The sequence below is a fragment of the Molothrus aeneus genome, chromosome 2 (genome assembly GCF_037042795.1).
Source record: "Molothrus aeneus isolate 106 chromosome 2, BPBGC_Maene_1.0, whole genome shotgun sequence".
Taxonomy (NCBI): domain Eukaryota; kingdom Metazoa; phylum Chordata; class Aves; order Passeriformes; family Icteridae; genus Molothrus; species Molothrus aeneus.
The window spans coordinates 4316749-4603675 of record NC_089647.1 but is presented as its reverse complement, the minus strand read 5'-3'; the positions used below and the strand labels follow the sequence as shown (position 1 = coordinate 4603675).

At 41.9% G+C, this 286927-nt stretch overlaps 7 protein-coding genes and 2 non-coding genes across 22 annotated transcripts in view; 5 read left to right on the top strand and 4 right to left on the bottom strand.

Moving 5' to 3' along the window:
• POU2F1 (POU class 2 homeobox 1) overlaps window positions 1-34810 on the top strand; it is a 46873-nt gene extending 12063 nt beyond the window's left edge. The window contains exons 4-16 of one of the 5 annotated variants that reach the window (XM_066571896.1): window positions 2539-2592; window positions 4223-4342; window positions 6018-6197; window positions 12017-12134; window positions 19167-19261; window positions 21511-21684; window positions 25385-25526; window positions 27639-27784; window positions 28275-28454; window positions 31253-31358; window positions 31782-32127; window positions 32881-32969; window positions 34137-34810. In XM_066571896.1, coding sequence (XP_066427993.1) covers window positions 2539-2592; window positions 4223-4342; window positions 6018-6197; window positions 12017-12134; window positions 19167-19261; window positions 21511-21684; window positions 25385-25526; window positions 27639-27784; window positions 28275-28454; window positions 31253-31358; window positions 31782-32127; window positions 32881-32969; window positions 34137-34447 — 2061 coding nt within the window. In that variant the 3' untranslated portion in view covers window positions 34448-34810. Of the gene's footprint in view, window positions 1-2538; window positions 2593-4222; window positions 4379-6017; window positions 6198-12007; window positions 12135-19166; window positions 19262-21510; window positions 21685-25384; window positions 25527-27638; window positions 27785-28274; window positions 28455-31252; window positions 31359-31781; window positions 32128-32880; window positions 32970-34136 lie in introns of all 5 variants that reach the window. The other 4 variants (XM_066571895.1, XM_066571893.1, XM_066571892.1 and 1 more) reach the window with 4 other exon arrangements.
• A 12854-nt stretch (window positions 34811-47664) lies between these two features.
• Window positions 47665-93342, bottom strand: CD247 (CD247 molecule). The gene is given in 9 exon segments (XM_066568207.1): window positions 47665-47730; window positions 48172-48213; window positions 49384-49440; window positions 50096-50131; window positions 50777-50860; window positions 52105-52158; window positions 53316-53422; window positions 93032-93287; window positions 93289-93342. Coding segments are annotated over 9 exon segments (756 nt in total).
• Window positions 93343-101498: 8156 nt separating this feature from the next.
• Window positions 101499-107397, bottom strand: CREG1 (cellular repressor of E1A stimulated genes 1). Of its 2 annotated transcripts, XM_066568187.1 has the most exons (4): window positions 107035-107397; window positions 104913-105032; window positions 103447-103631; window positions 101499-103059 (listed from the first exon to the last, which is right to left on the bottom strand). In XM_066568187.1, coding segments are annotated over exons 1-4 (657 nt in total). In that variant the 5' UTR covers window positions 107386-107397; the 3' UTR covers window positions 101499-103058. The 2 variants fall into 2 exon arrangements, with proteins under 2 accessions (XP_066424284.1, XP_066424292.1); XM_066568195.1 differs by lacking the exon at window positions 101499-103059 and having other exon boundaries at window positions 103446-103631.
• Window positions 107398-115263: 7866 nt separating this feature from the next.
• Window positions 115264-145312, top strand: RCSD1 (RCSD domain containing 1). Of its 2 annotated transcripts, XM_066568165.1 has the most exons (7): window positions 115264-115342; window positions 136246-136353; window positions 138778-138867; window positions 140112-140183; window positions 141454-141648; window positions 142204-142927; window positions 143767-145312. In XM_066568165.1, the coding sequence occupies exons 1-6, from the start codon at window positions 115337-115339 to the stop codon at window positions 142912-142914; spliced, it is 1182 nt and encodes a 393-aa protein (XP_066424262.1). In that variant the 5' UTR covers window positions 115264-115336; the 3' UTR covers window positions 142915-142927; window positions 143767-145312. The 2 variants fall into 2 exon arrangements, with proteins under 2 accessions (XP_066424262.1, XP_066424271.1); XM_066568174.1 differs by lacking the exon at window positions 138778-138867.
• Window positions 145313-146287: 975 nt separating this feature from the next.
• Window positions 146288-146359, top strand: TRNAP-CGG (transfer RNA proline (anticodon CGG)). Its single transcript has one exon. It is a non-coding gene; the product is annotated as a tRNA-Pro (tRNA).
• A 392-nt stretch (window positions 146360-146751) lies between these two features.
• Window positions 146752-146823, bottom strand: TRNAP-AGG (transfer RNA proline (anticodon AGG)). The gene has a single exon. It is a non-coding gene; the product is annotated as a tRNA-Pro (tRNA).
• A 4314-nt stretch (window positions 146824-151137) lies between these two features.
• MPZL1 (myelin protein zero like 1) lies at window positions 151138-187617 on the top strand. 4 transcript variants are annotated; one of them, XM_066571888.1, is made up of 6 exons: window positions 151138-151238; window positions 165078-165238; window positions 168348-168561; window positions 172389-172521; window positions 175810-175915; window positions 182438-187617. In XM_066571888.1, exons 1-6 carry the CDS (start codon window positions 151163-151165, stop codon window positions 182537-182539), a joined length of 792 nt encoding a protein of 263 aa, XP_066427985.1. In that variant the 5' UTR covers window positions 151138-151162; the 3' UTR covers window positions 182540-187617. The 4 variants fall into 4 exon arrangements, with proteins under 4 accessions (XP_066427985.1, XP_066427986.1, XP_066427987.1 ...); XM_066571889.1 differs by lacking the exon at window positions 175810-175915 and adding an exon at window positions 174077-174150; XM_066571890.1 differs by lacking the exon at window positions 175810-175915.
• A 725-nt stretch (window positions 187618-188342) lies between these two features.
• MPC2 (mitochondrial pyruvate carrier 2) lies at window positions 188343-195450 on the bottom strand. The gene is made up of 5 exons (XM_066571891.1): window positions 195224-195450; window positions 191853-191893; window positions 190261-190345; window positions 189068-189179; window positions 188343-188568 (listed from the first exon to the last, which is right to left on the bottom strand). The coding sequence occupies exons 1-5, from the start codon at window positions 195327-195329 to the stop codon at window positions 188529-188531; spliced, it is 384 nt and encodes a 127-aa protein (XP_066427988.1). The 5' UTR covers window positions 195330-195450; the 3' UTR covers window positions 188343-188528.
• Window positions 195451-196054: 604 nt separating this feature from the next.
• Window positions 196055-269302, top strand: DCAF6 (DDB1 and CUL4 associated factor 6). 5 transcript variants are annotated; one of them, XM_066571882.1, is made up of 21 exons: window positions 196055-196186; window positions 212110-212171; window positions 218453-218545; window positions 221132-221317; window positions 224699-224812; window positions 225887-226022; window positions 226899-227113; window positions 227712-227805; window positions 229127-229246; window positions 229463-229708; window positions 233498-233665; window positions 240551-240610; window positions 246128-246233; window positions 248182-248297; window positions 249008-249091; window positions 249263-249581; window positions 259871-260009; window positions 263003-263159; window positions 264676-264764; window positions 267256-267361; window positions 268854-269302. In XM_066571882.1, exons 1-21 carry the CDS (start codon window positions 196093-196095, stop codon window positions 268916-268918), a joined length of 2769 nt encoding a protein of 922 aa, XP_066427979.1. In that variant the 5' UTR covers window positions 196055-196092; the 3' UTR covers window positions 268919-269302. The 5 variants fall into 5 exon arrangements, with proteins under 5 accessions (XP_066427979.1, XP_066427978.1, XP_066427983.1 ...); XM_066571881.1 differs by having other exon boundaries at window positions 196057-196186; window positions 249260-249581; XM_066571883.1 differs by lacking the exon at window positions 233498-233665 and having other exon boundaries at window positions 196059-196186; window positions 249260-249581.
• The last annotated feature ends 17625 nt before the right edge of the window (window positions 269303-286927 follow it).

Here is a 286927-nt window from a genome sequence, read left to right as displayed (position 1 = left end):
TTGTTATTGTTGTTTTAACCTTAATAGAGAGACCACATTAAAAGGCAAGAAAAAAATTAAGTTTTTTAGGAAAGGATTGTATTGGCCCAATGTCTGCCAAGGTTCCAAAACTGTCACTTGTCTAGCTAAAAGCACTCTTACAGATTAACTAGGAAGAAAGTTGGTTGTACTTACTAAGCATATATGGCTTGTGAGGTTTTCTTTTTTTACAAAAAAAGTTATTTCAGTGACCTGTTTGTCAGATGATATTCAGACTTCTAATACTATCCCTCTGTTCTGCTGCTGCTGTGTTTAGGGAATCAAAGCTGAACTTCAGATGCAGGCTGAAGCAAAATGGGGCATCCCTAGGTGAAGAGAAGTATAAGGGGCATTTTTTTGTAGTTTTTTTATCTGTTCGCACTTGATGTATGAAAACAAATGTCCTAATTTCTTTCCCTTCCTCTGCACCAAGTTAAACTTTAAAATACTGTACCTAATTGGATGACCTTGAATGTTTGAGGTCTGAGGTTGCACAGTTATTGTGGTATAATTGAAGTACTGAAGCTTTTATGCCCTCTTTTAAGAGCTCTGAACTGCCGTTTTATTGTATGGAACATTCCACACGTTTTGTCACATAATTGCAATTTTCCTAGCAGATTGGTTTATATGGACTAAGGGAGTGCCACTGTTTGAATTTGCTGAACCAATAGGCTGTTGTAGGCTGCCTTTATGTGGAGAGAAGCTGACTAGTTTTTATGGCTTGCCAGTGTGTGTTTAACATGGAGACAGATACAGCTGTTCTGCAGAATTCTGTGTGTTTGTTTTAGTCTTCATTTTGCTCTATAGATTGACCCAGGACAGTAATTGGGTTTTGCACGGTGCTTTATCCTGCTTTGAAAATTTATTTATTTAAACAGTTGTCAGGATCTTTATAACTTCATGTTTGATAAAGTGTGATTCATTTCTTGAAACTGGTTCAAAGGAAAATCTCAGGTATTCTTTTATTCACCTGCAGGTGTGTGGGAATCTATTGTCAATCTGTCCTCTGGTAGTGAGGCTGCTGTTAGTGGGGTGTTATTCAACCTTAACACACAGTGCTTTGCTCTAGACTAATGCAAAGTACTGGGCTGTAGGCAGCATTCAGCATTTCTAATTTGGAAATGTTGGCTGTGTGGTGAAAGGGATGTCCAAATTGCATTCACAGAGATTTTCAGGAATGTGCTGGCTGTACCTGAGCAATCAATATGTATTTGTAGTCTTTTATGTGGTGTTTGTGTAATTTTAAAGTATTATTTTGAGTATATCATTTGGATGTCAGAGTGCTGTTATTTAGGCTATTCTCTGCTGTTAATCCATGGTAAAAGCACAGATTACATCGACTGTGTCAAACTGTATTTTGCTTCTGATGAGGAGGGGCTTTTCTGGGAGTGTTTGCTTTGATGTAGATCATGCTTAGTATGTCTAGTACCTTCATCTAAAGCAGTAGGAAATATTTCCAAGGTGACTCTTCCAAGGTTGCCTGTTCAAAATATTCAGTTATTAATTTCATGTACTGCAATTTTTCCTGTGCCAGAAAATATGTGGACTTTTCTATGTGGGGACCATGTAGAGGTCCTCCATCTAGAGGCAAGAGTGCTACATTTTGCTTTGCTTTATTGTATCCTTGCATGTCACCTGGTTTTCAAACGAGCAGTGGTTTTCAAACATGTCCAGAGATGGAATTCTCTACAGGCTGTTACTCTGACCTTTGAAAGTGTTGGTAATTAATTACAGAACATTCCTTCTTTATAAGTAGGGGTGCTGGTAGAAATTAGGCAAGACTGATTCAAATGGGTTTCAGTAAATGAAAAGATAGCATTTTCTGTACATTTTCCTCATTAGAGATGAAAAAGCACTCCAAAAATCTCACTTTCTGAATCATCCATTTTTTCCTTGCTGCTCATCCACAAGACCACCTTTGGGCCTGGTAATAACAAACATCAAATTCAAGTTTTAAGTATACCTGAATCAATACAGCCTTTGTAAAGTGTCTCCGGTGCTCTGTGTTGAGATCTTCTTTTCAGTGGCTGAGGGCTGCAAATAATTGAATGGGTTAATTTGAGGCAGTGTGGTTATGCTCTGGGTTCTGTGCTGTGCATGTGCTTGCTCATATCAGAAAGCTGGTGAGTGCAGTGGTGGGGTCAGACCCGTTCTGAAATGGGAGTAGGATGATGATGAGTGGAGCTTGATACCCTGCCCTGGAGCCTGGATTTTTCCAGCAGGAATAGGACTAGTTGGCATGTCCAGTTCAATATGCTCTGTTTCAACTCCATCCATAATATCTACATCCTTAGGCAGGGATACCTTCAGTAAGAGGTAGATAAACAGCATAGTGAAAGAGTCTTACACATCTGTTTCAGCCTGGAGTACAGCCCCAATTCCACTGATTCAAGTGTTAGAGGGGCATGCTCTGTTCTTGGGGGAGTTTTTTTGGAATGTGGGTGGGGAGATTGTTCTTTTTACATTATTAGTTTTCTGTGGATTCTACATTATTTCATTTCCATTTTTGCACTGTTGTAGGTCCAGCTCGCTGGAACAAGTTTACAGGCTGCTGCTCAGTCCTTAAATGTACAGGTAAAGACAGTTACCTTCTGCTGCTCATCCTTCTCTCATCCCAAACAGCATCAGTAGAGATAGTTCTTAACCTATGATACATCAGTTTTTTCAGTCTGACTGGTTTGGCAAGTGATAGGTATGAAGGAGTAACACTTCTACAACTGTAAATCAGGTTAAGGATTTGTAAGCATTCAGGCTCTGAAGTTGTTTAAAACATGGACTGACCGTAAGTTAATGCTGAATTTTAGTCAGGTGTGGTATCATGCAAACCTTAAAACTCCAGGAATATTTCATGTTCTTCTGTTTATTAACTTGCTTTAAACCTGTAGTGAGTATTACTTAGCAATTTGTCCTTACTTCTGGTAACTGTATATAGGAATATAAGGTAGCATTAACTATATAATATGGCTAGTTCAGACTGCTTGTGTAAATAACACACAGCGATTTCAAAGTCAGAGTAATTGTTGTTTAATAATGTACGTGAGACAGCAAAGCTTTCAAACTTTCCTATGATGCTGAACACTTCAGTTTATCTGTTAACATTCTACTTCCACTCTGTACTATATTAAGGGGCAAGGGATGCAGTTTTATTGAAAACTGGTTTCAGTATTGCATGTTATTAAAGAATGTAGGTAGTGCATTACATGAAACGCAATAGAATGTGGACCCACTTATACATAATAACAATTTGGAAAGAAGAGGAGGTATAGTGACCTTCCTTTCTAAGAGGAAGGAGGCAGAAAATTGCCTTGGTTGCCATGGTAAACTTCCATCCCTGAGAGAGATGTTGGCAAACAGGCTGTATCTCCAGTGCAGAATGTTTACAGTCCTGTGCTGTAATTATCGCTCAATGACTGGCAGAATTAATCAGAGCCTTTATGTTAATTAGCCCGCTCTGCAGTCCCCAAAACAGGTGGTGGAAAATATGCAAATCTATGCAGAATTGTAATGTTCTGCATAACCAGTTTTAATTATCATAAAACTCTCTCCCCCTCTTCATGCACTTGCATTTCCTCCCTCATGTCTTCACAATTTCTTCTTTTTAAAAAAACAAACAACCAAACCACAAAAATAAATCAAAATAAACTTGAATCTTTTAAAATAAAGCATTCAATTAAATAAATGCACTGAGTATTTAAAAGCACTGTATATATTCTATATCTTGCTGTAGGTAGAGAAACCTGTGAGGATTTTTCAAAAAGGTTCTGTATAAGCAAACAGTATGATGACTTAGAGGCACAGGATGGAGATAGACAAAATGGAAACACAATCTCCTTTCCCTTGTTCCATTGTTCAGGATTTTAGGCAATGAATAATTTTAACAACCTTCTCTTTCTTCATGGTGAAAGGTAGCGTCAGCTTCAGTTGCACGGTGTAAAATGAAGTGAGACCTGAAAATAATGTCAGAGAGTTACAGGAGACCAGAGAGTCTCTTTGTTTTGTTTAAGCTGCATTACCTACAGACGTGTTTCAGCAATCATAGCTGAGATGGTGGGCACACAGAGCCATTGCTTAAACACACTCTTAAAATAAACCCAAGGGCTTTTCGTATGCAGATGAAAGATTTTTATTGTGCAGTGTTGAGATAGCAGCGTCATACATTAACATCTGTTTTACACTATAAAGAGTTGTATTTTTTTTTGACTAGTCTAAATCTAATGAAGAATCTGGGGACTCTCAGCAGCCAAGCCAGCCTTCCCAGCAGCCTTCAGTGCAGGCGGCCATACCCCAGACCCAGCTCATGCTGGCCGGAGGACAGATCACCGGGGTAAGAGTTACCCAGGGATGCTGCAGTCCCACACAGGTATCATTGAGGGGCATTGCAACTGCCTTTAATGTAGTATGAACTTCAGTGGAAGGGGGAACAGGAAATATTTGGCTAGAAAAATAAGCAGACTGTAATATTTGGGATTTGTCGCTCAGTATTTGCTTCTGAACATCAACAACAAAGAATTCTTTCTCTCTGTTCTCAGTATCCCTTTTGACCCTGCAATGAAATTAAAACCTGTTGTTTTACAACAGTTACAAATAAGACAGTCACTGATGTCATAAAGAGAATTTTTTTTTTCAAGATTAAAACAAGGCATGGGAGAACAAAACTGAATCTTATAGCTGGGTGAAGAACAAAAATTATGGGAATTGTTAATTTTTCCTCTTCTCAAAAGCATTTCTTTTTAAGTAACTCTATTAACTCTATTTCTTAAGCCTGTGGAACCCTTTTGTTCTAACCTAGTGATTTTGAGGGGTTTTTAATTGCAACACTTTGGGTATATATATGGGATAATTGTTGTTTTAGACTTTCTGATGTTTCTGAATTGTTGTAATGGCTTTCAGTCATTTCAAAAAAGAGCAAGTTTTGTGAATGGGCTGGTTAAAGAATTTGCTTCCCCATAATCAGCTTTGCAGTATAAGAGTTTGTGTGTTAATAAGCTTAGGGCAGTCGCTCCAACAATATGTTTATGATTTCAAGTGTTAGGTTAGATCATCCCTACACTTGCATGAAATGACTTCTTAATCTCAGGCTCAATTGTTAAATCTTCTCCTATGTTACTATGTAAATACACATCCTATTTAGTTTTCAGTTTAGCATTGAAAGTTTTAAAAGTGAGACTGGTATGATGTGTTGTTAAAACCTGGCATATTTTATTATTTTTTGTATTCTCAGAAAATACTGGTTTGTTTTAATTCATGATTGTCTGCTGTAGTGAAACATTCAAAACTCCAGGCCTATGCAGATATGGGTTGTAGTAAATATGGACATCAAGATTCATTTACATGTAAAGGAGAGACTGCTGCCACCTGTTCCACAGAGATAATGTGTGCTTGGGAAAGGGAAGGGATGTAAAGTTGCCAACTCTATTCTATTAAAAAAAAAAAGGCAGATGGGGAGACTTGGAGAGAAACAAATGGAGCTCATGTTCTTTACTTATATCTTAGGGCATAATGGAAATGATGGAATATGGCAGGGATTCATGCTAATGTGAAGCAGCTGGGGCGTTATCAGTTTGTTCAGTAGCCATAGCCAGCATTCCTGCTTCACATTCATCTGGCTAATCACTTGCTGTTCTGCTGGGTGTAAATTTCCTTTCAAATCCTGGCAATACCGATTCTTTTCTTTTGCTTGCTACTTAATTGCTTTTTCCCTGAAACTCCTGGTAGAGTTGTGATGAAAACTTTGGAGCAGAGTTAGGTTCTGTAGGTTCCAGTAAGTGCAGATGGTGGTGGTGGTGGTGCAGTTTGGTTTGTGTCCGGCCTGTGGTAGGTTGGTTCCCACACTGTATTGAGTAGCCAGCTGTCCTTCCTTAAGGCCAGAGCCCTTGGCCAGTTAGTGGAATAGCCCTAGGATTGCCTGGTTAACATAAGTAGTACTGAGCTATCTAATGACTTTGTAGCTGAAGTGGCTCTTCCCATTATTAATGGCTGTGTTTTCTAATTGTTTATAGCTCACGTTGACGCCAGCCCAGCAACAGTTATTGCTCCAACAGGCGCAGGCCCAGTTGCTGGCGGCTGCAGTGCAGCACTCAGCCAGCCAGCAGCACAGCGCTGCTGGTGCCACCATCTCGGCCTCTGCTGCGACGCCGATGACGCAGATCCCTCTATCTCAGCCAATACAGATTGCACAGGTGAGCCTTGAGGCTTGAGAGGGTGGAAAACAAAGGAGGTTTTTGACTGATTGCACCATTCGAATGAAATTTGTTGTTCCTCGTTCAGTGAGTTGCTAGAGTATTGTTAGTCTTTCCTTGTGCATCGTTGGATGGTGAGGTTGGAGTTTCATAGTCTTAGCGAGGAATGTGTGCCACCTGCTCCTCAGTTCCATTGGGCTTCTGAGTTTGTACCAGAATCTGAGTAGATGCTGTGTTTTCTGAATTTTCCTCCTTGTAGTTAGGGTGAGAAAGGAGAAAAAAGGGTATGGAAGGATGCCCACAGAAGGGGCACTTGTTGAGACCTGCATGGATGGGAAGTGATGCCTGTGTATCAAAAAGGATGTTTGTCAGACCCAAATGGTGCTTGTTAGAAGCAAAATGATAGAGCTGAAGAATGGCAGTGTGACTTTACTCGTTTGTGTGCTATTTTGGCTTGGTGTTTAATGCTGCAGGTTCCATGACCAAGAATGGGCACTCCTGTGTGTCTGGAGAAAAACTTGGAGAATGAGTCTGGTGTTGGGATCTGTCCAGTCTTATGGTCTGGTACTAAAGACTTGTCAATTCTGAAGAACTGCTCTCTGTGGATGTTCTGCTTACTAGAACCAGTAAGGACCCTCCTGGTCTTCCAGGACTGGCTTAATTCAGTGTGGAGATTGCAGTGGCACTAACTCTGTGCTTAGTGTATGTAGTGTGGAAAATCCTTGGACCTGTGGACAAGGATAATCAAATGTGCAGCTTAGACATCTTGAGTACTATGAGTAGGTGAATGTCTTGCTCATCCTGAGGTCCATCTTTCCATAGATTAAAGCTCTTGGTACATAATATCAGCTTTCTTAGTCTAGCTGTGCAAAGTGTGTGAGGTATATAATCTTCTAAGTTGCTGCTTCATAGAGTGACCAAGTTCTTTAAGACTGTCTGATGCTTTCTGTTCAGGCTACTTTCTCTTGCATTCAACAAGGATGAAGTGTCCAAACAGTGAACATAAGGTCTGATTAAGGACAAGAATGGAAATGTTGCAATTGTCTGTGAAGTCCGGTGGTGCAATGTTCAATCCTTTGCTGTGCTGGTCCACTAGCAGAATAACAGCAGCCTGGCTGTGCTATCAGGTTTTCATTAGCTGAAGTGACAAACTTTTGTGGCGTTGGTCTAGAAATTCTGACCTCTCTGGCTGTCCTTGGAGAGGCCAGAGTGGTGCCATCCTGTTTTGAAAAGGCGAGTGCTGGTGTTGCTGTGTTGGTGAGATTCCTCCCACTGAAGCTCTTGTTGCACTGTGAGAAGTCACATCACCAAGTAATACCTTTTTTAGCCAAGGAATCCACTTCACTGGCATGATGTAGAGATGACTGAAGGATGTAGCGTTCAAGGAAACTTGGAATTCTCAAGATCATATCTCAATTTTGTTTCTTCCTACTTCCTACTATCTGTAGGCAATAATACAGACAGATTTCAAGAAGAGAATGGGCAATGTTCTTGTCAAGGAAGTTGTTGGTTATAGCTTTTGACATCTTTCATGCACCTGTCACAGAGTTCCCACTTGATGGGATGTGAGTATTTTAACATATATGTAAGCAATCCATAGGTGTGCCTCTCCTCTTCCAGGTGTGCACCCTAAGATAGCAAGGTCTGCTTCTCTGAAGTATGGTGGCCTAAAATTTCCTATTAACAAAATCTGTACCTTGAACTGTCTGGCCTTAGGTTTGTCAAACAGGCCACCAAAGCAGTGGATACCATTGTGATGCATGTGTGAGATGTTTCTAATCCTGCTCTCCTACCTCAGTGCAAAGCTCTGAAAATGTGTGAAGCATTTACAATTGTTAGTTTTGTACTGGCTTTTTCTCCAGAACTTAGAAAATCTTCAGAGAAGCGTTTGAGAGGAGTTGAAAATATCAGGCATGTGCTGTCAAATAAGAGTTTCTGAAGGCAACATTGTCTGATTTGTGCACAGAGTGAGCTAAAGGCTCTCTGAAAAATAGTGTGTGATCTTGTAGTTGCCATGTGCAGAACAAATTAAAGTTGTACTTGTTTTCTGACGTTTCTAATTACTTAAATGTTTGACTTTACAATTAATGTCTTTTAGGATAGGTTATTTTGATACATAAATGAGCTTGTTTGAATCTTGTTAACTGCTCTTTATGATGAAAGAGCAGGGCATAAATTGTGCAGGTGTTGGATATAATTTGAGGTACTTATGAAAAACATCTACCATCTAGGTTCATGGGTAGATAGCACCATGTCTTTTGATCCGTCTTGGCAAGGATTTGTAAGCAGTGCTCAGCTTTGTTTGTGTTGCTATTGTAAATATATAGCTGATTATACAAATAGCTGAATGTTTGTTTTAATTGATGGTTTTTGAATAATTGATTAACTAGCAGGTCTCTGCAGCAGGGGGATTACCATATTTATTTTAATTAACTAATTGCAAAAGCATGACTTCTTTAATGTGCACTGCAGTTCACGTAAGGTATCTGCTGCAGCAGCCTGGTGAGGAGCTGGTGCTGCTCCTGGAATGACACTAAACAGTTGTGTTTCAACTTTCGGGTTTTTTTATAAACTTCCTTGTTTTCAGGATCTATGCTCTGTATTTATATGAGGTAAATCTCAAAATGAGTCAGATGCTTAAGTTTGTGCTGAAGCTGTAATTGGAAATAATGGTATTGAATTTAGAAATTTAGATTTTTTTTTTAAAACAAAAAATCTTCTTCACAGCAAGACATAGCACTTGACAGATTATTCTGCTGAGGTAGGATTTGGATTGTTTTGATCTTTCTAAATTGCTAGGCAGCACCAGAAGACATGCATGTCTCCCTGAAAGTCTTTCCATCTCTTTCTATGTGCTTGTGCTAGCATACAGATTTTTAACACTGAGGAAAAAAAGATCAGTGTAGGAAAACAGTGTCAGGTTTGTTTGTGTGTTTGCTATTGGGAGATTTATTGTAATGGTATAATTAACTAAATAAAAAAACTTTCCCAAGGTGGAAATAAAGTTGAATTTCAAATGCATTTGAGAGGCTGGTAGGGCTATTTAGGAGTGATTAGCCTTGGAGGTATCGTTTTCATTTTGCATTGCAGAATTATATTTCTGTATTTAAACAAGACTTAGCCAACATACCATTTACCAAGGCAGATGCACAGAATAAGATTGCTTATATCAGTTCTCCCTGAGGCCTCAATTTAAAAACAGTTTTCTCATATTAAAGTGTAAGAGCCTGATGATAAGAGCTGTCATGTCTTGGCTGGGTAGCCAGTGTTATGAATACCATAGTCTTAAACAAAAAGCTCTCCTCCTTTGATCTTACAGATACACTGCCATTGTTTCTTTGTATTCTTTCTTGCATGTAACTCCATCTCCTGAGGGGGTGCTTCACATCATCTGAGATCTCCTTGGTCATCGGGGGTGATTTCATTTGTTTGCTTTTGATTGGGAGAGGTCCTTAACCTGTCTGTTTTTCCATTGATACTTTTTTCTTCCACAGTGTCTTCCCAACTCTTCCTTTTGTGTTTATGGTTTTTTTCTCTTATCTACCTGTATTTTCATCCTGCAGCCTCTCTTTATTTCCTTTTCTTCTGCCCAGTGTTCACAACCTGACTCAACTTGCCCAGCTCTTCACATTTCTGTTTTCAACTCTGCATCCAGTCCATACATCCATTCCAGTATGAGCCCCCTCTGAGCTGGAGGGTCAGCACAATCTGCACCAGCTGAGCATTGAAAATCAGTGAATAAATGAATGGAGATCCATGTTGTGTTGAGCTCAAGAAGTAAGAGGTTTTGGTGGCAGTTCTGACCAATGTGATATTAGGATATGAAGTCATAAGAAACAGGGAGTTCCAGGATAGAACTGGAGTAATTATTGGTCTCTTTCAAGAAGGAATTTTGCCTTGATTTCTTTGGAATTAGTTGCATTATTTCTGCAATTTTCTGAAAGCAAGCAATACTATTGACTTTAAAACCACTTTTTTGCTCATGGGCACTTTTAAAAATTGTAGCATTCTCTTATAAAATGGAAGTTTCCATTTCTTAAAGAGCATTGCGTGATCAATCCATCTGGTGTCTGTCTACCATATTATTACACTGCATGCTTTTGACTTAACAGGACTAAGTAGCCCAAGTGATTGATGACCAGTGTCTGTGTAATGCAGGTTAAGTAGTCGTTTTCTTATAAAGCCTGTCTATGGTCTCATAAATCAGTGGACTCCCTATTTTTTTCCCTCCTTAGTCTTCCTTTCTGACATTCCCCACCCCTCATCTCCTGAAGGAAGATTGTTGCAACTTCCAAGTTACAGTTTTAACAGATTTAAAATAAAGTATTGTCACAGATAACAGCATTGTGTGAGAAGGAAGTTCTCTTTGTCAGTCTGTCTTGACTTCTCATCTCCAAATCCACTGCTGGCAGTGAATGGCCTGTCCCATCCTCTGGCTGAGCAGGTTGTGGGAGTGCTCAGTAACCTGCATCAGCCCAAGGAGCAGCTTTTGGAGCAGCTCTTTGTTCCTCTGGTTCACTTGAACTCAGGTGTTTTTGGGGCTGGGGGAAGATGAGCTGCTCCAAGCAGCCACCCCGGGCGCTGCTGCAGCTGAACATGGTTTCTCTGCAAACAGGGACCTGAGTGGCTTCCCTGAAACAGAGCTTTGGGGGAGTCTTCTTGTCTGCTTGGTTTGGTTTGTGTAGTGGGAGGTTGCAAGTGTGGGAAGTATTTCATTCAGGCCTTTTTCCACCTGTTTGGTGAGTATTTTGAAATAGATTCTTCCTGGAAAGATGGAAAAATCCAATAAGTGTGTTTAGATCGTTTTCATGGATTACCACTGTTATGTTGGCTGACTTCACAGTGTGTTTTTTAAATTTCAGTTGCTTTTGTTATTATGTTGTTTGGAGATGAAAAGAAAAAGGCTGTTTAGGGGGAACAATTTTTAAGCAGTTCTCTATGTTTTCATTCTCCAGCTAAATGTCAAGTTGAAAAATTTTTCTTGAAAACTCAGTTTCTCAGAGATTAACATTTTAAATTGATACCTGTCATTTAATTATAGAAAATTAATAGTCCTGAATGGTTTAAATACATAAAAGTAGGGTTCTTCAATAATGCGGTGTTTTGGATTATTCCTTTTAACCTTTCATTATAGTCATATCTATTAAGCTTATTGTAATTTGTTTCAGAACAAATGAAATATATTTACTAATTGAGTTAGCTACTTTCTGAAATTTGAACTGAGCAACCAGAGTGCAAACAAGGAATCTGTAATATTTTGCTTCCTTGTTGTTGATTCAAATGGTAATTGCAGACTGTTGTTACAAAAAAAATAGCTCCCAGCTAACATGCGTGATTTGTAGCAGAGTTCCATCCTCAAAAAGTAAGTTTGAGAGATCTTTGTGTTGATAAGTTTAATGTATTTGAAAACTCCTGAATTTGTGGGAGAAGGAAGATTGATTTGTTTGTTTGTGTTTTGTTTTTAAAGCAGAACAGTTCTGGATATACTTTGCTGGGTTGTTTAGTAAATAACTTCGGTTTTATGAATGAAAGTGAAGGATATTTTAAAGGATATTCAGTAGCAGGACTTCTGCTGTGTTTGACATCTTTTTTCTCTAAAGGTTAGAGTATAGCTGGCTGATAGGAAATGTTATATTGGGAATTATTGCTGACTTACATGTCTAACACACAGCTCTTTCTTTTCTTCTTTTTTTTTTCCCTTTTTCTTTTTACTTTTTTTCTTTTTTTGTCTTCTCTTTTTTTTTTCTTTTTTTTTTTTCCCTGGTTTTTTTTTTCTTCTTTTTTTTTTTTCCCCTTCCCGTTTCCTTAAGGATTTGCAGCACTTGCAGCAGCTTCAGCAGCAGAATCTCAACCTGCAACAGTTTGTGTTGGTGCATCCAACAACCAACTTGCAGCCAGCACAGTTCATCATCTCACAAACGCCGCAGGGGCAGCAGGGTAAGTGCTCCTTGCCACAAAAGCAAATCATACACAACATTTTTTGGGGGGAAAAGTGAAACTCAGGTGGTTCATACCAGTGCTCAGCCTGCTCCCAGCCAGCTTTTCCCCCCTAGGTTTATGTCCTGAGTATGAGACTGGGTGGTGTGGAATATCCTTTTGGCCAGTTTGGGTCAGCTGTCATGGCTCTGTCCCCTCCCAGCCTGCTTGCTGGTGAGATTTGTGAGAAGCTGAAAATTCCTCCTTGCCTCTAAATACTGCTTGGCAATAACTAAAATATCAGTGTGGATTCAACATTGTTTTCATCCAAAATCCAAATCACAGCACTGTACCAGCTATTAAGAAGAAAATTAACTCTATCTCGGTCAAAGGCAGGACAGACTGGGAAAAGATTACAAAATCAAAAGTCCTTGTGGGAGTCTGGAAAAGTACTTAAGCCTAAAGAGCATACAATGAATTTTGTCATAAACTGAACTAATAATTAACACCTTGGGAAAAGAGCTAGAATGCTGGGTTTGTGTAACAGCTGTTATAATAATATTTTGGCAATGCCCTGGGTATGACTTACATGCCAAAGACAGACGAGGCAGTGGTAGGTGGTGCTGTGTCAGAGCAGTTAAGTTGTTGCACAGTAGCTTTGTTCTGAGGACTGATGTGTTCAGGCTGCAATGCATCATGGTGCTGATTGCACCCCATTTGTTGATGCCCACGGAAAAGTGCATTTAGCCATGGCTTCTTATGCTGATATACTCCAATGGCCTTTTTTTCCCCCTTTCTCTTCTACATGAACTCTACTCAGTTGTTCAGGTCTGGTAATCCAAAGATTCTTGCTCAGAAGGCAAATCCTGTTATGCTTGAAGAGTCCCGCAGATTCTGGCTGTCCTATAAAGCAGCTCTTTGCACCTCATTTTTTTCCTGTTCCTTTCAATTTTTTCATGCATCATTCCTTCTTACATACTATGACTTGGATAGAACTGGCTTTCCATTACGCTGAAGGGCTCTTACTGTCTGAATGCTCTCACATTTGAATAAAGGGTTAGTCAAAATTACCTTCCTTTTAATAGGACTTGATTTAGGAGAGATTTTATACCAGCACTGGAAGAAAATGGCTGAAAGGCTATTCACGAGAGTATTTAGTGATGTACTGCTTTCTTAAAATGAAGCAGAACTTGTAAACTTAACATACTCTACTGGAAGAAATCAAACCACTAAAATTTAGTTCAAGAATTCTTCAAAATAGGTGCTTGGAGGTTTTCTTTAAATAAATTCTTTTAAGAAAACAGCAAGCACAAAAACATTGTTTTGAAAAACTCATTGGTATTGTTGTCTGCCTACATTTTTCAGCTAAATTCTGCTGGTTTTATAAAATACCTTTGAAGATGCTTTACAGAGAGGAAAACTAAGAGAAGCACATTGTATTAGTTCCCCAAAATGAGTTGTTTGAATTATAGAAGGGAAGGCTTTCTTGTTTGGTTAAAATCTTCTGAAGTAGAATAAGTACTAGACGAGATTTTCATAGTACCTTTTCCAGAGGCCATCTCTGAAAAATCATTTCTTCACTACAATTTAAGAGCTGCATATTGCTGTCATCAGTGACGCAGTGTAGGTAGAGACATCATGTTTTACTGGTAATGTGCAGCCTGGACAACTGAATAGCTCAAAAATGTAGGAAGATTTATATGCTGAATTCTGACCATAGGCCATTAGTGTGTGACAACCTTCCAAACTGAAATGCTTGAATAGATCTCATTTTCTTTATGAGCACTCAATGATAAAGCAACATGTATGTCGTAATACCCCTTATATCACTTTTTGATATGTTTTTTTTGCAGTGTTTCATAGTTATTGTTAGAAGATCTCAAACAGTACATTATTATTTATGAGAAAGATTGAGAAAGTGTGTGTTTTTATTTTGTTATTTCCTGTTGCATCTGACTTTTCCATGTTGTTTGTGTCCTATTGCTCCATTAGTCAGCTTCATAAAATAATAAATATTCTAAAGAAACTAGCATAGAATTTTCTTCAAAACCAATGGCATTTGTTTTTGGTTGGTTTTTTTTTTTTTTGATGCTTCATTGGTATGGCATGGAGCTTTATATATGTACTCATTTAATAATGAACATAAAAATTCAAATTTGTGTATAGATTATGTATTCTGGAAGAAATTTCTTGCTTTACAGACTATGCTACATATTTTGTGTATGCCACGTAGTCATGTAAATGAGAAACACTGTTTTTAAAGGAGAAGAGTTTTGAGGGAAATAAGTGAAGAATTGTGTATCTAAACAAGGTTGTAGAAGATGTAAGCATTTGGTGAAGAAAAATGTTTTACTTGAAGAGGCAAAGGATACAGAGAAATTCAGTTATCAGCAATTGTATTTAGATTGTTGAAGGGGTTGAACATCGTGAGCTGAGATCCAAGTACCTGCCCCAAGAGTTAACTGCTGTCATGGTAAAAAAAAAATTAAAATAAAAATTAAATTAAAAATTAAAATTAAAATAAAATTAAAAATTAAAATTGTTTTCCTATATCTAGTTGGAGTTTTCCATGTTCTGATAGCCATCGAATCTCATTACAGTGTACCCTCGAGCATAGTCCATTTCTATCTTTTGAAAAAATTTAGGAAATTCAATACCTAAAATGTTAATCAATAATCAAGATGTTATTCTACTATCTTTCTTCAACACACACATTATAGCTCCCAGCAGCAGATAGGAAATTTTCCCCATAAATCCACTGCCGTATGTCTAATGTAGTCACCTTCCTTTTCCACACGATTTCTGGCTATTTAGGGGCTTATACGAAACAAATTTTAAAGTTCCCATTTTTCATGGCTGGTAATTGATAACATCATAACTGAAAGAATTGTTTCAAGCCTCAGCAGATATGGAGAAGATTGAATGGAAATAGAAATTTGGAGCATTTTCTTATTCAGAGCAACTGTTGTTCATATTATTGTTAAAGTCACCAGCAGGAATGTAGCTCCTTGTAATACCTTTATATCTCTTGTATCTGCTCTTGTATCTAATAGAGCTGTCTCTAAAATAATCAATTTAACATCCCTTACTACAATTAGAGCTGCTTCTTAAAAATATTACCCTCATCAGGTGACTGTTCACCTTTTTACTTGTGAGATATTGCTAATACAAACCGTATCAGTAAAAATCTGAATGGAAGGGGAAATGGTGCTGTGTTTAATATAAATTAATCTTGCAAACAGGAGTTGTTGAGATCTAAGTGAAGACTGTGCACAGTGAGATTTAGAAGTAGTACTAGGAAAATATCGAGAAATGAAAATGTGGAAGACAAGCTACTAATTAACTATAAACATTGAAACTGGATCTACCTAGTCTCAAATTATTACTATTTATTATTAAAGACTGCCATTATGATTTTTTTTTATCGTAAAGTTACCTGGGCCAAATCCTATCCTGTTTTCTTCTTTCATATGTGTTATACAGACTTTGAGACCTCACTCATGTGGAAGTCCTTGTAATGGCTTTGTCTTGCAAGCTAACTTCCAGTGAGAGGATGAACAGCTTTGGCAGAGATAAAGCAGTCAAGTTCTTACATGAAAAAATTCACTCTTTTGGGAGATCAGTTTGGGATGAATTATGCATTATGCTTCTGGGCCAACTTTTAAAAAATTATGCTGAAAAAGTCTGTGCTTGAATGTTTGTTTTATCTTTTGTTTAATTTTAGATAGAACTGAACGCCAGATCACTCCTAAGGGACTCTTGGCTGGCAGGAAGAATTTTTTGGCTTGGACCATTATTCATGCTGCTCTTAGACATTACAGGAAAAATCCTGAATGACAATAGATCCATTTACTATAACTATTAAAAAAGAAAAGACTCTAAACTATTATACTTCTGCATAGATCCTTATCTGCATCCATACAGTCATTCTTTTAGAGTGCCACACAGGTGATTTGTGTGCCATATTTAATGCAATAATACCACTAGACTCTTAAAACCCAGGACAGAGTGTTAGGAATATGACCTATGTAAAGTATACAATAGCAGCTTTTATAGGTTCAAAAAAATCATGTGGGTTGGAAGGGACCTCTAGAGACCAGGTAGAGTTGTTCAAAGCAGGTCCAATTACAGCAGCTATTCAGCACCTCAGCCAGTTGAATTGAACATGTCCCAGAAAGGAGTTTCTGCAACATTCTCAAGTACCTGCCCCGAGAGTTGACTGCTGTCATGGTAAAAAAAATTAAAATTGTTTTCCTATATCTAGTTGGAGTTTTCCATGTTCTGATAGCCATCGAATCTCATGACAGCGTACCCTCGAGCATAGTCCATTTCTATCTTTGAAGAAAGCAGTAGGATCTCACCTTCTCATCAGGCTAAAAAAACCAGCTCACTTACCTGTTCCATCCTGTTATGCACCTGTTTGTCCAGCTTGTCTAGACCCTGGCTTCTGGCCTGTTGGCCACTTCCCCATCTTTGGTATTGTCCACAGACCTGCTGAGAATAGATTTTGTCCCATCAGTCTTCTTGATAATAAAGATGTTAAGCAGTATTGGTGGCAATATGAGTCTTTAAGGAAACAGCAGTGTTTGAAATGCCAGGATCTCAGCAGGTGCCTAAAAGATGTGTGTTTACTTAGAAAAGGCAGTGCTATGTGCTCTGTAAGTTCAGTCACTGAAGTTATTTTGGACCTCAGTGATTTCTTCTCAGAAAAGTAATGAAGGAGAAGCTCAGACCTGGTTCAAGTCATGTCTTAAAAGAGCACAATTGCAGCTGCCCACCCATGAGAGCCAAGGAGTGCCCAAAGTGTGTGCCTGAAAAGGCTGTGATCAGGGGGAGAGACACATTTCCAAAATATTCCAGCTGCTTTCCCCATCCCCTTCAGTCTGCCGCAGGTTGAATTGACTTGTTCTATCTCCAGTTTCTGCCTGTGACACCTTGTGTCAGCACCTCTTACATAGGATAAAATTATGTAAAAACAGAGTAGATTAAACGTGTTCAGATTATTTTATACTGGTTATTCCATTATAGTTACTTCAGACCATGTGAGTGAGAATAAAATTAGGAAGAGTGTAGTCATCCTGTGCTCTTTAGCAAAATTGTTAATGCCAGAAAAACATCCTCTAGGATTTCTCTGGGGACAGAAAGTCACAAAAGGCCAGTCCTAATTACTCTGATTGCAGTCATAAGACAAGTCAGTAACTTGTAATCGATGGTGTTACCAGTGGAGTAGAACTCAAATGTCATCACTGTTGGCTGCCTGGTTTTCATTTGTTTGTTTACAGCCCCTCTGTAGTGACAGTGTGATGGGTTTGCCCCTTTCTCTTTCAAGCTGTCAGTTTAAAATTCACTATCATTGAATTAAGGTAAAAAACTCTGCACTTAGAGGTGACTGTTTACTAATTAATATTTAGATTTGGGCAGCTAAAATCATCTTTCAAGTGAACAAATATTTGCACTGTAAAAAGCAGTGTGTGGCTGTAGCAGGTGGCTGTCTTGGAAGTTCCTTGAGCAGCTCTGTTCCCTCACTGTGGTTTTTCAACAGCACAGCTGGAACACGTTGATTATGTGCTGCAGAGCAAACTTACATTGTTGTGTGTGGTGTGCTGTAATGTTACATAAGCAGCTGGCTGTATTCTGTAGGTCCTGAGCATCTTGATAGCAACAAGATTGTTTAAAATACATATTCCGCTCTTTGTTAAACAAAAATCAAGTATTGCTGTCAGATGATAATTCTTCTATGCTCGTGTATCCCTTACTGAGGATACATTTTCTCCTTCTTAACCATAGTAATCCCTCTTCCCATGTCTCTTATGGCCTTAACCTTGCACAAAACATCCAGTTCTTCACTTGGTATTTATCAAGTCCTAAATTCTGTTTCCCCTGCCTTTATTCTGCTAAGAGGTAGATCAGGCAGCTGATGATGTTGAATTTAAGTGCTACATAATTGATGGTGGCATAGCAGTACATCCATCTGTTGTTCCCCCTGGGTTTTAGGGACTAGGTATATTGAAGTTTAATTAGTTGGGTTCTTAATTATTATAGTGGAAATTGATAGTTGTAGCCAGGTGGTACGTAAAAAATAACAGTTAGCATTTTTCACAGTAATATTGAGTGATTTGACTAACTGTAGGTATATTTCTGTCAAGATTCTGTCCCTTAAAATAGATACATTTTTGCATTAGAAATGAAAAAAAATTGATAATTTCTAGTTAAATTATATAGAGATGCAGGCATGTATCTTAGTTTCCTCAGAGATTTAATAAACTGTACAATTAGTGGACTGTAAGGGAATTTATTTGTAGATTGACAGCATATTATACATACTGGTTCTATCAGTTGCATCTGTTCTTTGATGTTGGCACTTTTCCATAGTAGCAGGGTTTTCCTATATTCATTGTAGTGTTTATTCTATTTGTTAAAATTGAGCAGTGTTCAGTTATCTTACCTAAACTTTAATTCCATTTACTTTTCCAAAAGATTCCTACTTTTTTTGACCCAGATGGGAGTTATCTAGGCTCGTTGTGTCTTCTGGTGTGGTCTGCTTAAGTCTGCCAGAAAGCTTCCTTCTTGTTAGGCAGCTGGCATGGGGTGGTTTGGAGAGGAAGGAGGATGATCAAGAAGCCAAATTTGTGATTTTAATTAGTATTCCGTTGGTGAATTTGATCTCATTAGTGTTCAGTATTTTATATGGCTCCACAATTCGTGGTCAACTCTTGGTTACCAGAAGAGGTGTATCCAAACTCTGCATGCTGAAAGGAGCAGTAAATGATTCCTGCACACAGAACTGGGATGACCTAGATCATTACCAACTCTTTCTGCAGAGGACACTTACACACACTTCTCCCTCTTTCCCTTCCATCACCACTTACACTTCAGGGAAATGCAAGGGGATTTTGGACTGAAAACTCCAAAAGACTGAACATATCTATGCATTGATGAAACAGAAGCTCACATCTCAATTTTTTTTAAACTTTCCATCATTTGGCAAGAGCCTTGTTTTACCTCATTTCATGTTTTAGTGTTTTTGAATGACAAACCATTTTCTCTCGGCAGGTCTCCTGCAAGCGCAGAATCTCTTAACGCAACTACCTCAGCAAAGCCAAGCCAACCTCCTGCAGTCTCAGCCAAGCATCACCCTTGCCTCGCAGGTCAGGCTTTTCCCTACACTTCTTGACTTGCTTTGAGGGGATTTAAACTATGGCAAGTGAATGGACCCTTTGTATTAGTTACCTGAATAGATGTTGTAGCTCTAACCGTGCATTTGTCTTTCTAGCTATAACAGTGCATTTGTAGCTCCTACCTCAATGTGCCTCTTTCAGGCTTTAACGTTCTAAAGTGGATTTTTAGCTGGAAATTTTCATGATTGGTACCTTGAGTTAATGGCACTAGAGCATCGTTTGATTTCCTGTAAGGTTTTCTTGAAAATTCAGAGGAGCAAGGTGTGAGCTCCCTCAAAAGCTCCAAAAGGGGTTCACTGACAAGCCTCTTTCTGAAGATTGCAGTGGTAATCTATCTTTAATTTAGTGTGGTTATTTTGCAATCACTGCTAAGTCATTGCCAGTCTTATCAGTTAGCATCTGTGAAACTGAAGAGATTGTTAGAAATGAAATATTCAAATATTCTGACAGATGTATATTAAAATATTAGAGCTCTATGATTAAGTTTTCAGACTATAAGAAAAGCAATTTTAAGGTTGCATGTGCCTGCAAATTTAGTTGTGCTTGACTCTGGGTTTTACTGTGCAGTTTAGTTTCATGGCTGCATGCTGTTTCTCAAATACCATGTAATATCACACAGTATCTTCCTGTCACCTCGGTTACATACAAGAATTTTCTAGTCTGCAATAAGGTGCCTGAGTCTATCAGAGTCTTAGAAAACTACATTTTCTATTATACCACCTCTAGTAGTTTTCATGCACCATGTGGAAAATGGAATTTGTCTCACCTCTAGCTCATACCTCAGCTTGCAGGATGATTCCACACTAAAGATTATTCTTTGATTTAAAAAAAAATTAAAACCACTAAGAAAGAATAAATTATGTAAAGTGGGTGAAATCAGTGAAGACATATTGCAGGAATTACCCACTATGATTAATATAAATAAAAAATATTAAAAACCTTTAAGTGTGACACGTGTATCTGCAATTCTAGAAAGATCATATATGATTACATTATTTCTCAAGTAATAGAATTATAGATCTTGACCTCCCTCTACCATCTGCTGTGCACTGCAAAACACTGCACTAACCCAGAAGGAAAACAGCATAAGCAGTTATGTAAAGACTGAGCTATATGTAGGCCATTTCTTTTAGAAGAGCCTTTTCTAAACCTTTGCATAGACTTTGCATAATACTCTAGTGCTGCCTGGACTTGAGGCTGTTCTTGTTTGCCCTGAAGGAGTCCAGAGTTTCAGAACTGGGTGTAGGACACAGAGGCATGAAGTCACCTTTACTGAAGAGCCCCAGCAAAACTGACTAGAATTTAACTGGAGTAGATGATTTGTCTCTGCATTTCACCTGATCATGGCATGTAAGGAGGTAGAGCTATGCTCTCAAAACATGTTTCCAGTGTTCTTGTGGCACATAAAGCCTGAACTGTGCAATACCAGATCTAAATATATTTTGTTCACCTGTGAACATTTTCCAAGATGATAATTTTTTTCAGATATTTATTGTAGTTGCATCGCAAAATGCTTTAGTATGCCAATGTTCAGGAAGAGTGAACCTTCCACAGATTTCCTAGAAAATTACCCTTTATATAGAAGAAGTGTGACCTAAAATGAATGTTTTTCTGCAGATTGCCTTTGCTTAATTTCTTGTGTCAGCGGTATGTTCATTTTATTGTTGCAACTGTCAACAGAAGGGTTAGAGGTAAATCTAGTCTTATCTTCCTGAACAGTTGAGTCAGTCACAAGAGATGGCATTGGAGGAAACTTACCATGTTTGCTGCATCTTCATGTGCTCACTCTTCCAGGATTAAATAGGGGATTTGCATCTTTTGGCCTGATGTCAATCTGCCACCTCACAAGACCAGTAGATTCAATTTTAATTTTTTTCAAAAGGGATGAATGCCAAAGTGTCTATAAGTGATAGAAGTATACCAAGTAGAGTGTGTTCAGCCTTTCTTTGAGCAGGTTCTGCAGCAAGTGAAAGTTGTTGGTTACCATTGAACATCTCTTATGACAGAACCATTAAAAGCCTGTGATACTATTGTAGTTTTCTGGATTGTATTTGCTTGTTCTGGAGAGGAATGTTAATAAATGGAGGAAATTCCAGATTTCAGGAAATGTCCAATCCACTGACCTCTCTCAGAAGAACATCACATAGCTTTTAGGGATTTAATTTCTGTTGATTATCCTCTTAAGTCTGATTTTCATCCTTTCCTTGCTGTCTCAATAGCCAGCAACCCCAACACGCACAATAGCAGCGACCCCCATTCAGCCACTTCCACAGAGCCAGTCAACACCAAAGCGAATCGACACTCCCAGCTTGGAGGAGCCCAGTGACCTTGAGGAGCTTGAGCAGTTTGCCAAGACTTTCAAACAAAGACGGATCAAACTTGGATTCACTCAGGTGAGACTGCGTACCTTAGTGCCTGCCAGTGTGGAACCTGAGGTCTCATCTTTCAAGTCTGGGGGGAGACTGCAATTCCATCATTTCCTAGGAGAACCTGCTTAAATAGGGTTATGCTCTGGCCTTTATGTGGGGGATTTCTAAGAAATAACAGAAAAAGCCATACATCCATCTTACTTCCCTGTTGGTTTTAAAGCATAGCCATTTTCCCAGCAGGGGAAAACGTGCATTTACCAGCTCCAGATGTCATTGCATGTGCACTATTCATTCCATGGAATGTGACATGAATGGGACAAAGCACTTTAAAGCTGCCTTCAGAAGTACAAAGTTCCAAAAATCATACAGTACAATTAACTGCTCTGTGTGTTTAAAAAGTGTATCACATCTGTGCAGTTGCTTTGGATGTCAAAGGGTTTTTATCTCTCAAGCGCATTTTCCTATTAAACATCAATGATTTCTGTATTTAATGCTTTTGCTAAGGTTCCTAAACAAAACCTGAAAGGACTGTCACCTTTGAAGTTTTCTCCTTACAAGGGTGAACTGGAATTGTGGTTTGTTTTGGTTTGTTTAAAAGCTCAGAAATACCCGTAGAGCAGAAGAAAAATAATCTTGAACATAGTGAAGGTGGTTGAATGAAGACCACAATTAAAAGTACAAAATGCATTTATATGTTCCATTATTCTGTTGAAAGGAACTTGGTTCCAAGAGTCCTTTCTTATTAATATCAAAATTATTTTTCCCCCCTGCAAAATTAAAATATCTCCCCAGGTAAACAATTAGTTTTGGCAGGAGTCCATGGTTAAGCATAAGCTTGATTTTACTAGAAGAAAGAGCATGCAAAAATCAAAGTATTTAAAAGTCCAAGCTCAGAGCAGTCAGTCCAACATGTGTGATGGAATAGAATAAGTAAATCTACTCTAGCTGAAAGTATGTGCTGAAGTCAGATTTATTTTTCTGGCAAAGTCCTAAATTGAAAAATCAAAGTTGATAATGAGAGTTCCTGGCAGCATCTTAATTATAAGTCAAGAACAGAATGTTCTTAGTCAAATGAAGTGCATTTTGCTGGCATGTGTGTCTCCTTCCCTCCCTTCTTTCCACTAGAGGGAGGCACAGAAATACAAGTGATGGACACACACAAAAGCTCGAATAGAGCAGCACAGAATAGGGTAAAATACAATAGCTTCCCTATAGCCTGACAGAGGAGGTTCGTGTAGATCTCTCATTATTATGTTTAATCTGCCCTGCTGTGAGATGATTATAAAAGCTCAACTAGACTTTTTAAGCTATGTGTTAACCTTTCTTTATTGACCTGGTTATGAATTTTCATGGTGAGGAAAAATGAGCACAACTGCTCAGGCTTACATTTCAGTATTTGCTTTTCAGATTAAAAAAGGGGAATCTTGAGAATGTGATAAAATTGCATTCAGTCATTCCTATCCTGCTCTGAGTTTGTATGTGTGTAATTAGGCCGTTCTAATAACTTTAACCTAATTGCATAATTGGATGATAATTAGAGACCCTGATTACTTTGGTTTCCTATAGTTGGATAAATAGACTGCCTTTCAGAGGATAAAAGAAATTTATTTCCAGCAGTACTGTAAGCTTTTTCAGACTCATCCCACCCCTGCCTTTCAAAAATAATTGTAAGATTCAGTTTGCATTGCAAACTAATCACTTACTACATTCTGTTGTGTGAACAATAAAACAGGTTTTGAATTTCAGCAGTTCTGCTTCTTCTCCCACCCTGAAATGTGGGTGATGCATTTAAATCCCTTTGTTTGTTTTCCTTAAAAATACCTCCATGTTTGACATACAGGGACACAATGAGCAAACTGCACCTTAGCATCATTGCAGGCCTGGGACTAATTGCTCAGTACAGATTCAAGAGACGTGAGTGAACATTTTGGACAATGTTATTTTTATTCTGTGAAAGGTATTGCCTCTGTGCTAGACCATCTGAGCTTCTTAACAGACCAGTACACACAACAATGATGTACCTTATAATCAGTTGCAGTTCATTACCAGAGCTTCAGTCAGCCTACAGAGTCGATCAGATGTGTATTCAGTGCCTTTATACTCTGTTCCATCCTATCTGTGGGCCATCCCAATATATAAAATTCTCATCCCAATATGTAAATTCCTTTGCCTACAGCTGAAATGCTGCCACCTTTTGGCATTGACAAGGAAATGGTTAACTATTCATTTTAAATCAGAAGGCAAATGTTTGTAAGAACAACATAAGTCCAGAATTAAATTTAGTTGGGGGACTGGAGCAAATTTCATAACTCTTTCCTGCCAAGACATAAATCAACTTATCTCTAAAATGGTTTACATAGCCAGGTTTTCTTCTTCATAAACCTAGAAGAGCATCCACGCTACTCCTCTTGGAATGATTTATGAGTTTTAAAATGCACAGAATCCTGGCATATAAGTAGAGGCATAAATGTGTGTTCCCACATGTTTCCTCTGATTGAAGGGCACACAAACCAATTGTTCTAGTCCTTTTCTAGGAAGGAAATTGTTTTCTTTGCTCAACCTGCACAATTTACTAAGCTTCCCAAAGGTTGTTTTCTTCCTGGCTTGTGTGTGGCCACTCTGCATGCTGTCAGTGTACTCATACCCAGCTGTGGTTGTGGAGCTGACCTCAGAGAAAAGCAAGCTTTATGCCCAGTCCAACTAACCCATTTGCAATTAAACTCCACTAACTGTGCTCCAGCTTTTCAGCCTCTTCTTCCACACTTCTCATACTTTGTTTTGTGCTTAAAAAAGTAAAAATCTAAATAAAGCTGCTTTAGAAATAGTATACTTGAAATATGGGGTTTTTTCCCAAAGGGCAAGATCTTCCAGCTTTAAAGCAAAGCATGAAAATACTATGGTGTTTTTAATGGCCACAATCAAGAATGGATTGATTTCTTTTTTTTTAAACACCACTTTCCAAGTGTATACTTACATAGCAATATAATATGTACATAAATATTAGGATAAGCAGAATGTCTGCTAGCAGAATAGCTAGCTAAAACTGAGTTTAAAAAGCAATAACAGATGTAAAGAGATGATAATCTGCCTGTAAATCTCCTGGATAGCTTTCTGGCAGATGGGTAATGATAGTCAAGACTGCAGTTAATCATTACTTGAAATGGTTCAACTTCTTGTCTGCTTTGAAATTTGTATCTATGGGGGAGAAATTTGGTTTGAACCTCAGAAGATACTTGCAGTTCAGATAAGAATATTTCTTCATCTATTTAAATGTGATGTATGTTTGCAGACATCTTGTCCTGAGTATTTTCTACAAATTTGGGGAAGTAAATTCATTGCATTTCTGCTTATTTGAACTTCCAGTGTGAAATATGCAGAAAAACTTAAGCTCTCTTTGGGAGCAGATTTGGCCTTTACTTATTTTAAAAAACTAAGAAAAAAATTACAAGTTAACATTCAGTGGAATGTGCTGCTCAGTGATAATGCTAAGAAGACAAAGCTTCAGGGATTTCCTGGAAAGAGTTGCAAGGTTAAACTGACTGAGGTTTGACATTTCTTTATGATTATTGCTTTAGCATGAATCTTGGTAGCGCTGAGAAAGCCTCTGTGAAACTGAAATCCCACACAGCAGTGGTGTCACTAAGAGAACACCAGAATGTGACAGGATTCCTTGCTTTGGAAGTGCCTATGTCAGTGAATCCCTTTTTTCTCTTTCTTTGTCCAGGGTGATGTTGGGCTCGCTATGGGCAAACTCTATGGAAATGACTTCAGCCAAACTACCATCTCTCGCTTTGAAGCCTTGAACCTCAGCTTTAAGAACATGTGCAAGTTAAAGCCACTTCTGGAAAAGTGGCTCAATGATGCAGGTGAATGAGTCTGTGTATTTCTTCACCAGCCTACCAAAATCAGTAGGATCCTGAAAAGCTGCTTCGTTTGTGCCCTTATGGTTTTATGAAGCTACCAGCCTTTGTAGCTGCCCATGGGACAAATGAGGGTGTAGAAATAAGGGTCCACAGTTCCCTTTCCATGTGCCTGTATGCATCCAAAATAGTTCCAGTATGAAGTTTCAGAAGTGTGTTCTCTAGACAGCTGAACCATTGCATGGGATGAGGTACAATATGTGTCATGGTTTTCCTCCTTTGTGTATGTTAATGCATATAACTTCTAATCCTCTTCTAGCTTTCTTTTTCAGATGTGTAGTAAAGGGAGCGTTGCATGATTTGTTGTTTCAGTAGGCAGAGCTTATTGCATCCATCTCCTTCCATACCCCTGTGTGCATTCCTTTTATCTCTCTCCAGTGGTTCAGATAAATAATATTTTTCCCAGTAGGAAGATTTTTTTGTGGGTTAGGTTTTGCTTTTTCCCTCCCATATTAGGTTTTTTTCCTGGGATACAAGTTATTCACTATGCCAGTGTTGGTAGTGTTCTTTTTTTTTTTATTTCCTACCAGCAAAAGGAGCTTGTGTGGTGGCCCTAGGTATTAAAAGAGAAAGTATTTGAGAGTACTGTCAGCCAGATTTTTCTTCCAAGCATGCAATTGTGCATAGCATAAAACTGTTAAGCAGGATATATTAAGCAGGTGGCAGGGATGGTGTGTGCCTTCCTATTTTTACCAAAATGGAGAGGGCTTTATGCTGGCACCTACAGCATTCTCTGAAATTTTGAAAGTAATTTCACGCAGTGTTGAAAATTTGTCCTGCATTGAGAAAAGGAAGTGTCATTCTGTTGTGCTGACAGGAATTATCATTAGGTGTTGTAGGTCTGTGATGGAAAACATAAATACCTCCACACTGAGTGCTCAAGTTCACAGGACAGTGATCCCCAAACCTTCCAGCAACATTGGATGAGTCCAGTGCTGCAAGAGTGTCATAAGGGTTATTTTTCCTGCTGGCCTGAAGAAATACTTGTAGTTGTCTCTGTGAAGTTGAGTGAACAGTGTCGTGGTTCTTCACATCCTGCAAGCCATTGTCTTTGGCTCTGACTCAGTTCCATGAAAATCTTTGGAAGAAAGATTCAGGTGACCTTAGAAGCTTCTGTTTTACTTTTAGGTGAAAGTAGGCAGGAGAAGCATACCAGTGGTTCCAGAATTTATTGCCATGGAACTCAGCTGGTTCTCAGTGAAATTTTCAGTATGAGGAAGAGTTTCCACACATTTACAGGTGCCATTACTATTTTAAAAAAATCTAGAAAATACTTCCCCATTTGAGTCTATCAGAATAATCATGGGCATTGTGATCTTTGACACCTGCTTATCACCCACAAACCCCAGTGCAATGAAGGAACTCCAGCCACAATTAATAATTTTGTTTAAATTCCCTGCTGAAACTTACCATTTGGTTAGATTGCTCTTCCTGCTGCAAAGTGGGGTTAAATGTTCTCTCTTTGCTCCTCTGTGAAGCCAGAAAAGACAGGATTAGGGGTTAAGAGCCCTGGTAAAGTTAAGAAGGGGGAGCTGCTTGCTGTGTGGAGTGGTTGGTAGCCCTGAGTGTCTCCTAAGATGTCCAGAGAGAAGAGACTGAACACTCTGGAGCTGGTTATGGACTTCTCTTCCTCAAGTGTTTTGTCGAGTGGGTAAAAGAAATTTCAGGCTCCTCAGACTTTTTTCAGAACTGCCTGTGACTATGGCTCATGGATATCAAGTACTCCTTTTTCCTTTAAACTGGGGCTTGCAGTGAGTCAGTGGGGAGTAGAATGAGATATGGGAGACAAACTCCATATAGGTACTATAAAAGGGATGCTGTGGTAGCATACAGGAGCAGAGGGCATCCTCTGGGCTTATTTGTAGCTTTTTAGTTTCAGGTATATGTTGCAATTTGTAAATACAATCATTAATGCATGTTATCTTCATGAACCTCTATGTATTTGGAATAGATACAGAACAGGTCTTAACATATCTTGCACAGGTGAAGAACACTTGCATTAGACTGCACTGCATTCAGATGAAATCTCCTGATTTGTACTACTTTCTTCTTTTTCAGAAAACCTCTCATCTGATTCAACTCTCTCCAGCCCAAGTGCCCTGAATTCTCCAGGGCAAGGGATCGAAGGCTTGAACCGTAGGAGGAAGAAACGCACCAGCATAGAGACCAACATACGTGTGGCCTTAGAGAAGAGTTTCCTGGAGGTCAGTGCTCCTGCTGCTCTGCTCAGCCTATGAAAACATGGAGAAATTTCGCTTAACAATTATATGCCTTAGAGTGAACCCATTACTGTGGTGTTTAGGAAAGTGCTAGTACTAGACAAGGGGAATACAAAAGCTGTGCCAAGAAACGTGCATCAACATCTGTTTCACTTTAAAAACAAGCACAAACCCCCTCAGAAAAACTCACTGGTTCTTGCACTTCACAGGCTGTGTGATTTTGCATTCCAGTATACCCAGACATAGGTTTAAACAGTACCCTTCATGAGGATGGATAAATGAGGCAATGGTCTAAGCACACATAATTTGAGGTTTTTAGATGGAGGACAGAAGCATCTACTGTGGTTTGTCTCTACAGTACCACTGACCAGATTCTGGATCTAAATCACCAATTCAGATTTCTGGAGAAGAAGCTATGATGCAAAACTTCAGGAGGTAATTTCAGAGCTTTTCAAATCCCATTTTCTTTTGTCAGAACCAAAAGCCTACCTCGGATGAGATCGCCATGATAGCTGACCAGCTAAACATGGAGAAGGAGGTGATCCGCGTTTGGTTCTGTAACCGGCGCCAGAAGGAGAAAAGGATCAACCCACCCAGCAGTGGTGGAACCAGCAGCTCGCCCATCAAAGCAATTTTCCCTTGTCCAACCTCACTGGTAAGAGTCAAGAACTGTGTTGACAAAGATCACTGATGGAGGTAGTTCTGCTGTGCTCACTGTGGAAGCTGCACGTGCTGCACCTTCTTTGTACAGCAGACTTGTTCTCACATATTTATGTTTTACTGGCATTTTGAGTGTTCCACCTGAATACTGTCTAAGAGGGATAATGCTTACAAATCAGGCACTAGTCAGGCCTTCAGTAAGAGTGTTTTATTTAGTCAGCTCATGAACAAATATTCTGACTACTAAATTTGCACTTGGGGTTATTGCTTTGAATTTACTTCAGATAATGCCTCCAATTTATATCTGGACTTTCCTTCTTTTACCCAATTTTTTTAAAATAAAATAATAGTAATTTTTTTAAAGTGCTTAATAGCTCTCCCCACCACCTCTTATTTTAGCAGCTCTGGTCAGTGAATGAGCAGCAGTAAAATGTGTCATGCACTGGAACAGGTTGCCCAGAGAGGCTGTGGAGTCTCCCTCACTGGAGATACTCAAGAACCATCTGGATTCAATTCTGTGCCATGTGCTCTAGGACTGACCCTGCAGGGAGGTTGGACCAAGAGACCCACTGTGGTCCCTTCAATCTTACCCATCCTTTGATTCTGTATCATTTGGAGACTTAGGTCACACAAATCCAGCAATACCATTGTTGTTACTTCTAGTCAGGAATGATTTATGTAAAAGAAAGGCATGGAACAGAAGAGCAGTTTAGCTAATACTCATGTAATTAATTTCCCACACTTGTATTTACCTCAGGTAAACACAAACTTCATGAAAATAAGAGTAACAAAACACATGCATCAAGGTTCCTTCAGCACCTTTGCTACCAATGTCCATGGAGGTCTGTTTTCATAAATAGAAACAGTAGCTATTAGATTTCATAGTAGCTATGCTAATAGGAATGTGGTGGAATTTATGTAGCCTGTAGCTGTCCTTTTGTAGTATTTATTCCACCCTCATCACCGTAGTAGCTAATATCTTCCAGTACTTCATTAAACCATTAATTTTGGTGATGTGTTATTCTCTCCCCTCATCCTTGTCTCAGGGTGTGTGCATGCAACCTTTTGTTTCAGGGGAAGGGCTGTGTTAAGTGTACTTAGTCCTTTTTATTGTTATTTTGGTTTGGGGTTTTTTTTGCCCAGTTGCCAAGCAAGGTTGCATGCCTTGCCACCAGAGCAGAATCTAGTGAGATTTATGATAGTATGTTTAAGTAACTGTGCAAGTTCCCTCAGACTGCAACTTAAAGGAGCTTTCCTGGGGAAATTTTCCTGTTGCTATAATCTGCCATTGTATGTAAGAAATAGAGGTGTTAACCACAGTCTCCCTTTCATCAGTGAAGTTTCACTAGTGTTTTCACTCATTCTAAGCCTCTCTTAAGCCTGTGCTGTTACTCAAATGGATGCTCCAGCCCTGCTGCCACCAGCCTTCACTGCCTGTGTGCTTTGTGGATTCCTTGTGTCAGCTCTGGAGATTGTGTCCACAGGATGCTTGGGCTTACTTTAGTAGTTTGACTGCAAATTAGCCATGTGAGGAACAATGATGAATTTTCAGTATGGTTAGATAACCAGTGTGACTTGCAGCCTGGCTGCACGAGGGCGAGGGCTCTGCAGCAGGATTGGAGGGAAAGGCTCCTTTTGGGGGCAGCTTCCTTTTGCATTGGCTGGAGTCACTCACTGTAACCACGGGGGTGAGCTGTATTAATTCCAGGTCATTCTCTGCCCTGAAATAGGGATGGTGACCTTGGCCTTAACTGCTTGCTGGACAGATGACAGATGTGGTGGCTGGGCTGCATTAGTGGGAGGTGTACTGTGCATCCAGCTCCTCTTAATTTCATACGCTATTTGAGATGGGCAGAAAGCTTTCAGATCTGTCCCAGTTGCCCCAGTCTTGTTTAAAATGCGTGAAGCATTTGACTCCCTCTAAGAGGCAGGAGAGATATTTCTCTGATAATAGACTTAAGGTAAGAGAGTGGAAAGGAGGAATGTTTAGCCTATATCCTTGGCTATGTTCTCTTGGGCAATTCTAAAGGATTCATTTCTCTCATTGATGTATAACAGCCTTCAAATATTACTGTTGGACACCATTTCTTGTCCATAAAAAGTCCTTTCCTTGTATTTCATTTTTCCTCATAAGCTAGTTTCTCCAGCCTTAAATCTTTGGTGTTTATCTGTAATGTCTTCAGTTTATTGTAGCTTTCTTGTAATAAGCCATCCACAATTGAAAAGTCCATTTGTATGTTTTAAAATTCAGAGATCCTTCCTCTGGCACAAGGAAGCTTATCAAAGTAAAGTTTATAGTTTGGTTGAATAAAAGTGACATGTTATTCTGCTTCTCCATATAAACACACTACTCTAAATACCTTTGTTAATGCTGGGGCATTTACATAATTTTATCAGAGAAAGAGATTTGGAGCTGAAAAGATGTTTAAACAAGAAAAAATAAGTAGAAATAATATATTTTGTAACTCTGTTTGTAAGAGTGTCTCTATTAAAACAAGGTGCTGTCTTTGTGGGGTGGCAGAGAAGGCTAACTTGCAGTCTTAAGACAGTATGGATAGGGGTCTATCTGCTTTCAAATACTGAATTATTAGGAATAAATATATTGCTGGTAATTAGAGAAGATGCTATGATTGTTTCATTGAGTGATAAAGTAACCAAATTACAAAAAATTAGTTTATATGCAGCGTTTTTCGCTGATAACTTCCTCAGCTGAGGGTGGAAAGAAAACAATCCAGGTCTAGTGTGTTACTGTCATTGAGCAGCTGAGCAGTTTTATTCGTTTTTGACCTCCAGGTGGCAACCACGCCAAGCCTTGTGACTAGCAGTGCAGCTACAACCCTGACTGTCAACCCCGTGCTCCCTCTGGCCAGTCCTGCTGTCACCAGTCTGTCAGTCACAGGTAAGGGCTGATCTTGGCTGCCACCACATCAACCCCTACCGTCTGTGCCTTTTGAATTCTTAAAGGAGTCATTCACTATTGGTCACTGGTATCCCAGGACATTCCTGTCATCGTTCCTTGTTGCTGCATTAAGAAGCTTCAGTTTTTGTGACCACTGAGTTGACTTTTCCAGGAATAAAATCACAGGTAGTGCTGAAACAAAATATACTGTATTTCATTGCTGGCTTCTGGAGCTCCTTAGCCCCCCCCTCATTGGGAAGTGTCATTTCATTTTTTCATTTGAACTCTTCGTGCTTCTTGCTTCTACAGAAATGTGTGCTTGTGCCCCTTCCAGCTGGACATGCAGTTGAGATCAGGTGGGCAGGGGTTTCTGTTGTCTTGTATCCCTGTTTTGTACTGATCTGACCACAACCATTCTTCCAGGCACAACAGAAACCACCTCCAACAACACGGCAACAGTGATTTCAACAGCACCTCCAGCTTCTTCAGCAGTGACATCACCCTCCCCGAGCCCTTCCCCTTCTGCCTCAGCCTCCACTTCCGAGGCCTCCAGTGCCAGTGAGACCAGCACAACACAGACAACCTCCACCCCCTTGTCCTCCCCTCTCGGGACCAGCCAGGTGATGGTAACGGCATCAGGGTTGCAAACGGCGGCAGCAGCCGCCTTACAAGGAGCTGCACAGTTGCCTGCAAATGCAAGTCTCGCTGCCATGGCTGCTGCAGCAGGACTAAACCCAGGCTTGATGGCATCCTCGCAGTTTGCAGCTGGGTAAGGATCCATTTTGCACACCCTTTTAGGTGAGGTGACGGAAGAGTGAAGGGAAATTCTTAGGATAAATTGCTTTTTTGTATGGCTGTCATCTCAGATTCTGAAGGTTTACTCATAGATGGCAGTGGACCATTCCCATCGCAGTACACAAATACCGTGCTCATTTTAAAGGTGAAAAAGCTGTGTTGCAGTGATGTTGTTTGATAAATCATTCATCCTACTGCAGAGCTTCACTTAAAAACTAACTTACCACTGAACTACAGAATCTGCCCTATTAATTGTAAAATGGAGAGATAGCCTAGACCCACTTTACACCTCTGTATTCATTTCTCCATCATGAGCAAGTTCTGAAAAATGCAAATTGGTGTATTGTTGAAGTTACAGTTTTAGAAATGTTGCTCAGATAGATGTTTCTTTAATTCCTCTTGATTTACATATTTCTTATCTGCATTTGGGAGAGGATGATAGTTCTCTAACGATTAACAGTTTTCCCCAAATACTTTACAAGAATATTTTACACCAACAATCAATGCAAGTAATGTATTTACAGTGCTTGTACTTTGGGCATGTCATGAACCCCTCATGGAGTTAAAAGTAAAATAATCCAAAAATAGCCCTTGATCTCTGGTATTTTCTCCCTCCTTGCCCTTCCCCCTTTTTTAAAAATATGATGGTGTACATTTGAACAGTGACAACCTTTTCTTAAAAGTAACACTCTTTCTCTTTCCCACTTCTTCCATGATCTTGCTGCAGAGGTGCCTTACTCAGTCTCAATCCAGGGACATTAGGTGGTGCTCTCAGCCCGGCCCTGATGAGCAACAGTACACTGGCAACTATTCAAGGTCAGTAGTGTTCCTTTTAATGCATCTCCATCACACAACTTCAGTTTCTGCGCTCTGGTTTTGTCTACCAGAGAGCACTGACTCCTCAGCACTGGGCATAAATTGTGTAGGAGTAAAGGCTTTACAAAATTAAATGTGCAAATACATTTTGTGGGTCACAGAGATAGGAGCAGGTACAACTTCAGGTAGGGAATCAGAGCTGTGTATGATTTAAAGGAGGCATTTAAGATGCTGAATATAATCTGGAATTTATTTTTTTTGTCCTTGCCTTATTGGCCTCTATCTTTAGCAGGTTAGAGATTTACTTTTTATAGCTCTTTTGTAGTCTGCTTCAGCAGACTTCCACCATTCTGAGGTCTCTTGGAAGGGCAGTTCTGAGCAAGTCTTGATCCTGAATTCATGTCTTCATATGTATTAGAAAAGAAACATCCTGCCTCCTAAAATCCTTACGTAGAACTTGAAATACATAAATCCACATTCAGAAGAGGATATATTTATTTGTTCTGGAAGTACACAAAGCCAAAAGTTACCACTGGCTTCAGCAAAAGTTGTTCATAGTTTGCCACCCATAAAAACTGGGTAGTACAAGTGTCTAAAGAGCTAGGTAAAACCTGTGTGTTCAAATATCCTCTAAACTAGCTGAACAAATCTTGTTTCTAGGTTGCAAGAAAGAACCATTTCATAAAGTGTCACAGATAAATTTAGGAGATCATAATCTAAGGCAGACTGAACGCTGTAGACCCATGAGAGTAAGTTGTAACCGTGGTTGGTTATATGTCAACATTTAAAATGTTACGCTCAAGGTTACATGACCTTCTCCATCTTGTGATAGCTGTCATTTCATGTGAACCCTCATCTCAACCCTTCCCAGTGTAAGTTGCCTGGGTGCACAGCCTCTCTGTGGCAGAAAACATAGACCAATATTGTGCTAGAAGAGCTGAAGAAAGGCACAGTGGAATTAGTTTAGCAGCAAATGAAAGATGTGTTTTAGTATCTGCAAGATCTTGTCTGATGGTTATTTGGAAAAAAAAAACCGCAAACAAGTGATTTAGAGAGCACACACATCAGAGAAAGGCAAATGCAGAGACCCCTTGCTTTTAGGCACATTTTGCATTGTTGCTTACTGCTAATGTTATCTCCTCCCTGCTCAACTTTCCCTATTTTTAGCTCTTGCATCCGGTGGCTCTCTTCCAATAACATCACTGGATGCAACTGGAAACTTGGTGTTTGCCAATGCTGGAGGTACCCCTAACATCGTCACTGCCCCTCTGTTCCTGAACCCTCAGAACCTTTCTCTGCTCACCAGCAACCCAGTTAGCTTGGTCTCTGCAGCTGCAGCCTCCGCAGGGGCCTCTGGACCAGTCGCCAGCCTTCACGCCACCTCCACCTCAGCCGAGTCCATCCAGAACTCTCTCCTCACAGTGGCCTCTGCCAGCGGGGCCACGTCCACCACCACTACTGCCTCCAAGGCACAGTGAGCCGGGCTGGGCTCTGCTCCAGCAGCCTGGGTCACTGTGCGCTGGGATCGGCTGCCAGCCCGGTCGATGGACTGAAAATGCCATGGGCATCCTCTCACCGTGTTGCTGGGGACAAGAGAGAGAGAGAGAGAAAGAGAGAGAGAGAAGGAAAAATATTTAAAAAAACAAAACAAAACAAAAAAAAACCAAAAAAAAAAGGAGAAAAAAAAAAAAAACAAAAGCAAAACAGGAAGGATTTAAAGCTGGGACAGACATTTGCCTAATTTTATAATAAACACTGTCTTTTCAGGATCGCTTCATGGATCGGAGAACTTTCTAACCAAAAATGTAAAAAAAAAAAAAAAACCACAAAAAAACTAAAAACCGCAAAAACACAAAAAAAGTGAAAGGACTACTTATCATTTCCAGCAGTCACAATGACAAGTTAAGGTGGGTTATCAGTTCAAACATAGGAAGGGGATTTCTTGGTTTTTTTGGTCTAAATATCTTTCTTTTTTAATTATCATTTTATAGGTCTGTTGTACAGGCCATTATGTCATACAAGGTGTTTATAATCGTATCAATCATGTTGGGGGTTCCTTTCTTAACTGGTACAATTTAGGCAGGCCTGTATTACTGGTGTATCTCTATTATTATTATTATGATTATTATTATTATTATTTTTATATATATAGTTTGGACGCATTTGTCTTTTGCTCCTGGATTATTTTCAGCGAGCTCCCACACCATGGGGGGAGGGTGGGGGGGTGGAGAGGAAGAATGGAGCACAAATAGACTTTCTATCCTAATCTTCTGGAAATGTTCTGAACAGTCTCCTCATCCTTGAATTTGTCTAATGCCTACTTATAGGGGTCAGAAGAATTTATGTTCATCATTTGTGCAGGAAGCTCAGTGCAGCAGCAGAGATCATTGTGTGCAAACTTCCAGGCTGGTCTCTGCTTTGTAAGCAGAGGTAGGAATTTGCTCCCAACTGCCATTCTTCTCCTCTCAAATATTTAGACAAAACAGCCAAATTCTGCTCTTAGCTTCGTGTGCTTGGTTCCTTTCACTTCAGAGAGTGGGATGTGACCTCCCGAGTGTGGATTGTGTGACAATACTGATGGCTCTTCTGTTCCATAGATATCGTTTTGCTGTGCAAAAGCACACACAAATATTTAAAAACCATCATGACCCAGGCTAATTGGCAGCATGTAAAGCAGCATCTAGAGTCCTAGATACCCTCTAGGTGAGTTGGTACTGGATTTCAGAAGGTCACATTCTCCCCATTCATAGCAATATTCCTTGTCTGATGCTTCCAACACTATTTAGAAGAGCTTCCTAGTAAAACAAAAAGTGCTTCTGGCTGCAAAAGACAGGAGCCAGGACTATGGGAACAGAAGGTGCCATTGTTAATGCCAACACAACAGAGCCACTCTGGGGCCTTGCACACCCCGGGCTGATCTCGTGTGGTCTCTGAGCTGCAGGGTGAGCGTGGCAATCGGTGCCTCTGGCCAGCGCCTGGCACTGCAGCTCACTTTTCAAGGGTGATTCTAATCTGTGGAGCAAAGGATATTTTTGTGGATGAGGAAGGAGTAATGAACTGTACAGAAGTTAGATCTGTATATTCTTAAATATACAATCCAGTGTCTGAACCAAAAAAGAAAAAAGATTTTTAAAGAGAGAAGACTGGATCACTGCAATGCAGTTCACGTTAAACTTTCCATTCCTGATGGATTTAAAGGTTTCTGCCATGTGTACAAAACTAAATTACTTTTAGCTAGTAAGGGTATTAGAAGAGTCCCTTTCCCACCCACCCCCTTTTCTTTTGTCACCAGAGTGTCCTCAAATAATGAGCTGATGCAGCTATGTTCGTTTTGTTGATGATTCAGGGGGATCCTGGAGCTTCTCATCCAAGATCCGGAAGGCAGCAACTTTAAACTCCACACATGCTTTGGTTTGTGACCTGAGCATGTGGGAGTTGTGTTTGCACTCAAGTGGCAGAACCCCTTATCTCTCCCCCCACCACCATGGTTTTGCTCTGTTCATCTCTAACTCTCCACCTTCCTGTTTTACTGATATTTAAACCAATTACCCCTAAAACTTCAGAACTAGTGAACTGCAAGCAGGGAAACTAACAAATGTCCGTCCACCGTTTCTTATGTGTTTTTGATTTTTTTATGTTTTATTTTTTTAAAACTAAGCTTGAACCAAAGTCAATTTCTAGCAAGCTGCTGTACTAATGGACTAGTTTGTGTAAGTGCAGTTCAGATGCAGAGAGGCGATAGATGCTACTGACAATTTCTTTTTCATTTGTCTTTTGTTTTTATTAATTTTATATAAAAGTTGCTGCTTGTTTTTAATCTTTTTTTTTTGGTTGGTAATTTGTGTTATCCTTGGGGCAGACTCTTAACTTGATTTTAATTTGTTTTCTTTTATTTGATGTGTAAATAGAATGGCAATGTCAGAGGATTGTTATCCAAGAGGTCCCACCTTTATCCCCCCAGTATGGATGAATCTCTGTATTTTTGATACGTCTCTACGTCTTCAGGCTGTGCAGGAGACTTTTAGGGCTATGAATAATACTGCAAAAATGGCAATGGCCCACAGCAAAAGCTTCAGAGCAGCAACAGGTACAGCTGGGTGAGCTTCAGGGAGGTAGGGAAAAAGTAGAAGAGAAGATGCTGGTGCCCACTGTGCTGGTCTGGAGGCCACAGCACGGTCTGTAGTTTCTACCAAAGGAATGCAAGTCCTTGGACTTGTTTTGAGTGAAGTAAGAGGATGGGGAAAACCGCAGCTGTAGCGTTTGTTCCTGACTCTGAACGTCCCTGCTTACTTTCACGCCTGTGCAAAAGTACAATTTATCAGGAAGCTTTTTTGGTTGGGGGGGGAGACCACCGGGCTCGTCTCGGATGGATTCCCTCCTCCCAAGGGTTTTGTGGTGGGTGGGGGGCGTGGTCCTTGCAGATATCTAGGAAACACAAAGAAAGGTGGGCCTTAAATCAGTGGAAAATCCTCTCTCCACAGTTCCAGGAGACTGTGCCATTAGCTGTCTGAATGAGTTTTCATGTCCCATTCTTGCTGGTTTGTGGTTGGGAGAGGGTCTTGTTGAGTACATATCTGGAACACTAATGCAGCTTGGATGGTTTATTTATTATAAAAATCTGCTTTTTTTCCTGACTACCTTTGCATTGGTCACATGGCTTTGGTGTGAGCACCTTATACCCCTTTCTTTACCCTCCTCTTCTCTACCCCATCACCCTATCTGGGGCCCAGATTCCAGGGAATTTCTTAGCGAGTTTTTTTCTGAGAGAAACTGGAAACTCAGAGTAGCCACATATCCAAAAAAGCTTGGTTTTGTTTGCAGAAACTGACATAATACCCAAACAGCACATATCCTATGGCATCCATTGCCAGTGTGCTCTAATTCATTGTCCCCTAAAACATCCCTGTGACTGACTGACTGTTGTTCCTGGAGTCTAACTTTCATCCCTATCGGTGTTTTTCCTCATGGATGCTGGCTACCTCCAGTGTTTAGGTGAAAGACAGGAATCAGACTGGCAGTGGGTGTACACCTGCCAGGTTAGAGTGCATGTGCTCCTTCAGAGAATGAAAAGAATATGAGATCATGTACCAGAATTTAGCAGAAGTTTCTTTTTTAAATCATCATCGTGCTGGCAGCAGAAATTGATGCATCTGAAAAGAAACAATAACAATTGTGTACAGACCCAGTAAATATGATCACAGGAAGTTTGGTGGCATGTTGGAAAAGGATAATAGCATTTCTTTTTCAGACTTCCATGTCTCTGTATTTAAAGGTGAGAGGGTTGCTTTTCATAGTTGCAAGCATGTCACAGTACCCAGGCAAGAAAAGATAAGGTGAAAAGCTCTCCCTGCAGACAGGGATAGTTAAAAAGCAAGAGATTTCCAGGAAAACAAACACAGATATGCCCGGAAGGTCAAAAACAATTTAAAGAATGGCTTCAGAAGTTGGTCTTGTAGCTTGGTGATGACATTTTTTTCTGATCTTAAGAAAAACGTGTTTTGCTTTAGCACACTTTGGCTTTAGCACACTTGGTCACCTTAGAACCCACTCTCCACTGTCACCGTGGAAGGATTCACAAACAGCCCAAAGAAAGTACACACAGCCAGGTGTGGCTGCTTCCAACTGTTACATCTGCTTAGATTTCCTCCAGAGCATTTATTTTGTTTCTCAGTCACTGTACAACACCTGTTAGTTGAAGTACATTTTTATCAGTCACTGTGAGGTGGTGTGGATGTGATGTCTCTCGGAACTGTGACCTAATGTTCAAATGCCACCTCTGTAAGCCTCACACGGGGTGCTTTGACACATTTCTGTGGCTGAGTTAGTGAAGGACACAGGAGAGTTAATTCCTTCACTCTGTGCACATTCCTGCAAAGCAGCGTTCCTTAAAACGGGAATTCCCTCTTTTTTTGTTGTTGTTGCCAATGAAGCAGCACAACCATTACAGCTGGAGCCATACCACAGATACTAAACCAAAGCAACATCTAATTTACCTTAAATATTAATTCATATTTTCTTAGATAAAGACATATAAAGATACAAAGTTATCTTAAAGCGGCAGGTAGCTTCTCATGGTCATTAGAGTGTTTTAGGAGGGATAAAATAATGCATGGTCCAAACTTTCAATGATACTTGGTTTTAAACTGGAAGTTTAAAATGTAGATGTTTTTATTGCTGCATTAACTTTACAAAGAGTCACTATTCCCTATTCCTGTTCTGCCTGAAATGGTTAAATGCTGTTTCTCCACACCCTGTAGCCCAGCAGGGCCTGTCTGTCTGTCCCTGTTGGATGTTGCCTAGGGTGGAGTATTACCAAAGGAATAAGCTGGCCTGCTGCTCCCCAGTGCATTTATGCCTGTCAGTTCTCACACAGCCAACTCAAATCTCTTTCTATTTTTGCAACCAGGACATCTGCCCTCTCCCTCCCAAAGTACTATAGCAATATAGAATTCAAGATACCTACCTTGCACAAGTTCTGCCCTTCTCACTCATTAAATCTCTTGTTGCTGCTTGTGAGTTTCTCTCTTCTTTCCAGAGGGGAGTCCCCTAAAATACTTTAAAGATATTTGACAGGGAAGATTTTTTTCAAAAACCTGTTGGCTCACAATTCACAGTTTCTTAAGATGTTCATATCTTTGTCTCCACGTTGTGAGTGGTACCTGGTTCCCTCTGTGTCATTGCAAGTAGTTTCAGTGCTTTTGGAACGATGAAAAGCAATTCCTCTATTTGCATATCTTCACACATGGACACAGTAATGCACAAAAAAAAAACCCAAACCCTTGATTTTTTTCAACTTCTCTATCTGCATTTGATCTGTCTGCCACTTCTCCCAGGATACTCCAAGTGGGGACATGCTCTGAATTTTTACCCCTGTTGGGATGCTGTTAGGAGGGCATTAGGGAGATTGCACTGAAATTACAGATAGTTTAACTGTGGGAGAAAAGACATCTTTGACTCATGTGGACAAATAAGGTCAGCATGTAGAACGTATCAGGTACTTCTTTTCTGACCAAATTCCTGAACATGAAGCAGCTACTGAGCTTTGTCTTGGGGCTGCTTTTAGGTCCATCAGTGATGCCCTGCTAAGAACCGTCCATAACTGGAATAATCTGGGCCCCCTTTTTCTCCCTCCCTGTCTCCGTCCCTCTGCCTCTTTCCCTCCTTGCTCCTTCCCCCTCTTCCCTCAGCGAAAGGTAGCACCATACAGCTCTGAGAACAATACTTGTGGGTAGCAGCTGGCTTCTGGCACCTTCATAAAATACCTCAGCATAGCTTAGCATTGTCGCAGAACTGGTTTTAAACTGAAAAAATCAGAAGAGAAAAGCAAACTTTATAAATAGTGGAGATAATTCTAGCTGTAGAGTTTAGTTGAACTGATGGTTTATTATGATTGATAAACATGATTATGCTGTATGTATTTGAGATCCTGTTTATAGGTTACAACTTTATAGGGTCGGGTGGGGGTGGGTGGATGTTGGGGGCAGAGAAGGGGGTTTGACTGTGTTAGAAGGAAAATGTTTGCTCATAAATTTTTTTCCTTGTATCTGTCTTGCCAAAGGAAACATTTTGTCGCTCCTGGGTTTGGGATTGTTGTTTGGTTGGTTTATCTGTGGTCTAATCTGCAGCACAGCACGTGGTGGCATGCAGGTTACTGGTGGGGTTGCTGTTCAGGGTCCTTTCGAGTGTGCGCACACTTCCCTCCCTCTCGGCCTTTCCTTGCCCCTCGCTGGGATCTGAAGATCAGGCAACAAATATCGAGGAGGCTCGGGGGAGAGATGGCTGTACTGGGCTGGGATCGACCTTGGGGCTGGAAATCCGTTTCGGTTGAGTTGAGTTGCTCCAGAGCTGAACTGGGTCCGCTGTGTTTAACTCCAGGGAGGGACAAGAATGGTTGTCGCATCTTAATCTATCTGGGAGAGCAAAAGTGAAACAGGTTCCTTTTATCCCCCTTGTCTTGTTACTGAATGTAGGGCTTGTAGTGCTTGATAATAGGTGGAAAACTTTTTAAACACTTCCTTTTCTAATAGCAATGCTAATCCTGTCTAGACCAAAAACTATGAAAGAAAAAACCAAACTGAGAGAGGTGAAAGCTAACCTACTCCTAACACCTGGCTGGTCTGCCTGAAAGGGTTGAAATACTGTGAGAAGGTTGTGGGAGAGGAGCTTTGAGGCGTTGTTGGTGAGGGACCAGGTCGTTCTCCTGGCCGATGTCTCGGTGTTGCGGTGGCAGTAGCAGAAGAGCGAGTGGTTCTTGCCTTGGGAGGGTGTTGCAGCCAGCTCCGGGTGGGCTCCAAGGCTCCCTGCCCGTTTCCCCCGGGGCTGCTGGAGCGGGGGAGGAGGGCAGGGTGTGCGTGGGTGGGTGTGTGTGCGAGTGCGTGTGAGCGCCGGCTGCGCGCGGGAGCGAGAGCTGCGTTTCTAAAGGAGCTCCACTCCACTGGGGAGGGAGAATTCCCAGTGGCCTCGTAGGGAACCAAAGGCACTGATAAGTTGTCAGCTCTGCTGTTCTCAGAGCGGGTAAGAGGAAAAGCTGGGTGGGGGTTTTTTGAGCTTTGGGTCAGTGTCCCTTCCTCTAAGGACCTCATCTCTTGCGGGTACTCCCACCTTTTCTGCATGGAGTTGCATCGGCTCTGTGAAGACAAACGGTGTCTGGGGTTTGCCCAGTGCTGCAGGTCTTAGGCTGATGTTGGGATACAGTCAGGGAAAACTGTTTCTTTCCTTCAAATGTGGAAGCAGTGTAGTCCAAGGTCAGAGTCTGTTCAACGGCTTTTGCAGATGGTCTTTCTCTTAAGGGAGGGACCTTGAAGACTCCTTTCTTTGCTCCCCAAAGTAGCCTTGTACATGTTCATGTATCGTGCTATTGGGCTGAGCTGTTTTATCAGTGAACTTGGTGAGCTCTTGTGAAGAAAGGGAGGGAGGAAGGGGGAGAGCGGGTTGTCCAGCTACTCTTCCTCCGGACACCAATCGGGTTGCAGAACTTCACTGAAAGCTTTACTAATAGAATTGTTGTTCTGACATTATGTAAAAGTGGTATTAATATTGTGTGACTTTTCAAAGAGCTAGTTAGATTTATAGATAGGTAATAGGGATATTGAAGAAATGACTTCTCAAAGAAAAGAGCACTTGGAACAAAAGAAGTGGAAAACAAGGTGTGCTTTATGGAAAACAAATCTGAGGAAGGAAATGAAACAGCTTGTGGGAGGCGAGGGAAGATGATACCTTTGGCGTTCCTTAGTGCTGCTGAGGCTCAGCCCCAGAACTGGAACATACCCCCTCTGCCTTATTTCATCTCTCTACCAAACAGGACATTGTCAAGTAGCTCAGACCAAAACGCTGATCTGTCTTAAAACTGTGTCGGTCTGCTGGGGAATATTCTCCGGCAGAGCTTTACATAATACCGTAAGATACTTAATTTATCACGTTAGCTTCCCCTTCCCTCCCAAAATTGTCTTATCTGTTGTAGGCCCCACTTCAGGATTCACACTGCCTTTGGGGAATTCTGTGGCAGCAGCTACAGAAGCCCTGTTCCCTGAATGTCATAACTTCGTGTGCGTTCCAAGCCGGCACGTTGTGGTGCTAAAAAACCCTGAGATTATTTAACAGTAGGAATCCCAAGACCTTAGGGAATGGCACGCCAAGGGGCAACTCGTGGAGATCGCACAACCCCCTTGAGAAACGATTTAGGAACAAGAGCACCCGTGACAGTGTCCTGAGAACAAGGCAGTTGAGACAAAACCTTTAGTTCTTCCCCCATTCACTCTCCATGTGTGTCGGCCTCTGTGACCCCGGTGCTCCCTGCGTCCGAGCGAGTCCGAGGGGAAAACGCAAAGAGAAAGACTTGGAGCTCCGGGCCGCTCCCGGCGCGTTCCCTGCCGGGGAGCCGGGCCGCGCCTCCCCGCAGCGCGGGGAAGGGAAGGCAGCGCTGCGGGGCAGGGCTGGAGCAGCTCCGGCCCCGAGTGCCCCCCGAGTGCCCGGGCAGGAGCTCCTGCTGTGTCCCCGCCGTGCCGTTGTTCCATTTCCTTCCTCTGTGGTAGTATCTAAGGCTAGGTGTGAGTAGGTGTGGGGTGTTTATCCGCCACAGGTACAGGAGCTGTCGTATACCTCATTTCTAACTCGTAACTGAGTAACTTGCTTTAACTTTCTCCAAACCCCACAGAGTTGCCAAGTCTGCCCTCCCTCCTTTGATTAACACTGAACTCTGGCCTATAGCACCCCGTGACCTGCAACCTGGGGAGTGACCCCCTAACGCCTCTGAATGTCGCTGCTTAAAAGCTACTGCAAAGTGAGGGCAAATTGCAATCTTATCTTATTTCCTTTGGTTACAAGGGGTCCTCTTGATCAGTCTGTGAATATCCACCCCCTCCCCTCCACTCTCCATGGAAAAGGGCCACCCACGCTGCCTTTTCCCACCCCAGAGCCACGCTGAGCTCCAGGGCCAGGAGGCACTCTCAGCCTAGTGCTGCATACATGCTACTCACTTTTTAACATGACCAAAAAAACAAAAAAAAAAGAAAAAAAATAGAAATCTCCAAATACTTAATTTTCTTCTTTATTATTTGACAATCCTGTATCCCTTCCCCACTCCCCAACCTGGCCAGAAGCTGCATCCTTAACCCGGTCCATCTTTATTTGAATGTAGTTCCCCTACCCCCATGGGAAAGAGAAGCTTTGTCAGGTCACGGTGGCTGCTATAAGTCGGGAGGGAGCGGTTTCTTTGTTTTGTTTTGTTCTTTTAAAATTTCCAGCCAAAACCAAAGATTTCCTAATGATTGTATAAACTCAAAACAAACAAACAAACCAAAGACAAAGGGCGTCTTCAGCACCAAGCCCACCTGTGAGGCCGGCCTGGCCTGGGGCTCCAGAACAGCCCGGGCAGCAACTCCCGGCCCCAGGGTGAGATCTGGGACACAGGCTGGGAAGGGAGGCCGGGGCTTCGCAGGTGGGTTGAGGAGCTGAAGACTTGGGTGCAGGATTGGCTGCTCTGCTGGGTGCTTTAACCCTCTGGGGGCTGGGTGATGTTGATTAATACACGCTGAGGTGCACTTCTGAGCTTCCCCCCCTTCACTGCTTGGAAGAGGCTGTCCTGTTGTGAGAAATCCCTGAAAGAAGAAGAAGCAGCTTTTCATTTCTCCTCTAGTTCCTTTTTTCTAGATTTCTTTTATTTTTGCAGCACCACTGTGCAACTATGCATTGTATTTCTCAACCTTTTATGCTAGGTAGATGCCTGTGACTTTTTAACTTTTGGGGGGGGATTGCAAATGGAGGAACTTTTTACATGGATCTTTTTAATCTCAGTTGATTGGGGGGTGTTTGGTTCTAGGGTCAGACAAGCTCTATCCCAAAGCAAAATCCAAATGTTAATATTATTAGCCTGATGCAGATACCAAAGATAATTTCTTTCCTGCAGAACCTTAGACTTGTGTATTAAGTACGATTACCCAGCACTTGCATTAGTCTAACCTCAGTAATTCCAAAGCTTAGATGTATATTTTGGTATATTTCTGGGATATTAAAAAATTGTCGTTTAAATTCTTGTTTGTTTCAGTGTAATGCTCTTAAAGTCATAGCATGGAGATAACTGAACTTGTCCTATTCTTAGTAGTTTGAAATAATAGTATTTTTGTATGTTTTGGGTGTGTCTATGTATGTATTAACATAACGGTTTTCACTGCCTAGGTGTTCATAAATAATAATAAAAGAAAAACCAACTACAAAGGGTTTTTAAACTGTACATAATATTCCGTGAGGAATTTCCACCAGACCGCCAATTTGGATTGCATTTTCACTGATGGCCGCTCCCAACTGGGATTCTTTCTTTCTTTTTAAAGAGACAGCATGTTCTTTTGTTTTCCCCACTGACCTGAGGTTCTTTCTCAGTGCAAAGGGGGTTTCACTGTTTTTAAGGGGTGGGCCAAAGAGGAAGTAGCTTAAATTCTGTTTTAAAAATGTATTTACAGTGTTAGTTTGAAAACTACCCCTTTGTATGAAGAATTGGGAGTGGAAAACCAAGCCCTTTCTTCTAAATCTGATCATAATTTTCAAAGAAATGAGAATTTGTGAATGTCTGTAGTGTCTGGGCAGTCCCTTTTTGCTTTCTTTTCTAAATAAGACAAGTTTTTGGTCCTAATGGTTTCACTGCTCTGTGCAACTGCCTGCTTACACTGGCTGGGAGGTTTTTTTTTCCCTTGGCCTTCCTCATACACTGCATTTATACACTTGAGGTCAGCAGAACACTTGAAATCAAGGGCCATTGTGGGAGTACCCTACCCAAACGCAACCCAAGCTTTTCTGGAGACTGAAATGTGAGAGTCCCACACATTTCAAAACCTTGCTGATCACACTAAGGGTGAGGAGGAAGGCGAAATGCTGTCTCTTTAAAGATGTCCTTTATTATTATATTATTATTATTATTATTATTTTCCCAGTGGTTGCCTACAGATAGCTGTAGGCATTGAGAGATTGTGTAGATTACAGTAAATCAGAATGAAAAGGTAGATTTTGTGTAGATGCATTTGTCTGCTGTAATTTTTTATATATATTAAACTTACTGTAATTGTACAGTTCATTTCTGTTGTAAACATCATTAAACCATTTTCCAAGTGTTTTAACATGTATGCATTTGTTCGTAGTTTTTAAATGTGTCAGGAGAGGCTGTTTGCCCTTCCCCTATGGATCAGACTGGGCCAGAAGATTGATCTGGTGCCCTTTGTCTTGTCAAACTGGAGGAGAGCCTGGGTTTTATGCACTCTGCTTGAAGCTTTTGTTCTAATTCTGTATTTATCAGCTCCTCTCCCAAAAGCAGAAACAGCTTCAGTTGCTTCCTGAAGGCAAAGAGGAGACTCAGCTCAACCCCACAGTGAGTGGCCCCAAAACCAGCGTTGGATGCTTTTTGAAATCAAGGTATCCATTGATATATAAAGAGCATAAGGTGATTTTTCCCCCCACAAAGAATTTAATTCCTATTGTTTGGTGGTTGGTATTTCACGCTGCCAAAGCTTGTGACTTCTACATCTTGCAGATACAGTTATGGTGATTTAAAAAGAGAAAGCTGTTTTCAGCACTCTTTGTTCTTGCATCGAGTGCTTTGCAGCATAACTTTACTGTAATTTTCAGCTCAGCTGTCTCAGTTATCACCCAGTTCTCTCAATTTTTCTTGTCACCACAGAGAACAGTAAAGGATCTAGGAACTTTTTTTTTTTGGCAGAAGCATTCATTACCATGTCTCAGTTTACTTTTTTTTTGCTTTAATTTATTGCAAATATTCTTTAAAAGCTACAAGCACCTACTGCAGGTACAGTTTTACTGCTTAAAGAAGTAAAACTGCCTTGGAACTTGCATAGCACCCATTTCAGCAAGTTTTTCTGCTGCTAACCCACCCAGTCCCTGGAAAGAAGACATAACCTCATTTGGCCCGCACCCAGAGCAGCAGCTCTTGTTCCCACAGCCTTGCTTTAGCTCTGCTTCTTCTGTGAGGACTGGTGAGATGGCTTGGTCAGCTCCTGAGTCAAGGTGAAACACCCCTGATGTTGCTGGGCTGGATTTGTCCTTGCTGAATTCCTCCAGCCTTCCCTGTGCAGGCTCGTGAGGCACGGGCAGAACTGAGGCTGCAGCAGCAGGAGGTGAGTGTCCCTTTGATTCCTGGCTTTGGGGCATTTTCCCAACAGCCCATCCCAGCTTCTGGGACGTGTGTAGGAGCTCCAGCTGGAATCCTGTCCTCCTCAGCTTCCCTGGGAGATGGTGCTGCTGGATGCAGGCTGGTGCAGACAGGCTGAACACCTCAGGTAAGGAGCTCGTGCCATTCCCACTGCTGCTCCCTACACACACACAGAGGGCTGTGGCACTGTTTTATTAATTCATCAAAAACACGTGACATTATTGAGCTGGTACCTCCTTGGAATGATACCTGCACCTTTTAGAGGCAGCCTCATGAGAGACTGGGCTGGAAACTGCATTTATGTTGGCTTTTGTACAGTTTGTTGTCTGGAAGTGATAACAGGGGTACCCATCTCCTTGTTTTCTTTGTTTTTCTGCCTTCAGAGAAGTCTCTCACTCAGCTTACCTGGCTCATATTTATGGATGAGTGGCTGTGCCATTGCTTGATCTTTTTTTGGATATTGGTGCTCATTTTCTTCCTACTGGAAAGTTGGCATTCAGCCTCTCTGCTTCACTATGGTAACATCATGTCACTCTTTATAATTAAAGAAAAAAAGTTGCCCTCCACTGAAGCAGGTTTTTAAAGGCAAAATTTAAAGCAAAAAGGGTGAAATAGTCTTAAGATAAATACTACAGGAAGTAAATACAGTAAATACAGTAAATCTTTGCAAATTGTTTAAATGCACTAAAGCCATAATTCCATGTCTTAATACTCAGGAAGACCTATGGAAATAGCTGTGATTGTTAGAAAGTGTGGTCTGGTCCCCACAAACCTGACCAAAAAAAAAAATCAGCCTAATACCCCCTATAATTGAAAACAACTTTACAGATATGTACATTCTAATAGCAGAAGCAGTTACATAATTCAGGAGGAGAGAGAGAAGGAAAAGGCCAGGTCCAGGTTCTGTGCACCAACCAACCCAAGAAGGTTCTTGCACAGAGAAAACACACAGTGCTTGTGTTGGATGAAAAAGGCTTTCCCCCCTCTCCTCCCCAAAGCAGGTGGGCATCTCTCACTCTTGCCCATCCCCTCTGAGGCTCCCACCTAGCGAGGGGGCAAAGGCTGCATCTGGAGAGCATCATAAGTGTCCTTGGTTGCTGCACTGAGCCCCTGAAAAAGAGAAAACCAGAAAAACAGGTGAGGGATGAGTGTGAGTGCTTACTTCTTCCTGGCTGACTGGCAGCAGCAGGATGGCAGGGGCTCACTCAGGAGCAGGAGTCTGATTTTTTTCCCCCTACAGAGGTTTTTACTCCTGAGTGATTCTTTAGTTTTTGTGTGGTATAAATAGCTATTACTTACCTGAAGGCAAGGTACATCCTGAATAATGGTGATGAAAATATGACTACAGCAAATCATCCTAATTGGTTCTGCAGATCTTTGGAGTACATTTTATTTGTGTATTATTAAGAGCTAACTGATGCTAGAATGTGCATCCATAATTAAATGAACAGACATAAAATCATCATAAAATCACTTCTCTGTGCCTCCCTGTGAGTGCCATTGGATATCCAACCACAGGTGAGGGGAGCAGCTGTGGGAGGTGGTGCCTACCTGGTAGAGACCTTCATTGCCTTTGCCTCGCCGCCTCTGCTGCTTTGGGAAAATAAAACAAGCATAGACTGATTAATGGGTGCCTTCCTGATTATGCAGAAAGAAAGAAGCCCCTGAGTTCCCCCATGCTGTACTGAGGGTACAGGATGTACCAGCTGTGCATGGCTTGGACTCTGCTCTGCATAGGAAAGCACCTGGTAAGTCTGGACCAGCCCTGACATGCTGCAAGGGCTGTTAAGGAGAAAATAGAGAGGATAGAAAATAAAAACAAATTGGTTTTGTTTGCTGACATATTTTCCTGTCATACTGTTAGAATGTTGCTATTTCTTTGATTCATTGTATGTATAGAGATTTGGCAGCATTTCTGTAGACACTGATTATTTAGTATTAGATTGTATCACAAATGTGTCAAGGAGTAGTGCTTGTTACAGTTAAAATTGCAGCAAGCTATTAAATGATCATATATTTGGAAAGGGACAGGGGCTTTGGTGTTCTCGTCCCTCCAGAAACAGAAACATTCAAAAAACATGGTGCAACTTTATAACCCCATAGCTCAGAGACACAGCTTGACTCTGGCAGAGGAGCATTAGACTAAAAAAGGGGAAGATATTAAATGTTGGCGTTGCTTCAGCATTTCTCAACAGTAAACTTTGTTTTGAAATGCCCCTTTTTTCATGTGCCAGAAGGAAATGAAAGGTTTTATATATATATATATATGACACTTTGACATAAAATAAAACCTGTGTAGGTCAGAGCAATTTTTCATTTTGCCATAAACAAGTGTCCCCAGATGGTTTGTTTTTGACACAAGCCCTCCTCCCCCAGCAGTTTGTGCACAGAGCTAAAAACTCTCCCTCAGCTGTGACTGATGTGTGCCTTCTTAAACATTTGAGAGCAGAGCTGTGGGAAGGAGGACATTTCCCCTATTCCTTGTCTGAAGTCAGGCACAAGGAGGGGCTGGCACGTGCTCTCCTGATCCTGGAACACCAGCCAGCCTCAGCAGCCCGTGGAGGGGAAACCATAAACCTGCAGCTCCAAACTGCTCTGGAGAAACATGCCCCAAAATCTTCCAGTGCTGCTGGACCATTGCAGCACTTGACACCAGACCTTCCTTCAGCCCCCCCAGCCAGGGCAGCTGTCAGGGGTTTTCTGGCCAAAAGCTGAAATGTTTTCTGTTGCCACGTTTTCACCAGGAAGGAAAATAAGACTCACCTCTCCCTTCATTCCAATCTCACTGTATGCCTCCCCCATCTTGTCCTTCTGCAGCGACTGCAGACAGAGAGGGGGAAAGAGTCAGTGTGACAATAGAAAAGCCAAGGCAGCCCCTAGGTAGCCACATTTAAAACCAGCTGAACTCAGAGTGTCTCATTCAATAGCAGTAGAGGTCTTGGAAACAAGCTCATTCCTCAAGCACCAAGGACTCAGAAAGACCCAAGTTAAGATGTGATAATCAACAATCCTGTATCTGTTCTTTGGAGCACAGACCCACCACGTTTTGCCAGAGTCAAATCAATTCCATCAAGAGGTTCCTAAGGTTCCCTCTTAGATGCACTGGTATTTGGCCTTTGCCAGAGAGCAGTCACAGGGCTGGAGTCCATGCACAGGAACTACTGCAGCAGCAATCACATGGGATGCAGCCTGGTTAGTCACTAGCATTAGGCATTAGCAGGTATCTTGCTCAAGTTCTTTTCTACATCTCCCCAGTGTTTTGCTCCTGTCACTCAAAGTGAGCAGAAATTTTCTAGCAAAAACAGAGGGTCTGCTGGGAAGAGTTGGGTGGAAGGGAAGAGAAGTCTTGAAAGGCAGCTGTTGAGTTTTGAACCAGAGCTGAAATTGGGTGGCAGGGGGGAAAAGTCTCCTATAAAACAGAATCCTGTTCCCAGCCATCCCTCCCTCTCTGCCCTCTCCAGAGTGCTCTACTCACAGTGTAGACAGTGTCCTGAGGGTTCTTTCTCCTCTGCTGTAAAACAGAAGAAAAAAGTTGCCCATACATTGCGCTACCAGCATCCCCCATGTGCTTATGCATTTGCTCCATGGCACAGCTGTGGCTCTATGGACTTTCCCTGCCCATTCCAGTCCGTCCTGCCTCCACCTGTAAGGCTCTGTTCAGACAACTTGTTCTGGGAGAAATTAATTTCACTTTAGCAATTGGTAAAACTTAGTTCTTCGCTGCTCAGCCCCTACAGCTGTCACCTGCTGATGCAGGAGGTTTTCCCTCCCTTTTCCTTTGAAAGTGATGGGCCGTGCAGCACAAAGAGTTGTTTTGGCTGCTGCTCTGCTTTGTGGGCGCTTGTTTGATGGCATCAGACGCAGCGAGCTCTGTGAAACACCCACCGCTGCCGGGCCTCCTCCGCATCCGCCCCGGGCCCGGGTGTCACTTCCCACCCCGATGGCTGCGAGCTCCCAGCCCGGCGAGGGGCGCAGAGATCAAAGGGGAGGGGGAGCTTCGCTGCTGCCCCCCGCGCCGCCGGGGTTACGACACAAATCGCGTCGTTCCCTCCCCAGGAAGGCGCTGGGGTGGCTGCCTGTGTGAGCAGCGCTGTGACACGGCGTGGGAGGAGGCACCAGATCAAAGGACAGAGGCGCACATGTGCCTGGAGGTTACCTGGTGTCTCCCGCCCAGCTCGGGGTCTGCTCCTCGCTTTCCTCCCAGAACATCGTAATCGTCTCTGTGCCCGCGGGAGAGTTTCTGAAACGGGAGAGATGGACACCGTGATCATGAGATAAGAACAGATCTTAGAAAAGAAAGGGAACCCAGCTCAGCTCACAAGGACTATCACTGAACTAGAAATTCTTTTTACGCCCTAATGCAACTGTCAACAACACTGTCTACATTTAAGCCATGGAAATGACACAAAACTGCAAGCTGTTGCATCAAGCACCTTTCCTAAGTGGAAATGAGTTGAAAACCAGAGAGCATGAGGGGGAAGGACTCTGACTTTCATACTCTCTTTCCCACAGGAGAGCGAAGTGCCATGACCTTCATTTTTCTTGTAAGAGCTGTTCATCTAAATTTGCATCAAGGAGCTACAGAAATTTTATGCCCAACACAAATCTTAGCTGGAAAAGGTTACCTTGCACAAGGGCAAAGGAGAGATTTCAGGTCAAAATAACACAGCTGACAGAGCACTACTTGAAAGGTGACAGGCTACACTTAAACTGAAAAGAAATTGCATTAGTGTTCAGACATTACAGAGTTAAACAGAACTCATCACAGGATGTGGCTATGGTCAAAAGCATGAGAAAAAAAATTAAAAGACATCTAGACATAGCAAAAATAGCTCGAGTTTAATGCTGCCATGAGTGGGCAATTTAGTGAGGAGGCTCAGGCAGGGTCTTGTCTCTGCCCTCTTTCACTGCCTAAAGACGCTGCCCTTGGTCAGGGCACGGGACAAGGCGTTTCTCTGGTATGATCTGGTACAGCAGGGCTTCCTGCAAGGCAACAGGAAAGCTTGGGAATGGAGGCACAGGGCCTGTGTGGAGCTCAGGCTCCACACACTTGAGAGTGGACGAGCTGCAGGTGCAAAGGCAGCTCCACAGCATTCCTTGGCATTTGCCCTTTGCCCAGCCCACATCAAACAGCAGCAGCGGGGGCAGTGCCTGCACACACACCCAGAGCTCTCACAAACCTGTTTGTTCCATGGGGCAGCACAGCAAACAGCCTGGGCTCCTGCCAACCTAGAGCTCAGTGGGCCAAATCAGGAACCAACAGCCCAAAAAGCTCTCCAGCATCTGGGCAGAGTGGTGACACCAGAAGCTGTCCCTGCGAGGCTTTACCTTTCCTGCACCCATGTACAGCCTACTCATCAAGAGTACTACTACATGAGCCTACTTTTTGGCTCATCCAAAGCTTTTCTGACCAGCAGCCAGTTCAGTCTCTGTGCCCCACAATCTGGATGGTGGATTAGGGAACAAGGACCAGCAGTTACTCACGTTGTACACGTCATCCTGGCCCGCTCGCAGCTGGGGTTCAGAGGCCTGGCTGAGCTGCAAGAGAGACCATAGAGACCATTCCATGAGCAGAGACACAGTGGCTGCCCTCAGTCCTTTCATTCCCTCTCTCCTACCAGTTACCCTCATCAGAAACAGGGCAACCCACAAGCAGCTCCCTGTGTGGCTACAGGCAATGCAAACCCCTGCTGCAGCAGCACTTTTATCCACACAGCAGCCTGCCCTCAGCAGCCAAGTCGTTTTATTTCACATAACACCAGCTCACAAACTTCTGAGTTTGTTCCCTATGCACCTGTCTCTCCATTCTCTTCCTGTCCTAATCTTGTGCCTCCCTGGGACTTTGGTTCTCCCGCTGCCTGCAAGGCTGTTGGGCTTCCTGCAGGGAATCCCTGCACCCCTCAGGAGCAGCACGTGGCTTACAGGGCTCTGGTGCCACCCCAATAAGTTGAAGTGAGTGGCAGCTAACAAAGAGGTAAAGGATTATCCCTTCTGTAGCTGCTCTTTGGCTCAGCTGCTCACAATAATTATGAGAAATCAATTGCTAAGCCAAAATTTCAGTAAAGAAGGGCAGTTTTGGATCAATGAGAGCAGCTGCTTTGTGTTGTAGTGTTTAAACAAAAACCCTGTCAAACTACATTCTGCATTGATTTACTCTTTTTGAGTTATTATCACATTCAATTCTTTATTAAAAGTAACCTTCTAGCTCAGTCTATATTTAGGCATAGAATCACGTTTGTAACAATTACTCAAGTCCTCTCCTGTGGTTGGGTTGTTGCATCATCACACTCATAGTATCAAAGATGTCTGAATTGTTGAGACATTTTAATACATCCTTCACAAGCTTGCCATTTTCCCTATATTTTCTGTGTATCCCCTCCTCTCTTTCCAATGACAAAGCAGGAGAAAAAAAATCCACGTTACTCTTGATCAGTCACTTCCCATCTACAAAATCCAGAATCTCTGATGTATCCATAAGTGTAACATCAAAACACTCTCATATACTCTTTGGAAAGGACTGCTTTAGGTTGCTCAAGTGGACACCAGAAACAGAGGGGGAAAAAATAAAGAAAAAGAGAGAAAGAAAGCAAAAGAATAGAAAGGTCTCATTCCAAGAGATGGTTCCCCTCCACTCCCACTTTCCAGCCCAGCTTACACCACCAAATCCAAATGGATCTGTGTTGGGTTAGACTGACCTTTGCCTTCACAAAAAGGGCTGTCATGACCACTGCATAAATGAAGAGGAATCCATCCAGCATGTAGCAGAGCCTGGGATCTGTGAGGCCAAGAACTGATGCAGCATCTGCACAAAAAGATCAGGCACATCAGCAAACAAAGTCACTTGTGTCACTGGGTGCTTGGCAGCATAAATGTGGCAGTGCTGCATAGCACTCCATGGAAAAATAATAGCCAATGTGAGGGAAACACTTCCCCTTGGCAAAGGAGATGGAATTCTGAATAGAAGAATTTTAGGATTAATCTGGTCAAAAAGGACCGTGGCAAGTCCAGCCTTCTCTCTGAACAGGTTCAGTTAAACCAGACTGTGCCGGACCTCAGCCAGCTGAGAGTACCTCCATGGACAGAAATGTCTGCAAGCTCCCCCAGCCAACACAGGACCAGTTTATTTTCTGGGAAAACCCAGCAGCGTCTCCTGCAGGGATTCATGATGGGCCTGGTAAAGGCTTCCTTCATCGAGTGTGTGTGAGAAAATGCATTGTTTGGACAACATTTTAGGGGAGGGCTTCTCAATTCTGCACTAAATGTAAAGAAAGATTGTCACCATCACATTTAATGCTCCAAGAGTAACTTGAACCCATTGCCCCTCATGTTTTCCATGTGACTCCTAAAAAGGGAGTCTCCATCTTTTCAGCTACCATTTAAATATTTATACACTGACCACATCCAGCAGGATATGTTAATATGGTTAGGTTTCAGCAGATAAACCTGATAAAACTGCCCCTGTATCAGTTAATAAAGATGTAGAATGTTCACAAACTATAGCTAAAAAAATCAAAGGCTAAGTAACTATAGATCCACTATGCAGCTCCATGTCCATCCCCCAAGGAAAAGCTGTATTGCACAGTTATATAAAAAAACAAAGAAACAAATGCCTTAAAATTAATCTGAGTTGTGCTTTGTGCAGATTTGAAGGGCGTTCAAAACAGAAAGACAAAAATTATCAATAACCTGAAAAGCCCTTTGATGAAGATAAACAATCACTGTTCCCTCTGACAGCCACACACACCCAGAAAAAATACCACAGAGTAGATTTGTTTGTTTGTCTGAGCTAGGAGCTTGCATTCATTTTTTTCCCTAAATCATGCATTTAGAAACAAATCCATAGAAATAAATTGAGATCCTAGAAGGTTTTCCTTCTTCTCCCTCTTTTTCTGTCATTTAAAAAAATATGGTTCAAGCACTTTATGAAAAATACCCTTCACCACATTTCCTCAGGACTATAAAATTTCATTTATATGGGGTAAACAGAGACAGAGAGATTACATTATTTTCCCAACATTGTATATAAAACCAACAAACGAGCTGAGATTACCATCCCAGACATTTTCTTCTAAACAGTTCACAGGACAATATTTTACACCAGCCTGGAGGCATCTGAGATGCTGCTGAAAGCAGCATTTCTGTGTACTCTTTGGGTATCCTGGCCCTGAATCCCCTCTCCTGGTACCAAAGCCAGGCACATTCACACAATCATCTCAAGTCCAATATTTCTCCAGCACTAATAAAATCCCCAGACCAGGAGGAGACATAGAGGACTGTGGAGGAGATGCCAAGAGCGCAGGGGATTTAGCTGTGGCCCTGTGCCAACCACTGTCATCCTTGGCTGACTCTGCAGAGCCAACCAAGTGCCCACACGGTGCTTGTGTGGGGCAGCCCGGCCCCCAGCATCCCAGGTAATGGATTAAAGCTGTTCAGTGAGGGAAGGCCTGCTGCTCTGGCTGTGATTGTCCCTGGAAAAACATGTTTTGAGACTATGGCAAAGTCCAATATTTAGGAAAAAACCCACTAAAATGAATAGAATTATTAGGGTGGGAAAAGAACTCTGATATCAAGTTCAACCTTCAGCCAAATACCACTATGCCCACTAAACCATATTGTGAAGTGTCACATCTATTGATTTTTTTAACATTTCCAGGGATGGTGACTCCACCATTTCCCTGGGGAGCCTGTTTCAATGCTTAACCACTCTTCCAGTGCAGAAAATTTTCTTCATATCCAACCTTCAAGCTAGTGCAGCTTGAAGCTACTTCCCGTTGTCCTATCTGTTAGGTTGTGTTATTTCCTTCCTTTATACATTTGATTTCTGTATTCTTAAACAAAGCAAAGTGTACAAAGCACTTTCTAAATAATAACCTTTGAAACAGGGTTCTGGACTAGAAAGTGAGAGAGAGAAAAAGACAGAAGGTACAAAGCCTATTGAAAGAAAGGTCAAAGAGGTAGGAAGCACAATGGGCAGTTGAAACAGTTACCATCCATTCGGGTGAACAGGACCCGTTTAGGTTTTTAGATCGCCAGAGGAGCGGTTATTGGCTCTTCAAAACACAAGGCCAGTCCCTTAGGCACCACCAAAATGTGCTTTCTGTCCCTCATCAGCCATGGTCTGGGGGCTGAGGCCAAGGTCACAGCAGATGAGATGGGAGCTGGGCAGAGAAAAACATGCCAGGCCCGAGGGAGCAGTCACACTCAGGTGCCTAGCACAGAGCAAAGCACAAACAGTAAACAAATAGCAAAGCACAAATAGCAAATATTTCTCTGATGATTCCCATTCTGTTAACCTCACAGGTCACCCAGTGCCTACTGGGAGTTGCACAGTGTCTTTCCAATACTCACATAGCAGTCCCTGAGTAGAGCACTGCCCAGGTTGTCAGCCCTCCTCAATCCCTATTGCCTACACCTGGAGCTCTGTCAGCACCTGTGCTTCTGCTCCTGAGATGGTTCTTCCCAGCACCGCCTCCTTCCAAAGCCTGGACTTTTGTTCCCCCCTTTTCTCTGCTCCCACCCAGCAATGCAGCCCTGCTCTCCTCTGTGCCTGGGCACTCTCTCCTGCAGCTGCAGGTCCCTGCACTCCCACATTTGGACACGAGGCTGGCATCTCCCCAAAGCAGCTCTGCAACAACCCCTGTAGCCTTTTACTTTCTGAAGCATGGGTGAAGAAAAAAGAAAAAAAAAAGGCAATTCAGAAGTGCTGCAGACAGCAAGTGAGAAAAAGGCAGTGGTGAGAGGCCGAGAGCAGCCCCAGAGCCAAGGCAGAGGAAGCCTGGGGCCGGCAGGGAGGCTGCACTGCGGGCGCCCGCCTCGAGAGCCCTGCGTGGTTTCACAGCTTCAAGCCCCGGCTCAGGGCCAGCAGCAGCTCTCCTGCACAGGGCAGCAAACTCAGCTGCAGCCACCTGCCCACACCGCCTGCTGCTCCAGTCCTGGAGAGACACAGGGAGTCCCAGAACCACATCCAGTCACCCTGCTGCAAATCGTGACACGAGGGAGGGATGCTGCACCCCAAAGCTGGCTGGGGTCCAATCCACAGGGCTGGCCCAGTGCAGCCAGTACCAATGGGGACCAGCTGAACTGAATCACTGGAACATAGCCTGGGCCCTTGAAGTGTGCCAGAACATTTCTTTTTAACAGGATTCTCCTCCTCCAATGTTTTTAGTGTGCGTCTGGATTGGGTTAGACCATGATTCCTGATAATAGTTTGAGAAATACAGACCGTAAAAGCTGAATTACTTGTAAATCCAGATCACATCTGTCTACCATAAATTTTTTCTCTCCCATGGGCCTTATTAAGTGATTCATTTAAGAGTTTTACTTTTAGAGGTTACCAAAATTCAGTAACGCAGCTGTAAATGAAGCGTTTTATCTTCCTGGAAACCGAGTTTTTCAGTGAAGCCCATGAAAACCAGTCCCAGCACAAGAGATTTATTGATGCAACTGTGGTTAAATACAAAGGTGTTTAAAGGCAGATCCTGCAGGACCTTCTCCCAACAGCCCAGAGCTGCCTGAGGTGCTTGCTGGGCAGCTTTTCTCAGACACCACCATCTTCCACCGGCAGTGATCCCTGTGACTCTGGATGATGCTGGGTGTGATGGGTCTTGCCTCACTGCTGCTGTCTGAGAACAAAATTCTGAACCCAAGAGAGCTCCCTGGGCTCAGGGCAGAATGAGGAAAGAGATGAGTACCCTGCATGGTGCTTCTCTTCAAGTGTACACAGGCCTGCAGCTGAAAGGACAGCCCAGACTAAATGCCTACAAGTTAGCCAGCTAAAATTATTACAAATAATCCTGTTCATAAAGAATGTATCTGTCATGGGGTTTGTTTCTATTTATGTTTTTCTATGGGTTTTACTCATAGACAGAAACAACAAGCAAGCCTGTGACCCTCCACGGCTGAAGAAGCTGAGGCCAATTCTCCTTCACTTGCAGAAGGCAGAGGCTCAATTAATTTGTCATCAATATTCCATCACATATTTGTGAAACACAGCATGGCCCAAAGCAAAGCTGTACCCTTGAAGTTCAGCATTAGAGTTCATTGTTGTTGGAGGAAACTGCTGATATGATCAGGATTCAGGTTACAAGACCAGTTTTGGGCAGCCCAAATAATTGCATTTAAAAAGGAAAGTATTTTAGGCCATTAGCTTCCAATTTTTTACACCAATGAGTGTTAGCCCTATGGAAAGTCAAGGTAAAGTGCTTTAGGACTCCTGTGAGCCCTTCCTACTCCTTTTAGGATCCCTTTCAGGGAGGCACTAACACGAAGTTCAAATAATTCAAGTTTTCCTCTGATTTATTTGGAAGAAATAGAATCAAAAGAAGGAAAATATTATAATGCCACATGGGATTAAACATTGGTGTTCCTGCCCATGGCAAGGGGTTTGAAACTAGATGATCTTTAAGGTCCTTTGCAAGCCAAGTTTTTCTACGATTTTATGATCTTCTAGCGCATCATGGAATAAAGACTCTAATAAAAAAAATCCAGGGTACTGTAACAGGAGAAAGACAAGTAGATCTCCAGCTGCTGTTTGATATGTGGGAAGAGGAAACATATCTACCTTTTCAGTCTGAAGGTGGAGAAGATTAACTTTGAATATATAATTAAACAAGGCAGCCTTTCACCCTCCAAATCCTTCCAGAGCCTCGTCAGAAACAGAAAGGAGGGGAGTGCCTTGCTCATCTCTGGAAGGGGACTCCTTGCTTCATCAAAACAGTCAGTCATTCTCAGAAAAAGCAACTGCTTTCACTTCTCACTTGAGCAAGGACTCGGTGCAAAGGGCTTTCCTGAAGCAAGCCTGGTGTTGCCTCCTAGAGACAGCCAACCATGCACAGGGCAGTTGCAGACATGGATATCCAACAAGCTGGGCTGACAGCTGCAAGCTGTGCAGCTCTGTCAGCTTTTGTAGGGGTTTAGATTAGGCACAAGTGCTTTTACTAGACCCATCTTCATCAGGGACAGCAAAAGTTTAATCCAGTTAATGCAAAAGGTGTTCCCTGCTGTAAATTTTCAAGTGTTTAATTCAATCTGGTGTTAAGTGTACAAAGAGGCAAGAATTATTATTCACATGCTTCTAGGTCACTTAGCCTTTCCCTTGCCCTACCAACTCTGCCCCACAGCAGTAACTCACCCCAGAGTGATTTACTATCAGGTGCCCTTTTCATTCCAGCTCCTACAACCCCGTGCACATGATGCAGGACCACATAAGAGAATTGAGCCTCCTTGTCCCCCTGGGAATCCCAAAGAGAAGTCACAGCTGCAAGGCTGGAGGAAGAGACTCCGAGCCAGGCACAAGATGCTGCTGATCACAATCAGATGTGTTCCTCTGCTCAGTGAGCACTTCTCAGAGTGGCAGACATTTCTCTAAGTACTTTAAATTAGTGTTTTTAAGTTTGACTTTACAGCTAGCTCATGGCTCCAGTAATCAAATCTACTGGTAACAAGAAGAACAATTCCCAACCAGGAGATTTATAAGGCATTCCCACTTGCTTTTATCCTAGTTTCAAACTTCCAAAAGTCATTAAGCCCAGGTGGGCTGTCCCACCTGGTGGGAAATGGTGGGAACTGAATGCAGAGATGCACAGGCCCAGCAAGAGCCTCTCCAGGGCAGGTGTCCAACCTGAGCTTGATTGCAACTGCCTTCGTTTGCTGCAAGCAGAGCAGTAAAAAAATCTCTCACAAGAACACAAGCAAAGGGTGGAGGTGCTGGAGGGAGAATTGCAGCTACAAGGAGGCCATTTGCAGAGAGCAGTCAGCCCATGAGCAATTCCTTCCCCTGCAGCCAACATGCACCAAAGCTGGGACAGTGACAGGAGCCATCCCTGATGTATGCTCAAAGCCATGCCTGGACACTCATGCTGCTAATCCTACTGGAATCTAATCAGGGTTTTTTTTTTCCTTTTTCTGGGATCAATTTTCACCTGAACTCAGCAGCAGCACCAGATCTAACCAGTGCCAAAAGAGCCAGAGTAAGGAAGGACACCAAGCCCCCAGCAATGGAACCATCCACTTTTCTATGTTAAGTTCATAGCAACACTTGTCAAACCCCAGGTAGCTGTCACTCAAGTATTTCAAAACATTTCTCATACGATGTTTTTCAGCAGATAAATGACTGAATCACAGGGAAGGTAGACATACAAGGTGGGAAAATGGTGGAAGGCTGCAAGATTTACTTTAGCAGGACAACTAGGAGCAGACTGTTTTAAGGCTAGCAAAGCCTCAAGATATTTTCACTACAACATCCACTTGCAACGAGGTTTCTGAGGGTGAAGAAATTCCTGGTGAAGCTTGGTGTCAAGGAGGGAAATAGTTAAATCATCTGCAGATGCAGTGGGCAGGAAGGAGGTTGCACCAACGGCTGAGGCTCTAAACCCTGCAGTAGCTGCACACACCGGGAGGGAGCGGTTTCAGAGCAGTGCCCTGCCACTGACCCACTTAGTGCAGAGATGTGTGTGTCATGTCCTGCCCCTGCCAGAGGATGCACAGGCCAAAAACCTCCCCTGTGCAACAGCAAGTTATGTACAGGGTAGAGAGAAAGGGTGATTAAGGGTTCATATTAGTTCCCTGCATACTTTTCCTGCAGCATTGCTCAACAAAATTTAGCGATAATAAGATTAAGACTACTGGGGGATATTCCTCTCTGAAAGGAGCACATGAAGCGTTTCACAGGCCTCATGAAAAAGAGCCAATGGATGAGCTCTCACAAAATGGAAATATCACAACAAACTTTGCCTGGGTCCTCGATGGACTCCTTCAACAAAGGGGCTCAGAACAAACCCTAACTCTTTGGAATCACACATTCCACTTGAAAAAAACAAAAAAGGAATTGCTTCTTCCACCTCTGAAATGCCCTTCCTCTGATTTGGGAGCATTCACATTTCCATAGCATCTAGCAACTATGCAGCTAAAATTTGATGGCAGAGCAAAGCACCGCTGAAGAGAAAGGGCTTTGTCATGCATCTGCAAGTGGGACAGGGATTTATTTATCCCTGTTAACACCTCACTGCTGAGGCTGTGCTCCTCTGTCAGGTGACAAAACTGTGGCTGGTACATCTCCACTGCTGCATTTTGTTAAGAGCCACCTGAGGGACTACACCCAACTTTAGAAAACCTTATCTCAGATGGCATTACAGGGTAAGGGGAAAGCAAAGTGCTGTATTTTGAAACACACCTTCTCACACATAGGTAGGAAATGGCAAGAATGAAGAGCCTATATATAAATTTTGACTGGAATAAAGACTGTTAGAAAGCAATACATTCTGGTGTGGGGTGGGAGAAATAGGAGGAAAGAATTTCCTTATCATTGATAACTTTATGTAACACCTTTATTTCACCAACTATAAGATAAAACTAATACATTAACTGTCAAAAATACTGAAGTGCTCTCAAAAGCTCAGGCACTGGAAGCTGGTACCTACTTAATTCCTTCTCTATGGAAACAGACTTGTAGGAAAAAAAATCCCAAAGCCCAAGGAAAAGGACTCTAATCTCTCATCACAAAGAAAATTTCCTGTTTATTTACACTACAAGTTCAAACCATTCTATGGCAGTATTTGGAATGCAGATGAAGTAATTATGATTTACCCATTGCGTGCAACTAAAATTAAAATTTGTCAAGTTAATTCCAATAATTACTTGGGAATACATCGAAAATCTGGAAAGGTGAGTTACCATGAGTAATTTAAATTCATTTCATCCACAGCACTAAATGTACCCTATGGTTTTTCTTCAAGATTTTTTGTTAAAAGATTTTCCAGAAATTTAGCAAAGAGAAATGCTATTCTGTTGCTTATGACTAGATTTAGTTTAGTTTTGTTTTCCTGGAGGAGTGGCACAGCCATTTCAGAGGATTTAGATCCCTTGTATTTATTCTTTCCATCTTAACATAGACAAGCAGCTCTCAGCCACTTACCAGATATATTTTACAGAACAATTCTGTTCATACCTTCAAGTTTCAGAGCACCTATCTGAAGCAGCCACTTGAGATGGGATATTATGTTGTCTCTGATTTTTCTCGCTCCAACTAATTTTGTAAGTGTAGAATCATGCACTTGTACTGCCACTGCATTCATCTAATTGCTTGTCAGCCTCATAAAACATGTTCCTTTTAAGATCTTTAATGCTGCTTCTAAAATGGATGAAAATTTTGAAATTATGTTTACTTTAAACCACCCCTCTCTCCCACAAAAACCAGATTGGGAAGCCTCTGGGATGTGGAGAGAGATAAAAAGGCTGTGTAGAAACTGTATTTGTTTGCTTTCTGTGTGCAGCTGAGATGGATTTAGAATGCAAAGGAAATTTATATGAGCTCCATTTTTCATAGCACTGGGAGCTTAAGTCAGCTTTATTGAAAGCACAGTTTGGGAAAGTGCAGTCACAGAACTGCTGGATGGAGTGAAAAATTGCCAAGTGATCAAATGCCCACAGAAAATAAATTTTCTCCTAAAAGGATCCTTAGTGTTTTATTTACTTTTTGTACTCTGTAAGAAAAATCTTTCTTCTACTTCTATCCATTACAAGTTTTTGTTGCCACGGAACCCTTTATTGTGTATCGCACTATCTAAAATACCTAACAAAAAACTGGGTAGCCAGAAAATGCATGGGCTTGTACAGGACAAAACACTTTCCTCCCTTAATACAAATGCTTTTCTGAGATCAGTTGTGATGAATCCATTGTTCATTCACATCTGGACTTGTTGTGTATTCCTAATAGGACAGAGGGGAAGAGGGAAGGTACCAGGGACCCACTTTGAGGTGCTTTGCAGTGGCCTCATCTGTGCTGCCGGGAGTTTCTGGCATGTGCAAGCCTGGAATTAATCCCATTAAGCAAAGTGTTATCCCACAGAATTAGCCATTAGATGTGCATTAATTATTTCAATCTAGCCCCTGAAATCCATTTGGAGAAGCTGCCCTGTTCTTACAGACAAAAAAAGCAAAGCTGTGGGAGCCAATAGCACTCACGAGGATTGTGCACGAGGGTTTATCGCATCCAAACGGAGGAAGAAACTCAAGTGAATGTAAAATGTCCTGGTTTTCTTCCCAGTAAAGAGCAGATTCCAAAATGGGTGGATTCATTCTCCCCACCATTGATTTCAAATTAGCAAAGGCCATTTAATTCAATGAGAACAGGTTTAGCCACAGAGCAGACACGCACACCTTCAAAGAAGCACAAGAAACAGGCAGTGTGCATCTATAATTCAAATATAAATGCAAATGCTTTTTCTAACACACTACATTTCATTATACAAAAAAGATTTACTCAATCTAACAAATTTAAATTTGGAGAGTATAGTCTACACAATTTTTCTGGAAAATAAACTTTTTCATTACTCTTTAAATTCACTGTGTTCTACCCTGCTTTCAGAGTAACCTGACAGTTTGTTCTTCTGCAATTCATTTTCACATGCCTACACATTAGAAGTCAGAAAACAAAAAGGAAAAAATTGCCTCTGAACCCTTTAATTTAAAAAGTATTCTTTTTCTAGAAATATATCCTAAAGCTGTATTTCTGTTTTATCAACAAAAATTATCAGTGGTTTACTCCAAGTCCATTGCAAGAACTACATTAGAATTATTTACTACAAGGCAAAAGAGCAGGAAAGACTGGATGGTTCAGCTCATTGCACAGCACCAAATATATTATATTATATATTTAACTCTCCAAACATTTCTGCATTTCTACTGAAAAAGAGCACACCACATGCACAAAATACAAAGTCTGTGCACATAAAGCAAAAAAAGTCTGGCTTTGTAACCTGCTCTACCTAATACGCTTTAGGATATAAAACTGGTTCACCAACAATGATGGAAAAATAAAATCACTATGTATTTCTGCTGTCAGTCGATTTTCTGCCTGGACAGGACAAAAAAAGTAATTTCCTAACAGATTCCATGCGCCTGAAATTTATTGAACATGACGGCATCCACTGTCACATAGTGAGTTTTTATCTAAATTAAATTATATAGGGATGTAGATACAGCTACAGAGCAAACATTATCTTAATTCATTTCATTTTATAAACATGCATTTAATTATTTATGCTGGGAAAAAACAATGAAACCTAAACAGCAAAATCATAAGCAAATCTTCATAGACCTTAGACAATATTATTTTACCAAACTAGTGCCACAAGCCCCTTGAAGACAAATTTCTCTGCTAGCAAGACCCATCCTCCTCCAGTGTCCTACTGTTAAATATCTCACTCTTGTAAGTTTATGATCAGAAAAAAGTCCCTAAAAGAGAAAAAGTCTGACCAACTGGGACAGAGAAAATCTGTTCAGTTATTTTATTACCATGGTAACAATTGGTGATCCAAACACTATGGTTTTCAGACATAGTTTACAGCAATAAAGGCAATTTCTTCTCTTTTCCCTGTAACATTTCTAACACTGTTGTAATGGCAGCAGCATAAAAAGTGAAAAAATACTTGTAGAATCCTATGCAAAATTATTATGTACTCTTTAGAAGCAGCAATTGAGTGACAGTTTTATGCCGCTATTTATAATCTAGGTAAAGCTAAATAAAGTCTAACACTGAACATACGGCTTCACTTAAAATTCTCAGCTGACTGGGACACAGAAATACCCTCCTGGTGGGCTGTTCAGAGATTAGAATTTCTGCAGCTTTTAAGAGATTAAATTCAGCAGCTGGTTATGCTGTCTGCAGAATAACCCGATATCAGATATTGGGCACAGTTAGAATTCCTGCACAACCAATTTGTAATTCAAGTCACACCTGTATAATTAAGATTTTTAAAAAATCATATTTCAAAATTAGCTGTACTTTCAGTTTTTTGGGAAGTGTCAGTAAGGCATGTTTTAAAAACAAAATAAACTCTGCCATTTGAATTTCTCTTAGCAGAATACTGCAGTTGGAGTGAAGAGAGTACATTTGTCTGTTTGCATACAGACTTGCTTCCAATCAGAAACATCTGCAAACTCAGAAAGATCAAGCTCTACTGGCAGATGGACAGCTTAAATTTTGCCATCCAGAAAGGTATGCAGCAGTGCTGAAATCAATAACAAAAACTCTAAATAATGTTATTAACAGATCTGTATCAACTTGTGAACTCTTGACTCCCAGAAACCCTACTCACTACTGATTTCCACAGAAATGTTTTGTGCTTACTCTGTTGTGGTGGAGTCTGATGGCGCCAGCATTTTTATGGAAATAATGCATCGTCATTTTGCTCAATGACTACTCACTTTACAACTGAAGAAGCAAAATTGATATCCTTATCTTCAGTCAAGACTTGTACTTTATTTTTATTACTGACCAGAAGTGTAAAAGTGAAAAAGCCAGTTCCACATGCTGCTTGCAATATTACAGGGAATTTAGCATTACACTCCCAGTTGTTTTTGTCCAAGTTTCTCAGTTTACAAATGCTCCACTAGGTCAAAAGAGAACCCCCGCAGTTTCTGCAAAACTATGTCTGGCTTTATTTTAAAATATCCGTTTTAACCTTATTAGGTCACGTAGGAATCAAAATCTAGAGCACAAGCATGGAGATGATTATAAGATGTTGAATTCAAACGATCCCACTCAAACAACTGCTGCACAAACTTTCTGAGTACTTGTCAAAAGGCCAAGAAAGTGCATTTTATGCAGACAATCTTAATGGTGGGAAACGACAGAAAACACAGTGATGTCATCAAATTATTTTCTATAATTACCAGAGTGTTCTGTGCTGTCCTATTTGTAAAACCACTCTGTGCTGTAAAAAGTTAGCCAAAATAGGACTTAGAGCACAAACAAGTACTTGCAGTGTAATGGTGTTCTCAATGCTTGTCAGGAAAGTTCAGGGAGGAGCAGAAAACCCGGAGCCATGACATCAGCCAAGGACACTCTTTTATGTTCGCTGCTCCCTTGGGCATTGCACACCAGACACTCTCCAGGCTGGTTTTAATAATAGCTTTATAGCCATAGCTAAGGAGAGAATGACTGCTTTATTATCCTTTGCAGATAGATAAATCACATTTCTTACACCTACCCAACTGGCTCACCTCTGTGTTACAGCTTTCCATCCTGACCACTAATTGTCCTTTGATCAGGTTTTGTTAACGATGCACTCCTCTTTGTACAGACCATACCAGAGGTACCACATGACTTACCTTTGCCTCATTCTTACATTCTGGATGTGCAGTACTTTGATCAGAAAAGATCAGGGCTGTGTTTCAGCATGGACCATACAAATCAGGGCTTGATGCCACACTCAGAAAAACAAATGCATTTTCTTGCTCCAACACCTTGCTGCTACATCCTGGTGCAGCCCCAGAAAATCCCCCATCATTTACGACAGAGCAGCTGGACAAAACCAGCCAGGCCATTTCAGAAACTGCTCAGGAGCTGTTTGCCCAGCAGATCACCTGTGATTTTTCTGGTTTATTCTGGCCTGCCAAGGGGCAGGACATGGGCTCTGTGGAGGAGGAAGCCTTCTCCCTATGTGCTCCCCTCCAGCACTGCACAAGTTGGCTCTGGGCCCCATCGCCACAACACAGGCTGGCTTCTTCTGTCAGAAATCTCCATCCTTTTTATCTCTTTGGTCAGGTTAACATCACTAATTGTGTTTATTTTTTTCCTATTCCTTTCCTTCAACCTTTCTTCCTTGTTCAAAACAGCTGGTTTCTGGGAGACCTTTGAGTATTTTGAAGATCTGGCTACAAAGCTGATTGTGAAATGGCTTGAACACTTCACACAGATTTGTTCCCCTACTGAAACACTCTTGGGGGCTGTGCTCGCCTGCCTGACAGTAACCACAAGATCCATGCCCACGGAGTCCCTTTCACTTATAAACTGTGGCAACAAAGCCAAGCTCCTGGTCCCTCGCTCATGCACACCCTGGCCCCCTCAAACCTCAAAGCGTGACGTGACGCTTCCCTTCGGCAGATACGGATCTACCCCCCACACACCGCCCCGGCAAAAACACATCTGAGACTCTCCTCAGCTCAGACAGCCAGCGCCAGGTGTGGCTGGGAAAGCACTTGCTCAGAGCAGCTGAAAACTCCTCTAACTGAGATAGAAATTGTTACCTCAAAGTAAAGTAAGGGTAGGAGCAGGCTTTATAATTTCAGGGCTCTTCAGCCTCTCTTTTGCAGCAGGAATTAAAAAAAACCAACCAAATGAACAAAAAAAGAGCAGCACCTTAAGTCTGGGTCGCAGGTATTGTTTTCCCAAACTTGGGACCTTAAGCAAGCAATCCTCTGAGAAACACGTGAGCAGCCCTGGGGACAGGTTTCAAGAAGCAACAGCAACATCTGGGATCAGTGTCCCAGCTCTGTTCCGTGGCAGACCCTGCAGAAAGACTGCACAGGCTTCCAACCCACCAAAGAGGCATCACACCAACCCCACTACGCAGCATGAGCAGGGACTGCTTTTCCTTTGAAGTACCTGGCTCCAAAGAAAGCCCTTTTGACAACACCCTCCAGGCAATACGTGTATGACACCATCTTACACAGCAACACTTTTTTTTTTTAAGTTGAAGGGTGGTGGAAAAGGTTGTTTGTTTGTTTTCAAAACATGGCTGTCTTTGTGGGAGTTACTGCGTTCACCCATGAAATGGGACATGCCTGCAGAGCTCAGCAGAGAGGACCCAATGCCTCAACACAGAATGTCCTGCACCTCTGCTGCCTGAGCTGGAAAATTTGGCTCTCAGCATATCCTGGAAGCTTGGATAAAAAAGAAAAAGACAGCACCTAATGATCTTGTGTTGTAGTGCCAGACTAAGGCTGCAATAGGGCAGGCAGCGTGAGTCCAAATGCTGCCAGACAGGCTAAGGCAGAAAGGGAAGGTGACAAGTTGTTTTCCTTCTTCTTCCATTTTTCTTAAAAGGCAAAAGACCTTTTTTTTTTTTTCCCAGAAAACAGCTTTGACTCTGGATTCAAAGCTGCCAGACACAAAACCAAATTCACATTCATATGGAATAACCACTGATACACAAACTCTCCTCTTTTATGCACAGGACCATGAATTGCAGCATGAATTTTCTGAATATTTCTTGCCAACTCCCACTCCTTCATAATGAGCAACTGGAAAGTTTCAATCTGAATAACTGACTTTATAGATTTAGGGAAAAACAAGTCAATTTATTATGACAAAGGCCAAAAAAAGCCCTGTTTGTGCTCTCCGGAATATACCGTATTGTCTCCTGTGAGCAAGCAACAAAACAGTTTGTCATTCAGAAGTTTAAACCCAAGTCTTATGAGGTTAGGCTATATCTTTCTAATATAAGAAATACAAATTCTAGGTAATCACAAAGTACCAGCAGAGATGCAAAAGCATCAAAATATCTGTATTTGAAGGTTTTCTTCTTATTCAAGAACATTTCGCTCCTTCATTCCAAACACGTGCTGGAGTTGGAATAATCAAAATAAAAATCTATACTGAACTTTCGATAAACATCTTCAATTTGACAACGCTGGTATTGCCTTTGCCCCATTATTTTGCATTTATGTAGCTTCAGAGCATTCTCCTTCTGAAGTGACTATCGATAAGCCAGTGACAGATACACTGAAAGAAATACAGAGATATAACAGGATTCCCTTCCTGCCACCTTCCAGAGCTACAGGACTTGGCTAAATCGGTGATGCTCTTCAGTTTAAGTGAGCACCTCAAATTTTTGGGTTCATCCATTGCCATTTTCTCTCAGGTGCAACATGCTCACTGTCTTTCCCTTCCACATAAACATAGGTGCAATACCACAGATCAAGGGTGTATGTACATATATTCACGGATACACCACATAATCCTCACACATATTTTTATATGTGTTCCTATATCTACATGCTCTCACCCCAGCCATTTCTTCTGTCTGTGGAAAAGAAGAGTAAGCAGCTTCGAATGGATTCATAAAAACAGACAATAACATATTTTCCACTCAAGCAGAGAGGAACTACAGATTCATTTATAACTTTACTCCTCTATTTAAAAGAAGAGACCTAAACAACACTGACAAAACAGTGGAAAATTAAAGCATTTTATCTGTTCAGCATTTTCTGTCTTGTTCTTGCTAGTGGTAAACAGCCCTTCCAGTGGGAAAGCCCCACTTCAGCTCAGGAAGCATCCCTGAACACACTGGTATAGCCAGGGAACAGCTGATGCCCCAGGCACAGCAAGGATACATCCTACAAAGAGAGACAGGCCTGTTCTCCCTGGCCAAAATCTGTTTTTCTGGATGGAGTGTGATGTTTTCCTGCATACAGCCTGGGTTTTGCCAGCACTCATAAGGTGCCAACTCAACTACATCAGGGACAGTGCTGAAGCTCAAAACTACATGCACTTGCTAGGAATGACATCCACGTGCCAGCTCCGCCTAAGTCACTATCATCTATTTCAACTATGTATTATCTGGGACATCTGTTATCACAGGCAATCAAAAAGGCTGCAGACTACATTCATTCACACCTCACATCCCAAGATCATGACAAAAGAGCTGCATCCTCTGATTTCTTTCTAATCAGGTTCTTTGCCATAAACACTTCCACATTTTTCTATCATTGAGAAGTTAAGAAAGGGGTATATTTATTTTTTGAAGAAAAATCCCTAAAGACCTGGTCAACCACATGAACCCCAGCAGCTGAGGTTTGAAGAAAAATTATCATCTTTTTGAGACAGATGAGAAATTAATGACAGGTCAGGGACGTAGTCTTCGGAGGATAAAAAAATCAGGGTAATAAATGAATGCAGCACAAGGTATCTCAGGTTATTGGGGAGTTTGTGTGGTGCTTTACAATGTGCTTACAGTGTCCTTAACTGCATGGACAAAAATCAGATGTTTGCTTCATTCTCTCTTTATTTACAGTGTTCCTAGCTACTGGGTACTTGTCAAAGCCCAGCCACCAGTCACAGAAGCTAAATAGTTAATCAGTAAGCCGAAAGAAAAGCTTGTGGAAGAGCATGTTGCTTGTCTCCTTCAAAATACTGCACTAGGAGAGCCTAAAAGATAGCAGAGCCTCAAGTCTCAAAAGTTACAGGGCACCAGAAAGCAAGATGATAAAGTACACAAACTACATTAAGTAGAGCCTGTTAATGTTTGTAATAAAAAGGACTAAATTGTTAACAGAGAGAGAAAGGACTTCAAAGTAGTAGTATTTTTAAAAAATCAGCACATTATTTCTCACTTGCTTTTGACCATAAAGTCTTCAATTGTGAGCACATATTATGTTGCATTTGGTATTTAGACCACGTTACAAGAACATTTTTCTTTGCAAAAGTAAGAACACATTAAATTTCATGCTTGACGTGTTCATTTGTGCTAAAGGAGAAGTAACTGCCCAGGGCCCAGATTACATCCGCCTCAAAGCAGCAAACCAAAGCTTTAACTTCAACTGGTAGGTTAATTGCCTGCTTGAACATCCTTTTCAACCTTGAGATGAACCTGATAATTCACCTAAAAAAGCTGAAAAGCTCGATTTATTTTTGTCCCAGTGCAGAAAACGGTATGTGTGCTCGAAGACAGTCCAGTGATGGAAATTCATATCTTCTGGTGCCCCAGACTGTTAGCTGAGTTAGCATGCCAAAAAGTTCAAGCTATGCTTATCAATTTGATATAAGTAAAAATGGTGCTCTCATTGCAAACATTCCTGTTGGTTTTCTTCTAAAGAAACAAGATCTTGTGGCACTAAAGAGTGGCAAAAATGCAATTTTAATACTTCATGCTGCTGACTTGCATCCATCGTAATATTAAAAAAGAAGGAATGCTCTGTCTTTGCAGAAAGGCCCATAATGTTCAGAGCACCTCTTTGGATGATATTACAATTTGCAAGTGTTTTCTTTCTGAAAAATGGAAACCTTGAATTTTTGGGATTGCTTTTCTAAAATATCAAAGGAAAGATAAAACCATGTACACTTCCATGTGATATTTCATTTTTAATTCTCATGAAGTCTTGTTTTTAAATATCAAAAAATACATCTTTTCTAAATCAAAGAATCTTCTGGTTGTTATAAGAAAACTCTTTAAAAAACACACAATTAAACAGATAAAAGGTTTCCACTTGACTCTGGAAAAGAGTTTTTAAGTCTCTGTTTTGGAATCTAAGTTCTGGTATGATTTAGTAATGTCTCTTTGCTGTGTTGTATTGAAAAGTCATAATTTATCTATTTAATTTACTACAATTGTACAACTAACTTTGTAGTATCCTGAATTTTAATTTAGTCTACACCATTTCAGATGGAGAAAATTCAACAACTGAATGGCAAAACCCGTTTATTTTAAAAATTCCCTTTTTTAATGCCCCAGGATCACCTCTGGGATATTTCCCCCCTTCATCTCCATTGCACAGACCCATACCCCCAGCCTGCAACCCAAAGGGCGGGTGGCACAGGACCCCCAGAGTGCAATGGGACCCAGGTGGTTCAGCACAAAGTCAGCAGTGAGCTGTGTGTGGCTCAGCTCTGCTGGGCAAGCCCCAGCCCAGCTGCTTGCTGCTGTTTACGATAAAAGGTGACCCCACGGGAGGCAGCCTCACCCACGGAAACGCCCCAGTTCACAGAAGTCATCGTCTTTCTGACTGTCCATGGGGTTTTCTGCTGCTTGTTTCAGTCCCCACAGTGCCAGGATGATTTTCCAGCTGTGCCCCAGAGTCACAGCTGGGGGATGCTCTGACTCCTGGTGGAGTTTACAGAACCTTCTCCCACCCAAGTCCACCTCCTTGCCACTACACCCCTTCCCACTGCAGAAACCTTTCCAGTTCATCTCCACATCTGCAAATTCCAGACCGATATCCACGAGGTGCAGCGAGGGCAAAAATTTGAGACAGACCACTGAGAAGCATTCAGCAACTCCCAAAGCTACAAACACAGCAAGGCTCCTGGGCCAGCCACAGAAGGACAGAGAAAAACGTCTAGAGGCAGGCAAGCACATGACTACTGAAAAGGTAACAGCAAATTTCGATAGGATGTGGTGGAAACAGCAGAGGCACTGAACTGCCAACCCTACATGCTTTAAAAAAAATGCCAGGGTTCTATAAATAATTAGTTTGCATTCAAAAGTAGATGAAAACAAAAGCACATGATACTTGAGAAAAATATGACACATTGGCAGTTCTGTAACAGACAGAACTGAGCAAATGTTTCATGGGACTGTTTAGTTATGCAGCAAGGCAGGGATTAATGCCCATTTTGGATACTTTCAAAAAAGCCAAGCCACCATTTTTGGTTTACCACCTTCCTTCCAAGAGCCACATTTCCCTGCAAACTTGTTATGCTTTCAGCACTGACTAAAAATACAGAAAAAAAAATTGGATTAGACTAAGATTCTCATCCTGCTCCTTCCAAATTTCACAGTACACTCAAGGAACAGGATCCCATGTTGATATATTAATGACAATTAAGTATTTAATATTTGATACTTCTCTTAAGTATTTAATATTTGAGCTTCTTTTGATAGGCACTGAGACACATTGAAGGTAAATGCATGTGTGATACACCCAATAAAAATCACGAGGGGAAACACCGAGCAGGGCACGGAAATCCAGGTTAAACTGGCAACAGGCTTCAAGTGGGGGAAACACTACAACACACTTGTCTGTTTTTGTTTTAAAGAGGAAACAGTGATCTCCTCTTGTTTGCTGAGGCAGAAGGCAGCACAGCAGCAAACATAAGTTTTTTTACGTATCTGAATTACACTGATCTGATTCCTCATTATTGAGTAAAACATAGCTAAGGAGACAAAGCACTGCAATACTTGTATTCAATTTAAAAAAAGGTTTAAGAATTATGTAATTCACACAGCAGTCAGTGAATTCTAACATCATTAAAGCTGGTGCAAACTTTGGCAGAACTTCAGATACCGACTTACATCCTTGTACTTCTGACAGGAAGGAAGGGAACCCATGAGCCAAGCAGTTTACCACTGTTTGGTAAGCTCTAAAAACAATCTGCAGGGAAATAAGGTGGTCATATTCTGGAATTTTTAAAACAAAGATAAATGGTACACATTGGATGAGTTATTGCATGTCTATCATATGTCCATGAAATTCTGTCTGATATTGCAGACTGCTTCTGTGTTGAAGACGTGTTCCTAGCCTGTGTCATCTAAAAGTTTTATTCATATACTCCTATATTTCTCTGCCATTGTTATTAAGCATGATATTAAATAGTAATATCCATACAATTCTTACAGATCCTCAATAATCATCTCTTCAGACCCAAATTTTCACCTGCCCATCATACTGGACCAATATTACAATATCGACAGGACCAATATTCCATCAGGTATGATACCTCCCACCTCTCTGTTCTGTGTAGCACCAGGAGAAATGATTCAGATAAATCCATCATCCATTCCTTTGTGGAGATAATTAATAACATTTTACAGAGTAATCAGTTTAGTTATCCTCATGATCTTTTGAAAAGCTACCTTGCATTTTATCTTTCTTTCCACATTCCTCTCTTGTGTATTTCCCAAAGAATTTCTCCTGAAACATTTTAGTCCATTGAGGTGCAGCATGAACAGATTTGTAACTGATCCCTGCTCTTCTTGTTCCTGGGGAATTAGTAGCAGATTTGCTGGTTTTGTATCATGCACAGAACTGACCCTGTAATGGTTCAATCCCAATTTTACCAGCCAGTGGAGGAACAGTAAGGATTACTTATGTGCAAACAATGAATAACTGAAATACCTGAGCACAAAGTGTTGAAAGGTAGGAATACAAACTCTGGTGTGGACAGTTCTGATGGTCAGCATATATGTTTATCCAAACCTATGTGCTCACCTGCAAGGAAGGTACCACTATCACAGCTTAATGCTGTATGAGATTCAACCCCACAACCCTCATGAGATAAATCCAGAGCTCTCTCTGGGGTTCTGTGCTCATCCTCATCTGTGTAAGCAAAACTTTAGGAAGGTCATTTCTACCTTTGCCTTAGGGGTCACCATCAAAGCAGTGTTTGAATCTCATCTTGCCTCTGAACCACAGCTTGGCTTCCCAGGATCATTTCTAACATGAAAAGGATGATATAAAGGTAAGTTACTGGGCTATCATCCCTACAATTCTCCCCTTAACCCTATGCTTTGCTGCTTACCCTCTGATGCTTCCCCTTTTGTTCTCACCTCAGCGGTCTCTGCAAGAAGCCTAACCCTGACAGAACATTTGCCTCGTTCTCTCCTCCCCTCCTTTTAATCTTACCCTTTCTCCCCACTCCACATGCATCCCACAGCTCCAATTTTAAATCAACCAGTAAAAAATTCCAACCAAACTCAAACCATCTGCAGCCACATAATCCCAGGTAACAGCAGAGGGCCTGACTCTGTGCAAGCTTTGAGGTCCCACTTATCAATCCCAAATGGAAGGTCTAGGTCTGTGTCCCTCACTGTGTCAGGCCAAAAGATTCACCTGCTCTGCCTTATCAACAAAGGACCTGAACAAATCAGGTACTTGACTGAAAAATTTTTAGGAAGTTCCTAAAAACTATCCCAGTCTACTTTTGCAGCATTTTAGCCAGCAGAGAGAAACTCCGCTGATAAAATCCCTTTTGTTCAGAGTGCTGAGGGAAAGATGCAGGTCAGATGACTGATGTTGCTTTTCTGTATGAAAAAACCTCCTTATTTTAATGGCCATAGTAATAAAGTCTTGCCCCAGAGCCCAGCTTGAGACACAAGCTGTATATTCTCTTGGAAAGCCTCAGCATTATTAGAATACACTTATTTTTAGCATGCAGCATATTGAGGTATTTTATATATCAATGCTGTATTAAAAATAATGTAAAATAGATGTAACACATAATTATATATATTTATCTTAAATGCTTCTTTATCTATATTGGGTTGACTAAACCAGGAGGATATAAGAAAACAGGCTATAGTAGGTTATATTGGTTTAAAGCCTGAGTTACTGAAATTGCTTAGGATATTTGGGTCATTTAAAGTTATCCAGTAGCAATGAATAGTTGTAATATTGCCAGAATTCAGGTAGTTTAAGTTATAAAAAAATACACATGTACTGTTGCCAGTACTTGAACATACTATGAAAATGAAATCAAAAGTTTAATACACCTGTAAAATACACCTGTAAATGTTATCATATTAAAAAATCTATCATAGAATATTTACTCAAAATAACTCAGACAAAATGCAGACATTTTCTTTCCTGGGACAAAAATAAATCCAAAAAATTTTCCTGGCTGGGAGAAAAATAAATCTAAATGTAATTATTCTATTTTCCCTTAGCTATTCAGGGAGTAACTGTCTCCCAGGAGTCCAGGTTGGCTTTTGACAAATAATAGCACAGTACATAATGAAAAATTTAAAAATACTCTTTATTTCCACTTAGCTGTAGTAAGTGGTTGGCAAAGCCTGCCAGTGTCAGACTTGAAGCAAGATTCCCACTTCTGAGCAATAAGGCACTGAACAGTATTGCCCTAATACTACAGGGCCAAGATGAACAAAAAAAAAGTTTATCATCCAGAGATATAACATGACAGAAACAAAAATAAAACATATTTGGAGTTATACTGCTCCAGTAAAACTGTTCCAGTAGTGAAACAGGTTACATTTGCTGAGTCCATATCACCTCTTCTTATATGTTTGCCTTTTTTAACCAAAAACCTGGAATACGAATTCATAACAAATTTTGTTGAATATATGCCAATTAAAACATCAAGGACTCTTAACAAAAAACAAACAAACAAAAAATATAGAAGAAAACAAAACCCCAGCAATACTAAAAAGCAGTTTCATGTGAGAGAAGGATATACAAAAGAAAACCAAAATTTCCAGACAAGTCCAAAATTAGGGTATATGGGAAGTAGAAGGAGATGAGAACTGCTGTATAATTTCATTTAAACAAACTCTTAATTTGACAAAACACATTATCCCTGTGAACTGCAGGCCTACTAATTTGTGTCCCCATTTGTTTTCTCTTTCAGCTGAGTCTGCAGCTCCCAGAATAAAGCTGTCACTTGAGCCAGCAGGTGCCTCCGTCCCCGCCTCTGACCTACAACAGTTATGACACAAGATTAAGAAAAACAGCCACCCCTGGCAGCCAGGCTGGCACGTAATGAACAGTTTAACCCTGGATAAACCTAATGACAAGTGTGGGTGTCTTTGATTGAAATGACAAGGCAGTTTGTCACCCGTTGCTCTGTCACAGAGATCAGCAGTGCTAGCTGAGTTTTCTGCTGAGTTGAGGGGAAAGCAGCTCGGCACTTGCGCATTTCAGAAGGAGCGTGCAAAAACACTGAAAACAAAAGGAGTCACTGTCTCGTGTTGAAGCAACTCTCTGACCCTAAACAAGTCAGCAGTGGAAGACATGCAGCCTTTAAGATGCTCTTGTGAGAAAACAGCACTGTCTCTGGAGACTGATGGAAAATTTTGAACAAAAAACCCAAACCAAACCTGCAAAGCTCTTAGTTTAAATTACCCGGAGGCTTTTGACAGAGGTACTCAGCTATCCAGTTGACCTCCACGTGAAACTCCCAACAGCAACCTGCCTTGCTGTAAGGCTTGTATTTCTCATTGATGAATGTTCAGTGCCCATAAAACGATAACAGCAAGGGTTGATTGCCATTGTAAATCATTAAATAGTCTGGAGGCCCAGCCATCAATCACTGCAGTTTTAGATGATACTGTTTATGGTGTTACACATGCACCTGCTTAAATAGAGCAGCTGGCCTCAAAAGGCTGCATGTGCCTCAGCCCTGCAAAGACTTGTGTTTCTGGTTAACCCTAGTTTCAATTAATGCATCATTTAATACACTATGAGGTGCAACACAATCAGAACCCAAGTGAACAAGTAACAAAGGGGTATGGCACAGAAACAGGCAATGACCATTTGACATTCATGTGGCAAATCAGCGACAGTCCTGGATCCAAAAGGACCACAAATGGGAAAGGCATGTGCCAGCATCAAGTGACAGCCAGCACTGTGAGAGGCACCGTGGTTTTCCTGTACAAGAGGAAAATGAATATCACAACCTCAGGCCCTGTGACATTATTGAACTTATTCTCTGTATCAATTTGAAGACTGTAGCCTTACCATGGTTTCATTTTCTACACCCACACATGGCTTTCCTGAAAGCCCCTCTGATTCTGGTCCTCAACTTAAGGCAAGCTTGAAGGGGAAGAATTCAAAACATTTTCAGCTTCTGTATCTGAAGAAAATTTATGATGGCTCTTCTGCCACCTACTCTCCCCATTCCTTTTCAACACCTTGGAAAACCCCTGCTGTTTTAAATTTAGAAACCTTTCCAGTTACAGATGCCAGCATTTTGAGGCAGTCAAATGTTCATCATCCTGCTGCTCTGCTAAGATCAGTAGCAGCCCACCTGAGGGTTGGCTACCCAGCAGTAATCTTAGGACAGACATCTGGGTTAATGCAGACACACAATCCAGTCTCACAGCAATCCCCTGGGAACTCAAGACTTTATTCCTGCTTTCCATGCATATTTTGCTTGGAAACAACAAAATACTTCTCTATTTACATGTTGCTAGAAATAAGAAACAGAATCAAGAAGGTTGAAGGATCCACTTTCTCCACTGAAGCCTCTAATTTAATGCAGCAGTTGCAGTATTGCCTTTTCAAGAGAAAAACAGACTCATAGCAAGATTTCCCTCCTGGCCATAACACCCTTCTGCCAGCTCACTGCAGAACAACACATCCATGGCGGTTTTTTTGGAGGTTATTTTCATCTTAATCCCCTTCAAATGTCAGCTGCTGATGTCCAGCTCCTCCAAGGTAAAGCCAGCTTCACTGTTTCCATCCAACAGATGGTTGCTTAAGCTAAATCCTGCTGCCTTGTGGTTTTCAGCACATCTTTAGCATTGCCAGTAACAGGGATAGTATCAGAGAGAGTACCACATTAACAACCACACTCACACCTTGTATCAAATATCAGTTAAGGCTTTTCCAATGCCTTTTCTCACTGAAGTATCTCATTTACTCCTTATCTTCTTTGCACATGTCCTTTTGGACTCTACTATTTAGTAAAATTTCAGCATCCCCAACATCCTCTTATGAGTCACCAAATGGATTTTAATCATATTCTTTGTCATACTACTATGTCTGGGCTTTTCCGTGCTGGACATGACACTTAGATATATCTAAGTGCTGTCAATCAGGTTGGCTTTGGTTGATCATTTTAAAATTTCTTCCAATTTGGTGGTTGTAAAGGTATGCAGAGTATCTTACAACTCACCTACTACATTTATGCTTCAGCACTGCATTTATCTTCCATTCCTTTTCATTCTTGCTGCAACAGCTTGTGTGGAGATACTTTTCTTATCTTAATATGACTTTCTACTTATATAGCAGTTTTTGTGCAGAACCAGCAACATGAAACAACTTCCCCTTGCTTTAGCTGAAAGCTGATGAGCGAAGCTCCTGAGATACACTTTTACATAAAAAGTTTCTTTCCTGCTCTAGTCTGGTTTTCCATTCTATTAGTTCACCACAAATTCAAGCATGGAAAGATTAAATATGGTTATTTAATGGATAAAGCAAGTGGGAGTTCTGTTGCTGACTTTGACAGAGACTTTCTGAAAAACAATTAACCATTCTGCACTTTGATTTACCCCATTAGAATAGAAATTACAAGACCATACTACTTCAGGAGAGGAAGGCGAGGATCTATTATGGGTATTATTGAAATACTTCCAATTCCTAAGGAATCCTTAGATTAATGAAAGCAATGAGATGAGTAGCAAATGCCGATCCATTAAAAGATTAAAAATAGTCTTCAGTGCAGGAGGATAATTGCTCAGACATGCTGGGAACATCATTTATTCTGCAGCATAGATGGTGTCAAGCCACATTCCCAAATCACGTTACAGCCCAGCCAAAACCAAAGGCTATCACATAATTCAGGGATGAGGTAAAGACACAAATCACAGTCCTGTCTGCCTTGCAAGACCAAAACGTGTTAGACTCACTGTAATGTCAACTACCAAGAAGCTAATTTTAACATAGCTTGACATATTTGCACCATGGCTTCTCTCTGTCTGCTTTCACAAGAGTCCATTTGTGGTGATGCTTTTAAAAGATGTTCCATTCATACTGCAACACTGATACCTGCTGAGGTGCTGATAAGGGCCAAAAGTCTGGTGTAGCCAACCTAGACTACCTTCAGCACTCACACAGCTACTTTTTCGTGCACAATGCTGGGCATGGAGGTGACATCTCACATATTGAACAGGGCACTGAGGCCTCTGTCCTTCCATGAGTCCACACACCCCACCCACCAGCAGTGGCTCTCTTGGAGAAGAGGGAATGTGACCACGACAATGACCTACACCTTGGGATAAACAACATGAGCAAGCCTCTCTGACCAAAAAAGACACAGCAAAGGTGTATTTCCTTATAGCAGAGCATCACCCCTACTCTTCCCTTATGAGAGGGCACAGACACCTAGACTTGTTTTCTTCTTGCACTCCAGTATGTCTCACTCTCATACACACAGCCACCAAGATGTACAGTGATGGTTTAATGGTTTGCTCTCCTGACTTATTTCTCCCCTAAGAGAACAAGCCATCAATACCTTTCTGGAGCTGACAGAACTGCCATGGATATGATCAGCTCTCCAGGTATCTCCTGTCATGAACTCAGACATTTGATTGAAGGAGAATCTAAATAAAACATTATGTTATTTCTTAAATTTTGAGTTCAACAGGCAAGCTGTCTGTATTTAATGGTAACTGAACAGGCAGTTACTGCCACACCAGAAGCTTCAGACCTGTTATTCAGAAAACTGGGGCTTGATGTAAATTTTAGAACCTACATGTCACAGAACTGCATTATGTTCATAGGTAAGCTGGCTAAGAAGGTCATCAGCAACAAAAATTCAGGAATTAAACATATTCATGTCCATCATTGTTTGATGAACCCAAGCAAGAAGGCTGCTGTAAAGTCCTTTCTTTAAACTTAGTTGCAACAACCATTGATCTTCCTGCACTCCTGACAGTTCAGAGACCCTCTATATGAAAGGATTATACAGGGGGGAAAAAAACAACTTGTGTCTCACAATTCCATCAAAAGGATCTGTACTATTCCTTTTCCGCTCACAGTTTTAAATTCTCTTGAAGCAGCAGGAGTTTTAACCAAATCTTTCTTGCAGCAGGGAGGTTATACATCTCTCAAATAATATCAAAGGTGTTACTCCTGTCATTCAACAAATTTAGTATTTTAAAGACAGGAAATTTGCCAGCCCTAAAGTTCCAATAATGTAATTCTAAAAGATGACAAGATGACAGGCACACACACAGAGCCTTTTTTTTTTAATACAGGAAATGTGTGTGTAGGAGAACATCCAAGGATATACACGTAGTATGGTCAAAGACAAATAGAATGAAAGTTAAAAAGATATTAATGAATTCACATTTCTGGATTTCTCAAGTTCTGTTTGCATTTTTTCAAACCATTTATGATTAGAGAAATGATAATAAATCTTAGATGGTGGGGAGGTAAACAACTAGGAGGACATACCCACACCATTTGATTACAGAGCACAAAATCCAGGCAGTAAAAAGGAAAGAAGTAGGAGAAAAACAGAGGAGGTTCCAGCAGCAATAGCCCTCACTGCCTTTGAAATAGTAATGCAAAACTTAAAAAAAAGAAATATTCCATTATTCCTGGTACCTGCTGAGAAAATATTATTCCCTCCACCTTGGGCTGCGTGTATCTAATAGCAGAATTTCACTTACAGGAAACTGCTGTTTATCTGATAAAAGATGAAAGGTGATCAATAGATTTTGTAATTTTAATATGTCTGCAGGCTGCAGTAAACAAACTAAACACTAAAGATCATATTTGATCCTTGTGAAATCTACATTTAAAAATGGTTTTGATAATAGACATGGAACACATTTTCATGCTGATACACCAAAGAGCACATGTGAATTTAACCATTAAATTAACATAAATATGCCTTTAGAGGGATTGATCAAACATTGCTCTTCTTATGCACCTCTCAAATGCATAAATTAGAACAAATTAGGACTGAGGAAGGTTTCCCTGGCAAACTTTGGCTCCTAGAGCCAACCTAAAAAAGTCCATTCCATAAACTCAGCGATGGTACCCAAGTAAGGATTTGAGTTCTTACCCCCTTTGCCCTATGCCAAAGCTATTTGGATAGTGTGAATCCTTCTTCTGGCCCTCCTGAAGTAATTCAGCAATCAGTTTGTAGCTTTTTTTTTTTATAACATGTATTCTCATTTTCATTTCATCTTCTCTCCCCCGGTGTATTTTAGGCAGCAATCATCCCCTGCATGAACACTCAAGTGGGTGTTCTTTTACATGCTACATACAGATGATTAAGAGGCAATGTTTTGACTAATTATATGTAAACTCCATTCAAAGTGCCACTTGGCTTAAGGGCTCTATCACCAAATATTTCACACTTTTCCTTCTCAGCTCAAGACACCAAGACTGAAAGGCCTGGGAAAAAAAAACCAACCCTGAAGTAGCTTTCAGTCAAACTCACGCCTGTCTGGATCACACTCATGACACAGAAAATAGGGAAATGCCAGGTGTGGAGCGTTTTCCCAGCCCCGTTACAGGTATTACCCTGGATAAGCCAAAGCAGGCAGACCAAGAGCTCTGCTGAAATACAGCTCCCCTCAGGCGACTGCACTCCTCAGCAGCCCCAGACCAGCGAGTTCAAGACCAAGGTGCTCTGTTTGGTGCCTGAGGCAACAGAGCTCTCCACACTCAGAGCAAATAAACTGCGGCCAATCCCCAAAGGAGGGCCTTGCCTTGATGCCTGGTTAATAGTTAATGCATAGGGCAAATCCTCGGCTAGCTGGGGGCAAAGCAGCATGCAGGGCGAGGCAGGCAGGCGGCTGAGAGCCGAGCTTCAACATCCACTGCAACAGCAAGAGCTACTCCCAACCAAAATATCACACTTTAATTAGCTAAATGAGATATTTAGACATTACAATCGTCAGGTCTTAGCACAGATGCTCCTGCAGGAGTAAGCAGTAGGTAGCTAGAATAATTGGGTTTGTATTTTTGTGATCCCAGAAAGGCTGTCTCTAAACAACAACACTTGGTTGCCAACCAGGCTAAACATCATCATGTTAAGAGCTGTGACAGATGCATGTGTGGTATGGAGAGCAATAAATGTTCTTCAGCTCTCAAGCACATTTCCTAAAGAGCTCCAGCTTCTTTGTATCTGTGAAATAACACACAGACATTATTTTTTTCCTCTCTATCCCCACTTGAGGAAGACTAACAACACATCCATAACTAATTTTTACTTTCTTAATCTTTATTTTACTTTTTACTCTCATCAGTTCAATTGAGTTTTGAATAACAAAGGCATTTTAAAGAGTGGGAATGGAAATAGTTTGCTGTTTTCCATGGCAACTCAGGGCTGTCCTGTAAGCAGGACATGTTACTGTGTGTGTGAATGTAGCAGCAAATTAGATGCAGGCACTATTTAAATTTCCTAGATATAATTTTCTTATTTAATTTCCTATATATATAGCACATTGCTCTGGAGGGTCCAAAGGATGCTTGATAGATCTCAGCTTTCAAAATGCCATCATGAAATAGGCAAATAAACCTCTGTGTTGATTAATCAAATTCTAAAGTACCATATAGTCTTCAGGACCATGTGTGTTAACACTTTCTAAGTGTTTTTGTGTATTGGCAATCAGATAAGTAATGTACAGTTAACAAAAAAGGCCAAAGTATGGCCCATTTTAGCTGGAATTGAGCTGGAATTTATTGTTCCAGTTTATTGGAAAGCCTACACACATTCCAGTGGATTTCTAAAGGTTGCAGAGTAAATCATCAACCACAAGTACAAAACCTGCAACCCCATTTTTTTATTTTCTTGCCTTATCTAAAAACCAGCCCTGTTTCATTAAGGGGAGAAAGACCATTGGGGATGATTGGAATTGCCAGAATTATCTACAAATCCTTCAAAAAAGATTCCAAAGTTCAAACTGCCCGATTTAAAAATGTTACATTTCATTCATATTGATTTTTCTTAGTATCTTAACAGCCATCTTCCTAATCAGATGGATTAAAAAGCACCAGAAGAAACTTTCAAAATAATCAGAACTACAACAAAACAAGATAATGAGGAGTTAAAGATGAAAACCTCAAAACAAAACTGCCTTAGGAATTATACCTTTTTAAACTGCAGATCTTATTAAACTGCTTTGTATAATCATTTATACCTGCAAATTGACAAATAAATGCTAGATAATATAACTGCTTATAGGCCCTCATTTCCTTGTGCATAAGATACCTTCTAACTATGGATGAGGCTGAACACTATACTGTTTTTATTATAGTGTGACCCTAAAACTTCAAAAGAAATGAAGATCCCACTGAAGCCAAAGGCACAGAATGAGAAACTTTCTCCTTCCCAAGTGGTTGGCATATACTGCAGTCTTTATGGAGGTGGCAGCAGCTCACAAAAACATCACTAAATTGGTTTCCAGCTATCTGATAACAGCACCTTTCCTCCAGCACAGATCTTTGTGTGAGCTGCAAAAGCCTGGCTGAGCAGCTGGGTAAATGCCCAAGCAGTTTGTCTGAAGCAAAACTCCTTCTAACGCCGTTGGGCAGCTGCCTAAGCAAGATAGCCAAATTACTTTTAAATTAGCTATGCTTAAATAAGTGGCACTTACTAAAACTGACATGAACTAATTAGAAGGGGAAAGTTTGACAGAAATTAATTACCAACCCCACATTACAGTCACAGCACATCTAGAGGTGATACTGCTTGCCAGATCTTTTTAAATACCTGAAGCCCTCCAGATAATCCTTCTGTTCAGGAAAGGTCAGCACATGTGCTGGGTTTTCTCCGACTGCCTCTGCTGATCAAATTTCATGTTGCTGAATCCCTGAGACCCCTGCATATCTTTAAGATTTGCTAGCCATCGTCTAACTCTTCCAGTCTTCTATAATTTCACGTGGTTTCAGCAGTGGCAGAACCATCCATATATAAGCAAATACTATCAGTCCTCATAATAATACTATTTTTATATAACCAGGCACGAGGGACAGCCCCACCTCTGTGCATCATTTTGCAGAGTCTCTCTCACAGGAACCTGCTCAGTGATCCTGGTTGTGCTGGAATAGAGATGCCACTAAAGAGAGCACAACAATTTTTGCCAGTGTGGATGGGAAAACTCTTAGAGACACATACCCTGTTAATTGACTGCAAAGGATTAAACTGATTCTGTAAAATACTACAGCTGAGGCTGAGATTTTTTAGGTTTGTCAAGCTCATGAGAAGCAAATTCTGATGACCCATTAACCAAGGAATTTTTCTAGACTCTGTTAGAATCTCTCACCAAAATCAAGAGTCTCTCAAATGGCTTAGCATGTGGGAGCCCCATTCAAGTTCCTGCTCCAAATCATTCAGAATAAAGAGCTGGATCTGCATTTCCCTCTTCCCAATGCAGAACACAAATTGCTCACTGACTTTTTGCTGTCTCACAAAAATACTTTGGAAGGATTCTGATTAACCTAATAGAAAATAGAAGGGGGTGGTATGGGGGAAGTGTTAAGGTATTTTGAAGTTTTGCAGAAATTGCTTCCCTTTTAGCTCTGTTTTAAACCTGATATTTGTTTTACTACAACCATTATGTCTAACAAATAAACATTTGGTTCAGGATGTAAAAAGAAGAGCAAGAGAGAAAGGGGGCAAACCTGTTAGCTACTTCTTTGCAGCTGAGGAAGATAAAATCAGAGAAAAACACTTTGGAAAAGATGTTACCACAAGATAGGGCTGAAGGTTCATATCCGTAACTTCTTTAAGAGAGTTATAAGAAGAAGAAAAAAAGTTGTCTCAAACCTGAAAATAAGCAGTTCTCCTTTTCCAGCAGGAGAGACATAGCTAACAGCAGAAACAAATGCATTGTAGTGCAGCTGGGTTTTGAGTCAAGTAGTGAAATAGCATCTGAATTATTAGGAAAAACAAGATTAATTTAGTTGCATGAATAGGAGAGGGAAAATAATACTTCTGCCTAGTTCACATTAATACTAGAGACATCTGAAATTTAGGAGAGAATTCAAACCAAGATAAATTAAAACTGCTTCTTCTAGAAAGAAGTAATTTTGTGAGAGAATTTGGGGGTTTTTAAACATTTGAGTCAAGGAGAAACACTTAGAGATGTGATCAGAATGGATCGCATTGTGGAAATTTAAAAAAAGTCAGTTAATTACTCCAGTTGGCACAACATTGAATATTTCATTATGTTTTAGGTAAACCACTTTGGAAAAAGAAAAGCAAAATTCTTGAACATCTGTAATTCTTTCCAAACTTTTGGGAGCGGACCATAATTCTGAAGTTACAAACAATCTTCATCAGAACTTTAGATCACATCAAGACAGCCTCAAAAAAATTATTCTCTCTTGTGAACTTGCTGCATTTAAAAAAACCAAAAACACAAACAACGGACAACGTTGTGCTCTTTCCAATGAAATCAGGAATAATTTTCTGGAGAAAAAGAAATACGGATTGTCAGCAAACTGCAGTGAGCCTGATGCAGAAAGCAGGGGCCATCTGCCAAACTGGGGGGTGGTTTGGGCTTTCAGAGGAGAGCATTTTACGGCTGTTCATCGGCAGTGAACGGCCACCCCTCTGTGCCTGACCCAGATAGAGCAGGATGCAGCTCTGTGCCATGGGAATCAGCGCTCCCTGCACCACTCTGCTCATCCAGAACACGGGCCGTGGGTAGGCAAAGCTTCCATCATCTCCCTGCTCCAATAAAAATGAGAATGGGTCCTGTTGAAAGCATAATTAAAATAATTTTATCCAAGAGATTTTAGAGATATTTTTTCTTTCCTTTTTAGATGCATAGTCTGAGATGGTAAATTCTAGAAAGCCTTTCTGGCATATATTAGAAGCTTATTTTTTAGAGTAACTGGAATGGTGTTTCACCTTCTGCTTGAAATCCAGATGGGTTAAGCTTGTTTATCTTCTCTGGCTTACTGGCTGTGGTTATGCTCATAACACACGAGTGCTCAGCTTTACATTTAAAAGATCAATAGCTTCAAGAAGTTAAAAATTTGGCAACAAGTGATGGGGTATAGTGATTCCCGTTCCTTTCTCTGAAAGGTTTTCTCATTTGCTTTCACTAATTCTCTTTGAGATTACCACCTGCAAATATTTCCTTCTTCCACATCACTCACCAGAGAAAGCCCTCAGAAAAAAATTAGGCAGGGAATTTACATGTCCTGAAAGAGACTGAAAGAACCAGGAGCCCCTTAGTAACGAAGATGTGACTGATAAATAAGCAGGAAAAAAAACCCGCAGGTAACAAACAAGGATGAAGTCAAATCCTTCCCTAGCGTAAGCCTCCAGGAAAGTATCACATAGGTTACTTTGGTTGTGTTGCATTTGTATCTCTTCAAATTCCAACAGACTATTAAGCGTGAGCAAATATTAATAGCAAGATTTTTTAAAATTTCCTGAGAAATATGAAAATTAAAAATTTCAAACAAAAATGTACACTTGCATTACTTCAGACAGCACTGCCTCCCTATACTTTTCTTGAAAATATTTTTATTACAAATTGCCTTAAGAGTTTCTAGCCTATAATGACTTAGACTTTCAGAATAAGTTCCCCTCTGGACACTAACTCAGGTATTTTACCTCTAGGCAACAAATCATAAAATAACATAAAACAACAAATGAATCCTGAACATTAACAGCAAGTTGTTAGGAAGAAATACATAGAGTTTAAACAGCATTCTTCCAAAAATTATCCAAAGATACTAATTTGCTACATGGATGACACTTTATGAACGGAGCAACTCTTCTTGTAGTAATTCACAAGAATTAGTTGTTTGCTTCTTAGAAACTGTGTTTAGGTAGAGATTTTTTACAAGATACCAATAATATAGTATTCCTCTCAGTCTGTATCCCATCTTCCTTCCCTTAGAGGATGATTAATAATCCAACTTGTAGGACTTATTCTATTTTTGCCATCTCCAGCAATGCACCTGCACGTGTGCACAAAGTGCTGCTGAAATTACTTTACTTACATTAAAGCCCAAAGTGATGACCTTGTGCAAATCTGCATCATGGAGAGAAAAAGGTCCGTGAGAGAGAGAAAGAGAGGGAGAGAAATCCAAATTCCACTAACACTTTCTTCCCTGGACCTGGCTTCACATGGCCGGATGGAAAACTACCTAAATAGCAACAACACAGAGTGGATAAAAACAGAAATAATTTTTGCTCCCAATGACTTGATGTGGGGTTCCCTGACTGAAGGTTGTTCATATGCAATTGAAGAAATGACCAAATGTTGTAGGAATTTGATTTTACAACTCAATATAATACGATACGCACTAGAATTTTTCTTTGCAAATGTTTAAAATTCTGCTGTATTAATTATGAGCTGCAGGATCCCAGCTCGGGAATACAATTTTTATATATATATATTTTAAAGGAGTAATTAAAATTTTCAGCTATTTCTGAGTGACAAAATGAACATTTGATACCTAGAAATGCACAATATCCACCATTAGGAAGTTGAGTTTGCTGAGAGTATTTAAAAAGTGACATTGTCAGATTATACCAAACTCTTCCTTCAGATTGATCTGCTCAGAAGTAAAATACTGGATGTTCAATTTTAGTTTGAGCTGGATTTTTACATGAACTAATTAAAAACAAATGTTTTGAAAACAAAGTACCTCATTAGTTTGAGCCCTGCTCCAAATCCACATCCTCACACAGAGAGCCTTGATTTGCTCCCACCCATCCAGTGGTCAGCACCTGAAGATTTTTCTGTTCTGTTTCCCCAGAGTTTCAGTTTGCTTTGTGAGGAGATGCACACCATAGGGAATCAGAATGAATTTACAACACGCTGATGCGTTAAGTATCTGGGAAGCGTTTTTATAAATATTTGGCTCTGTTTATTTCACATTTGGCTGTCACGCAGACGACAACAACACTCTAAGCGAAATGAACGCAAAACACCCATGCTCTTGTCTGGAACAAAGTCATTATGAAATTAGGATGAACAACCAGGAAAAGCGGTTTTTAGTTACATAGGTCTTTATTCAATGGCCAGTGTACGCTTACTTGAAGTAAAACACCACCCAAATTAGTATTCCCTCAATTTCCTGGATATTGCACCTTATCCCATTAGAAAAGCATTTCAGACCATTACTCTGATGTAAATAACAAAATCTATTAATACATTTTTAGTATACAAACTTGGAGGGGTGTTAGGAAAAAAGCTTCTCTAAGTGTTCTCTGGGTCAAAACGTTTCATGTGCTTTTTTTTTTTTGATGAGGAAACTATTTTTAGTGCTTGCAGCCATGAGCATTGCAGCATGCTATCGCCCCCCCCCCCGCCCCCAAAATAGCAATTACCTAAAAATAATAATTATAAGTGACAAGTTCTATAGCTAGTTTTCTCTTTTATTTTTTCTGGAGCCATGCAGGTTTGCATTTCAAGGTGAACATACAAGCTAGAAAATGTTACCAGGAAACTAAAAAAGTTTATTTGCGGAGAAAGTTAAGATTTTCACCTAAGACAGCAGCTTGAATTGTACATAAATCATATACTGTGAGATTTCCTAAGAAAACCAAACAAAACAAAATAGCCCACAGGTATTGACCACTGGCCACCCTCTAGACTTACTCAGTGTGTTCTGCTGCTGTTTATTCTATCATTTGTTGAAAATTTTCCAATCTTTTTCCCCTGTCAGGTTCCATTAATTCTAATTCGGTATATATTTCACATCCGCATTATCTGAGTTTTCAGAGAATTGTGTTACCATTATGGCTTCTCCTTCACTTAAAAAATACAACAAACTGAAAAGAATGGTCTGTTACTCAGAAAGAGTCAGGATAAAGGTGAAGTTTTCACTACAGGTACATCTCACAAAAGAAATAGGCCAGATAGTACAAGCATTTCATCAGGCTCCACAAGCAGATATTTAACATACTGCCATAAACCAAAAGCACAGAACGACAGAAAACTCCAGAGCTGCTGTTCTTGTAAGACTTAACAGATACATAACAAAGGATTAAGAACAAAATACACAATGGGCTTCCAAAGGTTGATGGTTTATTCCTAGGGAACTTGTAGGACTTAAAATACTTCCGATCTACATGGCTCAAAAACGGAGGTGGCTTCTATCACTTAAGCAGAACTTGCACTCACCAGTGCTTGTGACCTCTGAGGCTGAGGAACTAGCTGGTTTCTACTTCTATTTTTTATAGTTATATTGGCAAAGGACTGAAAAAAAGTGTAGCTTCCACAAAGATGGATGTATCCACTGTTTGGGGCTGACCACAAGCATTTTGCTGTTTTCCAAGGCTCCTGTGTTTGGGTGAATGGATCGAAGAACTGCAAACCAAGAGTTTCATTTGCCTGCACATTTTATCTGTTATATTTGAAGTTATAAATCAAAGTACAGAATGGAGATAAATGTTTTCATTGCTTTCCTGAAAAAAAAAACCCTGCTTTGGACTGTCTTACTTTAAAAGCTAAAAATACTATATACTTCTTAAAAGACCAGAGCTTAAGTTAATTAAGAAAACAATATTCAATCCCAGTCTTAAAATATTACCTTTGACAACAACAGAAAAATCTGAAAAATTTCATCTTCTCACAGACTCTAGAATAGCATAAATTGCTCTCTTAACATTAAAAAAAAAAACCAGCAATGAAACTTAAATTTATCTGTTGACCAAAGTCAGAAGAGTGAAAAGTCAACAATACACTTACAAGTTTTACATGCACACGGAGAAAATAGATACCTTTAGCAGAATACACATTTTAAATATTTTTTAAAAGCTGCATCTTCCATTCATGCCAACTAAAAATATCCTCTATTTTCTTGCCAGAATAGCTGATGCATCTTACATTTCTACGTACAATAAAGACACTCAAATAGATGATTTAGTTGGAAAGGGGGAGGAGTAGTCGATGGTTGTTTGCAATTGTGCAAAAAAAAGCTTTTTTTTTTTTTTTTTTGAAAGGGAGTTTGGTTAGAATTTGGAAAGAGATAGGAAATAACCCATATATCCTAATGGAAATATGCAAGGAAAAAAAATATAAAAAATTTATTTCACATGCTAGTCACCATTCAAAGTCTGTGTGAACAACAGAAAATGGTTGTCAAAAACATTCCTCACATAAACATTCATTTAGACATCAAATTCTTGTCCCCTTAAGCTGCTAGTGAACCTCCTTTTTTAAACTCCACTTCGGCTTTTTATCCACCTGGTCTTACTTAAGAAGGACACACAGAGGAAAAATATAAATATATTTTGCAGATAGCCTTCTGTATTTTGTAGATCCTTCCCATCTAGTGCACATAAAAAACCAAAAGGAATGTGATCATTAATTTGTTACTTCACTGGTTAGGAATTCTGCTTGGAAGGGTTAAGCTAGAAAGCACTTGCTCTGTAACAAGCATTACAGAATTGAACATAGCAAGGGCTCAACAAATGTCCCTTTACAAAGAAAGGCTACATTGCCTACATTTTGTTCCATTCTGCCAGTTCATAGGGTTTTTCCATGAATTATTAATGAATCAATGTGAACAGGCAGGAGAAATAAAAGAAATAAAACATGTAAAATTAAGCCTTTATATTTTTCCCCCCTAGGAGTAACAAGAACGCATCTCGGAGAACTTAAGGCAGTGCATAAGGACACAAGGATGGTATAAAAAAAAATCTGAATTTACTTCTTTGGATTCCTCGGACAAGCTTGTAAACAACTCCTGGTCTACAAATCTTGTCATTTGCAGAGCAGCTGATGAGAGGGAAGAAAAGAAGTAATGGTAAGACCTATTACCTGTCCCTGAACTGACTAAAAAAGGCTGATGGCATCGCGGCAACCCAATGGGCAGGAGATAGAGATATGCAGAGCAGAAAAACAGTGTGGAAATGAGCTGTGCAAGTAACATCTGGTAAAGACCAACACCGCTGTAATTTCCACAGAGTTAGCTGAAAACAGGGCACTGTCCTGTTCCATTTAGCAGACAATTCTGAGAAAAGTGGCTCTGTAAAGAAGTGTAGAAGAGGGAAGGGCTGTTCTTAAATTCCTGCACATACATTTATATACACGCATGTTGTGTGTGTTTGTATAAATCAAAGCATCATCTCATCAGGCTTGAAAAAAAGAGGGGGGCAACTCTACAGTATTGCTCACACGATTATTTTATTGCTATCAAAGCCTATCATGCTTCAGAACAAAAGCTGTGTCAACTGCATGAAGGTTTTTGCCATTTTAGTTGTGATATTCAGGTACAAGTCTTCTAATATTCTTGTCTCAACAAAGGACTAACAAAGTCATCTGCTCATAATTAAAATTAATACTCTTCATGGACTTTTTAACAGAGGGTTATAGGAGGACCTCAGCTAGATTTCCAGATGTACACTTCTGTGCCTTTGAAGAGGGAAAATAAAGAAAATTAAACATATATATATATATATATATATATATATAAATGTGTATTTGAAAATGTGAGATGCCTTCGCTCTGTAATTGCTCAAAGGCCAAATTTGAGCATTCTGAAATTTGTGGTCTGGCGTCAATAAATTCAAAGTCTGTGTCAGAATTCATGGCCCATCCCTAGAATTACTTTAAAACATTTTCCCCTCATGCCCGATGTATTTACTTCAGAACTCAAAGATCAAATATAAAAGCTTTGCAAGTTCCTCAGTGCTAATCTTGGTGGCATCTTTCAGCTGCCCTTTTAAAGAATAAGCACAAACACTTCATAGTGAAGTGGAATTAACTCACTGTGAGGAGGTATGCAGCTTACTGAATCTGTACTGAATCCGTCTGAGCTTATTTCATGAAAAAATTAAAAGTTCATTTCCCTAGAAGTCCTTCTAGGGAAGGACTAAAGTTCCTTTCCCTAGAAGTGAACTCTGAGAAAGCTTGAAAACACTCCAGGCAGCAGAAAATCTTTCTGCTCACAGCTCTGAGCTGAAAAACCCAACTGTTTGGTCTCATTGTTGAACTAAATTCATGACAGATCTTACATTTTTGGTTTTGTCTGTTCTGTATCCATAACGTGGCAACAATTCCACAAGTTTTGATTTATATTTCTTCTATTTTATCTACACTCTTTGGCTAAATGCTGCTATACTTCAAACTATTATAGGTATCCAATCAAAAATACTTCCCCTGAAATCCACAGGCAGCCACCTCCAAATCAGTGACAACAGCATCCCTTTCGAAACTTGAACCATTTATTCTTTGTGAGTGTGAATACCCCAAGAGCTTTGCACCAGACACCTCTGCAAGCTGCATTACACATTTTTCGAAGTTTTCTGCTGAATATGCACAAATAGGAGCCTGAACTACAGACATTGTGTGATGGGTTAAAAGGGAGGAAATGTAAAAAGATGGTTTTGCAGATGGATTTTGGCCTAAAGTAACTTCCATACTTTTGTAGCCTTACATGCATCTGTGGATACAGAACAAGGCACAAAATATGAGAAGTATACTAAAGTACAGGATCATATTTGGGTATCAGAAAGGGACAGAGGCCCCAGAGGTTGAAGGGAGGACAAACACAAATCATGGCCTGCCACAGAATATAAAACCCCCCTCAAAACCCTCCTGGAAAGAAAAATTCCACAAATCACCAAGACTGGTTCCACAGCATTAGAAAGCAGCTGCAAAACCCTCCTCTCATCCCCAGAAAACTTTCCCATAAAATGTCTGTGGCAGTCACCCAAGCTCTTGAGGATGCTGGGTTCAAGTACAGCCAGTGTGTACATGGAGGAGGGGAAATCTTCCAGAGGATTTGGCTCTAACGCAAGCTCAGATGTGGCCTATGGCATATTCAGACCTCACCTGAGGCCTTTTCCAGATGTAAATTTTGTTGCTCTTTTCATCTACTGAGCTCCTAAAAAGTAAATTCCTCCTCAAACTAAACTTGACTTTGGAAGATCTGTGCACACCGAAGCTGCTCCACTCAGTGCCCAGGCAGGGCCGGCCTGTGCACCACACAAATAAATTACACAAAGGAAGAAATGGCTTCATGTTGTGCCGTGTCTGGTGGAGAAGAGCAGATGGCAGGGACGTGAGGGGAAGGGCCCTGCCCTTTTGTCACCACCTGTGCCCCATTTCCCGCCTGCCGGCTCTGCTGTGGGCCACAAACCCACAGCCCATCTCCATGAGAAGCCTCTCCCATGCATCTTACTTCGAGTGACAACTTTTCCATCACTGCCTCAAACCTCCCCTTTGGAATCGCAGGGAAAGCGGCCCAGGTGAGGCCTGGGAGCTTTGTTTAGTTACTGTTCAGCTGTGGCGTCGCTCCAGCAGGAGCAGGGCCCCTCATCCCATCCTTCCTCTTTATCCCAGGCCAGTTCAACACAGCAGATCCCTCTCCTCCTTCACAGGGGGGCAGACATGGCTGAGGTGCTCACACAAACACCCTCCTGCTACCAAAATGGTGGTGAATCCACCACAGAAACATCACAGCCTTTCCTCAAAAGAGCTTTACAGGAACCCCTGGCAAACCCAAAGCCCGCCTTTACCTGTGGCTGGGAGCTGGGCCTGCAGGGTGGCAAGGATGGCGATCCTCCTCCACCTCTTCATCTTGCCAAGCTGGACAGTGCTGGGGACGGGAGAGAAGAAGAAGAAGAAGAAGAAGAAGAAGAAGAAGAAGAAGAAGAAGAAGAAGCTCCTCCACGGGCTGTGCTGGTGTGTGGCCGCCACAGGAAGAGGCTCAGCTCCTATGAGAGCTTTCGGAGTCCACCTGCCGGCTTCCTCTGCCTTCACAGCCTCTGAGTGAGGGCTGGGGTTTGCCTTCTTGGTACTGATGTTTGGGGTTTCCTTTGTTATTCATCCTTTTCCTCTCTGCTAGATGATTTTTTCTGTGAGATGGGGTTTTTTTTCCACTTTGTCTGATGGTTTCTAGATCATCCCCACTCAGTGGCTGCTGGTCTCTGTTTCTGGGATCGAATTTGACCTGACTTCAAAAAGGGGTTTATGCAACTATTCCCAGTGTGCAGCACAGGGCAGAAATAGAAATTTAAAACTGTAAGTTATAGTCACTTTTGAAAAATATAGTTGTCTAAACTCATAACAATACAAAATTCATTTCTAACTCCCACTTTGTAAGACATCTCACATTATTGTGCTCTTTTTGAATGCAGGCAAATAAAAATTTTCACTTTTTCATTAATAAATGAAAGTTCATTTTAGACAACTGTGAATTAGAAAAATATATCTTAGGTAAACCTAATGGCTTAAAGCTCAGCCTCACTCCCATCAAAATACATCTGGCTCAACAGATCACTGAATGTTTAATGTTTACAACAGTAATACTAATAATGCACTTGAGGACCAGAGCTTAGGCTGGGAGGAAGTCCAAGCATCTCAATGCATAATTTTTTTTCTCTTGTCTCTAATTCTTAGAAAAGAAAGAGGAATGTGCATCCCCAGGAGGTACAGAAACAGATGATAAAAATTTCCCTGAAGTATGGTGGGATGAGAGTTATTATGCACACAAAAAGGTAAGGCTTTTGAAGGCAAAGTAAATTGAAGTTCTTGGAAGAAATTCATCACCTTGCTGTCTAGAGTAATAAGGCTAATACATGGATAAAAGAGTCTCTTCCTTTAATTGAATAATTATATATTGTGCCAGTCAATACCAAAAGTACTAGACACTAGTAGTAGTCTAGCACCAGGTGTAATAGTGCAGCATACCCTTCTGTGTTACTGAGTCTCTGCTCTCTCCCAGCCCTGGGGAGGGTTTTCTTTGTGGTGATTCTACCCCAAAAGCTCCAAGAAAAGGCTGGAGTTGGGCTCTGACACCACCAGGCAGAAAGGAGAGCACAGCCCAGGAGAGCTGCCATGCACTGAACCTGAACGAGGTGTCATTAGCCCCAGAAATGGCTGTGCTCAGGTACATGTTCTATATTCCAGTGCAAGCTGGATAAAGCCCTTTGCTGTCCACATCTCTGTGTGACAGAAGATTGGCTGAAACAAGGAATTAGTGAGCAGAAAAAAGACCCCTGCTCTCACTGCTGGCTGCCTCAATCTCACTGATGCCTTATCCAAAAGCTGAAATATCATCCTAGTTATTGATATTTTTGGGTAACTGTGTTTCCAGAGAAGCAGATGGCACTGCTCATCACTATTCCACTGACCTCTGTCTCCTCCTGTTATTGATCATAGCTTCTCCCTCCGGCAGAAAGCCAGCAAATTATCACTTTGAATAAAGAGCTGAGGCCAAAGGTAAGGGAAAGAAATGAAGAGCTGTGTAAGAAAGAGAGATTAATAGCAACAGTAGGCACACTGGGAGAACAGCAGTTGGGCCAGTGTGTTTTGATGTCTAGATAGGGAAAGGTCAGAGAAATGGAGTATATGGACTTCACTTGGAAGTGTGGGTAGAGTCGGAAAAAGGCTTTGCATGACAGTGCCCCTTGAAATTCCCACCTCCCCATCCCTCAGCTTTTGAACTAAGGCAAGCTTATCATTATCCAAATATAATCAAAGTATACAGAAGAGCACTCATGCTTGTATTATGGATTATTCTCACAACAAGTATGGTGTGGGAGAGACGCAAATCACATGCAGAAAAGCAGTAGAGGAAAAGATAAAGGGGAAGTGGTCTCCTCTCTAGGAAAAGGTTTTTCAATGTTCATAAGGTTTGCAATTCTACCATGAGGAATGGTTTGCTTAGAGTGTCACCTTCTTTTCAGCCTTTCTAGTCTTTACATCTCCAGGAGCTACACAGTGCTATAAAAACTTCAGCACCTCCTGCCCACATTGTGCATTGACCAATCTTGCAAATGCACTTCTACCAACAGTTTAAACCATACTGATGTTTCAGTTTACTCACTTCAGTCAGATTGTAAGGACTTTGTTAACCCTGGACTAGAAATGAATGCCAACCCTTGTTCAGCTGAACCAGCAGCAATTTTTCTCAATACAGACAAGGCCACAGTGGAAATATAAAACCCTTCCTGCTGTGTTAAGAAAAGCTCTCAGCTAAACTTGACTCTTCATCTAAACATATGGGTGGAGGGAAGTACATTCTCAAGAATTACCTGCACTGGGAAGACTGCAATATTTGATCTGTGGTTCCTGAAACAGAATGGGTCAGGGAACTGAAGTGGTCCCCAAGTACAACTCAGTGTGTTTAATGCTGGTTAAGGTGCAGCTCATTATCCGTAAGGATAAGATCTTCCATAAAGTAGTCAAGGCATACATTCAACTGGTTCTGTGCATCCATATGCCATCCTTTCTCTGGACACAAAAAATCCTGGAACAGCTCTAATGCAAGAGGCTGATTCATTCCCAGAAGCATTCCCTTTTCACGCTTACTGGTTATGCTTTGACTATACCATAAAAAAAAAAAGCAGCAGGGTTTGCAGTTTTAACAGGAAATAAATGAAAACTAAAAAAAAAAAAACCAAACCCACACCACAGTCAAGCTGAGGATTAAAAAAATATATATAACTACACACTGCCCTCTGGCTCCTGTATTGCTACCACAGAGATATGCCTGTAATCATCACTGCAGACTGCTGGGATTGAGAACAGGTCGGTTATCAGGAGCTCTCCTAAGCCTATTTGATACAGTTAACACTTGCAGGCAAAATTAATTCCTACATCACCTGATGGAGGAGCTGGCCGACTTCAGAGATGTGAGAATCCAGACAGACTGCAGAGCCTTGCCCCTGGTCCAGCAGGGAAGTGATGCTTGCAGTGCCATAATTAACTCTACAAGTATTAAAAACGTTTCTGAGATGTTCACACAAAGATAATGGGTGTTTAAAAAAGCAACAATTTTCACTGGTGTGCAGGCTGTAGCTTCCAGCCAGGCATGCCACTCAGACCAAGACACTGAAAAGAAATGGTCTGCTGTTTATAGTGTATAAGCCCACAATTTTTATTGATAAAATGTTGGAGACTGACAGTCCTACACTGCTTCACTGCATCTCAATGCACTGTAGTGCCTTACAGTGCAGCTTCGATTTGCCATAATTGGGTTCAACTGTGCTAATCCCCTTGGAATGCAGCAATTAATACTTATTTAGTGGTAATGGCTGCATTCCAAGAGGATTAGTCCCTGCCCTGCACTTTTGCCAGCAAATGGAGAGCTGGAAAGAAGACAGTGTCTAACTACAGGTCTTGCTTTGCAGCTCCCAACAGGGAGACAGAAGGAGTTGCTCTTGCTACAACTGCTCCCCTTTGTGTATGAAAATACTGCTTTTCCAAGGAAAACCCACCTGACTGTCACTACTCCTTGCAGCTGCATCGAGCAAATAGAAACCCTGACACGTGCAACAAGAAAAAGAAAAAAAAACCCAAACATAAAAAGGGACACCTGTGCAGGATCACAAAGACAAATATGGTCAAGAGTGCATGTTTCCTGTGGGAGATTATAAACAGGCCCTGATGCCATGCAAAAACATATCTCTATTCATTATTTCAGGGATTTTTGTGACTGGTAGTTTCCTTTTTCCTGCTATGGTCTTAAAATCTTCAGTGCAACAGGGTTTGTGGAAACCTATAAAGGACTTGTTAGGAGAAAGTTAAAATGCACCCTCTTTGAATGCTCAATTTTGAGACTACTGAATCTGTAATATCCAATTTTTCCCTCCCCAGTGACACCTTTATGATCTGCTCTGGATTTTGTTGTTGTTAATGCACTCAAGAGACCACTGCTTACACCATATTTTAAGGAGGAGGAACAGTGCTTCTTTTCTTTTCAGTTACTCAAGCTACTCTCCCTGGCATCATCAACAACCCTGTTAATTGCAGGTGAATTTCCCCAATTACATTGCAGCATATGTAGAAAAATTCTGTGACTTACCACTACACACATGCTCAAAATGCTCACTTTAATTATAGAACACCTTCAATATTTTCTTGCATGGCTGTACAGAATATGACTTATCAGGCTATGCCTTTTATAAATATAACAATATTGAAAAGCACACACATTTTAAGGTCTGTAGTAAGCATCTACTGTTCCTTTATTCTCCTCCCCTCTTTACCCCTAACACACATCTCTTCTGCACGTTTCAAATGCTTACCTGAGGAAAAAATTAAATTAACTGAAATTCATTTAAGCATTTAAAACAAATAAAAAATCCAATTCATGCTTGATTAGATAACTGTTTTTTGGCTAAAAGACAACAGGAAATTAGTGTGCAATGTTCCTATAATCATACAATGCAGGGTTTGTGCAACTATTTCTCTTTCTTATCTCTAAACAATTGCCATCTTTCAATCTAGAAACAGTTACTTGTTAACACTGGAAGATATTTAACACGTTCCATTGGCATAAAAAAATTATAGAAACACAAATTATCTTCAATGTTTTCATATAAATATACATGCTTAGATATGCAATTACACACTATTTCTTGACACTGTCTCTTTCTCACCCTTTGTACACACACCCCCTCTATTTGGTTTTGTCAAGTTACTCTGAGCTTGTAGCAATCACAGATTTATTTTAAAAAGCCTTAAAATTAATTATTCACAGATTAAAAGCAAGTAATCTTATTCTTCAAATAAAGCATTCCTGTCATCTAAGGGTATCAAGATGAGTTACAAGTATTTTACATGAGTGCTACAAACTGGTGTCTACATTTTTATAGGTAAGAGGAAGGGAAAAGTAAATTTACAATCTGAGTCAGTGACAGTAGCAAAAATAACATGAAGTCGTTCTAGACCTGTGTGGATACACTGACAATACTACTGAGGTCAGGAGAGAGACTGTCCTCTTTCCACAAGACCCACAGCAGCTGTTGGGCCCACCACCAGATAGGTGGCATCTTTTTTGTTTAAACTGGAGAAATTCTATGCAAAATTAGGCCTAGCAGCTGCAGGAATCAGAAGCAAATAGTAATGGGGAATTTTTGAGGCTTTTAAATGTAGGATATTAAGAGCTAGAGGAAGAAAATAACTCAGAATCATCATTATAGCTATCAGGTTCTTTGATTAAACCCAATATCCCCTGAACAATACAGAATTGCACCCTCTCTGGTACTAACTGCATACCCAGTCAAACTCAACCAGAGCACTCCCACTCTACAATCAGCACAACTAATGAAACTCAAATTTTCAAAATATGACTTTTTAACCTTCAATATATGTGAACTAGGGTTTATTTCCACTCCCCAGCTCATAGTTAGCATGACATTTATAGGAGCTTGCTAGCTTTGAGGTCAGACTCCCCATTTAAAATCTGAATCCAACAAAGTAAAAACAAATCTGACAAAGGCAAGTACCTAGAAATGTTACCTAAGCTTTGTTTACATAGAAAACCAAGCTGTGAAAAACATTAACTCCTATAGCCAGAATTACTACAGCCTTATGTTTTTACACACCAATTCAACTTAGAAACTCTGAGGAAGCCTCTAGACACAGTTCTCAAGTCAAAGAGCCCTGAGAGTAACTGCAAGAGGCTTGTATGAGAAACTCATGGGCTGAGCTCCCCAGCAGAGAAAACACAATTATTAGAGATAACCAAGAAGAGGAGCTGGGAAGGAGGGCAGGGCAGTGGTCTCAACCCCAAAATAAGCAGTCCCACAGTACCTGGAGAAGAGCAGAGGTCGGGTGACAGCAACCAGGGTCAGGCACACTCAAGTCAGGATTAAGGCCAAGACAGCAGGAGTGAGCAAGCAACAAGAGCCTGAGCTCTAACACAGCCCTCATGAAGAAAGGGGAAGCTTCAGGATGTCCCCATCTCTGCCTCATCACCCAAACACCTGCACATCATCAGGGCAGCCCAAACCACCAGAGAGCAGCCTGGGGGCACTTGAGGAACCCAAGATTAATTAGCTGTTGAAAATTACAAATCAGAGTCAAGTGGTTTAATTCAGCTCTTAATAAGCCTAAGCTGAAGCATGGTCACACTAATGAACCCCCTCTCTCTGGATTTGACAGAAATAAGCATTGCTGGGCCTGGAGCTGGCTGCTCCCAGCCAATGTTCCGAGGCATTCTATACCTGTCTCCATTTTCTTTACTAGAGTTACTTAATTTAAAAACCTTTAAATCATTTTCATGGATATTACTTCTGAGCTCTCCGTAGCACAAAATGATTACAAAACACAAAAAAATGATGAATGCTCCTTTTTTTTTTTTTTTTGCAGCCAGCAGGCTGCTGTGTTTATGGAGGGAAGCATTCATAATGTAAAGCACTGTAGAAAAAGAATTTGTTCATATTATGCCCCCGTTGTTTCCTTTTCCAGCATCTTTGAGTTATGATGAATTCAATAACCACTTTTAAGTATTAAACATTTAACACTCCAGCTGAATGTAAGTCTGTGGCACCCTCTTGTGTTCAACAACAATATATCACATCATTGGATTTTATCTCGATTCAATGTTTTTGCTCAGGAAAAACCTTTGGCAAACAAATTAATCCATTAAGTTACAAGTAACACTTTTTCTGCTAGTCTGATACTCTGCTTGACCTACCTCTATTTTATTGTGAAGATCACAGGCACAGTATTAAACAGCTAAGAAATTAATTCCAGGGAGAACTGAATAAAGGATTAAATGAATACTTGATATATTTAAGATCTATTGTGTAATGGTGTTGCATGTTGCAAGAGCCTACTGGGCACAAGTCCTCCATTTAAAACACAAGAAACAAATTGAAAATCAAGAAGTAGAAAGACAAACATGTCAATAAGCAAGATCAATAGAAGGAAGAACATGTAGTAGGAAGCAGAACATGACAGGTTATGATTACCCTTATTAGATTCCCAGCTAACAAACATCCTGTGGCTTAGTGAGGTGCCTGCAGTTATCCTGTGTCAGATTCCTGTGAGTGCAGGTGCCTCCCAGGTGGGGAGGCTGACTTCATTGCTGCTGAGAATATGCTCAGGTACTCCAAGCATGGCCTGGCAGAGGATACACAGAGAAATCAAAACACTGATTCATTGCTTACAGCTGTATCAATTGATTATACTCAGCCTCTTCTGTTCCAAGCCACAGTATTACTCCTGGATGGCAGGAAAAAGGAAACATACAAACAAATTCCTGAATGAGCTGAACAGAATGAAGGTGAGCACAGGGAAAAGAGGTGAGGAAAAACAAGACCAGCTGATGACTTTCTTGGGTTGGTGATATAAACATTTACATACCTATTACTAAGGGAGAAGATTGATAACCTGAACTGCTTTACATTCCACTACTACATATAAAACACACCAAGACGTATTCAGTGAGATGCACAGATACAGCTCCAGAGTTCTCTAATTGACCCTCAAGTCCAGGTCTGTACATGTATCTTAACCAGTTTGCTGATCACCATTTTCCCAAAGAAACATCAGATTTCAAAAGTGAAGATATTTGGATGAGCTAGAGTTGTTGCAGTAGCATTACAAAACTGTTTTAAGATCTTACTGTTACCAAAAAGGCCCTCCCACTTCCAAAGAGAAAATACTTGGGAATTGATAGTAAAAGAAGAAAACCCACAGACAAAGCCAGCCTTATTCTTCACCAAACCCTCAAGTGAAAGCAATACTTTTGAAAGTGGTGCTCTGGTTTTGGCTGGGATGGAGATTTAGGTTTTGTGGTTGGGTTTTTGGTTTTTTTTTTTTGCCTTAGTTTGCTTGGGGCTATGTTTTGAATTTGTACTTAAAACAGCCTTGACAACACACCAATGTTTTATTGTTTATGCAATGTCAGGACCTTTCCTGCTTCTCACCCTGCCTTTCCAGCCATGGAATCTGGGGGTGCAGAAGCAGCTGGTTGAAGTAGGAAGCTGGGGATGTGTGGAATGATGGCATTTGTCTTTGCAATTTTTCATTTCACAGCAGGAAAGCATGTGAAGTACAAAGACACAGATTTAACCCAAGGAGGGGAAGGCAAGTATAAGTAGGGACATTTTCCCATTAATTCTAGCAAGAATGAAAGACTTCAGGGAAACAGTAAGACAAGAACACTAAAAAGAGAGTGCTATTATGAAAGAGAGCAGGAGGGAGAGAATAATTCTTGGACATGCAATAAATAATGCTTGACACCACTTGTCAAAAAAATATTTTAATTTTAACAAAAGCCCAGCATCATCAGTCTCACACATCAGAAATTACAGGGTTACACATAATGCATTCAGGCGTCCTCACAGAAAGTATTGAGTCCATGACAGAGATTCAGTTGAGTTTTCACAACTGTCATACCTTATATTAATTTTTTTTTCAATTTCACATTAAATATCAGTGTTACCTATTCAACAGAAATGGTTTCTATATTTTAAGTTTTTTTAATCCTAAATTAATTTTAAAATAGTAGAACAGTACCAAGTAGCTTCCTTCCCCTTATGAAGAAAGAACTCTTAATAAGTTACATAAAAAATACTTTCACAAATCATCCCAGTATCTGAGAAAAGGAGTGATATAACAACAACATTAAGATATGGGGATCTTACATGACAAATCCCACTGTTCTATAGATCAGCCTCCTCTAAGGAGTCTAAATTCTTTAGGTGAACTAGGTAATATTTGCTCACTGTAAATCAACTTGTTTGTTCATAAATACTTTTTAGTGCTGGTGATCTCAGCGCACAACAGATTGGAGAGGATGTTAAAAAGGTTTGGGGTTTTTTTTGTGGTTGGATATAATTTACTTTAACACAGAATTAATTAGGCACACCTTTCATTAATTTTCATTCTCTACTAATCATGAACCATTTGTGTCAAACTGTATTGCTTCTTTTTCATTTCTTGGTTACTAATCCAAAATTGCTGTCTAAGGCTTCCAGACCCCAAAATCTTCTCAGTTCTGCTGTTGAGAGGAACAATGCTGATGAATTGCCATTTGATCAGATTAACAAAGCTGAGTATTTCAGCATCTCAATCAGAAAACATTTACCCTTCACAACATTCTCTCTGAATTTACAAGACACTACTCATCTTGAGTCAGATGTTTTAGGTACTGCTTCTATTACAGAGTCAGGGCACATAATCAGCTGAGGAATTACCAAGAACTCATCCTGAGATATAAGTACAGCTGGCATGAACACAACTGTATTCTACAGCACATTCAATAAAACAGAAAAATGGTTCAAAAAAGTGAGTTTATCAGCGTGCAGAGAAAATTCTTAACAGGATTTGGAAACTCAGCACATCCTTTGCCACTGTAATACAGACAATGCTTTCCATTCCATCAGCTGAGCCATCCTGTAGAACTTCACCATAAAATTCTAAACTGAACTGGTATTAAAAATAAAATATTGGAAAGTGCTCAGAAACATTATTTAACTAAGGCACTTTAGAACTGGACTAATCCTTTAGATTCCAGTAAACACAACATTTCTGAATGCACACTGTCAGACACCTTTCCAAATTCACATCCAGTGAATAAAATTTAGTTATTGCTTATGCACAAAGGTTTTCCATTGTGACATGATTCAAGTTAGTGAGAAGTTAAATCTGCTTCATAAGGGTAACACATGCTCATTAACAATGCAAGGTGTTTGATTTATTATATTATTAATGCAGCTCTACACTACATAGAAAAAATAAATCTTTCATGAAACAGCCAAAGTCATTCATTTCCATATCAGCATCACCAAGGATCTTCTTCCACCTACAAGGAGTAAGAATAAGAGTGAAATGAATGCATAATTCATGTTGACTGTGCTAAAATATATTTGAAAGTTTTGAAGACTTGGTTTTATGTAGACAATAGAAGACAATTTCTCTATACTTCAAAATCATAAGGACAGATTCAACAGCAATTTTCTTTTGGAAGTATCAGCAATATTGCTGCAATCCCATTAATAAAGCTTCAGAAATGCTGAAGAGTCTCACTACTATTAATTATTAGACCAAAACATCATCTGTCTTGCAATTAATTCAAACAGAGGACAGTGACTGTGCCAGTGCTATAGGAGTCACTCCTCCCTGTTAACAACAAGAAGTTTACAGGTGTGAACTATAATGAGAGGTAGCCATGAAAAACTTCAGCACTTACTAAGGCTTGACACTGTAGTACTCTTCTGGTGTCACAATTTTCAATCCACCAAAGTAGTCCAGGACCCAAATATTGGTGATGTTGAATTTGGCAAAGAACCAATTGTGATCCTTGGGCCAACTTTCCATTTCAGGGTGGCGAGTGAATAATGCTTTTTTGGCTAAGTCTGCTTCTGAATCATTCACCTAAACAAAAACCAGGAAAATGTTACAATAAGATAGTCATGTAAAGATGAGTTTTAGCTAAAAAACCTATGCTGACTGCAGTGTGCTTTCTTAGTCCAGCCACTTCTTGTCCCAAGGGGCTCATTACTGTGGCTGAGGCTGCTCATCCTCAGTGTGGTGTGCAAGAGTGTGAGACAGGCAACACTTACAAAGTAGTGGATTTCAGCATTAAATCAAAATGCTGCTTTTAGAGTTAGTATGAGCAAGAGAGTATTTCATCAACATAAGAATAAATCTTTAAACAAACCACAAACAGAAAAGTATAGATGCTAGGTGAATTATTATAATGTGATGTCTTAGGTGTAATGTCACCTCCTCTGCACCTGTTCATTCAAACTGACAGAAACAGATACAACTGTGCTCAGAAACACACAAACATAAATGGGATGATATAACAGAATCTACAGAGAAGGGAAGCTGAAAAGTGTGATGGCACTTAATATACAATGTGTAGATATCTGAAGGGTGAAATCAACCATTTAGAGCTCTGGGTATAGAATAAGAAAAACCACCTAAATAAAATCAACTCCATTATGAATGAGAAACTCAGGAAAGCAACTACAAGACTGCTGAGTGCAATGTGCAAATATCAGAGCTGTGAAAACACCAAATAATAATGAGACTATCAAGTAGGAGAGTAGTGATGACTAGTTCTCATCCTCAATCATTACCCCAGTAATGGGATTAGTATATTCAATAAATAACACATGCAGCTCTCATTTCCTCCTAGAAGACACCAAAGTACTGGTGCACAAAAGAACACTGCCTTGGCAGCAATGCCACCAGATCACACGATGCACATTTTTTGTCTATAATACCTGCAACTTTGTAGCTCAGGTTTGTATTTACTTCAACAGAGTTTCAGAAGCAGGCACGTCACACTGCTCGAACCAAAGAATGTAACTGAGCAACAGAGATGTGAATTAAATATGAAGGTTTTTCCAAAATAATGGCCTCAGACTTCATAGTTTCAGGATAGATTGACAGGAATGAGGGATATTTCCTGCATTATTTTCTCCCCAAATTCCTTGCTAAAGGCATGTCAACAGAGCTCCTGCAATAATCAAGGGTTAACTTTTTTTTTCCTCCCACAAACTACGAGCTGGCCTTTGGGTATCACAGCACAGAACACCTCAGCATATGCTTCTGCACAGAATTTCTCACCTTTCTCCTCTCCCTCCACTAAACAAATCTGTATCTGATGCACACAACCTTGCCCAGCGCCAGCTTTCAGCTGCTCACCTTTACAATGCTCCCAACGAAGATGATGTGGGCACAGAGGGGGTTCTGGGGATCATATTTGTGCTTTCTGCAGTAAGGAGTCTGTGCCAAAGACACAGTCAAGGAGGCATTTGAATTGACCTGAAATGCAAGAAGCAAGATAAGAGGTTTATGCTTACTTTTCTTGAGTGAAAAAAAATGTCATACCCACCACGTTTTCAGCTCTTGGTACTTTATTCAGCTCAATAATACTGGCAGAAAGAGCAGAGCTGTCACCACCTTTTCCTAACTACATCTGAAAGGCTCCTTGGGCGAGCCTTTCCTCTGAATCTGAAATAAAGCCCAGTTCAGAGATGTACTGAAGCTTGTTCACATAAAATGCAAACATCACAGAACAAGACTCCTTAAAACTCTGAATTCAGCCCACCTATTTCACATGCAAATGATCATATATTACAATTTACAGACACAAAGGACAGTACAGAAGACAAGGACATACAGTGAATTTCATCAGGTGAAAGGGCAAAGTATTACTGAGAAGGCAACCAAGTGGGCTTCTCAACTGTTGGTAAAATTACCTAGAACAAAAACAAACATCTCTTCCTAACAGCCTCCTGGCTCTCCCAAACAGCTCTTTTGGAATTTAAAGTGAACTTTAGAAGTTAGGTTTAAAAAGAAAATTCAGAGTATTTAAGTGAAACACCTAACTTGAAGAATTAAAGAACCTATATCTGATTGTTTTTCTAAAAACTAATTTGGTGACCATGGCCTGAAAAGCACTGGTGCCAAACAGGATTGCAGAATGCCATCTACTAAGGGTCATTATCTCCCAGCAAGGGAAGTTCCCCTGCTTTGAGACGTTTCATTAGAAGAGCTCATGTCCAAGAGAAACCCTGCACAGTCACTTGAAAACTGCGGAGAGCACAGGAGACCTCGTGAAACAGAAGCAGCCACTTGAGAGATAGGAAGTTGCTTAACTCCCAAAAAGCTGACTCATGATTACTTGGTACCTTCTCCCTCGCCTGTGACTATCACGTGTCAAGAGTTTCTGCACTGAAGCAGCAAAATAAGGACCTGTTGAGGAGCCTCCTGAAGGAAATATTGATTACTAGTTTATACTGGTGGGTTTTATGTTATTCTGAAAGAGAACAGATGTATTTGGGATGGAAAGAAAGATATAATGCAAAACAAATTAGACTCTCTACAGCACTCAGACATATAATTCAACTATTTTAAGGTAACAAACTAAAACCTGACATGGAACAAACAAAAAATCATAAAACAATCTGAAAAATTACCATTATTTTGTGTTTACTAATATTGTAAGTTACTAAAACAAACAAACAAATCCAATAAAGGAGGCATGACTGCTATTTCATTAAGTTTTTAGCAAACTCTTGGCCATAAAAGCTCTGGGACAAGGCCAATTACACACTCAGAGTCTCAGCATGCCAAAACTGCCTTTCCATGTGTGCTTCCCTTTACGGTAAGCTCCAGAGATTTAATAACTATTCCTTCAGGAGGCTCTGTAAAAATTCTCTTTGCTTAGGTCCCACACTGACAAGTTCCACTCCTTTTGACTTTGTTGTGCGTGAAATTTCCTCTGTTCGAATATTCTGTGGCGCCTCATTTCTTTGCTCAGTGCTTCTGGAAGCTGCAGACACTTGCTCTGCCTGGCGCTGCCCTTTCTTTCTCAAGACCACGATCAGCAGGAACTTCTCAGGAGCCCTCCTGGCTGTAGCCACAGACAGCACTGCTCAAGGGCTAGTAATTGTCCCCAGGGCTGACAAACGGGGTGTCATCCTTGGAAGAGCCATAAACTAAAACACAGATGAGGAACAATTTTACGCAGAGGGTGCAGGGCTCTGGAACAGCTGCCCACGGAGGCGGCGGAGTCTCCCTCTCTGGAGAGCCCTACCTGGACACGTTCCCGTGTCACCTGCCCGAGGTGACCCTGAAGGATCTCCAGAGGTCCCTCCCAGCCCCAGCAATCCCGCGGCTCCGTGAACCAGCGCTGTCACACTGCCTTGCAATCACCACCTGCTGCTGAGCGCCGGCCTGAGGGACCCGGCCGCTTCTCCGAGCGTCCTCCGTGGGGTCACTCCGCACCAGCGGTGTCACCGCCCCTCCAGGCCCCGCTCACCTCCAGGTCCTGCACGGAGATCTCCATGTCGGTCAAGTACAGGTAGGGCACGCCGCTGCCGCCGCAGGGCCCGGGCGGGCCGTCGCTGAGGGAGAAGATGTTGGCGAAGGGGCGGCCGCGCAGCCCCTCCTGCGCCGACAGCGTGGCCAGCGCGCCCCAGTCGCAGCTGTGCAGGACGTAGCGCGCCATACGCGCCGCCTCCTCGGGCGGCGGGATAGCCGCCACGGCCGCCAGCAGCAGCCCCGATGCGGCGCACAGGAGGAGCAGCAGCCGCGCCATCGCTGAGGACATGGACAGCGCTCCCCGCACAGCCGCGCACCGGGACATCCCAGCCCGCACGGCGCCGGCCATCGACTCCCGGGCCCGCCCGTACCGCCCGCCCACCCGCCGCGCCGCGGGGGGCGGAGCTTCGCCCTGCCTCACCAGTGGCAGCAGCGCTGCCCGTCCCCTCGAGCCAATGAGCGACAACTTCGGGAGTGAAGAGCCCCCACCCCCGCTATCAGCCAATAGACTTACGAGGTCGGCGGTCCTCAGCCAATGAGAGCCACTGGAGGCGGGTCAACGCGCGCCGACGAGGTAAACAACCGCGAGCGCGCGGTCCGGGAGGGGGTGGAGTCACCGGCGGCCCGGCAGCCAATGGGAGCCCTGCTGTGCGTCACCGAATGGGTGGAAAACACCCCAAAATCGGCGAGTCCGAGCTGGGACCCAACCCCGCCGAGTGCCCCGGAGCAAGGCACCGAGCGACACAGCCAGCCCTTCCCCGAACACCTCCGGAGCGGTGACTCCAACACCTCCCCGGGCAACCCATCCTAATATCTAATCAGCCTTTCTGTGAAGAAATTCCTCTGAATGTGCAGCCTGAACCTCCCTGGCACAGCTTGAGGCCCTGTCCTCCCATCGCGTCCCTCGTTCCCTGGGAGCAGAGGCCAAACCCCCCCTGGCCGCACCGTCCTTTCGGGTGGCTGTAGAGCAGTTAGGTCCCCCCTGAGCCTCCCTCTCCCAGACTCAACACCCCCAGCTCCCTCAGCGCCTTCTCACAACACTTGCGCTCCAGACCTTTCCCCTGACTCGCTCAAGCCCCTCAAGGCCTTTTCCGAAGTGAGAGGCCCAGAACTGGACACAGCGTTCGAGGTGTGGCTGAGCACTGCTGGCCATGCTACTCCTGCTCCAGGCCAGGGTGCCACTGTTGGCCTGCTCGGACCTCACCGCGCTGGCCCCGTCCCACAGAATTCCCTCACAATCCCGTTTCCCTGGAGCACCAGCGCGGGAAGAAGGGAAGGTGATGGCAGCACTCCCGCTGGCCTGCGGGGGCCGCTGGCGGGACGCGGCTCCCGGAGATGTCCCTGCTGTGTCCCAGGGATGTCACGGAGATGTCCCGGAGATGTCCCTGCTGTGTCCCAGGGATGTCACGGAGATGCCCCGGCGGCTCCCGCCCGTGCCGAGCCAGTCCCCCCGCTCCGACACCCCCCGTTCTGCGGGGTCAGAGTGACGCGGAACAGGCCATGGCGCGGTGCCCGGCAGCAGCCGGCCCCTGCTTTGTGTGCCTGGGGAAGTCTGTCACATCCTGGAAGTGTCCCAAACCCGCGTGGATATGGCGCATGAGGACACGCTTTACTGGTGAGCACGGGGTGCTGGGTTAACAGGTGGACTCGGGGATCCTTAAGTTCTTTCCCGACCATAATGATTCTGTTATTCTACAATCCTTCAGCCCCACTATCCCTGCCCACTGCTAAATCAGCCTCAAAGGCTGGTTCTATGCCACCACAGGTGTTTGAGGCCCAGCCTTCCCTTGGGAAAACCCTATAATTTAATCAGAGCAGCAGGGACTATCTGTTTTGGGCCACAAAGCCCACAGAATGATTTGCCACTGGGCAGAACTCAGGTTTTACCTCTTGCACATGTCAGAGCCCTTGCTCTGCAAGGCTTGGTTTTGTCAGTTGAACACCATTCCACCTTCCACTGAAGGCTCTTCCAAGCATTACTTACCCAAATAAACACTTAGCTTGTTTTATCCGTCACTTTGTGCTCAGTGACCTTATAAAGATTTGTATAAAGAGATGCTTTAAACTGGGGTAACACTGAGACTTGATTCAAGTGGTCCTAAAAGATGGTGGGTTTTCATATTTCCACCTGGATCCAAGTATGTCCGCACTATGTAAACAGCAATGTAGCACTGAGAAAGCCAAATTAACTTGCCCTGTGAGCACCATCTGCCCCAGGTGCCCCACAGCACCCACAGCTTATAGCAGCCCAGATGGATCATCCTGTTGGGCTGAACTCAGCAAGAAAAATACACCACCCATCCACTCTCTACGATTTATCTGCTGTCCTGTACAAGCAGAACAAAATAATTTTTCCTCCAATGTTCTCCTTGCCTGCAGAGCATGGTTAGAAATCCCTGCCTCCTCTCTGGACACATGGAGGCTTCTGCTGCTGCCTTCTCCTGGAGATGCTCAGGAGAAACTGAAATTTTCATAGGGAACAAAAAAAGGAAAAGAAAAGGATGCTCTAAACCCCTGATGTGCAGGCACTAGGCTCTCTCACTTCCTCAGTTAGATCTCAGAGAAAGGAGAAGGATTCTCTCTCTGTTGTGCTGCAATATTGTCTAGGGGCTCTCAGCATCCTTGCATAACAGGGTCAAGAAAGTATTGGTAGGCACTACTAGTTCTCCTTTCCAAATCATGTGCTTCACTGCATTTAAAAGCCAGTAAATAGACAGTAATATCTCACCATAAATGGAGATACTTCCTCCAAGGTCGAGTTCATGGAATGATCTTAATTTCAGTGTATTTTATATGTGATGGGCTTCAGGCTGTGTCCCTGGAGGAGATGTATTTTAGTCAGAAAGTGGGCAAGGTTTCCATCCTGGCTTGTGTCATGTTTTGTCTGCCCTCTTCAGAGCTGCTTTTCCCCAAGCCAGCTCTCTCTGCAGCCAGCCTGGTTGCTGCATGGGCTGGGCACGGTTCCTCCTCAGACACAGCCTAGCTGTGCTCTGGTCCAGGCTTCCTGTCTAGGTCAGGCAGTCTGTCCGTGCACAGAAGCCTTTATGTGTCCAGATAACACCCGGGGGCTGTGCAGTCTCGCTGTGTGCAGCGCTTGATTCCCGAGCCAGGCCGGCTCTCCCATCCAAATGCCAGCCAGGGTGATCCAAGCCACTTGCCGGGGTGATTAAAGTCACTTGCCGCTGCCTGTGACAGAGGAGACTGACCTGTGAGTCAGCTCTGGCTAAAGCTGAAGTGCTCAGTGCTTTGAAGTGCCAATGCCTGGTGCCACATGAGACCCACCATGCAAATTGTTTCTAAAAATGTTGGTTAGATTCTCTCCTGAGGAGGTATCAGCCCTGCTGCTGCTACAAGTGGCACACAGCACAGGCAAATAAGACATTTATTTGTTCTCACCCTCAAACTGCCTGAATTACCTTGGTTGGGAATTTAGCTTGTGACTCTTCCCTTGGTGTATTTTTTAGAAGATAGGTAAAGTTATTACAGCGCTGGCCTGGTGTTCAGCCAAAAGTCCTTTCACTTTTTTGACAGCCACCACACAGGCAGTGGCAAGGCAAGCTTCCTCTGTGCACAACCTGTTAGGGACAGAAATATTGTTCCATTTTCAGTCAAAAAATCCTGTTCAGTCAGAGCTTGGGCTGCATGCTGAGGAAGCTGCTGGCAAGGGCCACTGCTTGTGGTGCTGCTTTCTGGGACACTGAGAGATGGGCAGTAGGGCTGACCTGATAAGAGTGTCATCAAAACCAGCACATATACCCAGAATTGTGTCAGCAGCCATGTTCTGGCTGGTTTTGTTGGTTTATATTGAGCCTGGTGTACTAAAACTAGTAACCATAGAGGAATTGCTCAGTCTGGGAGCAAGCTGTCAGTGGCTCATGCTGATAATATTTGTCCCACCACTAAACGAGTACAATGGGATGCAGCCATGCCTCTTAACACCCCAGCTCAGTTTGTTCTCTGAAGTCAAGCAGATCAGGAGAAAGAAGAGCTCTCCAAAAACATTCAGGTGCTGCAAGAGATGACACCAGTTATCTGAACACCACCCACCAGCCCCTGGTGGGCCCAGGGTGATCCTCCTCGCTGTGATCTCATTATTGCAAGGTGAAATGCTCCTTGTGCCATAGAGCATTTTTTAACTTTACTCTGCTTAGGGACAGGCTTTTGCCCAGATCCTGGCAATTAGGTGGCCCTAATTAAGAAGCCTGGTTAATCTGAACCACGATGTTAGCACTTGGGCACCAGCTGACAGTCAGGAACACGTCAAATTTTTCAGTTTTTCAGTCAGTCTCTACCACCTACTTTTTTAGGTGGCCAGCATGAAAAAGACACAAACTCACATTCCAATTCAGCTTAGTGAGAGCCACTTTATAACCACATCCTTTGATTTAACTCCCTTTGGTAACGGGACTTTCCTGCTGACATCAGTTCCCAGGGGTGCAGAGAGCCTGGCACACGTGTGTGTGTGTCTGTGTGTCTGTGTGTCCGTTGGCACGTGTGTGTGTTTGTGTGTCTGTGCTCTCAGAAGGGCTTTGCTGCAGCTGCAGGACCCGAGCACAAAAATGTCAATGGTACTGAGCCTTCCAGCTGAGTTCATTTCCTGCTGATAAGTCCCCGAAGAAGAGGGCGAGGCTCAGCGTCCTCGGCGTTGCTTTAGCGCTGAGGGCCACAGGCAGGCAGCTCGGGGCACACTCAGCAAAGGGCGGGTTCAAAAAGCGAGTTTCCCATAGAAAAAACGCTGCTCACGTTCGCTTCCTGTCGGCTGCCAAGTGACAGACCTGATGTGTAAAGGCGACCTAAAATAGGATGTTGGCTTTTAGAGTTGATTGATCTTTGAAATGCAAATGTTGTTTCTTTGGTGGTTACCTTATCCCCTCCTTTTTCTTTTTACTTGAGAATTGAGTTGCTTGAGTGGGAACAGAAAGGGTTGAAACCCCATTCTCAGGAGGTCAACAGCTGCTGGTTGAGTGGTGTGAGTCCCAGGAAAGGATGTGAGTAACAGCAGCCAAAGCCAGGCAGAGAGGTGGACAGAACGACCTCAGATACTGGCACTGACAGGTGAGCTGTACTAAAACCCTCAACGAATGTCTTAACAAAGCACAGAATTGCAATCTGTCCTGCAGGAACCCACAGCTCCCTCCACCCTTCGCTCTCCCACCACCCTGACAAACATACCTTCCCAGATTGGCAGCTAGGCAGACACACATGCCAGAGACAAAATTTTAGATGCCCTCCAATGCACTTTAAACTAACTGGTTTTTGAATAAAGCATAGCCATGGCTCTACATGTCCTTTTTGTTGCTCTCTCTGAGCACCCTGCAGAGGCTCCATTCTCCATCCTTCATAATGCAAGAAGCCAGCAAATGTTGCCCATGGTGTTTCCAATCATGGCAGAACCCCTCACACCACCTGTTTTGAAGGAATGCCAGGATGAAGGAGGTCCTTGCACCTCTCCCCCACGTGCTGCCTGTAGCAGGAGTGCCAGTCATTTCTTCAGAAGCAAACTTGCTGTGTTGCAAGTCTTGAAAAGAATGTCTTGAAAAGAATCAGACAGGAAGCTGCAAAATCCAGGGGGCCACAACTGCAGCATTTTCTCAGTCAAATGAAATTTCCCTCCAGAGCCTGTTTTAATGGCACTGGTGATGACTATATATTTTTTTTTCCTGCAGAGCAGAACAGATGTGGAACATTTTTTTGGATATAAGAACAAGTTAGTCTCATAGACACTGCTACATCCCAGGTTTGTAAGCAGGGATAAACAGAAGGATGCAAAGAGTCATACTCGAAGATACCTCCAAGTACTTGGAAATGCACATCATGTGCAACACCCAGTTTCTCTGTAGAACCTCCCTTATAAGGTTTGTTTCAGAGGTCTTGCAGCTAAAGCACGTGGGTTGTTTGTTCAGATTTTCTAGTGGTTTTCAGTCCAGAAACAAGAGAGAGGAAAACAAATCCACACCTTATGTCTTCTTGTCTGGAGAAAAACAGACACCATATTTCTATGCATTCACCCCTTGCTCCTTCAGGAAGGAAGATTTAGAATGGAAAAGTGTCAAAAGTACAGACAAAATTTTAAAAATGCTCCAAGTACTGCATACCATGCCCAGAGCAATGGCATTTGGGAATCCAGCAGGCAGAAAAGGTTTGCTTTGTGGCAAGATACTTGGAGGCAGAAATAACTGGAGTGAAGAATTGTGGTGGGGCAGCTGCAACAGCTTTTGCTTTACTAATATGGGTGAAGCGATACTGCCTCTCCCTAGCAGTTTCCTTTTCTGTACACCTAAGCAAATGGTTTCCTCTGCACAACAGAGCCCCTGAAAGCTGAAAGAAAACACTGAAACAGCCCCTGAGCAGCAGGAAACAGTTATGGGAGGTGTGACTTTGACGGTGTGTTACATGGCAGGTATCTAGAAAACAACACTTGTGACCCATGTTCAGTGAAATCCCTCAGCTTGAAATTTCCTGCTGTCCCCACAGCAGGCAAAGCACGGGCAGTAGAAGAATCCTGCCTTCCCTGCCTGAACCCTGTTTCTCAGTTCAGTTTCTATTCCCTGTCCTAATGTACCATTGTCAGGACTTGAAAAAATGAATAGGATTTCCAAACAAGTGGTAGGTCAATTTTCATATTTATTTGAGATTTTATTTTCTTATATCTACAGTTGCAGCATCTTCTGGTTGCTTACAGCAGAGGGGTTTCATCTAATCCATCTAATCCAGTGTTTCAACAACAGAAGATTAATTAGTCCTTTTACCCAATCTCCAGATTGCAGCAACTCAGCCTATCATTCTTTTGGCTAAGGACAGAGTGACTATTGTATATTGAATCTGGGAGATAATTGGATCTCAATTTAAATCTGCAAATTCCACAGGAGTCCTGCAGCATGCAGGACAGCAACAGTTAACTGCACTGGAAGAACCACTATCAGTAACAGGGAGCTGGGGTATCACGATGCTCACATTTAAATCCATGCTGGAGCATTTTCAGCCACAGCCAGCAGGGACTTGTGATACACTGTAAGGGAGAAGTAGGAATCCCTTCTAGAAAACATGCTTTAACTCTCTTCTGCCCCCAAGGTACCGTGCCAAAATGACACGGATATGACATTGTGTCACTTTGCAGCTGCACTCAGAGCGAGGAAGCCAGCAGAAGACAAAGGGAGTGTTTCCAAATTCCTCTGCACCACCCTGCTCTCGAGAGGTGGGGACTGAAATTCTTTGAGAAGGAGCATATGCAAACAGTTGCTAAAAGAGATGTCCGGTTTACAACACTGTGATCAGCGTGGAAAGGGAAACTGCAGCAAAAACATTCTGGAGCCTTGTTTTTCCCCATCCGAATTTCTCTACCACCACGGAAGCTTCTCACTTCCAGTGCACGAGTCTGTCCATCCCCGTGAAGGGAGAGGAGAACAACCCACACCCTCCAACCTGGTGGTGTGAGACACAAATTCAAGGTGGAAAGAGCTGGTCCTGCTTTACAGCTGGACAGTGACAACCTTGCATGGGGACCCTCTGCTAGTGCCCGCAATTAAGCCCTGTCCTCTCCCTGCGGGATCACCCAGCAGATATTTGTCCTTCCTGGGAGTCCCAGCCACGCACCGGGACAACGCCTTAAATTCTGCCCAAGCCCAATAATCACCCTCGCTCTCCTCCTATTCTGCCTTACTAAAGACAGTTCATTGCCGAGTGAAATTACCGAAAAGAAGGAAGAGAAAGGAAAGCTGCATTTAGAAGGAAAGGGATTCTCTCCTCACAAACAAACAGGCAAGAGACCCTGCAGCCTGGGAGAGGGAAGTGTGGACAGCAGAGAGATCGAAGCAGAGATAGCAGGGCAGGAACTGCAAGCATTGGAGAGAAATAGAGACTAAACGGAGGGGTGGGAGGGGAATAAAGATAAGGTGATAGAAAATAGGAAGGAGGAGACAAAAAAAGGGAGAGAGGAAATGCACATGCGGTGTCCCCCAGTTTGGACGCGGAGGCAGAGCTTGTTGCTTGTTGTCTCAGGAGCCCGGCGCTCCGGGAAGGACAGTATCTGTTTAGATTTGTGTCTAAATTTAAACCCTGATTGCCTTGCCTCCCCCTCCTCTCCCCTCCCTCCCTCCCTTCCTCTCACCCACCCGCCCTTCTTCCTTGTTCGCAGTGCAGGGCCGCTGGCCGGGCTCCGTCTGTCAGCTCGGGCTGAGCAGCAGCTGGGATCTCCCAGCCCTCCACGCTCTGCTCTGCCTCTCCTGAACTTTTCCCGCAGATAACAGGGAAAGGGGTGGGGAAGAAAGATTGCCCCGAGGACACCTCTCTTCTTGCAGGACATGGAGGTAAAGAAAACTTTTTTTATTTCCACTAGCTTGTGACTGGCTCCGCGATCTGCTTTAGCTCCACCTTGCAGAGCAATTTCTCCCTGAAGGCAGCTTCAAAATATCTTTTTGCTGGGGTTCAGATAAAGGTCTCTTTCTTCCCATCCCGACTCCTGTCGTGCACCTCAGACTCTTCTGCAGGTTTTAGTCCAGATTTGGAAAGCAGGGGGATGGTTTGGGAAGAAATTACCTCTGTGAAAGGGGAACGAGAAAGAGTTGCCATTTACTTACTGGTCTCCGAGGTGTGAATAGAGTGTTAGATTTTAAAAGGTATCATTTTAAAAGGAGGTTTTAAGGAATCGTTAAGAATGGGGACATAAGAGAACAACCCTTCCAAGCTCTTGGGGTTGGTTCCTTCCCAATGCGTGCAGCAGCACTTGTGATTCACACCCTCAGCTGTGTGTGGCTCCTCTCCCATGTGGATTGGGAGGTCTCATTTTCCTTATCAGTGGAACATTTTGGGTCAGGGAAGGGGACCCGGGAGCCTGTGCTTGAGTGAGGTAGATGAGTAGCACACCTCCAGAGGGTTTTCTGTCTCCTTTTTCTCTGTGTACCCTGTGCTCCAGGAGAGTTGGATCTCATGTCTCAGGGTGGGCACAGGAGTCTGGCTTCCCTGGGGTTTATGTTCAAGCCTTCTCCTGTGTTCCCCCCTCTTGGGCAAGGCAGCTCACCTCCCTCTGCCTCCCCTCCCATTCATTGAAAATGGGAATGGTGGTGTTTGCTTTGGTCATGTCAGGCTGGATTTGTGAGCTTTTCAGTTTTTTAAAGTGGCAAGGGAAAAGGAATATTTATTTTTAGGAGGGGCACAGGAAATAGAAAGGTGATTACAACATTGGCAAAACCTCAAATTATGAAAGAGGACATTTGGTATTTCTCTCTGCTAAACAGAGACCTTACTAAACACTTTATATTATCTTCCCAGATAAGCCTTTTTCTGTGTGGATGCAGCCCCAGTAGCAGGACACTCAGCAGAGCCAGGGAACAGTGTGCTTCAAGCACCACTTCAGTTTTTCTTTGAAGAATTCCAGTGCATAACTCAGCTGGGCAATTGTGATAACACCCAGGTGCTAACATCACCATCCTCGTTATCTGTGCTGACCTGCCCCACAGGCAAGGGTTAAAGATTTGGCCTGTTCTTGTGTGTTTGTTACAAAAAATGTCCTCAACCGAATTATCTAAATAGATTTTGGGGTGGAGAAGGACCAAGCAGTGGTGGAACCAGCTCAGCACAGGCTATTTACGTGACATGACAAATGTTGGGCTTTACAAGCCTTTTCAGGTTTGACAGAGCCTAGGTCACCACTCACTGTTAACACTTGTTTTATTCTTTTTCACTATCCTGTAATGTTTCAGCGGGGACAGGGAATCGAGCTCCTAATTTGTTATAATTTAGGGCTGAAACAGGTATTTTGGCATGTTGAGGACACTCTCCCTCACCCCCTCTTGTCTCTACACACAAAGGATTGTGCCCCTCGAGTATTTTCCGTTGTCACTGTTGAGTAGAAAGGAACACACCTGCCATTTCCTTTTTGGAGATACATGTGACACATGTGGAAGGTCAGATGGCCAGGAAGCTTCTCTGAAGTATCTGACCTAAGAGCTCCCCGCTCTTGCTTCTGTCCTTTTATCTCATTTCCCGTCTTTTCCTTGTGCTACCTGGTTTGTTTTTATCATCTGTAGATTGCCGAATCCATTCTTATTTTTAAAACATCTCAATGACCAAGATATTTTATAAGTAGTGTGCTTGGTCCTGCCTCAAGCCTCCAAAATGGTGTTTGATGTCCCAAAGTTAAGAAGATATTAGACGAAAATAGAGCCAAGAGCAAGAGCTTGATTTCTCACCAGCTGATTCTCTTCTCTGTTTCTTCCTGAGGGCTTTTCACAGGCCCTCAGGACAGGAGGCTCACCGCAGACTTTTTGCTTTAAAACCAGGTTTAATGATCCTGTGCAGCAGGAACGAGAGGGGTCCTGTCATTTCCCTGTTTGCTTCATCAGTGGCAGGCAGAGCTGCTCCCTGCTTTCCTGCTGGCATAACTGGCAAGCTCTTTGCTCTAATGGGACACATGAGGATTACCAGCATTAGGAGGAAAAGGGCAGAGGGCTGACCTAGCCAGCTGATTTCCATCACATCCCTGGCAGGAAGACCCTAGTTTTGAACAACTCACAGAAGCAAGATAGTTGGGATCTCTTTCTTAAAGTGGTTAGTTTCAGTTGCTGCTACTTAGGGACTAGTACCTATGGTCTTAGCCATCCTGCTGTCAGGAATGTGCCACATTGAAAGCAGCAACTGAAACTATTTAAGATCCTAAAGAGGGAGAAAAAAGCAGCAAAACCCTGCCCTTGCAGTTCACGTAATTTTTGTGATCTTCAGTGTTTTGTTTCGTTGTTTGGGGTTCTTTTTTGGCCCGTCTTCTTGATGCAAAATAGATTTGACAATCAATTTTCTTTCCAGTGTTATGGCAGATGAAAAGAAATCAGGAAGTTTATACCACAGATTATTAATATGAGTTCATATCAAAAGTGTGTAAAACTGCACTGGGGAAAGCTAAGCCACTTGTAAAGAAAAGCAGCCATGAAACATTCTTTGCACTTAGGGTACAGAAAGCATTAGAAATTTTTGTGTTGGTTTGTTAGTTTGCATCTTCAGATTTGGCCCAAGCTAATTCCCATGGCTTGTGGGTTCCCAAACCTTGCTGCAGATGTTGTGAGTTAAGGCATCCACTGAAAGTGCTTGTGGCTTTCTGCAGCCCATATTCCACAGCAGTCATGGAATTCCTCTTTCCAGCCTCTCTGTAGGGGCTTGGGAGCATAGAGACACTTGAACTTTACTTGCACAGCGAAGGGAAACAATCCAAGAGTGAATTTCACTTGAGTGGCTCCCTACAGTGTCATGGGTTCCCTAAGCTGCAGGGGTGCAGAGGTGCAGCAGCCAGGTGTATTTTGGGAAGGCTCTCCCCTTCTTTGTGCCTGCAAACAAGTGTCATTTAATTCTGTGACATCTCCATTGCCATGTCTCTTTTCTGCACTACTCCTGCTAGATCTCCATTTTTCCTGTTGGTGCCCGGACTCAGCAGAGGGAAAGCTTTTCCAGGGCTGGGGGCAGTTGTCTGCTCACTTCACCCTTCTGGGCAGCACTCACCCTGTCCTTAGGAAAACTGGACTGAGGAGATGTCACCCAAGGGGACTGAACTGGAGGGGATGCAGGCATGGGTACTGTGCAGATGAGGGGGCTGAAATCTGTGAGGGCCATCCTGGTCCTCAGAGCAGCAGGACAGGAGGGGAGCTGGGCTGAGAGAGGTCTCTGCCCACCCTGGCAGCTGTGGAGCCGAGATTGCAAACAGGCATTACGGCATGGTTAGCTCTGCCAGGAAGCAATATCCCTTTCTCAGGAAGCTCTGATGATTGGCTTCTATTCTAAAAGTTAAAGTGTTCTTTTTCCCCTCTTCTTTTTTTTTTCTTTTCGCTTAACAGAATGGTTCAACCTCAAATACACTTGTTTTCAGTGTTTCCTCCCAAATCCATCAAAATGACACATTCACGCAGTGTGTCTGTGAAAATAAAGGGAAGAGTATTTAAGTAAACTGGGTGTTATATGACCCCATTCTACCTCTCAGGTCTGGGCAGATTTGGGACTGCTTGACAGTAAATAGCATGTCTGCAGGAAAGAGTTCTGGACAGGATCTGGTTTGCCAGACTTACACATCCCTGTGACTGTAGGCCTCCCTCCTGAAGGACAGGAAACAACAAAACCAAACCCCATGGGCTGTGCTACAGCCCTTTCTTCCCCCTAGCAGACTCCCCAGAATAAATGGAATTAAGGCTTTTCCTGTGTCACCAGAGAGGGAGAATTCTTCTGAACCTCTCCCCACTCCCCAGTTTGGTTGTCTGAGTTTCCCAAGCCATGGTGACAGCATTTGGGAAACGCCTTCTGTCCTGTGCTCCACAGCCTAATTGGCAGGATGCTTTGCAGTTGGACAGCATATCATGCATACCTTCCCATACATTCCCAGGAGCTGCTTATCTGAACAACAGGGGAAAACATCAGCACTGCTTTATCAATAAATAGATGCTGCTTGGAAACTTGCTGGCTTTTATCATGGAAATGAACCAGCCCACACAAACTGGGGTTGGTTTTCCATTCTGTTTCCACTGCTAACTGAGGTGTTTTAGACAGGTGGAGGCTCCTTTTCTTAAAACAACAGCTCTACAGCCTGAATTTGGGATTTGAGCTGGCAGCTGAACCCAGCAGCAAGGAAGCCTCTTTGGAGGACCTTGTTTGGTGCTTTGCAGACAGGGCAGCAGGCCCCGAATGTGGTCTAGAGACAGCAGAGCTGTTATGTAAGGAGAAGTTGTTATTACACACTCACTGCAGAGTTGCTTCACACCTCGTTGTGACAGAGGCACGGGGCACTCACTTCATTCCTACAGTCTCACCTAGGCATGGTTTTAAGTCACACTTCGTGCAGGTCACAATGTATCCAGCTATGCAGTCTCATGCCAGAAATGCCTTTACATCAAATCTGACTTGTATCTTTATATCTTACCAGCAGTATCTGGGTCCTGGTAATGTACTGTAAGGATAAGCCTTATCTGCCCCATTAGTGCCACTTTTCAGAAAGACAGGAAAAGAGGCTGCACCAAATTCTTGCCAGATTGAAGCATATCACTTGCTGAAGGTGTTTCTGGAAGTCTTCTGCAAAAAAAGACCCACACTTCCCTTGCCAGATTTACAGCATATTTACATGCATGGCTTTTTCTTCATTATTCATCACCAGATTTTAAAAGAGCTCAAACCCTACATGTAGTAGTTTGCCCTAAGTTCCCACACCTATAGAACAGGTAGAAAACTTGTGAGCTGTTATTTTTGCATATGCAAATACACCTGTTTACCCTTTCAAATGAGATGCACACAGGGTTTTGGTCAGTGTGGATGACTGGTGGCTAATCTGCAAAGGTTTACCACTGCTAGCTTCAACAAAGCTCCTGTTCATCCCAGGCTTCTCAAATGCACAGAGAATTAACATGTGTGGTTTGGAAAGCCTGGATATCTAAAAGTTCCAAACCAGTGACTTCTTGTGCACAGAAAGGCACAAAAATGCTAAGGAGAGTGAATTCTGCCTCAGAAGTTTGGAGTTTAACAAGTCAGTGGGGTTTTGCAGGGAGAGTGAGGACAATACTGTAAAACTGTTAGCACAGAGGAAACAGAATGTGTTAGTGCATGAGAAAAAACAGTATGCCTGGGAATAATGGGATCCAATTAAAGGAAAGATTTATATCTCACCAAATAGCAGGAAAGATTTCTAACAGTGAGGTCTGGCATGGTTTGGAGTAGCATAGTGGAAACCAAATGTAGTAGAAAATCTTTTTCCCATGAATGATTCAAAAATAGACTGGACTGAGTGGTAGAAAGATAAGAAGCAATCTTCAGTTGTATTCAGGTTAGTGGTACTGATAGGGCCACCAGAGGGGCAGCACCATGCTGCTTCTGCAGTTCTACCACATGTGGGCTGCTGGGAGAAACCAGTGGCTATTCAGCATCAGGCCCAAAAAGTGTTTATGATTCCTCCCTGCTGCAGTGCATTGTTCAAGCCCAGCAAACTTCTGCCTGTGGGAAGTTCAGGTCAAAATAAATTGGCATCACATCTGCAAGAGTCTGGGAATGGTAATTTTATTGCCTGTGTAAAACACAAAGCCAATTTTATTTTTATTCTTTCTTCCTGTTTTTAGAATGGGTTTCTTTATCCTTCAAAACTGCATACTACAACAGCAGTCATGGCTTACTCAAGCCAATCATCTTGAAATCCCTTTCTGCTGAAAGTGCCATGTTCCTCCTGATGTAAGTTCAGATGAAACATGCCCTGTTTTCATAGACACACACTTGAGCTGGTGTGCCAGTCTTCCCAGAATTTCACCCCTTGGGCCTTGCAGTGAGGGCATGTTTAACTTGTGAAATGTGCACAGTCTAATCTGGTTTCCCATTTAGTCTTTACAAGGTGTATGGAGTTGTCGACACTGTCCCTGTGTGAGAGCCCAGGCTTTGCATTCCCAGTTTGAAGGTGTTCATTCCCAGTTAGAGGCAGAGGGGCTCTCTGTGCAAACACACATGGTCCTCCAGACAGCAGGGGCCTGTGAAGAGGACGGAGTGGAAGGAAAGGGATGGATTCCTGAACACACTGGTTACTCCTACAAAAGAGAAACAATCCTAGCACTGTGTCTTTCATCTCCCAGCTCAATGCAAAGTTGCCTTTTCCACTCACATCAGGACTTCATTCTCATGTTGTACATTGTCCTGTACATAGTCAACTAAGGGACTGAAAAATCACTGGATCATTCCAGTGATTCCAGAGATCAAAAGCTGAATTTAATTTTTCTTCTCAACATCTGTGAATTCAGGGCCTTGCTGGCCAGAGCTTCCCAGTGCTGATTCACTCAGTGAGCAAGTGTCGTGCAGGCACTGAGCGCACACTTCCTGGACACCTGGTTCCGGTGGCCCAGCTTGAACCTGGGGAAACTGTGCCTGAGGGTGAAGGAACTTTAATTTCTCTTCTTGCCAGAGAGAAAGAACATGTAAATGGGGTTCAATCAGCCAGCAGGTAAAAGAAATGGAGCACTGAAGTAGGGGTAGAGTGTTTCAAAGCTCTTACGAACACTGGGTTTCTCCGTTAAAGCATTTATGGGAGAATTTTTATGAGCAGTTTTACTCAGAGATCATTATCTTCTTCACATCACCAAAAATAATCTATGTCAAAGGCCAAGCTGCAGCTCGGGAGTTGCTTGTGTGCATTTTCCTTAGGGTATATAGATGAGTTGTTTACCTGTGGAAAAGACTAAATTTCCAATGCACCATTATGGCCAATCCAGACTGGGCTGAAAACTCAAGCATTTTTAAACATAACAGCAAATTACAGCTGCCTGGGTACACTTCCCCAGTGTTTGGCCCAGTTTTCAGGAGTCTTGCAGGCTGGAGACTCTGGATGAAGCCAAAGGGTGGGAAAGCAGCTTTGCAGACCCAGGTTCTCAGTGCCACTGGGGCCACTGAGCCCTCCAGGGTCCAGCTAACAAAACATCTCTGTGGCTATAGCTCAGCATTCACACCTCAAGCTGGCTGCCAGCAGAGTGCTTGCTATCACTTTCCTCCACTCCATATCTGTGTACCTTTTTAGACTAAATTCCTGGCTTAGATAAATATGAACCTCCTTCTCTGTCCTGCCTGTATCCAGTGTAGACCTAATTTCATAGCAATGTGTTACAAAGATAGCACAGTCCTAACTGATGAGTCTGGAAGCCTCTGTAGTTGGAAGCTCTGGGCAGGCTCATTTACCCTTCTGATTTTCTGTTCCCAGCCTGATAAATTGAGAGGAGTTTGAATCCCTGTGCTGCTCTAACTAGGCTGTCTCTGAGTTTAAATGGGGAGGTACCACAGTCTACTTACAGCATTTATCAGAAATATTTTGAACTGTCCCTGCATCTTGCATTCTCTGTGCACCTTCTTTGACAGTTCAGTGACTTCAGTTTCTAATTTAACCTTCTCAATAGCTTCAGGTTAGATAATTTATGCCTTTTGTATGTGCACTTGCTTGAAGTTCATCTTCTTTAAGCACTCATTAGGCCAAGAGCGATCCCTTCCTCATCCCACCTGAAGCATCTTGCGTCTGAGCCTCCTCGTGTTGAAATTCATCTTTTTTTTTCAGGCTCTGCTAAAAGCAGGGCTTTTTCCCTGAACCCCTGTGAGGCAGCCAAGAGAGAAGATCCATTGGGTCGAGACCTTTTCTGCTGCAGGGGCTGTTCCATTGGCTCAGCCCATTTCTCACAGAGCAGTTGCCCAAGGGTCTCCCAAGGGTCTGCAGGTGAGAGCAGGGTGTAGCCTCCCATCGTGTCTGAAGCTACAGCGAGTCACTTAAAGGAGCACCATGGCTGAGATGGCATAAAACAATGATTTATTTCAAGGTTCAATAGGATAAACATGGTTTATGCCTTTCTTTCCCCACTGAAGTAATACACATGCAAGTCCAGCCTTCCTGGCCATCTCTCCACTGTGTGTCTTAGTCTAAAACTCCTTGCTCACGTGAGAGCAGAGCACTTGCCCTACAGACTGCCCTATTTCCTGTCTCCTGTCCTGGGAGGTTTTGCTGGTTGCTCCTCCATTAGCTCACCCTTTCCTCTCCTAGAGCAGCAAGAGCTCCCCAGAAGAAGGCCTGGAAGTACACACAGAGAGGCACCAATTAATTTGGGGGAGCTTGACAAGCTGTGTACAGTTCCCAGACCATTAAGAAAAACAGATGTCTGGAAGGGAAACACTGGGAAGCTGAGAAGGATCCTGAGGGAAGCCCTGGCCAGGAGCAGAGCTCTGTACAAGCAGCTGGTGGAGGCAGCTCACCAGGAAAGCAGCTACATCTCACAGTGGCCACCACTGCTCTTCATCAGAGCTGCCAGCGCACCCCTCCAGCCATGGAGCCTTTGGAAGCAGCCTTTGGAAGTCTCCAGGACACATCCCAGAGGCTGCCTGGACAAGCTGCTGAAGACACACGGGAAGCAATGCTCTCCAGGCCAGCCAGAGCAACATCTTGCTAACAGCTGTTGTCAGCTGTAAATCAGGACATCAGCATCACCCTGCCAGGGTACAGATCAGCCCTTGGCTCCAGCGGAGCAATTCCACATTGGGAGTGTCTGTGGATTCTTAAAACAACACAACCTCATCAACTTATTTATTCAATGGATGATTTCTGAGAAATAACCCATTCCCCACCTTCAAGCATATTATCTGCAGTTTAGATATCTGCTACAGCTCATGTCTGTTGTATCACCAAGCTTTCAGACAGTATTTATTGCTACAGGGCTCCCATCAGATGGAGAGAAGGAATTCATGACAGGACTTTATATCCATATCCTGCCTGACATACCAGAAAACCCAGATGTCTTCCTGAACTAAGCTGAAAACTGTGTAGGTGTTCACCTAATTTAATTTTGGAGAAATGAAAAGTAATGCTGCTTGAAGGAGAGTGGGGATCTTCAATTTCTTAAGAAAGTGGTGCATTAGCTCCCAGATGAAATCCTGCTGCCAAGTTAATCACAGAATCATCTAGATTGGAAAAGACCTTAAGATCATCAAGTCCAGCCATTAACCCAGCCCTGCAAAGCCCACCACTAAAACAAACCCCTAAGTGCTACATATATATGTCCTTAGGGATAGTGGCTCCATCACTTCCCTGGGAACCTGTTCCACTGCTTGAACAACCCTTTCAGTGAAGAAATTTTCCCTAACATCCTATCTAAACCTCTCCTGGGGGGCAACTTGAGGCCATTTCCTCTTGTTATATTCCCACTGGCCTCCTTCATTGTGACCTTCTTTAAGTGAGGAGCTGAGGGCTGTATTTGACAGGCCATTCCAGAGTAAGGGACTTTATTTTCAGCATCCCAATCTGAATTTTCATAACCTCAAATAATAGGAATGCTCAGTGTATCTGCTGCAAGGTTCTGGCTTACTGATAGCACTCCCATTTAAGCAGCACAAGCTATTTCCCTCAAGAGACCTAGAGATACGGCAAACTTGATGGACAATTGCTTCAAATGTGTCCCTGGTGTTCACTTGGAGCAAGGGAAGAGCTCTGCAGCATCAACACCATTCTTTTAAGGCCACATGAGAAAAAAAAAAAACCTACCTTTTTTTAGAAACTGTTTGTTCCAGATAAATACAGCCAGTGTTTTTAAAACAAGTGTATTAACTCGAAGGAAACAGCAAGACACTGAATTTCCAGGACTTCATAAAGGGAAGAGGTGTATTAATTTAGTCTCCTAGTGTAGTCAGACTTAGTAGTTGTAGAGATCTGTGTTCAGCTATTTGTTTTTTGTGTCTCAGTGCTTAAGGTTGCTGATGGCTGAGCTCCATTTTGCAGTGGTAGAGCTGTAGTCAGATGGTTTGCAAAACATTTCCACCTACAGAAGCCACACGGTAAACTACCAGCTTTTCAATAGTTCAGTACTTCTTTTTATTTCTTGAAGCTGTATCATCTTAAATACCTCAGCCTCTGAACAGAGACAACAGAGTGCACCCCAGAGAGTCAAAGGGAGAACCCTGTGTGGTGTGTCTGGGCTCAAAACCCAGTATGGGTGCATTTCTGAAGTTGTGCTACTTCAGATGGCAGGAGAACCCCCCTCGCATGGAGCCTCTCCAGGGAAAGGCTGCCATGCTCCCTGTGTGGGCACAGCCTCTCTGCTTTTCCCTCTTTTTCCACTTGTGTGGCTGGGTATGACCACATCCAGCCACATATCAGCTTTATCCACAATCCTTTTCCTGCTGCCTGGAATGATTTCCATGTTGGCTGCTCGGCCTGACTGCAAGCAGCTGTGCTGGGCTTGTTGTGAGGCAATTGCAGACGCAGGGCCCTGCGACAGGAAAGGCGGAGGCCGTTTCTCCTTGAATTCATTGGACTCCTTAATGAAGCTTCTGTGTTTTCCCTGCTCTCTTGGACACCCTGGCCACCTTGTCTGTAAGCAGCTGGCCTGGCTGGCAATGTAGATTTTTGCCTCTCTGCTTAGCCCTCCTGTTTTTTCCTTGTGACTGTCTGCAGGCAAATGTTGTTATGTATCTTACAAACCAAATAATCCTGATGATCATGATCTTTTTTACTGTGTGTCCCACAGCCTCTCCCCCTCAGGTCTCACTAGTACTTAACAGCCTTTTATTTCACCTTCCTACCTCCCATCCCAACCCCCTGTCTTCTCCCTGCAATAGGAGTCACCTTGTCCTTTCTTGAGTACCTTCTGTGTCTTTCCTCTTGTGCATTCTGGCTTCTGGGACCAAATCTCATTTTAGCTGTTGCACTAAAATTCTCTCCTGGATTTTTGAGTAGGTGAGGGGAATTACCGTGTCATAGATCCACTACAGGACTAATGCAGAATGGAAAGGCTGCAATTCATATCCTGCAGTCACTCCCTGACCCTGGAGGTTCCTTCAGTTCACTGGGCACCTGCCTGCTCTATATTAAAATTTAACCAGTGCCTGGGATGCTGCTTCTGCACAAGCCTGGATTTGCCCTGCTTGACCTGTCCTTGGGTCCCTGTTACATTCCCCATGTCCCACATCCTCATCTCTTCCCAGCACTCCTTTTCCCATTAGAATACTCTGAGCATGGCAAACAGGATCAGGCATCTCACAAAAAGCACTTTTTTCAGAAAAGGAAACAGTGACACCCATGTTTTGCTGGAGGTTTCTGTGGTCACCTCAGTCGCGGATTCCCAAACCACTATGAATGCACACAAAATAATTTATTTAAATTATTGATTTTAACTGTTTTGCCGTCCCCTGCACAGAGAGTCGTGGCTGAACAGCCAGATGCCTTTTCCTGCTCAGGACACAACAGAGCCAAGAGCTGCCTGTGTCTCTGCAGAGTACAGCTGAGGTTTCACACATGCTGCCCCTGCACAGGCACCCTGCCCGCTAGGGACCAGGTGCTGCAGTTCACTGCCTCTTTTGGTAATGGTGGTGCTGGATCAAACCACTCTTGGCAGCCTTTGCAAAGAGCAATAAGACACTTGCTCAGGAAGCCTGGGCTCTGTTCTGTTCTCTGAGAGGGTGGGCTTCAAACCCTTTGGTCTGCCCAGGAAGGGATGGGTTTTAATCCAGGGTTTAGGGCAAGCACTTACCAGCCTGCTTGTTGAAGCCATTCCAACATGTAGCAAAGAATTCAAGTTTTGCTGGGCCAAAGGAGACCTCACATACCTGCCTGGTCACCTGAGTGCTCTCCTGACAGCCTGACACCTGAATGCTCTCCTGAAACCCTAGCTTGCCTCAGGACCAGTTCTGGGGGGTATGCAGCAGTAGCTGTACAGGCATTAAAGTGCACAAGCCCATACATTGCCCTCTCAGCACATGCTCCTGACAGTGCTTTGAGGAAATGCTGCTGAGGTTGATCAACCCATGCAGTGTTGGGAGCATACAGTCACCAGGCAATTGCCAAATGTTCTCATTGCCAAAAGGGAGACTCAAGATCTCATTTGTGCCTTTCACAGTGACTCTTTCTGCTTTGGTAATCTCTCCAGACAGAGCTTGGCAAGCACAGGCCAGGCACTCCTGAGAGCTACATACCTACCATGGCACAAAGAAAAGAACAACTTGCTTAAAATAATGATTATCTTGTTTTATTTTCATTGTAGTCCCTCTCTGAAACAGAAGGTAGATAGTTTATTCACCTCATCAAATTTCCTGATGTCTACAGATGTTTCCTCTAATTCTGTTGTGAGGGACACAGCTCCTCTGCTGTGTGTCTGGCACTGGCTGCTCTCCTCTGCCTGTCTCCTCCTGCCTGGCACTGCCTGGCTCTGCTGACACCACAGCATCTCACTCCAGCCACCACCCAGTGGTCCCCATGGCCCAGCACACTTGGGCTCTTGCTACCTCATAGGGACAAATAGACCTGGGTACCTCAAACCACTAAAGGATGGAAAGCCATCAGGAGTTTCCCCTCTACTTTTAGTAGGCAAGGCTGGGAGTACACAAACCATTTATTTACCGTGTAGTGGATGAGTTCAACACAGTGCTTCTTCCTTTGAGAAACATTTGTCCCTTTACTACTTTACTTTCGGGCTACTTATCAACTTCTACCCAATTCCCAAATCTTGCTTTGGTTAGCTTTTAAATTTGGCAGATCCAACCCTGTGTAGTTTTCAGGTGAGGCACTTGAGAGATTTTCTTGTAGTCTTCTGGATGAAAGCTGCTGAGCTGGAATAGCCTCACGTTACCCTTTGGGCAGTGCTTGACCCTGAGTGCCAAGATGGCAGCACTTCACAAGGGAATTCTCAGAATGAGAAAATCAAGACCAGATCACTGCGAGTCTTGAGAAGAATGTTGCCCTAAAGCAAACTCTTTCCAAACTCAGGGAAGTGTTACATATTTTTACATATTTTACGTAAAGTGGAATTTTTCTGCCCTTTCTCTTAAAAACAAACAATCCCTTGTAGTCCACATTCCTCATACTATTCTGCCCTGGGTTATAGTCAGAGCTCCTTCCTCGTTATCACCCTCATTATAGCTGTGCAATAGCCTTGCAGTTGAGGCCAGGCACACACTCATCCTATATTCACTTATCTGTGGTGGGATAAGGTTGACCTGGGTGCCACTCTGAGAAGGAATGTCATACTTCTGTGTTGTTCTTGTGGCTAACTTAATAGACTCTGAGAGAAAGGCCAGCAGTGATTTACCCTCAGGCAAGAAACTTGCTCTCCACTGAAAATACTTCAAAAAGAAAGAGTTCAAGAGAAGACCTGATGTGTTTTCTTGCCATTTGCATTTCAGGAGTTTCAGTTGAATCTTTGTTAGGGCTGCTGTGAGAGGTGTTGTTTTCAGAGGGAACTGAGGAGAGCTGCTAGGGATCTCTGCCTTCTAACAACACTGACTGCCTTGAAGGCAGCACATGTAAGCAGGACTCCTTACCTCCTCCTGACTGCCTCCAAAACTTCCATGTCCAATATTTCTTTACTTTGTTGGCATTTCTCAATTAATGAGCAGTCCTTTGTCTCAGGAAACCACAATCTCCAGCTATGTAGAGATATGTACAGAAGAGATGTGTGGCTGGGTCAGAGGAGTCTAAACCCCATCTTTGGGGCCAGGAGCTCAGACTGGTCCCAGACCTAATCTGAGGTCCTGTTGTCTTTGCAGAGTATTCAGAAATCTGGAGCCCAAACTCCAGCGTTCACAATATAATTCACAGATTGCTTTCCCCAAAGCTGCGAGAATGAATCTGTTGCGTGTGACATCAACCAGATGTGGAGGCTTCCTCTGCCCTGGCTGAGGCTTCACAATGTAGATGAAGCTTTATCTTGGATGTGCAGTGGTTCTGCACAGTTGTGTACACTCTTGTATGAGACATTAACTCCTTTTGTTGCAAGTCAAACCAGAAACCTGTTTGCACAACCTTCAAAATGCCAGTCCTGGCAAACAGGAGCCAAGGATTCTGCAGAGCGTGCTGGGGTCATCATTTTACTCCTCAACAAACCCTTACACTCTTTCATAAGCAGATTTTATGGCCAGGTATCAGTTCCTGAATTATTCTTGTATCTTTGAAGTGGAAATCTTACTTTCTTTGCTCAGCCTTCTATGATGCATTTTAGCAGTAAGGGGCCCATGGCACACTGAGACCAGTTATTCCTTTTTGCTCAGCCATCTGATGCAGCTTGGGGGAAAAGGATGAGGACTCTGCATGCTGCCATTCATAAAGCTCACAAAATTCTCATTGGGATTGTGAAATGGAGGTGTTTAGCATCTGGTAAAGGTTGATCAAAGAAAATATTGCAGTAAGATAAAAGTAGAAAAGTATTATTTTTTGGTAGAGTTTAGGATACATTTGAAAGACCTGCAAGATATTCTTGGAATGTCCTGGAAAGTAACTGTGGTAGTGCTCTAAATGCTCACAAAGTTCTCAGGGCTAGCCTAGCCCCACCAGAGGAAGGTGTAGAGGTGGCTCACAGCGTAGCTTTTCCTCTGGTGGAGCACAGCACAGTAAGTATCACCCCTGCTGTACAGTAAATGGTAGGAAAGGCAGGTAGGAGCCTTGGCCTTGCTTCCCAAGGTGCTACAGGCTACACTGGCACAATGATGGACAGGACTGGCTAGGAGGTATTACAGGGCCACAGCTGCAGCCACTTCCAGCTGGGGCTTCTGCCAATAATTAAAATTTACTACAATGAGACAAGGAGCAGCTTCCTTGCCAGATCAGACGCCAAGTGAGTAAATAAATCACACAAATCCCTCCTGAAACAGAGAGCTGGAAGGTCTCCAGTGAGAATGATTTGTGAAGAACAGTAAAGAGAGAGATGCAAAGAAGGATGCTTTGCTGGGCTGAAGAGGGGTCAGAGTGGCAAGAAGAGTTTTGTTTATTCAGGGCTTGCATCTTGGGATGTGTTGCTTCTTGAGCCAGGGGCCCAGCGTGGTGCTGAGCTCCAGTCGGAACAAGCATCGTGAGATTTCCTTCTAGGGATGTGGAACATGGGCCAAGGCCAGGGTGAGCCCACCTACTTCCTGGGCAATCTGTGTTCAGCCTGTGTTTGTGCTTTTGTGGGTCACAGAGAACAGGGAGGCTCAGCTTGTGGGTAGCAGCCCCTCCTGCTTTGTGCTGCCTGATTCCCCGTGCTGTGATTCAGGTGTTTTCCCACCCTCTCGTCTTTCAGCTTGCTCTTTTGGGGGAGTTTGTGTTTTGAACATACCCTGCTTATTCGCCCCTCCCTTCCCAGTCCAAACAATGTTCCCCTTTCAGTATGATCCTGATGCCACTGATGTACTCACAGGGGTACAGATAAATCAGTTCAGGTTATGTTGGCAAGAGGGTGCAAGGTGGGATTCATCTAAATGTCAGAGACAGAGAAATTACTTTGAATGAAACTACAAATTACAGAGGTTTTTCCATTCAGTAGCATGGGTCCAATCCTAATTAAAAACTACTCTTGAGCTTTTTTAGTTGATTTAAAGAGGAGTTCCTTATGAGCTGCCCATCTAATCTTATCTGCACTTAAAAAATGCGAGAGCCAAAATAACTGAGATGCATTTGTGGTGCATTTTCCAGAGCATAAGTTCATGTCCTCTGCAGATAAACAGGAAGCGTACCTTAGATCCTGCCCTGTGTGACTACTCAGTGACCTTTTGCCTCCAGCTGGCCTCTGTGGTTGAAGAAAAGATGGGTCAGGGAGAAGAGATTGCCTCTTGAGGATGGAAATCATCACCCCAAATTGGAGCTGTGCTGTCATCACTTCTCCATTGCTTGGTCTGAGATGTGCAGGACATCTCCTGTCCATCAAACCCCAGCCCTGCAGGGGAACATTTTTGGGGACAAGGCAGCACCTCACTGCAGGAGTAGGAGACATTCACCCCCTCCAACCCCTGGGGAGCCCTGAAAGGAGCCGTATTCCCTGATGCAGCTTACGGTGTCATTCCCAAAATGCTGCTTTCTGTGTCAGAATCAGGTACTTGTGAGCTTGAGAACAGCTCCTTTCAGCCAGGCTGATTGCAAATGAGTTCAGTTAGGCAGAAAAGCAGCACCTCGATCAGATTAAGGCTGTGTTTTGCCCTGCAAGCTGAGAGAGCTAGCTCAGTTTGGTGTAGGCTTTCCTGTGCAGACAAGGGCTGTGGCTCGCTGGCTCCTCGAGTCCTGCAGCTACCTCACTGAAAAACGAGAAGGGTCAGTCCTGGGAAGGTTTTGTGCAGAATGCTTTGCCTTGGGAGAGCTGAGCCAGGCAGGGAAGCGAGGGTCTGCAAGAGGCTCTGTTCCCTCCTGAAATCCAGCCTTGGTCGGGATTGATGCTTTAATCCCAGCCAAACCACAGCACTGCTTCCCAGTTGCTGGCCTCCAGGCAGAGTGTGGTGATGGTTTATTTTGACTTCAGGAGTTTCCTGTCCACAGATGCATCCCCCTTCCCTTCCTTAGCTGAGCAGGTGCTACAGGTGTAGAGCTTGGCCTCTGCCATGCAGCAAAGAGAACGTGCTTACACTTTGTGGCTGCTGTTATTTGAAGCAGAGGCTGCTGGGGATGGCTGACACGGTATCTATGGGTGTTTTGTGGGTGCTTAATGGCAATTTCTTACCAGTGATGTGCTCCCTGTGGTGGCTCACAGGTCATGGCCTAGACTTGGCTGCACCTTGGGTGGGTGGCAACAGACTGCAGGGTGAAACACCAGTTTCACTACAGACCAGCCCAGCCTCTACCAGCAGGCATGCAAAAATAGGATTTTTCTGTCTTATCAGAACAGGAGGACACAGAGGGATGTAATTTCCTCAGGCTCTGGCTGGAGCAGTTAAAGCTCCAGCCCTCTCCTCTGTGCTTTAGGCTGCCCCTGTCACCTCTCCCTCCCTTTCCACTACAGCAGGGCAAGCACGTGGTGGGCCATGCTGTGAACTGCAAGGCTGAAATGATCCGGGTTAAAAATAACCCTGTAAAGAGTTAAGGGGTGTATTTTAGGCCCAGATCATTTCAGTGATCCAGTTTACAGCACAGCCCCACAAACTCACACAGGTGCAGGGGAGGGGGGAAGGGGGAAAGGAAAGGTCAGGGGAGAATGAGTGGTTGGAAACATAAGCTGTCTGAAGCCCAGGGCTTATGAAACTGTGCCCCAAAAACTGACACCTTCTTGTTTTCCTCTAGCATACTGACAACTCCCTTCTCATGGTGCAGCACTGGGTGCTGAATATCACCCTTTCTGAATCTGTAATCAAGACACTGGCCCTGAGTCTTGGATACCTTATTGTATCTGCCTCCGAGACACTGTGTTTAAAATTATTTTTGCCTTATTTGCTGTTGCTGAGGTAGATTGTGTGTGCAGCAATGAAAAGATCCCCATGAGAGTCACAGGGGAGCTTTGCAGCACTTGTGTGAGCACAGGATCTGGCATGATGGGCTGGTGTGAGAACAGGCTGCATGGAATCATTCCTGTGAAGCATTTTTGAAAACAGGATATTTTCAAAACTTGAAGACCATGTGTAGATGCAGCTGCATGAGAATTGGGCTGATAGTTGCACAGGACCAGTACCAAAATTTGTGTAACCATCACTGATTTCATAGCTGCTGAATACTCCAGCCTTGCAAGGTGCTGTGGGGTTTCTCAGATAAAAGGTGATCCATCTGGCCAAAATGTCCTACCTGCAAAAGCAGATGAGTCAGAGGATTCGTAGGGGAGGGAAGGGAGATTAGGGAAGTGTGGATCTCTGCTGTTACTCAGCTGGTGTTTAGCCATACTCTGCACTGAATGACAGCCAGTAGAACTTTCCTCTTTTCAAACCAGGTACCTGATGGGACATTTCTGTGGGGACCTCGTGGAGCAGGTCATTCCTGTGGAGATCCAGTGGACCCACAGGCAGCCTGTGAGAGGAGCAGGATCTGTGCTAAAAACAGTGGCCTCCCTTCACACAATCTGCAGAGCCAGGGGTTGGTGGGCAGTTCTGCTCTCACAATAGAGGCAAGGACTCTGATGCATAAGGAATGAGAGGTTTGGGGGGCTCAAACTGGCACATTTGTACCTCAGATGCAGATAAATGCAGAACTTTCTTCCCCAGTGCTAACAGGGACTAGGCTCAGTTTTAAAAGCAGATGAAGAAACATGGTTTTGAAAATCGTTTTCAAATTTACTCAATTTTATAAATTTATTTGGAATAGAAAAGTGAAACAAACTCCTTACAGAGAACTTGGTAGTTGCACTTCCTTTTTTTGCAGACAGTGCCATGCTTACATTAATGGTATAATTAAATTCCCATTTACAGCTCTGTCTGACATTTTTCAGAACATACAATGCTTATTTTTATGGAACAGCAAAAAATCTCAGAATATCAGTCACCAAATTACTGATGGACTAAGCCTTTAACCTTAGCTCAGTGGTTTTAGCCCATGCAGGCTGACCATGCTTTTCTTCTGAAAAGGAAAAGAATCAGCAGTTGATTGCAAAAAGCACAAAAATCATGTCTGAATAATTTCACTGTTATAGAAAAAGAGAGAGAGAGAGAGAAAAGGAACAGAGCTACTTCTCATAACCATTTAGAAAAGTAGTGGTGGGTTATTTCACCAAGGTGGGCAGCATGACCAGGAATGGGAAAGATTGCATAATTAATATTGTGGGGCAGGAGAGAGCCAGCACTGAGCTCTGGGGTGAGAGAAACAGATGTCTTAGTCTTAGGTGTGGAAGAGGCTGAGGGCTGAGGGCTCTGGGTTGAAAGTGATAAAATGAGGCTTCCCATCTTCCTCAAAGTGGTGGGAAGGAGGAGAGGGAGACTGCCAGCCCAGCTCCTGGAACTCAGAGGAATTATGTTCCCCTTGCAGTGCAAGGAAGGGAACTTTTTGTACCCAAATACAACACCTTCCTTTGACCAGAAGACACAAAGCCTGGCACATCACCTGGGGCAGAAAAAAAGTTGTAGAAAACAGCAGTACAGCGCAGCAGTGCAACTGCCAGAAGGGATCTGAGTAAGGATCCTTTCCTGTTCTTTATTTTCTGTAATGGGAGAGTCTGCAGCTGGCAGTTTCTGGAGGACACAGCCCCGTGGGCTACTGGTGCTAATCTTAGAATGGCATGTTCAGAGCTTCCTGCGCCCCGGCCCCGCGCCCCGCGCCCGCAGGAGCCGCCAGCACAAGACACCCATGGAACCCTGCTGGCCTCCCAGCTCTGATCAAAGAAAGGCAGCTGTGTTTGCAGACTGAAGTGAAAAGAAAGAGAAAGAAAGGAAAAATTCACCCCGAAAACAAGAGGTCAGAGAAGCCAAGAGGAAGTTCAGTGTCTTTTCTGGGAAAAGGCAAAGGGCTGTGAAAGAAGCTCTTGGAGATAAAATGGATTACGAGGGAGGCAGCCTTTCTGCCACAGACAGAGCACTTGCAGCTGCTCGGTTTCAACTGAGTCCTTACTTCAGGTGTCCATTCTGCCATGCCCAGGTATCCTGGGAGCTGATATGAGGAGCCAAGTCTCCCAGGCCATCTTGCATTCTCCAGGTTCATTCTTTACTCCTTCCTCTTTCCAGCCTGCCCTCCCTTCACAGCAGGGAGACATAACCTGCACCTTGGAACTGGTGTCCCTCCCCACTTAGCCCAGCCATCATTCTTCATGTGCAGAAGGTTGCCCTGCTGATCTGCTTACCTCACTCTTTCTTCCATTCCATTATCTGCCACTTTCCCTGCCTGTAATTACTCCAGTGAAAGGTGAAAAGATGAGGGGAAGGTGTGTGAAGGTCACTGGGATGAGACAGCTTGATATGACTTCCTTGGATTCAGGAAAGCTATTCCAAAGTGTATGGGAAATTTTACAGGGAATGGCAGACACCTACAGGGGATTGTGGGCCTAGGAAAAAGAAGATAACATTTATTGGGAGTATTTATTTACAGCTCTCTGAGAAAGGGAAAGGCTTTTCTCCATGATGCAAACAAAAACTGAGAAACAGAAAGGACACTGAGGCGGTGGGGTGAGAAATGTGGTGCTAGTCATGGGTTCATGGTGGTGGTACAGGGAGCTGGGAGGTGTGAGGTTCCTTACTGATGGTTTGCAGCCTGGTTTCTTGTTCTGAGCTCTCCACCTCTAACAGAATCAGGCTTGTTATTCCTGGTTGGAATAACAATTGTTGGTTAGTTATTCTCAGTTCCTCTGGTTTGGTTTCCCCAGCATCAGATACTAGAGATGAAGAACAAAGGTTTCCTTTAACATCTTTGATTTCAAGGCTTTCTATTCACACTGCTCAATAGACACATAGCAAAGAAAACAAGGTGAATGTGGGATGACACCAGGGCAGTGTGGTGTGGGAAGAGCTGCATCATCCAGACTCCAGCACAGGCCTTCTGCTTCTCAGCTTGCTGTTGACCCAGGGGAGGGGAGGCTTCTCTCAACCATGGTATTTCCTCCTTCCCCCTCACCCACCTCAGTATTTCACTGAGAAAAAAGCAGAGCAGCAAGGGACACATCTCCAAGCAGATGTTGGCTTGCTGTGAGGACTGGGAATGGCTTCTCCCAGCAGAACCACAGGAAAAGCAAGGCTGATGGTGACCAGGGCAGTAACAAGGGTATGAGAGGGCTGAGGATGTGTATAGGGATGTACATTACTGCCTGCTCCATCTGCTCACTGCAAGGATAAAAGGAGCAGACACTTGGCCTGAGACACCTGGTTTGCTTCCATTGAAAAGTACTGAGTGTAGGCTTTTCAGCTGGAGCTGAAAGGCTCTGCATGAATTCCTGTTTTTCTGGGATATTTGAAAATGCTGCTAAATCCCATCTTCCAAAAACTCTTGCTCTCAGGCTGGCTGATTGATGCCAGATGTGAGAAACTCTGCTTCAAGTCCTTGCTTACTTTTGAACTTTGTAACACATACACAGGCTTGCTTTTCCCAACCTTCACTCACAACTTCTTGTTCCAGAACAGGCCAGCAGAGACCAACTCAGAGGTGGACAAGTCAGCATCACCCTCAGTGGCTCAACTAGCAGGGAAGTTCAAAGAGCAAGCAGCCAGTATCCCTGGAAAAGAGGTAAGGTGCTCTGCAGCCACCAGCAGGAAATGAGTGGGAAGTTAATCACTTGTCTCTTCCTGCTGGAACATCAGTGATCTGAGCATGAATCCACCTTGACTTTGGATCTGCACAAAGGATTCATCTCCTCGTGCAATGCAAGCTGGGGCTGTATCTTCCATGCATTGCTGGTTGGTGGATGAGTGTTTTGCTAGAGCCATGTCTTGGGAGAGACACTAACCAAGACATTGCAGAGCTTGGTAAGGTGCACAGATTTACCCAACAGCTGCAGACAGCAGTGCATGCATGTCCTGTTTGGGCTGCCTTTTGTGGGCAGACAGCAGCAGTGAATAATGAAATAGCCAATATTGATGGGAAAAGACACAAACAACAGGTGATGAAGTGTAGCAGCCAGTGGCATGTCATCAGCACCTCGTTCACAAAAGGAAATTTCCTCCAGGTTATTTCTTCTGTGTAGGACTGAGAGAAAGCTGCCTCTTTACTCACCTTCACTGCCTCTTCCCAATGATATTTCAGACTCTGTGCCTATCTCTATCATGCTGAATTCTATTTTAATGAAGTCTCACTATGCCAAGCACTGCCTCACATGCTGACTTTCTCCAGCTAAGCAAAACACTAGAATACCTCTCTTAGGAAGAAAGGAATAGTCAGGGTTATTTATGAAAGGAGGACATTTTCAGAGAGCCTCCTATATCACTATGCCTTTTTCTTTTAGAAGCAAAAATTCAAAATGGTACCTTTTGAAACTGAGCTGCTCCCTTTGCCCCTCAGCTCTGGATCCCAGCCTGGCCTAAGGGTATCCTCCCTGTCACCCCTCCTGTCTCTGGCTGGATGCAGTGGTGACGTCTGCCCTGCAGGGCTGGCATGCCATCATCTATCAGAGATTAGCACTCCCAGGATGGGAATAGCCAGTCTTTTCCCAAGCTCTGGTTTTTTCCCTCCAGTCACCAGCACACCACTCAGTCCATCCCATTACAGTAATTTCCTCTTCTGAAGGTATGGGATTTAATTGCACTAAGTCCCTCACCCTTCAGAAGGCAGAAAGTTCCCAGACCTCTCCTGTGTTATCTGCAGACCTCTGCTGCTCCCAAGCCAGGGCAGCGTGGAGGAGCCTCACAGTGCAGAGAAACTCATTTTCTCCAGAGACAGGGGAGCACAAAGTTTCCTGTCTTTTCTCTCTGAGCCATCTGTCACTTCCCCACCAGCTCTCTCAAGCTGGCTTCAGATTAATGACCTAAGGGATGTTCTTTAACCCTTGCTTGGCCCATGCCAGCATAGGGGAATCCTATCAACCAGGGAACCTCTGGCACATCCACTGTGGCACAGCGCAGCATTTCATGGTTGCAGAATGGTGGGGTTTCCACAAGACACATTATTGCTTCCTGGCATGACACAAGGACTAGGGCAGGGCTGCCCTGGGCTGCTTAGAGATGCAGCAGTGCCATGGCTGGGTGCAGCACCTCCAGAATTTAAGTGACATCAGGTCCACAGGTCCTCCGAGACAGCCAACTGTAGAGAGGAGGGCAAAGATGCCATAATCCATGCCCACATGCCAGCCTGCGAGAAGGTAACAAAATTATGCAAATATATTATTTATTTTATTTATTTATTGTGCATATTATCCAAGATTACAGATATTAGCCAGTTATTTTGGATTATTATTTTTAACACATGAAAAGTGTGTTAACAGCTTGGCAGGAGACTACAAACATGGCATAAAAATAGAGACAGCTTGGCTGCAAGACCAGAGCAATAGTTATGTGCTATGCATCCCTCCTTCCTAGGGAGCTCTCTCTTAGTTCTGAGAGCCCAAGGACATTCAGAAGGAATCAGTGTCCCTGCCATTAAGTTGCCTTGTTCCTTCCTCTCTGGAGAATTTGTTTCTTAGTCAAATTTAAGGTTGCAGCTGAGGCCTTGTCCCTGTGCAGTGCTTTATGTCATTCAAGAGAAATGAATGGAGCTGAAATTCTAACGAGTCAGAATTCTTGTTTTTGCCCCAAAAATATATCAGACATAAAGTTGGAAATCTTGAACTAGGCAGCTGAGACTCATTGAGAGGAAGTCCTGGTAATGACAGGAAAGAACAGTAACAATCTCTCCTGTGTGAGGGGGTTTCCAGGAGGACGCTTTGCAGAAAAAGTTTCTGGGAAGGCTTCTCCACCCTCCACAGCTTAGAAGAGTGTGTGTTGCACAAAGAAAAAGATAAAAACTACTCTTCCAGCACTAGAACTGGGCTCTACATGCCTCAAGCACAGCCATGTGCTAATACCATCTTTTGCTGCCTTTGGATGACTCATTTGGGCAGGCTGAGCCCTGCCTCATGAGCAGGTCACTCACACAGCATGCCCTTTGGTGCTTGAATTTCACTTCCTTTTTAAGAAACCTGATTTCCCTGCTGCTGAGTTGGTTGTTTTCTTCTCTTAGGTACCACCACATAAGCCAACTCGGAGGAAACCACCCTGCTCCCTTCCCTTGTATTCCCACAAAACTGAGACAAGTGACAATGATGAGCAAGTGAGTATCAATTTAACAGGGAACAAGGTCTTTCCTCTCTGCAGCCTGTTCTCTCCTGAGACATGAGTTTGGAGGTGGCAGAGAGGTCAGGCTGTGCAGTCAGAGCCATCAATCAGGCAGCAGCAAACCTGCCCCTGCTCTCACACATGTACTGACCCAGAGTCAGCTCCATGCTGTTCCCTGCTCCTGCAGCATGGATGCACAGCCCATTTCTACTGCTTTTGTTTTCACCCTTGGCACACTGGTGGATCCATCCAGTTACCACTGATACTTAGTAGATTTGAACAGGGAGCACCCATGCTGTTTGTTGAGCATAATGGGGTAGTAGTTCTACTTACGAGATTTTTCCATCTTCAAGAAAAGGGAATAATTAATCCAGAGTGAAGAGGGGGTTTGTTGGCAATACCCACAGAATATTTCTTTAGGACCCTTGAATTAGCAGGTCCCAGTAAGCTGGCTGCTACTTAGGAAATTTTACACTCAGGCCCCCTTTCGTCACTTCTGTCTTTTGGTATTTCAGGGTATGAGGTCTACCCACCAAATTTCACATTGTCACCTGCCCTTAACAAGCAGGTAGTTCTTTGTCCTTCTTATCTGTGAGCTACAGGCTCTTGCTGCCTCCATGCCTAAGGAACATTAAATTTTAAAATGTTAGATCCCTTCCTTTTCTGAAAAAAGCAATATGCCCCTTCTCAAAGCAATGCTCTCTCTTTCTCAAACTGCTTCCAGCCTTTTCATAGCTCTACCTTTCCTGCCATTTAGGCCCTTCCTGCTTATACTAATTGGATATCCTTTAACTTGGTTACTCAAGTGGTGGCAGAAAGTCTTTCCCGTTGCAGAAAGTTCACAATATTTGCCAACATAAAGGTTTTAGGAGGTAGAATTTTAATCTGCCTGGTCCTGAAATAATATCAGGAGAAACCGTGCCACAGGCTAGATACTTTAATGAAGGCAATGTAGGAGCAGAGCCATTCCACATCACCTAACTCAGACTCTTCAGACAGCAGCCCTTTTTGCCCAGAAGAGGGGTTCATGTATCTAGCCCTAGGATGGCTAGATAGCAAAAGGAGAACGGGGTCAGGAATGAAGAAAAAGAAACTTTTGTGTTGGAGCACTATATGAAGCTTCATTTGCTTCCCAACAAGCAGTTTCTGCTTATCTCTTCCAAGTTTTCTGCCTTTATTGTATTTCCTCTTTTCCACCCACTACACTGTGATGTTCTCCTGTTTCATTCTGTTTTGCAGAAGCGGTCGCCAAATGCTTGCCCCATTCCCAAGGTCAAGGTGAAAAGTTCACCCATGATTGAAAAGCTGCAGGTAGGTCCTGGCAGAGCCCACATGGCTTCCCCAGCAAATTAAAACTGACTGGCATTGGTCACAGCTACTTCCTTTGCAGAGCAGCCAGAGGGGAAAGGGATGCAGGAGCCAGGGGTGACAGCCAGGTAAGCAGGGCCTCACTGGGGAGGATCCAGCCCCACCACACACAAAGGGGAAGGCAGAACAAGTCTGGTAATGGTAATGGGCACCAGAAGCAGTCCAGTGATCCCCAGGTGTGCCCATAAGCATGCATGGATCAGGATCATTTGGATCTGTGGAGTACATGGCTGGGCATGGGCATGGCAGCAGTGCTGCCTGAGCAGGGGTAGGAGCCTCAATTTAAGTGCAGCTCTTGAGAGAAAGTGAGGGAAGCCCTGGCTGAGACTTCCTCCAGCTCTTTCCTCACAGCAGTGTCACTCACTTGAGTCCCCTGCACTCCACTGGGGAGCTGGCCTCGAGCACAGGCAGTGACAATCCTGGCAGTGGGGCGTGTGCTCCAGGCTCTGGCTGTCCAGTGTGTGCCTGGAAGCTCTGCACTGCACTTCCCTTCTCTGGATTCCTGCAGCTACACACAGCACACCCAGCACTTTTTGTGCTTCCGTGTGCCTGATCTGTGCTGCTGAGGGCAGCTCAGCACTCTGGCCTGAAGACAGAGTGCCCTGCCCCTGCCAGCTGCCTGTCCCAGCAGCACGTGTCGCTCCAGAGCCTCCTGGCCACCCTGACAAAACCTGACCCTATTCATAGTACTGTCCCTCCTGATGCACCCAAGGACATTTGCCTAGGGGAGCTTCCCAGTGAGAGGCCAGCAGGAAATGTTTTGCCACAGTTAATCACAAGCTCGCTGCTTTCCATGGTCTTCTCACAGCTGCACAGGTCATTCTGCAAGATCAGGCTGGAAAATGCAAGCTCCTGTTGGGCACATGAAGGAGGGTTAAATCTTGAACCATTGCTGGCTGCTTGTTCAGATTTTCTGCCAGCTCAGCCACTGCACTGTGGTGTATTGGCCGGGTCACTGGAAAAATCCAAAAGGCCTCAGGATGACAAAAGAACATGTCCTGAGTTCCAGCTGCCAGGGAAGGACAAATGTCCAGTCACAGCTTCTCTGCCCAGGCTTGTTTGTTGACAGTGTCACCAGGAGGAACGCACAGCCAGGAGGTCTGTGGCTTGTGACAGCTGAGAGATGTGGCAGGGCAGGGGTTCCCCTGTGTGGCTGTTGTGTGTAGCACACGCTGCTGTCCCGCATGCTCCTGATAGGCGTTTTTCATTGCAGGCCAATCTGGCTTTTGCTCCAGCTGCTCTGCTGCCGGGAGTGTCTCCCAAAAGCCCTGGGATGAAAGTCCTGGTTTCTCCATTCAGCACACCTCCCTCAACGCCCACCAGCCCAGGGACCCAGTCCCAGCCCAGCGAGACGCCAGTCAGCTTTGATCAGCCCCCAGAGAGCACTCAGCTGCAGTTCTACAACAAGGTAGGCAATATGTGCTAGGACTTCTCCATTCCACAAGGTTTGCTTATTGCCTGGGGATGAGGAGGAAGAGGAGGCTGAGCCCTCTGTCCTGCTGTAAGGCTGTGTATTTGTGGCCAAGAAAGAAGATTAGTGCAGCAGGTTCCAAACAGCCTTTCAGTGCAGCTGTGTGGAGTCTCCTCTCTGCCAGTGTGTGGGAAGGAAGGGATGGAGGGGCAGGCCTCAGTCACCTCAGCTTGGCAGGAATGGGGTGGAGGGTGCCAGGGGGTGCTGTGAGCTGGTGGTGCCACACGCCAGCAAATGTCTGAGGTGGCTGAGGCTCAGTTTGGGGAGCCACACAGAGTTTCTCAGTTTCACAGGTGTCACCAGAGCGCTCAGCACTTAAGTGAGGAGCTATAACCTGCATTGACCATCACTAGCTGGAGTTCAGACTCCTTCCTCAATCTGCCAAGAGCAGAAAAGGCTGGTACATCCAGTGGCATTTTCCTCTGTTGTGGTTTCCTGCTTTCCACTGCCCCTCTCTTGACGGCTTTGCTGTCTGCTTTCCCTGCCCCCCAGGTGCGGACGCGAGGATCCATAAAGCGCCGGCCTCCCTCCCGGAGGTTCCGAAGATCTCTGTCCGAGTACGGAGACGGGGAAGATCTAGGGGTCAGCTTGTCCTCTCCAGAAAATGGTGCCAGGGAAGATGAGGTCTTTGGGCCCAATGGCAAGACAGAGGAGGTGGAAATGGGGAGCAAAGAGCAAAAGAAACAGGCAGGGTCTGATGAGAAGCCAGCATCAAGGACGGGATCCAGCAGATCAGAGGATGAAGAGAAGGGGAACAAAGAGCAGAAGAGACAGGCAGAGTCTGATGAGAAGCCCCCGTCAAAGAGAGCATCCAGTGGATCAGAAGATAGGGGAAAAGGGGAAAAACAGGCAGAGGAAATTACTCCTTGCAAGAATAACACAGGGAATACAAAGGAGGAGGAAGTGTGTCATGATGGCCCAGGAGAGGAGAACTCTCCTCAGCCTCCCTCTGGAAACAATGAGATGTGTGACAGTCCCCAGGGAGAAGAGCAGCAAAGCACTGCCTGTGAACAAGGAAAGGGAGACAAGGAGAAGGAGGAAGCTGAATGTGAAACAAAGGAAAGCAGTGACAGCACAGACACACAGAGAACGTCAGACACTGAGGAAACAGCGCTGGCACCTGAGCCATTGCAGGATGCAGTGGGATTAGGGACTGCCAGCGAGCCTTCAGTGTCAGTCACGCAGGACCAGGGCACAGCGTAGCTGTGACACACAGGTAAGATGGGCCAGCGTGATGGTGGCTCCTGAGGCACCTGAGGGTTTTGCTGTTAGCAAAAATGGCAACTGTGACAGAACACAACAGTGATTTTGCTGCTCCCCATATGTCAAAGCCTCAGATCTCAGGCGTGCAGAGACTGTGAAGCAGGGTACTCAAAACAACCAGCTCTCATGGGGGGTGTTACAGAGAGGATGGAAAAGAAGCAAAGCTGATTGTGCATTCAGTATAATGGAGAGGCTCTGCTCACCAGGCACCCTCCTGCATTGCTGTTTTGAAAGCAATCTGAAAGTACTTGCAGTAAAATGCACATTTCCCCAGCAGTTGCCATGTATACGCTATATCAATATGACTCCTTACATATAACTATTTATATGTGTGCACATGTATGTATACATGTGTACATATATATATATATATATGTATATTCCCTATGTGTTGAGCTTGTTAGCTTTGCCAGCAAACCCAGGGCACACCAGTTTCATGATCAGCTCTGAAAGCATGCAAGCATGGGCCTTTGCCACTGAAATAAAAGAGGATTTCCACTGGCTGAAGCAGGCCTTGTTTCATGCTCCTCCTTCTGTGTTCTGTAACCACTGATGACATAGCCACAGATGCCTGAGGATGTGTCTTGTCCCACCTCAACCACCTCCTCTTCAAATGCTTCCTTGGTTTGGCAAGGAGCAGCTGAAGGAAGGATTCCCGTGGTCAGGCTGCAGCTCACCTTTGCCTCCTAGCACAGAAACCACCAAAGTACCCCCAGGACTTCCCAGCACTGTCTTTGCTTAGACTCATGATTATTTTTCATTATTTCCTTACTTATTTTCCCCTCTCAAAAGGACACACTCAATCAGGGCAGAGGAGACTTAACATGTGGATAGGAGCCATCTAACCCGATCGAGATGGAAGCTACTGGAAAACCTTCAGTGGCAGGAGAGGAGCAGAATGCAGAAATCCCCTGAGGTCCAGACTCATCACAGAGCTGAGTGGCCACTCTCTGGCTCTCTGCTTTGCACCATCATGTTTTGGGACAGCTGGAACAGGAGACTGTTTGCAATCTCTTCAGGGTTCAAAACTCAGGTGTTGGCTGGTGTTCCTTGATGATACGTGGGGACTGAGAGACCTGATACCCACTGTCCTGGAGGCAACAGCCACCACCACTCATGGTCCTTCTGCTTCTTCATCCTGCTCCAAAATGTCTTTTTCTTCTCCTCTGCATTGGTCTTAGATGAAGTTCATCAGTTACATACATACATACATGTACACTGCCTTTTTGGTAGCTTCTTTTAAAGGACTTTGAGTTTAAAAACTTCAGTAAATAATGTTTTAACAATAGGAAACAGCTTTGTTTTCTCCATATGTGCTGTATGTCAGACAATGTGAACCCTGCATACAGGGAAAACTCCTAGAACATTGATCATAAAAATATATAAAATATAAAAATAAAATCCCTTTGAAGTGGGGCTGATCTGTGAAACAGGCACCTGTGGTAGGCTGGTAGGTCCTGTGTGCTTCAGCTTTGGGGTGCTTTTAGTGTGGTGGAAAATGACAACCAGCAGATTGTATGCAAAGAAAAGACGTGCTGAGTAGGTCAATAGGGCAGGTTCTCTTATCTGGCTCTGGGCTCCAGTCCAGATTTAGAAGGGCTGCTTGTCCATCAGTCTTTCTCACTTCCAAACCCTACCTAGTCTGTTTTGAAACTTCTGGTGTGTGGCCACCAAGAGCCACTCATTACAGAAAGCATCCCAGCTTCCTGGAAACAGCCAATTAATTTTGTGCTGGTCAAAGAAGAAGTCTTAGCTGCCTGAATTTCCATTGGCATTGCCTGGCTGAATTGGTGAAGCTCGGGCAGCCAGTCCCTCCAAAGTACTTGTGCCCTGTACTAGATTCGCATTCACTCTTGGGCTACTAAAAGTCATGGGCTAGCAGTCACTACAGTTTAAATCTGGAGGATATTTGGGGGAAGCTGGATGTCAGACCCTCACTTGACCAGTTTCCTGACAGCGGTGCCTGAAGCTGTGTTGGCCACACAGAAAATGTCCATACTGTGACGTGGACTGAGGTCATGCTTGCTGGGAGCCAGCAGCGCTTGCCCTCCTCAATTATCATGGGCTGGTTGGCAGACACGACCTCCACACCCTTTTGAGCCATGCTGTGGAGCATTGTTGCCTTTGAATCCATTTTAATCTGCTTGCTGTAGCTTGTATTCCAGGGCAGGCTGCAATCGCTGGCTGCCCCCTGTTTCTTCTCTCAGCACAGTGGGTGTGAGTGGTTGTGCCTTACTGCACATACAGATATATGTGTGCCTGTGTAGAGAACGTGTATGTGTGTCCCGAGCACGGGGATGGAAATCCGAGGGAGAAACAGAATAAATAAATGGTGGAATAAAACCAAAGCAAAACAAAAATATCTGTGTTTTGTTTCCTCCTGGAGAAATGAAGAAGCCTGAGGAAGAATGGACAGAACTGGTAGCAGCAGGCAAAAAAAAAGAGTGAGATTTCCACTGGCATTAGGACTTCAAAATTTAAATTTAATATGAGAGGGCAACTACTGAAGAAGAGGGAGGAGTAGGACTTTTTGACGAAAGTCTGGGATGCAGAGGCGTGGAAACATGAGGATGTCAGGGAGCATTAGCAGGACAGAGCACATCAGAGACAAGCGGGATTCAAACCAGGAGGGTGCTGTGGGCTCAGAACCCCAGGGCGATGCCTGTGGCTCCCGTGGGCGTTTGTCCTGCCCGTGGATGAGCCCGGGAGGCTCCGAGCGCGCCGGGACACGCGGGGACCCACCCGGTGCGACCCCTCCGCGCCGCCAGGGGGCGCAGCGCACGGCGCGGCCCAGGACGAACCAAACCCGCTGGGGAACGGGGGGTGGGGGGGGGCGTTGGGTTGTCCCATTCCCCGCGTCCCCTAGGAAGGAGCTCGCCTCCAGTGCCACCGCGCATGGAGCGGGAGTGGGAATGGGAGTGGAAGTGGGGATGGGAATGGGAAGGCTGGGTTGTTCGTGCGCCCCTCGGATGAGCGCGGGAACGGGGTCTGCGCGGCGGAAAGCACGCGGAGAGCCGCGCGGGCCGCTGCCCCCCCCGCGGACACGCGGAGCCGTCGCTAACGAGCGGAGCCGTAGGGTCGGGGGAAGGGCGATGCCAGGGATTACCCTGGGAAAGGTGACGGAGGGGGCGAGCAGGGAGAAATGGCCGCGGCCTCCGCAGTTCGAGAGAGCAGCGGTGCGTTCCGGAGCGCTGGGAAAAGCCGCCGGCGGTGGTCGGCAAGGACCGACCCCCACATACACTGACGTGAGCAGCCTGGGCGGGAGGAGGTGGGACGGCAGTGAACTGCTGAGCTGGGAAAGCAGCAATAGAGCGGCTCGTTGGTCTAGGGGTATGATTCTCGCTTCGGGTGCGAGAGGTCCCGGGTTCAAATCCCGGACGAGCCCGCGGGGAAGGGGATGCGCAAGCCCCCTTCCTCTATTTTGCTGCCGCGGGGGCCTCCTGCGCTTTTGCGTCTCAGGGCCGCCACGAGCGGGACCGGGCGCGCGGGGACGGCGCTCCGAGCCGGTACGGTGTGCCGAGGCTGAGCCGCTCGGAAGGGCGAGGAGCGGTCCCGCAGCGCTGCCTCGGTGGAGAGGAAGGCGGATCTGCCTGGGAAAAACGGGAGTAGCGACGCCCGGTGCCAGACGAAGAGGAGCGGCCAGTCCTTGGTGAGTTCTTTAAGCTTTTTCTTGCACTAAAAAGGAACGTGTGGGTCTCGTTGTAAGTCCCCTCCGTGCCCCTTCGCTGTGTGCGGGAGCCGCTGCTACGGAGAAGGAAGATTAAAAAATTAAAACTTGGGCTCGTCCGGGATTTGAACCCGGGACCTCTCGCACCCTAAGCGAGAATCATACCCCTAGACCAACGAGCCGCCATGTAGACATCTCTTTCCCCTATAGGCCAATACTTCAATGGCGCTGTGCAGTTTCTGCCCGGGACAGCTCCGGCCTGTCCTAATTCCCGCAGTGCTCCCGCTTCCTGAGGGGGCACAGCCGCTTCCCTGCGGCTACACCTCCGGCCTGTCCCAGTTCCCGCGCTGCTCGCGGTCCCGGAGGGGGCACAGCCGCTTCCCTGTAGCTGCCGGCGCTCCCCGGGCTCCTGAGGGGCAGCCCTGTATCCCTGTGGGTGTGAAAGCGGCTCGTACGCGGCGAGCCATGGACCGCGGCAGCCAGGCCACAAACCCCGGCGCGGTGAGGGGAAATTCGTGCTCCATTTCCATAATTTCAAATTGCACCACAGCCGAGTAGAGGTAACGTTACTTTCCTAACTTACAGATGATGATTTTATGCAGAGCTGCTTAAACAGAGAGTCTTGGAACGCTGATGTTGGTCAGGGTGGAGGTCACTGTTACCTTGGCTTTTGCCTCTCTACAGTAACAGCCTCTAAACTAATTTTGCCTATAGTCCAATATATTCCAACAAGCTAGGCAAAAAGTAGGAGGGAGAGACAGGAAGACAAATTGCTTCCATTTTATGTGCTTTCTTATGTATCAAGGTTATCAGGAAAGGTTATCATGACTGAAATTGTTCTTTAGCATGCATTCAGCACTGGAATAGCTCATCATTCCCATCCTTTTCTATCCTGAGTTTTCCTGAGAACACTTATCCTTGCATAGTGGGTGATCCAAGACATTCTTCACAATCAAATGATGAAAAAGCCAAGTTATGGAAGACAAGACTGAGAGGAGATCTCATCAATATGTATAAATACCTCAAGGTGGCAAGAGGATGGTGCCAGGCTCTTTTCAGTGGTGCCCAGTGCCAAGATGAGGAGCAGTGGCCACAAATTAAATCACAAAAAGTTCCACTCAACATGAGGTAGAACTTCTTTGTGCTAATGAGCCAGAGCATTGGAACAGCTGCCCAGGAAGGTCATGGATTCTCCCTCTCTGGAGGCATTTGAACCCCACCTGGACATTTCCTTGTGTAATCTGTTCAAGGTGACCCTGCCTTGGCAGAGGGGTTGGGCTGGGTGATCTCCAGAGGTCCCTTCCAGCCTCAACAACACTGACTCTGTGAAAAATAGTTCCCAAACTCTTCAAAGTCTGTATGCAATTACTGTGCTGCTGCCAGCTCTTGAGTTTTGGAAAAAACCCCGCGTTTCTATTTAACCAAAGTAAACATGAATGTGGCATTATCTGCTAGTCACAGTTTCTCCCAGCTTGCAGAAGAAAAAATATTGCTGTAAGGGACACACAATGCTTTCTTGTGCAAATAGAGCCTGGGGTTTTTTTCCTTTTTCTCTCATGTTCTTCTATTACTAATTCAAAATGAGTGTGTTGGGTGGGATATTTTTTGCAGGAGTGCATATCTTTGCACACTAAACAGTGTATACTGTACAAGTCCTCTAGGATGTACAGAGATGCAGGCTAAAGAGAAAACAATCAAAACCTTTAAAAATGTAAAATCAGTCTAAATATATGTTTTTCTCCTCCTAGAAGTTATTACCCCCCTTTTTTTAACACCAAAATCCTGCAAGCTACTAGAAACCTCTCCAAAACAAAGGATAATAAGGATAACAAAGGTCTGAATTTCTAACATACACAGGAAGAAGGAAGAAGATGCAATATATGTTCCCTGGGACAAATTGAGTTGTCCCAGCACCCTGTTTCCTCTCTGGAAGTAGCAGAAGAGAATAATTTGATCATATCTATCTGGATAAGAATTTTCTGCTGTAAGTAGACCAGATATTGTCCCAGGTGTTCTGTGTACTGAACACCTGTGTTACTACACAACAAACAGAGAAGTCAGGGCTGCTCCTCTGGCAATGTGATCTCAGCTCTGTCAGGGAAGGGACAGGGTAGGTAAGGGCTGTGTGTGGCCAAATCAGGTTTAGTACACAAAAAGGGAACATGTGAGCTCTGTGAAGGACAGTCAATTTGAGAATAAGAAAAATGCAATTAAAAAAAAATTTAGGTTTACTATCTTGCAAAATTACCTAGAAGGGTGAAGCTTGGCCTCTTCAGAGGATTGAACAGTTTTAAACTGTGCAGTACTGAAGGACCTGGAGGTGAGCAGTGAACTCTGAGTACTCAGGTGCTTCCATGCTGGTAAGAGCACTTCCAGCCACCCAGGAGAGCTGTAAGGTTGGGCAGAGTTTCCATGGAAAGGAAGAGCTCAGAGGAAGTATTGCGGAAAAAGGGCTTGGAATGAAAGTCTTATCACTGCCTATCAGTTTCTGCTCCATTTGGAAAGCAGGGGTATTGATGAATTGGCTGAAGACCCACCCACAAGGGAATTCAAATGAGGTGCCAACCAAACAGGGTGATATTTCCCTGTAATACAAAGAGTTGTCTGTGCTGTTGATATTTATTCCCAAGAGGTGCCCTGGATTTCTGCTAGGCTGAGTTTCTAGAAAACACGTACAACAGTTAGATGAGGAATGTGCTCCAGAGCTTCCCCTTAGGGTATAAATAATGGATGCACAAGCTGTTACATTTTAAATCCCATGAGAATTTTAAGGTGGTGTCTGGCATCACAGCTGGAAAGAAAATAGTCTGCCTGTGTTTTTGCAGGCTTGCTTTGTCACAGCTCTCCTCAGCATGGCACACGGTGGCCTTTCCTGTGGCCTCTTTCACCTGCAGATGTGATGAGGTGTCCAGGGAGTGGCAGAGAAACTGGTGGCATCCATGGAGCACTGGGATGAGCAGAGCACCCCCCAGGCTTCTGGAGGCTCAGGGATGCAGTGAGCAACAGCCCTGAGATATGACTCAGCTTGTGCAACTTCTTTAAAATGCAGGGTTGGGAAAACACGGCACAACAAAGAGGTTCTCAGAAGCCAGGAAGAAGAGGGAAGGATGAAAGCTTGGTCTCAGGGGGCGTGTAGCAGCCGGGAGTCCAGTCAGCAAGGCTAGGGAAATTCCAAGCAGGTATTTTCAGGCGAAAGGCAAAGGTGGCTGTGCGATTGGTGCAGCAGGAGAGCTGCTGAAGGAGCTTGTGCTGAAGGAGCTTGTGCTTACAGGCAGTGCACGCCGAAACAGGCTCTGAGTTAGCAGGGAACAGCAGGCAGGATGGCTGGGGAGGCAGGAGGAGCCAGCTCTGCCTGTGCTCCGAGCTTGCAGCAGCACTCTCCTGCTTTCCTTGGGACAGACCGGTGCCATAATGTGCACCTGGGGAACTCAAGGCTGGCAGAGGGATTGGGGCACTCCATGAGCACCGGGATCTGCTCCTGCTGCCACTTCCCTGCTGGAAATTGGGCCGAGTGATGCACGGCAGGAGACTTCCATAGCTCAGAGTGCTGGGACACCACGCCACAGTGATGAGACTGCTGTGATCCTTACGGGCCACAGCCACCCCACAGCTCCCGAGTGTTCTTGGCTACGGGAAGCACAACTCCACTGAAGTGACTGTCAGTTCTGTGGCTCTCAGTGATTGTCCAGACAGGTTCAGTGCCAGCTGGAACGGTTGGTACTGTGCCTCCAAAGGCACTTGGATAAGCTTCCCGCACTGCAGGGTAACTGTTGGACAGCGCCAGGGCTCGAGGCAGCCCCGTGAGGAATGGCTGAGGGAGCTGGGAATGTTCAGCCTGGAGAAAAGGAGGCTCAGGGATGACCTTGGTACCCTCTACAACCGTCTGAAATGAGCCAGGTGGGGTTTGGCCTTTTCAGTCACAGGACAAGGAGGGCATGGCCTCAAGCTGCACCAGGGGAGGTTCAGGTTGGACATTTGGAGGAATTTCTTCACGGAAAGGTTTATGAGACACTGGAAAGGGCCACCCAGGGAGGTGCTGGAGATGTGCTTAAGGAAAGGTGGGACGTGGCAGTCAGTGCCGTGGTCAAGTTGACATGGTGGCGTTGGGTCATAGGTTGGGCTGGATGATCTCACAGGTCTTTCCCAGCCTCGCTGACTCGGCGATTCTGTGATCCAGCGTTTCTGTGTCCCCCGGGATGCAACGGCGGGAGCGGCCCCGCAGCGCCCGCGCCCTCCGCAGCACCGCCGGCCGGCCGCGGGGGGGCGCCAGCGGCGCGCCCGGCTGGGGGGCGGGACAGCGCGTTCCCTGCGTCCATAGGTCACCTGGACTTGACTGATGGCTCTCTTGTCCAATCACCTTGGAGCAGCGGGGCAGGGCGCGGGCGGGGCGAGCGCGGCGCGGGGGGTGTGTGTGAATGACAGCAGCAGCAGCCAATGGGCGGGCGGGGCAGGGGGCAGGGGGCGGGCCCACGGGGCCGGGGGCGGACAATGAGGGCGCCGCGGGGAGGCGGCGGCTGGAAGATGGCGGCGGGCGGAGGCAGCGCGGGGCGGCCCTGCGCGGCGTGGCTGCTGATCGCCGCCGCCGCCCTCACCGCCGGTGAGTCAGGGAGCGAGGGAGGGCCGGCCGCCGGTTCGCTCTTCAGCGCCGCTGCCGGGGCTGAGGGCGGTTCCGCGGGCAGGGCACGGCTCTGCTGCTCGCTGCCCACCCGGTTCGGAGCCGGGCTGGCGGTGGCCGAGGACCCCGTCCTCACCGGGGGAAGGGTCGGTGTGCGGGGACAAAGCCCCCGGGAGCCGGCGTGGGCAGGGCAGGGTGCCGCGGTGCCAGGGCAGTGATGCGCGGCGGCCCCGTGTCAGCGCTGGTTCCGCAGAATCCATTAGCTTGGAAAAGATCCCCGAGATCATCGAGCCCAGCCGGGGACCGGGCACTGCCGTGGGTCCTTCCCCCGGGGACGCGGGTGGTGTTTGCTGGGAGAGCCACGGGGTGACCGAGGAGTAGGGACGCTGGGGCTGTGGTGAATGGCTTGATTCGGTCAGTGGTGAAGTATTTGGGTGGAGGGGAATTGTGTCAGTTGGATGATGCACTCATGACTCGTATAGGTGGAGAGTAAGTGCAGAATCGCTGAACGGGTCGGGTTGGAAGGGACCACGGTGGGGTCATCTGGTCCAACCTCCCTGCTCGGGCAGGGTCATCTCAGAGCACATGGCACAGGATTGCATCCAGATGGTTCTGGAATATTTCCAGTGAGGAGTACAAGGCTATGGAGTGGTAGGAATAGCAAGAGTGATGCTTCACTCTTCTGTGGCTTATGTTCTTAGAGGGTTCCATGCTTCACTTGGACTTGACAAGTTACATGCATTTCCCACGCCAGCTCACTGTAGATGTGTGTAGATGCTGGGCATGGACAGTGAGGGAATATCTGGTATTATATGTCCCAAATATCTAATGATGGATATTTTGGGTTAGCAGTACTTGCTTAGTGGGTAAAACTTTGTGAAGTACCTCAGTAGGAGACATTAAGAAACCTGATGCCTCCTCAGTTCATGTGTCCGGAAAACTGTGTAAAACCATAAGTCTGTCTGGGAAGAGGTTTATTAAGAAACTGTGCTGAGTAGTAAGGAGCTTAAAATTTATTTAATAGAATTTTGGAATGGTTTGGGTTGGAACAAATCTTAAAGATACTTTTGTTCCAATCCTACTGCCATGGGCAGGGTCATTGTCCACTAGACCAGGTTGCTCAGAGCCCCTTCCAGCCTGACCTTGAACATTGCCAGGGATGGAGCATCCAAGAGTTCCCTGGTCAACCTGTTCCAGTGCTTCCCTACCCTTACAGTGAAGAACTTCCTCCTAATATCTAATTCCTATTATTATTCCTCTTCCTAAATCTATTCCCGAAGGGCATTGTTTGCATTTAAGATGAGTGCATTTTGCAATAAAGAAGTAGAGATTGCTAAGGCTTCCTGTGTATCTTCAGAGACAGACTTAGTATTTAGGATTAAGTAGGTAGATGTGAAATATGGATATATTACAGTAAAACTGAGATCTTTGGAAATACATATGGAGGCAAGAGAAGAAGGAAGCATATTTTCCCCTGATCACAACAAAAGGTACAGCTACAGTAATGCTATGGGTAGGTGGGAGAAGTAGATCATTGTAGAAGTCTGAATTTAGTCCTGTGGCTTCTTCTCTCCTTGCACATCCTTACGCCTCCCGTCTGCTGTGAAAAGCAAGGTTTACGTCTTTTCATGGGAATAAGTGATCAGAGTGCAGGCTCTTCACCTCTTTTGCATACCCAAAGGAATTTGGTGATGGGAAGGAAAAGATGACCTTCCCCTGAGTTTGGGGTGCTAAGGCATCCTGGATAATCAATACTGTGCATTTTTTCTTGCCTGTGCCATTCAGGCTCCTGATGTTTTTTCAAGGGCCCTCTTCCCATTCCCTTTCCTCACGCTGGATTTTCCCCTTGTGAGAGGTTCAGAAATCAAACCCTGCCTTTTTTGGCAGGGGCAGGAGTGGTGTTTGCAGAGGGCTGTGCTGTTCCCTGGCTCAGGTGTGGCCTGTGGCTGGGTGATGTGCTGCACATGTGGCTCCTCTGCTCCCTATTCATATGCTCCATGGCAGATCTGCTCCTGTGGCCAGGAACCTGCAGTGAGACAGAAATATTGCTCAGGGTGCTCTGCTGTGCAGGCCCCATTAAACACCACAGCCTGCTCTGCCAAGCCCAGTTGCTTCACAGCTAAGCACAGATAACACAATTCTAGGATTATTTTCATATGTGCCCCTGCATGTGTGGGTTAGGAGTTCATCTTGCTTCTTTATGCTCAGTCATCTGAAAACCCCTTTGCTTCATTTACTTGTAAGAGTGAAGGATCATTGTCAAATGTGCTGTCTGTGATTCTGGGGACATTTTGTAGCATAAATTGTTAATCTAGGTATAATCTCTTCTGTGCATGAGTGAGCCTGGAGCAAACAGCCAAGAGTATCAAGAAAATGGAGTATTTTGCAATTGTGCATTTGTAAGCCACGTAATTATGACTTAAAGTGGTATCCTGCCTGTGTTTGACTTGAGGGTAGTGCCTGATTACTCCTGATAGTCTCAAAAAATGTATAGATATGACTAGAAAGAATAATTATGATATTTTTTATTCTTCTTTTTGATACCAACAAGCTTGATCATTTTTGAAATTAATTTTCTCCTACTGCCCCTTTTATACACACTCATACAAGTGCACGTGGGCACATCTACATGGGTCAGTAACAAGCAGAGCATTGAGATGTTAAATAGCTCAAGTGCCTGTTACTGCTTTGAGCTCACCAGCCCATTTCAGTTGCTGCTTGAAATGTTTCCTGAAAATAACAGTGTAAGTCAGGGTTGCAATGCTCACTTGGTGCCTGTGCCAGGTTTAGTCACAATTCCTGTAGTCACCCCCGTCAGAAACTGTTAGTCCTTTTAAGCTCAGCCCACTGATGCTGCAGGTGGGAAAACTGCCTTGCCTGCACTGCTCAGTGGGTTCTGCAAAAGCAAAAGCTGGATAAACTCTCAGCTCACCTTGCTTGCAGCAGCAGCAAAAAGTTCTTGAATATGTTGAAAAGTCTGTACCTTAATGTTTTGGTGATAAAATGAGGTAAGATGGACAGATGCCCCAGCTATCCAACAGTCTCAGTCTCTGACAATTACTTGTGTAACTAATAGCATGCATAGCTGTGTTGCTTGTTGTCTGAATTAGAATTAATTGTATTAAACAGCAATTCCACTGCCTGTCTGTGGACCCATCTTGTCCTGACTAGTGCTGGATATCCTGTGTCCCATACAGACTTGAGATGGAAGACCAAAACAATGAAACCTGTTATTGTCCTGTGCTGTTTGTCTTGAAAGATTTTAGTCTGAGTAGTTTCTAAAGACTTACTGTTTTTCTGGAGAAGTGACATATAGATCATCATCAGGTCATCTATCCACAGCTTATTATTATCCCCTGTAGTGGGAGTTCTCCAAATGTGGTGTGATGTGATGTGGTTTCATCATGTATGGCATACATTAACATGTCTGCATGTAATTAAGAAAATAAACAGCCTGGTATGCAAGAAAATACATTTTTTGAACTATTGAATGCTAACTCAGGATATCCTCGGAGTACATCGGAAAGCTGGAAGCTCTGTGTGTGAAAGCATTAACATCCTTATGTATCCCTTTGTTTTTTGTTTTGTTTTGTTGTGTATGGTTTGTTTGTCTGTATTACTTTAGTGGTCTGGGTTAGTGGCACCCCACAAGAAGTGATTAGCACAATGGAGAGGATGTGAATATCTTGTGTAAGAGAAGGCTGTGCCAGGAGAGGACAAGAAGTTTTGAACTGGCTTTATTGCCAGCAAAGAGACTTGGGGAACTCTAACTGCAGTGATTCACTGTTATCTCTAACAGCAGTCATGTGGAAAAGGAAGTGTTTACTCAGATTAGGGTTTAACAGTAAGCAGTACCCATAGCACAGAAGATGTGGCAATGCATCCTAAGGCAGGGTTAACATCACAATTTTTTGCTGAGCAGGTTGAAAGAAAGTTTTTGCCTCACAATCTCTTTTATCTTTAAAGGGCTATTCTGTTACTTGTCCTGAATAAGCTTTTGAAAAAAAGAAAAAGGGAAATGGTTATATCAAATAAATGTATTGGTACTAATCTGGGACAGAATTAATTTAACATAACAATGTTTTGCATTGGTTACTTGTTTTGCATTGGCTTAGGCACCACAAGGCCTTTTTTGTTTGTCACCCCTCCCTGAGAGCAGATGGGCTGGGGGTGCACGAGGAGTTGGGAGGGCACCACAGAAGTCATGGTCAGCAATGAAGGCTGGGAAAAGGAGGAAGGGGGTTGTTTGGAATTACAGCATTTTTCTTCCAAGTCACTGTTATGCCTGACACAGCCCTTCTTTCCTGGAGATGGTGAACACCTGCCTGCTGACGGAAGCTGATGGGTGATGGCTTGTGCTTTCCCTGTCACACTGTTTTAATCTCAGCCCTCGAGTTCTTTCCCTTTTACACTTCCAGTTCTCTCCCTCACTGGGGGTGCGAGTGAGGGGCTGTTCAGGGCTGAGCTGCCTGCTGGGCTTAGCCCACAGTCCTTGTACATTGTTGTTCCCTTTGGCTGCTGTGCCTCTCAGCTCCTGCATTTTTATGTATCTGTTGAGTTGGCACTTTCCACTCAGTGCTGCTGCTAGGTTTTGGCTTAAAGTGCATAAGGAAAACTGGAAGGCTGTGGTTGTTGTTGTGAGCTCTCTTTCCTCCAACCCTGCAGAAAAAGATGCTTTGTGGTACATTCACTGATGTTTTACATACTGGTGTTAAGGGGCACAAAGGGAGCTTGCCTGGAAACACTGGTTATACCCTACCTTCAGTGTTTCAAAGCAGATTGAGATTCTGATCCTTAAGGGAGGGTTAAACTCTGGGCAGTGTAGCAGTTGTCAGTGGTTGGTGGTGATTTCAATTCACGAGATGGGGGTAAATCAGGGCAGGTCATCTCCAGGTGGGTGAAATGGCCATTGCTGGAGGCGTTTACAGTTGGCTGCAGGCCACCTGTTATTCAGTAACTTGTTTTTGTAATGTGTGCAAGTGAAAGGTGGTGACCAGGGCTCCCACTTGGTAATAAATTCCATAAAGCTGTGTCTGCAGCAGGAGTTTTGAAATCTGACTGGTTTCTATGTCTTGAGGTGTTCAGATCAAGGTCTGGCAGGACGGAAGTCACTGCTCCAATCCAAGGGACAGCTCTAGAAATCACCACGTGTGTAAACTGGGAAAGTGATGTAGTGTGCTCCAAGGAAGGCCATAAATTCTTCACAAAAGAAGTGTTCCTGAGAAAAGCCAGCTGAATAGGCTCCTACTTGGTGCTTCCTAACCCTCCTCAGTTGTACAAAACAGTATCCAGTGGACTGGGCTAGGGTGTTGGTCTGGTTTGAAAGAAAACAATGGTGAAAGGGCTGTTTTGAACACAGATTAGTTCCTGATCAGATTCATCTTGTTCTGACTGTGCATGTGAGCTATTTAAATTGGCACCACCACTGACAAATTCTTGTGGAACAATGCTTTGAAATATTTAGCATGGGCTTTTCCTTTTGGTTTTGTGGTTGTGCTGCTGCAGGTTATAGCTGGTTATGAGTTTGCTCAGCAGTTCAGTTAGCAAGTAAGTGTGAGATTGCTGCAAGCTTGGTGCCAGAGCTGGCTGCAGATGTTCAGCAGTCCATGGATCAGTAAGGAATCTGGTCCTCCAAGGGCTTTGGATTGGCTTGAACTGCTGAAGTAAGCCTCTAGTCACACCAGAACAGATTGGCTGCATGAATACCCTGTCAGCTGAGGAGGGTGATCACTTCAATGATGTAATTTCATTTTTCTTCTTGCTCAGTTAAATGGTAAGATTTTATTTATGAGGTTTTAATTGAGTCTCTCTGTATACAGGAAAAAAAAAATCCTGTTCTCACCTTTCAGGCTGGTGGAAATACCAATACTTGGCAAGAGATGGACATGATTCTGGTTCAGGAATGATGACAGGTGGGAGTGACTGTTCATGGAATGCTAATGATACCTTGGATGGTTCAAAGTGCAGCTTTTGCAGATGTGTGTCTATAGACTGAGTTGGTTGCATTGGTTACTGTAAAAGGGTCAGGAAGAGGGCAGCTTCCTGTGTCTGATATGTAGGCTTTGCACTGTAGTCCCCATGAACATACAGTGTATCCGCATCCTTTGTGTATCCACTGCCTAGTTTGTTTTGGAAATCAGTAGTTCCCATGCTGCTAAGGATGGATTTTGTCAAAAAGATGCTGCATGCCATCAGCAGTTGGCACCATGACTGGTATTTTTAACATAGTTTCACTTGAGATGATATTAATAACCAAAAAAAGAAAAAAGCCTGGAGGGAAGCTTTTGTCCCAGCCAGCAATAAGTCAGTCTCTACTGTCCACTCCATGGATTTGGGTTTTGCTGTTGTTTTGTTGCGGTTTTTTAGTCTACAACTTCTGATCCTTAATACTCTCATTTCCTTAGTAGTTGTGACAGTTTTAGTGGATTGCTATAGCAATTTTAGGAAATGCTTGTGATGGTGGGATGCTTTTTTTATTCTCTCTGCCATGTGTTGAGATGTTTACCCAGCTTCTCTCAGATCTTTAGTTAAGTAAGCTTCATTCCCTATTTGTGGGGAAAAATCTGGTGTATTTCGAGGAGACTTTTCCATCTTTTCTGGCTTTCTGTAATCTGTGTTCCCATTTTCTGGCATCTTTCCTTGTGCCCAGAAAATAATGTGCTGTGTTTGTTAGTGACTCTGTTGGTATTGCAGGATTAGAGGTAGAACAGCTGCCATCAGCTGTTCCAGTTACCCTTTGCACTTTGAACAGCTTTACTTAACTTGCCCCCTTTGGGTTCTCCACTCTTTTGGTTTGGCTTTGTCAACAAGAACTGTTTACTTGCATTTGAGCACTTGCAAACCTACTTGGGCATGGAAGGAAAACCACTTCAGGGCTGTTGAGCAGAAAAATGCAATGTGTGGTTTGGAAAGTACCTGAGCTGCTGATTGGTGTCCCAGCCTGCAGCATAGGCAGGGGAGTGTTGCTTTGTGGTCCCCAGGGAAAAGTACTGGAAGTAACTAGAAGTTACTTGCCTCAAGACTAAGTATCTGCCCAAACCTGACATATGACTGATGCTGTGTAATAGGAGCATGAAGCTGTGCAGCTACATTGCTTGTTTGTAGTTCTGAGCACCTATACAAGCATCTCTGTTTTATGAGATGAGAGAGTTGAGAGAGTGGTGTAGCAGTGAAATTATTTCCTCAGGACTGAACAAGAAATCTGTTGCCTGGCAAGGGAGCTCAGGCATTTTTTGCTGTTTCTCATGCTTCTTCTTAATTTCTGGTTAAAGCATGGGCTTTTAAAGTAAATCTCAGCATAGGTTTTTTTTTGCTGCTCCCTGGCAGAACAATGAGCAGCTCTGCGTCATACAGATGAGAACATGCCAAAAGCTGACCCTGAGGTGTGGGAGGAGAAGGAAGTACCAAAGTTTGGTGGCTCTGGAGACTTGCCTTTTAAGTCCTGTCAGAGTAGGTGCATGGAGGTATGGAGGGCTGAGATACATGGATGTTATTGTCTGCTTTGACAGCTCAGCCACAGCCTGCTCAAGACTTCTCAGTGAAACTGCTTTCCTTTCACTTGCGGTGACAAGATGCTATTTTTTCCCTCATTGTTGAGTCAGGCAGAGCTTAGCTGAATGTGCAAAGAGGCCAGGAGAAAGTGAATGTTTCTTTAGCAGATGCTTGTCTCTGCTTGGGGGATGAAGGTTTCCAGCAGCATGGTGACAGGAGGCGGTAGGTGTTCATGGGCTGGGTGTCACAGCTGTGCTTTCTGATTCCTGGAGCTGCAGGAATGTGTTACTGGAGACAGGAAGCTCTCTTTCCTCCAGCAGCCTGGGTTACTTGACAAGATTGGCAACCTGGGGAGGTGCTGTGGCAGTAGCTAAAAGCTGTTCTGGTGAATTGGCATTTGAGAGTGAAATTTAACTCTTCTGTCCTCCTTCGAGGCAATGGAATTTAGTTTTCGTTGCTTTGAAACTTAGGTGTCAAGATTGGTTGGTGTGACTCTGTCTAGTCATGGTTTCTGTAGCTGTTTGCTTTGTGTCCTGTGTAAATGTATGGAGTGCAGACATAAAGATCATGGTGACAGGGGGGCTGCAGGGACAGTCTCCATGAGGAGGGGAAGGACACACGTGGCTTCTTAATGCCTGTGTGGTGTTGTCCTTATGAAGAACACCATGGCTTGCTCCTGGGTGGAACTGCTGGCGCGGGTTCAACTTTTCTGTTAAAGTTAAATGATGTGAAGGAACTCTTTGTGTGGAAATTCTATCCAGCGTCTGGGTGCTTTAACAGTTCTTGTGCAGTTTCACAGGAACAATTTTGGCATGTCTACTGTTGTTAAGGCAGGAAAGCTAAGGCTTCTCCACCAGGTGTTTTATCCACAGAGAAGAAATGGTCTGTGGGGACATAAGTGCCTGTGGTTGCAGATGGGGACTATAACTTTGTTCTGGCTTTCTGGGATGTTTTGTAGGGGTCTGGCTGCTATTGTTTCATGCTGATTGTACAGGGCAACTGCTTTGTGGGAGAAAGGACTAAATGCCATGCAACCCTAGTTAAGAATGCTGTCGACAGGAGATGTTTCACAAGACACTTGACATTGAGTAAGAGTATTTGTTAATGAAAGCACCGATTCTCAAGTGTATATTGTTTTTGTGACTGTAGACCCTTAGTTATTAGAAAAAAACACATCCTCCTGTCTGATGAAACTTCTGGGCTGCTGGGGAGACCAGAGTGAAGATAATGAGACACTGAATTTTCTGTCATGTTGTCAAGACCTTGCATCCCTAAGCGACTTCATTTATAAACTGTATACATGGCTGTACTACCAGGTGCCTTTCAGATAAGCAAAGCAAGTTGCTTGTATTAATTAATAAACTGATGATTAGCCATTCCAAGAAGAGGGGAGTAACACTCTTCCTGGACTAGGATGGGAACGATAGCAGCCATAAGCATCCTGTATTTAGCAGTGTGAGGAGAGTTTCCATGTGGGCTGTGTTTGTGCTGATGGAAATAACATGCCTGTGATTACAGGGTTAGCTGTTTGTGTTCTTGGTTTGTTAGGTCTCTTAGTGATCAAATTGAGTTGAATCCAGGGGAATTGAGTTTATTTTGGTGTGTTCACAGTTTTAATTAACAGAACGTTTTCATTGGATCCAAGGTCTCAATAGAAACAGTGGTCTGCAAAGAAATTTTAATTATCTATGTGTTAGTTAGTGTAAAACTTTGGTGCACAGAAGAATTTCTTTGTGATAGGCTACCAAACCATATGGTCAACCATATTTCTACATAAAAATGTAGAATAAAAACAATTCTTGCCCAAAATATTTTTTAAAAAATCACTGAGGCAAGTGCGAGCAACCAGGGAGTACAAGTAAAAGTAGGAAGAGATTACTTCAGTTTTAAAAGGTGTTGATCTCCAAGCACTGGCAGCTTAGGCACTGTTGGATTCATACAGCTGCAGTTACCACATGCTTTGGAGGGCTCAAAGAAAGTGAAAGGATTTTGCAGGTTTTGTGCAGATCCTCCCAAGCCTGAAGGACAGCATTTAAGAGGAGGTGCCACAGTTTGGATTGGAAAAGTTTTGGATGAGACCAATGCTATAATGTGGTTGGGGACAAGATTCCCTTCATACTGAAACAGGGACGTGTGCTTAGTGTCATTTCCACTTCAGGGAAGGAAGCAGTGGTCTTGCATGTGTGATGTCCCCCTCTTCTTAGTGTCACCCTTGGAGCAGCTTGGTTACCAGGAACTGCAGTACTTACTGGTCTGTTACTGTCTGTTGGGGCACCCAAGAAAGAGAGTATTTTGGACCTGATTAGCATAAGAGATCTGATAATCAGGATGCCTTGGCAAGAACAAAGAGAGCTTTGAAGACTGAATCAACACTGGCTGACAGGAAAGAAGATTGAATGACTTCTGCAAGCAAGAGTTGTTGCCAAATGTATAAGTTTATTTATGTGATGATCAACCCAATCATTGTAGTGAAAAATTACTAGCCTTCCTAGAATAGTATATAAACATATGTAGTCCACAGTAAATTTGGACTTTGATCACCAGTCAGTCTTCCACATCTCTATCTCTCATCATGACCAATAACTGTCCATCTGTCCAGAGCAAAAAGGACATCACAATAATGAAGGCCAAGGTACAAACTGGAGGTTTTAGTCTGGTGTTAGCTGAACAGGTGACTGGAAACTCTGAAAGCCTCTTCGTTGACCTGGGAAGAGTTCAAAGTCAGAGGTGCTGCACAGGTGTTGAATTGCCACAGTGGTAAAAGCAGTTGTGGAGGGCTCTTGAGCTCTGCTTTAGTCCCATTTAGTGTGAGCTGACAACTTAGCATTGACAAAGATGTCAGACTGAGGCTGTTCTTAGAACACAAGGAGACAGATCCTGAGCAGAGACACAGATCTGAGCAGTCAGTGCAGTGATGGGAGCTTGAACTTGTTTTGCAGATGAGATCTCTGAGGCAAGATACTAAAGAAAGAAAGACCTGAGAGTAGAGAGAGCATTGATGAAGAATGAAGATCTGTGGTGGAAAAATAGGAAAAGATTAGTAAGTTAGTAAGAATATGAGTGTCTTATCCTATTTCAAGAGCAGGAGGATTGTCTGGAAAGGAAGATGTGGATGGAAAGTTTTAATTGCAGTGTGGGGGTTGAAAATGGAGCTGGAGAAAGTTATTATAGTTGGAGTAAAACTGCTTGAACAACACTAGAGATTTAAAAGAAATGGCTGAAGAGGCACAGGTGGTTTTTTTCAAATTATTTTGATGATAGGTGAGAAAATGAGAAGCATTTTTCTGCTGAAAAGAATAAAAGCAGCTGAAGGCTAAATGAGATGTGCAGAAGGAAATACTGGAGCTATGGGCAGGGTGATGGGATCAAGGCGGATGCATGGGAGAAGAGCAAATATTTATTTTTGCCCTATGTACCTTACTGACCTTCTCTTCCTAAAGCACTCTTCTCTCTCAGACAGTTTCCTGTGATCATTTTTTCCTCTTGAGAGGAACTAAGGCTGAGTAAGCTTGAGGAATAGAGCAGTAGTTAAGTGTGACTGAAATAAGACTCAAAATTCAACTTTCTCCAACTGGAAAATTTATTTAGGTGTAGGAGCTGGAAGGTGGATGTAATCCTGGTAAATGTGGAAAGAGGAGGAAAAGAGCTAGAGCTGGAGATGGTCCACGTAGATTTTATTTTGACAGAGGAGGCCAAAGAGTTCAAGGTAGTGGGAACAGCCACCATATCAGTAAAAGTATGGGATTAGAGGGCTGAGGGTGAACAACTGACCAATCTTGTGGTCTCTCTACCAAATAGGTTATAATTTAAGGAGCCTGTATCTCATGCTGTAAGGCAACAGAAGCAGGAAAAAAGTTTTTGAAGCCGTGAAAGAGGCAGAGGGGAGAAAATCAGCAAAGAAGAACATTAAATTGAGCCAGCAGTAGGACAGATGAAAATTAAACTTGATGACTTGATAGAAATTTCTGTACAGGATTACATAGTTCCTTCCTCCCCAGACTAGGGAAGAGAAGTAGGGAGAATTCCTTTTTTTTTTTTTTTTTTTTTTTTTGCTTCACTACAGTTCTAGTGAGAACAGTGACTTCTTCAGATTAGGCAGATCTGTGCTACCCACTGCCTGTGTGTGGCAAGGAGTTCTCTGTACCATGTACAAGGAGACAATGTCTGTGCAGACTCTTTTCTTCCTACACGAATACTGAGGGCATCTTGCTTATTTTATGCTTGAAACAGAGGTTTGTTCTGTGGTTTGGACTTAATACAATGGACTTTATTTTATTTTATTTTTCTTTTCTACACCATTAGCTGGAAAAAATACATAAAGCACAGCAGCTCTCAGTTCATTTAATTTCATTGCTAGAAGTCTTTGTATGTTCCAAATAAATATTTGGTAGTTGTTTTACAAAAGAATATTTTTTGGCCCATAGTCATAGTATGTACAAGAGAAAGGAAGCTCTGAAAAAACCTCAGGATGAAAATTCACCATCCCTACTCCCCACCCACCTTGGGGTGCTTTTTCTCTTGGAAGTGAGAGCAGTGATGAGAGGAGAATCTTGAGGTATCAAGAGATAACCTAAAGGGACAGAGGAGTTAGTGAATTTTGGAAGTGAACGGTGTGGATTGTGAACAGCAGAATTAATGAATGGTGGTTTCTTTTGGTTTTGGTTATTGCAATTACTGTGATGTGCTCCTCCCACCCCTGCTTGCATGCCCATTCTGTCAGATGTTTGCTGTCCAACCTCTGAAGGCTGCAGAGCTGCTTGCACTCACTGCCTAAAAACTCAAACTTCATGATTTAAGGACTAAGGTAGGTGAGTATCGGTGATGATGAGAGACAGGGGGACTGAGTGGTGACCAGAATCCAAATTTACTGTCAAAGCTACATATGCTTATATACTATCTAGGAAGGCTAGTAATTTTTTACTACAATGATTGGGTTAGTCATCACATAAATAAACTTATACAGTTTGCAATATCTCTTGCTCGCAGAAGTTGATTCAATCTTCCTGTCAGCCAGTCTTGATTCAATCTTCTGGTAGTCTTCAAAGCTCTGTTTGTTCTTGCCAAGGCATCTTGATTATCAAATCTTTTATGCTAATCAGGCCCAAAGTACAACAGGTGGATTTTTCTTTATTTTATCTGAACAGTCTTTAACTTGCATCTTTCTGTTTGGTCTGCCTACTTAGAGCTACTTTATTCAAAACTGAAAAGCAAATCAGCTGAGGTACTGATGGAGCAGGAAGGTTTGTTCTCCTGTTCTAACAAGGGGATTTAAGGTACTGGAGCCCAGAAACATAGAATCCTATGAACAAAAGTAGATTGCTGTTACCATCTCTGTGCTGAAAATCATGGTTTAATAAAAATCAAAACTTATATTTGAGGTACCAGGAACACACGTTACATGTGCACCCACCCACACTGACTTGACAAGATTTTTGCTTTCACGTGGATGTGACATGAGCACTGACATTCTCTTGTGATGTCACAAGATCATGCTTTGTTTTTCTACATAAATCTGAATGAATGTAGATATGTATCTGCTTAAATCTGGATAGGGATAGCGCATTGGCAGTTTAGAAGGTGCCAGATAAAGCATATCTTCAACATGTTTTCCAAATTATGAATATAACTTGTTAGTTAAACTACCAGTACAAGCACAATATCAACACTGATTACTTTAAATCTGGGGGGTGGTTGTGGTCTGCTTGCTGTTTTCACTGTGCATAAGGTAGAAAAAAATTAAACTAATCTCATGCTTCTGAACTATCGCTGAGTGATTATTTGTGAGGCCTTGCACATACAGACCTGGGAGCATGGCAGAGAGCAGGAGTAGATGGCATAGCTGGGGGTGGGAAGTTTGCTCCTCAGCTTTCTGGAGGTGAGCCTTTGTTTTACCTACAGCTAGGAAAATCTGGAGATATGAAACAAGATGTGTGCCAGAGAGGAAACTGAGTAACAGCTGGGCCAGGCTGTTGGTTCCTCTGATGAGGCTTAATTATTACAATGCCTGCTGTCAGCTGGTATGAAAAAGTATGAAACTCATCCTTTGCACCATAGAATTGACTTCCACAAAGTGTTGTAGAGGAAACATCTGTGAGTGGAAAACATCCTGTCACAGATAATACAAGGAAGGAGAAGTGACTCTACTTGGCCTGCTCTATACTTGTTTGATTGCAGGTATAATGCAATGTCTGTGCAATCACCCGATGCAGGAGTTACTGATGCCTCTTCTCTTCTGCCCTTCTAGGCAGTGTGATGTGAACTTCCTCATTCTCAAAGCAGCACTGATGTGTCTTGTTCTCCTCCTTTCTTCTCTTTGCCTTTCCCATGCAGTCCAAGTCTCAGCAGTAGAGGTGAACACCCCGGAGGAGATGTTTGTGGAGAACGGGACGGACGCAAAGCTCCCGTGCACGTTCACATCCGTAGAAGTGATCAGCAGTGCAGCATCTGTCTCCTGGAGCTTTCAGCCAGAGGGAGCAGCCACTCGTATCTCAGTAAGCAATGGCTGGAGGGGAACAGACCTGGGAGGGGAGGCTGGCAAACTTGAACTGTGGTCTTCTAGTTGGTTCCAAGGAGCAAGCAGATATGGATTGGACCCTCCTTTGTGTGCCTTATCTCCATCACTGTGATTTTAGGGGGCTTTTTTAGTGTTGTATGAAAATATTGCTAGATCTCTCCCAAGACTGCAGTGGGCAGTGACCACAGAATATACTGGTTACTCTGTTAGTCTTAGAAGAGGGATGTTGGCGTGGAAGCTGTATGTATGAAGTAGGTGAGCATCTAGGAATCTTGTAAATCCTCTATCCTTTTGCATTTGACTGAACATAGCAGTCAGAGAATTTGAATTACCACTGTAATTGCAGTCCTACATTGTGTATTGTTTATTTTGCTTGTGTACTGTGTAGCCTCTGTTTGAGAGGGTTTAAAGTAAGACCAGTCTCCCTGGTTTCAGAACAGAATTGAATAGCTCAAATCAGGAAGCAGTTACATCCTCATATTATAGTTACTTGACAAGTGAAAAATCAGGCTAGCAAGGAACTTAGGCAAATAATACTTGTCATGGCTCAGTTCCTGTATATTGGGCCCAAGGGGGCTCATATCCTTTGGATGTAGGTCTTCAAAGAAATGGCTTTGCTAGGCTGATAGCTGTCTTCTTCCTCTTCTTCCTCAGACACTTCTGCTTCTTTCTTGTTCCTTGTACTGAATGAGAATTTAGAGGAAGCAGAACAAGGAACTCCGGGGCACCTTTGAAGATGTGGGGACAACAGGTTGCTCAGCCTGTTTGTGTTTGTCTCCTTCCCTCTGCTACAGACATGAGCTCATTTAAACTCTAGGAGCTCTTCAATGCTCAGAGCAGAGATGGTCAAAACCAGTGTGTGAGCATCTTGCTCAGTATGTAGAGCTCTGAAGAACAAGCTTCTGAATTCTCAGTGAAATAAATATTTAGTTTTGAAGAGGGAGCTCTTCCCATTGGGAATCCAAAGCAGGAGTTGGGGAGAAGTAAGGGAAGTAGGGCACATTTCCTGCCAGTGCTGAACAGGATGGGTGAAGAGAAGCCATCTGTTGGTGAATTTCCGCTCCCCATATATCCTGTTTTGCCATTCCCTTTCTGCATCACTGTTCAGTTGTAGGAATACAGCTTCAGCACATAACATTGGTTTTGGAATTGAAGTCAGTTCTGGTGTTGCATCTGGATGTAGCCATCAGCACAACTGAAAGAAAAGCAAATTTTCTTTGAGCAGCAGGGACCCAGCATAATTTGATGTTAATTCCCTGTTTCTTTTGAGGGTCTGGGGAAAGTGTAGAGGGGATGTTTGTTTATGAGCCTGAGTCATGGCATTGCATAGCTTGGTGGGTATGAATTTGAAAGACCAATCTCATGATCAACTCATGTCTGAGGTAAGCCCATGATTCTCTTTACAAGGATGGTCTGTGTCCCTTTAGAATCACACTGGCAATCTTGTGGCCATGTGGTGAAGCCACATGGGAGCTTCCACTGGGAGCTTCCCCTGCTTGTCCCCTTCCCTCACCACGTGTTCCAAAGTCTTGTCTCACTCCACCATGGGCAAGGGATGGCTTGAGGCACTTAACTTGTATTTCAGGACATATTTTACTTTGTGATTTCTCCTCCCCCAGGTCAGGACATCTAGACAGCTGAGGAATCTGCCTCTGGCCGTCTAGATTTTAGTGGGATGACTTCCCCTGTACACAGGGGTGTGGTAATGCAGTGCTGCTGTGTTAAAGGTTATAATGCAGCTGGAAAAGCTGCAGACTGATGCAAAGTCCCTCCAAAATGTTGACAGCTGGCTGTGTGCTTGCCAGCTTTCTACCACATGAAATACTTCATTGAATTTATGTTAATCTGTAGACAACAAATAAGATTGACTGCAGCAGGACAGATGGCAGTGATGTGCACATACCTGATCTGGACAAGATTTGTGCTGCCAAGTGATAAGGCCTGATACTCAGACTGCAGGTCTGATAGAGAGGGTGTTGGAATAGCAAATCTGAGATCAAGGGCAGGAAAAAGGATAGGAGGTGACTTGAATGGAAATATGGGGCAGTAGGCAGGCTGTTCTGTGGCAGAGCCACTGCTTTGTAAATAAGGCAGGAGGAAGAGGAAGCTGGAATATTGTCCTAAATTTCTTTCATTGTTCTCTGGAGACTGAACTGAAGGGAATTCAGCTTGATTCCTGATTAGATTTATCTTGCTGTCCTGTAGAATATCCAATTAAGAAAGAATGTACTCTTGCAATTCTCCTGCAGCCTTGATGTCTCTCTTAGGGTATCCCATGTGTTTGAAAGCAGAGTTGTCCTGTAGAATTCTATGCACTTCTACTGCTGTAAATTCCAATTTTGGGCAGGTATAGTTAGGAAATACTCAGTTCCTCCTTAGTCTGTACTAAGGAGGTTTATTCTTCAAAGATTTTTGGTCATGTATAGGGAATGCAGAGCCAATGTCCAGCTTAGTCACTTAAAAACTGGGAAACAGTTATATTTAGTTACCCGAACGTTTCTGGAAAACAGCTAGATATATTCTAAATTGGTCATGGGATTTTCTGAGGGGGTGGAAGGAAGGGAGAGTATTGCATGTTAATTTAGCTGTGCTTTAATTGCAAGTAACACACAGCAAAACACGAGATGGGAAACTCGGTATCCTTTTTCTGCTAGGCTGCAGGCGGCTTCCTGTGCCTGAAAGACAGATGGCGGTGTTCCAGGAGTGTTCTGTCCTTTAATTATTATCAGGTTATCAGGTTTTTTTCTTTCCCCCACCTCCTTGTCTGCAAAACTCTGTCCCCTGCAAAACAGAAAAAAGCCCCAGCCAATCCAACCACAAAACAAATCAAAACCAACAGAAAACTGAAACTTGCAGTCTCTTGTTCTGGTGTGGTTGAGGTACAAACATGGTTATGTTATCAAGAGGCAACAAGGCAGACTTAATGGACCACAGAAGTGGTGAGGCAGGAGGAGAAAAACCTCAGCTGCTGGCTGAGGTTTGGTAACACAGCTGGCTCTGGGAGAGTGCTGTAATAGTGGGAGAAGCACAGTGGCTCCATACTCGCTAATTGGGTTGTTCTTGTATCCTCTTTTCCTTGACTGCAGTTTTTCTATTACTCTAATGGGAAGTCATACCCTGGAAAAGACATACCATTTAAAGACAGGATCACTTGGGCTGGAGATCTTAACAAGAAAGATGCTTCTATCACAATATCAAACATGCAGTTCCGGGACAACGGCACGTACATTTGTGATGTCAAGAACCCACCTGACATTGTTGTCAAACCAGGAGAAATCCGAGTTAGAGTTGTGGAGAAAGGTATTCATTCACCCTATATTATTTTTTTCCCTTTTCACTTGTTTTTTTTTTCCCCTCCATTCCTTATCTAAATCACTTTTATTGGGGGTGGGGGAGTGGCCTGGAGGGAACAACTGGTTTTTAATTCTCTTCTTCCAGGTCCTAATACTGGAGCCAGTATCTGTTAGCTGTTTTAAAATTGTATGTCATACCCTTTTCCTCTATGCCCACTAATTTCTGTGGCTTAAACAATTATTAGGAAAAGCTGATGGAAGGCTTAGTGAAAACACATCTTCTCATTTTGAAGTCCTATGAATATATTTCCTGCATTATGCTGCATCAAGGGTTAGGGTGACTTACGAAGTCTGGTGAGCAAGGAGAAAACCCTTGCTTGCTTGAAACCCTTCTGGTATACTTAATGGAATGCAAAACTATAAATCTGATCCAAACATACAGAAAGGGAAATGCTGCTGTGTTCCATGCAAAGGTGTTTGTGTTGAATGTGCATTCAGTCTCTTTTACTCAGGTGTTCTCAAAGAATCCATGGTGGCTCTTAAAAACTTCAGAGCCTGGCTACTTGTAGTTACATGAGGCTTCTGGTTAGCATTTGGCAACATTTGTCACAGTTGAAGAGCACTAAGATTCTGTTTCTCAGTTTGGCTCTTTATTTGCCTTTATCACCCAAAACATTTGATTGCTCAACTTGAGGTCAGCCAAAATGTGATGTTTTGTACAATTAAATGATTGTTACAGTAATTGCATTTCAAATTTATGATTCAGGAAGCACAAGAATAAATGTTGAATTCATAAATGGCAGCGCTGATGGAGCATTCAGTTAGTTTTAATCTGTTAGGGAAGATACCTATCTGTATGTCCTAATTGGAATGATTCTGCTGCTAGAGCAGGTGTGTACCCCTGCTCAGGAGGTAATGCCATGTTCTTATGTAGGCAAGGTCTCTATCTAATTTTTCTCTTGATGGAACAGTTGGGGTTGAGTAGGACCTCTGGAGGTCCAACTATCACTTAGAACTTTCTGTTTCTTGGAAGTTTGAGACCTATATAAAATAGGATCTGTTTATTTTCTCACAATGATTGTCACTATGAAGAAGCAGTAAAGCAGCTGCTGGTTTGGCAAAGTCAGGCTGGCTTGGAAAAGACTTCTCAGATTTTAGTCCAGGTTAAGCAGCTAAAGACTGACCTCAGTACACTAATTCAGCTGGTATTTTTCAACAGATTTGCATGCTGGCTTCCCCATAGGTGGGGCACCTGGAAGAGAATCTGATTCTGAATGGAGCCCTGTATTTGAAACACTTCTCACCATTGGAGAAAATGCTGCAACAGTTCTCTTCACATTTTTAGGATGACTGAAAATGTGTTTCCAAGCTCTTGTAGTAGGTTGTAACTCATCCTGAGTTACAACTGAGCTGGAGCAATTTTTCAATTGGAATAAATACATGATGACATTTGTGCACATTGGTTTTTTACTGTGAATGCGTCTAATGGTTCTGAATTGTACATCTGGTGGTATAAACTGTTCAAAGCCATATTCATTCTTTGAACATTTAAATGAGCTGATAGGTGATAGGTTAGATTTAGGTTTTGGATTAAACATTTACTAAGTTCCATGGTGGCCTCATTTTTAAAAATTGCCAAACTAACTGAGCTGATTTTCACTGCAGTACCTACATGGTAGGTAGTGTATTGGTTTGGCACTGCCTGCTTTTATATAGCAGGGGACCACTAAGATCTCTCCTGTGAGAAGCTGCTGAAAGCTTCCCACCGTGTCCAGCAGAGTCAATGGCTGATGGCCCAGAAGATGGACATGCTGCTGGCCAAAACTGGGCCAATGAGAGATGATGGTAATGCCTCTGACATATTTAAGAAGAACATCAAAACAAGGTCACAGGGGTTTTTTGCTCCTAGACAGAGAAGAGGGGGAGGTGAGATTATGTGAGGGAAAACAACATGGAGACACTAAGGTCAGTGGAGAAGGAGGGTAAGGAGGGTAAGGATGCCAGTTGCCAGAGACAAGATTCCTCTGCAGGCCATGGTGAAGCAGCTTTGCCCCTGCAGCCCATGGAGATTGACAGGGGAGGCAGAGATCCACCCACAGCCCCTGTAGGAGGTGCCCATGCCAGAGTGGGTGGATGGATGCCTGGAGGAGGCTGTCATCCAGTTGGAAGACTTGGTGGACAGAAAGGGCCCTGAGTGCAGGCTGGAGCAGCCCATCCTTGGAGGACTGTACCCCATGGAAAGAAAGATGTCACAGCAGTTTTGGGAGGACAATCTGCCTGTGGTGGAATTCACTTTGCAGCAGGTGTGGTTTGGTTGCTGCTTGTGAGAGTGGAGCCACTCTGTAGAAGCTCATGGAGATCTGTCTCCCGTGGGAGGGATCCCACAGCTTCACAGGAGAAGAACTCCTCTCCCTGAGCAGTGGAAGAAAATCTTGGTGATGGACTGACCAAAACCTCCATGCTGTCTCTCTGTGCTGTGAGTGGGGAGAAGGTATTTTAAGGGCTTATTTTACTTCTCCTTATCCTTCTCTGATTATGTTAGTAATATATTTAACTTTGCAACTAATTCACTTTGAGCCTGTTTTGCCCTTGAAATGCTTCTCCTGGTCCTCATCTCACTCAGGAAACCTTTGTTAACTTTTTTCCTTTTCCCTTCTTTGCCCAGCTGTGGCAGGGGAGGGTGAGCGTGTGACTCTCATGGTGCCTGGTGTAGGGCCACTGTCAAACCATGACAGCTAGGTTGCCTGAAGAGTCTCCTATCCTTGGAGTTAGTCAAATCCAAAGTGGACAGAGTATTGAGCAAACTGTGCTACTTGGCCCTGCTTAATTTAAGCAGGGGGTTTGGACTAGACAATCTCGAGACTTCCCTTCCATCTCAACAATTCTATGATGATCAGATGGAGGTGTCTAAAACAGATTTTTCTATATAGGTGTAGGTTTTACCTGTTGGAGTTTTTTGCTGATTCACTTGTTTTTGGTATAAGTAGCTAGAGCAGCATAGAGTCTTGTAAGAAACCCTCTGGCCTGAGATGTTCCTTGTGTTAACCATGATGTGGGGGGAAGGAAAGGACTTTGTTTCTCATTTGTAATGGTAGTCTGTGTATTCTTTGACTTGTAGGTATTTTGTACTCATTCTCTGATTGGCTTTTGTTTCTGGCTGCTCTTTTTTGGCCTACTCTCCCCCAAAATAATATTAGGGAAAACGTGAGTAAAGCAATACTGTGTTCTTCTATATGTTTTCCTGGTATTGTACAATGATCCTGACTTAAGAAGGTTAAAAAGTAAGTCTATAAAAATGTACAGGGCTGTGTTTTGAGATGCCAGAGTCATGTATAAACACTGCTAAGGGTGATCCTGGGTAGGAGCTCTGCTGTGTGCTGCATGCTCCCTGGAGAACACCCAGCATTCAGCACTCCTAGTGGGTTAGTGATGTGCTGTGTCCCAATCTGCTTTCAAGCGTGCCTGCCTCTTCCTGTTGACCTCGCTGGGAATTGCCAGATGGCTGTAACCTGTTTTTTTCCCCCCTTCAGATACAATATGAGACAGGGTTGTGCTCATTGTCACTTGTGTTCCCTGACATGTAAAAATTTTTGGTTCAACATGAACTCTCTCCTGAAGGACGGTGACACTAAGAACACTCCTGGTGTGTGCTCTGTTGATGTTACTCTGCTGGCTGCCTGCTGCCACTGCCGCTCAGGCTGCATGCTGTAATTTCTGGGTATTCCATTAGTGCCTCCTGCTCTAAACGAACCCAGGCTCAAGGGCATTTGTGGTTTGCAGTTGTGTTGAGCAGGGATGCAGAAGAGTTGAATGTTTTCTCCCTTCTCTCCGCAGACAGCCTGCCTGCGTTCCCCATTGCCACCGTGGCAGGGATAGCCATCGGTACGGTTACGGGGCTCTCATCGCTCATCTCTATTGTCGTGTGTCTTGTCATCAGAAAGAACAACTCTAAAAAACGATACTCTGGGTAAGAGATCTCCCTCCTCACCCGTGGCTGATGTGAGGAACAGCAGCAGGGTCAGAGGGAGGGCTTAAAGGGGGGTAGGAGTTGTTTCAGCCAAGCCTTGGTAATTACAGCTAGAGATAGCTATCTATGGTCATGTGGAACTGTGATCATCTGCATTTAGTGGTTACCTCTGTACTGAGCTTGAAGAGACCTACTGACCATGAGTTGCACCTGAAAATCACTAGGTGTTGAAGTTGATCCCCAGACACAAGGATATATGCCCTCAGAGCATTTAATCCAAGACACTCCAGCTCTGATCTGTTCCCTCCAGCTCTCCTTACCCCTCCAAAGGAAAAGCACCACACATGCACTTTTAAGGAGTGCTATGTGTTGAGATTAGGACTGGATTTTTCTGTTACCAATGTCTGCCTCCTAAGCCTGGACCAAAATACTTGCCAAAACCTCCTTCATCACCACACTTGAAAGTAAGGAAGGAGTAGCCACTCTGCATCCATTCTCATTCACTGTCTGTTTTTTGTTAACTGTTACCATACCTGCAGGGTTTTTTAGTGTTAGGAGGAACACTCCAAAATGAAGCACAATTCTTTGAGTGGGCATGTGAAAAAGCAACAAGAACTGACAAAGGCAGATGAGAGTCCTGTGGTGATGAAACTTGCTGCTGGTGAAGGAGGTGCTTCCTTTTTTCTCCTCTCTAATTAGCTGGTAATTTGCTTCTCTAAGAAAGAATGAAAATTATGTATGTAGTCTTAGAAACAACCCCAAAACATACAAGTCTCTTCTGTTCTTTGCCCAACAAATATTCCTGCTTATTGCAGGTTCTTTGGGTTGCCTGTGGGATAAAAGAAAATAACTCCAAAAATAAGCTTGTGGGAATTTCCAAATTAAACTTTGCCCTGTCCTTTTCCCAGTTGGAGAGCTTAGACAAAGTGAGTTGGCTATTGCCCAATGGTAAGGCTAAATACAGCAAGGGTGGCTGCGTGTGCTCAGAATTGTGTGGAAAGCCTGGTTTTCCCTTTTCTGCATGTGTCCTTCCCCTAAGAACTGGAAAGAACCCTGCAGTGTCATGCACCAGCAGTGTGCCTGAGGTGGCCTGCTTGCCCTGCTTCCCACTGACCTGCTCTCCAGTGTCTTCCTGCTGGAGGACACATGTTGGTGCTCAGCCTGGAGCAGTAGTTCATGCACTGTGATTTCTTGTAGCAGATTAAACTACTCTCTTGGGAAAGTAATCTCTGAGGTTTAAATCCTGCTTTCACTGACCATGCCAGCTCTGCATGATGTGTAGAAAGAAACCAAGTGTGCTGTGACCCCCTCCAAACTTACGGACTGTCTTCTACACGATGCTAACCCGATGTGTGGTGGTGGAGAGAAGCACTTACTCCTAGATAACCATTCTGCCTTGAACTGAGGTGGGCTGGGGCCCTGCGTGGCATCTGGAACCCCTGCATGGCCACAGTTTCCATTCATGCTCTGACTTCGGTGTTTTTTTGTTTTGTTTTGTTTTCTTTCTGCCCTGGTGTGCTGGGATCGGATCCTGCTTACCTTCCTCTCCTTACAGAGATCCTGATATAGACGCCAGATTGGGAATGTAACAGGGCTGGGTCTTCTCTTCCAGTCCCACTAGACACCATGGTAACTAATCAAGTTGGTGGTTGCTGTTAATACCTGTGTGTGTGTACACATTTAATCTTCCTTTGCTGACTAACCAGCTAGCTCTCTACTAACATCACTGTAATTTGTGCTGGAATCTGTTGGCAAAGGGATGATGCATTTCACTGGGTGCTTGGGTTTCATTGTCTCGTGTCTGACTGGGGTGGAGTTGTTGTTTATCCCAGGTGATGTCCCTCCATCTCTTCCAGTAGCGAACTTGCCAGTGCATTGTCTAAAGCACAGGAAATTCAGAGCTCTTTCTGTGTCAAAATAAAAGTAAATTCCCTGTGAGCATTCCTCTGGCTCATACAGCTTGGGTATTGGAGAACTTGCAGGTATCTAATACTTTAGTTGCTTAAACCTGAATGATAATACTTAGACAGTGTCGATCTGAGGAGTTTTGTGAATAAAGCAATTAATGATTATATAATTTTGGTAACAGAAAGGATGCATTGTTTTTGAGACAGTCACGACCCCTTGCCATGATGGCTGGGGTAGTATCTTATTTCTAACTGCTGCATGTATGAGGAGTTAAATCTGCTATGGTAAGACCTACCAAAGGGTAAAAAATGCTTGCCCTGAGAGGAGGTGGTCTGCTTAATGTCACTGTCCTCGTTTGTTTCTGTACTCAATTTAAACACTGTCTACAAAGACTGAGAAAAAAGGATGCCCAGTGGTTAGGGGGTTGTAGCAGAGGGCACTCCTGTGACTGCTGCCCAGGAGGAGGCTACTTAACTCTCCTGGGTGCTTTGGTACAGGGAGGTAGACCTAGCACTGGGAGAGACCCATCACTGCGTTGCCCAGAAGTCACCAACTTTAAGGGCATTTGCTCTGTGGTATTAGTTTTTCTGTCACAGGCTTGTTTTCTTTTCAGTCCTGCTTTAAGCAGATGAAAAGAAGCAATCAGAGGGTGAAAACCAGCAGCCGCCTTTTAGGGGTGTTGGTTCCTACCACAAGACTGTTCTTTTGTTTGAAAATCACGATTTGCCTGATTAGATACTGAAGTAGCTATATGAGGGCACACAGCATAAATGTCCTGTGTGACTCCTAAGGTAATTGTTCCACAGACTGGTGTCTGCTGGTAGAATTATTTTGGGCTCACAGCCTAACTATAAAAGCAAGGGAACTAATGCAGAGATGGGTAGGAAGTACCTTGCTTGTGTAGAGGGAGCTGGTGGCTCTTGCAAGTGTTGGCTCTAACTAGCCCTGGTACAACACTTGCCTCAGTGACTGGCATTGTTTAGCTTCTAGTTAGAAGATAATTGCTGCTTACCACTGTTAACTGAGAAGAAAAAACATGATTTTAGAGAGCCCGAGTTGAATGGGAGTATCTAAGGAGCAGGGGTTGTGGAGGAGCTGCTGTCCTATGTTAATAGCTGCTCCTTCCAGTGAAGCTCAGAGGAAGGACAGAGAAATGTCTCGGGAGAGATGGAGAATTGTGTGTGTTTATTTCAGAGTCCATTATGTTCATTTTTTTTACTTTGGCGTAACCTGCCACATTTCATCTTGCCATCATTCGTCTTTTGTTTTTGTTTCTTTTTTTCTTTTTTTTTCTTTTTGTTTTGTTCTTTTTTGTTTTGTTTTGTTTCTCGTGTGCCTCTTGAACATTGTCGTGCAAACTCTGCTCTGCCACCTCGTCAGCTGCAGTACCTCTGAGAGCTTGATGTCTCCGGTTAAGCAAGCTCCGCAGAAGGCGCCCTCCGACACAGAGGGCCTGGTAAACAGCGTGCCCGCCAGATCACACCAGGTAAACTGCTCCTGCTGCTCCCCCAGGCAGGATTCCCCCCAGCCTGGGGCAGCTCTATGGAGAACATGCAGGCAGGGTGGGATTTGTGCATTAGGGGCTGTCTGCTGGTGAAAGCGCGTGCGCTGCACAAGGGGTGCGCAGGAAGCTGGGACTGATGAGCTCTGCTGTAGTAGGCTTGGTGCAGTTCAAAGAGCAGCATCTTTGTATTAGCTGAGATGGAGTTTTAAGCGCTTTTCATGCTAAATTATAAAAAAACACAGTTGTGTGTGACAGTGTTCACAGGGGTCTGAGGATGAGGGAAGAGACGAGGATCTAACTCTATGTTTCAGTAGGCTTGATTTATTATTTTATGATATATATTATATTAAAATGATACGAAAAGAATAGAAGAAAGGATTTCATCATAAGGCTAGCTAATAATAGAAAAAGAAGGAATAATAACAAAAGCTTTTGTCTTGGACAGAGAGTCCGAGCCAGCTGACTGTGATTGGCCATTAATTAGAAACAACTCTATGAGACCAATCACAGATCTACCTGTTACATTCCACAGCAGCACAGCAGCAGATAACCATTTTTTACATTTTGTTTTTGTGGCTTCTCAGGAGAAAAAATCCTCAGGAAAAGATTTTTCAGAAAATATCATAGCTACAGTTGTGATCTTGTGCATTAACATCCACAGGTGATAGTGAAGTGCAAGGATGGGGAGTGGTCAGTGAGTATCTTTTTAACACAGACACAGTAAATGTCTGTCAGATATGGATCACCCCATAAAGCTGCCTAGTCTGTTCTGGGATGGTAATGGGGAGGAATTTGCCTTGCATTCTCATGCTCCATGGCACGTACTTCCTTCACAAGGGGAGGAGCTAAGTGCTGACCAGTTTGCAGATGATTTGTGCTGCTAAGAACTCTCTTCTGCTGAGCCTCCCACTTTAGACTGGCTTGAAAGTGCCAGTCTTTGTGCTTGCTGCATCTGGCAAAGTTCTGCTGACTTTGAAGGGGAAAAATGGTTTTTATCCAGACTTAGCATCTCATGGGAGGGGACAGAGCGTGAGTCAGACAGGTATTCTATGCAATGGATCATTACCTGTTAGTAATACAGGATTTCCTTATTTGGAAGCTGTTTCTTCCCTCTTGATTTGAGTATTCCTTGCAATTTTCCTGTGAAGATACAGGTCCCGAGAGAGTTTAAGTTCAAAATGGACTTTTTCTTAATTAGCCACCTTTTAGCAAGCGGCTGCAGTGTAGTGTGTGCAAGTTAATATCTGGTTTGTTAATTTCTCCTGACAAAATAATGGAGATGTGTGTTAATGTATTAACACTACAGGAATAAAACAAATGTGCTAACAGTCAGCTCAGTAAAGTCTAAGCTCCTACTCTGCTGGGCTTCTAGTTTGGTTTTGAAATGCATTTTGTTCTGGGCCATGCAGTATTTCCAAAGTTTCAGCACACAGACCCACAAAGCTGCCTTCTGTCTTCAGAGATCAGTTATTCACAGAGACTATAGAATCAGGATTTAAAAACAGTCAGATTTTGATTGGACTAGGTTTTGTAACAGCACGCTGCTTACAAGGCCTGGATAAAACTTGCCTTTTCTAGATCATGGGAGATGCTTCTGGAACGGGTGAGTGAGACGAATAATTCCCACCATCTCCTCTTCAAAAAAAAATTTTTGCAAAACCAGCACACTGAGATTTATGATACAGTACCTGTTGGAGTCAACATCCATAGGTCAAAACCCCCAAAAGTTTTAGCTAATTATTGTCATGGCATGAAGGAGTACTTGCAAGTGCCCTAAGAGCTACACACAGATGCTGTTCTATGCTTGCATCCTCAAAGCAAAAATACTCCAATGTTTGGTGTGAAAACCTGCGGTGTCCTCACCTTTCCATGTCCCCAGGGTTCTGAGTCTCAGTGTGCTGGAAGGGGCAGCAGAGTAAATCTAAACTTTGTATTTTTAACTCAGAATCAGGGTGCTTTTGCCCTTCTGTAGTCACTGCAGTCTGTTTCTTCATTGACAGAGTTCTCCCTGCAGGTAAGTTGCTAAAGGAAAACACAAAGTGTGAGCACTGCTGACCTCAACTGAAAAATACTGCAAATGGCTTTTGTTTCATTCCATTTATTTTAGTTTTTAGAATTTTAATCTCTTTTGCTGGGCAAACAGAGTTTCTTTTTGTGGCAGACACTTGTAGCAGCAAGTAGTTCCTCTGCCTCCTTTTGAGCATTTGCCCCATCTTTGCAGAACAACTAAACATATTTCCTTGTCTTTACAAAGATCCACAGTGAAATCAGGGTAGATCAGATTTTGAACAGAATATTTCAACAAGTGAGGAAGCTAAATTTCATTTGATTAGACTTACACTGTTTGCTTCTAGCCATTGTTTGGTTGTTTCTTTAAGGCTTGCATCAGCATGCAAATCAACATATTTGAAATCTTTTATCACATACAAGTGTTTCTTGGTAAGAATGAGTTGTAGTATTCAAGCTTTTGAGGTGTTGTGCAGGTGAAAGGCAGATACTCATTCCTAGCAGTTCCCAGAGTGGTTGCAGGCTGTTTGCTGATTCAGGCACACTCTTGTCTCTTGGAATGCCTGGCAGTTTTAGACCAGTGGCTCCCACAATCAGTGCTGTGGTCAAACAGCAGAGGTCTGTGGTCTTCCTTGTAGCTTTTTTACAAGGTAGGGTGTGTAGGAAGTGAATTAATGCTTTGTACTTCACTGGTGGAAAAGAACTGTGAATACAAACAAAACTGCCTCTGCAAGTTAGAAACAGTAACAGAGGTGTTCGCTCTTAGAGTGGCATTTAAATGAATTGAGTGAAGTTTATTCATTTTTTAATTTATATATTAGTTCAAGAATCAGTGATTGAGTATTTGTCTGCATCACATCTCAGCTGAAAGTGCACTGAGCCTGCACTTCCTTTGTTTTGAGTACAAGTTACTCAGGTGTGGACCTTGCTTTCTGGAGTTTGCATATCTGATTCTATGAGTGTTCAGCTGCTTGAATCAGCTCTGCTTGTTTTCACTGTGCCCTCCTTCTCAGCAGGTTTGTTCTGTCCTGTCAGATTTGTCTGTGGTGGTTCTTGTCCCTGCCATCATTCTCTAGTGAGTGCTGTTCTACCAGGACAGTTATTTGTGTGGGTAAGAAATGATTTACAGTGAAGGCAAGAACTACATGGATTTCCCATATGGATGTCCTTGTTTGGATCCCAGGACCCTGAGAAGGAGCAGTTTGTAATGCCAAGAATCTTGATTGAAATTTCAGATAACTTTCCCAGAGCCTGAATCTGTGGTAGTTGCAACATCATTCAGAATCTGAGAATTTTGAATATTCTGTAGACTCCTGTTGGACCATGGTGGTCTAACTTTGTAATTCCTTTTTCTTTTTTGTAACTTACAATTAATGACTGCTGTCAAACCCTTAGCAGGTACACCTGCTCTTTTCCCTTCAATTCTGAATGGAAAAATTGCAAGGCTTCAGGAAATGCTGGTTTTATATAGCAGTGCTAGTCTGTCTTCTGGTTCTGAAGAGTCAGGATGAGCTTTCTTGGGGTTAGATGAAAGTTCTGAATTGTTTAGACAATTTTTAAAATGGCCCAGGTGATGCTTATAGTCAGCTAGAGAATCAGTTGGCAGCAAATCAAATAGATGAACACTGCAATAAATCCTTGGTCCCTCCTTTTCTCTGTATTGGCTATTTACCACTTTTTGTAGGTGACTGACAGTGAACACATTGAGACAATGATAGCTGGGTTTGGATCAGCTGATCACAGCAGTCAGTCTCTCCACAGCACTAATATGCTGCCTGCAGCATGGTGACTCTATTTAAACTGGCCAAAATCCAGTACAGTGGTAACTGATACTGAATGAACTCCACTGGTAGACAATTGACCCATCAGAATTACTTGAACAAAATTTGCAATGTCACAGTGAGTGTAGTTAGATTTATTATTTTTTATATTTTTTTAACTGATAGTGCTCTCAAGCTGAATTTATCATACCCTTGACTTCTGGCCTCAGGCAGATGAGATTTCCAAAATTGCTTGCAATTAAACTTCAGGGTTACTTTGTCTTGAAGTTTATATAGACACTGTGATCTGATTGGAATTATTAATCTCAATACAATGTTGGAGACCAGACCAACATGAATAGCAGATAAGTTTTTTTAAAAAGTGGCTGTAATGAGATTTGAAATCCAGGGTTTTCTAGGACATCAGTGTCTTTTTTTTCATTTTCTCAGTGTGTTGTTTATATTCAGGATTTTATACCTACTTGCAAGTTTTCACCCTTCAGTCAATCTTCTTCCTCTATTCTTTATTACTTTGGAAATACTTTACCCAGAAGGAATAAAATGTGGATTTGAATCACTTCTCAAAGCGAACAAGGTATTTATCAGGTATGAGCCTTGCCACTGTACTGGGGGGAAAACAGCTGTGCAGGAAGGTATCTGTGGTCCTTCAACAGCTTCATTTTCTGTACAGAAGGTCTGTTTTCATCTCTGGCTCATAATTGCTTTGGAAAATAGATAGAAATATTTTTCTGTCAGGTCTATACAAATGTTTCCTAATTTGTCAGGATTCCAAAAGTACTGGCAAGAAGGGGGTAGAGGAGTGCCAGTGAAGGCGCCTTCTTTCTGGGACATAAGGGACACCAGAACAGTGAAATGGATGAAAGGTTTTGAAGGAAAAATTGCTGAAAAAGCCACAACTAAACTAAAAGCTCTCTATTTTTAATTCCCTCCCAGTCATCCCAAGAGAACTCAGTCCCTTTGCCTCCTGCATGGGCTGTGTGGTGGTGTCATGGTTTGACGCTGGTGCAATGCTAGTGCCTTCATGAAAATACACTCTCTTTGGTTTCTGCTGTGAGATGTAACCAGGAATAAGCAAAGCAGGCCCCCACTTAGAAATAAAGAAAAGAAAACTTTATTAACTACACTACAACTATATGTAAAAAGGAACACACAGGAAAAATGAAAACCTTACAAATACACTTCCTCCTCCCCCCACCACATTTCTAATACGTCTATCTTCTAAATTTCAACTCTCTGTCTAGCACTACTCTTCAGACAATCAGTTCTTAGTTCATCAAGAGGAGAGGAGTCTTTCTTGTGCTATAAGCTTCCCCTGGGAACAGCGTTGAAACCTTGTGTGTTTCCATGTCACTCGTGGCACCGCCCAGAGAACATCTGCCACCGTGACCTCTTCCTTCCATGCCCAGTGCTCTCACCACTGAACATGGACCAGAGCTGCTTCTAGGGTCGTCTTTTAAGGATGCTTTGTCTCGTTCCAAAAAGAGCACAGTCTCACTTCTGGGACACTTGTCCCCTTCAAATTTCACTTCCTGGGGTTGAGGGGTACTAACACTGGTGCTTCTCTTTCTTCCACTTTTTTACTTTCAGGGCCAGGCTTACCTCTCCTGGCTGCATGGCTTTTCCCCTCCCCTGCCTGGCCAGCAACTGGGCCAGGGGAGGTCTGACCTGCATCTCTCGTGGAAACTTAAGAGGGCTTCTCACAGGAGTGCTCTGCTTTTAACTCCTGTGTTCTCAGAGGCGTATCCAATGTCTCCAGTGGCCACACCAGGTGCCAGTATTCAAATCTGAATACCTATTGGTGTGACTACAGCATCCCAGAAAACTCACTTCCTCTCAAACCACGACAGGTGGCAGCCCTGTGCTTGTCTCAGTTGGGGGGTTCAGCATGGGAGCTGCAGCTCTCTTGCCGTCAAGGTCCCACCTGTCTTGCTGGACCTCTCCTCCATGGAGGTTGCAGTCCTGTCCTCAGTAGCTGCAGTTGGCTTTCCCTGGGCTATGTTTTAGAGGATGTGGAGTTTAAGGAAGTGTTCACACGTTCAGCTGAAGGACAGGGCTGTAATGTCTTCCTCTGCACCCCAGCAAATATCACGAAGGTGTGAGGCCATGCCTGCCCTGTGAGCTGCTGCTGCCTGGACTGGCTTGGAGGTCAGGTAAGAATTCTGGAGTGCTGCACCATTTTAGCACTTCTGGCTCACTGCTGTGTAAGTCTTGGCCCCATCACTGGCTTGGGCAGTGACTTGAGTCACAGGGTGGCTGCAGCTTCCTTATCCAAGTGGCACAGCCATGCTGGGATTTACAGGACCTGAGTAGCAGTTGGGAAGTACACTCTACTGTTGACTGGTAACCTCTAGGACAGTTTCTCTTGAACAATATTAAATCTGGCATGCATCTGTCTAAGCCACGTGTGTTTGCTACATAGCACATAATAATTGCTGCTTTTCAGAGCAAGGGATCCTGGATTTTGCTTTCTGTGGCAGCAGGCAGGTTTGGAGGGAGCCAAGGGTGCTGTTTGGCATGCTCCTGAGAGGAGAAAGGTGGCAGACTAGAGCTCACGTGCAGCTGAGGGTTCATTCCACCTGCTTCCAAGTGCCGTTCGCAGTCATAAAAGCTGTGTGGTGTTGCTTTAGCTTTCATCTTGCTGCAGCCCCCATGGAAGCGAGGGGCAGTGTGGGCAGCTGTGAGGAAGCCTGACTGTGCCTGTTCCTTGTGTCCGCAGGGCCCAGTCATTTACGCGCAGTTAGATCACTCCGGGGGACAGCACAGCGACAAGATCAACAAGTCAGAGTCTGTGGTCTACGCCGACATTCGGAAGAACTGAGATCCTCAGCTATCCATAGGACAACACACATTCAGACTGGAATTGCTTGAGCAAGATTTGACCCAGAGAACTCTCACATGTGGCCTTTGATGCCTAGGCTAGGACCAATGCATGTGCATACAGAGGGAGAGATATATATGTATTGTGTGTAAATAGTCTATTTAATCGTACAGAAGTGAGACCAATGTTGCATGTTGAAATGCGGTAATAATTTTGCTTATAAATTGCCAATATTCTTTTTTTTTTGTATCTTGTGTGACGAGAGAGAAAGTGAAAACTCGCATCACAATTTTAAAATATTTTTATCTTGATTATTAATGGAGAAACTGGAAGATGCCTAGATTGACCTGGAGATTCTTTTTTCTTTGCTTATAGGGCTTAATTTCTTTTGTTGAAGTGACTATAAAGAAGACATTTTCATTTTATTCAGAATTCTTTATGTATACAGGGTATTTATCTTTCCTTGGTCAGATTCTCAGTACAGGCTGCCTTCTCATGTAAACTGGACCCTCTCACTTGGTCTTGTAAGCCAAATTGTGACTCCTAGCTATCAGAAATGTATGTCTTAGCAGTGTGAGTGAAGGAAACCCTTAGGCCTACCTGACCTGTGTAACGTGGGTCACAAACTGTTTACTTCTCAATGAGCCCAGCTATTCAAGCTTAGTCCTTTAAGTGGCAGGGATAGTGTTGATCTAATGAATTTTGTGAAATGGGAGTTTACCTGTGAAAACGAAAGAGAGGGTGAGTTAAAGGCATAGGAAGCTGTAGCTGTAGGTGGTTACCTCAGACTCTGTTGAACCTTTCAGTGAAATATTTCTTCCTCAAAGCTCTGTCATTTCATGTGTTAAAAAGGGCTCCGAGGGATCTGGAAGCTGTAGTACTCCCATGCCTCTCTCCCATGGCTCCATTATGCCACTGTCACCTCCTTGGAGCTGTTTTATCTGTTCTCAAAAGCCTGTAGTGGAAGCTGAACGACTGGAGGAAATCCAGGGCTCTTTGGATTTTTTGATGTGTGGTTTTTTTGTGTGACCAATATTTGCACGGAAGATGCAGATGGGCAGTTTATTTCCCTAATCTCTGCAAGTCTAGTGCTTGAATACAATTTTCCAGCCTCTTGTTTCTAGATTAACCTCCTCCTAGATTAAGGATCTCTGCTGATGAGGATTTCTTTTGCTGACCCATTGTATCCTGAAATCTGGTGCTCAAAACTAGAAGTGGCCTTCCAGCAGAGATCATCTCAAAGTGGCATATAGAAGAAGGATTTCTGTTTTGTACATCCCAATGTGGTAGTTTTGTTTTGTGTTGGTTTTTTTGGTTTGGGTTTTTTTTTTGGCAGCAAATAATTTTCAGTTTGGTCTATGGTAACCCCTTTTCTCTGATTCTTACCCATTTCCTAGTTCAGTCTGTTTCAGAATCAATCCCAGAATGGTTGAGGTTGGAGGGACCTCTGGAGATCATCCAGCCTTCCTCCAGCAGGGTCAGCCAGAAGAGGCTGACCAGCACTGTGCCCAGTTTGGAGCATCTCCACAGGTGGGACCTCTGCAGCATCTCTGGGCAACCTGCTCCAAACAAACTCACCCCACATTTGACTCTTAACACCAAGCACATGAAAAATGGTTACAGGCCCATGGTAGACCCTTTCACAACCACATTAGATAATGCTTTAATTATGACAGTGCAATTTAAATATTTATTTTGTGTACAGTGGGGGTTTTTTTCCCAAGAAAATTAGGTATGCCAACACTATTCTTTCATCAGGATCAGAAGTGAGGTTCACTGGTTTCCTGACAAAAGCTGCCTTTATTAGAAATCAGCAGCTTTATTTTTGTACACATGCACTGGGTAGATCTTAGGACATTGTCCTCAAAGCCAGAACCAGCTTCTTAAAACTGGAGCTCAGAAGGAAACCATGGATTAATTTATTCTGCCATATGTCAGTTGCTAATCCTGCAATATCTGAATTTGTGTAATTCTTCTTCCAAGACTTGGCTGGTATCAAAAAAAGGGCATGTTTCAGTTTTAAAGCATCAGTTTTCAGGTATTTGCCAAGTCTTGTAGGGAACTGAGCTGTGGCTAACTAACAACTCTGTAAATATTTTAGCATTTTATTTTTTGGCAGTAACACATACAAGATGAAAAATGGACAAAATTAATCTTCACTGGAGACTTTTAAATATCTTCTTCTACTTCATGGATTAAGCAGGGTTAAGCACTCCACATGAAGGGCTATGGTGCTTGTACCCAGTGCTGGCAGCTGACAGAGTGGGACCTACTCACCCCAGAAATGCTCAGGGGTAGTTTGTCCAACTCAAGCCTCCATCTGTTGATAAGATCCACTGCCTTGGTTGCTGCAGTGCTGATGTTGGTGACTGCAGTCAGGAAATTCTTTACTCAGAAGAAGGTGAGGCACTGGCACAGGTTGCCCAGAGAAGCTGTGGATGCCCCATTCCTGGAAGTGTTCAGGGTCTGGTTGGATGAGGGTCTGAGCAACCTGGTCTGATGGAAGGTGTCCCTGCCCATGGTGGGTGGGTTGGAACCAGATGATCTTTAAGGTCCTTCCCAGCCCAGTCCAGTGTGTGATTCTGTGGTTCTATAGGATCGAGTTGGACTTGATGATCCTGATGGGTCCCTTCCAACCCAGTATAAATTATGATTAAGATCAGGAGGAATCCTGCTGCTGCTTTCCTTATCTATCAGGCTATTACTTCCCAACATTTATTTTACACTTAATAAAACACTAATGCTTTGGATGTGGTTGATGGAGAAACTTGATTTTGATCTGCCTGTGTTCATCCCTGTGCATCACCGTCTTGCTCCCCCAACATTTTTGAGTAAGAAGGAGAATTGTGATGAATGTGGTGATCAGAAACTTGCTGCTATGAGAATATGGGGCTGGCCTTGCCTCTGAAGTCTGCTACTAATGTTTTCTTCTTTTCCTGCTGGAATGTACTGGAAAATCTGAGCACAATTCTGATGTGGTGCTAACTTTAGGAAGCACATGAATCCGGTGCTAACTTTAGGACTGATCTGGTGCTAACTTTAGGAGACACACTGGTCTGGCTGATTTTAACTGACTTGAGGAGACATCTCCTTGCATGGCTTTTGTCTAGCTACAGGTATGTTCATATTGCCTAGACTGAGGAGGAGGCTCCCTGCAAGGCTTCTTGGGTCCTCTTTATGAAGGCAGAATGAAACGTAGAAGTATTTTAAAAAACACTAAACATCCTTTTAGAAAGAAACAAAAGTCTTCTCCCAGGAATGGCAGAAATCTGTGAATCCCACTCCAGTGCCAAGGCTGTTGATTTTTTTTAATTTTTTTTTTTGGTCATGGAAAAGTGAGCAATATTATTATTAAGTAATGTATTCATGCTGAAGTCAGAAGAACTTCAGGCATTGTGAGACAACACTCGTGAGCTTTCTGTTCCTCAGGTTATCTGAGATGGTTTAATGATATAACCTGTGCTGAAGAAAGGGACTGATGCTGAGTTGGCTTACTTAGTAAAGTCTCAGGAGACAGAGGACGTCTCTTCCTTGATGGGTAGAGCATGCAGAGATTTCAGACAAGGTCTGGTTCTGCTGTTCTGGTGACCAGAAGTTGAACTGATTGCTCTGCTGTTTCTGTTCTCTTAATTCTCTGATGCTGTTCCTTGCAGGAGGAAAAGAACAGCTTGGATTTTGAGGAACATGAAGGGTGTTGTCCTTGTCCTGTTGTTGCATTGCTGCCAACTCTTTTTAGGATCATCTATTTTCAAAACAAGGGCTGTGTGCCAGGTTTGCAGCAGCCCAGAGGAGGAGCAGGCACCTCTCTTGAGGCAGTAGCCAGTGACTAAAAGAGGTAGGGGGGTCATTGCTCCTGGATAGTGGACATGGGAGGGCCTGTGTGATGACAGACTTGCAATAAATTCTCTCTTATTCATCATGCAAACAAAGCTGGGATCAGTCTGAAATCTTCTTAATTTTTGATTACTATAATGAATTTCAAGAGGACTACAAATAAGGTATGAAGCTAAGTAAATTGGTAGCTGTACTCAGTCCATCAGGTTTCCATGGCCCCTTTTGACTTCAGCAGTGTTTCTGTGAGGAAGATGCTCATCATGTTCACAAAATGTTAGCATTAAGAGCCTTTACAGTGGGGCAGATATGTCTCTGCAACTCATTGCCTGATGTGTCATTTATAACTGGAGACCTGTAGGGTTTTGTTTTCTCTCAAAGCTTTAGTAGTATTTCAGTTTGTGACAAGAGCTGTAATTAGGTTTTTAAACTTTTTAAACCTGTGAGAACTGTCTAGGTAACCATCTGTCTTATAACTGCAGTAAAGGTGTGCATCCAACTTAAAAGCTGCATCACCTTAGAGTGGATTCATTGAGATCAGGTATGGAGTTTTTGATTTGTGACCAGAACACCTTCACTCTGTATTGGAATCTTGTCTTGGAATTCTACATCAGTAGTGTATCTGCCAAGGACCTCAAATACAAAAAGTTATTGTATCAGAGGTGATGGAAATACTTCCTCAGTAAAACCACCAAGAGAGAAGGTGGGTGGGACTTCTGGGCTGTGGCCCACACCTCTGCAGTGTAACATTTTTATATGGGAGACTACAAAATCATATTAACAAGGCTCAGCAATTATTCTCTTTAGGTTTCTCTTTCCCTTCTCTTCACTGCCCTAAAGCTAATAAGCCCTTTCATTTACAGGTATTTTTGCACTCTAAAATATAAGTTCAATGCCTTTGGAGATCAGTGTGCTGTGCAATGTTTTCTGTCTCCCTGCCATGCCAACTGTTCTTATGTGGTAAATGTAATTGAAAACATAGACTGGGTACTTTTCTTTTATAAACCTCTGTCCTGGAGGTGTGCAAGACAACAAACACCTGTAAGACAGGTGTATAATCTGTGTGAGGGAGCTAGATATGCATTGCATGGCCTGATTACATGAAGAGCCAGTGTACCAACTGTTAGTGCTTTTGCTTTTTCAGATTCATCTGGAAACAGTTATCTTGGATATTTTTTCTTGAATGGACTTTAATGTTTTCTATTGTAATCTTGTGAATATTTTAATACACTTTTTTTTTCCCATTACTGGTTTGCTGGATGAGTCTTACCTGGCTGGGGACTGGGAAGGGAGGGGGGACTGGAATACACCACCTCTCTTCCTAGCAGTGTTCTTCTTCAGTCACTGTGTCCACTTGGTGACCAGCACAGCTGGAGAATTTGCCATTTGAGACCCTGGGACCAAGGACCAAGCCACAAGGACCAAGACATGCCAGTGGAACTGTGGCAGAGCAGAGAACTGACTTCATGGTGGGACAGCCTTTGAAAAAGGGGAGCTGACAGACTCATCAGAACCTACCTTGCCTCAGTTATCTTTTCCCCTGCATGTGAATTCCTGAGTCTAAGTGTGGTGCTTCAACAACCCCATCTTCTGCCTGGAGTTGTGAAGGAAGCTAAAACACCAGAGGCACATTTGTTTGCTGTCCTTTTTTTCAGGACAGTGGTGACTGGGGAACAAATGAAGACACACACAGCTGAAGCTGGAACAAATATCCTTATGCTACCAGGGAAGGAAGAGCATCAGGAAATGAAATGCAAATGCTACTGTTGGTTACTGAAATACGGCAAACCCCCAACCGGGTGGTTTTCTGACTGTGACAGGAAAGGTCACTTCAGTCTGAGGCTCTGGCTGTCACCTGTACTGTGTCGCTCTCAGCACTGCTCAGTGGAGTCAGATAAGGTGAGGCTCAGCAACTCTTTTTAGACAAAATCCAGCCAGTTTCTTTAAAGAGACAATGCAAGACAATTCTGCCTTCATTTTAAAAGGTTGCCCTTTATTTGTGTGGAGATACTTGGTTATTTGCACTTAGAAAACACTTGCTCTCTTTATTTTCCTCTTTTATTTTCTCAGAGAAAAAAACATTAAAATTAGTGAAGCTAAGTCCCATGGGGATGGGTTTGTGCGTTGCTAGATTTGACCTGTTGGGTTAAGCATCTCTTTATTGCACTTGCTTTTGTGCTTTTAGCTCCTGATTATACCTATAGGAATAAAAAAGAAAGAGCACAGGCTAAGAATAGAATAGAACACCAGTTACAATAACAGTGTTGTCCTAGCAATCTGTTCACCAGAGGAGGTTTAAAATTACAATGGACTTGAGGGTGGAAACTCAGGATAGGATATCTTAATTCTTGTAGGAAGTTCCAAAGTAGCTAAGTTTGCCACAGTCCTGGCCAGTACTGAAGCCAGAAAACTCCCAAAATTTCCTTCAAGAAACAATTTTTTTGAAAAATGCTGCTCTGCTTAAAAGCCCTTTGATCCAGCTGGAACTGACCAAGATTCAATGCTGCTCTAGCTAGACTGAAAATATTTACAGCTTCACTCCAACTTAACTGTAAAACTAACAATGTAGCAAAACCCATCTGTAACATTTCATAAATGGTTCAGTTCCTCTTGCCTGTTGCACTGACAGAGAGGCTGGCAGCCTTTATAAATTCCTGGTTAATGCTAAGCTGTACTTGTACCCTTGTTAATGCATACCTCCATATTCGGAAAAGCTGGGAACCACCAGCACAGCCAACAAAGAAGTTCACAGCAAACAGACTCCAGTTTTTAGGGATAATCACCAGGGAGTACCTTGACCAAATAAGGCCTGTTGAAAACAATGGAAAGTTTAAAGATATTTCAAATTAAATAATCAGATATTTCCCTATGTTTGGAGGCAGATTCATAGGCCAGTTGAAGTAAACAAATTTCATAACTTCTAACATGTTAGACAACTGCATTGCTTATAACTAGCTTTTTCTCAGTGAAGAGTGCCAGTGGGACATCTACAGGTATGTACTACATTTTTCTGAAATAGCTACAGTAAGGTAGGTCATAGTCTGAATATCAAAGATCCTCTATAGTCTACAGCAGCCTAGACCTTAATTCTCCAAAACAGTTGCAGGGTAATGGTATTTTGCTGTATATCCAGCTTGCTGCACTACATTGGAGATTATGCAAAGCTTGTGCAAAATGCACAGGACTGCATCAGATATCAGTCTGGAGAACCCTTTTAGACAGGAAAAGCACTGGAAAAAAAGCTGCCCAGGGAAGTGGTGCAGAAGCATCCCTGGAGGTGTTTATAAGAAGCGTAGTTGTGTCACTTAGAGACACATTTTAGTGGTGGACTTGGAAGTGCTGGGTTAATGGTTGGACTCTATGATCTTAAAAGTCTTTTCCAACCTAAATGATTCTAGGATTACAGAATATTGTTTCTGCCAGTGTGAGAATTCTTGGCAGACAGCAGTGCAGTAGTCCATGTCTACTGCTTCCAACTTCTTGGAACACTTGGAAATTGTTTCCATTTATGTTAGTGTAATTACATTACCATTCTTAAATCCTTTAAAGTCTGTTCTAAAAAAGTCACTGTATCCTGGACTGATTTCAAAATTACTTGATCTGAAGGAAAAGAGGTCACTCACTGCAGTGAATGGTTTCATGGTAACTTAGGGGATGACACTCATGCCTACCTCGTAGCAACTTGTGCTGTACAATTCCAAATTAAGACAGGTGTAGAAAACTCTTACATAATTACAGGATGCTTACTGATTGAATAACAAGTAGAGGTCTGTCCTAGAATCAGCAACAGCAATAGTGACAGCTAACATGTTCAAATTAAGGCTTTCAGTGGAAATGTATTAGTACTGATGGAAGATCCTGTGTGAAAACAGAGAGTAAGGGTGGCTTACCTGTGGCCATGAGTACTGCAGACTGTGCTGTGCTGAGCTTCTCTGCTGGCCTGGCCATGTCAGCCAGTCCAGCCCCCACCAAGCCCTGCAAAGAGAAATTCAGTGAGCACCAGTCTGGGACTCCTGTAACAGATGAAGAGCTTTACAAGGGGAAGCTGCTTCACAGCTCAGTGCTTATCCTACTGCATTATGCAGGAGATGGGATGCATTCTGTGAGCAATTAGACTCTGGGAGACACCATCCATTTCCAGTCCTTTGTGGTAGGAAAAAGAACACAGTTATGGCAGCTACAACTGTGTGGCAATAAAATCCCAGGCACTGGCAGTTTTGTATTGACTCAAGAACAAGGTTAATTTGAACATAGCTGCTTGAAAGCAGCTGAAAAAATCCACCCTTGTTTTCATGCAACAAGTAGAGGCTTATCTAAATAAGGGCCTTCTTTCCACAGGTCAGGCTAAGATACTGGTGGTAAACTTCACCATATATAGTCTTCACTCAGCTTCATCTGAGGGGGTAAAAGTGCTTTTTTTAAAATATAATTTCAGTAGTACTAGAAAATGTGCAGGCAAATTGAGGCATGGCTTGGCTGATCTGCTTGACATTAGCTGCAAACACTGCTTGCTTTGTTTGTTGTGTTATTGCCCTCTACTGGAAATACAATTTCATGTTCCCTTTACACCAGCTCACAAAAAAACCCAAACAAAACCCCTAAGAAAGACAGTCCTGACGCTTTCACCCAGGACTCCTTGGGCACAGAAGAGCTGCCTGTGTGCTCAGGCTCAGGAGGGCGTTTCCAGGGAGAACCTCTGAGGAAGGGGAAGGTTAACCATGGCTCCTGCAGCTCCAGTTCAGACACTGACAAAGAAACCAAGCTGTAGCTTAGAGCACAATGTTGCCTGTGGCCTGCAAAACGCTGGGCTTCACAATGGCAAAGTTACAAAGCAGCTGGCAGTGGTAAGAGCAGGTTACATCCTTGCTATCAAAGAAGATCAAACCCTCATGGGTTTGGAGAGCTCTTGTTTTATCTGTATCAATGCAACACCTCAGAAGAGCACAGTGAATTAGGAGGTGGCATTTGCATCACCTGGGCACAAACAAAGCCCAGGGCTGCAGGCAGTGGGAAGCAGAAGCTCACAGGAGGCAGAGAACCACTGACAGCCACAATGGCAGCTGCCTTTGTCTTTTAGGTCAAGACTACCTTGTGCTCTGACATGCTTCAAGCTATGAGCCTTAGGAATTGGCTTCCTTAAGATACTTCTCAAATTCCTTAATCTCAGAAGAGACACATGCTTTATGAGTTTGCATCATGCCCACCTTGAGCAACAGCTGGTGTTTCACAAGAGAAAGCCTTTGTGAAACCCAGTGAAAAGCACAATTCTTCCACAAAGCATTTTCCCCACGCTGTATATCCCCTTCGGTTTGTGCTCTCTGTTATTAAGGCTAATTTTCTGCCTCCCCAGATATTAAGAATTAGAGTCTCTAATCTTTGTGCAGGTTTCCAGTAACTGCTGGGAAACTCTTGCTTGCTCAGTGTGTTGCTGCAGATTGCCCTGGGCTTGACACCCAGACACCAGCTGGCATCTTGTACTTACCCATTTCATAACAGGTGCCCAGAAAAACACTGTTTTGGGACCTGAGGGAGGATGGGAGAAAAGAAGTTAAATTATTTAGTAAATGTGGCTGTTTTAATACCTGCAGTAAGTTTATATTGGTTTATTTTGGTTTTTCTTTTTTTTTTTAATAATGAATTGTTTATATTGGTATTTTCTACTACTGTACATTAGCTCTGGCACCTAATACTCATAATTCATCAACCCAATGCATCAACCTTCAGTTGTGTAATCACTCCATACATTTCTGCAACAGCTGGATAGGATTTTGTATGTCCATGTTTAAGCAATTGAGGACACCAGAGCAGGCAAAATGCATTTATAATTGAAAGAGTTAGGAAAAGGCCTAGGAACAGGGAAAGCACCCCAAAAATCTACCAGTAGGCAAAGGAGGATTATGGGGAAGAGGATGAAATCTCAAGAAGGATGGGAGAAAAATCCAATGGCATGGGGACCTGGGGAAAAAACAACTCTCTTATGAATACATATAATTTCCAGTGGTGCTAAAATAGCCAGTGGTTGGTTAAAGAAAGCCCTGCAAAGCCACACCTACAGCTATGCCAGAAATCATTAATCTGGGACTTCTGCTCCAAGCCTTTAATGAGAGACCACAATCCAAAGTATCATCCCCCTGTGAAACAGTCAGGACACTGTTCTAATTTTATCACAAAAAATTAATGTTTAGGTCACTGGTCACTGCTCAGCACTCTGATAACATGCAAGATGAAGCCAAGTTTTCACTGTAATATATTACATAGGAGTAACCACCAGAACTTTGGTTGCCTGCTTTTTATGAGAGTTATTTCTTCACTAATAATTCAGCCTTTAAAATACTTGCACTAACTACTTGTACTTCCAGTTTTAACCACCCTCAAGTTTAAAACTACAACTTGGGAAACAAAAACTGGCTTGGCAGCTTTGCATAAAGCCCTTTTTAACCCACCCTGCTTGTGAGCAAGTTTCAAATTGCATTTAATAACTACAAGCACATTACCTTTTGTCTAATATTGTTGAATATTAGATAACAGCAGCTTAATGTTCATCCTTTAAAGATACAAACTTCAGCTGCTGTTCTCTTAGGCACTTATTTGGTGTGTCAGTATCAGGCTGCAAATTCAGCTTGTTATTAATAAATCAGTCTTACAGAGTAGCTTTAATTACTAACATTTATCTTATTCTAAAACACAAACTCAGATTTGGAGTACTAGAGGATGTGGGGTGAGTATAAATTATTAAACTGACATTCCCTAAACAGCTAGTAAAGTTTTCAAGAAGACTGACATTAATTTTTATTACTAATAGAAAACTCGAACATTTCAAACTGCTGACTGCAGAACTAAGAAACGGCTGGAGACAGGGAAGGTACCAAGCCAAGTTTGTAATCAGGTAAGACTGTCAAACACCTCTCCTTGGAGGCACTCCAGCAAGCACCCAGCCTGGCTGAGTTCTTCCCAGCTCCTGACATCCAGAATTTTTCAAGGATGAATACAACAGCAGCACATGAGAGCAGGGGGACACTAGAGGCTAATTTAGATATCATGTGTGTGACCAGCTTATAGAATGTATGACTTCTATTAAATATAAGAAGTCTTTGTGCTGAAAACTTGAGTTTAGTCAGGCAAAGTGAACCAGAGAGGCCAAAGGGGAGGGAGCACAAGCTCAGCCCTTGCTTTCCCATGGCAGCCTGGGGAGTTGGTGTGCCAGGCCCTCCACTGTCCTCCAGCAATGCCAGCCACAGAAACAGTTTGTAACAGGCACCAATTATTTTGCTGGAAGCTTTCTTTATGCCAGAAAGTGCTTCATGCCTCACAAGTGATTTATAATTTCATGACAATGATGCTTATATTCCTGAATTAGACTAGAGATTTAGATGTCACTGGAGATAATAGAAAGCCTTTAATTTTTAACCCACTTTTTTTTTTCTGCAGTCAGAGTGACATCTATTGCATAACTTTCTCACAGACACACCTTCAAGGCTAAAATAAAAGTTGCAGGGTCTCAGTTTCTATACTTGCTTGTGCTGTGACTTTTCTCACTTATACCATCAGTAATAGATTATGACAGATATGTGTGTGTGTATATAACATACAAATATACACAGAATCCCTAAAAATGGATTTATTAATTACAACATTATGGTGATGACTAAAAGCAGCCCACAGGCACTGCAAGAGAACCTGCAAAACCTTCTCCAATTCCCACTACAGCTCTGTTGAAGAAGGAACATGGATGTTCCCAGTACCTGCTGTGCCTTGCATCCACTAAGAGCATCTGGAAGCTGCCACATTTCCCACCAGTGGAATGTGTCTCTCAGTGTTGGACATATTGTCTCTTTATATATAAAAACAATACGTTAATGTTAAATACATTGGTCAAGTGAATTCAGTACAAATCAAACATTCTGAGAACTGCACTTTTCACTCTTTGTGATTCCTTTAGAGCAACGATTTTCCTTCCAAGAAAGGGCCATTGTAAGAGGATAGAGCAACTGACTGCAAACCAAAGTCCACTTTTACAGGGCATATTCCTGGTAGGTGAAGAGTCAAGGATGTTGTGACACTGACACAGAGCAGTGGGGACAGAGCCTATGGAATGCCAGGATTTTATCGGGAGCTCGTTTTAACAACCGACGCAATTTGTTTACATGACAAACACCACGTAGATGGCTCTGAATGAGATCGCTTTACAGGAGGTTTCTCCCTAATACCGCAAACCCCCACGGAAAGGTAAACTGTAGGTCAGGTGAGGGGAGCTCCTTCTTTACCCACGGCAGTCCTCCAGCAAAAGGGCACGAGTTGCCTTTGGTAGAAGCTGGGATTCAGCAGAAAGGAAATAAAACCAAAAGCTGCCTGAGTTACCAGGACACATTTAAAGATCAGAAACCCTGGCAGCATCCAGGGCCAGGCTGGATGGGCTCTGAGTAGCCTGCTCTGGTGGAAGGTGTGGAAGTGGATGATCTTTAATATCCCTTCCAACCCAAACCATTCCACTATTCTATGATTTTTCCAGCACATCCTCTTGAAAGAATCGGCTGCCGAGGCCTCCAGGCCCCTTTAAACCCATGACATCCCCCGGGCCAGGCTCTGGCATCCCACGCGATCCCTGGATCCACGCCACGGTACCGCGACAGCGACAGCAGCGCATCCCTCCCGGAACCGCCCGATTATCCCATTCTCCCTTCGCACACACAATCAATTCCCCGTTACGGAGCAGGACTGCGCTCCAGGGCCCCTTTCCCGCTCCTACCCGCGTTACTGCGGCCTCGATCCCGCCCCGCACCCGTACGGAACGCATCCCCCGCTCCGCCCTTCCCGCCGCTCCAACCGGGGGCCAAGGTGACCCTCGCCCATTACCCGCCGGGTGGTTGTAGAAGGGCCGGAACCGCGGCGGCAGCATGAGCTCGATGCGGTCGAGCATCCGGTGATAGGAGGCGCGGAGTCCCGCGGCGGCGGCGGCCATGGCGAGGGACGGGGCGAGCGGGCTCCGAGCGGGGAGCGAGGGGCGAGCGGGCACCGAGCGGGGGCCGCGTCCCGTCCGGGCGTCCTTCCTCCGCCCCGGTCCCGCCCCCCGGGCCTGCCCACCGCCAGCCCGCGCTCTGATTGGCCATCGCCGCAGGGGCGGGGCGGGGCGGATTGCTGTGCGCGGCGCTATTGGCTGAGCGCGCTGGCCCGGGCACCTGGGGAGAGCTGGCGCGCCCGCCGCCCTCGCAAGGGCAAGGCGCCCGGCTCGGAGATGGCCGCCTCCGCTTCGCTCTCCCCTCAAGATGGCCGCCGCGGGGAACGCTGCGCTGCGAGTAATGCGCCCAAACCCAAGATGGCCGCTTTGCGGCTTCACAGCGCTTCACTGGACAGGGCGGGTCTGTTCCCGGCGGAGCCCAGCGCCCTGACGCCGCCGCCCACGCCCACGACGCGCCCTCCCCTCAGTCGAGGCGGGCGACGTCACCGGCTCGCGCGAGACGCGCATTAATCTCGGGCCCCCCGTGCCCCCCCTTCCGCCCGGTGGGCGTGGCCCCCATCGCGGCCGGGGGGGCGTGGCCACGCGCGCGGTGGGCGCGTCCCGGAGCCGCCGCGCCTGTGGCTCGCGGTCGGTGCCTCGGCGCGAGGCGGGCGCGGGGCGCGCGCGCGGGGGCCCGCTCGGCGGTTCCCATGGTGATCGCGCGCGCCCGGCCGGTCCCGGCGCACCCCCCCCGCTCGGCGCGCGCCGCTGCCGCCCGCGCGGGGCCATGTCCCGCGGGCGCTGCCCACACCTGCTCTGGGACGTGCGCAAGCGGACCCTGGGGCTGGAGGAGCCCGGATTGCTGCGCAGGCACTACCTCGGTAAGCACGGGGGGCGGGGGGTGCGGACGGGCTCCGGCTGTCCTTGCCGCCCCACCGAGCGGGGAGGGGGCCCGGAGCCCCTTCCAGGCGCCGCCGCTCCCCCGCTCGGCCGCGCTGTCCCACAGCTCCGAAGTTTCCTGTGCCCCGTGTGGGACGGCGACGCCTCCTCCAAACCCATTCCCGGCCCCCCGCGCCCTCAGGGGTGGTCCGGGACACCGCGGCCCCATCCCTCCCCGCTGCCGGGTGGTTGGGGTGCTTCTGCCGGGTGGCCCGGGGCCCGCCAGGACCCCCCGGTCCCTCGGTGCGCGGCTCCGCTCGCCCGCCGCCCTTGCTTCCCAGAAGGAACTGTTGCACGCCGAGATCCAGCCGGGAAGTTGGGCGGCGGCTCAAAATAGCTCCGGTGTCGGCGTTTCGTGCCCGGCGCCGGGCAGGGTCCGGATTTACCGGCGCTGAGCTGCCCGAGGCTGGGAACAATGCACGTAGACGCCTCCGGGATCATGGCGCGGCCGCTGTCCCGGCGCCCGGGAGGTGTTCCCGGGGCTCGGGGGAAGCCGAGCCGCTGGAACGAGCTCGGTGCGGGCCGATCCGCCCGCCCTTGTGTCCCCAAGTGCTCCGCGGGGTCCCCGCAGCCCCGGGCTGCCCGCGCCTCCATGCCCTCGCCAGGAATTTTCACTTTCCAAGTTCAAGCCAGCGCCACTTTTAGTTCCCGAGGCCGCGGGGAGGTTTCCCCGTGGCGTGAAGGAGCTATCGATATTCTCTGTCGTGGCGTAGGTTCTGTAAAAAACGTTACAGAAAAAAAATATTCTAAACACTGGCATTTATTCCCGTGTTTTCGGAGGTGTGGAGATCCATGGTAGTGGATTTGGGAGGGTTTCTCTCCGGGGTAGGTGGCTCAGTGGGTCGGGAACGCGATCTTTTGTGCTCATGTGGCAAAACAATTCCTGCCCTGGCGTGTAAACCTCGAGTACTCGAGATGGAGCTTGATTTACAGCGTTGTAAAACGAGTGTCGATCTGTGCCTCCCAGGCTTTCCCCGCTGCGCTCGGTGGTCATGGTCTGTCGTTTGGTTTTTTTCCTGGTGGAATTTAAGGTGGGATATCGCATTACCGAGCCTAACTCAAGAGTTTTCTGTCTGTAGTCCCTGAGCGCTCAGTAATCCAGAAAAGGTTAATCGAGGAAATCAAGGTTATTGCCGGTAGGTTTCTACCGGTTACAGAGGGGGGGGGGGGGGGGTGTGTGCAGTGCACAAGTCCCTTGGAAAGAAATTTTGAGTCCTAAAATAAAAAAAAGGTTGAGACCTAACGATCTAGCTGCTTTTGATTTTGGTAATGTCTCAAGCTGTGCTTGGCCAAGCCTTAAATGAAGATTGTTCTAACTTTTAGTGATCAGTCCTTCTGACTGTTTTTTTTTTTTTTTCGGTTTTGTCTGCTCTGGAGCAAAAAAGCTCAATGTTAAATTTAGGACTGTAGTGTGCAGATTCTGAAGAAGTGCCTTTTTTTTGAAGAAGACCTTTGTTAGTTTTTTTCTTCTGCTTCTATGTGCTTGTGTCTCTGAGAGTTGAAGTACTAAGATTTGAACAGTAGAAATCATCTTCCCAGACTTACCGAGACGTCTTTTCTGGATGCTGCTCCAATAAAATGCATATAACTTTAGTTAAAAGCAGAGCTCTGGTGCCTTGGCTAAGGTCTCATATTTACTGCTCTTCCTTTCACCTAAACAAGTTCAGTTGCTTGAGAGGCTCGAAAGAATAGGAGCTGGGAGAGGCTTCCCACTGAACTGATGTTGAGATCTGCATTGGTGGTGGCAAGACATGTCCAGTCCTTACTGACTTCTGCTTTTCACCAGGGGGTTGGTACAGGGTGTACTTGTCTTGTGGAACCACTGCACTTTTACCCCAAATGGCATTTATGGCCTTAATAAACCCACTGATTGGGCTGCTACTCAGGTGTGGTTGTTCAAGTGCAGATTTCCCAGGGAAGAGGCCTGTTGCTGTGCCTTTTTGTGTGCAGGGCAGTGTAGGTGTGGGTCTTTTCTCTTTCAGAGTTCAGCAGCTCTGTGTAGGAGCTTTGTTCTCTGGGCCACTGGTCAAGACTGCAGTGGGCAGCTGGGTGCCACTGCTTGTTGGTCACTGCTGGTCTGATCTGCGTGGGAAGTGAGGCTATTTATAATTTTTTTTTTAGTAGAGTTTCAACAATCTGGCAGACAGAACAAATGGAGGACAGGAATTTCATTGTAACTTAGGAGTAGTGGGAGACTCGAAGCATTGTCCATCTGCATCTTTTGGTTTTTGTTTGGGCAAAATTTCTTTGTAAATTTGTCTAAACGGTTATGGATTCAGGTACAAAATGATGTAGTTTATATATATCTTTGCTTGCTGCACCTTTTCAGCCACCAAATCAAAGGAAAAGCATTATAGCAAGTCCATGACTAACAATGCAGTTGGGAGGAAGATGTGTCTGTGTGGATGGTACTTGCTTAATGAGCCCTTCAGTGGGATGATTGTGTGTTGTGCTGCAGTGTAAAATACCAGAAATATCGACAGGGACCATGTTTTGAAGTAAGACATCTGAGAACTAATTGCTGTTTCCTATTTTCTCAGTGTTTTAGCTTCATGTGAACTGGCAATCAAGTGGCACTCTATAAATAGCCTCTCTCAGCTTCTGGAAACAGCTGCTCCAGGAAGGATCTGTGTAATGTACCTTTCCATGCAGATAGCTCAGTCCTGGAATTTATTTTGCCTTGTAAAAGCTCTGTCTGATTTTGCAAGCTCTCTAAATAATTGCTCTGAAGCGCAGTCAGTTCTGGACGGAGTTCCAGAGGAACAGCTCACGAAGATGGGGCCGTGGGTGCATCCCTGGGATGTGTCCTTCAGATGTTATCCTTTGGTGAGAGCTCCTGCTGTGCTGGCAGAGGGAAGATGTGGGTCTCAGCAATGTATCTGTTAGCTCTGTTTCCTTCAGCATTTGTAGGCTAATTAGTCTCAATTTCAGACAGTTCTTGTATTTGAGGTCTCCAGAGAGGCCTGGGGGAGGCTGTCAGTAACTCCCTTCAGTTTAGGCATCCTCTTGCTGGTGGGAGGAGCCCTGCTCCTGGATCACAGATGGAAACTGAGTTTCAGACTGCTTTCAGTAGCACGTGGTGGGGCTTTTACCCTGAAAAACATTGGTGCAAACTGTAGTGTGCAAGTTAAATTCTGCCCTGAAGCTGGCAAGTGTAATTACTCAGGATACTTTCACAGGAATCTCCAAACCTTGCAATTTTGTATCATTGTGGCAATGTTTCAGCCGCCAGTGAACAAACCTGTTCTGGTGGCAGGTAAAGTGCTCTGTGCCTGCACAGTAAAGGCCTCTGTGTGCATTAAATATAGCATATAATGATTTGGCTAGAGAAACGGCAGCATGGGTTTCTTGCAGAAAGAGGGATCCATAATTCCTCTGAAGTATTTAATGTGATGGGTTTATTTGCTTTTCTGTGAAGGTCCTGCTGCCAAGAATGGCTCTGTTTAAGCAGGAAGAATGAAGACTTTTTATTTTTATTTTTACTTTTTATTTTTATTTGTTTGTTTTGGGTTTTTTGTTTTGTTGGTTTATTTTTGCTGTCTGACATAGCAGGCTATACAGAGAAAGTCTCTCAATTTAAAAGGAGAGGAACTGATGCTGTATTTTAGCTCAGGGTGGTTGTTGGAAGCTGTGGTACTTGATACAATGGAAGCAAATATCAAAATAATCAGCTCTCCCCAATCTCTGCTATCTTCATGCAGATACTATTTTCTGAAGTCTTCATTCCTTCTTTTTCTTTTAAGCTTAGCAAATATCTCAGAGATAGCATTGAGGTGCTTTCCTGTGAGCTTTCACTCCCCCTTCTTAAAAGATTGTTTCATATCTTACTAAGTTTTTATCACCCCGGTTTTTAAGATTTGGGAAAAGTTTGAAGTCTGTAAAAGACTCACTGTAAGGAAACCAGTAGTTAGGTTCATTGTGATAAAATTTTGTAAAGCTTCAGCAGTTCTTACTAAAAAGAGATACGTGAATATTTGTATATAGGGAGAACTCACTGAACTACTTAGGTTTCAGTAGATCTCCCTGTTTGTAGGGATGAACCACAGTAACCCCAGGGCTAATTACAGTTTTGAAGTTAGTTGATTGCCCTGCTCATAAGTAGGGTTGAAAACCAGGCAAGAATAGCTATTACAACTGATTAGTTTGGATACTGGCTGCCTTCCATTCATGTCAGGTGATAAAACTAGTAGTGGCTGGTTGAATGAACATAGAATTGGGTGTTGCTGTTGAACATTTGGTATTTCCTAAAATACATTGCTCAGAGTGTAAGAGTGCAATTAAAATACTTCCTCAAACTACTGTAAACTTTCATTCTCTGTTTTGCTTTCCTCGGACAAACAAACCAACCAAACCCAGCAGAAGGGAAACTTGAATGCTGAGGAGAACAACAAAAAAGAAAGGCATTATTTTCCCAGTTTTTGCTCCAGCTATATTTTAACATGTAGTATCTTGGTCTTTGAAAATAATGCAGAGTAAGAAGGGTCAGGCAGCTTTAACATGATCAGCTTTGTAGCTGGTCCTCTTGCCAACTTGGAGATGGGCAGAGTATTTAATCAGCCTTTCTTCTTTAATTCTTTGCATTATACTTTTGATGTTTAGGTTTTTTTTCTGGTACACTGTTATATTTCATGGCCTAAACTTCTGGAATTAATTCTCTTTTCCACCATGAGTTAAAACCACTCATCTGTCACAGCTAAACTCCAGTTCTGGTAGAGGTGTTTTATGTTGTTTTTTCTTCAAGTCTAACAGATTAACTGCTGCTTGAAAAAGAAGCATTATAAATGTACCTGATGGTCTGATTATGAGAGCACAGTTCTGTAGTGATATATTCTATTACACATCAAACACTTTGTGAAACTTGACTTACTGAAGTGTTTAGAAAGATATAAGTGAACTCCTCTGATTTTTTTCATTGGAAATGTTTTCTGAATAATAGAAATAGGCAGAGGCAGAATTGAAGTTCGCTATGTAATGAATGAGTTGGAGGAAAACACATCTGTAGAACAATTTTTACATGCTCAGTCTAATATTGGAAGGAGGCAGGAAACACTAGCAAGGCAGGAAATTTGGTGTAGTCATTGGATCTTCACTGGTTGTGTAGAAAAGCTTAAGATGCCTAAGAGTATTGCAGAAAAGGGATGTAACTTTTTAATTGAAAAATCCACAAGAGAGGACAGTGATCAGGTATTGCCTAAAACTGGGTATCTTTGGAGTTTTTTTCCCCTTGTTAATAAAATCAAGGCTTAGTGACTACAGTCCTTAAAAAATTACAGATGGGCTATTGAAAGAACAATGTGGCATCGAGACCTGTTGATAACAAATTGAATTTGGGGGAGTTTAATCAAGAGACTGTGTCTGAAACGAATTCCCTGATACTATCTCATTTAAATTGGTGCCAAGGAGCAGAAAGGCACTATATGTATGTCTAAAACAGCTTGTAGGGAAAGATATGAGGGGTGATCCTAGCATACAGGATTAATGATTTTTTTTTTCCTACTTCAAAGTAAATCAGCTCAGATAATAAAGACACCCATTTTAAAGCCTTTAATGTTGGTAAAGGATAATAAAAGCACAGTGTAACAGAATCATCTGGACAAAACAACAAATAAAAAAATGCTGGCTGGTAATAATTTAGTACATATCAGAAAACCAGAAAGAGATGTGAGCTGGGAGGAAGGATTAAGGTTAGATGAGTATTTCTGTGGCCTAAGTGCTGAATACTTAGCTTTAATTTCAGTTTAATCAGCCTTCTGCTATCTTTGGGCTTATTTCAAGCACAGACTAACTGAGCTGTGGGAGTGGAGGACAGGAGCCACTTGGACCTGCAAGGGGTACAGCCATGTAGCATTAATCTAGGTAAATTTGACAGCTTGTTTTGCTGTTGTCTTAGAAATCTTTGCACGTGGTTGATATAATTGACCTTTTTTCAGTTTCATCTTCCTGTGTGTTTTGTGGTTTAATTGATATGGTTTGTTACGGCTTCTTTCTCCACAGTGTTGTCTCATTTTGCTTCCATTCAGTGATAATGTGTTGATGATAATTTTTGTGTATTTTCTTTAAAAAATAAAAGGGAAAAATTACATGCATACATGCAGGGTCTGGGATTACTTGGGGCCTTCTGTCACTCTGTCCTGAAATAAGAGAATGATTTCCAATGGCTGTTTTTAGGGTGCTGGGGATTCATAGTAGCACAGCTTCTGTTTTTTTATGTACAAACACCAGTTTGTGTAAAACTGTAGACCATTATGGATCACATTATGGTGTTCTTTGGTGGGATTACTTTGCAGAAACCTGCTTTTTGGGTTTTGTTTTTTCGTTTTTAAAAAAATTTTATACTACTGCCTAGATCAGAACTTATCAATGAACCTATTTACTGAGTTTTGATGTTTTAATTTTCTAAACCACCAACTGCTTTGCTGCTGTTGCATTTTGACATGTGAATTAAAATGGAAGGTGGATTTCTGGCATTATATTTGGCCAGAAGAAATTATGAAAAATTGGTATAACTGTTTCAGACTGTTGATTTTCTGTCCTTCAGAAATTCAGGAGGCCTTTCCGGTTGTCTGCAGATTTGTCATAATTTCTTCAAATGGACAGAACTATGCAGATGTACTTTTTTATTTTAAGGGATTAACCTTATGTGTAATATCTGATTAACTGAACATTAATCATGTGTGTTAATGGCTGCCAGGTAGTAGGAGTGTGTGTAAATGGGTTGTAGTCCCAAGGCTCAACATGTATTATAATATTTGAAATTTACTCAGTCTTAGGATGCAAATGTATTTGCTTTATATCCTTTGGAGCCTTAGTGTTCTTCTGCAGACAGCTGGAGACTGCAGACATTTGTGTGCACTTATAATATATTTTCATTTTTGATTGCAATATTTCATTGCATTTACATTGTGTGTTTTTAAAGACTGTACAGGAAATGTGATTGCTTTGTAAATAACTGCCTGCCTTGATGCTGAGTGTTTCAGCCAGCTTCGTAGTTAAGTTGTACCTTGATCTTCTAATAATGAGCTTTGATACATGAAAGCTGTCTCTCGCTGCAAAAACAAGTCGTGTACAGCATGTACTGGATTTGTATTTCAGGATGAGGCAGTGATGTGAGAGATCCTTTAGATCTCTCCCCTTTATTTATTTATTTAAATTTTTTTCCTCCCATAGCTTTCTTCCAGTTGGATTGCTTCCATTAACTGCATTAGGACAGACCATTAAACCTGCCTGTGTTCAGTCACTTCCAAGATGTTGCACTGCAGCTCTGTGAGTTCTTGTGACTTTGCATGTGATTCCTGATCTTCTATCCTTGAGTGTCCCCAGAATAGTCTAGTGGGATAAAACTGATCATGTATCAAGAACCTGTTGACACTTGAGACCAGTCCTGTCCGGGCACTAAGGAAAGGGATCAGTTCAGACACAAACTATACCAGCCTTTGAACAAAGCTGGATTTTTCACTGTTTGAGTGTAAGTCTTGGCGTTTTTGTGCCTTTGGAGCTTAGTGAGCTGCTGATTCAGATGTGTCCCAAGTGCTCTAGTGTGTGTGAATCATTAAATATTGAATGTGAATATCATGAGATGGAATCTGAGTCACATCAGTGAATTTTAATAACCCCATATTTTCCTCCTCTTGTTCTTCAAGGATCTGCACACTTTTCTCTGGGAAGATTGAGTGTGTCATTAATGCTGACTGTTCTCTAACAGATATCATGGGCGAGATGAGAATCTGTCCCTTCTCTTCCCTGTGAACTTCATGTGTTCTGAACCATCAGTGCTTGTTCAACACTTTTTGAACTGCTGAAACTTCACCAAAATAAAGAACTGTTAAAATTAAGCTGTTAAACCCAACCCACCTCTGTATTTAAGTTGCATTGCTTTGTTACAGTTATTGTAGTCTGTTCCTGTTATTTACCTTTCTAGGAAATGAGGAAAAAATCTGGTTCCTTTTTAATTTGGTTTTATTTAAAAAACACTGTTATGTCCTGAGAACTCTCTTCAGTAAAAAAAAAAGAGTCTCTGTAGTTAAACAGGTTGGGTTTTGTTGCCTAGGATGAATACATATAGTTTACTGCAACAGGCAATGTAATTTTTAAAGGGTTTTTTTTCCCCATTTATTTTTAAACAAAGAGAGTTTAAAAGGGTTTCTTCCCCCCTGCCCCCATTTGTTTTTAAATATCCATCTATAATTTAACCTATGTCAGTACACTGATAACAGTCATCTCCCATCAAGACTCAGCTTTCTACTTGAGCTCAATTTTTGATGTAATCCTGTCTTTAATCCCGGTCAGTTTCCTGTTGTTTACATTTGTAATCGTAAGGGGTTATGACCCATATCTGTTATGCTATTATATATATCTATTTCCTGAGTTCCCCCTAACAAACCCAGCAGTGTACAATTCCTATTCTACCCAGGATTAAATGGTATGTTGAGTAGGCAGGTGTGCAGAATGTTAAATGCCTTAATTCAGTTCCATGCTGTCCAAGTTCTCAATTTCACTTGAGGGAAAGGCAGGCCCTGGGGCGCTTTTTGCTAGAAGACATGGCTATAGATATGCTGGTAAGCTTCTGTATAATCACTTCTTAATCTGTTTAAAGATGAGTATTGAGTTAGCTTAAACAACTTTAAATAGTAGGCTTTAATTTTGCCCAGAGCCTTTGTCTGGAATTGCTGGGGTTAGTCCTGCTGGCAGAATGGGAGAAGCAGCAGGCACTGGAAGGTGATGGCAGGACTGGTGACATTGGGGGCACACACCTCCTCAGCAGGAAAGAGGACATTCCTCTAGGAATGCTCTCTTAAAAGCAGATTCCACTTTTTCTTTCCATTTCCTAGCCATTCTGCATGCTCCAGTGTCATTTTGCCTGAGTGCCTGGAAGTGAAATACCCTGGTTCTGCTAGGAGCAATTTTAACTTTTGGACTGGGGTGGAGCAGCACTGCATTTCAGCTTCCTAGATCTCATCTTTTCCTGCTGGGAGATGGAGCTCCTAATGAACCTTGGGTGTCACAGTGGTCAGTGGTATCTGAGAACATAAAGCAGAGTTCCTGCTCTGTATTTCCTCAAGTGGTGTTAAGGATTGACTGGGTTATTACATTGATGTCATTTTTATAAGAAAGTATTCAACATTGCTGCCCACATAATTTCAGATGAAGACTCTTAAAAGTCAAAGGAAAGCATTTCCAAAGACGTGTTGAAACCTACAGTAATATTGTTTACTCCAACTTGCAACAATCTTTATAATATTTATTTTGCCTTCAGTTAACAGAAGCCTCCTTTGACTTGTCTTTGGAGAAGAAATCAGGGAACAAGTGTATTTTTCTTGATCTGGTAACTGTTGGTTTTGTGTTCGTATCTGTTTTGGAATTTCAAGGAGTTTCTTTGGGAGTCCTATTTTAGTGCTGGTGGAGAAAGCAGCAAAATCTTTTGCATGTAGTTAATCCTACATCCAGTTAATCACTTAAGCTATGCCAGATAGTTTTCTGTTGAGGGGAGTAAGGTGGTATGTGTTATCTTTTACATAGATAGAGCTTCTCTTAGTTTTGTCATGTGAATTTTGTCCTCTGCTCTATAGAAATTAGGAATATTTGTGGCATAATAGAAGAATTTCAAGTGCCTTTTGTCTCAGTGAGTAGTTTGTATTTGATCATCAGACTACTTTAAAGGATTGAATAAATATCAAAAATGCTGAAAACTGGCATATTTTTCCTCCTGTCACAAAACCTCACTTGCAGTCTGTGGCAAGGACAGTACAGAAGACATAAGTATGGGCAGTGCAAGGGGAAGTGTAAGGATATCTGTCAGAATGTGGTGTACTTGTGAATGAAATCCACTTAGCACCAGTCAGTACAGCATAGATAATGTGCCTTCTCTGAGAAACATACTTGTACTTTATCCTTTTTTGTCCATTTTTGTCACTGAGACCACCTTAAACACTTTGTATTAATGCTGCTGAATTTTATGAAATCTTTCAGGCATAAACCATGGTAAATATCAAACAGAAATCAAAGACATTGGTTTAAAGCCCAAATGCTTGTAATCTTACCAGTTATGGAGCCCAGTGGAGGCTTATATTTGGGAGTGGATACTTTCAGTATCCAAAACATGTTTCAAAGTTAATTACAGCCATTGGTACTAACCAAGCACATCTTATCCGTGCTCTTACCTACAGTAACCTATTTTTGCAGATTCTGTAGAAGCAAACCTAAACGGAAGTATTTTCCAAAATGCTTATTTATTACCCTAAAGTGTATAACATTGCTGAACTTTTTTTTCCCCAGAACTTCAGCAGATCTCTTTTTTGGTTGTTTGGGTTTTTCGTTTGGTTTGGTTTGGTTTTTGTTTTGTTTTTCTTTGTTTGTTTTTGTTGTTGTTTGTGAGTTTTTTGAGATCAGATTTTGTATTAATATACTCACCATGAGATATTATAGGTTGCTTATTTATAATTTAGGGCATAGTGTCCACTCTTCTGTAGTTTCTGTCTTGGTGTTATTATATCTGAAAGTTTTGTGTTTCTTAATACCTAAAGCTCATTACTTGAGCCTATCTTAGGATTTGAGTACAGGCTTGATTAGCACCAAGTTGCTTGATGCTGGGTGGTTAGCAGCAAAACTCTGTCATATTAAAATGGCAAAGAAGTCTCTTTGTAGACAATAAAAAATATTTTTGTGTTTTCTTCATATTGTTCATTCTTTCGGGCTTTGTGATGTATCATTAAGAACAAAGAATAATTTGAGTTATCTGCTTTGAACTTAAACCATAATGAAATAGTTGATCATAGTCTCTTGAAAGGTAGTCTTTTAAACATTGACAGAACCAAGAGTTATATTTTTTTGGCATTTTTGCAGTTGTGCAGAAGACTGAGGAAATATAACACAGAGCCTTGTTCAAAGGATTGGAGGTCACACCCATGGATTTGGTTTCTGGCAGTACTGCTGGTTCACTCTTCCTTTGATAAATTGCTTGAGCCTTTGTCACAATGACTATAAAATAGGGCCAGTGTTCGCCTACATAGCTAAGAAGTGATTTTTAAGGTTGTAATTAATCTTCATGAATTTTAACTTACCTTGATGGAAGTTAATTCAGTGCTTATTATGTGTAGTCCTGTTTGCTTTATGGTATATGGAGAATTCTGGTGGCTGGAAGAATTGTGTTTCGATGTGGGTCAGAAGAGTTTGATGTAGTTAATCCAGCAAAATAAGCTATATACAAATGGGGTTACTTCAGAAATGCCTAAATTGTACCCTGAAAAACCAAGAGAAGTTTTGAAATGCACCCAGAGTGCAGGATAACATGTGCTCTGCATTGGGAACAGATGCTGGCTCCATTTCAGTTTTAAACTAGGGCATTCCAAATGTCACAGCGAGCCAGCGCTGAGGGACTTGGCCTTGCAAAGAGCCAGCTTGATATAAATGAGTGTTCATTTGATAAATGGGGTCTATTACTGAATAAGGGTTGTCTTTTGACATCTTATACTGTGCTGGTGCTGCTTTGGATCAAAGTTTAGTTAAATTTCTGTGGAGCACAAGTGTGCTTTAAAGCTAAACCTTCATCATGAAATGATCTGTACTTCTTCAAGGGGAAGCTTTTGAGCCCAGTTTTAAATATATGAAGGTTTTGCATGCTCAGAGCATCCAACTTGTCTGCTGTCATCAGTTCTGAAGCAGGTTTGACTCAGTTATTTACAAAAGAAAGGTGTGTGTGTCTCTATGCCAAAACAGGCACGTAGAAGCACCTGATCAGCAATTCTTAAACTGAGGATTGTGACCTAAATGGTGTCATAAGGACTGTGAGTGGGGAGTACAAGGGATGCTGTTTTATTTTGGTATTGCTTGCTCCCTGAAGTGAGATTAGGGCACTGCCCAGACACCCAGGTTGGGTAATTCTCCAGGTGGGAGTTGCAAGGCAGCGTTTGGTTTGACTTTGTGTACAGTGGGTGTTTTGAAGAAATAAAGTTACAAAGAAACAGTTGCAGCTTCTCTTTCACCCACTTTCTCATATTTAAATTTGTATCATGAATGACTCAAAGTGGGGCTTCTTTCATACACAGAATGGTCCCTAAGTCTCCAGCTTAATATAAACTAAAAAAAATTATTGATCACTGCACTGAGAGTTTCACTGTACCTTGAGGCTTCAGTAGTGCACAATGTTTGATGAGAATAGGTGGATGGCTAAAAACGGAGAATATTATTGATCATTGTACTGAGAACAGCTGAACCTTGAGGCTTCACTTGGTGCATAACTAGTGAAAATGGGTGGGTGGAGCATTAGTTTGACAGCTTTCCAAATTTCAGCTATGTAAACACGGGGAGGTCATCACAGCCATTTGAAATTTACCAGGGCTTATTTTTTTATTTTGCTTTATCGTGTTTTTGTTAGTAAATTCTCCTTAGCAGTTTTGAACAAGCCCCATGTGTCCAGTGAGATAATCTTGGTGATGACAGCTAGATCACTTGATCCATGTCCTAAGCTTTATTTGAATATAGGAAACAATATATTGAATCACTTTGACAGAATTAAATTATTGCCTTTCTAGGGGCACTACATAGTTGAAGGGGAAAGGAAATAGTTTCTGGCTTGAGAGCCTGTTCTCAGCATTGGGGTGGGAAAAATCTAAACATGCTGATATTGTAAGAGGAAAGTACTTTTGGGGTTTTGTTTCATCCATCATTGTAGTGAAAGGGGAGCCAGGAGAGCTGCCTTTGTAGGAAGGTGGAGGGAACAGGCAGCCTTTGGATTAGGTCAGTGGGAATTAAGGATTGTGAAGGTTCTTGTCACTTGGGAGAGCAGAGCCCTTGACATGGAGAATCTGACTGCTAGGAAGTCCAGCAATAAGAGCTGGAGATGCTGAAACAAAACAAACCAAGAGGTAATGCTTCTTAATTTTTTTTCAATGTCATAAAAGTGAATCAGTGACAAAAATATTCCAGTGACAAATTCTAATACTTACTGCTGATCATTTTTTATCAAACCAAGTGAACCTGTGGGAGTCATTGCTGAAGTACAAGGAACACAGATTCAGTGACTTTGCTCAGCTTTTAACAACAGCAAAAGCAGAAGCAGTATTTTCTTCAGATCAGTTTATTCATGTAGTTCAGGTTTTTATTTAAGAGTGAAAGCACCACTTAGGATCTGGTGGTTCTAGTTTTGAATGGTCAGATAAACTACAACCAATCAATTCAGTTGTCTTACTACTTTTAGTACTTAATCAAATAAGAGGGGGTTTTGGAGGCAAGACCTTTTAAATGCTTTCTCCCTTGCCCCCATTTTCCTTTAGGGAATATAGAAACTATTTAAGTTGTAATTTTGTTTGCATTTAATTCCTTTCTCAAATGTATAGATAAAAAAATGATCAAAGGATAAATAACTAAATACATATATAACAAATCATATATGCAATCCTAACAATTTTTAAAAATGTTTTAAATGGCCAAGTGTTGAGTATATGAGACACATTATGCCTACATCTCAGGTTTACCAAAACTAGTATGGATAGTGTGTTCTTATTAAAACCAAAAAATCCTAATCTAACAGCAACAAACTGTTCATATCTTATTTTGTCAACAGATTTCTGTAAGGAAATAAAAATTGAAATTGAAAATGTGATTAGAACACAGTTGTTGTTTCTTACCTGCTGGTTTAAGTGATTTGGATTAAAACCAGAGCATACAGGAAGGAGAAAAATCTGTTGTTCTGTTTGTTTTTAAATATCAGTTTGAATAATCTTTGGTGTTTGTGTGTATAGAGGATTCTCAGCAAGCACCTGCCTGTTGCTCTGCAGACATCACCTTGTTCCACATGTATTTTATGCATGTGGTGCAATGCCCAACAATCATCCACTGCTATCAGATTTTTTCTGTTCTTCAATGAAAGTGTGATGGGTCTGGCAAACACTGTATTTTTGTGTTGGTCTATGGAGTATACAATTCTTAATGAAGTTATCCTGTTGGAGGTAGTGCATTACTGCTCTGTATTTTGCAATATACAGGAGCACCCCAGAAGCAAATTTTAAAGCTTCTGTCATGCAAAATGATACCCAAGCATGCAGCAGGTGATCTTTCCCTCCTCAGCATTCATATTTACTTACAAGCAATTGAAGAAATCAAATTAACCTGAAAGAAGGAATCTCCATTGAAAACACAGAAATCATTTAATTTGAAAAATTAATAGGATTTCACGGAGAGGTACAATAAACCAACCATTAAGAATCTACAGTTGAAGTGTGTCCCTGGAGGGAGAAAAATGGATCAGGAGAAGTGGTGAAGAAACTAGGTAGATGTGTATTCCTAATCCAAGAATGCATTCATTCTTGCTAGTAGAGCAGGGTGCATAAGATGTCATTATTTTAATCTTTCTCTAATTATGGTTACTCCTGGTTAACAGAAATTGTAGCACCTGACATGTCACAAGTTCAGTGTTTATAAAATGGGGCATGAGGGAAGTCTGGCTTTTTTAATCTGGCTCAGACATGCTTTAAGTGCAAGCACTTTATAACCATTTCGCCCACTAAGTACCTCCTCTTGAAACAGAAAAAATATTTTGCCCAAGTATGATCTTCATCTAATGTAGTATTTAAGCAGTGTTATGAGCAATTTTGAATTCTGGAGGTGGCTTCTACTTCCAGCAAAGCTGAGGTATCTAGCCCAGACCTTTTGATGGAAGGAAGGCTGCATGAACATTGGATGGGGTGCAGGAGTTGGTGCTGCTGGAAGGGTGTCCTGGCCTTGGAGAAGGGAGTGGGGCAGGGATGCTCAGTGCCTGCTTCCAGACAGGTGGTTGTGAGGGACCAGGTGTGGATATCAGGTGTTCTTTTGCAGGGCTGGAGAGTATATGGGGGAAAGAAAAAGCATTCAGAAGAGGCAAGTGGAGAGAGGAGAAACTACTTTTCCAAATATGTGCTACACTGCCAAAGCAAGTTCACAAATGTAGCATTTTTCAGATGTGGATTCTCTTGCTGTTCTTTTCCTGATTCTAGGTTTTTAAGGTTCATTTTGAGTGAATTTTACAGTTACATATTTGGAAGCAGTGCAGCCTGGCATAGGCCTATAGTCTGATGCTCTTACCTGGAATTTTGTTCTGAGAGATGTGCTAACTCTCTTTCAGAAAAGAGTTTCAGAATTAAAAAGAGGAAATAGTCCTTGAATTTAGAAGCTTTTGGGATTGAAGTTAAAAATATTAGGTTTACCAGTATTTTTCTTTTCTGAGTGTGCTTTTTGGGGAATATTAGGTTCAGTATAACCTGACAGTTGAAGCCATGTGTTGAAACATTTAGTTCAGGAAAAGACCACGTTTTTGTCAATATACTTTGGTTTTCCCTCTTCACATGTTTAGTACAGTAATGTTTTTGAGTGCAGTGGTAAAATCAGTTTGTACATAGAGTATAAGGACATGAAAGTTCCTGGGGCTTTGTCTTCATATGCATTTATAGATTTCACCTTCATCCTTCGTCTCATCTTTTCACATAATTTTAATGAAACGGAATGTTACTGGTCTGAAATGTTAATTTTCCAAATGCAAAATGCAAAGGTTGTACTGCTTGAACTATGTTATCATAGTTCCCTCTCAGCTAAGTCAACCAAATAACCACAGGATTAATTTCTGTTTTCTTGCTATTAGTTTTAGAGGGAGCATCAGCCTGTGAACCTATGAAACGTTCGTTTTGCCATTTCTGCACTCTTAATAAAGGTGGTGGAAGAACCAGCAAATGTCATGCTTATCTTAGGATTTGTAAAATGAGAACCATATGAATTGTTTCAAGATTTAAATTTATATTCTGGTTCTTTACCGTTTAGGTTTTTACGTGTGAATGGTCATTAGCAGGCTCTGAACTACTTCAGTTTTTAAAAGTTATCTAATTGGTATTTTTCCTCACAGGGAGAAGAGAATTTATCCAAAGATTAAAACTTGAAGCAACCTTGAATGTGCATGATGGATGTGTAAGTCACTTGTTGCTTTTTTGTTTGTTAAAAATTGTTAAATTGTGATTTTGTTGCCATGGTAATCGTCCCTCAACTTAAAAAGTGAAATATCTTTTATTTGTACATTAAAGCTGAGCAGGACCACTCTGCTTGTTGAGATCTACATCTGAATTCTCTTGCTATTTGTTTCTTCTTGAATATGTGACACTTTTACCATTGAAGCAAAACAAAATACCAGTCCTGTATCTTAATGTCTTATCTATTACTGATTGAATTAATCTCTCCTGCCATTTAAACACATTCCTACCTTTTCAGTTAGGACTCATTTTAAACCTTGACATGAAGGGGTTTTTTTTTTGTTATTATACTGTGCTGAATTAAAAATTTATTAGTGTTTTGAGTGATTTATTTTCCAATTTCAAAAAGCAAATCATCAAGTGCTACATGCTGACTTATAGGCAATGAAAACAAAAATAAGCGTTCCTGAAAGGCTTATTTAAATATTAACATTGATTTTTGAAAGGGGTCCAAATATTTTTAAACATATCTTTTTTTAAATAAAGCTTTTACCTAAACTAGGTTCAGGACAAAGAGGCTGTCATGTTACCTTTGAGGATTAGAGCAGAAATTCATGGTTGTTAAAGTGTTAGTTGTACATGATATCTGAAAAATGAAAGTATTCTATAAAAAAATGAAAACATACGTGCAGCTTTTGTACTTTAATGTGTAATTCCAAAACTGTACGAACATAATGATTATTTTAGCTTGAGTTGCTCGGACTTTTAATTAAATTGAGGAGCAATGTAATTTTAAATTAACACAGTAGTAGTTTTAAGGAGCAAGTGTTGTTAGCATGCAGCCTTCTCGAGGTCAGAAGTATGATTTGGGTGTGCCTGTGTTTTTGTGAGCCTGGAAAGTCTGAAAAAGGCCATGATTAGAATTGCTGTGTATAAATGTGAGCTACTTTTCCTGTGCTGATTACATTATAAGTTTAATGTTCTGGTACAGATGGTGTTGGTGTAATGACACAAATATATACATTTCTCTTTTTTTTTTTTTCCCAATGAATGTTACAAGAATGATGATGTAAGGTCTCTTCCAACCCAAACAATTCAATGATACTGTGTGTATTTATTAATTTTCATATTCAAGATTGTAACAGTGATACTTTGCTTCCAAATTTCTTCCCTAAGTAATTTATCATCTCCTTAAATACTTAAGATTAAATTTTTCAAGTTTATTTTGCTGAAGTTGATTAGGGCTTTTTATTTATGTTTTTCTTTATTTCCTTGTAAAAAAGTATTTTTTTCCTATTAAAATAGAATATAGGAAAATAATATTTCTTCACTACTTGTTAAATGTTAAGCGACTGATCTCTATTCAATTATCTGCCTCTGTGTCATGTAATAGAAATTGCAGATTTGGTGTTGGCTGTTGATGTTGCTTTAATCTACCTGATGGATATTTATTTGAAAACCAATTTTGATGTGATTGTGTTAGCTTTGAAAGTATGCTTTTACATATGGCCTAATTGTTTCAGTGGGTGGAAAATACTTAAATTGTAAACTTACAGCATTATTTGCAGGTATTTAAAATACTTCAGTATTTAAATACAATATTAAAATACTACAGTTTGAAAAAATGTCTTTAGAAGTTAAGTTTGCTCAGAACTCTCCAGCTTTAAGGAATGGGCTATTGGGAGTTCCTACCTCATTTACTGTGTGTTTTTTTGCAAGGAATAATATTTTAAGGCTAACAACCACTCAGTATAATTTCTTACTATTTGTTTTTAAAAAAATCTATGACATAGAAATCAATGAAATTACAATGCTTGTACTTATTAAACTCCTTATTACCATCAATGGTAATTAGGCTTTTTTTTATTTTTATTCTTCCCACAACTGACTCAGCATGCATTTCAAGTATAGGGAATTAATGCCATATTGTCCTATTGAAAGGTGTTTCTGGGTTTGGTTTTTGGGTGGTTGGGTTTTTTAATGAAGGTTGGATGGCAGGGGTTTGGGGTTTTGTTTGGTTGATTGGTGTTTTTAAGAACTTTTTCATTGTTCTGTTGAATAAGCTGTGACTTATATTTTCTATATAAAGCATGCTATGTAATTGGACACGGTGGACAACTTACTTAAGGCAAGAAATTTTTTTTACTAATTGAGGATAAAAGTAAAGTCCAAGTTCCCACCTGTTAGACAGAAGAGAGATCCTATGGGAGATACAGCTGTGTGTATAATCATACCCAGGCAGGATATCTGTGAAGAAGGGAATATTCCATTAATTACTTCACATATCCATGCTCTTGTAACAGTAATATTACCATAACACCTTTTGCTTAAAATCTGAGTATTTTCACCTCAGAGTTCAGGGGCAATTCTCTTTGAAACAGTCCCATTTTCCCCTTGGTTTGAAGACAGTTTCTAGCAGCACTGTGTGAAGTAATTGAATTGGTTCTGCAGAATTATTGATGTCTGCCAATAGCCTTATCTTCCTTCCAGGGCAGGATTTGCCTCTTTCAACAAGGTTCACATGGTCAAATTCAGTAAGATCATTTGTATGCCAGAACTTGCCATTTTCTGTGTTAGCTGTAAAGGGAGCTTAAGAAGATGAGGAAATGTACAGGGGTAGGTGAGCTGTTCTGTGTGAAGTGATTAAATCCAAAGGAGAAATGTTGAAAGAGAAGCAATCTGGACCAGCAGCAATGAAGTGTGAGGAAAGTAGAGGATAAAGAAACTCGAAACCATATTGAATTGCAGTAAAAATACTGCTAATTTTCTTCCTGGTTTGGTCCTGTGAAAGCTGAGGAAGGATGAAATGCTCCTGCATTTCAGGATGTAGATGAAGCATTTGACATGAGTAAATACTACATTCTGAAATAAAGAATATTACCTGAAGGACTAACTTCTCATTTCTATGTACAGGCATTCAGATCAATAACAAACCAGCATCCTTCATGGCAATCATCTCCTTCAGGATGGCACTTGGGAACAAGTCCTTTTCAGATGTATTCCTCAAAGCCAGGCTTAAACCAGTATAGGGAGTTTGTGTTTTCTTAGAAACAATTTTCACCTTGTACTCCACAGATGAAAAGCACTGCCTTTTTTACCCCCTTCTTCGCTTGGGGGATATTCCTGATATTCTGGATATCTACAGCTGTTTTTATTTATTTTCTTCTATTTTTGTATTCTCTTAATCTCTTCTCTTCACAAAAGAATGGATTCTGAGGTCACTTTGCATGGAAGTAAGGACTTTGCTTTTTTGTTTTTTTAGGGATTGGCTGCACTGCCTCCTGCATTGTCTTTGAGGAAAACATAGAGATAATAAATTTATATCTCACTAATTGACTAATGAATCAAAAGTGCCTGCTGACTCTTTGCAAGGCTAGATGAGTGACAAATAAAATTAGATACCATTAATAATGTGGAGTATTTAATAGAAAAAAACTAATTTCACAGCCTTTGGTTTTTCTTAGCTTGTTAGTAATTGTCTGTCATTTGTGTTTGATGTATCCTTTCTTCTGGGTCCAACACCCTTTCCCAAGGTTTCCAAACTCTCAGAATAGTAACTGGTACATTATACTTTTAGTTGGGTGTTGAGTGGCAGTGCAGGTAGTCCAATATTTTTTCAAAATAAAAAGCAATTTCCTCTCCTGTTCTTGTTTTACATTTTATTTTAGTAGTTTGCTACCATGGAATGAGAAGAGAACTTTTTAAAATTCTGTTTATTTTAGTGATCCATATGCAAATTCAATTGGGTTATTTGGTATTGGTCAGAAGGTTGTACTGAACACTGTGTATATTGACTGGAAAGTCTCTGAAAAAAACCCAAACAACCTGATTTCACTGAAAAACTTTATTACTTTTGAGTTATTTGTTGCCAGTAATGCTGAGAAGGTGATTGGGTACAGAATAAAAAAGCCTGTTTAGTTACAGACCTCTGGTAATTTGGTTATGTCATTCAGGATTATTTTTGAACCAACTTTGGTCTGGGCAGGGTATATTAAAATTGCTCGACTGAGGCAATCATTGCAATGAAATTGGAATTTTGGAGGAGAATGATTGATGTCTTGTGTAGACTTGTGGTGCTGCAATTTAGATAATCTTATCTCCCCTTTGCATCTTCAATGTTTCTCTGCTTTGCTGTCATTCAGATTTTGTGTTTGTACATAAATATACACATCCACCCCCTCAATTTGTTTAATTGTTTGTGCTAACTTTTCTTTCTCATATCATGACTTTAAATTTTTTAGTAGCTTCCTTGTTTTTTCAGTGTTTCATTCTTGTTTCTATTCCTGTATTCCTACATTAGCATTTTGGTTTCTTTAGGGCAATGATAATAATACTTTTCTGCCTGAGAGGCAATGTAGATGAAAATAAACATTGCTGGGTTGTGTGTTTGCCCTGGCTGTAGTGCTGTGCAATGTTTGACAACATTTTAGAGTACAGCCATTGTCAGGACAGGTTATTTCAATGATAGATGGTTCTGGGGGCTGGTTGAAATTGTGGTTCTTGCTGATTGACAGCCAGAGTTATAAAATCATAAGAGTAGCCATGCAAGGTCATAGCAAAGCTCAGTGGAGCCTGATAACTTGGCCCTGAAGGTGGCCAGCACATATTTTTGAAGGAAGTTGAGACAGGGCAAGCAGACAGTATTTGATGGGTGTTCTGGAGGACACATCATGCTTCAATGGGTAGATAGAGGTGGAAGCTGCACCTTTGTTTCTGATAATTTTTCATTTCTCTTTGATGAATATGTATATCCTTCCACTTCTGGTGTTTAAGGTGTTCTATAACAATGATTTCCAGTTTCATTAAAAAGCCATGTGTCATTGGATTGTTCATTTAAGGCCTTCTATTTCCTGTACTGTGAAGATCTGCAAAAAATTATTTTTTACTTTTTCCATGTCATTCATGCTCTCATAAGCTTCTATCATTTCCCTTCCCTAGAGCAGTACAAAATATTTGCTTCTTGCCATAAAAAGTGTTAGATATCTGTGAGCACCCCAGTAATTCTTTGTCATGATTTCTCTTTCCAAGTGGGCAGTAATGGAAATGGAGAATACAGGAGTGGGATATGAACCAAACTGCTTAGTGTGGGACACGTGGGATTGCCATGCATGGATGTATATCCTGCTCTTCTGTGCATTTCCTAATAAATCCTAACAATATCTGATTGTTTCTGAGCACTGAGCTAGCCCTGGCATAGGCATGTTTGTTTAACACCAAGATCTCTCCTCAAGTTCCTCCACCTGAGAATATCAAGGTGCTGTTGTCCCTGTGATCCACCTGAAACTGCTAACTCTAATTTTGCAACTAACCCCCACTCAACTTGTCATTAAAACAGCAACTAGAATGCTTGTATTTATTTTAAACAAAATTATTTTTATTGGGGGGGGGTGTCTCAGAGTGAAACATTTGAATTTAAAAAAAAAAAGCATAAGAAAATAATTCAGAATAAAGTGGGTTTTTTACCAATTCTGTAATCCAGTCTGGTACATCACACTAAGGCAGCTGTTCTGCCAACAGAATCTAGCCAGCAGAAAATGGTGATGGCTGCAGTTTGACACTTGAAGGTATTTTAGAGGCTTACTTGAAATAATAATGGTCTTGCATGCAGTCTTTGGTGCTTGTGCATGAGCTGCTGCTTGGAGGATACCTTTTGAGCTTCCTGGATTTTGAGTGCTTTCACAGCTTTGTTTCACTGACACATTATTAAGCACAGTCTTGTGAAAAGGAGAATTGATAAGGAAATGTATTGTAAAGCTCTCCCAGTACAATTCTGTACCTCACTGTAGGATTCTTCTTTCCCAGCCTACTCACATTTTTCAAAAGGGATCTGGGATGGATTCTGCAGTGCTTTTCCCTGAGAAGGTGTGGTCACTGAAAAGTGTGCCAAGCAATGGATGGTCAGAATTTGGATATGGTGAAGATGCAGTAATGAGAGCACTGTGATGCCCTCCAGTTCAAATTCAGAGAACTCTCTGTGGAGTAGATTTGGTACATTAAAGCCCCTGAGTGTGTAAAATTGTGGCTACTGTGGGAAGCTTAATTTACCTGATGAACTCTTGAGGAGCTAAGGGAGTAATTGAGATGCCATAGGTGAAGCAGGTGATTCCCTTATCAATTTGTTTTAAAAACACAATTTTTTTTATGCTAGCTGCTTAGAAATTACATCATTTCAGTTGAATTTGTTGACTCCTATTTCTATAGTGTTGGATGAGTTTGATGTTTTAATATGGTGAAAATTGAATTAATGTAAGTCTAAACAATTTTTTTTTTTTATTCATGCAGGTGAATACAATTTGCTGGAATGATACAGGAGAATATATCTTATCTGGTTCAGATGACACCAACCTGGTCATTACTAATCCCTACAGCAGAAAAGTAGGTTTGTTTCTGGCTGCTTGTTAATTTTCAAATAGGATGCAAGTTAGTATTTTTCATGGTATTAAAAGATATTTTTAAATATATCAGTTTTCAGATACTAATTATTATGTGAAGAAGATAATATCATGCACTTCCTAGTGTATATAAATGGGAATAAAATCTCACAGTGCTTTAAAACTTGAGAGTTCTAATCCTTTGTGACATTGGTATTATCCCATTTTACGGTACATGGCCAGGCACAAAGGGAACCTGGTCTCACCACAGATTAGTGTCAGGACTAGCAATAGGATTCAGTAATTCTCATGAAATCTTGTAGTCAGATAAACTGTTTTCCTCTCACTTTTTAAAATACTGTATTTTTTGCTCTGTGTAATGTACTGTATGTAATGTCTTTCTGTGTGATGTTATTGGAGTGTCAATCTTGATTAAAACAGTTCACTCCAATTTAAAATTACATTGCCTTGTGTGTGCCCTGCAAGTGGATGGAGAATAATTTGTACTGAAATAAGGGTTGCAATGCAGCTGCAAGACTCCCAGTAGTGCCAGCTGGCATCTATCAGGTAGTGGCACTGTCCCACACCTTTCTCTTGAAGGAACTGCTGATAGTTTTGTAGAACAGATGCTCTGAGCTGTGTCCTCTCAGAGGCTGACAACTAAACCCCAAGGATATGCTCAAAAATTAATTGTGTGGGAGAAACAGAAGGTGTGGTGGAAGAGAGTTTGAGTAGAAAATAATAGTTTGCTTTCCTGAAGGGTTGTGGTTGTTTGGAGTGTTGCCTCTGCCTATAGGTAAGGCCCTTTTGCTCACCTCCCCAGAGCTTCCAAACTTCATCTCTTCCTTTCAGTTTTGGTGTCAGCCTGAAAGTTCAGATCAGTATCACTAGGTAGGGTTTCTCTTGGACTGGGAGTTCTGCTGGAAAAGTGGTATCAAAGACAGCTGTGAAGAGGATGATGGATATATTCCAAAGTGAGTGTTGGTGGAGTGACTTGCTGAGTAAGAATTTTTCATGCAAATAAAGGATGTTCAATGTTACGTATTGTGCAGAATTTATTTTAATATCCTACTATGGGATAGTTGCTCATTATATAATTTTTACATTAAAATATTGTAATATTTTAAAGGTGCTGCAATTTAAAGCTTTATGCTTTCATGGGACAGTTTCCCCCGCTGTTGTGTACTACTTCTCTACTTAAACCTTATGAGGAGTGCAGGAGATGTTTTGTTTTCTTTTTTTATTTTTCACAGTTAGCTGACTTATTTATTTTTTGTAACAGCAGAGGAGAAGATGATTTTTGAGGTTTTTTTTCCCCAGTACATGCAAATGCAATTATAAAACAGCAGGTACCAGCAAGAAGACTCAATAATCAGTGTTATTCATGAAATGTACTAGAGATGTGATTTTTAATCAGTGTTACAATTATGTTAGCTTAATTTTTTTTCTGGCTTGAGTAAGAGGATCTATGCAGGAAAAGGCAGCAAATAGGTATCAGAACTGTGTTGTAATTCTGTCATCTTGGCAAATATCCTTATTACCATATTTTCTGTTATTATCTAGGTAGAGTAGCAAAAATAGACTTCAGCCCATCAATATTTTGTATCTTTCAGAATATGGAGATACACTGTTAAACTTTTTTAGTGGGAATTATTTAAAAGGTGTGAAATAGCACTTCTGAACTGTTAGTCATGAGCTGCTACTGACAGAGAAACTTCATTTGCAAAACACTTCCTTTGATTAAGTTAATTGAGTGGAAATTTGGAAGTAATTTTCATACTGTAAACAACTTGGTGAGTATTTCTTTCCTAATGGGAGTGGTGAAAATGCAGTTTGCTTCAAGTGCTGCAGATGGGAGAAATAAGAATATAATGTTTACTTGTTCACAGGAAAGCATGTGGAGGTTTTTTCAGTTTTGGTAAGCTAAATATGTGAGGAAGGATAAAGAGTCACCCCAAAGTGTTTAAAATCAGCTGTGAATGGTGAAGTAAATCATATGTTTCTCTGTTTTCATGTTGATGAATGAGAGTCTAAGTCAAGTCCTGGTTTATTTCCCTGTATAATCAAGTTTTTAAATGTTTATTTATTTTTGGCTAGTTTCAAAACATTCTTCTTTATAAACATCAGTTCTCCTTTTTAGAGTGAGTTTGAGTAACATCAAATTTTAAAGTCTATAAAGTTGGCTTGGATTGCAGTGCCTTATTCTTCTTGACTTACAATGTCCCAGATATTTGAAGTCTCTCCTCACTGATGTGCTGAGTGGCTGCACCATCACCCTGACTAATGTTTCACTTTGAGAAACCTGATGTGCTCTGGAACCAACATTGTAAAAACAAAGGTGGCAGCTGCATTCCAGCCCTTGTATTTTGCAGACTGCTTTGTGCAAGTGCCTGAGCACATCTCTCTTGTAGAACCACGTTGTTCTTAGAGGAAATTTGGTGTAAAGGCAGCTTGTCTGTTGTGTTGTACTGAACTGTGCATACTGGCAGCCTAGGCATAACTGGTATTTCACAGTCTGAGTTTTTTCCATCCTTTATTTGCTTGGAAAACACTGACCTGCTGCAGCCTCGTTTTTTTCTTTGTTCTTTAGGTTCTCACAACGATTCGCTCAGGACACAGAGCCAATATTTTCAGTGCAAAGTTCCTGCCATGCACCAATGACAAACAGATTGTTTCTTGTTCCGGAGACGGAGTCATTTTCTACACGAATGTTGAACAGGATGCAGAGACCAACAGGCAATGCCAGTACACCTGCCACTATGGGACTACCTACGAGGTACCTCCTGAAATAAATCATAAGATTAAGATGGGGAAAACATGTATTTTGTTGTATTGGTGCCCAAGATTTTAACCAGGTTGTTGAAAACTTTGTTTCAGTGCTGTAAGAGTTACAGAACTTTCTTAACTTTCTTCTGTCTTTTTTTAATTGCTTTTTTATCCCATTTAAAAAGTAGACTTGAACAGAGAAATGTGCTGTCTGAATTCAATTGAAAACTTTGCAAAAAATGGTACTAAGGAAGACCACTTTGTACATATGAATTCACCTTCACTGAATGAATATTCTGCAGAGCAAAGCAGACTAAAATTGAGCTCTGAATTTCTTCCTGAAGTAGGCTGGGGGGTGGGGGAAGTGACTGTTTTGCATTTTTATTTTTATTCTTCCCCCCTGCCCCTCCCCTCTTCCCTGAACTTTTCAGCAGTTTCATGCCTTTTTCACAATTTAGATTCTTCTAAGAAATGCTTAGCTCAGCATGTGTGAACAACTTAATCTGAAAAAAGTGTTTACAGTTGTAGATAATTTTTCTATTGTGTATTCTAGTTAATTCTTTAGGTGTAAATTTAGCCACAGTCTTTTCAGTCCTCCCTTGGAAGTTTTGTTCATATAAATTAGGCAAGTGAGGAAGCAAAGTATTACTTAAGTAAGGAAGATAGAAAGATTTATTGTTCTATCTGCTTCTTTTAAATAACAGCAAAAGCTGCTGGTTGCAAAACTTACTATGCTTAAAATAGAAAAAATTGTCAATTTTTTGGTAGGTTATAAGTGTTCCTGTTTCTTTCACTATTTATTTGTTGGGGCTTTTTTAACACTACTGCAGTACACACACAGGGGAAAAATCCCAAATCCATTGGTTTTTTATGTATTCAGCTCAGATTTCATAGCAAGCTTTTAGATCACTTTCTTTGCATGTTAAATGAATAAAATCTTTAAAACTTCTCATAAAAAGAATTGAGGTGTGTGAAAAAAGAAAGTGGCTGAAGTACTGCCAGAGTAAATTTTTGTTCCTGTAGTAAAAGTGTCCTTGTGGTTGTAATTACACCAATTACATTTCCCTGCTATATTGCACCATCAAAATGGTCTTATTTAGGATGATTTTTATTCAGCCATAATGTTAACAAGAGGGCAGGGCATTATTATTGTTTTGAATGACAGGAGTGTGATACAGTTTTGGTTGGTTTTGCTGCTTTTAAACACTGTTAATGGAAGGAATATCAAAACCTCCATAGGACACTGGCTGTTTTAACAACTCTGTCTCTTTATGAGGTTATTTTTCTTATCCTATTTTGCACTGAGGTTGGGAGGATCCTGGAGTGGAGAGATAATTTCTAAATATTGTGTTGGTACTGCCCAGCTGTATGTAACCACATCATCATGTTAAATATAGAACTTTGACTCACTGGCTTCTCTGAATAACAACAGCCAAAAGCTACCCCTGAGGTACCAATTCTAAATTTGAATGTGGTTTGGATTTATGCAGCTCTTGGAGTTTGTGGCAGTTCAAGACATTACAAAAACATGAAACAGGAGTGTGGAAATTGGTGTAGATTGTTGTAAACTGTGAGATATTTGTACAATTGTTTTCAGTTCTGAGTGAGAATAGAATAAGAGAGGGCGAGGCTCTTGAGATATGTTTCTGAGGAATTTATTGTTTGTACAAGACCTTGACAAGTTTGTTTTTTCTCAGCCAAATCTTTTCTTTATTGCCCTTCATGTGAATTGTGTTTCAGAAAGGGAATGTACTTTTATGAACACCTCTTACTTTCTTGTTTTAAATACAGTGAAGTGATTGTACAGCTATACACTTTTAAAGTTAAGTAGCAAACAAGTTTTTAGTTAGTAAAAAACCAATTTTATATTTATATTTATAATGTGTACTTGTTGAACTTAAATGTAGTAATATTGACTCAATTATTGGGGCTTGCACTTCTCCATTTCTCTGGTTTAGTGCTTATAAAGAACTTAGGATGTTTGTGAACACTGGACATAAAAGTTCCCATGTGCAAGTTATATTACATGGATAGGGTGAAATTGCATCAGTGTGAACAAAAATAAAACACAGCTACTAAAAATAAGAGCTTTTCACATTCAGCAACATTATTGGAGCAAAATGTTTTCACTGAAAGCTCTGCTAAATGCTTAATGAAGAATTTAGTGGATTGCTAACTTTTATAGCTATGCAAATGAAGTTAATTTGAATGAAATATGTAGTGAAAACCAGTCTTCAATATGTTACACTGATATATTGAAGAATTGTGGTCATAGCTCAGCAGTTCTGTTGGTATTCAAACCTTGCCTTTGTTCTGCAAGTTAGACTTCTTATTTGGCACAGCAAGCATTGTCTCAATTACTGTGCTGAGCCTTAGAAGAGAGGCTGAAGCCTTCAGCTGTTACCTTTGTAACCCCATTTCAGGTAGAGAGATTTGCAGATATCATTAAGTTACTTTTATTAAGAATTTCGGGAGGTGGGGGTGATAAATCATCTCATTTAAAATGTTAAAGAATGGCTCATGCTCTGTGTTCCATGAATGTATTACACTGTTAGCCATTGTTGTTGCTTTATAAATGTCTACTGATAGTAGCAGGAATGTAGGAGAATAAAAATACTGCCACAACATTCTCTGTTTTCTGTTCTAAGAGACAGAGTGTAAGTAAACTGGCATTTCCTGTGCATTCACTGACCTGTGGAATTCAGGTCATATTTAACATTATGGTCACTTGCCTTTTTATCTTGTCTTGAGGAGGCTTTGAGTGAAGCCATTCATGTGAGACTCCCTCTGAGCTGTCCCTAGCTGGAGAAGGGCTGAGCTTAGGAAAATGGTTCAGTACAGTGCTCTCTCAAAAAAAAAAAAATTAAAAAAATATTGCAGTGAGGAGGTAGCTTGCTAGCAGCCTTTAATGCAGACTTGCTGCAGGGAACTACCTAGGATGTAAAGGAATAGCCCAATGGGAATAAAAGCCATTTAGTATTTTCAAGGCATTCAGACTTCTGAGGACTTTGTTTGTAATTGTCTCCTATTACTTGATAGAGAATAAACAGAGCTTTTGTTGATTGTTGCAGCAAACTGATAAGTTATCTGAAAAGTGATTGCAGTAAATGTATGTTATGCATTAAAAGATAATAGAAACAACTGTAAGCCTTGACCTATGGAACTTTAATCTTATGTGACATTTAAAAGTTTCCTTTGACTTCAACAGTTCAAACCTTTTCTTGAAAATGAGGAAACATCATCAGTTTTTCATTTTTTCTCATTACTTCACTGGAAAGCTTGACTTGAGTCCTAACTGCCTTACTGCTGCTCCAAATATTGATGCTTTTATTTTTAATTTAGTGTTATTTCTGGAGGCATTCATAATCTTATTTTTTTTTCTTTTGAGCAGATTATGACAGTACCAAATGATCCCTACACTTTCCTCTCTTGTGGTGAGGATGGCACTGTGAGATGGTTTGATACTCGCATCAAAACAAGTTGCACAAAGGAAGATTGTAAAGATGTAAGAATGAAACCTTTTAATAAAGATTTCTTTAATAATAATAATAATAATAAAATAAGCAAAATAAAATAGTAATAAAAATCTTATAAAAAAGATTACCTAAATGTAGAGCTGTGCATCACACAAACACATGATATGAATTCTGGTAAAGCTTTTAGAAATAATAGATTTCAGGGTCATTGGTGGAGATGACAGTATGTTTCCCAAGAAACAATAAAATCTGGGGAGTCTTTTTTCACTTTTTTAAAATTTTTTTATATCCTTTGGCATTTTTTTAATTAAAAAATTTTATAAAAATGCTTTGGTGTGAGGCTTCAGATATGGTAGAAAAAAATTGTCTGTTGAAATTGAATCTTTTAGTCTGCTTTACTCTAATAATGTAGAATGCAAAACGGGAGGCAAAAAATGAGCCTTGAGAAGCACTTGCAGCCTTGTATTCTTGAACATCCTTTGTCCCTCTGTAAGAAAAGATTTAGTAATGAATTATATTAGATTACTGGTATTACCAGTGTCCACTGTGTTTGAATTTTAGAAAAAACTATAATATTGAATTGGAACAAAATTATCAAAGTATGTATTGCTAGTCTTGATTAATTTTGTTCAGCCTTGTGCACATTTACCAGTTCTAGGGGTTTCTTTAATTTTTTTCCCCTTTACCCAGTTATTGGCTTGTAGATGGAACCTCCTCTAATCCTTTAATTGATTTAAACTGTTTCTGCATATTTAGTATTCTTCCACCTCCACAGTTACTGTGTTTCCATAAGAAAATCCAAGGTGCAAGGTAGTTTATAAGTCTGTTTAGCTTATCTATTTTTAAATGTTCCTGTGTTTTTTGTTTTGATTAGGTTTCTTTTTCAGTTGTTCTGGTACCAGCTTTCTTTCTCTGATAGTTTTCCTTCTGTGCAGTGGCTTTTCTGATAATACATTTATGATCTACCTTCACAGGCCAGACCTATTTTCTCAAAATCTGCTTGACTAAGGGAGGGGCTTGTGTAGTGAAACAAAACAAAACAAAGAATTATACTTCAAGTGTTCAGAGCTATTATTTCAATGCTGCATTTTTGTGTGTTCCAGGATATTTTAATAAACTGTCGCCGTGCTGCCACCTCTGTTGCTATCTGTCCACCCATCCCCTACTATCTGGCTGTAGGCTGTTCTGACAGCTCAGTGAGGATCTATGACAGGAGAATGCTTGGCACAAGGGCAACAGGTAGGAGCCACATTGTGCAGCGAGCATTTCTACCCACTGGCTGTGCCACATTCAGGTTATTTTCAAAATAGGTGGTGAATGACTCAAGCAAAAGTGTAGCTTCCTTCTGTGGGAACTATGGCTTGTAATAGTAGAGTCATTTCACTCTAATATTTCCTAATGCAAAAATCTTCAAAGAGTAAGTCTAATCTCTTCATGCATCTCATGTGTATTGTGAATGCATTGTGTACTGAGTGCAGAAAAGGACTTTTTGTAATGTCTCTTATTTTGTCTTGAAACGTGTGATTCCAGGATTCCAAAAAGCCAGGGATTGCAGCCTCCAGTGGTTCACCTGAATTTTAATTAAGTTCTTGTCCTGTACTCTACCATGCTGGAGTTTGATGCTTCTTATGGGAGGAGATCTCATGAACTCCATAATATCCTGCACTGTGCTTGCCTTTGTAGTGCAAAGGCACTAAATTCCTTTCTCATTTGTGTGTAGATATGGATCTGCATCATTATTTCATGGTTTTTGGTTCTAAAAGTTCCATTTGTGCCACATTTGACAGATAGCTTCCATACAACATCATGTGGGTGTGTGAGACAGTTATATAAGTGTGTGTGTTTTCATCTTTTATTTTTTTTGTAATGTACATAGAGTTTGTAAACAAAAATAATTAAGATGGTAAAATCTGATACGTCATTCTCCAGATCAAAATTATTGTAGAAACTACAGGATACATTTTTGTTGGATCCCAAATAAGGGGTTTATTGAAGCTGTTGAAAATTTGCAATAGTAGATGTGTAATTCATTTCTTCCTCATCTCTTTCCCCTCTCTCTTTCCCCTCTCTCTCCTTTTTTTTTTTTTATATATATATATATATATACACATAAAGGGAATTATGCTGGCCGGGGCACTGTTGGAATGGTGGCACGTTTTGTCCCTCCTCATCTCAACAACAAATCCTGCAGGGTAACATCCCTGTGTTACAGTGAAGATGGCCAAGAGATCCTTGTGAGCTACTCCTCAGATTACATTTACTTGTTTGATCCCAAGGATGACACAGCACGAGAACTTAAAGTCCCTTCTGCAGAAGAGAGAAGGGAAGAGGCAAGTGGTTAAGATGACCTCCTTTCATCTTTTGTGTTTTATAGCTTGCAGCACACAAGAAATACCATCAATTGTGTTCCCCTTTAATCTGAAAATAATGTTGCTGGTCGTAGACTGAGGTGTGACAAGTAGATTGTCACAAAAACTGTGTATTTTTAATACATATTTATGTATTTATATACAACATTTTGTCACTCTGGTTTTCCTTCTCGTCTGGTTTCCCTCTCTTAGAGATGAGAAGGCATCTGCCTGAACCTTGGTGCATAAGACCAGCAAGGCTGGCAGGTCACTCTGTGTTCTGTTACTTTTCATGCCATGAGAAGCATATTCCTTGACATTAATGCTCCTTGGTAAAAGTCATCATTTCCTGGCAGATATGAGGGAGTACAAGAAGTTTAGATCAAACTTGTGCATTTTGTTGATAAGTGTTCTGCTTATTCATGGATAGTCTGAACAGAAGGCTGACGTTCGGTGTTTTGGTGACAGATATGAATTTAGGTGACTTAAGAAAATGCAGATTTATATTTAGGCTTAGAATCCTGTACTGTAGAACATAAATAGCTGTGTGATGCTTTTCTCTCTTTTTTCTCTCCCCCAGTTACGTCAGCCTCCTGTTAAACGTCTGAGGCTCAGAGGGGATTGGTCAGATACTGGGCCAAGAGCAAGGCCTGAGAGTGAGAGAGAGAGAGATGGTAAAAGCATTTGCATTTGAAGGGGGGTTGTTGTCTCTGCTGCTGTGTTTTGTTGGGTTTTTGTTTCATTTTGGGGTTTTTTTCTTGCTTTGGTTTGGGTTTTATTTTCCAGTTTTTCTGACGTATTCCCAAAATACGTGCTTCAGATTGTCCTTGTGTTAACAATCAGCCAAGCCTTAAGATGGTTTTCTTAGAATTTAGCACAGAGCTGCTATTGTACAATGATTCTTAAAATTGAAAATATTGAAAATATTCTTAGCAGGAAAATTACATTGTTTCATTTAGGCTGCTGTAAGTAAAGGAGAGCTTTTTTTTCATTGTCATTGCTCAGGGACTAACACTACCACTTATTTCTTTTTTTTCCCAGTCACACCTCATATGCAATCATAATTACAAATTAAATGCTCTTTAATGGTTACATTAGGGGACTGGAATTCAAAGCAATAGGATTCTAATATTATACTTTGCATTTTTATAATGTCATTTAGTTACACAGGGTGGCTAAATTTTATGCTTATATTTTCATGTTTATAATATATTACTCAATTGCTTGAGATTTTAGTAAATAAAACATTTCCAAAACAATGCTTGGGTATCAAAAATTGGGATATCAAAGCAGGGCAGAGCCTTTTCTGTCACTCATCTTAATTTTCATCTAATAATGTCTTTCTGTTTAAATCTGACATGCTCTGGGATTCCAAGCATTTGACTCTAGTTCCCTTAAATCTTCCACCCTTTTCTGCCTACAGTTTCCCTTTCCAGATTTTCTGTGCTGTTGTTCTCATTTTCCTGCTTCCCCAAACTAGAGTAGAAGTGTCTGGGATTCTGTACCTGACACAGGCAGTAGGAGATGCTGTTTAGGGAGAGAACGTGAGCCTATCCTCTTACCTTAGTCTGTCTTTTTGCTCCTCCATTATTTGGAATTACTGGATTAGAAACACTGGGGGGTGTGATCTCATCTGCTCCTTTACAATCTGCATGTGGTTCTGTTGCCTGTGGGCTTCTGAAATCTTTTTTTGAATATGTTGATAATATTCCCTATGGCATCTGTAGCCACCTTTAGTCTGTTTTCTTAGGCTGTTGCAATTCCATTTTTTAAGGTCAGAGCTGTACAGGAGGGGAATGAAGGATCCCAGCAGAGGGTCAGAAACCTGTGCTGTGGAAATAAGGATAGACAGGGGCATTGGGAACAGGCTGAAGGGAACTGCTCCTTGTGGGAGAAGGGGGTGAGGGGTGGTCTCTATTCCTGGAAGAAATGAGGGGGGGAAAGGTACTTTTTGGAAAACTTGTAGATGAAACTTCAGCACCACTTGTTCTACAGGGGAGCAGAGTCCCAATGTCTCTCTGATGCAGAGGATGTCAGACATGCTGTCAAGGTGGTTTGAAGAAGCCAGTGAAGTTGCACAGAGCAATCGAGGACGGGGAAGATCACGGTCCAGAGGTGATTTCCTTCTTTTCAACAACAGAACTTGTGTTTATAGTGGATGTGCAGGCTTGGAATATCAGCCTTTCCTAGGTGTAAATAAAATTTTAGTGCACTAAAGAGCTGAGCACATTTATTTGCCGTAGGAATGATAGTGCACAGGGATCTTTAGAGGCAGAGTAAGTTTACTTTTGAGCTCTTTTTCTTGCTTTTTTGTTCTATTTTTAATCAAAGGTGGGACTAATCGGACTGATGCTCCTTCTACTAATAACATGGCACCTAGTAGAGAATCAGAAACTGCAATGGAAGTAGATGGTTCTGAACAGCTTCCATCATCTTCCTCTTCTACCATGTCAGCTCAAGCTCCTTCAACATCATCTTCGACAGAAAGTCCCCCTTCAACTTCATTACTGTCCTCTCCTGATAATGAACAAAGGCCTTCTTTTGGGGCCTCAACTCAGCCTGTGCTGCATCAGTCTGGTGAGAAGAAATCCATCTTGTCATTGCTTGTGAAAAATAAGGAACAATTCTCTTTTAGGATATTTTGGGTAGTTGATCTCCATCTGTTTTCTTCCTTGCATATGCTTAATGAGACTTAGGTGTTTTACAGTTACCTGGTGGTTGCAGCTGTGGTTTAAAGAAAGAGTAAAACCATCAACTCTATATCTTTGTCTGAAAAAGAAATTTGCAAGGGGATCACCAGTATTTTGAAGTAGAAATAAAAACTTTTTGCTTATTTTTTTCTAAACTTACTGTTGTCTTCATGGACTATAGTGACATCTTGCCCTCTTCCACTGGGATTTGGTTGTAGCAGTATCAGTGCAATGAATAGTAGAACCTGTGCATGTTAAAATCAGGGGAGGTAGGGGATGCCTCCTTCAGGAGGAACCTCTATCCTCAATGTTTCAGAGTCAGAATCTACCATATTAAACATAATTGCTTCAAGCTATGTCATTGAAACTTTGTGGGTTTCAAAAATATAACGCGCCAGAGAGGATTTCTGGAATTGTGATACATTTTCTAGCCTGCATTTTAAGGAATCTGTGCTGACCAGAGACATATTTTTGTCTGAATGTGTTTGAATTTCTAAGCAAAAGTTTATTCTGCTAGCATGAAGCTGAAGTTATATCTTAGTCTGGCTCTTTTCTAAGATTATTTCTTCTTTATCAGTGTTACTTTGGACTTCAGAATATATTTAGTTTTGAAAGGGGTATTGAGGTTTGGTTGACAGACAATGGATACTTTCTAATTTGTTGTATAATATTTGTTAGATTCTTTGACTAAATCAAAGTAGGGTGTCAGATTGGCAGCTTAAAATTGTCTACAGGACTCATGCAGGCATAATTGTAGTAGTTCAAGGTGTTTGCACACCTAATAAACATCCTGTTTCAGAAGCAATGCAAAAGGGATACTAGAATGACTGTAAAACAAGTTTTTGGGTACCATGGTGAGTTCAGGAAGAGGGGAGGCTCCTGGGCAGGGGGGTAGCACTGGGTCTATGAATGAGCAGGCTGCATTGGGAATGTCCATTTTGTAAGGTTTATGTACCCTGGTATCCTGTGGCTGTGCTCAGTTGTGAGATTTTATTTACTCACAGTCTGTAGTCTATAAATCTATCTGGAAACATGCCTTCTCCATCAAGGACAGGATTCCCTGAGCTTGTTCACCTGCTTTTAAAGGTGAATCAAATCTGCTGCTTTTTTGGGGTGACAGGAGAGGGAAAGTGCTAATAGGAATAGTGTAAATACAGTGGGGCTAAATAGGAAGCCCAGACAGAGGTGTGTTGTAAGAAGTGGGTGACTGAGAAAGCATTTTGGAAGGAGGAAGAAGGAAAAAAGGTTTTCGGCCACTATTTTGTGTAAAGTCATGGCAGCTACAAGTTTGACTATTGTAGCAAAGACTCAGCAAATGAAGAACTTGTTTTCAGGAAATGACTTCTTTAGAATCAGAGCATGAGTTCCTAACCCAGGCCTGTAAACAGCTTTCCATAAATCATTTCTACACTCAACACAGGCACTCATGGTAATCCTGTGTTTGAAATCACAGTACCTTTGCATAAGTATACAGTTCCAATTTATTGTTGGTTTGGTGTTCCAGAAAACAGATCATGTGGTGAGCATTTGAGCTTCTATATCTGAATTACTTTTTAAAAATTAAGAGATGAAGTGTCTGTTCAAAAATGAGTCAGTACAGAAATGGTTTGGTGCTGGGTCTTGGTGGGATAGATTTCTTTAGCAGAAGATGTATTCTAGAAGTTTGAACATTTAAGTTACAATTAAACAACAAAATCAGTGCAAAATCTCAGTAGCCTGTTATTGCCAGAACATTTGAATAATTTTTAATGTATGTATCTAATGAGAACAATTGCTGGAGATTGTCATGCTTGTCACTAAGGAAAAATACTACAAATTTATTTTCTTGCCCTGCTTGTGCCATTCAGTGGAAACTTTTAATTTTTGTATATTAGTTTTAAGATGCTGATGTTTTAAACCACTAATAAAAACTAGGTACAACAAACAGTAAAATATAATACAGTTTTTCTCATAAATAAAATTCCAGATGCACACAGGGAAGGGGATGCAGGGGCCCAGTTGTCTAATTAGTACAAAGCTTAACCCTAATATGTGTTCTGATATAAGGTAACTGCTTTTAAATTTTGAATGGAAATGTGACAATAACTGGGTTTTAAAAAATTTATTTCTATTTCTTCACTCCATTTGCTGGCAAAATAAACATTTGCTTAGATATTCTGGAATATATTGAAAGGTGTTGTCACTGAGCATATCCAGGATAGCAGCTTTTATATTTGGTATTGTAGTTCTTGTTACATCTTAAATTGTGGCTGTCTCTTAACTCAGTGGAACTGAATCAGCAGCAAGTACTGAAAACTGCAATTTTAGGCATCATTGAAATTCCCATAAAAGCATTCCCTAGGCTATTTGGAGTTTTTCTTTCCATAAATGGTTCTGGGTTGTGAAAATAATTCAGAGCAAATCTCCCTGATGCCATATTCCTTTTAGGAACAATATCTTTATTTTTGTTACACCTTTTCAGCCATAAACTGAGAGTATGTTTTTCCCAGAAATGATATTAGACCAAGTACATTAAACCTCATGACCATTCAGTATTAACTGGTGCTTGTCACTAACTTTCCAATTACTGGATTTTGATTTTGGGTTTGTTTCTCTTTATAAAAGAAAATTTGTTCATTTCACTGTATGGATAAGGGTTACAGAACATTTGTTAAGCTTTTGCCTGGCTGAAAGCCCCATGCCAGTGTAATGCTCTCTACTATTTTAACATTGTGTGATTCAGGCACTGCTATTAAAGACACAATCTGTGTTATTTAAAGAGGAGCACTTGCCACACAGCACTTGTGTAAGTGGAGGAAATCTGCAAAGAGCACGGAAAGACTAAAAAATTGCTTGGTCACCTCATTTTATAGCAGTTTGCAAAAGTACTGGTAATCAGGCAATGAACTTAACATACCAAAATAGTTTAACTGGGAAATGAATAAAGACAAAATGATGAAAACAGTGAAGCCTCTAAAGATGGGACTAAAAGAAGAATCTATTAAGAGGATGCTACTAAGGATTGCTTCTGATCCTATAAATTACTTTGTCTGTAGGACCACTTAACAGTGATTTCAGACTGTGAATCCTTAAGCACAGGCAATGTCTGAAATTAACAATGAATTCATGGAGAAGTCTATTTTTTGGTTTAGCTGTTGTTCTGCCACCTCTTTCCATAGTTCCAGTTTACTTCTTGCACTAGTTTGATTTGATCAAAATGTACCTGGTTTTTTTTGGAACTGTCAGGAAGCTATTACATTCATTTTGAAACACTACCTGTAGACCACAGTTGCAAAGTTTTACACCAAATATTCTCATTTATTCTGTGTGTTAGGAACACCAAAATGAATACATCTGTTGTGTGCTTTGTTTTGATTTAACCAGGCTGTATCTATTTTCCTTAACTAATTCTTTGTTTAATGGTTTCATTGCTGGAGATGGGGAGGGGGCTATATTGTGTGGCACAAATCCTGGACATTTAAATCTTATGATTCATGCCTTTAGGAAGAGAAAACCAATTTCAATATTTCTATTTGATGATTTCTGACTGTCAGTAATTTTTTTTTCACTGTAATGACACTTAGTACCTGTTGCTTGTCTCTTTGGTCAGACCCCCACCCCTCCTCTCTGTTCTATATATTGATTGCTCAATGCTTCTCTCTTCCCCCCTTTGTCTGTCTCCCCTCCCTTTTGTCAGAGTTAATGGGACCCGAGTTAGCAATAATCCGTAGGGGCCTGCAGCGACTGAGGCTTAAGAAGGCAGAGCAGCAGAGACAGCGAGAGCTGGCTGAGGGTTCTGCACCACAGCCCTCCTCTTCTGAGCAGCCCACCCCTAAGGGCTCCTCACAGGACCCTCAGGCAGCAGGTTGTCACTTGCCAAGGTTTCTCCAGCAGATGATGTAGCTGTAGTTTGTGCTGCTGTTGTTTGCTGAGATGCTTCTCCTCCAGAACAAGGCATTTGCTGCATTCGCTGCTTGTCTTGCCTTGCATGTGGTGGTGTTTATCATCACATGGTCAGGGAAGCGGTTGGATGGACAGGGTTATTGATCTGACATGTTTGGGTTGAGTGACACCGTGTGGAAATGGTTTTCTAGGTGCATGGTATCGGGCTTGCGCAATGGTCGTTAGAGCAGCTGAGCAAGAAATTGCTGTGCTCTGAGTAGAAGGAGAATTGCACACTGAAATTGGGTTTTGGTGCTACTTGGATCCAACAGTAACATTTACGACTTGGCTTTGGGTTAGCATGTGTTCTAAACCAGAGTTACAATTCAGTAAAACAGAGTTTTGGCACTCTTCAGTGCTATGGTTTTACAATAAGTGTAGTGAAAATACTTGTACCTAGCCAAAGTCCCCAGATATACTCTCCTTTTTTTAACAGAGCAACTTTTCATTTCACCATCCTCTTTCTCTCTTATCTTAGAGAAATTAAAAATGATTACAAGAACACCTCAAATATGTTTGCAATAACATATTTGAGAAAGTTAGGGCAGAAGCATGCATATGAATAAAGAGGCAAACCCTAAAGCATAAACTTGAAGCAAACTTTGTCATGGCACCCTGCAAAAATGAGTGAGCTGCATGCTGTGTGAGAATTCAGTGTATTTTGTGTTGCAAAGTCATGTCTAGCAGTGTCTCTGCTGTGGATAAATCCTGTGACAGTTGAGATGTGGCTAAATTGCTTTTAAGGATTGTGTCACACATTTACAGCTATCTTGCCATGGTTCAGTCTATTCCTTAATCTGGAGCTCCACAGAACAATTTAATGTAACAGTGGCTGATGCTTGAGTCACAATATGCAGTTACTGAATTTTGAATAACTTTCTACACTAAAAAATACTGCAGTGAGGTTTTAGAGTGTTTTGGAAACCAGTCCATCCTGGGAGGGTCTGTGCCTATCTTAGGGATGGCAACCATGGGTGCCTGTTTACCTGTAGGAGAACAGGAACAGCAGTGGTAGTGGTGGCCTTGTAGGGGGCTGCAGTTTCCTGCCAGGACAAAAAAAAACACACCTCAAAAATCTACCAATTTTGGTTTTGTCTTTTTTTTTTTTTTCCTAGCAAACTGAATATCAGAATTTATTAACTCAAATTTAAGTATTGATAGAGGAAAAATTGTAACATAGTCAATAAATCTTGATCTCCCATTTCCTTTTCAGAATGGCTTAATTTTAAATTTTTTTTTTATTTTTTTTTTTTGCTAAGTTCCTTCCCACTGAATTAAAGTAGGGAATAAAGTTTGTTTACAGCCATGTCTGGAGGTTTATCTGTGGTGATTTTGCTACCTCTGAAGGGTGTGTTGGTCTGGGTTTCCCTTGGTACATCTCTCCCATCTCTTCCTTAGTGCTCCTTCAAGGATGCAATGTAATTTTTTTACTCCCTGTTGCCTGTGCGGTTCCTGCAGCACAGTGGGATCCATAGTACCACAAATGGAAAGGTTTAGCTGAGTAATTGCTTTGATTTGGAGGCAGAGGGGTCTTGTACATAGTTTGGACCTCCCAACACTGCCTCTTGGAGTTTTTTTGAGTTCCCACATGATTAGAACTTCAAGGGAACTCTTGGAAACATTCAGTCCTTTTGTTTGGGATCACCAGGAGCCACAGACACAGCCTTGGAGGAAACTAATATTCAAGCATTTATCTCTTTCTGCATGTAAATGAATTTACATTTACATTTTACATTGTCATATCATGAATTACATGACAATGAATTTGCAAATTTAACCATTTTACATACTAAATAATTGCTTTGAAAGACAGATTTACTCAGTGCTATGGAAACATTTATTTCTGGGGAGACAAAACGGGAACCGTTTTTCTCCCTGACTTCCAGCCCATCTGGATGTATCTTATTGAGGTCTGGTCTGGTGGGTGGAATTGTTGTCCTCAGCAGTGGAAGTTATAAAATGAGAAATTTAGAATTGAAAATATTTAATATGTTTGGCCAATTAGTTCTAGAGAAATTTGATAAAAGATTATACTGTCTTTTCCTTTCTATTTGTATGTGTAAGAATAATATATTCCTGTTGTGCTTTGTCAGCTTCTTTCATTGCATTCCTCCTTCCTCTGCTCTGGGAGGGACCAAACAAAGCTCATTTCTTTTGACTGGGGATCTCCTTTGCACTTTTTATTTACTTAATAAGATTTCTGCAGTCTGGACATGGAGATATTCTCTAATATTCTCTGTACTTGCTCTTTTCTTTTTCTGAAAGTTACTTTGTTTTGTTTTCCTTTTCTGACCTCCCAAGATTTATTTTTGTAAGTTGCTTATTCATAATCTATTCCTTTGGAAAACCAGATCTGCACATTTTTGGTCCCTTGTTTCTCCATAGACACAATTGTTTTCTAACCCTGTGCTTAGCTGGTTATTCAGAAATACGGTAGGAGAAAAATAAGTGAGTAGTTTTGAATTGTTTGGAGTCTTTTAAAAGTAATAAATTCCTATACAAAGACAGTCTCTATTTTTTTTCCTGAAAGGTTGTCTTTGCTGCCCTGTCAGGAGGCAGGTATTCCATTTTCAGGCACATACTAGATGTAAATTTTCAAACAAAAAATTACACCACAAAACGCGTCTGCAAGTTCTCAATCCATGCTCCGATAAAACCTGTATAAATTGCAATTGCAATTTTGGAGGGAATTCAGTGTGAGACTAAGGCCACTTCTTCTGATTCGTACTTCATTATTAATCCTTATCTTTGCAGGGACAGAAGCTTGAGTAGGAAGAGAAAAATATCCCAGCCATGTAAGAAATTACAAGTAGAAAATGTCAAGAGCTGAAAGCTTTTGCAGGTTTAATAGAAAATTAGACTGTGTGGTAGTTATTCTGTCTCCCAGTTACAAGAGCATTTGTAAGATCAATCTGTAGTAGTTAACCTATTTAGAAAAATATGGTCAAAAGTTTATAGTTTTGAATGTGAAAGGGAGATTGACTCTGAGACAAAAGGTCTCAGATGACAGAGATTTTGTTTGAGTGGATACTAAATTTGGAATTTGGCTGAATTTTAGAAGCAGTGTGTGCTGCATGGATCAGGTCTATTTTGTCTTCAAGCCTTTGCTTAGGTATTGAATAGATTCAGATATTTTTGGTTGCCACTTTATTTAATTAGGGAAACTACAGTAAATATGGATTTTTATTTATTGTATGATTTCTCCCTCAAAAACCTAGTTTTTCCTTGCATTTTTGTGGCATTTCATAACATTTACATCCTGTGAAGTATTTAAAAAACTGCTTTTATGTGCTATATGCAAACAACAAAGAAAGTAAACATTTTTAACCTGTTGTTATTGCTGCTATGCCACATATGCATCGCCATTACTACATCACTTCTCATTCTGAGAATTTTAAGGAGATGGAATTCAATTTGAAATGATCATGAAATGAAAAAGAAAAACGGTATTATTGATCAAAGGTTCCTGTAGTGGTCATTGTGCCTAATTTTACCCACAAAACCATGAATCAACATTAGCCTTTTTTCCTGAGGAAAAAAATTTGATTTATACTGCATTTGCTGTGGAATGCAGATATATACATGTGCATGATGGCATACTGCGGAACCTGTGCTGCAAATTGACTTTTTTTTTTAAGCTTTTGGTTGATCTATACAGTGAGTCTCTAAAGCAGAGCAAACTGGACCTTAATTTCTGTGTTAAAGCTTTTGGAGAAGAACAAAGGAATGGCAGCAGTTTTTATCATTAGATTCTTTGCTAACACTTCAATGTAGAAATTTTATATGAAGATGTAGAAATGATATTTGAAGTGCACAATATGTAAGTGAGAGCATACTCACTGTGCAAAGTAACTATTTATAGTTATTAAATCAAGTATTTAATTTCTTAGATTCCTCTACATGTATCATGTTTAGGACTTCAGAACAATTCTCACTGCTTTAGACCTCACCCTGAAGCTGGTGATACAAGGAAGAGGTTTTTTTTCAACCAAAACTGAGATGGCATGCTAATATTTTGGTGAAGTCAGGTGCTGATTGCCCAAACTATAGGAAGATCCTTCAGCATATAACTGACCTTAAAATTATCTTCTATTTTCTGTTTGAGGTTCCCCAAATTTATGAATCTCCAGTTCCCTCTTTAAGTGGTGCTCCAGTTTAGAATGTACTGGTGACATTACAACCAGTGGTGAACTGCATTGGGATGTAGACCCAGCCTGTGAAGGCTCAGGTAAGAGTTTGGATTTTTGTTTGTTTTTTTAACTATATGGCACAGTTTTGGTAATACTTTTTTAAAAACAAAACTTTATAAGAAATTATGAAAGTATATTTTTCAGATTTTTTTTTTACAAAACAAAGCCATATATTAAAAAAAGAGGCATTTACCTGAACTTCTCTAGGCTGGTTTCATGGTCATGCTGATTCCCCTGCCTGAGGTGGGGGTTCCAGGCTGCAGAGCCACTTGAGGGGGTGCTGGTGATCTGTGGCTTCAGGGTGCTTGGAAAAGAAAACAAGGAGGTTTCAAATTGCTACAAACAACTCTATTCTTAACCATGCTAATTCAGGTATTTAGGATGTTTCCTATATGTTGGTCAAATATTCATTTATTAAAGTGAAATGCATTCAGAAAGTTGTATGGAGACTTGGGTGTAACAGTGAGATGTGGGAGGTGTAAGCCCCCTTTGGCATGGACTTCTACCTGGAAACCTTTTCATTTTCACCTACTGTGGTTGAATGATGCACATGGCAAAACACACCTACTTTTTTACTTTCTGCTGTATAGAGTGAGGTCTTAATAAAATCAGAAATGCTGGTAAGGGTAGTGGAGGTAATTTCTTAATGTTTCTAATTAATATATGTTAGTTCAGTCTTCTGATCATACAGGTCTGAATTACAGAGTTGATGAGATGTGCTTTTCCAGCCAAGTGAAATATTTGGCAGCACAAAATACCTTCTAAACAAGGGCATATGAGCTTTTGCAAAGGATTGGAGTGGAGGAACAGAGCATGGCTGGGATCACTGTCATTCATTAGGTTTCTCAGCTTGCAGTCCAGGGTCTGCCCTCTCTATAGCACTTCTGATACAAGTTAATCCCAGCCATGGACTTTGTGAATCCAAGATCAAAGCCAGCCCTTGAAAGAGGTACAGATTCCTGTGCTGTCTGCTGGAACACAAGGAGATCATCTCATGATGTGGAACATCTGTACACCAGCTTTTTGCTGTGATTAACCTTCTAAAAAGTGGCTTATTAGTCTATTGAAAAAACTCCCCTGTAAATCCTTCTCTTCTGATTTAAGTATTATATATAAAGCACACTTCACTTTTGGAAAGTAAAATATATTAATGCTACAAGTCTTCTACTTAATAGCTACATGCCATAAATCTAGATGATAAATTCTGTGGTCTGACTTAGGTGTGCTTGGTGCAAGGCATGGGAATGGTTGAGCAAGGAAGACAAACCAGAACCAATTTAATGTTCCTCAGTTATAGAAACAAGCTGTGCAAGTTCCCAAAGCAAGGTACCCTACAGAACACACTGCCTCAGACTTTCCTGGTCTCTCTCCTTTGCTCCTCCTCCCCTTTCCTGCTCCTGGATATCAGTGTGGCAAAGGAGCACACTGCCATGCTTCCACCAATGCCTGGGAGTGAACAACTGCTTGAGAATATATGTATTTAAAGCAGCTTGGTCAATTTAGCAGGTCTAATGGCTGTACTACAAAACAGGTCTCACTGGTGAGTCTGGCTCAAAGCTGGAAGGGAGCTTCCTGTAGGAGAGAGTATTATTTCATTGCTTTCCTCATATAGGATGTACATTTATGTTAAAAGTCACTTAGCATGCTGTGATGCTGGCAGACTGTGACTCAGTTTGTAATACAGGATATTAAATCCTTTCAGTTTAGGATGGATTTGTTTATAATAGATGATTATCAAGTGGAACCAAGATATGATACTCTAGCCAATATCTTGAGAATACTGCATTAATTTATGTACATCAGCTCATCTTCAAATACTGTAGAAGTAAGATCTGGTCTTCAGAGGTGACAAGGGGAATAGACTCACAGGAGATACTGAATATTGCATCTGCTGTGTCTGTGCAGTGAATGTGTGCTGGTGATAGTTATTAACTGGTAGTGTCCAGGGGGGAAAAAGGCACTTATCTGCTGAGGGAGATGATTATTCTATTTATTTGTTTATGTGATTGATGGGGATGCTTGTAAGACTGACAGGTGTGGTACTGTGATAAACTGATCAAGACTTGTTCTCAGTCATCAGAGGTGCAGCATCTAAGAATGCAGAACTACCAAAGTGTCATATAATTGGGATGTATTTTGGTGCTTTGATGTTCTAAAGCATTATTATTAAAAGAGTATTTCAATATTGGAGGTACTGGTATGCCATGAAGTATTTTATGCTGAAGTATAAATATTCTGAAATTTACATTTTGCACATGGTGTGAAACTGGTGTCATTTGGTAGCTGGAGCAAAGGCTTTAGGAGTTGTGACTCTTCTGTGTTTTTCCTGATATGTCAGAAGTGTGAAGAACAAGTGTAAAATATTTGGTAATGGACAGGCATTTTCATTATCAACATGTCAGCAAGCTTCAGGCTGTTCAGTGAATAAATAATGGTTTGAAACAAGTGGCTTTGCTTCTGTCATGCCTAGAAAATGCAATATGGCTGGCTGCTCATTAAACAAACCCAAAGCTTCCTTATGTTGCTGCTTTTTTATTTTAAACTAACATATGATCGTGACATTGCTGTGCAGTTCTCTGCTGCTTATGTTTTAAGTTGAAATCTCGTTTTTGTTTCAGATTCTCCTTCTTCAGTGGTTAACAAACAGCTTGGATCCATGTCACTTGATGAGCCACAGGGTGCGTGTGACAGGAAATGCGCTATACCCAGCCATAGCTGATTGCAATGCTTCTTTTAAAGTTGCTTTTCATTATGAGAAACAGTCTAAAAATGCTGTTCATCCACATATAGTAGAATTCTGTAAGCAGATCTGCTGGAAACTCATTATTTAATGATCAATATGATTAACAGAGTGAGGTTAATTGTTGTTTTTGAAAGCCATCCTAAGCTTGATTCTTCATGCAATTATTATGGTTCAGTGTAGGTACAGTAAATGTCTCATATATATTTTACAGACAGTTTTTACAGTATTTTTGTAAAATGCAAAGTAAAATTAATTATTTGAACAGGTTGGGTTTTTTTTGAATGGTTGTTTTTGGATCAAAGGGCAAATATTAAGATTGCAGTAACCTTTTAATTTCATAATGCCGTATTATTTCTCTTATCCATGAGTGATGTGCAGCTTTGTGATTCCTGCACAGTTTGAGTAACTCCAGAGCACCCATTGCACTGAGGTGCATCTTCCCTCTGTATCCCCTTGTCCTTCACCCCTCCTGCTGAACAGGTACTGGTGTTTCTTGTAGGATCCCTGTGGACTCGGGGTGGACAGAATGCTTGGGAGCTTTCTCTGTGCTCATTATACATCAGTCTCCAAACTGTGAGCACTGAAGTGGGCCAGAGGTGACCCTACTCCAGCTGCATCAATGTCATCTGTAGGGAATATTTATGGCTGAATAATTGAGGAGTGATAGATGCTAATTTAAAAATAGATTGCCATACACTCTGCATTATGCTTCCATATCCAAGCGTCTGTAGAGATTTAGTAGCTCAAATCCCACAAAACAGCTTTGTCTTTTTCACATTCCAAACTAGAAAGCTATTTTGAAATCCCACTTCTGAAAAATAGTCTGTTTGGCAGCTATTGAGATTATGGCTTACTTTAGGATGCCAGGATGTTGGGAAAAAAATCAAGCTGCACCTTGACAAAATAAATTCTTTTTGTGGAGATACATTTTGTGATGACATAACCTTAAACCTCGATGTGAAATTTGCTAATTATTCATGGTTTAGTAGTCTACATCATTCCAACAATCAGGTTTAGATGGAAACCTTGCTTATAAAAAGTAGCCAAGTTATGCTCTCTTTTCTGAACTCAGAATAAAACATTATTTTGTCAGAGTAGAATAACCTAGAACTAACATAGAAAGTCTGTAAGATTTCCTAAAATTCTTACAACTAAAAATTTAGGAAAACTGGGTTTTTTCTGCATTAAGTTACCTGAACTAAGCAATTCTCTCTTATAGAATCACTTCAGGTTTTTTAATATGCAAAAAAACCCCAACTCATAATACATTTGCTTCTCAGTTCACCACTTCTCAAATTGTTTTAAGGCAATGTTTTTCTGCTTTGTTAGCAGACAATGTTACTTCTAATTTGTAAAACTAGGAATTTGAGAAAGGAGCAAATTTATTAGGAAATCTTTTGTTCAAATGATAACCAGAAAGAATAGTTTGCTGAGTTCCAGTTGAATTTCTGAAGTTTAACTGCATTAGTTTCATTTCCATTTGAAGTCTCAAAATAGTTGTAAGTAGTTAATGAAGGAAGTCATGACAGTTCTTTTCATACAGAATTAGCTTTCCTTGTTATTCCTGCCTTCTCTTAATTTAGTACTGAATCAGCTGTCTTCTATTGGACCTGTTTCTCTTGTTGGCATTCATGTCTTAGGAATGGTTTTGGGTTTAAAGGTCTTTTTATTCTTACTGTAATCCCATCCATTTATAATGCCAACATTATGACAGTCCAGCAGAACCCAGAAGTCATTGCTGTGTGTACAAAATAGTTTGAAATGGATCACAGTCATCTGCACTTGACTTTTTAGAAATGTTTTGCACTGTGATTGTCATAGTGGAGGGCTGGCCTTTACATCTATTGCAGTGTTAGGATTTTTAGGTACTGCCTGAGTTGGAATGAGTTAAGAGGGAACCGGAGGCTTGATTAAATTTCATGTGTTTAATTCTCAGAATTCCTGTTTTTTCTGAAATACACAACTTATTTTCTCCTCTTTGGATCAATTTTTCTCCCTTCCAGAAGTATCTCTCTTAGGTCTTCACACAGAACATAGTGCTGGATAGGAATTATTTTGGGTTTTTTTTAAATGAGAAGTGATCTAGCCTCTTCTCATAAGGTTGCCAATAGATGAGTGGACAGAGCAGCATTTGAGATGTGGCAAACTGGCTTGAAGTTCCTTACAGTGTTAGTTTAATTAGGAAATGCAATCTGTAAACTTGTCCTTATGCACTTGCCTCTTTATGGTTGAGAGCCCCAGTGTCTGTGAAGTTACAATTGCACAGGTTCATTTTCTAAGGGAAAAAGTGGGTCTGAAGGTTGTTGCTGTCAGTTATGCAGTTTGGCTTGTGGATTTGTTTTTCATGTCAGGTTATGAATGAAATTTTGTCTTCAGTTTTAAGAGTGGTAGTTTAAAAGTGTGTCCTTGCTGTAGGCACCTGGAGAATGGACCATTTAATGGGAGTGTGCTTTAGACAGTGTTGTTAGTATCTTCAAAGTATCTTGTGTTTGGCTGTAAAATTAAGTAAAGTTTCAAGGTATTTTTGAGGAATTTAGAATAAAATTTAGTAAGGTGTTGACAAGCTACAGCTTTCTCTTGTAGCAGTGATTACTCTGCTAGAGTTGGCAACCAGATTAATAAACTGAATTGCCTAGATCACAGAATTTGGACCATTTTCCTCTCCTTCCCTTCACTATCAGTGTGAAGTAGATCTGCCCTGATGGGATGAATTTATTAGAAGAAGAGAACAGACCTTCATTCTAATCTGGGAAGTCTTTAGCCATCACATTTCTCCCAGAAAACAGAGTTCAAGATTTGTAGGGTTTATGTTATTCTTTCATAACTGAAAGAATGTTCAGTTATGTAGGAGGCAAAGGATTTTCTTCACAGATGCTCCCAGTCAACAGTGTAAATTCAATATCAAATATTGAACCATGCAACTAATTTTTTGCAGTTTATTATCAGATTCTTCTCTCATCTGTCTTTTAAAAGGTTTCTTGTTCTTATTAGTGTCTATGTTATGCCCTAAAGTTACCTGAAAGAAGAAACTGACCCCATCCAAATTGTAGTTGATGTTATTGTAGATTTAGGAAAATGCTATTATCCGGTATGTTTTTACAGCTATCTGTTCCCAGAAACTTGTAAAAATAATTTCTCAGTCAGTTCCCTCTTCAGTGAAGTCTACAGCAATTCTTCCAAATTTTTGGGTGTGGACAAATATGCTTCCAGAGTAAGTGTAGCCAGTCCTTATGCATCTTGGTTACATTTTCAGACCCTGAGATTTTAAGAAATACAATCCTGGTATTCAGTTAGGCTCATTGTAGATAGCCAGGTTTGGTTACTTTGATTGGCAGCATTAAGTGGTTTTGTGCTGAAGCCAGCCTTGCACAGCAGTAGGAAGTCCATGAGTTAAGTCGTCATTTGGGGCTTGTCTTGGATTATTCACAGTAGGAAATTGTCTGTCTTTAGCTGGGTTCCCAACTCAAAGATCTGCCTTGTCTGAGGCTGTTAAAAGGAAGCTGAAGAATTCTCCCACTCTCACTTTTGGCTTTCAGTGTCAGTTCCTGGTGACTTGTGCAGTATGTGGGATCAATCAATATTTCAACTTGCTGAGGAAGGGATGTTTGAAGTCTGAACAGACATTTATAAAAAGAGATTTTATAAATCATAGATTGTCAAAAAATAGAGGAAGGACCCTTTTAGTTAAGAAAGAATGTCACTTTTGTTCAAACTGTCTATATAGCACTATAAAATATTTCCTTGAATTTCTTAGGTTTCCAGTTCCTTAAATAAACTTTCTATTAATCAGTTTTATCCTTGCTCCACTCTAACAAGAATGTAACTGGAACTTTAAATTAAAAGGAGCTATAAGCTTTTCTTCCCATGGAGTGGGGCCCATACCTTGTGCATTATTGGGGTCATGGTTGTAATTGGTTAATTCTTTGATTTTAAAAAAAGTATTCTAATTTGTTCTTTCAGGGGTTTTGTGGTATGTTTTGGGTTTTTGAATTTCTCTTCAGAACATGTAGAAGTGCATATTTAAAGTTCTTTGGCACAGCTGATCATTGCTCTGATCCTGTGAGTGGGCTTCTGCCTGTCAGCAGTTTAAAAATATGAGCATTGATTGTTAGCTTAAATTCCGATGTGCTATCTCATAGTTGCTATCATTTAATTGTATCTTTAAAATTAAGTATCCTGTGCCAATATTGTAGCCATTACTGTTATGACAACAGCCTTTTTAGTGAGGAAATTTGTAGGCTTGTGTTTGAATGCAACATTAGGTTTTAACTGACTTCCAAAGATGATCTGCAGCTTTTCCTTTATTACACTTGTCAGTGTGCTGCCAATACTGCAAGGATATTTATAGTCCCATTTCTGTATTCTAGAAACTGAAGAAAGGACAGAAGGTTTTGTCCAAATAATCCTGAGATAAAAGGCTCAGTAGTCAGGAAAAGCAAGACTGCAGAGACTTTTAGTGGCCATTTGAATACTCTAAATAAACCTTTCCTCTGAGTTCTGAGAGAATGGCACCTCTGTTGCAAGGCTCCATCTGATGCTGCTTTCCATGAACTTTTTAGTATTGCCCAACTTCAGGACTGATGGCAAACTTGCCATTTGTGGATAGGTGGTGACCACGAACTTTACTCCAAGGAGATGGATGGATGGATGGATGGATGGATGGATGGATGGATGGATGGATGGATGGATGGATGGATGGATGGATGGATGGATGTCACTGAGCAGTTCTCTTCTGAAGGAGCCCATTAACATCCTTAGAACCATCTCTGCAGCAGAGGAGTGACCAGTATGCTGTAGTTTTCAGCTCCATTCACTTCTGTTGCTTTTGGAAATTGTGAATGAGCCCATTTTACAAGTGCTCCCTTCTGTTTGCAGTTATTATAATATAAAATAGGGGTTTAAGCATAAAACTCTTGAAACATGAATTTACAGTATTTTTATGACAACTGACTGACAATTTACAGCAGGCTAAGGGTATTGGTGGTTTTCTGGGTTCTAAGTAGGCAACAAAGTAGAGGATGGTGATTTTTCTAGGCTGATTATGTCTAGATCTCATAATCTTTTTTTCATGTGTATTTACTAAGGCAAAAAGACCGAATACCACTTAAAAATAATCCTTTTAATATATTTGCTTTAAAATGGATCTGCTCATTAACGATTATATTGTGTGTACACATATCTATCTGAAATTTTATTTACTTGCATGTTGAAGGACAGCATCTCCTTTGTTTGCTCTTATAATTACATATAATGTTAGACCATTTTACAAGCATTGCAAATTTGGTGTGTTTACTCTGTAACTTTTAAACTTTTTGCTTGGGCTGTAAGAGATCTTAAACAGACAATATATATGTTACTGCCACATTTGATAATTAAATTAATCTTCAGAATTCTAGCAACTTTATGTACATTTCTAATGCCTGTTCAAACTTTATCAACCCCATATTTACAGAGAGTGATAAGCCACGAACAGGAACAGGTGAACCAGTTTTAAGTTTGCACTACAGTACAGAAGGAACGACTACAAGCACAATAAAACTGGACTTCACTGATGAGTGGTAAGAACAAATTAATTTTGGTTTTGACTAGTTCATGATTAGCACATATCAATAACACTTGTCTAGCATAGCTGTAAATTATTTTTCCTGTGGTTTATGTCTATTTTAAGTGTATCTACACAATTTGAAATGGCTGTAGTCTTAATGCATTCAGAACATAAGATAGATGTACCTTAATGTGAAATTTATACAAGAGACTTCTTTTTTGTGTATTTACTGTGAATCTCTATAATTACATAATTATTCTGCAAGTGAGTCTTTCTGTGACTCAGTTCCTGAATTGTAAACACTGAAATTGCCACATTTAGCCACTCTTAAGTGCTGTGGCTGTAGACACAGCACATGCACCTTGCTCACAGTTTGGGAGCTTTAAATACTGATTTTTCCTCCAATATCCAGGAAACTTTGAAAAAATTAGTTTTGCTGTGATACTTTTATGTAATTCTGCAGTTAGTCAGCAAATTCCATGGAGTTTGGTGGTGGGTAGTGTGGTGTGGGTAGTGAGAGGAAGAAGCATTTTCTGGTAGGACAAAGTTGCAAGTCATTGTCAGTTCAGAGGCTGACTAAAAACATTGTGCTGAAGAGTGGAGCAACAGGAGCAGGATGCAATTCCATCTGACAAAATGATGCAATTGAGAACAAATAACTCCCTAATCTGAGAATTGGAAGTTGTGAGAATGAAATAGAGGAAGACATGTAAATCCTACAAGTCAAAAAAATATTTTACTGTTTAGGCTGTGATTAGATTTATAGAGAGATGGGACATAAAATGGCAAAAATCTTCCACCTGGTGTCTAGCAGTACCTTCTTGTCTGGCCATTCAGAAGCAATGCTGAACATTCTGGATTTAGAAGAAATACTGAAAGGGCTAACAAAAACTTCCCTACAGCTTCCAAATCCAGTACAGCAACGAATACACAGAACATTGCTCATCAAGAGGAGTAAGAGCTCTGATTTAACATAAGACATAAAATTCCTGAAGTCTAGACTGAATTCTCAAGAATCCCAACTAAGCATGATCTGTGCTGCTTCTAGCAATGTAGCATATTAAATATTTGCTAATAACATACACAAGTCAGAAGAGTATACTCTAAAGTATTGAGAATCATGCTTATAATTGCCTTTTTCTCTGCTTTTGTCCAATGACTTGCCTGAGTTTTAGGCCACATCACATAAGAGAGCTCAGCAATAAGACTGCATTTCCTGCAAGTCTTTGCTAGAGAGTCTAAAAACATGAATTTCAATGACATTAAGGACAACATTTTACATATTTCCTGAGGATTCATTTTCCATATTGTAAAGGGAAAATGGTGTCCCACAATAATTATCTAAACATGAATGGGGAGTAAATGTCAAATACCAGCTTATAGTGAATCTTGAGAAATAACAAAACTTTGAGAACTGAAAGTCCATACCTTGAAAGGTACAGGAATGATAATTATTGGTGAAGGACATAGTGATGAGACTTTTATCTGAATCATATTTTTTAATTGAGTGGGATAGCATTATTTATTAGTGCTCAGTTGATAGCTCATACCTCTAATAAGATGATCTCTGATTATTTAAACATCTAAAAAGTGTGCAAATAGTGAAATACAGCAAATTCTTTGGAGTTCTTAAAGTATTTGGAAAAGCAATGATGACATTCTTTAAAGGTAAAAAAAAGGAAGGAGAGAGCAAGGTTCTGTGATGCAGAGGAATTGTGTGGGATACGTGGCAATGGACACAATAAAAAGGAATTTTGAAATTGCTCTGAATTGATTGTAGCTGATGACAGGAGCTCTCACTTTACTGCAGTGAGATAGACAATGTTGGTCAAGCTGTGCTGTTGCAATGATCTTATTTATTTCTTTATTTATTTGTGTGTTTATTTATTTATTTATTTATTTATTTATTTGTGTGTTTACATGATCCTAAATTATTTTATTTTTCCATGTTATGTTTCCAGGAGTAGCATAAATTCAAGCTCTAGAGGGAGTGGAAGTCATTGCAAAACTGAAGGCCAAGAAGACTCTGTAAAAACAAAAGCTTTGGATGAATCAGGGCCTGATGGGGAAGAAACAAGTAAGAAACATTGGGATTTCTAATGCTAAGGCAAAAATTCTGCCCTCCTATGTCCCTGACTCCCATTGCCATAATAAAGCATGAATTTTTTAGGAAAGAAGACATTAACCTGAGATAGCTGTAATAAATATAAACATTGACTTACCTTGTCTTTAGTTCTAAAAACATTATTCTTCTTAGGGGATATTGTGCCTTGATTTGTATAGGAAAATAAACAACTGCACTTTGCAGTCATAAATGAGTGACATTTCTTTCAAGCTTTCACTGTGTTTTATTAAATGTGTTGTCTTGCTCAGTTCATTGCCAAAAGGGCAGTCAAGTCAAATGACTACTTCCAGAGAAATAAAAAAAAAAAATCCCTTTTAATAGACCGGTAACTTCATTTGTCTTCAGAAATAATAGTTAGTGTCTGCATTAAGAGTACAAATGCTATTTTTGCTGCTTAAGTCCTCATAGCATAGGCTGTTAAAACATTCAGGAACAAGAAATGATTACATTTTTCTTAGTGTGTTGACCTGGTCAACTAGATAGGTTTATATATACTGATTTTTATGTGACTGATAGCTGAGATTTCAGTAGAGACATTGACTTTGGAGTTGCTTGCTTGGATTGGTTTCTTCTAGGAGTGCTGGTGTCATTTAAACTTGCTTACATTATAGATGTGCATCTAATTGAAATCATGTGGTTTACCATTAAATTGCTTAATTTAGGGGTTCCTGATGAATCTCTCAAGGAAGATGCAAGTGCTGAAGAGCTGAAAAATACAGATGAAGCTGCAGAAACAACAGAAGCAAGTAGGTTTCTGTACATAGCAAGTATGTATCTGTAGTCCTTCAAGTAGTTATAGGAGAAAGTGGAGAATGAAATATTAACTCAGTTTGCATAATTTAACTTTGCTGACCATTTCTAAAATAGGTTATAGTTGTTATTGTGACTTGTTTTCCCCAATATTTGCTTTTCAGCAGTATCAGATGAACCTGCTTCTGAGCACTCCGGAACTGAAGCAGAAAAAGCCGGCCCCAGTGCTGATGCTGTCTGTGGGAACACAGAGGAAGAAGCCTCCTGTGAGCAGGGGGCACAGCAAGCCGTTTGCAGCCAGAGCAGTGACCCCAGTGGCACCAGCCCTCTGGCCAGCGAGGAGCCTCAGTCCCAGCCGGAATCCTCGGGGCTGGCGGCTCCCGACGACGCCTCCACCAGGAGCTCGGCGCTGCAGGAAACCGACGACAGCGACGACGACCCTGTCCTCATCCCCGGGGCCAGGTATCGAGGAGGCCCTGGCCACAGGTGAGGCCAATACCTGTCTCTGCTTGGAAAAATGCTTCTTGCTTTGTTTTTCCTTTCTCTTTTCTTGATTATTGCTTTGAATGAAAGATCGAGAAACTCAGCCCTCATATCCTTGAAGCTGTTCTTTGACAACTGGCCAAGAGCTCGATGGCTGAGTGTAATTTGCCTATGTGTAAGATATGTACAGCTGCATTTCCCCTGCAAGCCAGGAAGGCTCTTGCAGATCTAATTCCTGCTTATGCTGATCTCTTGCCTGCTGAATACCTCGGTGCTAAGTATTTGCAGTTTATTTGTTATTATTCTCCCTCTAGTCATAAGTGTAGAAAGTTCATAAATTTGGGGACATGGACCTACATTTTCTTTAGTTATACTTTAGGTGCTCTTATTCTGGCAAAGCAAGAGCTTTTAACTGCTCTTGTGTAGCAATGGTGTGTTTGTAGTACATATATTAAAACTCATGTGTTCAATTTTTCATTCTTCTTTTTCTCTGAAAGAGAAACTGTAATCCTTTTCCTTTTGTTGGTTATTAAATATTACTATGTATGTCAGTTAAAAAAAAGGTAGGCTGGCTGTTACCATGAATAAAAGATGCATTTAGTAAGCTTTGTGCTTTTTTATATGAAGAGCTGTACATAGTTGTTTGATCATTCAGTAAACTGAACCCTCAATTTGCTATTGTTGGTTTAATACCTTTCTTCACTAATTTCAAAACTATAAAATTATTTAAGCAACATTTCTGTTGTTAGACTTCATACAATACCTTTTTACTAGCTTTAGATGTAATTTAACCTCATGTCACATACCTTTGCTTTACTCCTGTTCAAAGACATTGCTATTAATTTCTTATGCTGGCAATGAAGATTCTTCACAGGAATTTACAATATGTATTCATTAGGAAATCAGGAAGAATTTAATAGCTATTTCTAGAGAAGGTTTTGAATAATTTGCAGTTAAAATAGAAATGGTAAGCCAGCACGTTGTCAGTAGTGGAAAAAAGAACAGTCAGTGGTTGTTTATTACAAAGCACAAGTAATTCTGCTCACTAAATGACAGTTTTTATGAAGAAGCCAATATACACAGATTCTGTGTTAACCCATTAACTTTCCATGCAGTACTAAGTATTTGTAGGCAGATATGGAATGGCAGAAATATTTTCCCCTGCAGAGCAAATGTTCATTATGATCCAGTGATTGAAGAGCAAGCTGTGAAAAGCCCTGCAATTTTAATCCCATCTCCATTTTCAAGCAGGATTCATAGCTTCTCTTCATGCACCATGTTGTCTCTACAATGTAATAGTTTCTGTTGCAATGTGATAAGAATTACACTTCCAGGTATCACACAGCTGTTACCATTTCCCACTTGTGGGGACATCCTAAATGAAGTTACAATTTATCTGACATGCTTCCTTTCCTCTCTGTGCAGTGAGATTTTTTCCTGTAACAGTTTAAATTTATCTCCTAGGAAAGATCATTCAGCCAAATGAATGATATCATTAAAATCCTTTATGCAGTCCCCTGCTCCCTTATTCTCCCCCCAAATAAAATTTGAAAAAAAGTTGCTTTGTAGTCAGTGTTGGTTTAGGATTTCCTGCAGGCTTTCATTGCTCAGGTTTGATACCTGACCAGATCATTTTGTTCTGCTTTTGTGTGTGTGGAAGCAGTGAAGTTCTCCAGTTTAGCTACTGAGCATTATATTCCCTCCTATTCTTCAGGTTTCAGGAGTTTCCAAATGCAGTCTGAGATATTAAGGAAAAGTAAGACATCCTGTATATGCTCAAAGGAATGTGGATTTCCAGAAAGGAAGCAGACACTGATGGTCCTAAAAGCTATAGCTCTAAGCCCTCTTAGTATTTACATCTCCTATTAGAGTGAAAGGAACTGGAAGTTCTCTCTAGTAGTACTATGGCAGTTGTTATAGCCTAAAATCCCTTTCACAAACTGATCAAATTTATATAAAATCCCCCATGTCCCTTAATGAGTAGGAAGCTAACTCAAAGCATTGCTGCTACCTTGGGTATACATGAACTAAAATTGGTCATTTTGTTCTGTGCTAACATTCTGTTTTGATTGAAATAATTTTTTACACCCAGTGCTCATCATTGAATGGTGTTCATCCTGTCCATTTTCAGGTTTTGTCTCCTTAGACTGAGTGCCAAATTTTTCTCACTCTTAGCAGTAAAAATTCATGGGTTTCCTGCCATCATGCTGGTTTCTGTCTCCTCTTCATGTTTCACTTTTTGCCTGAATGTGGTAGCCCAGCCCCCTGCACTGTTTGGGTTTTGCTGGAGTAATTCTGTGGTTGTTACTTTTGGTCTAGAGAGGATTCTCAGAGCACAATGAGCTGGGGCTGTGCCCTCCTCCTCTCTTGCCTGTCACTGTTCCAGTGAGGGCTTGTGGTCAGACAGAAGCTCTGCACCCTGCACTCTTCCCTACTTTGTTATTCCATAATTAATCAGTGTTCCCTTTCACCAGAAGGAAGCTTCAGGTGTATAACTCAATTTTATACTGCTGATTTTCTTTTTCTCAAGGCCCTACAGTCCCCTCTATTAATAAGTTCCCCACCCTCAATGTGCTGCATGATTCCATTCCTACACCCTGCTCAAGGACCAGTAGCAATACTGGCACAAAATTGCCTGCAGGTCTGGAGCTCTACTCCTCCAGGATGCTTTCTGTAGGCTTCTTTTCTCTTTCCTCACTCAGTAAATTGTGTTATCTAACAATTCCTTTACTAAATCTCATTTTTTTCGAGTTTATCTAATGCTTTACTTTCCAATGCGTCATCTTATAAGATAATTAATGGCAATAATATCTGAGTAATAAAGTAGATTTTTTTTTTCTCAGTAGAATACTTAAGGGGAGCTGCTTTGGTCTTTTTTGTTGTAGGTTTGGTTTTGCTGTGTTTTATTTTTTTTTTCTGAAGAAGAAAGACTAGCCTGCAATAATCTACCTTTTGTGAACATATTTTATGTAATGAAGGAAAAAAGTTTCATTTTTCTATAGGACAAAAAATTTTTAAAAGACTGTTGTAGCCTTCTGAGACAGAATGCAAAAAAAATGTTTGACTAATAAGGCTTTTCCAATATGTAGCATTATTGGCTTTGTCTACAATCAATTTGTTTTTCTTTAGGCTGTGTTTTCTCATAAACCGAATAGCTCTTGTTTACATTGAGCAGAATGCTCTACAGGTTGAGAAATTCAGATAAAGGAATCTGCCTGAGTCATTTTTCCACTGTGAAGTACAGTTTTCTCCACTGAAAAAGAAGGGTGGATTTCTGATTCTGTACTCTGAAAATCATGATCTGTAGCTTCCTCTTAAGGAAAAAAAGTGGCAGAAATACCCTTCTGATAGCTCTGTTAAACAGAGCTCTAAATAAATTGAGAACTTCCTGCTGCATCTCACCTTATTTTTACTAAGATGGATGTAGATTTCAGATTTACTAAAAAAGATTGTTTATTTTGCAAATCTAATTGTACAAGGCTTCCATTATTTGAATATTATTTGTAGTTGTAATGTTTTCAAGCTGAGGGTTTGATCTTTTTCTCAAACAATCTCATATTGTGCATACTTATAAATCTCAAAACATAATGAGGATAGGTGGTTTCTCACCAACTAACCTGGAACTGAGCTATCAGGAAGGACTGGGCAAAGTCTGCACTTGCTTTAATATTTTGAAAAAGACTTTAAATAGTAGCAGCAAAATGTGGAGAAACACCATGATCCTTTGATTGACTAAGTCAGCTGAATGTTGACTAGGAGTCAGCTAGGAAGAGTTTTGACACAGAAGAACATTTCTTTAAAATAAATAATTGAGAATGTGACATCTGATATTTTGCAACAGCATTTCTGTAGCCACTGAATATCACTGTAGGAATGGTCTTCACAAGTGACTAGAAGAAATTAAGCAGTTATTTCATTTTTTCATGTTGTTGGGCCAGTCAATGCATGCTCTTTTTAACAAAATGGATAAGGAAGTGCACAGAATATTTTAAAATGAAAAAAAAAAATTAAAACCTTTTCTGTACAGCAGAGCAGTTTAGCCAGATACTCACCAGAGTAAATAACCTCCTGTGCATTTTAGGGAATCCCCAGGAAAAGGTGCCTTCTCTGACAAATAAGACAGCATATGCAGGTCTTTCAGTCTGGACATATGCAAGGGCATTTCTCCTTTAAAACTTTCTGGACCCACTATGTTTAGTTCAAAAAGAGGGTGGTATCTTGTATTCTGTGGGAGGGGAGAAAAAAAAAATCTGTGCAAAATGTTCTTCATACACAGAGAGTGCAGTTTTTAATGGATTGATCTTAATTTTTACAAATTAGTCAAAACAGCTCTCTGAGGGCTGATTTCCTACTTAAATGACTGAATTAATTTTGTTTGGACTTTGAAGTTGATCTGGGGGCGGAGGCTAAGCCTGGAAAAAGCTACAACTAGCTTTAACTAAGGTTAAAATTAAAGAAGTACAAATGTAAAATGGAAATGATGATACAGCTGCTGTGATCTATGAAGACTTACTGCATTTTATAACTTTGTGTACTGTTATATAATCTGAATACTATTTTTGCTGAAATACAAGTAGTCTCATATACTGACTCATACACTGGGAAGGAGCCTTCTCAGTTGGAATTCATAGAGCACATTTTGTAAGAGATGCTAACCTTTGAAAAACATGGTACCTAGCATTTGTGAATGACTTCAGTTGTTATTCCCTTTACTAGATATAATATCAGAGGAACAGCGATAGGTGATAGAATAATGAGGTAATTAATTATTTTATTCCTTCCCTCCTCCTTTTTATTGCCATATATTGGATTTATCAGGTTCTGGTTTTTCATATCTAACTGGCATTTTAAGAATTGCTGTACTTCAAATGCTATGAATTACAGAGCATATTGCTTGAGTTATATTTAGCTGCATGTGTTGCATGGAAATTGAAAAGAAATGATAGTGTATACATTTTACAACCTATTAACATTTTTATCGTGTGCCATAGAAATTAATGGAATTTGAAAAGTGTGTAGCTTGTGAAAAGAAATATTCCTTTTTTTTAATTGAGCTGCTGAGGAACGACTTATATTTGCATGGGCTACTGCTGACTTGCTTTGTCTGGTAGTAGAGAACATCCAGTTCTGGACAAAAATATAAGACTACCTGGATCAAAAACCATTTATATTTTTTGCCTGAACAAGGTTATGGAACTAAGCATGATTATTAGAGCTATATTGGGTAATACACATTTAGAAAGATAGATGCTAAATTTTACACAATATTGCTTTTAATGAAGTTAAATGAAAAAAAAATCACTTGATCTCATATTCTTCATTGAAATACTTGAGGGAAGCAGTTGTAAGAACATATGAGGCAACTTGGGTAATTGTGTTTGGCCACATGCTGTAAGAGGGAGAAACTCTCTGCTGTGATTCCAGCCAGAGGCCATCTAGAAGGGAAATGGCCCAAAGTTGTTACAATGATGAAAATGAACATCTTGGCTTTCTGTGGCTGAAAAGGCAAAGGTGCAGGATGAGGTTCCATAAAGGACTGAGCCTGAGTCTTCTATTTTAAATGCCTCCAGGAAAATGGTGCAGATCTGTATTTCTTTGTCTTATATTTTCATCTTAGCTGCAATTGGAATACCTGGATTTAACTCGTCAGCTTTCTTAGAGGTTCAGGAATCTTTGCTGTTTGTACTCGAAATTTTACAGTAGGCATTCTTTATATATTCAGCATGCTTACCAAGGAGTTCTTTAGCTCTTCAGCACAGCCCAGGGGAATATTAGTTTCATATTGCTATAAATTTAATATAAAATAAATGATGCATTCAGCATAGAATGTTTTATCAGTCTTTTTTCTCTGCTTTTCATCATCATTCATCAGCATATCAGGTGAAATTTTTTAAATCTATTGTAACTGAGAATAGTTTAAACATTGATTGTGTTTGAAAGCTGGGAAATTACCTAGGAGAGCATTACAGTAAACATTTGGTTTTGTATGATCAACAGTGAAATAACTTGGGCTTTAGGGGTAGTGTCAGTATGCTGTTAACAGGATGGTTTTGCCTTTGGTACTGAGCTGTCTTAATGCTTGAAATTTGACAGCAGCAGTAAATCTCTTCCACAGGTTCAGAGGCTCCTAAAGGAATTAATCAGTATCAGAAATATAATCAAATGTTGGCATTTAGTCAAGGAATCTATTTTAATATGGTGGTATATTTCCAAAGACAAGCCTTTGGAATTCTTGGGCAGATCAGTGGTAGCTGGCAAGTGAATTCCTTTTTACAGGATCAATGAAGAAATGCCAGACCTGGATCAAAGTTTGCTGCAGTGGTTTAGATGCACACACAAATAATATCAGGATCATGCAATGCCCTGAGTTGGAAGGGACCCACAACTGAGTCTAGGAATCCCACCAGGAATTCCCCAAGAATCCCACCACGTGCCTGAGAGCATTGTCCAAATGACCATAAGGCACTGGAGAAATAACACCTAAGTTAATGGTTATAAGCCTTAGGTTCTCTGCAATTGTTTTGTATAGGGAAAACAGTGCAAAAGAGAAGGTGGCAACAAGAGTGGATAAAAAATAAGATGTTAAAATCAGAGAGCTCAAGAGAAGGAATCAGGGTTTGTGGTCCTCAGCACTGGTCCAGTGGAAGATGTCTCTGTCCCTGGCAGGGGCTTGGGGGATAATCTTTAAGGTCTCTTCCAGCCCAAAGCTGTCTACTATGAAAAATAGACCATGTTTGTCTGTGTGTGAGTACATTTGGTAACTTGGGAAGTGAAAAAAATCCTCAGTACTGAAGGAATCAATAGTAAGCTCAATTCTCAGTGCAGAGCTGAGACAAGAGGGATGGAGCAAGGAAGCAGGGAGACATGATCTCTGCACCCAGCTGAGCTCAGGAGACTGACCATTATCAGGCTGGATAATGGTGTTTGGAAGAAGCAGGGTTATCTCAGGTACCAAATGAGTTTTATGGCAGCCACTACATTATTGTCCTTTAACAAACGAACCAGATATTTAATTGTGCAAATTGTACAGATTCTTGTTTTGAAAAAAATTCTCATTATGCTTCAGAACTTCTAAATATACAGAAAACACCCTCTGTGACAACTTATATATTTTAAGACTTAGCTTATGTGTATACATATTTTCCATTTTTCTCCATTTATAATATGGATCAGTTTGCATCACAGGATTTTTGTGGGTTTGTTTTTTTGTTTGTCTATCTTAAACCTATTTTTAACTAAAAAAATATGTCTGCACTTCTGAATCCCTTTTCCACTCATCTCTGTCTTAATTTAAATGGACTTTTGATAATTAATTACAACTATTAACTTGGAGGACTTTAAACCTGGCTGATCATAAGAGGAAAAGCAGTGCTCTGTGAATACTTCCTAGAGCTGTACCCATTGATGGGGTTGCCTGAGGAGTGCCAACACAATGTGCATAAATTCCATTCTCTGACATTCTGTGCTTGGAAGAGCAGTGTGGAAGGGAAGCAGCAGCTCTCAGCCAGGCTCAGCTCAAGCTGACCTCAGAACAGCTCAAATTGCACAGCACACTTCTGTACCCACTGATGCTCCAAGTGATGAGGCTGCTTCTGTGTTTGTGTTGGCAAAGACGGGAATTGCTCATCACAAATACAAATGAAAACAGCTATGTCAGATTTTAAAATTCTTGTGCGTGTATGACTTAAAAATAATTACAGAAAATCTGTAGTTGTCAATAAGTAATATCTCTCAGAGAGAAGGCTTTTTCCTGTAATGTTCTATGTTCTGAAATGTCACTAAATTGGGCTCATATTTATGTTTTCTGGAGCAGACTTGCCTCTGCCATGTTCTTGCTTTCTCCAGGGCTCAATCCCAGTATGACAGCTGTGTGTGCTTGGCTGCCTTCTCCCTGGTGAAGGTAATCATTGGCTTCCAAGATAACTAAATAGAAATCCACTCCTGCCTTTTAAAATGAGGCCCCAAATGAGGAGGTTAAATTCAGAGCTCCATTTAGTTGAAAGACAGTTTTAACCAAAATTGCTTCTGTGCTTCTGCTCTTATTTAAAAATGCATGATTCTGATTGCTGAGTAGTACTGAGGTTTTTTTGTAATGTCTGCATATTTCAGCCTAGGGAAATGGAGAGGAGAAGATCAATTTTCATAGAGATGTTTGGATGAAAAATTGTGCAAGAAACTACTTTGCTTTACCAATTAGCAACTTTAATATTATCTTCTAATCCCAAGACCTGTTACTGCTGTCCAGCAAGTAACCCTTCTGATACAGCTGGACAAGTCTACTGCTCTCTCAGTCCTAATGATATTTAACTTCCCAGCCTCTTCACTGCACATCTTTAATTAATTTAGGTAAATAAATGCACCAAAATTACAAAAAGGAATCACAGTAAATGATAGATGCTTTTACTTTCTCACACAAACCCCATCTTTTTTTAAAAGGAAGTAAAACCCAAATCTGCACAAATAATGGTTTGAAGTTTCTGTAAGTGTTTGATGCAGCCTGTCACCCTTTTACCTTTATGTAGAAGGAAACTGGTGAGGAGAATAACTCAGTGATCTTGAAAGCACAGTAGATAAAAACATAGGCTTCTTTTTTTACCCCTCTGTTGTATGAAGATGTTGTGAAGAACCCTCTTAAATCTGTTGAAGATTAAAGTTGAAACTCGGCATATTAGAAGGAATAACTAAAAAATATAGTGTGTTTATTTACTGTAGTATAAAAAAGATGAACGAGGAAATTGTCTGGGGATTGAAAGGATAGAAAACTCTCACAAAGGAAGTAGTAGTCTACTTTTTCTGGTGCTGTTTGCTAGGCAAACATCTAAGAAATGTATTATAATAAATAGCACACTGTTAAATGGATCTATTGGCTGGTGCTTTCAAAAATCTTCTGGTTTCTATAAAAAAAGTATTAAAATTTATTTTGAAAGCTTAGCTGTATTAGGTGATCTGTCTTAGTAAAACAGTGTGTGGTTTGTTGGTTTATTTGTTTTTATAGTAAATAAATTTGCATTAATGACTTACATTCCTTCTCCTTCTTTGCTTAGCTGTAGCATAACATTTATTTCACCTTAACTTTTTGGTGCAACTTTCTCCTGTGGCAAAAAATGGACAAAAATCTAATCAGATCACGGGCTGAGAGAACTAGTGATGAGATAGATCTGGTGGGGGTTTTTTCTGGAGTAGAGGACTTGTTGCTGGGGTCTCCAGGATCAGTGACTAAAACACTGGAAAAGATTACTTAAAAACAAATTCAGGCTACTTTCTGGCAGCAGTGTAGTGAGGTTCTTGGATCCATTTAATTTTTAGGATCATATAAATTGCTGTAATAGTTTCACTCCTTGCATTCTGCTAAAATCTGTACCTGCTTCCTCTTGAGAGTGACATTCCCCTTGGACTTTGTTCAGGACCTCAAAAGCTAATAATGGCAAGGAATGACAGAAGAAAAAGAACTGAGATGTGACTGTCTGGTCATAGCTGAATTATGGGGATCTGCAAACTGAACAACTAAACAGGAAAAATTTGACACCAAGGTCTTTTCACAGATTAATAAAATTATAAGTTCCTGGAATTAAACGTTCACAAAACAAATTGTATAATTTGGCTTTTGTTTTTTCCTCTGTTATTTTGGGAAATCTCCAGCTGTAAACTTTACTGCTAACATATGGGATAGGTGCTCCAATAATTGATCTCAAATATCTTTTCCTTAGTAGGAACTTCCTAAAAGCTGTCTAAATCTTGAGTCATCATAGAGAAGTATTGACAAGAAATACATTGGACAAAATCTTATGAGAAACCAAATCACACTGAGACACACATTAGATCCTTAATGGTTTTTTAAAATTAAACTTCTGTTCTGGCATAGATTTTTTTAAAATTTTTTTTGATCTTATAAAAAACCAAATCATTCTGAGAGACACATTGGATCCTTAATGGCTTTTTAAAATTTAAAAACTTCTGTTCTGGCATAGATTTTTTTTTTCACTTCAGAATTTTGCTACCTCGGTATAGGTGGAGGATGAAAATAAAATAGCATGTGAATTTTGCCAGCAGCTGAAGTTTGTTCTACAGAGGGGGAATAAAACCTGGCATCACTTGACATTCCACTGTCTTGCATGCTATTCTTGTTGTACGCCAGGATGGAAAAATTCACGTCTGTAATTTTACAGTTGGGATTATGCTGATGTCTGTGTCAAACTCATGGAGAATGTGGTGGAGTGCCTAATGCTGATGTTTGGGAGCCCCTTGCAGTGCCTGGGCAGGGGCTCTCAGTGCTGCTCTCTCTGGATTCACAGACGATCTGCTGTGGCCCGCATCCAGGAGCTCTTCAGGAGGAGGAAGGAGAGGAAGGAGATGGAGGAGCTGGAGACGCTGAATATCAGGCGGCCCCTGATAAAGATGGTTTACAAAGGGCACCGCAACTCCCGCACCATGGTACAGCCTCTGGGGCTTGGGGGCTGGGGCTTCATGGGCTCACCCAGGGCAGCTGCGCCTGCTGGCCTTGCCAGAAAGGGTCTGGGGATTCTCTGTAAGCGCTCTGGCTTCTGTGCTCACTTAGAAGGCACAGAATTGGCTCTGTGAAAATAAAAATTAGTGTGACCCGTGTCACTGTGAAAGGCATTGAAATACTCCTGAGTTTAAGACTCTCTCCCCTTAACATCTGTTGAAATTTGGGGTATTTTTCTTCTTTTTCATTTTCTCTCTCAGCTTATGTGGCATAAAATGTGCCTACCTTCCAAATTATGATTTAATCCTCACTTTCTCTTCCAAGCTGTTCAAAATTATTATTTAATCTTTCAATTTGAAGAGCCTGGAAGGGAAAGTGAGGATCAAATTGGAGTTTTGAAGAACCTTAACATCTCTGAATTAAAAAAAGGAAGGAGTGCTAGTTATTAAATTATAATTTAGCTACTAGATGCCTCGTCTGATTCAAACAAAATCCTGTATTTTAAGAAAAACGCAGTTATTGTGTTCGTAAAGCAATGGTACATGAAAAACAGATGCTACTTTCCTTGCTATTTCTTCTGTCTGGTTTTTGCAATATTTTGAACATGTGAAGTTCTGAGTTCTAGGTGGTATTTTGCAGAAATAGCTGGTGTGTTATTTTGCAGCTGATGTGAGGAGTAGTCCCTTTACCCCCAAAAAGCCATTTTCTAGGTTTTGTGTGAATAGCTTTGATTACACTGGGAAAAATGCTCGACTAAATACCTATTTCAGTCTACATAAGCAACGGGGTTTAGAATACACTTTGATTAATGACAAGGAGTTTTGCACTGTATTTCAGAAATGTATTTGCATTGATCAAACCCTGATTAGTTTAAAAGTCCTGGCATCAGGCACTTTGTGGTTAAAAGATACTAAAAGTGAGTTCATCTAAGGCTTAATTCAGTTTCTGCATAATTGTTAATATCCAGATTATTTAACAGATTTTGTTGTTTGGTTTCTTGGGGATGTGGGTTGGTCTTTTTACTTTTGTTTCACACAAGCACCTATGGCAAGGAATGCACAGAATAAAAGAAAATGTAATTTTGTTTTCCCTGTTGGTCTCTATGGTTGCAAACTTCTTTTTGATCTGCTGGTTTGAGTAATGCCCTCATTCCTGCAAGGGAAGAGCTAATGATTTTTCCCTTTCAAATTTATGAAGGAGACAGCTTAAAAAAGCTTTGTTTCCACACACCTGAGCAGCCCAGGGATAAAGTTGTGTTGTCAATTATATGAACCATTTATATATATGTATATAATTTTTACATGTACATACATATATATGGGTGTGTGTATATGCATATATAGTGAATTAAGGTTATGCAAGCAAATGGAATGATTCTGGTTCTTCCTTACTTTTAAAAACTTAATTTGGCAATCTTACATTTTTTATAGTCCTGCTTTTAAAACAGTGACTTTTAGAAATGTTTGAAAACCACAATTTTTAAATGTAAATTTCAGTTCTGTTCATTTCTGGGGTGCTAAAATTAGGCTTTATGAGTATTGAGAAGTATGAGTAAGAGAATACACAGGACACAGGAAGAGATCATGATTGAAAATTAAAGTAGAAAATTAATTTTTTTATTCTTGGGGATAATCTAGATGTAACAGGATAATGAAAATACGTATTAAAAGGAGCTATAAGACAAAAGCTGCTGAAAGATTAATACATCAGAATTCATTACAGGAATGCAGCTTCTCTGGTTTATTTTTAGACATCAGGATGACTTTATTGCACTGACTGCAGTCATTGGGACATATTCTATAGACAAAGATCTACCAAGCCTGAAATTTAAAACTGGGCATACTAATGCTGGAAATAAACCACATATTTCTAACAGCATAAGGGTTCAACTTACCAATGAATCTGTATCAAGGTAGCTGAGGCAAAGCACAGAGCGAGGCAACATCTCTGCCCTTCTCTTCAGGGCATTTTCTGATGGAAGTCTGCCAAAAGAAACGTAAGGATCCAGGCATGGCCCTCTTTAGAGCCTTACCTGGAAAACAATTCGTAGCAGGATTCTGTGTAAATAGTCTCAAACTCAAAATTCTGTCCCTTATGCTGGAGTTACTCCTAAATGCCAAACTGAACTTCCAGCATTAGAAAGGCTCTGTGTGAATCCAAGCTGCTGCCCAGGCAGCTCCTGCTTGTACAGGTACCTCTCTTGCCCCTTGTATGTCAATTAAAAGAGTTTGTAGGAGGTACTGCTGGCTCTCAAAATAACAATTCCACACACAAGGCTACACTTCAGCCTTCCAGGCTTGTTCCTGCAGCACAAACACCAGGGTGTTGTGGAGCTCTCAGCTCACATCTCGTGTCTGTGACTGAGTTTTCTGGCTGTTGTTGAAGCAATGTCCCTTCTCCTTCTGCCACCCCATCAAGCCTCTCACCTGTAGAGAACACGGGATAGCATTTCACAATGGTTATTTTTATATTATTTATATCATTTCACAATGGTTATTTTGAGGTCCTATGCTGAGTAAAACCAGAAGGGATTTCTGAGGAAGGTTTCACAAGCTTCTGTCTTATCTCCTGTTTCTCTGTAGTGGAAAATCCCCCCCAGGGATTAGCCTTTCACAAACTTTAACTTGGCCAAACTTTTCCTAAAAATTCCTTTGCATACCGCTGACTCCAGTATAATTTCTGTGACTTTAGAAAGTGATGGATCTGCTGACATTTATTTTCATACTGTTCAGTCTGCCCCAACTCCTCTCTCCTTTTTTTTTTTCCCTGTTTGCAGCTACTTTGCTCTGGAAATCTAAACCTTTCTGAACTCTCATGAACTCTCATTTTTTAAATCACTCTTCTTTAAATGTTTCCTTTAAAATTTCTTCAATTTCATTTCTGCATGGGCTGAGCTTTCCTTCAGCAGCACTGTTAGTGCAGACAGAGGAGTGTGCTCTTTTCACTGGCTGGGTCTTACAAAGTTTTGCTTTTCTTGCAGATAAAGGAAGCCAACTTTTGGGGATCCAACTTTGTCATGAGTGGCTCAGACTGTGGCCACATTTTCATCTGGGACCGCCACACTGCTGAGCACCTCATGCTGCTGGAGGCTGACAACCACGTGGTGAACTGCCTGCAGCCTCACCCCTTTGACCCCAGTAAGAGCAGCATCCTCACACTCTGCACATGCAGCTTATCTGCACTAGAGCATTTCAGGCTTAAACTCTGTCTCAACTGAGCAATGCAATGATTAATGAGATGTTGTTCATATTTCCCTATATAATTCAGATAATAGTGCTTTTAATTTTGCCTCTTACTAATGACCTTTGGCCCTTAAATCCCTCCTTATGCAAAAATTTATTGAAATCAAACTACTCCTGGCACAGAATTTATAGAAATACTGTCAGATGTAATAAGAAGAATCTCAATTTTTTGCTGCCCTCAACACATAAAATGTTTTCTATGACACTAATGAGGGAAATATAGGGTTGTTGAAATGCCAGCAATACTTGGAAATTATATTGGAATCTGGTCTCTACTTGGCTCTATTCAAAAAATACAGTGGAAGTGGGTGTGTCCCTCACACTGGCATTGTGAGATTAGAGTAATTAATAAAATTCATAGAAATCCTACTAAGTTGTGTTTAGAGGAAATCCTTCATAGAAAAGATGGACCAAAGCAGTAGAAGGAATCACATGTAGCTGGGAAATCTGAACCATCCTCTAGCCTCTGACACAGTCAGAGAAAGTATTTGTGGTTTGTTTGGTTTTTTTTTCACAGCTTACCTGGATGTATAGTAAGAGTCAGCTATTAGTAAAATAGCAAGTAAATGTTATAATAATACTATAAGAGGCTGGGGGTTTTTCAAACAGTTTGGGGGAACATGGAATACTGTCCTACATAGGGTAAGCCTTGACCTTTTAACTTTTTTATTGAAATTGACTTCTTGTACATGTCCTGAGTTGGATACTTCCTTTGGAAGCACCTTTCAAAGTGCCCTGTAGCTTTGCTGATGTCTTGTTGAACTGTGTCACACTCTGAAGGTGTCACTAAGAGAGCTCATCCTCCTTATAGGACAGTTACTCTTGTTCAGCTTCCCAGTTACTGAGAGCTTTCTATGGAATTTTAATTCCTCCGTTGGCTTTTGTGCAATGATCTAGAGAATGTTCTGCAAATTTTCATATTTTTCATACTTTATTTATAACAACATCCATTGAATCTTTATATTTAAGTATCAAATAAATTTACATTAAATTCACTGAAATTATCAAAGCTACATTTGAAATTATCTTGGTTCTGCCTTTGTACTGGGTCTACAAATTCTAAAGCTTTGTTATTAATGCATATACTTATCAGCAGAAATGGATCAGTAGTGGCTGGGTTTGCTCTTACTTTTTGCTTCTATCTTTTATATATTTTGGTGATTTTTTTCAAATTTAAAGCAGGGGGCTCTTGATGTTTGCATTTGTTTTCTTCATATCTATATAGATAGATTCAAAAACAATCTATGTAGCAGACCTCATGTGGAGACTTGGTAATTACAAGCTCTGTTCAGCATGAGATCTGACATTTGCAAATAAGTGCTTCAAGTGAAATATTTTTCTCCCATTTAAGAGCAGAAAATACCAATAAACATAACACATGTAATTTAGAATAACTGGTTTTTACTTCTAGTTCTGGCCTCTTCGGGTATTGATTATGATATAAAAATTTGGTCACCACTGGAAGAATCCAAGATTTTTAACAGAAAACTTGCAGATGAGGTAAGAGCCTTTCCTCCTTTTTCATGGTAATGTTTTATCTTTAATTCTATAAAAGCCTTTGGTACAAATTACTGATCTTGAATTAGCAGAGTTATTTAATATTCAACAAATGAGCTACAAATAAAAAGCTGCCCTTCAGAACAGCTGACTTTTATATCCTTGGCACTTTGCATTTCCTCAGCTCTCCTAGAAATTATATAACATGATCTGCTATTATGTACATGAAAGGAGTTGGAAGAAGTGTGAACACTCAGATATAGATGGAAAACTGGCAGGAATTAATAAATGAACATAGTGCCTGTCTCTAAACAAATAAATGAAGGAAATAAACTGAAGGTAATACAAAGATATACAGAACAGCACAGAGTACAAAAATCAATCCTATTAAATATTCAGTGGCATAAAAGGGGCTTAAAGGTTAAGATTGCACATGGGAACTTCATGGAATAAAGCAAACATTGCAAGCCCAATCAGTTATAAAAGTCCAATGTGAAGTTATGTAACTCATTATTTTCATGTTGCCCTCAGAGCAATAACTCGATATAGCAACTGGCCTGGGGTGACCATATAGCTGACTGCTGAATAATCATATTTGAGTGATTTACATAACACAATGTATCAAAATGTTACATGGTTTTCTGTAAATAATATTATAGGACAGATTTGGTTATGGGGTGGTCAGGTTGGGGGCTTTTTTTGTGAAATCTCTTAGGCACTACAGATAGAGAAGACTGGGGATTTTTAAATAATTTAATTACTCTGTAGTAATGCTAAATATATTTTCAACAAAGAGGAACACACAACCCTTAGCCACCCCACATCCCTTGAAAAACCCCAAACCTTCCACTTGTGAGTTTTGAACCTATCCCATTATTTTAGCACTGAGCGAAGAGACCCTTCCTTGCATATTGTGTGACAGCTTTAGTCATGACATGTTTTGGAGCCTTTGGGGTTTAGAAGTATTACTAAATATAAATGTGGGCTAAAATTAATTATTGTACTTTAGTTCCCTTCCTTTATTTCTAATAATTGCAAATTATTTAGACGTTTAGTTATGTTTTCTGTAATAGAAAATGTAGAACTTTCAGAAGAATTGACTGCAGCATAACAAAACCATGGTTTTTGTTTTTTAATTTATTCCCTGTATTGACATACCTATGTAGGGGACAGGAGATGTTCAGAGCAATAAAATAGTTCTCACCATGTTAAGTTTGGCTGGAACAAGTGTCCAACGTACCTGAACTGAATTTTCCAGAGAAGGGGGAGGGTCTGAGGAGAAAACACAGTGTTTGAGGGAAGTTCCATATAGATACAGAAATGTATTTAAAATTGAGAAGGGGCCATGACCTTAGTGAATAGGGAAAAACAGTGGGAATAAGAAAAAACCTCTGAATGGAGACAAAGCCTCAGCACCAGGTTGTCAGGGGGGTTATTGATGATGTACTGGAGAGATATGGGGTGACAGAGGAATAAAGAGCAGCCTGCTGCCTTCTCAGTTTGCTTCTGTTAGGGAGGGATCAGCTGTGCCAAGTGCCTGGCAAACAGGTGAGAATGACAGGAAAGAGGTGGGAAGGGAGAAGAAACTGCAAACATTTGCAAGAACATGTTCCTCACAAGAGGAGCAGGCTTGAAGAGCCTCCGAGAGAACAAGAATTTCATTATTTTCCTGTCTTACAGCAGCTGATCTGGGAGCAAAGACTGAAAAATGGTCATAACTTGTCTCCATCTAAAGAAATTCTTGTGCTTAATGATAACAAAAGAATCTAGTCTAAAAGCTGACTGGGATTACCTACAGTGTGGGATTAAAATTTATGGAGGAAGAAAGAAGGATGGCAAGGAACTACCATGAGGAAGGAATGAGGGAAGAGAAATAAAAGTATTCATTAGTGGATTTTTTTTCCTTGAAAATGAGACAGTAGGAGCTGGCTCTTTCAAGTCATTTAGAGGCAAGCTGTAGCTCTGTTTACAAAGAATTATGGAGCTAAAGAATGTTCCTGAAGTGGGATAGAAATGGCTTGTGTTCCTTGGATTTTCTCCAAAAGTTTCAAGCAGCATGAAGGTAGGAGTTGAGGGTAACCTCATCTCTTTTCCTTCCCACATTCTTGGCCAGCACTGGTGCTAGAACTTTGTTCTCTACAACAGTTGCCATCTGGAAACAGCTCTTTCTATCATCAATCTGCTTTACTTCATGAAAGATTTCCGAAGTTTTTCTTAGTCACTCATCTTAGTATCTGCCATGCATGTGGACAACGGAACCACGATCTTACTGGAATATTCTTTAGACAGATAACTGGACACCTGCAGGCAGAGTCCACTGGCTGATTTTTCTTACCCCAGAAAACAGTATTCAATAGCAATTATTAAAATAATGCTCCCTTATGGTAATTTTGGTTTCTGTTTGCACAGAAACTTTGTATCTACAAACCCCTATCAATGCAGTATAATTCTGTGTTAATTTCTGATGCTGGTTTTTTCCTTTCCCTGCCTCCAGGTTATAACTCGTAATGAATTGATGCTGGAAGAGACCAGAAACACCATCACTGTTCCAGCTTCCTTCATGCTACGAATGTTGGCTTCGTTGAATCACATAAGAGCAGGTGAGAGACTTCTGAAGAGCTTGTCCACAGCACTGGTCTATGAAATAGCAGGTTGGTTGGGAAATCATCAAGACCTTAGCTGGCTGTGGCTGTACTTGGGGTTGGTGAGAAGATTCATGGGTTGTTCAAAGTGCTCTTAATACTTAGGAATTGCTTCTTTGGTGTGAGACTTGCTACATCTTTACAGCTGTTATTTTTTATCTCAAAAAAAAAGAGCAAAATATGATTTTTGATGTTGAAAAATACTCTCTTTAGGAGTCATCTTTTCAGTGAGTATGATGGGAAAACTGTTGGGGAGGACTGGAATGAACTGTAAGATAAAGTGGCTGTGATTGTGGGAGTTGTCATGGGGTGAAGGAAGGTGTGAAGATTCAGGACTGTGAGAGGCATTGCTGAGGCTGCTGGCAGCTGCTCCCAGGGCAGCAGGATGTCCCTCCAGTTCCCATGGGGCTGAAAGTGGTGATAAGAGCGTTGCATGGAAGAACATCACTGGGAACTGGACGTTGGTGCTGGAGAAGCCAAGTGCAGTGCGTTAACCCTGAAGATGGAGGACAGTGGAGAGACATCACACACTGTGTAGGAAGCAAGGAGATGAAGTTTTGGGAGGCTGGCATGGCATATGGGGCAAAAACCTACCAGACCTGTAGATGAAGGTGAAAGTGATGGGAAATAGTGATTATGGGGACTCTGGCTGAGCAGAGCAGTGGCTTGCAGTGGTGAGGTGTGGAGGAAGCTGTGCCTGGTGGCAGCTGCTGCTCCTCTCTCACCTCTGGCTGCTCTGGGAGCCCTGGGAGCCAGGAGGGTGCCATGTGTCCAGCCCAGTGCTGCACCTCCGTGCCCCTGTGTTTCCTTCAGTTGTCCTTCTCTCTTCTGAGTGAAATGCTAAAAGAACTGCCCAACACTTCAGCTACAACATTTCAGCAAAAATCTATTACGGCTGGGTGGAGTGTTTCTAAACCTGACTCAAGCATGTTGCTTGAGTGAGTGATTGGTCTTGAGCCAGTCATGTTCCCTCACACATTTCTGTATTTGCTCTTATCTAATTATTTACATCCAAAGGCACTTTTTCTGATGTATTGAAGTGACAGGCAGATTCCCCAGTTTCTGGACTATTCACATTTCTAACTGTAGCTATTGTAGTTTCAGCTCCCCAGCACAGCCCTTCTGTCCCTTGTAGTCACCATCTCATTTTAATGTTATACTTGCATTCATCTTTTCTGTGCTGACAGCCAGTCAGCAGCTACAAGGTTTTTCCTTTTGTACACAGATTTTGCTTTCATGCCTGGAAATCCTTAAAGGCATTTCTCCTTTTCTCCTTTCTTGTGGTAACATTTCTACCCACTCTCTGCTGTAAGTGCACACAGACTTTCTTCTACCCTTAAACCCACAGCTATATCCCATTGTGTAATAGTCTAGGGAGACAGTATGTAATAAATATTTACCAGAAAAAGAAAATTTTTCAAGCTCTTTTTACTAAATCTGTGTTTTGCAGACCGATTGGAAGGTGACAGATCAGAAGGATCTGGCCAGGAAAATGAAAATGAAGATGAAGAGTAACCAACAGTTGTGTGTGAGCACCTGGAAGTCAATGAAATTTGTATAAGACATTAATTATATTTTTCCTTACAGAGCTTTAGTGCAATTCTGAGGTATTGCTTTTGGATAACCTAACCTTTTTTTTTTTTTTTTGAATGACTGTGTGCATGACTTGGGGAGAGTGTGCAAGTTAAAATAAACAAAAATGTTTTTAAAATGTTTTGCCATGTATGAGGGGTGCTAGAAGATGCCAAGTGCAATATTTTCCTTAAACAGCAAATGTGAGAGCTTGGATCAATGTTTTAAAGTAACTTTCATGATAGTAAAAACGTTGGTTCAAATAAATTTCTATACCTGCTGTTTGCATGTTTGTTGCTTTCTAATTAAAAGATTTGGTTGTTTTAAGTAGTTTTCTGGTTTTTCTTTGTGCAGCAATTGGTTTATCACCTTGTAATTACGACCCCATTGCTGCCTTTGCAGTATTTGTATTCTTTCTTACAGTGTTTGTGAAGTAACAAACACAATTATTTCTTGCAGTGAGCACTGGGGACTTTTAAGACCCTGTGTCTCTTGATTCTTGCATTTCCCACACTTATGTAGGCAAAAATTCTCTATCCCTCAGTTGTATAATGTCACTTCCCATTCCCTGTGCTTGGGTCTGTAATGCTGTGAAATAGTTGGATTTCACTGATAGATCTGTGAGTCTGCCTTTGCAACAGCAGCAGGTACATCTTAATTTCCACTGGATTTAGGGAACATGAATTTAAAAATTCCTGTGCATTGTTTCCTAGGAGTAATTATCTGGGAAGGCTGTTCAGTCTGTTTTATGGGCTTTACCCTTCCTCCACAGATTTCTGGATGGCATTGGGGAAGAGAAAGTGAAGGAAGGAAGGTGGAGCAGTGGCAAGAGCTGTTTGCTTAATGGCAGTTCTTGCCAAGGATGGCAGATGTTAAGAGGCTTCACTGGGGAATACAGAATGCTGGGAAGAATTCTCAATCAGGGGGATGAGGGTACTGGAGGCTTCATTACCCTGCTGACATTAAAATACACATTCATCACACAAGCTGCACAAACTTTGCTGACATCAACAAAAGGAATTCCCCACACTAAATTAAAAAGAACATTAGCACAACATCCTGATTCACAGTGCAGGCAGGCTGAAGGGACATGGGGAAGGGATATAAAGGGAAAACTAAAACAACTGAAAGAGAGAAAGAGAACTTTGTGAGGGAGGAGAAGTGGGAATTGTATGGAACTCATCTGGCAGTAACACTGAAGATATTCCCTTGGGCAAAGGAAAAATAACATAAGGGGAGAGGAAATGTGTGAGGAGATGGATAAGGGTGGCTGGGTGGTTTCCTTGTTTGTTTTAAAGGAGCAGTTAAGAAATCATTGAAAGTGATGCAGTGAGGAGAATTTGGCAAAGGAGAAAATAACTGTTGAGGAAAGAGGATTTTGGAGTCAGAGGGTGCTGAGAAGAATGGACACCTCAAACGCTGGAGTGCTGTGAAACCCAGGAAACATCACATCCTGAGGAGGTCAGTGCAACACAGAGAGGATGGAGATCTGCTATGTGTTTGATGTTTACCTAGCATCAGCAAGGGAGAGGAGAAAATGTCAAGGTAAGATGCTTGTTTGTTAAGGAAATGGAGTGAGAGGAACAGCTAATATGGATATCTGTCTTTTCTGCTGGAATAAGTGGCCCTTCTGTGGGAGAAGGGAGCATAACTGTAATTTTTTTCTCATGAGATAACATTTTAGTCAAGCATGTTCAGATCAGTAAGAAATGAAAGAATATTTTATGACTTTGTGGTGGATCTGTTTGGAAAGGGATGAACACAAGGGTTTAGCACTATTCAAACCTTGCTGCTCATAGCAGTGCACTGAGCAATGTTTTTCTATCACATGTAAATTAAGCTTGAATTTTTATAACACGGGTTCTGCTCTCATGAGATTTAAAAGAACTATACAGGAAATGTCTGAAATGTTTAGTGTATAGATAAAATAGGATTGTCTGCTCCACTGCTGGGGCTCCTGAGCAATTTTGTGAATGAAATAGAGTAACACAATGCTAATGCAGTTGGGTTCTCTGTAGTTGATTTTTGAGGTAATTTCTTCCAAAATTAGCCCTGGTGTTTCTACAGAAGCCTGACTCTTCTTATTTAGAAATTATTAGTTTTCTGCCTTGAAAATAAATTCTTCCTCAAGTAAATATATGGAGAGGATAGCTTTGTCTTCCCCAGAGAGGTTTAATAAATCACTGTGGATATCTTTCTAAAAATAAAAAAGCTGCTTCTGCCACTTTTGCTTTACTTATCGCAATTGCCAGCAAAGAGCATACCAACAGCAATAATCTTGTCTTTTTTTTTCCCACAGTTCCCCAGTAGGAACATTATTCCCAAAATGTCTCTTATTTATTCAAAAGCTAAATATTAGCTTTAATTCCTGATGCACAGCTGCGTGTTTACTGATTAAAAGGAGGATTTAATCTCAATAAGGGAAAAAATGTAATATCTGGAGATTTTTTCAAATTTCACTGAAGCTTTTCAGGCACTTTTTCTAAAATGAAGATATCTACAGTGTTTGGGTTGGCTTCTTTTTTTTTTTTAATTAACATTTATGTAATGGGCTAAATCTGAGTTCCTAGAACCATACAATAATAGGAGCTGTTGGCAGAAATGGGAAATATTGGCAATTCCTGAGTTTGCAGCTGCAAAAGAATATTGGAAAATGTTATGCAAATGTGCAGAGAAGTTAATCAAAGCAATAAGCCATCCCAAAGCCTCACAACTGGAGAAGGAAATTTCTGCTTGGGGTCTGGTTTCAGGCGGGGGCTCAGAGGTGGGTGGTGCTGCTGGAGCTCCCTCTAGTGCCCCATTCCTGCTGCACTTGGACATATCCAAAACGTTTATTGTCTAATAGAAGCCCAAATTTGATGGACAGGGTGGTGATAAGGATACAGGGAGCACCTTCTCCTGCTGTGAGGATTGCACATGCACTTCAGCACTGTCATTGTTTGTGTGCTGGGAAGAGCAAGGGTTCAGGTGTCACTGCTCACTTCTAGGAAGGATATTCTTAACACAATTGCAAAGATCAAAAGCAACTTCTCTGATATGTTGCTACAATTCCTGGTAAATAATTTGGTGTCTTGAAGCCTGGGCAGATGGTCCCTGTAGGACACAATCTCCTTCAAATGACAAAGATGCTGAGCTTGTTCAAACCACTCTGAGTTCTGCTCTTTGTGCCTCCCCTGATGCAGGCAGGACAAGGTTTGTTGAAGGCATCCAGCATCACTTGGATTGTGCATTTTTCTTACCTAAGCAGTAGATAAATGTTGCAGTAGGCTACTGTGTACACCTTTAACTCTTTGAAAATATCCCAGATGATGTTTTTGAGGAAGAAATTGCAGAAGTAAATGTTTAATAAGGGTTTCACTGGCCTTGCACCAACAAAATAACCACCGAGTGTGTGTGGTTATGTGCAGGGGATGAATACACTGAGGGGCTGCCTGGGAGACTTGAACCATTCTTTTATGGAAAGCCAGTTTTTTATGGAAATATCCCACTGAGCCAGGCTCAGGCCATCACTCACAATCCTTGGGAATAGTCCTGTTTCGTGGGCAGAGCTGGCAGCAGTGTTAAGAAATGAGCTGCAATTAGCAGCAGTTGGATCCCAGCCCATATTCCTCCTGATCCAGTCACACACTCAACAAGAGGCCAACCCCAAAGGCCTCAGCTGAAGCACAGGGAATGACACAGGAGGCATCTGTGAGGTCACTGCTCTGCCTAAAAAGAGATTGAAGTAGTCTTTGAAAAGTGGGGTGAAATCAATTTTAGCTCTTTCCATAATCATAATGTGCACAAATACCTTTAGCTGTGTGAGCATCCAGTTTGTCTTCTCAGTAACATTCTCTGCTGCTGAGCCTGAGTTATTTAAGGTTATAGAGATTTATTTTCAACAGGTTTAAATGTTCCTTTTAGTATTTGCATTTGCTTTGTTCTCTTTGATGAAAAGGCACCATCCACCTTCTCAGTGCCTTTTAAGAACTTTCTGTCAATGTTCCCCTCTAGATTAATTTCCCTTTACTGGCAGAGCAAACTGAAGTTCAAAAAACAACTACTACTACAACCCACAGCAAGGTGTTTTGACAGGAAACACCTGTCAGGAAAAATAGGGATATGCTACTCTTCAAAGCAAGCTCTTTTTTTTCTGACTATTTCTCTACCCATATTATCATGCTGCCTTTTTTTTTTTTGCAGGAGGATGACTGTACACTGGTGCATAGTCCATGGAATTTGACAGATTCACTATCCAAATAAGAACTGATGGCTACTAATTTAGGAAAATCTCGCTTAAATAGAAAACCCTCTAAATAGAGTTTGTTAATGAGCTTTGTAACTAATTGGAAAACAAATCCCAGGGAACTGCAGCTGTTCACAAACAGCACTGCAGTTCTTCTCCTTCCCCTCTGCAGCATGACTCCATGCTCAGACCCTGTTTCCAAGATTTTCTCCTTCCTCACCTCACTTCTTAAGAAATTTGGTTGAAAACCACATACCTTTAAAACAAACCTGTCACAGTTAAGTCATCTAAAGGAATGACAATTAACACAAAGTACTTTTAATGGTGGGTTGAATGTGACACTTGCCAAGTTGCAAGATGGGTTTTCTGTTCCTCAGAGAGTGATGGCCATTCAGTAGTTGTGCAAGGTGAGTTGGGGTTCAACTCTTGCTGATTTAATGTTGTCATAGTTGTCAGTAGACAGCTCTGAGAATGCCTGTTCAGCACTTTGTTCATGGGAGAGTGTTTGGGACTGCTACTTAATTCCTGAGCATTCAAATTCGAAATACTGTGCTTTAAAATAATTTGTGGTTATTTTACCCAGGATTAGAAAGAGCAAGGAAGAGTTCTGTAAGTCTTTAAATGAACATAGCTTTAAAAATAGTGTTAGGCACTGTGACAAAACCTTTTGGCTTGGATGCTGGTTGCTCTATAGCAGCTTTCCAGGCACAAGGACATAGAAGACCTACTTCAAAATTCTTTCCAATTTTTCTCAGGTGGTTTTTTTTTTCTTTTTAGATATAATTATACTGTGCACCTGCTACAATTGCATGTAAAATTTGTGCAATGAGTACACTGAAGAAGGGGATTCTCTCTGTAGCAGGAGCTCTTGCTGACCCCAAGAGCAGGGAGACTGGCACTCCCCCAGAGTTACAGTCAGCCTCTCCATCAGCACCCCCTCCCCATGGCAGGAGCAATTCCCAGCCCCTCTCTCCTTCCCAACCACACTGTGTGTGCCTGCTCTAGGGCCCTGGGTGCCACCAAGGGTGACAGTCACACACTCCCCCACCACACTGAAAATCCATGTGGATGGCTCAGAAACTCAGCTTCATTCACAGCACTTGAATGCCAAGTCGCTGCGCTGAATGGATTTGATTGCAGTCTGGAGACTCTAAATTTGGACTGTTACATACTCTTACAGAGGAGAGCTGGGCAAGAGATACAGAAATGAGAAACTGATTTAATTCCTGACATCCTGCTTCTCATGCTGTCTTTCCCCTCTGTTTGCTGTCATTCCATGAAGCAGTTTGGAGAAGTGACTCAAATGTTTAAGAGAGTGAACCCAAGATGCAGTTTTGGTCTGTCAGTGGACAGGCAGAGAGCAGACAGGAGGAGCAGAAGAAAGGTCTCCACTTCCCTCTGCATATTCATTCCCTGGGAAGCAGAAAGCAGTGAAAGCAAACAATGTGAGGATAAATGAAAAGGTGAGTTAGACACAAAGAAGGGGAAAAATTTTCAATGCAGCAATGATATTTTGGTTCACTGAAAGACAGTCTAGAAGCAGAAGGATGTTACAGAGATGACTGAAGTGCAGCTGGGCTGCAGGGAAATGCTCCAATGCCACGTGCCTCCAATATGGCAGGGGGTATCCTGCATTAAAAACTATCAGGGATGTGACCTCCTGTGTTGCTGGGTAGTGGCCACATGACACAGCTCTAAAAAAGTATTTCCAAGTTGCAGATCTATGCAGGATAACAAACTCTGCTGTGCTGCCTATCTAGAAGAGAAATGGGCTTCTCCTTTCCATGAGAGGATAGCTGACATCTCAGTGAAACTGCAGGTTTTAAAATAAGAGACATCCACCAAGATATATTCCTGAAGAAAGAGTAGATGGGAAATTGAGACTGGGAATCTCTTCTGCCTGGCAGCAGAGCCCCAGATCTGTGCCCACCAGGGTTTTGAGCCATGTCACCAAGTCTTCTGGCAGCCAGAGAGCAAACAGGGGATGCCCAAGCATCAAGACTGAGGTTCTGAGTCAAATGTTGCCATCCTCCTGACAGTGCTCAGCAATCGCCTCAGTGCTGATGTAAGTGGTGATCATATTTAGCTTTTACACAGTTTAGCTTTAAAATGGTGTTAGAGCCAGTTTACAGAGAGAGACAACATCAAAAGTCCTCTTCAAAAGATTGAGAAATTGGGCATGAATGAGGAGACAATTTGCCTACCATCCCTTATCAGCCTAATAATAAAAGCAGGGTTTGGAGCCTTAATATTTCTGAAGTGAACCCCCTTCCACCAGCCTTTTAAAAATAGGAGGTGACTCAGTTTCTAACAAGTGCCTCCACACTGGCAGCTTCACATTAACCTCTTATGGAGGAGAGGGAGCACATGTGTTTCTTGGTAAACCATTAGTGGCATTGCTGCTGCACTGCTTGGTGAGCTGTGGGATGGGCTCATGGGCTTTCTCAAAACAGTAAACAGGCTGGTGCAAAAGATGGAATTGCTTGTCACTGATAGGGGAATAACAGCTCTGAATGGGGTGGGTTTGTGCAGGTGTGACCTGAGCTCTTTAATCACCTTAGGTCTTAACAATAAAGACCATGAAATAGAGCTTTAGTGATTCAGCTTTCTCTGACAGAAGTGGAGCTGCAGCAGGATCGGCATCTGCCAGTCGTCCCTCTGTTGCCATGGTAACCCCCTAGGATGGGGTGCACTTCAGAAAAATGCAACTTCTGGGCTAAATTGTGGGCTGGAGGGTGGCAGATGGATGGGATTCAGCTGCCTCAGAGGGTGGTACTCCACAGCCAGACATTCAGATTTAGGAACGTACCCAGGTGGTCCATTTGGCACATCAGAAGCAAAATTCAATTTAAACCATCAATTTGTTCCCAGATTTGTTCACTGAGCCGTGAAACATGCAGAGCTAGCTGAATTCCCATGTAATCCAAGCCTCATGGATTGCCCTGAGCAAGGGACTTGATGAAGCCACAGCCCTTTCTCATGAGCAGCCAGCAGAGACAGGGAGGGCTCCCCATTTTGCTGGGAAGTTGAGCTGTTTGGCAGCCTGACACATGCCCAGAGCCAAGGAGACTTGGGATCCAAATGCAGCTGTGAGCTGGAATTGATGTTGTTGGAGTCACTGCACCCCTCTCACAACACAGGCAGCATATTTCCTTACAGAAATGTTTTGAAAACTGAATGTCCTTAAAATTTTCAGTGCACAAAACAATATGAAATGAAGAAAGGAGAGAAGAAACATGCTGTTCCAACATGGCACAGGACCATGTTTGAACAAGAACATTTCTTGTAAGGGTTTGTCAGCCAGCTGGAGTGCACAGGACCTGGGAACCTCGTGGATTTAAAAGCAGAAATCAAGAGAAAAACAAACAAACCAGCCAACCAACCAAAATACCCAGCACCACAGGTGTAGCAAAAGTCAACTTAGTTTTTAACAATTACTGCTGTGGGTTGGGGGATATTGTGAACCACATTTATTGTGGTTCCTTTATCCTGTGTGTAATGGTAAGTCCACTGTAACAGATGTGCTGTTATATAAAATTAATTTTCCAAGATTGTTTTCAGAAACATGATATACTTTGCTATCCAAAATCTACGGACAGCTTGTGTGTGCCACTTTCTCCTGCACTTCTCAGCTACCCCGTTGCTTTCTACATGCAGCATTTCCTAAACTTTTCCTGATTTGCTGGTATCTCAGGTTAAGTTCATTGGCTAACAGATTCATCATCATTCAAAGGTAAAGAATTCATATCTGAATATACTTTTGATGAACTAACTAGATTATGAGCAATGCACTCCACACTTCTAGAAAGGTAAATATGTTTTAGGCTGAGCAAACAAACATTTATTGCAGACAGAGATTTCAATTCTCACTCATATTTTCATTTCCTAAGGAAGAAGAGGAAGCAAAAACTTCTCCCATGCCTTTTTATTCTTTTTCATCCCCAAAGAAATTTGGCATTTCTAATTATGACAGAGCAAAGGGAAATGAAAATCTATTTCAAGAGATGATTCTTCCTGTAAACAGTGTCTGGGCACTTCTGCCTCATCTCATTGCATTTGGGCTGTCAGATGAGCACAATAAATAACGCGTCCTCTAACCTCCGTTTTGTTGTTCTATTTTCTGTTGAAATAATTGTCAGTTCTAGTCTTTGCCTGCATGTCACTGAAAGAGTTCCTAAATGACAAGTACGTGAGAGCCTTGGTTTAGCTGGAGATAATTTTAGCCTCTCTCTTCTGACAAAAATTGCATGGGCTCAATTTGGACACTATTTTCTTGCAGAAATATCATTTTATTTATCTTTTGTTTCCTTTTAATTTGTTCAGCAGCCCCAGTTATTTACTTTAAAATATTTATTCAAGAGAGACAATCTGTGTGGGGTTTCTTTTTAACCAAAGTATCTAACTATTCTACCAAGGAACATGATAAATGTTAGCAATTTCTAGTACATTTTCCTGGCTTTACAAGAACATTAAAAACCCATCAGATTCAATTCGCTTACTGAAAAATTTAGACTATGAAGAAAAATAATTTACTCTTCAGGGAAAAATTACTTTTTTTGTTTACTTGGAAAAAACCATAATGAACTTCAGAAACCTTTGAGCTGACTCCTCTTCCTTATATTCCATATGCAGTAGATGGATGAACACTGGAATTGTATCAGCAGCTTCCAGCAGCGTCCTCTGGATTTGCCAAGTGTTACCTGAAATTTCTCCTCTCCAAACTGCGGTTTTAAGAATGCCAGCTCCAAAATGGCACAACCAGAAGGTCCCTTTGCTAATGGACAAAGCAGAGAGAACACAGGAGAGGGCAGAGAAGGGAAGAGTTAAAAGTAGCTCTTCCTTCAGGTGAGTGAACAAAAATGATTCCATAATAGCAGCAGCATGAGGAGGCTTCTTAGTTCTCTACTTAATTCACTGTGCATCACTTTGGGCTCTGCCATTGTGAACAACACAGGGTCTTGTTATGGCCAAAAAAATGCAGTTTCCAGCTGAGAGATGCACTGCTGTTAAAGACTGTGGGTTTGAGCTGTAAGGGATGGTGGGTTTAGGATGCTTCCATTTGTTCTGGGCTCCATTTGATCTGTTTGTGCAGTACAACCTGAGAAGTCCAGGATAAATGTGCCAAGTTTTTTCATTTATCAACATCCTTGCTTCAGGGATGAGCACAGGGAGCTTGTGTAGCTAAATCTGCAGATTCATTAATCTGCATTGAGTGTGTAGTAATCAAATTCTAGGCGTTTTTTATAGATTAATGTTGAATCCTATAACCAAATATACATTGAAGGCAGCTCTTAAAAAAAAAACAGCAGCTGAAATGAGGAATCAGTATTTCCATGGAAAGCCACCTGATTTCTTATTATATAACACAAAGGGGAAAAAAAGAATCCCCAAAAATACACATCTCACTGTTTGCATGAGATAAGGTTTTTTGCTCAGTTCCACTTGAGAGATCATCAGCAGTATTTTTCTAGCCAGTGGGAAATTATGCAGCTTGATGTTTTTGCTAAACTGCCAGCTTTTAAAGGCACAGGATAGAAATCCCACACCTAATCAAAACAAGTTTGGATCTCCAACTTTTGGTCATTTTTGTGAGTATGATTTGTTCATCTCTTGGGCCTAGTAGGACATGTGCTACTCTCCAAAGGATCATTTGCCCTTATATTCAAAGTACAGCATTTCACTAAATCACTGAGAAACTGCATGTTAATTTTTATTTTTAATAATCTCTAACTTCTATTTGTTGCACAATGATTTGCATATATGTAATGATCTATCATCAAGGAAAATAAATTCCTAGACACCATTTTCTCACACACTTCTACATTTATTGAAACTCTCCTACCTCAGCACCCAGCAAACTTGAATTTTAATCCAAAGGGGGAATTATACTTATCAGCCCATATTTTTATTTGTAAAGATGAATAATAATGGCCTTTTTCTACCAGGATGTTTACAATAGCTGAATTCAGGGTTGTTTTTCCTCTTGTTCATGAGATGAGCCTGGTTGGTTCTTTCTGCTGTAAAATGCATGTTTATGGTACTGCATGCCTGTTAAACATTGTCTGCACAGAAAAGTCACTGTTAAATATCTGTACTGCTGAGCTGCACCAAGACATTAATGTGGTACAAGACATTCAGCAGACATATGTTGATGTCAGCTGAGTTCCTAATGCATTTTGGCTGCTGGCCTCTTGCTTTTGTACCATCAGCTTGGGGCCATGGTAGGAGCAGCAGCAGCAGTAAGTGGCAGACTGGTGTCCAAATTTAGTCTCTTAACGATTTCTTCTTGAAGAAAAAACCAACAAAACCCCCAACAAAGTCTGTGGAAATAACAATGGATAATTTGAGATACTGTTTCATGTTCCTTTCTTAGGACTTTCTTCATCCACTCCCAAGCAGAGTTGATACATTTTCTTTCACAGGGTTACATTTCAGTCAGAAAGCATTTCAGCCCTTATCTTTGGTATCCTCATTCCCCTTGGTGAACAGCAATGTTTCTTCTCACTATCTTCTGCTGTCTCTGCAGTAGCTGCAAAGCCAAGGCTTGCTGATTGATGAGAGTTTCCAGGTTTGCTCTTTGATCAGACCCTTTGGAGCAACCCCACTGCTGCCATCTGAGGTAACTCCTGTGCCATGAAATGTGACCAGTGGAGCACCAAAAAATGACAAGTATGCAACCACTTGTGATTTATTTCCTCTTCTCATTCTAGTTTCCTGTGGCTTGGAAGGAATGTTGGAAGAGATGTTAGTGTTTTCCTAACTTGGGTAGCAGTTTAAAGGATTTTAAAGCTTGAAGGTGCCAGGATAATCCAGGCCACAGAATTTCTCTTCAGTTTTTAGCCACTGGATCTTGCATGCATTTTTCTCTCAGATATAGACCCATGATAAATGAAAATCACATCTGTGCTGGAATGGTCTCACTGCAATATTTGAATAGGATTTTTTTTCCAACACCTTATGAAAGGGAGAAGTTGGTACTCTGAGGCTGGATGTGATACCCAGTGGTGATAATCATGAACTGGCACACCAATGCAATTACCTTCCTATTTCCAAGGAGTAAAGGACTTGAAAAAAAAAATCAGCTCTAGATTTTTATATAGACAATTAGCTTTTAGAACTGCTCTTTCATTACTTGGATTGGATAATGCATGTTTTCTTGGGACAGCTGTAATAAGGTTTCAGAAGAAAATGGAATGAGACAATGCAATTATGACCCATGATTACTCCTTTTGTTCTTGTCTTAGCTCTTGTAGGGGGGAGGGCTTCTTATTTAGTGTTTCATAAATTACCTCCTGTTGTAGTGGTTTTAATTTATTTTCTGAAACAAAGTGGTGGAGGTATCAGCAAAAAGTAACTGTATTCCTAAAACGATGTATCAAACATAGGGGACAGCTAATATGAAATGTATTGTGAGAGCCAAAGCTGGTACACCCTGATAGGTAAGGAAATGCACACTCAAAAATGATAATTATGCACTGAAGGATGCAGATGAACACCAAGGAGAAAAGCAAGATGAAGCACATGTTTGGCTTATAGATATGGACACATAATGACTTTGCATTTTATACATGGTGCTCTTGGGAGACTCTTCAGTGCCTGCAGCATTTGATTCAACCTTCCAGCAACTGCACTCTCAGATATCAAGAGTTTCACAGATGCTGCCAAAAAATTGGGAAATGGAAACGCTGTGGTCGTGGCTGGCAGTCAGAAAAGGTACCAGATCACACCAAGACTTTTCAAGCTACTGCCAGAATCAGCTACATAAAGAGCAGGATTTTCTAAGCCTGTTCAATGATTCTGAGCCAGCTGGTTACTCCCCATCTTTGCTTTCAGTAAAATGGGTCCCCGGAGGCAACACACAGCTCTTTCAGTCACGAATGTTTTCTCCAGGAAAACGATTTACTTTCTTAAAAAATCCCAATGGACTTTACTTACAATTTACAGAAATATTTTAACATAAAACTTTTATAATTGTTAGTTTCAAAATGCTATCCCTTGTGTGGCTTGTTGTAAATCCTAATATTATTTTCTGGAGACTTACTTGTCTTATTTCTCTCCAGATGACTGAAGCTAGCAAGAGCTCATAAACACACGAAAGTAGACCTGAAGAACATTTAATAATATAAATTACCTTCTTCAAGAATAATTACTGAAGAAAACATATTCTTGTTAGAAGCTTGCAAAGATACTGAACAGCTTTGAATGAATTGGCAGCCAACTACGAGGTTGGCTGTACAGTACAAGAAAATAAACAGAATAGAAGGAAAAACTTATCCAGTTAAAATTACTTGGATCTGTTAATTACTGACAGGGCAAGAGCATTTAAAAAACCCAAAAACCCAACAAAACAATACATTAAGCAGCTTTTTCAAATTATGTTAGTCCTTCCAAAGCAAACACTGGGAAAAGTGAGGTGGTTGTTTAGTTTGTTTTGATTTTTAATTTAAAGGAAAAAACTGATCCCCAGCATCTCTGCCTAGAAGATGTGAAACATGAAGGAATGTCAAGAAGGTCATGATTATCTAGCCTTTTACTCTTGTTTGATTGTTAAGAAGTTAGCAAATTCTGTGTTATACTGAGCTTCTGAGACAGTGAATCTGAAAATATTCTCTCCAGATTAAATCTGAGTAAAAGTAATACTTTGTGATTAACTTAGTAACAAATGAGGTTTACTTCATGGTATTTAATGTAATTCAATGCAATGTACTTTAGTATTTCATGTAATTAAGTACTTTTGAGGAAAAAAACTGTCTTGGTTAAACAAGAATTGCAAAAAATTTGTAAACCTTAGTGCAAATTGAATAAAATTATTTCTGTAACTTTATTTTAATATAACATCTTACCCACCAATGTACTTTGTATAATACAACCCTCAAATTCTGAAATTTTCTCTGTCTTTGCCTAAGCAAGGACGAATCAATTGAGTTCTGGATGATTTTGGGGACTTAAATCCGGAAGAAATGTGGGGCTTGAGAGTGGGAGCTGGGAAAGAGGCATACAGGGTTGTGTAAAGAAAGTCTAGGCAGGGGAGAAAGGAGTGCACAGGGGCTGTGTCTTTGTGAGAGGGAAGCTGTGTGGTTAAGAATAAGGCAGAAGGAATGCAAATGTATTTTTAGTTGAAATTAGAGCCACCTTTCTAAGTCTATGGCCAAATAATCCAGGCTTCACTTACTTGAGGCACCAGCTATCCTGGGGACTTAACCCCATGGTGACAAATGAGCCCAGCTAAAGAGCTCAGTTATGTATTGTTGAATTTCAGTGTTGCACATGCAGGAGTTTTCTCTTGGTTTTACTATCTCCAGAAGATTCACCTCAGCTGGCAAAGATAATAGTAAAAGAGCGTGTTATTTCTAGATTTCCCAAACTGAGGAGCTACAGAGGAATACTGAGATTTCTGTGGGCTGGGAATGTCAGCTGGGAGCAGGGGAGCTATTTAAAGCATGAAGAAGCTGATAGCTGCACAGTGAGTGACAAGGAATTCACAGGGTGGCTGTGGGTGAGAATTCCCATGCATGTGGAGCAGGCAGAATATTGCTAAGCTGATTGCAAACAGAATTTTGAACAAGTTACAGTCTTTTCAGAAGAAATGACATACTAAAACCTCTGGTAAAGTTGGGGGATTTTTCTTCTGCAGGATTAGAGGATTTATTGCTCCATAGGGGGTGAGGAGACAACCTTGCTGGGAATGGCTAACTCTAATCAAAAGACTTTTTCAACCTGAATTTGCAGGAGTTGAGCCTATGATCTCTGAGATAACCTGATTGTTCTCTGGTCTACATGCAGACAGTACAAACTTTGTTCTCCTTGTCTCCACCAAAGTATCCTTCATTTTAGTCCAAGCTACTGACTTGACATACCATTCCTGGCATCTGCAGAAATAGCAACTCTGTCCCTGTGGGTCAAAAAGCAATTAATGAAACATTTGATTAAGTTTTACAGGCCTCCTAAACCCAAATGATTTCAGACTATATTCCACTCATACTGCAGGCAGCTTGGGCTAATTAGCAGGAATTTTGGTAGTCTGCTCACCTTTGTATTTTCTAGATCCTACTAGGTAACAGTATCCAGGCTATGATAACAACACTTTTTAAAACCCTCTTAAAATACAGGTTTGGCTGAAGAGCTGAACTTTAGGAATAGCTGCTCTTCTACCCTTACTGCAGATTTGCAGCCAGACACTTGCCTCTGTCTTGGAACAGTTAGTGGCTATAAATGATGAGAAGCAAGTAGGAGCACTGATACTGCCTGAAAAAACAATCAGGAGGTTGCAAAAGTTTAAATTTGTCAAGTTGTGAAGTGAATAGGATAAAAAGCCATCATTGATAGCCAGGGAAGCAAATGCTCATGGAAGTGGCAGAACAATCAGGTAAAGCAGCACCAGAACTGTCTCCTTTCACTTAGCAGTCACTGTTGGAGGGTTCTGCAGGAAAACCTGGACAGGAGCTGTCAGAGAAGACAAGGTCCCACGAACTTGCCTAAGACATAAGGAGACAGCTTGAGGAGACATGATCAATTTTGTTGTCATGGAGTCAGCAGCTAATTTATTGCAAGTCAGAAAGGTAGAGTGTGAGGAAGGGCAATTTTTCCAAGATTAGAGAAGTAGAGCACTTGTAAGCAAAGAAAATGAAGCAATTTAAAATAATGGAGGGCATATTAGGACATGAAAGGTAGAGGGACAGTTTAAGTGCAAAATTGATTACCTTCCCCATAGCTGTTGAAAAGACCAAACTCTTAGCACAACTGACATCTTTGTAGAAAACTGAATCTCCTGAAAGCTGGGAACAACATACAAACATACAAATCATCAACAAACATCCCTTTGTCTTGTGTAAGATCTTTAAAAAGTAGGATATTCCAATGTAATGAAAATGCATTATTTTCAGCAATGACAAGGCAAATAATACCACCCCTACCTAATCCTTTCTATACTTGGTAGGGTTTGCTGAGAGTTACAGCCTTTACTTGAGTAGCTCCATTCTGGGCAGGAGAAGATGAAAGTGAGAAATTGTCTTGTAAAAACACATGTCCCCAAGAGAAAATTTAAGGCAAAGAGGATTTCCAAAGTGTAAACAGAAGTGTGAATCATTGCTAGTGGATGTTAAGCTTCATGACTGCTTTTTACTTCAATTTGCATAGTTGCACTTTCAGGCTGCCTTTAGGTGATGTACAATCTTTCTAAATCTTTTATTTTCCTCCTATGGATAAGGATTCATGTCAAAGCATAACTGATCTAGAATTTAGTAAGGAAAAGTATTTAGCAGTGGTGATACAGCTGCCTTTCTCACTCCCTCTCTAGTAGTAATATTTGTGTTAATATATGTCTTTTTTATACTGGTTTTATACAGGCTGGAAGTAAGATCCTGCACGATCAGGGAACTGACCACAGGAGGGCTGGAAACTCTATGAACACCAAGCAGTGAATGTTTGCCCAATGCTCTCAACTACAAATACCCTAAAAAACACAAATTATGCATTTTCACTTAATGCTGCAGGAGAGAAAGTAGCTTTTCAAACAGCTTTCCTTACCCAATGCTGAAAGCCCTGCAAGCTGCCTAATTTAATAATTGACCCTGTCTCTCTCTTGCATTGAACTGTGATGTGCTGGACTCTCTACACTGCCCTTCTCTCAACTCCTGAACACCTTGATCTGCAGGCTGAGAAACAAAGAGGTAGAAGCAGCACTGTGAAAGGCACAAAAGAGAGACTTTTTTTTTTCCAGTGAGACAATCAGAATCAGTTCCTGTTTTCCCTGACATTTCACAAATTGCAATCCAGAGCCCTGAGCTTCTTGCCTCCTGCTCAGAGCTCTCAGGGTGCAGCGGAGAGAGACTCAGATGAGATGCAGATGATGCAGATGGGGATGCTCTCATCACGCATTTTCAGTGTGATTTTTTTGTCTTAAACACAGCTATGAAGAAATCCCCTCGCTGTCACCACTGGTGGGAGGCACCCACACCCCCGGTAATCCATCAGTGCAAGCAGTGTGCTTGTGAGACGCCAGCAGGGCTGGGAGTCACAGGGTGTGGATTGAGGCTGCTGATTTTAACTCTGGTGTGTTGGAGACTCTGCCTGCCCTGGGGCTGGGAGATGTCTCCTGCTGCCTGGGGCTGATGAAGTGAGGTACACAGCGGTGGGCACTGATAACAGCTGCACGTTGTCCTCCATGTGCTTAGAGAAGCTCCTTTGTTACAGGAAGAAAAAAATCCACTTCAGAAATACTGGAGAGGTTTCTTAGGTGCTGAATCCATGAGCCTGTGAAACCCAGGGCTTTTGCTACAGGTTTTAATCAGCTCAGCGTTTATTCAAAAAGAGGCATAAAGCCTTTAAAAATTAGCCTTATTTTTTACTAGGACTCAAAGTCAATTCTATGTTAGCTCATACTTCTGGAAACGTCTCAGTCAGAGTTTGCATGTACATTCCTCCATGAGAACAGTATTAATCACACTCCTGCCATCTCAGGGTGCTGGAGTACCTCTGCATTTCCCAAGCATTTATTTTTCTTTTTCTTCATATTCTTCAAGTCCACACGCTATGGTGACTGCCACAGGAATGCCTAGCAAATTTACCACCTTCCTTTCTGAACACCGTGAGTCTAGAGCAGGCTGTAATACTTCACAGACCCACAATCTCTGTAAAACAAAATTTTGTTTACTCTTTTTATTTTACTCTTACTTTTCCACTCTAGTGGAAAATCTTAAACATGACCACTCAGGACTAACAAAGTAGGAGGCAAGCAAAATAGCATTTCTTACCTGAAGAATTTTTGCACTTAACAACTTCTGAAATTTGGGGACAAAATGCCCACTATGTTTGCCCTCAAATTATTTCCAAATCAGCAAAATCTGTAGTGTTTATTTGCACCATATATATATATATCTTATATATCACTTATATATATCTTATACATCACTCCTGCGATATATCACTACTAGTAGTGATATATAGCAGGAGTGATGTATAAGATATATATAAGTGATATATAAGATATATATATAGTGGAAATAAATAATATTAATTTATATAAATATATATTTATTTACATATTTATAAATATATAAATACAAAGGCCATTGCTAAGTTGCTAGGGATGCCTTGTGCTAAAGTGATCAGATTAAAAGTGAAAAAAAAAAATACTTGGGCTGTAAGGAGCCTCCTCCCCTTCTTAACATGTGCTGTGGAATGATGCCACCTGCAGCAGGTCACAGATGTCAGTGAAGATGGTGTCACCTTATGTAACCTGGCAGGGGCCTTACAGTACTAGGACACTGTGTCTGGATCACAATATACAATTGTGGAGGATGTGTTTGAGCCTGATGGCACAACCCAGCACATGGGCTGGGGCCTCTGTCACCCTACGTGCAATGTGAATTACAAAGGACTTGGAGAAACTGGGACCTCTGGCAGTCAATAATTAAAATATGTAAGGTCTCCAATACAAGCAACCTCAAGTAAATAAGGATGAAAACAAGGCACAAAGAATGGCATAGGAGGTGGTGGCAGCAGCGTGCTCAGGACAAGTACAAGGAGGGAGGTGTTGATCCCTGCACTGGGTAAGGAGGCTCTGGAGCTCCAGCTGCAGGCTCCTATGGATGCTGCTGCTTCCGGCTGCAGCCAGGAGCACCATTCCTGAGCAGACTCCTCCTGTGTACTATGAACTTGTGAAAAATGCGTATTTTTGGCAAATATTAAAATGAATATTATATGTGTTATGTTAGACAGTTATGCTG

Coding starts and splice junctions, on each gene's coding strand:
- CREG1 (XM_066568187.1), bottom strand. CDS start 107,385: ATGGCCGGCGCCGTGCGGGCTGGGATGTCCCGGTGCGCGGCTGTGCGG. Junction 105,033..107,034: donor TCTCCGTGCAGGACCTGGAG/GTGAGCGGGGCC, acceptor CTTGCATTTCAG/GTCAATTCAAATGCCTCCTT. Junction 103,632..104,912: donor TCGTTGGGAGCATTGTAAAG/GTGAGCAGCTGA, acceptor GTTTTTGTTTAG/GTGAATGATTCAGAAGCAGA.
- RCSD1 (XM_066568165.1), top strand. Junction 138,868..140,111: donor CAAGTGACAATGATGAGCAA/GTGAGTATCAAT, acceptor TCTGTTTTGCAG/AAGCGGTCGCCAAATGCTTG. Junction 140,184..141,453: donor CCATGATTGAAAAGCTGCAG/GTAGGTCCTGGC, acceptor TTTTCATTGCAG/GCCAATCTGGCTTTTGCTCC.
- MPC2 (XM_066571891.1), bottom strand. CDS start 195,329: ATGGCCGCCGCCGCCGCGGGACTCCGCGCCTCCTATCACCGGATGCTC. Junction 189,180..190,260: donor TGCAGTACTCATGGCCACAG/GTAAGCCACCCT, acceptor TGTTTTCAACAG/GCCTTATTTGGTCAAGGTAC. Junction 188,569..189,067: donor CAGCTTTTCCGAATATGGAG/GTATGCATTAAC, acceptor TTATTCCTATAG/GTATAATCAGGAGCTAAAAG.
- DCAF6 (XM_066571881.1), top strand. CDS start 196,093: ATGTCCCGCGGGCGCTGCCCACACCTGCTCTGGGACGTGCGCAAGCGG. Junction 218,546..221,131: donor CTAATCCCTACAGCAGAAAA/GTAGGTTTGTTT, acceptor TTTGTTCTTTAG/GTTCTCACAACGATTCGCTC. Junction 226,023..226,898: donor GCTTGGCACAAGGGCAACAG/GTAGGAGCCACA, acceptor ATACACATAAAG/GGAATTATGCTGGCCGGGGC.
- MPZL1 (XM_066571887.1), top strand. CDS start 164,927: ATGCAATGTCTGTGCAATCACCCGATGCAGGAGTTACTGATGCCTCTT. Junction 165,239..168,347: donor GAGCAGCCACTCGTATCTCA/GTAAGCAATGGC, acceptor CCTTGACTGCAG/TTTTTCTATTACTCTAATGG. Junction 172,522..175,809: donor TCTAAAAAACGATACTCTGG/GTAAGAGATCTC, acceptor CCACCTCGTCAG/CTGCAGTACCTCTGAGAGCT.